General features: G+C 33.1%; 5 protein-coding genes and 1 long non-coding RNA gene across 6 annotated transcripts; 1 reads left to right on the forward strand and 5 right to left on the reverse strand.

The window, feature by feature from the left end:
* Nucleotides 1-18,031: 18,031 nt before the first annotated feature.
* Nucleotides 18,032-39,270, reverse strand: LOC132754771 (cilia- and flagella-associated protein 221-like). Its single transcript, XM_060745460.1, has 21 exons — nucleotides 38,997-39,270; nucleotides 37,890-38,077; nucleotides 37,461-37,556; nucleotides 36,698-36,798; nucleotides 35,982-36,085; nucleotides 34,167-34,323; nucleotides 33,609-33,750; nucleotides 32,926-33,037; nucleotides 31,918-31,967; nucleotides 31,422-31,574; nucleotides 30,577-30,765; nucleotides 28,548-28,644; nucleotides 24,819-25,030; nucleotides 24,282-24,389; nucleotides 23,608-23,820; nucleotides 22,974-23,126; nucleotides 22,230-22,330; nucleotides 21,934-22,026; nucleotides 21,391-21,507; nucleotides 20,759-20,830; nucleotides 18,032-19,029 (listed from the first exon to the last, which is right to left on the reverse strand). The coding sequence occupies exons 1-21, from the start codon at nucleotides 39,133-39,135 to the stop codon at nucleotides 18,903-18,905; spliced, it is 2,724 nt and encodes a 907-aa protein (XP_060601443.1). The 5' UTR covers nucleotides 39,136-39,270; the 3' UTR covers nucleotides 18,032-18,902.
* Nucleotides 39,271-39,496: 226 nt separating this feature from the next.
* On the forward strand, nucleotides 39,497-233,914 carry LOC132754773 (DNA mismatch repair protein Mlh1-like). Its single transcript, XM_060745461.1, has 19 exons — nucleotides 39,497-39,573; nucleotides 42,832-42,967; nucleotides 48,915-49,005; nucleotides 49,349-49,521; nucleotides 50,347-50,419; nucleotides 51,496-51,587; nucleotides 55,871-55,913; nucleotides 56,940-57,028; nucleotides 193,437-193,549; nucleotides 197,662-197,755; nucleotides 208,925-209,142; nucleotides 213,669-213,876; nucleotides 214,490-214,593; nucleotides 225,909-226,017; nucleotides 228,570-228,633; nucleotides 229,629-229,793; nucleotides 231,465-231,557; nucleotides 233,023-233,142; nucleotides 233,431-233,914. Exons 2-19 carry the CDS (start codon nucleotides 42,834-42,836, stop codon nucleotides 233,590-233,592), a joined length of 2,145 nt encoding a protein of 714 aa, XP_060601444.1. The 5' UTR covers nucleotides 39,497-39,573; nucleotides 42,832-42,833; the 3' UTR covers nucleotides 233,593-233,914.
* Nucleotides 71,947-74,022, reverse strand: LOC132754768 (melanocortin receptor 5-like). The gene has a single exon (XM_060745456.1). The coding sequence runs from the start codon at nucleotides 73,513-73,515 to the stop codon at nucleotides 71,947-71,949; it is 1,569 nt and encodes a 522-aa protein (XP_060601439.1). The 5' UTR covers nucleotides 73,516-74,022.
* LOC132754777 (melanocortin receptor 5-like) lies at nucleotides 91,273-92,669 on the reverse strand. The gene has a single exon (XM_060745466.1). It carries the CDS (start codon nucleotides 92,667-92,669, stop codon nucleotides 91,533-91,535), a length of 1,137 nt encoding a protein of 378 aa, XP_060601449.1. The 3' UTR covers nucleotides 91,273-91,532.
* On the reverse strand, nucleotides 126,735-169,496 carry LOC132754774 (histamine H2 receptor-like). Its single transcript, XM_060745463.1, has 2 exons — nucleotides 169,372-169,496; nucleotides 126,735-128,600 (listed from the first exon to the last, which is right to left on the reverse strand). The coding sequence occupies exon 2, from the start codon at nucleotides 128,581-128,583 to the stop codon at nucleotides 127,009-127,011; it is 1,575 nt and encodes a 524-aa protein (XP_060601446.1). The 5' UTR covers nucleotides 128,584-128,600; nucleotides 169,372-169,496; the 3' UTR covers nucleotides 126,735-127,008.
* On the reverse strand, nucleotides 133,568-136,335 carry LOC132754772 (uncharacterized). Its single transcript, XR_009629124.1, has 3 exons — nucleotides 135,679-136,335; nucleotides 135,232-135,405; nucleotides 133,568-134,300 (listed from the first exon to the last, which is right to left on the reverse strand). It is a non-coding gene; the product is annotated as an uncharacterized LOC132754772 (long non-coding RNA).
* Nucleotides 233,915-255,887: the final 21,973 nt, after the last annotated feature.

The raw sequence follows: 255,887 nt of genomic DNA on the forward strand, positions 1-255,887 counted from the left end.
AAAATGGTGGACCTTGGAAGGGTTGTCAGTATATTGCTGCAGAATTTTCATCTCGCCATTCATCATTAAGTTGAACAGCCTTTTTTCATTGCTGGCTCGGTCACTCATTGTGAATGCTAACTTTTCTAGAGAACTTGCAATATAACTTTCTGGTGATTCATTAGAGTCAATGTTTGAATGCAAGTCTGCTAGCTCTTTAATATGAGATATGGTCACATCATTTATGTTTTTACAAGCCGTTTCTCGATCAACTCTGTTAAAATCCTAAACTCATTATGTCTCCAGATGATAATGTAAACTGAAGTGTCTAAAATTTTTTGCTTTCGTTGTTGGTAGTTCCCATCTCTATTTAAGCCCCAGTTCTCAGTTTCTGATAATTGATGAGAAATAAATTGTTTTAGCCAAGTAGTGACCCTCGTCTACAATGGACTGAACAGGCTACTAGATGGCAAGTTTGTGTTTTCAATGTCAACATTTATATAGATGTTTTGGAAACTGTTTTTATCACCTCTGAAACTTTTTCACGGCCATTCCAGTCCAGATAGCTCAACAAATACAAAGCCGAATTTCATTACTGTAACTACCATTTTCATTCTTGGTGGTTAATCTTTTTGAATTTAAGTCATCGACCACATCTCTTAAATAAATCAGTTCGTTTTCTTTCTCAAGGACTTGTTTGTGGTAGGTATCACAATTTTCACATGTTTTTTTGAAACAGGTTTTCTCTTGATCTAGTTTCACTTGGTTCTTTAATTTAGCTCTTAAAGATTTCACTTCCTTTCGCAAATATGAATTATACTTTTGAGCAGATAACTTTCTTGTTTTTTCAATGTTTATATTATGTTTTAACATTTCAGTCTCTTTCTTAAGGGAGATTACTTCATCAGATATATTGTTTCTGTCTTTTTCAATATTTTCACATTGCAGTTCAGCATTTTTTAAGTTTTTTTTTTTTGTTATGCAAGCCTGCTAATCACGCTTCAGAACTAATCTTTGCATTACGCAATGCATGAAGATTTTTTTTTTGCCAGTTTTCTCTCTCTTGTTAATAATTTCGCACTGAAAAAATGGCCAAATTCTTCTCTCAATTCATTCAATTGGGATCTTTTTTGGCTCTTTATTTTCTTTAGGATATTATATGCTTTGCTTTTGTAGCTTAGAATTTTCAATACTGAAGTAAGTTTGTTCCTTACTCAAAATTGTTTTATCCGAAGGCACCCTGTCGGGTAGACACTGTTTTTGCATGGATAGATTGTCACTCACAGATATTTTTCTCCATCAAATTTTTTTTTCAATCGTTCTGTTTAAATTCAGGTCAGAAATTGTCATTTAACTGATGCAAGAGAATTGAATTTTCTCCAAAATTTCACAGTGGGCGGACCTAAAGGTCGCATTTTAATAAGTATACATTTTTCACACCAATCAACCTTTTTTTTTATGAGATAATTTCTTCTTTTGTTCACATATCCGTGTAACTTTAACCTTTCAGACCTTTTCACTGACACGATTGTAACAGAGGATCTATGACTAAGATGTTTATAAATCATTTTAATTTTGTGTCCCAATGTTACTAAGTTTAATGACTGATCTCCAATAACTATGCCCATTTAACAAGGGGTGGGGCAGGTTTTTAGTTTTTGTGTCCTTGTTGGGTAAACAGATTTAGTTAATTGTGAGCTCAAAATTTGGACCAGGGTATTTGTCAGCCCATGCTGAAATTCTGAAATCGAAAAAAAATTTTAAAATAATGATTTAAATATATATATGTTAATTTTTTTAAAATGGCTGTGCATTTTAATAACATTAAAATTCAATTATTTCTCTTAATAATTTCTAAGTGTATAAATGTCCAAACTGGCATACATAATTTTTGTAACTTATGAAATAAAAGTTTAATTAAATCTATTAAATCAATATCAAACTCCAAAAAGATTAACAACAGGTAAATTGGATCATTGATTTGCAACAATTTAAACTTAAGTAATTAAAATGTAAAGCCTTCTACACAAATTTATGCCGAAAAAAGTACGAATCGGAAAAAGGGACGAAACTACCCGAATAAAAAAATTTGGTCTGGCGAGGTTAAAATGACCAAAACAAAAAAAAAAAAAATTTTAAATTTGTAAATATTATATAAACAAATTATCAAATAAATCAAACTTTCTACAAATTTTTTTAATGGTTTTTTTCGCTAAAAAAAACAGAGGCAGAATTATCGGCGAATTAGATAACAAAAAATTCGATCTTTCGTACACTCCGGGGGGCCCGGGGTTTAAAAAGGGAAAAAAATTATCGCCCATAATCAATAAAACAATTAAAAAAAAATACTTTTAAAAACTCAACCCAAAATTTTTTCTTATCAATAAAAATATCTTTTTTTTTTGTTTGAATTACGAAAAAATGTTTTTTTTTCCCCAAATTTTTGGTTAAATTTTTTTTTTACGAAAGTCCGGAAAAACCAAAAGCCGGGGAAAATCCCAAAAAGGCCCCTCGTTTGGTAAAAGTCTGACCTCGGGAAGTTTTCAAAAAAAATGCCAAAATTTTTCCGTTTAGCACATGGGCCCGGGGGAAATTTTCCCTTTCCCCAAAGCTGAATTTTTGGTATTTTAAAAAATAAAATTAAAGGGAAATTTAATTTTAATTGGGAAAAATCTATGTTACCCTTGGGAAAAAAAGGTATTAAAAAGGGAAAAAAATGTTTAACCCCTTGGGGGGGGGACTTTAACTTTCGAGAAAAAAATTTCGAATATGCAACCCAAACCCTAAATTGGCCCAAAAAACCCCTTTTCTGGGATTCGAAAAATTTAAAATCCATTATTATACTTTTAAAGCCCCAATCGATATTACGTTACAAAGCTGAAGCCCTAACACGCCCCCCAGTTTGGGAAAGTTTTAAAATTTTATTTCCAATCCCGCCCCCAATTAACCGGCACTGCGGGGATAAACAAGATCATTTTAAATTAAAAACATGGGGATTAAAATAAACCAAAAAAATAAAGAAATTAAAGGGAAAATTTTAAAGCTTTCAAAAATGGTTTTTATTTCATTGACCCTTAATTATAAAAAATTATTTAGAGAAAAAATTATCCAACTGGGTAAAACCAAAAATTCCTTTTGTAAATTTTCCAGGCCCCAATTGTAGGCCTTTTTTTCAGTAAAAAAGCTTGGGTTCTTTTAAGGAAAACTTTAATTTTTATTCAAAAATAGTATGGGGTCCCCCTTTTAAATTTTATTTCTTTTGGGGGAATAAGAGAATACATACTGGGGGACAGTGGGGGTTGGGGTTAAATTTTCCTTCTAATTTCCCCGGGGCCCAAATTTCCCTTTACAACCCGTAATTCTCCCCCAAACCTTGTTAAACGCATTTTTCTTTTAAAAAATTTTAGTATTTGAAAAATTAAAATTTTTAAATTATTTAAAGGGATTAAAAAAGAGCGATTGATGGGTTTTCAGACTAAAGGGGGGGAATAAAAAGGGGAAAATTTGCTTTTCCTTTAATATAAGGTTTTTAATTTTTTTAAAAGCAGAGCAGAGGGTTTAGCTGTGCCCTTAATTCCCAAGAAGATAAAAGAAATTTCGGGGCCCAAGGAAACGTAAGAATTTTAAAGATTATTTGGAAAAAATTTTTCCCCTGCGGGTCCCCGCCTTTGACCTTTCCCCCAAATTAAAGATTAATTTACAGGGAAACGGAAAAAGGATTTAATTCTGTTATTTAAAGGGGGAAAATAAAAAAGCTACTTAAAAAAAAACAGACAGCATGTAAATTCCCTAATTTAAAACAAAAATAAAATGTTTTTCCCGGGTTTGGGGTATGTTTTAAAACCATTCATTTCATTTTAAGTCTTCTTATCCTTAAAACTAGTTTGATATCTTTAAAAGGACTTTTCCATCTTTTTTAAAATGGACCTTTTAAAATGAAATTTTTCCAAAAAAATCATCCTTTAAATTTTGCGCCGGAAAAACTTTAAATTTATTGAAAAACAATTTAAAAAAACCCGACCCTTTTGCATGGGTATATTCCAGTTGCTGCCCAAGCTGGCAGAGGAATTTTCAAATTGAATGTTTATAATTGATGTATTATAACAGGTAAGTTAACTTCTTATAAGTATAGGTATTAGTACCAGAATACAATAGATAATTGAAAAGTAACAAATATGTCTGGTTTAAATAAAAACATGTATTATGACATAATTTATAAATGCTCTAGATCCAACTAAACAAATTATTTTATATACAAGTTATACCCTGTGGTTGTTATAAATACATGTACTTTATATTTTAACTTTAATTTCAGTTACCTGTTTGGGTATGTTTAGCTGTTTGTTGTATGTCCCTTACTGCAGCTGGTTCTTCTGATGTTTCTTCCATGTTTCCTCCGAGGTGTAGATAGGACAAGTAAAAAAACCGGTACCTCAGTTCCAGTTGGTTGCTGTGTAATATTTAATGTTACTCAGCAATATGGTTTTTTACTATTACAGGTAAGAGTTCTATGAATAATAATGTTATTCCAAAACAAACTGCCAGGATGAAGTTGGGGGGGCAATAGATTTTGCTATAACAGTGGAGTTTTTATTTTAATTTATCTGACAATGTACAGTGTATATTTGCCACGTTATTGTGATATATCGTCACCTTAGTGCAATATATGGCTAACTCCTAATTAAATTTAGATGGACTAACCCATTACTGCACTAAGGTGACCAATATGTCTGATACAGTTATCTTAATCAATGATCAGGTACTTTCATTGTCGAATGTTTAAGGTAGATTTGCCCCCTGTGACTGTGGGTTGGAATTCTGACAAGTTCTTTGATTTCTTTATGTGACTGAGCAAAAACTATCGCATAAAAAAAAACTGGTATGCCAGCTCGTGCCTTGAAATATGTATAAACCAGTTCAGCTGGAAAAATATCATATGACTTTTGTATTTTCAGTATGACTTAAATCTAACAAAAAGATATGATAAATAATTGAAATATTTAGTTCTTCCCTTATTAGATGTTTCAAAATTGACAGGCTGCTGGTAGGTTTTAAAACAGTTTAGTATAGTGTAGTCATTTTTACTCAATTTACTCAAAAATGCCAGATACTCCACATAACAAACAAGAGAAAACCAATCAGACAACCATATAACATCCATGGAACACATCTTAGAAGAATTTTAGATACAGCAAAAATATTTAGGCCCTCAAATTCCAAAAGTCACTAAAACTGGAACCATCACATTGATCTAACTACAAAGAAAGCCAACAATGCCACATCTTTTCTACAGAGAAACATCCAATCAATGCCCAAGAAGGACCAAAGGAGCTCTGCACTATATGACCCTCGTTAGACTCTGGTGGAATACTCCTCTTCATCTGGGACCCTTTCACTGAGGCAAATATCTGGAAACTGGAGATGGGTGCAACGCCTAAGGCAGCAAGAATGGTCTTCTCAGACTACAGAAGAACCAGCAGTGTGACATCGATGCTGCAACACTTACAGTGGCCTACCCTGCCGAGAACGCAGACCCATGCCAATGCGTGGACCATGATGTACCGCATAGTAAATGGCCTAGTTGAAGTCCATACATCCAACCTCACCCAGTCATCTCTGTTCGAGGACATGGACTTCACTACCTGGTACCATTTGCAAGGACCCAGTGCTACCAACCGATCCTTCTTCCCATACACCATCCGCCTCTGGAACCAGTCTTCCCCCAGACAGTTTTAAGCTGTACAACATAGACAGCTTCAAGAGGGAAGTACTACCACTCACTCTCCGATAGACAGTCCGGTGTTTTTACCTTTTTACCAGCAACTATACATAGTACTTTTTTTAAATCACTCTTGTACATACATAGACACTTCTCACAACCGCGCTGCGCTAGTACGAGTATACGGCCGGAAGGGGTCTGTACAAATAGAAGAAGAAGAAGAAGAAGATTTGAAAGATTTTTCTTTGTAAAGGTTTTCAACATTCAGCTTGCTATATTATTTATTACAAGTATATTACCAACTTACTGGATGTAAACAATATTTATTTTGTGTAAGTACATACATATGATTAATGTGAAAGGTAAAAAACTCTGCAAAATACTGTATTCTTTTTTTTCAAAACCGATTTAACATCAGCAATCAGAATTTTCTGGCCTATAAAGATAACAAGTGTGGCAATGACAGTGTTGTAATGATACTCAGGTTGCTTGCAGAAAGTAAAAACATGTCCAAACTTGATGTGCCTATGAGATCCAGTGGGCCAGTATTATGTCACAGCTAATGTCACATTGGATCAAGAAAATCAAATGGGATACATGGCGTGAGTTTAGTAATTATTTGTGCTTATTTGTTTTTGTTAAGTTTTTTATAACCTGTAAATTCATGTCTCATTGTGTTCAAAAATAAGCATCCCAGTGACCAAATGAAAGATAAAATGAACATTTTGTTCCTCTTTTTATGCCACTGCAGCATCTGTATCTACTATTAAGTAATGTATTAATGTGTGGCATAGCTTTTTTTCACAAAATACAATCTTGTTTCAATTTTTTCAAGAAAATGGAATAAATTGTAAATTTTATATAACTGTGAATTTTGTTTTTGTTTCAGTCAGAGCTGTGACAGTCCAATAAGAATGGGCTCATAGTTAGTCATTGTTGTTTGAGTAAGTTCCTTTTTCATTCTTGTAGCTACATGTTTATTATACTAGCTACATGTTTATTATACTATGTTTTTGCTTTGTTTTAGTTATTAAAAATGTCAAGGGATATTAAAAAACTTTCGAGTTGTCAACTTGTAACTCCATGTAAATTATCTTTCTCATGTGTGAAAAGGGTCACATGTTATAAAGAGAAACCCCTTCCATCAAAGCTCTATAATATGAAATCAAAAAACCGGATGATTCTAGTTTCCTATTTGGCCTGTTTTTTCTTGAATGAACATACATGGGTTCCATTTTTGGGACTGTCTATTTTCAAAATATCCGGATATCAGGAATGTTAGTCTGGCCAATCAGCATAGAGCCTGGTTAGACTGGGTACATTCTGGCTCTATACTGGTGGCAAATACTTGATACTAAAGGTTCCTTCAGTGGGTCGTAAAAGCTTGAAAGGTTGAATAGCTGAATAGCAATTCAAATTACATTATGTAAGATATCATACAGGTTTTTTGAGAACTAGCAGTTGATAAAACACTGAAAAGGATATACCAATACGGGGTATTTACTTCACAGAGTCTCTACAGCAACAAACAGGAAAAAGAAGAAGAAAAAAACAAACAACAAATGCCTGTATAGTTGAATAATTGCAATCTCAAATTTACAGAAATTATTTATTCTTCAAATTATTAAATTATTTCTATGGTTATTGATATATTTCAGATTTAACTGTAATATTGAGGTACCTTTTGGACGAAACAGAGCAGACAACATTACAGACATTTCAGTTTGTTAGTTGTTACAGTCCGATCAGACCATCCCTATCGGCCCCACTGTGAAACCATCCACTACAACAACTACAAAAACAACAAATGCAACAACAACTTCATAGAAGAAATGTTTAAGGGAAAAGAGAGTCATTTGTGATCTGTTTTGAGCTTAAAAATAACAGATTTTTGTTTTCTATGTCAGGAAATGCTGTGTTGTATTTCCCCTTTTATAGGCTGGTTGGTTAAATGGACCTGTGCAAGTTGGTAAAAATGCTTTTTTTTTGTTTGAAAATTACCAAGTTGATTCATAATTCTGATGTTGTAACAAATCTTTTTTTTTTCAAATTCCTTAATTCACAGTTTTAAATTTTTTTGGTGGGCACTGATAATTAAGGAATAAGAGTTGTAAAATTCCTTGTTTTTAAAAAAAAAAAAATATAACGACAGTTTTTGAAAGATGCCTACAGCTTTTAACCCTGTTTGATTTTTAGCTCATCTTTTCTGAAGGAAAATTTGAACTATTGCTACAGTCATTACTTTCCTATTTCTCTACTTTTGAATTACCTTGGCTGTCAAGGTCAAATGTGAAATTTGAATTGTATTTGTTATAAGAAAATTATGTTTTGTTGTAGTAGGCTTTACAATAATATTCTTCCTCAGATGTGTTTGACTTTAGAAATAATAAAAAGTTGAGTGTGCTCCCCCCCCCCCCCCCCGCCACACACACACTAGGTGGTGGCTCTTGTTCTATATGCAAGTATGTTTTTACATCATATTAACATTAACTTTATTTTGTTTGTTATTTAATGATTATAAAAAACACTTTAATTTTCACATTGAATGATATACAGTAATGTAAAGGAATATGAATTTTATTCCATTGTCAAAATTCAAACAAGTCAAACAAGGAATGAATGCATTCATTTAAAGTTAAATAATGGTTTATTTGTTTTCATTAATATCAATACACATTGCTCAAAAGATTTGAATGTTTTTTTTTCTAGTAAGTTTTTCAGACTGCCATTGGCAATTGTCAGCCAAAAAAAGTCTGATCTCTCTAATATATACTGGAATCTGTTTGTCAGCATTAAAGACACATATGTTTAGAGTGCAGGTCGTGATGTCCATGTTTGAAAATCAGTTTTTCTTGGACAAAAATAGAAAAAAGTTGTGTAAAATACTCATATTATGATATAATTGATTGTGAATTAAATTGTGTGTCTATATATTTTTGTTTGTTTGTAAAATATTATCTCATGAAGTTATGTATTGATCATTTATTATATATTATGTATTGTTGTAAATTGTTTTGAGATATAACATTTTGATGTAGTGACCTCAACTTGAAACTTCAATTTATTACTTATACAGAAGTGATAAAGTTCATCTAAACAGTTTGAAGGATCTTTACTGAGGTATAAAGCCTACCAGGGTACAAACATATACATAACATTTAAAATTCTTATGTAGATCAACTGGGGCATTTAAAATGGAAAATTGAAAATCAGTTTTAGTGTGACTCTTGTCCTGAATTGAGTTTAAAAAAAAACAACATTATTTGTATTTAGGTAAGTTTGTACAATAAAAATGATTATTCTGAAGTAAATTACCTAAACTTTTGCCAAGGCTCTTGGTCTAGACCTATGTTAAATGGTACACAAATGTCCAAAAAATTATTTCCAGTCAAATCACCTTAGTGAAATTCCTTTCTGTGCATGCCTTTTTTAAAAAAACAACAAGAAATGAGAGTTGTTACTTACCCTAAACTAAGTTGAGAGGTGCCATAATCCATAGCTGAGGAGTGAAAGTATGTTAAATTTTGGTGCTGGTTTATTCATAGATATATCTTTGTTAGAACAGTTTATTTATGCTTGTAGGATAAATCTTTTTTAGCTCACCTGAGCTTGCTCAGGGTGAGCTTTTAGGATCGGTGAATGTCCGTCGTCCGTCGTCCGTCGTCCGTCCGGCCGTCCACAATTGCTTGTGAACACTCTAGCGGTCGCATTTTTGCCTCAATCATCATCAAACTTGGTCAGGATGCTTATCTAGTTGAAAGCTCGGATGAGTTCGAACATGGGTCATCTCGGATGAAAAACTAGGTCACAAGAGCTAAAAATAGAAAAACCTTGTGAACACTCTAGAGGTCACATTTTTGACCCAATCATCATCAAACTTGGTCAGGATGTTTGTCTAGGTGATAGCTCGGATGAGTTCGAACATGGGTCATCTCGGATGAAAAAGTAGGTCACAGGAGCTATAAATAGAAAAACCTTGTGAACACTCTAGTGGTCACATTTTTGAACCAATCATCATCAAACTTGGTCAGAATGCTTGTCTAGTCAATTGCTTGGATGAGTTCGAACATGGGTCATCTCTGATGAAAAACTAGGTCACAGGAGCTAAAAATAGAAAAACCTTGTGAACACTCTAGTGGTCACATTTTTGACCCAATCATCATCAAACTTTGTCAGGATGCTTGTTTAGATAATAGCTCAGATGAGTTCGAATATGGGTCATCTCGGATGAAAAACTAGGTCACCGGAGCTATAAATAGAAAAACCTTGTTAACACTTTAGCGGTCACATTTTTGCATCAATCATCATCAAACTTGATCAAAATGCTTGTCTAGGTGATAGCTCGGATGAGTTCGAACATGGTCATCTCGGATGAAAAACTAGGTCACAGGAGCTAAAAATAGAAAAAAACCTTGTTAACACTCTAGTGGTCACAATTTTGACTCAATTGTCATCAAACTTGGTCAGGAAACTTGAATAGGTCATTGCTTGGAATAAATCGAACATGGGACATCTCGGATGAAAAACTAGGTCACATGAGCTAAAAATAGAAAAATCTTGTTAACACTCTAGTGGCTACTGTTGTGATCCAAATATTCTGTTAATTGGTCTGAAAGTTTTTTTTGATGATTTCTAAGTCAAGATCAAACATGGGTCATCTTGGATGAAAAACTAGGTCACACCGCCCAAATATGGAAAAACCTTGTTAACATTCTAGTGGTCACATTTTCGACTCGATTATCATCAAACTTGGTCAGGATGCTTGTCTAGGTAATTGCTGGATTAGTTCGAAATCGCATGTGAAACTAGGTCACCGGAGCTAAAAATAGAAAAATCTTGTTAACACTCTAGTTGCTACTGTTTTGATCCAAGTATCCTGGAAATTGGTCTGAAAGTTTGTTTTGATGATTTCTAGGTCAAGTTTGAATATGTGTCACCTGGGTAAAAAACTAGGTCGCACTGCTCAAATATGGATAATCCTTGTTAACACTGTAGTGGTCACATTTTTGACTCACCTGTCATGAGACTTGGTCAGAATGCTTGTCTAGGTAATTGTTTGGATGAGTTTGATAATTCAGGTGAGCGATCTAGGGCCATCATGGCCCTCTTGTTTAAGTATTTTTAACTCTACATGTATGTTTGTTAATAAATAAGAGCTGTAATAAAACAAGGATAACAAATACAAATACTAGTCATTATACAGGGTTAATTTTAGTTTATGAAAAAAAATCAACATTATCCGCTCTCAGAAAATAATCCAAATATTCTTCATGCATTGCTTATTTGCAAATCATAAATTCTTAAATTTAATTCATCATTGAAATTAAGACAATGGTTTATTGAGATACAAGTCTGCAGGAAATTCAATGATTTCGGCTGATTACGTATGGGGTAAATGTTGTATATATTTTTGCGACTGGTGCAGTTATTGATTGAAACTTATATCACAACTGTTTGACATGCAGATTGTGATGTTTTTACTTACAGTTTATGCTTACAATATAGCAATTTGCTGCAAATTATATTTCATAAATATATTGTTCTTTACATCGTTCACTGAATACATGAGTGTATTGTAACTATCCTAACTTAAATGTTGTTTTTTTTTTTGTTCCAATTAAAAGTTTTTTTTTGATTTTTTATCCTTTAAGTTCTTGCAAATTGCTGGTTCCAAACTTTAGTAAGGGCATTGCACAATTTTTGCAGGGTAAATTTGAAATTGTTATGCTTTTTCCCCTTTTCTAAAACCTCAAATGTTTAAGTTTATTATTATCATTTTGAGTAAAGGGTTAAATGCTGTTAAGAAAGTTGTATGCCTCCAGATAGGAAAATTATGCCTTGTTTTGGTCTATTTTAAAAACTAGTCTTTTTATAAATCATAATTTCAATGTTATTTACTGGGAACGATTTATTGTTTATGAAGTCTATATTTTTCCTGCCTTTGAAAATATTTATGATTGCAAAAATTATACTGATACTAACAAAAAGATGTTTGTCTCTGTGTCATTATTGTTGTGCATAGTGCTAAACTTTAATGATTTTACTGATTTATTTTGTTATACAGGGTCACCTTAGTGCAGTAACAGGTTAACTCCTTGTATAATTCATTAGGAGCTAACCCATTACTACACTTAGGTGTTAACATGTTCTTTTTCACATGGTTTACATGAAGTACCCTCCAGAAAAAAATACTCCACAGTTCATTTATAGATATGCATTTATTCAGGATTAGAGTAGTGTTAAAGTGTTTATTGTGAATTTTATTTGTTACAATCGTCATGAATATTAAATATATGATATACTTCAATGATTTATTTACATATTTTGTATAGCACAGATTTGTAAATATGTTATAAAATGCTATATATACATGTATATTGATGTAGTCAAAGTGAAGTGCTAGCAAATAACTGTGATATATTGAATTGAACACTTTATGCTGTAACTTTCAAACAAGAGAAATTGATGCTTGATTTGATTGTGTTTGTTGATCATTTGTAAGTTAGCCAGTAGAACTTTCATCTCTCTTATTAATTGTAAATCACTAAAACTGAGGTTATGCTTTTTAGCTCACCTGTCACAAAGTGACAGGGTGAGCTTTTGTGATCGCTTTTCGTCCGGCGTCCGTCCGTCCATCGTCCGTCCGTCGTCCGTCTGTCATCCGTCCGTCCGTAAACTTTTGCTTTAAATGACATCTCCTCATAAACCACTGAACCAATTTCATCCAAACTTCACAGGAATGTTCCTTTGGTGGTCACCTTTAAAGATTGTTCAAAGAATTTAATTCCATGCAGAACTCTGGTTGCCATGGCAACCGAAAGAAAAATCTTTAAATATCTTCTTTTAAACAACCCTAAGAGCTAGCGCTTAGATATTTGGCATGAAACATCTTCTAGTGAGTGTCTACCAAGTTTGTTCAAATAAAAGCCCTGGGGTCAAAATTGGCCCCGCCCCAGGGGGTCATTGATTTTCCCTATATGCATATAGTAAAAACTTAAAAAATCTTCTTTTAAAGAACCCAAAGAGCTAGAGCTAAGATATTTGGCATGAAACATATTCTAGTGAGTGTCTACCAAGTTTGTTCAAATAAAAGCCCTGGGGTCAAAATTGTCCCGCCCCAGGGGGTCATTGATTTCCCTATATGCATATAGTAAAAACTTAAAAAATCTTCTTTTAAAGAACCTAAAGAGCTAGAGCTAAGATATTTGGCATTAAACATCTTCTAGTGAGTGTCTACCGAGTTTGTTTAAATAAAAGCCCTGGGGTCAAAATTGGCCCCGCCCCAGGGGGTCATTGATTTTCCCTATATGCATATAGTAAAAACTTAAAAAAATCTTCTCTTAAAGAACCCAAAGAGCTAGAGCTAAGATATTTGGTATTAAACATCTTCTAGTGAGTGTCTACCGAGTTTGTTCAAATAAAAGCCCTGGGGTCAAAATTGGCCCCGCCCCAGGGGGTCATTGATTTTCCCTATATGCATATAGTAAAAACTTTAAAAAATCTTCTTTTAAAGAACCCAAAGAGCTAGATCTAAGATATTTAGCATGAAGCATGTTCTAATGGGTGTCTACCAAATTTGTTCAAATAAAAGCCCTGGGGTCAAAATTGGCCCCGCCCCAGGGGGTCATTGATTTTCCCTATATGCATATAGTAAAAACTTAAAAAAATCTTCTCTTAAAGAACCCAAAGAGCTAGAGCTAAGATATTTGGTATTAAACATCTTCTAGTGAGTGTCTACCGAGTTTGTTCAAATAAAAGCCCTGGGTCAAAATTGGCCCCGCCCAGGGGGGTCATGATTTTCCTATATGCATTTTTTTTATATAGTAAAAACTTTAAAAAACTTCTTTTAAAGAACCCAAAGAGCTAGAGCTTAAGATATTTAGCATGAAGCATGTTCTAATGGGTGTCTACCAAATTTGTTCAAATAAAAGCCCTGGGGTCAAAATTGGCCCCGCTCCGGGGGTCATTGATTTTCCTTATATGTGTATGGCAAAAACTTAAAAATCTTTTTTAAAAAAAAACCCATATAGCTAGAGTTTAGATATTAAGCATGAAACATCTTCTAATCAGTGTCTACAAAGTTTGTTCAAATAAAAGCCCCGGGGTCAAAATTGGCCCTGCCCCGGGGGTCATTGATTTTACTTCTTTGTGTATAGCAAAAACTTAAAAATCTTCTTTGAAAAACCCCATATAGCTGAGTTTAGATATTAAGCATGAAACATCTTTTAGTAAATTTCTACAAAGTTTGTTCAAATAAAAGCCCGGGGGTCAAAACTGGCCCTGCCCCAGGGGTGTCATTGTTTTTAACTATATGTGTATAGTAAAAACTTAAAAAATCTTCTTTTAAAAAGCCCAATGAGCTAGAACTTAGATGTTTAGCATGAAACATCTTCTTATGGTGTCTACCAAGTCTGTTCAAATAAACAAATAAAAGCCCTTGGGTAAAAATTGGCCCGGGGGGTGGGGGGCCATATACAGGTGAGCGACCTCAGGGCCATCATGGCCCTCTTTTTCTCTAGTCAGATAGTCTCCCCAATGTCGAATATATAAATCCTGCATTTCAACAATATCATTCAAACTTAATTCAAATGTTCACTGTGCAAAAGCCACACTGCCTCCTTGCCGGTTCAAGATCACCTTTTAAAGTTAAAATTCAGACAATTATTTGAGAATTATTTGATCAGCATTATCAGCACTGTTATCCACCTCTGTGGTCGAGGGGTTAGAGTCGATGACTTCTAATCCAGTTACCTCTCTGGCGTGGGTTCCATCCCCGGGAGATGCTTTGGTAGTTTAGCGCGGAGGAAGGTAGTCTAGTACTGGTGTAACTCTCCAGGGACTATGGTTAGGAAACTACCCGCCTATATGACTGAAGTACTGTTGGAGAAGGCGTAAAATGAAACAAACAAACAATTAGCACTGTTCTCTTTTAAAGACTTTCTTAACTCTAAGCTCAAATAAAAAATGATTAATGAAAGTCTTACAAAAGAAAATAGTGGAATCCGATAAAAATGCTCAAAAGGGCAAAATTGTGAATGCTGCAGGCTCAGTTTGATTGAGCCTTTTCATAGATGGAAGTGTTAAGTGCAAGGTACCATCCATGGCCCATAGCACTGGCTTTAGCAGAATTCAACATGGTAAAATTCTTAAACATCCATAAATTTGTACAAATGGCAGTGATATTTGTCTTGCATTCCCTCCTTTTTCAAAATTAAATTTAATTTACTTAAGACATGATAAGTACAGTTAACTTTTGATAACACCTAATTAGCTTAAAGAAGGTGTTTTTTTTTGCGTCTGATGATTGCATCGTAGTACATTGTATGTGTCATGTATAAATGGAGTTTGACTGGAATGTTTGAATTACATGTTATGTACATACATTTAATTATTGTACAGGTATGCCAAATAAATAAAACTTTTATGATTCACAAGTTTAAAATTATATAAAATTTGCTATGAATTTATTATAATAATAAAATGCTAAACAGAAGTGAAGTATTTGTCTTTTCATGAATTATTTACAGGTAAATGTCAAATTGAGATGTTATGCATAGATCCCTAACTGTCCAATAGATGTTATCCAGAACTCAACAAAAGTGGGTCAGTACAAACAAACTTTTATCATTATAGCTTCAAAGCTTCTGCACTTATTACAGAAATTGTCCATCTTGTATAAACAATGGTCTTCTCCTGTAATATCTTTGGTCGGGTTTTAGGTGTAACTTTAATGTGCCTTTCTAATGACCATAGTTAAAAATAGATTATTTCCTTTGCTGTTTCTGACTTGCCAACTTGAATTTGTTCATATCATAACAGCCACTTTTATGAAGCAGTCAAATTTAATATACCTTTTCAATTTCTTAGTCAAGAATGAGGTCAAAACAAAATATCAGTGGATTGCCAGAAAGAAAATTTAATAAAGAAAAATAAAATTAGAAAGTATTTTTTTTTACATACAAACTAGTGTAATTAGTGTCCTTGAATTTCGAATAATATTTTCCATACATATTTTATCATACAGGATTCATAGCTACTCTACATACATTAGTGAGAAGAAAATGATATACATTCTACCCAGTCTCAAGTGTTATTATGCTTCAGGAAAAAATTCCGGTGAGCATAGTTGCCGGGTTGTCTGTCTGTCCATATGTTTGTCCCATACTCCGTGTCCGGCCCATAACATCATTATTTGAGTCAGATTTTACAACTATTACACAGAAATGATCACCATATTGAGAAGACGTGTCACACGCAACAATTAGGTTTCTAACTTGAATGTCAAGGTCACAGCATTACCTTGCAGCAAAATCCTGTCCGGCCTATACTTCGTTATTTGCAGTAAGATTTAAGAACTATTTCATAGAAATGATCACCATATTGAGACGTGTCATGCGCAACATTTGGGTCAAGGTCACAGCATGACCTTGCAGCAAAATCGTGTCCTGCCCATAACTTCGTTATTTGAAGTCGGATTTTACAACTATTTCACAGAAATGATCACTATATTGAGAAGACGTGTTACAAGCAACATTTCAGCTGCTCCCTTGCCCATTGTTTGGCTCTGTGCATACTATACTGCATTATACTAAGTAGTACTTAAATAGCCAGTTTGAGTGGTCTACAAGAAGAAAGAATGATTAAAGCATGGAATAATTTTATAGACAGGTGAGACACAAATAAACTTATCTTGCATGCATGTGTTCTGTTACATATATATGGGCACAAATTACTTTTGTCGGCAGTGCAACTAACCTTTTTTGTGACAAAGTATCCATTCCGTCTTCGACAGCCTCGTCATTAGAGTATTTGTGATTTCCTTTACCTCTTGTTTACCACAAAAATTGGTTATTTGAATGATGGTTATATCATAATAGTGTAAGGGACTGTGAATGTTTATCAACTAAATTACTTTTAGGACCTTGTAGTGTATATATAAGTTTAAAACAAATTATGTTTTATGACAATATGTACATCAAACTAAGATTATTTATTGACAAATGAGGTAATAATGCTCAGTCAATGCTTAAAACTTACCTGCCAGGATTCCTAAACTTTACCTGTTAGGATTCCTGAACTCGCCTCAGCCATTCATATTTGCTGCTTTTATTTGTTTAGATATTTTTTTTGGTAAATGAAGGTATTTGTACCATAATATAAAACATTCTGTGGCTCTAGGACTATATAAGGCACTATAAGGAGGTTTATACTTCAATAAATGATTTATTTACTTACTTTGTTTATCCTGGGATCAAAATGGCCGACAAGTTGTCTACCTTGATTCAAAACTTTAAATGCATTTATTTTCATAAACATATACTTACCATTTTATATGTAGGAACAAAGAATGTAATCTTTATTTCCCTAATACTAATATTTAGCTGGTATTGCTGTATTTCATTATAATCTAGATGACCAGTATGACCTCTAAGTTTGTCAGGAGGGAAAATTCAAATTCCTGGCACTATCAACAATTCGTTTTTTCTAAGCTTGAACTATTATTATTTTTGGTCCAGATTTTTAGTACATTGAGTTAAGCATGTAATTCAAGTGTTCATTGCATATTTTGTTATTTGTTTAACATGTAAATTTACATTTTTCTAAATTATTCCTGTCAATATGGCTGCCATTTTAAGAAATTCCTGTCTTTCCTGCCCGAGACTGCCAGGGCTAATGGAATGTTATGATTGGTCAATTATGACAGTCCTGGCCATTTCAGAGTCTATTTAAGTAGCCATGACAGGCTGTGTTCAGTTTGCAATTTGGCTTTAAATCCTGACAGTCCCGAAAACTAGTGACAAGAGCATTTCGTAATATTTTCATGGAAACTTCTATTGTTAAATCTAGCAAATTTCGTGCTCTTCAGAGTTAAAAAAAGAAATTATGGAATTAATTTTTTATCAATAAAAGTTGTTATTTAAACAGTTTTTGACTTAGCTTACAATATTCAAACACGGAGGGTAATCATATCTTCATTTTGTTTTGTTGAATATCTGTCATTATTATGGGATTCGAAGACATATGGACACCATGAAGGTCATGGGCACTCTCCAGCTAGTAAGGCTAGACGGATAGATTCATCCGAAGTATCTGGTGAGAGAACCTGCGGTTGTGGGGTGCGATGTCAGCAACCTTTATCACTTAGTCAGGGAGTAGATTTATCAATTATTGCAAAATGTACATGTAGCTTAACAGCATCTTAAGTTCAGCTTGCTAAGTAGAAAAAAGTAAGGTCATTATTCATGACATAATTAAAAAACCAGCATGCAGTTTTGTTATGTATATCATTTAATACAAATGTAACACTCACAAAAAATAGACAACAGCAGTTTGTTTTACATTCAAATAAATATTTATATATCACAGTTTATGAAATATTCTTTACACAAAAATATAAATCACTATAGATGTAAAGTATTTGCAAACTTCACTTCAGCAGTACATTACATATTACAGTAATAGTTTTCAGTTATCTAATCTTAATTTTTCAATCATGCAGAAACATTTATTTGATTAGTCATATTGTTCAAAATAACTTACCAAAGGAAATAAAAAATATGAGGTTTCACATAAAAAAAAACTTACATTCAGAATTGGTTCATAAAATATTGACAAGGTAAAGGGTTGGAAATTAACATTGGCTCAAGTAAGAATCATTTTGCCTAGTACCCTTAAAGTGCTAAAAATTTAACAAGTTGCTATGAATTTAGTGCATTTACACCATCTTAAAACTGTAGTTACATTTATGATTTAACAAAAACATTGACCTTTCAGTTATACATAAAACTCTAGTTCTCAAGACCAGACCTTATAAACACATAGTTGTTAGTTTTTGCCTTTTAACTAATTGATTCACAAAGTCAAATTTAAAACCAGTTTACTAACTAAAGTCTACAATTGGTCAATTTGAAATCACAATTTTGAATCAGCCATTCAAATGCTAGGAGCTTTAGACTGGATTTAATTGGCTTAATTTTTTAAAATCTTTTTTTGTACAATAAACTCAAAGCCTAACTTTTGAAAGGGAAGGATAAATGCACAAGAAGAACAGAATTGTCGTTAACAAGAAAAATATTTCAACAAATCTTTTCAGTAACATAATTCTATAGTAAATTCTTTATTATTTTTTCCATTAACATTTTAACAACAGCACAATTTCACTTCTTCTCTAAAGTCAATGATAACAAACTTAACAACTGTTTATTTATTTAAGCACAAGTTTAGAATCAGTGGACAGTGTGTTAAGGGTGTTGATTCTAGACTGTATCTTGGCTCCTAGACGATTGTATTTCTTTGTCATAAAATATTCTAGCTCTTCTTCCCTTTTCTCCCTGAAAAATTTAAAATATCAATATTATGATATCATCTATGATAATTTAACAAGAACTGTACTGCTAAAGCATGTGTTTTAACAAGAGGGCCATGATGGCCCTGAGGTCGCTCACCTGTATATAGGCCCCCCAACCCCCCCCCCAACGTTGCAGGGCCAATTTAACCCAAGGGCTTTTATTTGCACAAACTTGGTAGACACCCATAAGAAGATGTTTCATGCTAAACATCTAAGCTCTAGCTCATTGGGCTTTTTAAAAGAAGATTTTTTTTAAAGTTTTTACTATACACATATAGTTAAAAACAATGACACCCCTGGGGCCGGGCCAGTTTTGACCCCAGGGCTTTTATTTGAACAAACTTTGTAGACACTTACTAGAAGATGTTTCATGCTTAATATCTAAACTCTAGCTATTTGGGTTTTTTCAAAGAAGATTTTAAGTTTTTGCTATACACATATAAAGAAAATCAATGACCCCCGGGGCGGGGCCAATTTTGACCCCAGGTCTTTTATTTGAACAAACTTTGTAGACACTCACTAAAAGATGTTTCATGCTTAATATCTTAACTCTAGCTATTTGGGTTTTTTCAAAGAAGATTTTTTAAGTTTTTGCTATACACATATAAGGAAAATCAATGACCCCCGGGGCGGTGCCAATTTTGACCCCAGGGCTTTTATTTGAACAAACTTGGTAGACACCTATTAGAACATGTTTGATGCTAAATATCTTAGCCATAGCTCTTTGAGTTCTTTAAAAGAAGATTTTTTAAGTTTTTACTATATGCATATAGGGAAAATCAATGACCCCCCGGGGCAGGGTCAACTTTGACCCCAGGGCTTTTATTTGAACAAACTTGGTAGACACTTATTAGAACATGTTTCATGCTCAATATCTTAGCCATAGCTCTTTGAGTTCTTTAAAAGAAGATTTTTAAAGTTTTTACTATATGCATATAGGGAAAATCAATGACCCCCCGGGCGGGGCCAATTTTGACCCCAGGGCTTTTATTTGAACAAACTTGGTAGACACCCATTAGAACATGTTTCATGCTAAATATCTTAGCTCTAGCTCTTTGGGTTCTTTAAAAGAAGATTTTTTAAGTTTTTACTATATGCATATAGGGAAAATCAATGACCCCCCGGGGCGGGGCCAATTTTGACCCCAGGGCTTTTATTTGAACAAACTTGGTAGACACTTACTAGAAGATGTTTCATGCCAAATATCTAAGCTCTAGCTCTTATGGTTTTTTAAAAGAAGATATTTAAAGTTTTTTCTTTCGGTTGCCATGGCAACCAGAGTTCTGCATGGAATTAAATTCTTTGAACAATTTTTAAAGGTGACCACCAAAGGAACATTCCTGTGAAGTTTGGATGAAATTGGCTTAGTGGTTTATGAGGAGATGTCATTTAAAGTAAAAGTTTACGGACGGACGACGGACGGACGACGAACGAAAAGCGATCACAAAAGCTCACCCTGTCACTTTGTGACAGGTGAGCTAAAAATGAAATCTTAACAAAATGTGTAAGCAACAGTATCCACCTACTTGCATAGTGATTGGTATTTACTGATTAAATATAGGTATGTGTAAAATTTTAGTCTAAAATATTAATATTTTTGATGAAAATGCAATAAGTTTCTTGCATAATTCAATGAAGTTTGGAAACATACCAAAATAATGTCTTACAATTATCTAATGTTTATATGTTAGATGTATAATATATATAAATACCTAGGTACTGGACCATATGATGATACTGGAATGTTTGAAGCTGGCATTTTGTTTCCATGTGGGAAAGCATCTCTGAAATGACAAATAATACATAAATCTGCCTGCATAGCTTAACAAAGAGAGCATTAAATTTGTAATCCAGGATTGCTGGTTTGAACCATGGGCAAGGCAAAATTTGACCATGATATTTGATCTCGAGCATTGAGTCTAAATGGTTATTTGTTGTTATTTTTTGCTGATTCATGATCAGTAGTCTGTTACTTGAAGAGAATAGCTGGTAAATTAGTGGAAAGCATCTTAGTGGAGCACCAAGCCAAGGCATAAACAAAAATGTTTTAAATCAACATAACCATGCAAAAAAACTTATTCACAAATTTATTCCATATCATCAAGTTTTATAGATTTATTCCGTTATCTGTAGTTAAAAGAACTCTTTGCATGTTATTCAGACTTGACTAAACTTAAGCCTGTTTGTTGAGATCAATTTAATAGTGACAGCAAGTAACTGGAATCATTGTAATTACCCATATCATTCATATAGCTCATAATTATTTTGTACACAATCATTATGTAAACAACAGTAAATACACCAATACTGATATACAGTTAAAAGCATAAAAAGTTGTACTTACACCTGGACCTTCTCGTCTGCTGGTGTTGAGGGGTCAATCATCTGAAATTGAGCATTGACCATGTCAGGGGTCAAGGCCACAGACATACGTGATGTGCTTCTACCATCCTCCTCCTCACTGAAATAAATGAAAATAAATATATCACATTTTACAGCACTTCTTGTGACTAGTGGTAAGCGCATCATATAACAGAGTATGTATGGTAATGAAAATGAATAAAAATATATCACATCCAAAGTTTGTAATAGAGCTGTGTCCCTTGCAAAGAGCCAGTTTTGCCTTTAATTTTTATGCAGTCTGACTACACTTAAATTCCATTAGAGTACAGTTCAACAGATATGCATGTTTGTTAAGTTGACTTTCATAATTTCAGAACTTTAACATTAATATGATTGATGCCATTTCATCTCATCTTAACATGTTCATAGAAGATTTCAAAATCATCCATTCAAATTAATTTGTCAAAATAACATATTTCATTAAAGTATGGGCATTTTATATCTTTAATAAAAAAGTATTCAAGGCCCAGTATAAAACACTTACTCATCAACAATATTGTCACCATCATCTTCTGGGAGGCTATCAAGAAGTGCAGGAACATTTTGAGGTAACAACTCCTCACCAAAGGGATCATCCCTGTATATAAAACAGACAACTTAAGACTAGAAATTCCATATACATTTTATATAGCCTGGTCATCTTAGAAAGAGCAAATATTTCTTACTAGTACTTATATTTCCAATTCATGAAAAAATCTAAATAAAACACTGAAATTAAAAAAAATAACAAAATCAAATTCTCTGAAAAATGAGAAACAAATGCAAGTTATATGTACATACCATCTTGGGACCCAGACATTTGTTAGTGTAGGTGTGTTACTAAGGGAGGTAAGACCCTGTGATGGGAATTTCTTCCATGTCATTATTCCCCTTACAACATCCTGTAATAAAAATAAGACATACATGTAAAACAATAATGCACAACAGATGATCTTTAAGATAAAAGTCTAAAGTTGGGTGTCTGAAATGCATATCATGATACAATGAGACTAACATTTGACCAAATATCATGGACATCTTTCGTGAGGTTCACAAGTTAGAATATTGGAAAAATGGTTTAAACACTCACTGATAGAAAAACAATAAAACAACACTGCACAGAAGATTTGGCAAGTTGTTTCAAAGAGATAAACATCTAACCAAAGTTTTATGAATACATCTCAAGCCCTTCAAAGTAAGAGAGTAGATGAGAAATAGTTGGCTCGCACCATATAGACGTTGATTTTGACCTATAAAGGGGCATCTGAAGACATTACAATTTTTCCCCGTGTATCACTGATATCCTTCAATAGGATTAAAAAGATATAGTTATAAACCAATTATCTTTACTTCATATTCAAATCTATAAATGATTAAACCTTAACAATTTCAGGATAAAAATGTGACATGAAAACAAATAAAAGAGGTTACAACTAATGTGAACTGATGTGAAAACACAAAATGATAACCAAAGGTAAGACCCTAAAGATGTGTACAGAAGAACCGGTAAAGGAAAATCATGCAGGAAAAAGACAGTTTACAAACCTCCCTATCCATATACTTCCTCTGTGTGGCAGCGTGCATGTTTGAACTGTGGTCCTTCCTGAAGTACCGTGGTAGAGGACACAGGTGAAAATCGGCATCTGTCTCAGCAAAGGGTACTGGAGCTTGGAACACTTGTAAACCAGGTGCTGGATTCTATAATAAATAAATATTTAGCTGTTATTTTAAAGAAAAACAATTATTTAGCTGTACTAAAGATTTTTTCATTTTATGGTTTTGTTCCTTTAATTCCGCAACACAAAAAATCTGCCCACCTCCCCCCCAAAAAAACTTTTTTTTTTTAATTATGCTAGCATGAGCATATAATGTTCCTCATTTATACAATTATCTAGGATTGAGGATGACAAGGCCAGAAGCTTGTAAGTAAAGTACATGTACATGTGATATAGTGAACAAGGTTTCAAGTTAATTTACCTGATAAATACACAGATAACATATTTAACAGAGTTAAACAAAAATCCATAACATCACACAATTATAGTAACAGCCTTTACACTATTGACTTTTTGAGCAATTTAAAATAAAATTCTGAAACAAAAAGTTCAAACAATAACACATAATTTTATGCAAATCTTTATCACTTAAGACAATTATAAATAATTCTATCATTACTTACAAATACATGAAGTGGTGGATATTCCATTGGCTGAAAGAGTGCCTGTGGTGGTGTAAGGGAGACAACATGCACTGGGGCTGGCTTTTTAGTTTCTACAGTTTCTAGAGTTACATCCCCTACTGTACTCAGGTCTAATGCTAGACTTGTTCTAGTAACATTGACAGAAGATTTCTCCTTCATGGTAACTGGAGGTGGTAAAGTAATAACCTCATCCTGTTACATTAATTAAAATGTTTATAGTCAATACATATGTATTAGAAATTTGTCACATCTTTCAATAAATATTAAAAAACATTGTCACACAATAAAATATTCAATTCATTTGTCATACATATAATTCTTTCATCTAATTAGTTAAAATCACTTTGGAAAAAAAACACACAAAAAGTGTTCAATAATGTATATATCAGTTTTACTTGGATGGTCTTTATACATTTTAATTAAACACATGGAAAATTTGCAGCTTTCTAGTGACAAAATACCTTCAATACATTAAGTCATTCAATCAACAAACTTTCCTTTAGACATCTAGGCTAGTAAATACACAACAAGAAATACAAGAAAGTCTCAAGTAGAATTTTAAGCAATGTATTTAAATTTAAGCTTTTATTAAAAAAAAATGCAAAAAAGGGAGATAAATGTTGATATATGAGATCTAGACAGGGGAGACAAACCTCTGCTCCAGTTCTCAGTGGTTTTGACCTGATGACGGGCACATAACCGCTACAGGCTTCCTGGGTATTATAAGCTGTGTATCCATTTAATTTGTACTGCTGGGGAACCTGAAATAAATGGAATATATTTGAACTTCTGGACTGGTAAAGCCTACATGTATGCCACAAGTATAAAGCCATATAAGGCCTGTATCTGTGTTGCCCAGACAACAATCAAAAAGGGTAGTTTAATATGCTTATAGTTTTAATATTTTCTAACAAACAATCCTGACCAGTGATCATACAATTTGTTAGATCCTCAGACAAAGTTTTTACGGAAAGAGTTTTTAAAAAAAGCTTTCAAGCTTACTACTCAATCCGTACTATTTATTATTTGTCAATTATCATGTAAATGTAATACTTATAAATAAAATATTGTTTAAACTAAAGTTTTTGATATATAAATAATGTTAAAGATACAACAATACTTAATAATTTTCAATAAAAACAGAAGATACGGCAATAACAAGAAGACAAAGGACAAAAGTTGATTCTTACTTTTAAACCGAAATAAGGCACTTTCCTTTTCACAACAACCTCTGTAGGCTTGAATGGAACAGACCCGAGAGCATCTGGTGCCATGTCATCTTTGACATTTGGAGGGACATATGTGGGGAACTGATGTTGTTTGATTCTATCAGCATGTAGTTCCAAATTTTCTGGTATCAATTCTTTCTTCTCCTCTTCCTGCATTTTCTCTTTTTCTTCAGCTTTAGAAAAAATAATAATATAACACATTGATATAATTTCATATAAAAGATATTTTATGCCATAGTTTATTGGTAATTATGCCTTTGGTTCTAATGCTTTCATAAGCCTATATATAGTTATGATGTTGATTGCTGTGTTATAAAGTTGTTTAAGTTATAAAGTCACTGAAGTTTGCAATGCAATTGTTCCACTTGTTAAGTTCTTGGTTTGGCATTTTTATCACCTCTTAAAAAAGTATGAAAATTCTTCTTACTATAAAATTCTTGTCTTGGTTCACTTTAAATGATTTACTGATTTATACCTTACTTCACTGTTGACTGTGAGTTGGCAGGAAAATTGTGGTTTTATCAAAAAAGAACATTTAAGTGGGTTCTTGAACTTGTGGAGTGTCTTTGTGCAAAAAGGTAAAATGCAAATAATGTAATAAAAATAATCATACAGCAGAAAGAATAACATTTTGTTGGACTTCATGGAATGACCTATTCATGGCCACTGTGTTTTTCATGTAAAATTGTTAAAATAAACTATTTGGAAAAACATTTAAAATAAAAAATTCACATGTTTTATGTTCTAATCAATTAGAAAAGAATAGCATATTGTCAGTATTGATCAATATCTTAGCATTTTTTGCAGTATAATATTGTTATAGGTATTGTTATGAAACTGTTTTTAAATGCAAGAAAGCAAAACAGCTTTGTTCAAATTAAGCATTAAGTATCATGCTATGAAGATAGTTAGACTGTATGAGTGTTTGGCATAATGTATTCAATCATTTGTCATGAAGTTAAGTTCCATCGTCTTTTATGTTAAAAATAGCACAGTTGTAGCATTAGATGTAGAGATATGACAGTCGGGACCATATTGATGCAAAACACCAATAGCATTGCAGATTCCTAAACTAGTGGGTAATTCATAACCGATTTAGGTCTAAATCTAATCACATATGCCCTGTTTTTGGATCAATTAGGAAAACAAAAAATATCAATTATAAAAACAATTAGCAAATTAGTGAGCAATTAATGGTCTTTATACAAAATTTTCTTAACATTGTGGTAATTTTTAAATGAAGACAAGCAAAATTACAAAAAAGAATTATAAATGCCTTTACAATATCTAAAAAGCTTTATAAAGTTCTAAAACTTTTAGAAATACTTTTATTATACATGATTGTATATCCTTACATACTATAATTTTGCTATTTATACAAAAAGAATTATACATGTAAAGTGCTTGTATAACATGAACATTAAAGTACGATCAGAAAGAAAAAATCTGTTTCGTAATTTAGGCATGATCAAATATGTCATTACAGACATATTATCTTTCATTACTTTTAAAAAAAAATGTAGTCCAAAAATCAAATTTATAATAAGTGTGTAATCATTTGAAAGAAATGATCTATCACTAGTTTTTAGCATATGTGACCTTAACAAGAATATATTACACTCTGTACTTATGTGCCTCTGTACTCTATGCCATCATGGCCTAGAAAAAATCACTCAAGATTAATACAATCCCCAGATCAAAATACTACCAATACTTTTACAATAACCCGATTGTGTGTATTACAAAGGACAATATATTATATATGTATATAACTATAAAATGAAATCTACGAAAGCTACAGATATAAGTGCCTTCTAACTTCTAAGGCAAAAGTTCAGTGAAGATCTGCTCCTCTTTAATTCTACTTTTTTTTAGGTAATATACATTGATATAAAAAAGTATATTATAAATTTTGTTTTTTTGATAGATTATTATACAATATATATAGTAAACAGAACATGGTATATACTTATAGGTTTCATATTTATCTAAATACATGCAAGGACAAATACTGGATGGATTCCCCGACCATGCAGTAGGGCTCTGTGTTTGGATAATAAATGCAATAAGCCATAGTGCTTCAAACTTATAAAAATGGATAAATGGGTCATGGAAAGTTGAAAGAACCAAATGTATTATTTCATTACATAGTTATGTATTTGTGAGGGAAATGAAAGAAAAATATGTTGAGCTCTTGGAAAAATAACATCTAACCAATAAAGATACAAAAGCTCTTCATGAAATCCCTTCAACTTCAGCAAATAAAAGATGGCGCTACACAAGCTTTGAACAAAAAAAATCTCTCAATTAACAGCAATATTACAAATACATGTATTTGTGCAATACTTGACCACCAAAGCAATTTGTAATATGATATATGAAAATAATGTGTTATATATGGGGATATGATAACTCACCTTTGACCTCTGTAATCAGACAATGATATCATAAAAATCTAACTTACACTAACTTTAACAATATAGGATCATGAAATAAAACAGTTCCTATGATTAACATAAGGCTATTTATGTTGTATATTGTACAATATTCAGCTATGTATATAATGTCAATAAAGATTCCAAATTACTATAGAAACCAGAAATGAGAACAATTTCTTTTGAACAGCACAAAATCAGCGATTGAATTTTAATAAATATCTGAATCTCATTGTTCTTTTCTTTCTTTTTTTTACAGTTTTCTTATATGTAAAATCCTTTTTGCCACAATTATGAATGGGAAAAATAAAATTAAAATACTTTTAAAAATCAGAATTCTGCAAGCAATTATAATTTGCTTAAGACTATCATTAAAGATTGAGGCAAGCCAGTAGTCACATACAATCTGACCTGATGTCATAATACTGCGTGTTTGTTACAGCAATTTTCACTGGACAGTCATGATTTTATATTATTTTTAAGTGTATAGTCTTTAATCAATATTTATTTCAATCAAAGCAATCAATAATACAGTATTATAAATTGTTTTATGTAAAAACTTTTGCCATGTTATATTATTAGTTATAAAGTTCTTTGACAGGTTATATGGCCCTATATAAATGGCTATTTGTAAATATAACCCGAGCCGTTAGGCAAGGGTTATATTGCAAACAGCCGTTTATATACAGCCATATAACCTGTCATCAATCTTTATAACGAATTTATAATACAGCATGCATCATTTCAAGAGAATAAAAGTAAGATTTCATCATGAATCGACATCAGCCGTGTATTATAAAACTATATAAACGTCACAATTATCCAATGAAAAATGACGTTACAAATGTGCAGTATTATAAGACCACATATAAATTATTGCTTGCTATATAAACCTTGCCTAGCAGCATGGGTTATATCAAAAGACAACCATTTGAACTTGGCCATAAAACCTGTCAAAAAATCTTTATAACTAATATATTATAATACTAAACTGTAACATGCATACTGCAAACATTTTGATCAGACAAACTGTCAATGGACCATTCAACATCTATTTTATTTTGATTTGGGTTTTACGTCACACCGACACAGTATAGGTCATTTGGCGATGTTCCAGCTTTACTGGTGGAGGAAGACCTCAGGTGCCCCTCTGTGCATTTTTTCCAGACACTAACAGGCACCTGAGTAAATTCAACATCTAAAACCAGTTTTTAATAAATTCAGAGTCAGGTAAATGACAAGTTAATATATTCACCTGTAAGACTCTCCGTGACAAACTGTTTACGATGCCAGTCTTCTATCATCTTATTCAGAGATTTCAATTTGCTAGATGCTCTTTGTCGGATAATTACCTGTAAAAATGAAAAGTTTGTTAAAAAAAAAGCATCTCCAACAATTTTCATTTTATTCAATTTTTAGCTCGACTTTTCTATGAAAAGGGGAGCTATCCTACTCGCCCCGGTGTCGGCGTCGGCGTTAGCGTCGGCGTTGGCGTCACACCTTGGTTAAGTTTTTCGTACCACCCCACTTTATTTCAGAAGTATTACAAGTATGGCTTTGAAACTTACCATACTTGTTCACCATCATAACCTCCATCTACAGACAGGAGTACATAACTCTGTCAAGGTTTTTGACAGAATTATGGCCCTTTTTTGACTTAGAAAGTGTATTGAGCTTGGTTAAGTTTTTTGTACCACCTCACTTTATTTCAAAACCATTGGAGGTATTGCTTTGAAACTGACCATACTTGTTTACCATCACGACCTTCATCAACAGACAAGAGGACATAACTCTGTCAAGGTTTTTGACAGAATTATGCCCCTTTTTGACTTAGAAAATACATTGAATATGGGTAAAATCCACTTATTGCCTTAACCCTTTGAGATATTGCTTTGAAACTTTTAATGCTATTTCACATCATTACCCCCATCTGTACGCAAGAGAAGGTAACTCTGTCAGGGATTTGTTTTAAAAATTAAGGCCTTTTATCGACTTAGAATCTTGGTTAACTTTTTTGTACCAGTCAACTTTTTGACTGAACTGGTTGAGATATTAAATTGAAAGTTGGAATACTTGTTTACCATCATGGTCCCAAAACATGGGCAGGAGAAGGTAATTCTGTTAAGGATTTTATTTGAATTATGGCCCTTTTTGACTTAGAAACTCAGTTAAAATTTTCATTCTTGTCCACTTGTTGACTTAACCATTTGAGATATTACTTTGGAAGTTGGAGTTCTTATGTGCCATCATGAGACCTATCTGTAAGCAAGAGAAGATAACTCTGTGAAAATGTTTCTTGATTTGTACTTAGAAATTCCTAGTTAAAGTCTTGTGTGCCCTTAACTGTCAAAGTTTTGTTTTATAGGCAAGCACTAAAAAAGTCGAGCGCGCTGTCCTTCTGACAGCTCTTGTTTGTTATGTTTTATATTGTATTATCATTTATTACACTATATATTCTATAAAGGGCATAATGGTAAAATTTCAGTTTCATGTGAAAAGGGAGACAGTAGGTATGACTTTGACATATTACTTTAGTGTGCACCTAGACATACCATATCTGTATAAGCCAGCTTAATAGCTACCTCAAATAAATTTCTATTTTCAGACTAACACACTCGCATATCAATAGCTGAAAGGCCTTAATTACTCAGCCTTCGTAATTCTTAGAAATTTCATAATTCCACATTCTTTTCCCTAATTGGCCATAAAAGAAAGATAACTGTCAATTCAGCTTAATGATCAAGAAAACTCTTATACAATCCATTTTAGGGTCACAGTAAATCTATACAAAACTAGGGGTATCACGTTTATCCGTTTATACGGGTTTGGTCAGTTTTTAACTAAAAACCTTTTAGAAAATTCAATAAACAATAACAAAAGTTAGTACAAGACCAATAGCCAAAGAGGTTTAAGAATGATTTTATATATTACCGACAAAATATGACATTTTGTATTTAATTTAGTTGTATAGTCCTGTGTTTTTCTAATTGCATGCTTTCTTTTTGGCCCTAGTGGCAAAATAATAAGTCTTTAACTTAACATCTTTTGAAAAAATTTTTTAGTACAACAAAATACAAACTTAATGTCATATCTTCAAACTAAAAAGAAACTGTGGTAAAATCTATGAAATACTTAAACGTCTTACATGGTTTTAAGGTTGCTGTTTAAACAATTAGCTTTTTTGCTAACCCTGACTCTCATATACAAAACAACAACATCTATTAACATAAATGCTTTTCATTACAGACAGATCACATAATAAAGGGAGTATAGTTATAACTAACCTTCCGAGCAGCTTGTGCAAATCTACTGAGTGTACTGTGTCTAACATGCCACATATCGTTGGTATATTGATCAAACTGTGCTGTCTCTGACGGTAGATTATCTTTGTCTCTCATTGTACGTTTAAATGTACATTTACTACATTCTCTGTTATATTCCTCATCTTCAACCGGCTCCCCGCACCTTTTGTACTGGAATAAAAAATTACCAAGTTTATCAAAAGCTCCTATAGTTATAACATCACTGTTAGGGTCATATTGCAACTTTTCAGGTTACCTTGTGAAGCAATGTTTCAAGGTGCCCCTCCTATTCCAACATTTTGTACTCGAGTAAAGAGATTGTGTTATTTATATAAGGGTACCTGCCTTTATAGAGATTCTGGCCCAAAACAAAAGTAGATATATATCTTTGAAACTGCTCAAAAAATATTTTTGATTGAAAGCATGTTTCTATGAATTAATACTGCATAGCTTCCTCACAAAAACCATATGACTTTCATTTCATGAAGAATATTGACAGATTGGGTATTATTAGTGAAATATAAATTATATTGTCTACTGCATGTCATTTTCCATAAAAACTTGTTATTTGTTATCAAATGAGATAATTTGGAATCTTTTAACTCATTCATAATTTCTCTCAGGGTTGGGTTTTAAGTCTAATCAACCCTGCCATTGCAGGTTGTATATGGTCACTATCCAGCTAATCAATGGTAAAGGAAGGTTGCAGGTATCATTAAATGCATCACATCTTTATGCATGAGCAGGCAACACATTTGCACTAAAAGGCAAATAAAATGAGACAATTAAAATCATTGCATTTTCCAGTTACACAATATAAGACTTACCTTGTATATATTCCAGGCTTTATTTCTCTCAGAGAGTATTTTAGCCCTATCCTCAGTGTTTATTTGATCATCTCCAAGTTTAGACTGCCATCGTAACTGATTCTGACGTTCCTCATAAACATTCTGCCTAACCTGATGCTCAAACTTTGCTTCCTACAGACACACAATAAATGTATATTCCTATATGTTTCTATTTATAGATTATGACCTACGTTACTTTATAACCACTTGCTTTCCTCATTCATAAATTAAATTCAAAAATAATATCTTCTTCACATCATTTTTATTCTCAAGAAAATATGTATATGTCATGCAACCTGAGTTCAGAACATCTGTTGCTTTCTGCATCATGTAAAAATTAAGGCTCACTTTTAATTCTTTAAGGATTCAACAAAGAAACTACCAAACATTAGTGACAACTAAAATAACAATACACTATCCTTAATAGAACATTTGGAAATCTATTTAAGGAAAAGATACATTATTTTATATTAACCTTCATTTGTCGTGTTGCAGCTTTTGGCTTAGAATCTTTAGTGACAACAACTGAAATAAAGAATAAAATAACACATCAAATTAAGAATGAGCAGTAAACATATTTTTCAACTTGGTGTTATATAAATATGAAGCTATATAAAGTTACTGGAACAATGATTATTATTGGTTAGTTCTAGGAACAGATTCAAGAGTGTATCTTTAAGTTATTGCTTACTTAATCCCAACGAACAATTCAAGTTTTTAAGAAACATAGATACAGCTAGGTGATATATATGTACATGATCAATTTTTTTTTCATGCAATGTATGAAAAAAATCTTGCTTTAGTCTAAGATGCTTATAAAAAACTTGTCCTTTTATTACATCGACTTCTTACATTCTTTTCAAAATGTAACTCAATATTACAGCAACTTCTAATGTTAATCAGAATAGGTCAAGTCTTCAATATTTACATGTACATAAAATATTTGTTAACACCTACATAAGGCAGAGTTTATGTCAACAGTATAAAGTAAAGCTATCCTGACTACATTCATAAACTCAATTCATATTACTTTGATAAGGAATCCCATCTAACTTAAAATAGATCAATCTAAATTCAAAACAGAACAAGGCACTGTGGCTGAGTGGTTGACACATATAAGACAAGTAATCTAAGGATTGCTGGAAAACCCTGTTAGTGGCAAGCTGTTGTTTCCTTAAGCAAGAATATTTACACTCATTGCACAGTACTGATTAGGTTGTGGAAAAGATTCGAGACTGTTTCAATAAGCTTATAGCTTGTAACACAATCAAACTAAAATAAATTTGTATAAACTAATCCATTGCTACTCTGGGTTACATTTGGAGGTCCCTGTCAGCAAAAATGTCTGTCTGAAATGCATTTTAAGCCACCTCAACTAAACCAAAAATGACCACCCAAAATTAAAACAAACATGTCTTTGAAAAAATTTAACAACAACCCTGAATACTTCAAGGGTTAATTAACTTAATAGTATAATATGTACCATCTCTGAGATCCTTCGCCCTCAGTTTGCCTGGCTCCTGATTCAGTACTTGAGACACAGCATATGGATTATTTAGATCAACTGGAAATTTTACACCTTGATATTCAACTTCCTGTAATACAAATAAAAAAGGTCATAATTATCGAGACTGTCTAACTTAACAGATGGAGGAAGATGTCAGGTGCTCCTCAGACCTCATGTGCTCCTCATTGCATTATTTCAGGTATGAGCAGGTACCTAAGTAGAACCACTGACCTTTTGTTATCTAGTTGGAAATCCTCCTTGCCATATTAGAAAGCATTTCTAGACAAGATTTGTTCTATGACACTGTGTGATTTTAATTCACATTAGGTAAATAAAATTTAAATCATAAACATCTTAACAAATGATAATAATTTTTTTCATTCATTTATATTCAAGTAATTCAATGGACTACAATGAATATTATTAAGTTTGTCTGGAACTGAAAGGCTAACTGATTATCCAAAGGTACAATGAAACAATAAAGAAAAGGAAACTCACAAAAAATAATATTTCTTTTTCATAAAAATATTTAACGAAGACAATGGAACTTTGATTTAATTAGAAATTTTTTTGATATTCTTCTCAAATTATACTTTAATAGCATTAAATTATCAATTTACAATTATGTGTATTATTTACAAACTAAACAAGGTAAATACCTGTTTGACATTTGTGGGAGGGGGGAGGGAGAGCTTTTTCTTTTTTCTTCGAGCTCGTTCTACAGGTGTCAAGCTACGTGGATCTAATAGGGACTCCTCAGATCCTTCGCCATACTGGAAGGAATACTTTAATGTTTCATCCCTGGAAAGTTAAATTGAAATACCATCATTTATAAGGAACATAGAAATTAAACAGTGCAATATTTTGTCTTCTATCAAAAGTGACATTAACAATTCAAAATGAGTTTAAATTTTATAAGTTCAAAAGTCTTGACAACAAATAAAACAATTATAAATAATAAATAAAATAAACAATTATAATTATTCTATTAATAAATAGAAGGAAAATCTATTTGTGTAATCAAGTCTATTGTGGAAAGAAACTATAAAACCACCTTAATGAGAGATAAATTTAGGGCTGGGTACAAAACAAATTGCATGTGGTTTAAGCCATACATTGGTCACAACCATATTTTTTTCATAAATGATACCAGTGCTGGATAGTGCCACAAAGAGCAATTGTAAACTAGTTTACAAAAATGTATTTGAAAATCATACTTGAGCAATCCAGGTACAGAAGTTCCAGTAAAAGTACACACAATCGGGTTAGAGTTGAACTGTGAAATAACCAACTGTATTCTCATATATGCTGTGTGAAATTCAATTGGACAAAAAGTGACAGCAACCTCTGTCTCCCCATTAGCAGGAATAATACCTGTAAAATAATCATCATCATAGCAAAATACAACATGTTGTCAAACAATCTGTAATATGATCATCATGGTAGCAAAATACAACATGTTGTCCATGATCATCACGGTAGTAGAACTGGGGCGAGTATCCGAGTACTCGGATAATCACGAATCAAAATGAAAAGTCGAGTACGAATATTCGTCAGTCCAGAGATCGTAGATTGCGATCTTATTTGTTTATTATACATTCGCTGTTTCTTACACATTAAATGTCAAAAAAAAATGTGTATGAATTATGCGACATTTACCTAAATACAATTTGCTCATTAAAGACAGAATGTTTAAAACAAACATTTACCATGATGCTGAGCTAGGAAGTAATTAGATTCGAAAAAGGAATCACTATATCTTTATTGAGCACTTGTTTTTAAATGAAAATAAATAAATATTTTTAGCAGCTATGTATAGATCTATAATGACGTGACATGTATTGAAGACCGTTTTATTTTTCAGAATCCAAAATTTGCGAAACGCAAGTTAATACGTCAGTGTGACATCACATGTATTGGCTGAAAAGGAGTCGCGCCAATATAAAATCCCACCAGCAAAATTCACTTCTAATTTTTGGAAATACTTGTCTTTTCATGTGATTGAACAAGTTTGTTGTAAAACCTGTATAAGTCAATTCACCATGTTTTACAAACTGCTTTTTCCTCATTTTCATTGAAAGTAAATTTTGCTGGTGGAATTTTATATTGGCGCGACTGGTTTTCAACCTTAAAACCTAGTTTATATTTGCATTGCATAATATTATATGTTTAATGAAATTAATGTTTAGTATTGTTTTAAGAAAAATAACATGTTTTCAGAACTAATGTTTATGTTTTTATTGGTGTCTTGATAACAAAAGATTTGTGGTTCGATTTGTGAATCGCAAGTGCTGAATCATGGATCAGATCGGATAGTCACTTATCTGACGATCCACACCCCTACACGGTAGCAAAGTAGTCAAACAAATCTGCATTATTTTCCAAAGATTTAAAGGAATTTCAACGAAACTAGTTAAGCTTGTTACAAAAAAGTGGCTTTATGCTGAGAAACATTCACACAGAAATCACAAGATGAATGATTGGAATGAATAATTATAAAAGAAATCAAAGACTATGATTCTTTCAAGACTAAATATGATATAATATAAATATTTTATATAATATATAGAGGATATTGAATGAGTGTACTTTAATACTAAATTTATTGAACAATTTGAATTAAATATTATTATACAAGCTTCTGGTAAGCATAATATTGTTTTATTCAATGAGGTCAATGAATTTTAGTTTTGAATCTACACGAATATAATATTCTATTTATCACATATCTAAAATAATAACAGTAAACTGTTAAAATGAGTAATTTTTCAATGACACGCCCATAGTGTAACGCTAACATAAGCGCGCTTTAACGCTATGTTTCTATATAGCGCAAATGACGTCACGTCAAAGTGTTATTACACTTGTGTAAAATAGTTTTTATTAAATGGCTTTATTACACTCATGCGCTGCGGTTTATGTGATATAATGTAATGTAATATGATATAATATTACTTTTAACTAATTATTATGTTGAAACTTTCTCATTGCAATAAATAAAGTTGTAATCACTTCAGTTTATATATACAAACCTGACATTGGATTAACAGTGAAAGCTTGATGAGGCTGTAGGTATGTCAACTGAAACTCAAAATCTATTGGTGCTTCACATCGCAATGGGAATACCTTAGTCATTCTGAAATTATCATTATTAAATATTTTTTATTTTGTTTTTACACAAAAACAACAATATTCTTGTAAGTATTTCAATATGTATAAATCTTATAAACATATCCTAGATTAGTCATTTTTATAGAAGTATGATATACCTTGTATAAGGGCGGGGCATGCATGTCAGTGTAATAAGTCATGATTATGCCAGTATTTTTCTTACAATGTAAGGGTCTTACTATCATACATTGAAAGTTTCTATGATTCAGGTATTAACCATTTGAGTCAAAGTTAACAAAATATGTATTTTTATTGTAAAAACAAACAAAAGGTACATTGTACTAGGTGTAAGTGTAAGATTACAGAAATTTGTTAGACTAGAGAAGAACAATTCCAGGTTTATGTCAATGAAAATTAATGATAAAATTAATATAAACATGATAACATGTTATTAAATGAGCAGTTGTTTTTGCTTAACAAGTATTCATCTGAAATCTTGACAAATTATCAATGTTTACTAGATGGCAAATGTGTATTAGAAAATTGAAGAACACTCAGACTAATTCTCACTACCAATGTATGTATTTGACAGTATACAGAACCAGTATATGTACTTTCATGAATTAATGGTACTCACTTATGACCAACAGGGACTGGTGGAAAATTGAACAGCTGTGGGAAATCTTTGGTACTCATCACAGGGTAAGCATGTATAGGAATGACAAGATTTTCTTCCCCCTGAAATACAACAAAATTGCAATCAAGTTACATGAAATTATCACAACACCAGGATTCCATTTTTCCAGTCAGCCAGTAATGATTTAAGTATAGAACACCACCAACATGCCCAAATAAACTTGATTATGATAATTATATGAAAGTGTGGATAAATTCCTAAAATAAACATGAACATAGAAGTATGCGTACACTTATTTATCTATCTATCACAAATGGAGAAAAACACAAAGTTACTTAATTCTGTGAAAAACTGATATTCATTTACACGAAACATCAAAGATATGGTTAACAAGACTCAAAAGGTCATTGCCACATGCTTATGGGTGTATTACAATTATTCTTGCTTCTAACTTAAGATTTACACTGATGTTAAAAAATTAAGCTGCAACTTGCAATTGGTTGAATGTAATATGTACTAAACAAACAGCTACAAAAATATGATCACAAGTGCAACTTCATACGAAACTTAGCTTTTAACATCCATGCAGTCTGACAAGCCTCTATACTGTTTAAAACTAAATACATGTATTTGTATAGACTGTTCAAAGAAAGGCTAATCCATTACACAAATTCAGCAGTTTAATGCATAAAAGTCTGTTGAAATTTTAATTACTTTAAATGGACTGTTTAAAATTGGGTAAGGGCTAAAAAGCATTACTTACAGGGCAGTTAATTCTAATACAGTCATAATAATATCTCCATTCATCAGGTGTAAACTCAATGGTACAGTCTAATGTCAGTCCTGGAACCAATCTTTCCTGAAGCAAAAATATGGAAAATCAATTAAAACAGTGGCAGCACGATCAAGTGGTTATGGCATGAGAGTTTGAGTCTTAATGGGGACACATATAGCACAGACACTGGTTAATACACAAGTCGTTAAAAAACAATCTGAGGTTTCATGCTGATGATGCCTCAACTGAGCTTTTAGATCAAGCATGTCTTAATCTTTTAACTAAATTAAAAATTGAAAATTGTCAGTGTTATTTACAGTTTCTTTGAAATGGTCTTTACTCAAATGCAGTTTTATAGCACTTAAATGATAAAATGATAAAAGTAAATACTCAAAAAGTCTACATGCATGTACTTACATTTTTGGTATATTTGATATAGAAGTATTTTGTCTGCGGAGGTATGACATGCATTCTAATAACTTCTGTTGAAACATTTACAATGCTCAAGGACAAAGTATGTTTCTTGTCAACCTCAAAACCTCCAAAATGTATCACTGATGGCTTGGCAAGCACCATTGAGTTCTGGGCAATTTTTGTGTATATTTCTGAAAAGTAATTAAAGATAATCATAATTATAAATTGGCACTATTATAAGTAACTGTGTAAAAATTCTATTTTTGAAATACATAGCTATTGTTACTTGGTCTTTTACAAAATCAATGTTGAAACAAATTCTATTTTCAACTATTGTATTGTAAAACAGCCAAATAAATTAGATGATATTGTTATTCATAAATATCTTAAAGTCTAATAGTCCGAAAAATGACTCAATCTAATAGAATTTTGGTAAAAAGTAAAAAAATGATTTTATCATTTATGGAATTTAGTTATATGAACCAAGCTGACTGCTATACACTGGGCATGTAAAAGAACCAAGGGGCCTATTCAATTAGAGCTAGGGACTGGTTCCCGGATTCACTTGTATCTCATAGCTGTCTCTGAAGTGTAGAGTCATGTCTACGTCCCTGTGAGGGGTTTGACATTAATGGAAGGTAGATAGTGTAATAGAATAGAAGATATATAGATCTATCTACATCATACTGCTTCAAAATCGTTTACGATTTATCTAACCAGATATACATTGTATACATTAAAGAGACAGCTATGAGATACAAAGAAATCCAGGAACCAGTCCCTAGCTCTTACTGAATAGACCCGTTGGTTCTTTTACATGCCCAGCTAGTGTATAACATACATGAGAGGATTACCTGGATTTCTTACCAGTACACCTCTAGGTAGGTGGGAAACACTGACAGTGTCTCTGAAAAAATCCAAGGGTGTAACCATGGATCTGATAATCATTGGTCTAACCAACTGAGTTATCACGCCATCACACAGATCTAGATAGATATTCTAAACTTATGTCAACACTAGATTGACAAACATGATAAACATTTATGTCATAAATTATGGGTTTAATTTACAAATGTTAATAATTAAATATATGAAAAAATAAATAATTACTCGTTTCCAGAACATGGTTGGGTACATGCTGAGATTTCCTGGGTTCTTCTATTTGCATGGTTTCTATGAGCAATCCCGAGGTATCTGTAGGGCCATGTTGGCCCATCAGGCCTCTATTCATTGTCTCTACGGCTGGCATGTTGCAGCTAGGTAAAGATTATTATGTTTGATTATAATGCATCTGAAAAAATGGGTCAAATTGAGTAAATCTCGTCAAATTCTATTTTTTTACGAAACAATTATTTTCACTGACTACATGTCCGCCATATTGTTTACAAGTAATTAGGCTATGACTGTGTAGGAAAATAGTTCTAAATATTTCTAGGCAACTGTCATATTTATGGATGTGTAAGCTTAAATATTCATATAGAATTACGAAAATATATAAATGGTATAAAATTTTGCATCATATTATTACAGTTACCCTGCAATGAATTGTTTGTTTCATAAATATTCTTTCCTTGGGACTACTTTTTGTTTCTATGGGAATAATGGGTTATGCCCCCTTATGTATTCTTCTAAAAGAAGGAAGTGCGGGATTTTTTTCTCGTCATTCATGCTTTTTCAGCATTTTAGTGTAAGTTTGTTATTCAACCTGTTTCACTCGATTTTGTTATTGTTAATTATTTATGACAAGTGAAGTAACAATGCTCACTTGTTGTCAATATTATAGACAGTCAATGTCCTTGTCATTGATGACATTTTAGGCTACTGGTTGCACAACACCTGCAGTATCGATATATAGGCCTAGATCTTTTTATCCATTAATATCTAGCCCAATGACTGTCACTCCTGAGGTCCCGGGTTCGGTCCTGTGTAACACCCTTGGTATTTTTCAGAGACACTCGGTGTTTCCCACCTACCTAAAGGTGTACTGATAAGATATCCACGTAATCCTCGAATGTATCAGCGCTATACACTGGGCATGTAATAGAAACAAGGAGTCTATACAATAAGAGCTAGGGACTGGATCCTGCATTCCCTCATATCTCATAGCTGTCTCTCAATTCAATGTATACAATATATCCCTGCTTTGTGTAATTATAAACAATTTTGAAGCAGTTTTATAGATAAAAAAACCTATACCTTTTTTTATATATCTTTAGCATTATACAAGGACAACTGTTGTTTACATTACATGTCACAAGGATTTCATCAATATACATGTACATCAATATCAAGGTGAGAAATTGCTTCCAGTGACAGACAGACAAAAACTTAGGTGTCTGTTAATTAATCAATATGTTTATTAGGGCTGGGGCGAGCATCCAAGTACTGGATAATCACAAATCAAAATGAAAAATCTGTATGAATATTTGTCGGTCCAGAGATAGTGGATTGCGATCTTATTTGTTTATTATACATTCGCAATTTGTCACACTTCAAAAATTACAATTTGCCAATTAAAGACAGGAAGTAAACCAACATGTACCATGATGCTGAGCTAGGAAGTATTTAGTTTCGAAAAAAGGAATCACTTAATCACTATTGAGCACTATGTTTTTACATGAAAATAAATAAATATTTTAAGTCGCTATGTATAGATTTATAATAACATGACATGTATCAAAGGCGGTTTTATTTTCAATAATCCAAAATTTGCGGAACTCAAGTTAATACGTCAGTGTGACTTCACACATCTGCAGCAATGGCTGAAAAGGAGTCACTCCGATATAAAATTCCACCAGCAAAATTTACTTCCAATGTTTTGGAAATACTTGTCTTTTCATGTGATAAGACAAGTTTGTGGTACCACCGGTATAAATCAGTTCAACGGTATAAGTCAGTTCGCCGTGGCATGTTTACAAACTGCTTTTTTTCTCATTTTCAATTGAAATACTATTTAGAAAAAGTATTTCCAAACATTGGAAGTAAATTTTGCATGTGGAATTTTATATTGGCGCAATTTGTTTTCAACCTTTAAACCTTGTTTTTATTTGTTTAGTATTGTTTAAAGAAAATAAACATGTTTTCATAATGTTCGTGTTTTTAACAGTGTCTAAATAACAAAAGATTCATGGTTCGATTTGTGAATCGCAAGTGCTGAATCGTGGATCGGATGGGATCGTCACTTATCCGACAATCCACCACCCCTAATGTTTATGAAATTTCGAGATTCATCAAAGATTTCTTTTTTACTGTTACTTAGTGTGTAGAAGTGTCACTGTTGACATTTTGTATGTAGAAGTTTTTGTATAATAGTGTAACTTTCACATTTAACATAGCCACTATTGTATATTTTTTTTATTAGCTCACCTTGCACAAAGTGCAGGTGAGCTTTTAGGATGGCCAACCAAATGGCGTCCGTCGTCTGTCGTCCGTCCACATTTTAAATATTCTAAGGACATCTTCTATGATACCGCAAGGCCAATGTTTATGAAACTTGGCAGGAATACTCTTTGTATGAAGCTCTATCAAGATTGTTCAAAGAATTCCATTTCATGCAGAACTCTGGTTGCCATGGCAACCGAAAGAAAAATCTTTAAATATCTTCTTTTAAAGAACCGTAAGAGCTAGAGCTTAGATATTTGGCATGAAACATATTCTAATGAGTGTCTACCAAGTTTGTTCAAATAAAAGCCCTAGGGTCAAAATTGGCCCCGCCCCAGGGGGTCATTGATTTTCCCTATATGCATATAGTAAAAACTTAAAAAATCTTCTTTTAAAGAACTGTAAAAGCTAGAGCTTAGATATTTGGCATGAAACATCTTCTAGTGAATGTCTACCAAGTTTGTTCAAATAAAAGCCCTGGGGTCAAAATTGGCCCCGCCCCAGGAGGTCATTGATTTTCCCTATATGCATATATAGTAAAAACTTAAAAAATCTTCTTTTAAAGAACCCAAAGAGCTAGAGCTAAGATATTTGGCATGAAACATCTTCTAATGAGTGTCTACCAAGTTTGTTCAAATAAAAGCCCTGAGGTCAAAATTGGCCCTGCCCCAGGGGGTCATAGATTTTCCCTATATGCATATAATAAAAACTTAAAAAATCTTCTTTTAAAAGAACCCAAAGAGCTAGAGCTAAGATATTTGACATGAAATATCTTCTAGTGAGTGTCTACCAAGTTTGTTCAAATAAAAGCCCTGGGGTCAAAATTGGCCCTGCCCCGGGGGGTCATTGATTTTCCCTATATGCATATAGTAAAAACTTAAAAAATCTTCTTTTAAAGAACCCAAAGAGCTAGAGCTTAGATATTTGGCATGAAACATCTTCTAGTGAATGTCTACCAAGTTTGTTCAAATAAAAGCCCTGGGGTCAAAATTGGCCCCGTCCCAGGGGGTCATAGATTTTCCCTATATGCATATAGTAAAAACTTAAAAAATCTTCTTTTAAAGAACCCAAAGAGCTAGAGCTAAGATATTTAGCATGAAACATCTTCTAATGAGTGTCTACCAAGTTTGTTCAAATAAAAGCCCTGGGGTCAAAACTGGCCCCGCCCCGGGGGTCATTGATTTTCCTTATATGTGTATAGCAAAAACTTAAAAATCTTCTTTGAAAAAACCCAAATAGCTTGAGTTTAGATATTATACATGAAACATCTTTAAGTAAATATCTACAAAGTTTGTTAAAATAAAAGCCCAGGGGTCAAAACTGGCCCTGCCCCAGGGGTGTCATTGTTTTTAACTATATGTGTATAGTAAAAACTTAAAAAATCTGCTTTTAAGAAACCCAATGAGCTAGAACTTAGATGTTTAGCATGAAACATCTTTTTATTGGTGTCTACCAAATTTGTTGAAATAAAAGCCCTTGGGTTAAAATTGGCTCTGCCAGTGGGAGGGGGCTATATACAGGTGAGCGACCTCAGGGCCATCATGGCCCTCTTGTTTTTTTATAGTAATGAATGTCAGAAAATCCTTGCAATGTTCTGCTGGGGTGATCAGAAGGTTAGATGAAGTTGTGGTCAATCGTATAGCTGCAGGGGAAGTAATTCAAAGGCCAGCAAATGCTCTCAAAGAAATGATAGAAAACAGGTTAGTTCCCTTGTTAGCTCACCTGTCACAAAGTGACAGGGTGAGCTTTTGTGATTGCTTTTCGTCCGGCGTCCGTCCGTCCGTCCGTCCGTCGTCCGTCTGTAAACTTTTGCTATAAATGACATCTCCTCATAAACCACTGAGCCATTTTCATCCAAACTTCACAGGAATGTTCCTTTGGTGGTCACCTTTAAAAATTGTTCAAAGAATTTAATTCCATACAGAACTCTGGTTGCCATGGCAACCGAAAGAAAAATCTTTAAATATCTTCTTTTAAACAACCCTAAGAGCTAGAGCTTACATATTTAGCATGAAACATCTTCTAATGAGTGTCTACCAAGTTTGTTCAAATAAAAGCCCTGGGGTCAAAATTGGCCCCGCCCCAGGGGGTCATAGATTTTCCCTATATGCATATAGTAAAAACTTAAAAAATCTTCTTTTATAGAACCCAAAGAGCTAGAGCTAAGATATTTGACATGAAACATCTTCTAGTGAGTGTCTACCAAGTTTGTTCAAATAAAAACCCTGGGGTCAAAATTGGCCCCGCCCCAGGGGGTCATTGTTTTTCCCTATATGCATATAGTAAAAACTTAAAAAATCTTCTTTTAAAGAACCCAAAGAGCTAGAGCTAAGATATTTGGCATGAAACATCTTCTAGTGAGTGTCTACCAAGTTTATTCAAATAAAAACCCTGGGGTCAAAATTGGCCCCGCCCCGGGGGTCATTGATTTTCCCTATATGCATATAGTAAAAACTTAAAAAATCTTCTTTTAAAGAACTGTAAGAGCTAGAGCTTAGATATTTGGCATGAAACATCTTCTAGTGAATGTCTACCAAGTTTGTTCAAATAAAAGCCCTGGGGTCAAAATTGGCCCCGCCCCTGGGGGTCATTGATTTTCCCTATATGCATATAGTTAAAACTTAAAAAATCTTCTTTTAAAGAACCTTAAGAGCTAGAGCTTAGATATTTGGCATGAAACATCTTCTAGTGAATGTCTATCAAGTTTGTTGAAATAAAAGCCCTTGGGTCAAAATTGGCCCCGCCCCAGGGAGTCCTTGATTTTCCCTATATGCATATAGTAAAAACTTAAAAAATCTTCTTTAAAGAACCCAAAGAGCTAGAGCTAAGATATTTAGCATGAAACATGTTCTAATGGGTGTCTACCAAGTATGTTCAAATAAAAGCCCTGGGGTCAAAACTGGCCCTGCCCCGGGGGTCATTGGTTTTCCTTATATGTGTATAGCAAAAACTTAAAAATCTTCTTTGAAAAAACCCAAATAGCTACAGTTTAGATATTAAGCATAAAACATCTTTAAGTAAATATCTACAAAGTTTGTTCAAATAAATACCCAGGGGTCAAAACTGGCCCTGCCCCAGGGGTGTCATTGTTTTTAACTATATGTGTATAGTAAAAACTTAAAAAATCTTCTTTTAAAAAACCGATTGAGCCAGAACTTAGATGTTTAGCATGAAACATCTTCTTATGGGTATCTTCCAAGTTTGTTCAAATAAACAAATTAAAGGCCTTGGGTAAAAATTGGGGGGGGGGGGGGGGGGCTATATACAGGTGAGCGACCTCAGGGCCATCAGGCCCTCTTGTTATCATTTGGTACTTGGTTTTATGATATCTGTAGTGTATGAATATTATAAGTTAGTTTACACCAATAACCCTTACAGCTAGTAGTTTGAATCCAGCCGGGTACTTTGCATTCTTTCATGTGAGGAAGTTATCCAGGTACTTGTAGCTTATTGAATGATTGAATGAACTTAGGTGCCTGCTTGTGCCTGAAATAATACATGGAAGGATACCCAAAGTTCCTCCATCAGTAAAGCTGGAAATTTGCCTTATGACCCTTAAAGTATTGGTACAATTTAAACCCCCCTCCCCCCCCTCCCCCCCAAAAAAAGTAAGTTGACATCTTTATGATATAATAATCAAATGGAGGACAAATAAATACTAACAACACAGTAAGACAGCAGTCTTTGGACCTCACACACTATTTCAGATGTGATTTAAGCTTTAAGTATAATATGAAAATAAGGGAAAAAGAAATGTTGAGTACATGCAACTTCCAATGTGTCTTTTTCTTCATTAACTGTAACATGTTAATTTCTACCTGTATTGGGACAAAGTACCAACAAATATATAAAAACGGTGATGAAATGGTAAATTTCAATGCCCTGTAAAAAATTTATTTTGTGTAATATTTCCTAACAATGTTTGTACCCAAATATAGCCATTTTTTGCTCACCTGTCACTTTGTGACAGGGTAACCTTTTGTGATCGCTTTTCGTCCGGCGTCCATCCGTCCGTCGTCCGTAAACTTTAACTTTAAATGACATCTCTTCATAAACCGCTAAGCCAATTTCATCCAAACTTCACAGGAATGTTCCTTTGGTGGTCACCTTTGAAAATTATTCAAAGAATTTAATTCCATGCAGAAATCTGGTTGCCATGGCAACCAAAAGAAAAAACTTTAAATATCTTCTTCTAAAAAACCCAAAGAGCTAAGGCTTAGACATTTGGCATGAAACATCTTCTAGTGAGTGTCTACCAAGTTTGTTCAAATAAAAGCCCTGGGGTCAAAATTGGCCGGGCCCCAGGGGGTCATTGATTTTCCCTTAGTATATGTATATACAGTTGACATTCAATAAGTCAAAATCGCTTTACTCAAAATTCCGCCTTAGTCGAATAATTTCTAAAGTCCCGTCAAATTTCCTTCTTTATCTTTGTATTTTAACTCCGCATTGGTCAAATTTTGACTTACCGAGACTCCTGTTTAGTCGAAAAGAAAATTTGGTCCCGTCAATTAAAGTCCACATATTTTCATCTCAATTAGTCGAAGTGTGAAAACCGCCGACTGATCAAAGGTCGGCGACATCAAGATGAGATGTTGTCACTCGTGATTAACACGTTTCATAGTAATTTTTAATTGCCGGTCATCATGTATTATTAACACGTCGTAAAAGTGTCTTTTATCCGTTGCACGACTTAATTGGTTTTAACAGTTAGATAACTAAATTAAAATTTAATTACATTTCTTTAAAAAAGTTGACTCGTGCCAGTCTGACGGGTGTTAGTCAAATAACAGCCTAGTCAAATAACAGCCTAGGTATTGATGTGTATTATCAACGTAAATGATATTTGTATAATTAATGTTACGTCATTATAATTGCATACATTAATTTGTACTTCCGGTTCACGATAGTTGCTAATTTCGTTTTCGTCAGATGATCAATTAAATCAAATATAATTGTGTGTTTATGTTTCACTATTAATATACATGTATTAAATTTTGAATGATATATTTTTGTTCATTTATAATTTGTAGTTGAAAGTGATTTACCGTCATTTCAATGGTTAAATATTGCAGCATTGCCGCTAACAACAATAAGAAACCTACTTATTTGCACATTCAATCAGGTACATGTATATACATGTACGAAGTCAACGTAATGGCGGTAGTTCCACGTTACTCGAATTCCGTTTCTCTCGAAGTAAAATACCTAGTCCTTTGGATTTCGAGTTACCGAGAGTCAACTGTACAATGTAGTAAAAACTTAAAAAATCTTCTTTTAAAGAACGCAAAGACCTAGAGCTAAGATATTTAGCATGAAACATCTTCTAATAGGTGTCTACCAAGTTTGTTCAAATAAAAACCCTGGGGTTGAATTTGGCCCAGCCCCAGGGGGTCATTGATTTTTCCTATATGCATATAGTAAAAACTTAAAAATCTTCTTTTAAAGAACCCAAAGAGCTAGAGCTGAGATATTTAGCATGAAACATGTTCTAATGGATGTCTACCAAGTTTTTTCAAATAAGAGCCCTGGGGTCAAAATTGGCCCCGCCCCGGGGACATTGATTTTCCTTATATCAGTGTATATAGCAAAAACTTAAAAATCTTCTTCGAAAAAACCCGAATAGCTAGAGTTTAGATATTAAGCATGAAACATCTTCTAGTAAGTGTCTTCAAAGATTGTTCAAATAAAAGCCCTGGGGTCAAAACTGGCCTTGCCCCAGGGGTGTCATTGTTTTTAACTATATGTGTATAGTAAAAACTTAAAAAATCTTCTTTTAAAAAACCCAACAAGCTAGAGCTTAGATGTTTTATCATGAAACATGTTCTAATGGGTGTCTATCAAGTTTGTTCAAATAAAAGCCCTGGGGTTTAAACTGGCCCCGCTCGGGGGGGGGGGGGGGGGGGGGGGGGGGGGGGGGGGGGAGACCTATATACAGGTGAGCGTTTTCAGGGCCATCATGTCCCTCTTGTATAATTCAATTGTTATATCTTGATGACTAAGGAAGTAGATTCTAGATTAATTATAGTTATTCCCATTCTTTGTGTTTGTCCTAATGTGTAGTTCCTTATTTTTATGCCCCGGCCATGTAATGGCCGGGGCATATAGTGTTACCCTGTTCCGTCCTTCCGTCCTTCCGTCATTCTGTCATCATCAGTTTCCGTTCATTATCTTAAGAACGATTGCACACATTCAACTCAAATTGGACATATGTATAATTATGTCATGAGAAAAAACAGGTCAAGTTCGAATTTGGTCATGGTTTGATGATTTTTAGCAGAGTTATGCCCCTTTTACTTTGAAAATAATATGAAATTTCAGTTTCCGTTCATTATCTCCCCAACGGTACAACACATTCCACTCAAATTTGACACATGGATATGTCATGAGAAAATACAGGTCAAGTTCGAATTTGGTCATGGTTCGATGATTTTTGGCAGAGTTATGCCCCTTTTACTTTGAAAATAATATGAAATTTTCAGTTTCCGTTCATTATCTCCCCAACGGTACAACACATTCAACTCAAATTTGACATATGGATATGTCATGAGAAAATACAGGTCAAGTTCGAATTTGGTCATGGTTCGATGATTTTTGGCAGAGTTATGCCCCTTTTACTTTGAAAATAATATGAAATTTTCAGTTTTCGTTCATTATCTCCCCAAAGGTACAACACATTCAACTCAAACTTGACATATGGATGCGTCAAAGGAATGTGCAGGTCAAGTTCAAATTTGGTCATGGTTCAATGATTTTTGGCAGAGTTATGCCCCTTTCACTTTGAAAGTAATATGAAATTTTCAGTTTCCGTTTATTATCTCCCCAATGGTACAACACATTCAACTCAAATTTGACATATGGATATGTTTTTGGAATGCCCAGGCCAAGTTCGAATTTTGTCTTGGTTCAATGATTTTTGGCAGAGTAATGCCCCTTTCACTTTGAAAATAATATGAAATTTACAGTTTCTGTTCATTAACTACCCAACAGTGTTACATATTCAACTTAAATTTGACATATGGATATGTCCAAGGAATGGGCAGGTCAAGTTGGAATTTGGTCATGGTTTGATGATTTCTTGGCAGAGTTATGTCCCTTTCACTTTGAAAATAATATAGATACATCTTAGGAATAAGCAGTTCAAGTTTGAATTTGGTCGTGGTTCAATGATTTTAGACAAACTTATCTTTCCTGAATGTTGGAAAAATTTTGAACTTTCAGTTTCAGCACTCATACTTTTAGCCATTATTTTGGCTACAAATATGCAATATGCTATTTTTCAAAGGTTAAGACTGAATCATTTCAGTGCCTTGAACATTGTATGAAAATGGTTTGTGTTAACATTGAAAAGTTTTAAGGGCTTTGAACTTAAAATGAAAAAAATAATTAATGCACCATCTGAAATTTTGGCTGCAAATGGTTTGTGTTAACATTGAAAAGTTTTAAGGGCTTTGAACTTAAAATGAAAAAAATAATTAATGCACCATCTGAAATTTTGGCTGCATGCGGGGGCATCCGTGGCATGATGACACATTTCTAGTCTTATTTTAATTGAAGTTATTTTAAGTTTTAATATTATCATTTTATGATTTGAATTATAACAAAGATTATGAATTAAACTGTAACCAATTGTTTGTATTAATTCAGCCTTGATGCTAAATCTACGAATATAACAGTGACTGTTAAACAAGGTGGTCTCAAACTGTTACAGATACAGGACAATGGTTCAGGAATCAAGGTATATTATCTTTATTTTGTTTCTGATTTTTAACACAACCCTTGAATGTATAAGCCATTATATACAGATCTTAAATATAATTATGCTTCCCAACAGAGAGATATAAAGTCATAGTGGCTGTTTCATCTGTCTGTCTGTCCGTTTCCACTTCTTGTCTGCTTTTTTTCTCAGTAACCACTGACTTGAATTTAATCAAAACTTTATAGAAAGTTTCAAATACCATGAAGTTTATGTTGTTCTATTTCTCTTACCTTACAAAAAAAAAACAATAAGAAACAAAAAAACGCTTAAATGTTGTTATAAACACAGGTAAATTTAATACAAACATTGTTTGTCTTTACAGAAAGATGACATGAATATAGTGTGTGAGAGATTCACTACCAGCAAATTATCAAAATTTGAAGATTTGAATTCCATAGCAACATATGGTTTCCGTGGTGAGGCATTGGCAAGTATCAGCCATGTTGCTCATGTTACTATAGTAACAAGAACTGCAGATTCTAAATGTGCTTACAGGTATATATTTTTTTAGTTTGTGATTTAGAAAATGTATTATAAGAATGGAAATTTATGCCATATGCTGTATGTTTTTATGGCAAAACAGTTTTATTATCCACATTTTGTTGGAAAATCAGTCAGTCCTTTGGTCTTTAGGTGTCTAGGAATTCTAGATCATAAAAATGACCAACCCTTTCGTCAAGATCAAAAGATGGACAAGTCCTTAAGATATTTAGGGTGATTACTGTTAAATATGGCCTTTTATCAATCATAACAGAGAAAAACTTGCTTCTTTTATTAACGTAGTATTAAAACTTCTTCTAGCTGGATGTTATTGTTTTGACTAGCATTAATAGTTATTTGTGTCTATTGTCAATGTATCATATTAGTGATACTAACAAATGTTAGATAGTGATCTCTTATTTTGGGGGTATTTAGTCTTTTTGGAAATAGATATTTATTTCTGAGGTTAGCTCACTTTGAGTGTGATTTAGATTACATCTTCAATGTACTTTAACTGCATGAAAAATTAAAACATAAATTTTCTAGGAATGAAATTGATATTTATTACAGAGGTAGCTATATTGATATTTATTACAGAGGTAGCTATATTGATATTTATTACAGAGGTAGCTATATTGATATTTATTACAGAGGTAGCTAAATTGATATTTATTACAGAGGTAGCTATATTGATATTTATTACAGAGGTAGCTATATTGATATTTATTACAGAGGTAGCTATATTGATATTTATTACAGAGGTAGCTATATTGATATTTATTACAGAGGTAGCTATATTGATATTTATTACAGAGGTAGCTATATTGATATTTATTACAGAGGTAGCTATATTGATGGTAAGCTGAAGGAAGCAGTTAAACCATGTGCTGGTAATGTAGGAACTCAAATTACTGTAAGTACATTATTCATCCTCATTATTCATCAGAGATTTACAGATTTACAAAACAACCTGTGGCTTTTTGAAGGGGAAAATATAGCACAATAAATTATATAAGAGGGAAAGTCTGAAATCAAATTCCATCAATTCCATCAACTAAGAATGGAATTTACACAGCAGGTGTGTCTGTATTTCTTTCATTAAAAAATAAATTAACATGCATAGTACATAGTCAACACTATCTATAGGGACAAGTTTCTGTCTGTCAATCAATGAAATTCATCAATTCATAATTCTGTTGAAGAAGTGCACAGGGTAAAATGTTAGCATTTAAGGGTATTGGGCTACTTAAATATTGGGCAAAATGAAATTTGTTTTAAAGTTAAATGAAATATACCCATCTTTAAGTTTTGTTTACATATATTTTCACTTATGCTTTGCATTTTTGAAAGTATTTAGAAATTCTCACTTCAACCAGTTCCATTTTCTCTAAAATCCTGTATAAATCTACAACTATAGAAATTCTGATGGTAGCACTGGACATAATGTTTTAAAACTTAACACATGTATAGTGCATGATAGGAAGTCCATCATTTTCAAAGAAATTGGTAATTACTGGTAAGTTCTTCAGGGTTTCTTTCCAAGATTTTGGGAACATGACCCATACCCACAGAATTGGGGAATTTCAGCAATGTTTTGTTAAAAATTGGGAAAAAATGCATGACTGAAATTGATTTAATGAATGCAAAGAATCAATGTCTAGGATGGCATCTTAAAGCATTTAAACACTATAACAGTGAAGAAGCCCTTATTGTCCAAGGTTTAGAAGTTGTTATTCAATGTTTTTATTTGGTAACTTTCAACTGTGGAATGGGAAAATAATATACTATTTTCAGTTGAGAATATGACCGATTATCACATATAAAATAAGCCAAAAATTCCAAGGTTATTCAAGGAAAGATTGAGTACTAGCTTATTAGATATGACCAAATGTGTGAAAAGTGGCATAAAATTCAGATAAACAAACTTTCAGCCAAGAAACTACCATTTTTCTGAGTTATCTCATATGCAATAAACCAAGCTTTTTTTAGGTTGAAGATGTATTTTATAACATATCTACTAGAAGGAAAGCATTGAAGAGTCCAGCTGAAGAGCATGCCAAGATTGTGGAAGTTGTTAGCAGGTGTGTCTGTATTTCTTCCGTTAAACAATTTCTAAATTAGAAATAATAATAAAAATGATTCATAAATAATCCACACTATAAGTTCTTCAGTTGTTATGATTTACAAACAAAACCTTCAATAAAATTTGTAGCTTGACTTTTGGAATAATAGTTGGGCTCTGCTCAACTATCCATTAATGTCTGTATAACACTCGGTTTAAGTTTGGGTGCTATTTTATGTCTTAGTAACCAGTTAAGGTCTGGTATTTAGATTAAACTAACACGCATCTTTTCAGGAGCACTGCACAACACCTATAGATCGACTGAATATTTCAACTGTAAATTGAAAACATTCTTGTTAAAGTTTAAATCTGGACAAGCACTGAACATATTTCACTTAACACATGTATTGTGATTTATAATTGTTGGTTAATGGCAAAACCTACAATACCACTCTTTACTGTATTGTTCCTGAAATTCTTGAAAATTCTTGTATGATCCATGTTCTTGTTTAACTGTCAAGCATTAGCAACTTTTGTTATGCCCCTGCCTATAGTGTTACCCCTGTCCGTATATGTGTACATGCGTGGGTCTATATGTCTGTTTGAAAGCCTTGTCTGGTCTATAACTCTGTCATAATTCATCAAAGGATTTTGAAATTAGTTGGCACAAATGTGTAACATGATGAGATGGTGTGTCATGCATGCACAAGACTTGAACACTTAGCTCCATGGTCAGGATCACAAAGGTCAGCTGTTACAAAATTTTGTTGCCCATAACTCATACATTCTCAGATGGCTCAAATATTTTGCATGATGAAACTGCATCATGCATAAGAGCAATGCTCCAAGGTCAAGGTCACCCTTTGAAGTCAAAGGTCAGCATTTAGAAAACCTTAGCTGGTCCATTAATGTGTGATGTATCAAGGGATTTTGAAGTCAGTTGTTACCAACTGTCATCTGTCCTTACATTAAAAAGTACTTCTAGTGCCAAAAAAAAGAAGAAAGACTGTCTTAGTATCATGCTCTCCAGTTATAACTTTTATATTGGTAATTTGTCTTAACATATATACCAGGGGCATCCTTCACATATGTTTCTAGTTTTCTTTAGAAATGGATTGCTGTGTGTCACTGTTTTAGTACAGATAATGTGTATGTCACTGTTACACTGTTATTTTACAGGTATTGACTGCGTATATCAGTATTATAAGTCAAGGAGTATTATTCTGAAAGCAAATGAAAGCAATATTTTTAGGAGTTATGTCCCTTTTTAGCTCACCTGAGCTTGCTCAGGGTGAGCTTTTAGGATCGGTGAATGTCCGTCGTCCGTCGTCCGTCCGCCGTCCACAATTGCTTGTGAACACTCTAGCGGTCGCATTTTTTCCTCAATCATCATCAAACTTGGTCAGTATGCTTATCTAGTTGAAAGCTCGGATGAGTTCGAACATGGGTCATCTCGGATGAAAAACTAGGTCACAAGAGCTAAAAATAGAAAAACCTTGTGAACACTCTAGAGGTCACATTTTTGACCCAATCATCATCAAACTTGGTCAGGATGTTTGTCTAGGTGATAGCTCAGATGAGTTCGAACATGGGTCATCTCGGATGAAAAAGTAGGTCACAGGAGCTATAAATAGAAAAACCTTGTGAACACTCTAGTGGTCACATTTTTTAACCAATCATCATCAAACTTGGTCAGAATGCTTGTCTAGTCAATTGCTTGGATGAGTTCGAACATGGGTCATCTCTGATGAAAAACTAGGTCACAGGAGCTAAAAATAGAAAAACCTTTTGAACACTCTAGTGGTCACATTTTTGACCCAATCATCATTAAACTTTGTCAGGATGCTTGTTTAGATAATAGCTCAGATGAGTTCGAATATGGGTCATCTCGGATGAAAAACTAGGTCACCGGAGCTATAAATAGAAAAACCTTGTTAACACTCTAGCGGTCACATTTTTGCATCAATCATCATCAAACTTGGTCAGGATGCTTATCTAGTTGGTAGCTTGGATGAGTTCGAACATGGGTCATCTCGGATGAAAAAGTAGGTCACCAGAGCTAAAAATAGAAAAACCTTGTTAACACTTGAGCGGTCACATTTTTGCATCAATCATCATCAAACTTGATCAAGATACTTGTCTAGGTGATAGCTCGGATGAGTTCGAACATGGGTCATCTCGGATGAAAAACTAGGTCACAGGAGCTAAAAATAGAAAAACCTTGTTAACACTAGTGGTCACAATTTTGACTCAATTGTCATCAAACTTGGTCAGGAAACTTGTGTAGGTCATTGCTGGGAATAAATCGAACATGGGACATCTCGGATGAAAAACTAGGTCACAGGAGATAAAAATAGAAAAATCTTGTGAACACTCTAGTGGCTACTGTTGTGATCCAAATATTCTGTTAATTGGTCTGAAAGTTTGTTTTGATGATTTCTAAGTCAAGATCGAACATGGGTCATCTTGGATGAAAAACTAGGTCACACCGCCCAAATATGGAAAAACCTTGTTAACATTCTAGTGGTCACATTTTTCGACTCAATTATCATCAAACTTGATTAGGATGCTTGTCTAGGTAATTGCTTGGATGAGTTCGAAATCGCATGTGAAACTAGGTCACAGGAGCTTAAAATAGAAGAATCTTGTTAACACTCTAGTTGCTACTGTTTTGATCCAAGTATCCTGGAAATTGGTCTGAAAGTTTGTTTTGATGATTTCTAGGTCAAGTTTGAATATGTGTCACCTGGGTAAAAAACTAGGTCGCACTGCTCAAATATGGATAATCCTTGTTAACACTGTAGTGGTCACATTTTTGACTCACCTGTCATGAGACTTGGTCAGAATGCTTGTCTAGGTAATTGTTTGGATGAGTTTGATAATTCAGGTGAGCGATCTAGGGCCATCATGGCCCTCTTGTTTAATAAAACGGACATTAACACCTTGCAGTGCTCTTCTACTGGTAATGACTGTTTCACACTGTTTTTTTAGCTCACCTGTCACAAAGTGACAGGGTGAGCTTTTGTGATCGCTTTTCGTCCGGCGTCCGTCCGGCGTCCATCCGTCCGTCGTCCGTCCGTAAACTTTTACTTTAAATGACATCTCCTCATAAACCACTAAGCCAGTTTCATCCAAACTTCACAGGAATGTTCTTTTGGTGGTCACCTTTAAAAATTGTTCAAAGGATTTAATTCAATGCAGAACTCTGGTTGCCATGGCAACCGAAAGAAAAAACTTTAAATATCTTCTTTTAAAAAACCATAAGAGCTAGAGCTTAGATATTTGGTGTGAAACATCTTCTAGTGAGTGTCTACCAAGTTTGTTCAAATAAAAGCCCTGGGGTCAAAATTGGCGCCGCCCCGGGGGGTCATTGATTTTCCCTATATGCATATAGTAAAAACTGAAAAAATCTTCTTTTAAAGAACCCAAAGAGCTAGAGCTAAGATATTTAGCATGAAACATGTTCTAATGGGTGTCTACCAAGTTTGTTCAAATAAAAGCCCTGGGGTCAAAATTGGCCTCGCCCCTGGGGGTCATTGATTTTCCCTATATGCATATAGTAAAAACTTAAAAAATCTTCTTTTAAAGAACTCAAAGAGCTATGGCTAAGATATTGAGCATCAAACATGTTCTAATAGGTGTCTACCAAGTTTGTTCAAATAAAAGCCCTAGGGTCAAAATTGGCCCCGCCCCAGGGGGTCATTGATTTTCCCTATATGCATATAGTAAAAACTTAAAAAATCTTCTTTTAAAGAACTCAAAGAGCTATGGCTAAGATATTTAGCATCAAACATGTTCTAATAGGTGTCTACCAAGTTTGTTCAAATAAAAGCCCTGGGGTCAAAATTGGCACCGCCCCGGGGGTCATTGATTTTCTTTATATGTGTATAGCAAAAACTTAAAATCTTCTTTGAAAAAAACCAAATAGCTAGAGTTTAGATATAAAGCATGAAACATCTTCTAGTAAGTGTCTACAAAGTTTGTTTAAATAAAAGCCCTGGGGTCAAAACTGGCCCGGCCCCAGGGGTGTCATTGTTTTTAACTATATGTGTATAGTAAAAACTTAAAAAAAAATCTTCTTTTAAAAAGCCCAATGAGCTAGAGCTTAGATGTTTAGCATGAAACATCTTCTTATAGGTGTCTACCAAGTTTGTGCAAATAAAAGCCCTTGGGGTTAAATTGGCCCTGCAACGTTGGGGGGGGGGGGGGGGGTTGGGGAGGCCTATATACAGGTAAGCGACCTCAGGGCCATCATGGCCCTCTTGTTTACAGGTATTGACTGTTTCAAACTGTTTTTTACAGGTATGCAGTGCACAATTGTAAAGTTGGGTTTACTTTAAAGAAGGTAATTTTCATTACTGATATCTAATTGGCTAATTTCATAGCTGACCCCTAAATACATGTAAGATAAAGTAACTTGCCTTTATGTTTTGGTTGGTTAAAAATTTTATAATAAAAATCTAGCAAGCAGGTCAGTGGTTCTACCCTGATGTAAACAACTTAGAAGGTTATCAACAAACCTTCTATTGCCAAAATATTGAAAACAAAACCACCAAAAAAACAGGTGATTAATTTTTAAGTACATTTCTTTAACTTTCCATCAAAGGAATTATAAGAAAGAAAGTCTTGAAACATGGCATATATTTAAATTATTATTCCATCCTAGAAGAGTTGATCATAATATACTTTATAATTTTTTCTGTAGTACAATTATACAGTAATGGGTGGTTATCAGTCAAACCTTTTGTCAAATTTACTCAAGCACACTAGTTGTTTGTGTTTATAACATGAAGTTTATTCTACAAAACTCAAAGTTTTATCATCATTGAAATTTATTTGTTATATATAAGAGTTGCTGGGTCAATTTCAATCTTTTATTACTTTAAATACATCTTATTTTAGTATAATTTGTTGGAACACACACTCTGGAATCTATTCCTTGAACCAACCAGTACTGAGCAATGAGTGTAAAGGTTCTTGCTCAAGGAAACCATGGCTTGCCTCTGACTGGGTTTGAACTCAGCAGTTAGGGATCATTAGATTACAAGTCTGAAGAGTTAACCACTTGGTCATGCTGCCATCTCGCATTTATTTTTTATAGCACCTTTATTTATCAAACTGATTCAAAAGTGTAATACTGTTATCTTTCTATGGATATGGGTTTCAGATTGATTTTTTCAAGGTCATTAAGGCTACATATAAAGAATTCATACTTTTTGTCACAGTTAGGCCAAGTTTTAAGCCTTTTAAAAGTATCTACTTGGATAATATACTGGTGTTTAAGTTAGCCATGTATTTTATTGGTAGCATGGAGAAGTATCTACTAGGATAATATACTGGTGTTTAAGTTAACCTTGTATTTTATTGGTAGCATGGAGAAGGAATGGCTGATGTAAGGACGCCAAGTAATTCTACATACACAGACAATATAAGGACCATCTTCGGACCAGCTGTAGCAAGGTTTGTCACATTCCTCACACCTGAAATTCCTCCATACCTGAAAATTCCCTGACTTTTCTAGATTGCATAAAAATGGTCTCTTAAATCTGTAATTTATGAAAATATATTAACATAGGCTACATAATAGAAACCCCCCACCCACGAAGGAGAAAAAAAAGACATACATTTAATGTTATGTGTACTAGAACATGTATCTATTCAATGAAAATTTTAACTGAAGCAACATGCTTTACATATTTCCTATCTTTGTAATGTTGAAAATATCATTATATACAATATTATTATATCGGTTAATTTATAACAAAACCATGGGTAAATAATATGAGCTCGTGTAATATCACTTGATTCCAAGAAAGGAAACAATAATGTTAATTTATAGTGGAGTATTACATTGGTATTTGTATGTTGGCTTTTCCCCCTTCTTTTTATGTTTGTAACATGTTGTTTTATATTGTTTTGTCTATATGTACATAAAAAAACTCTTAAATCGCATTGTATTGTCTATATGTACATAAAAAAACTCTTAAATCGCATTTTGCTATATGTCGGGCACAACAATGCACTTAAGCATAAATATAATGTGCATTATATAGCCAGTAGAAAAACTAGTGATATGTAACAGTGCAATTAACATCAATGCAATCAGTGCAGCTGTTAGAAATTGCACTTTTTGAAATAATTGCATGTCTTGCACAAAAAATTTGAATATGAGAAATAAAAGCGATGTCAATAACATAATGATATCATGTGATAATAATGATATCGTAATTACTTAATGATATCATAACAATCACTGTGCATTGTTATATATTCAGGAGCAAGTTGTTTTGTCCTGTTTGATTGCTTTTAATGTTGACCTGTCCATTATAGTAAGTCAAAAAAGTCCTTTGTGAGTTTGACTAACGATACATGCTGTTTAATACTTACAATTTCAATTGAGGACATCTGAAAGTTTGTCTCTTTAATATGATAGAACGTCGATGGTTCTCGGGTGCCTGTTCGTGCCTGAAATATTGCACGGAAGGGCACCTGAGGTCTTCCTCCACCAGTAAAGCTCCGGGAACGTCACGATATGACCTATACTGTGCCGATGTGATGTAAAACCCAATAAAAAAAAAGTATGACAGGAGAGTGTTTTTATTTCCAATATTTGATGTTGGATGTTATGGAGCATATTGTCTGTATTATCCAACATTAATTTTTCAAATCACAATCTGCATCTTCTATTTCACATAGTGTTTTTATCGCTGTTTCATCTATTCAAGATTGGGCTTCTTTTGTAGACATTTGGTTCAGTATCAATGCCTTTGTTTACTCATTAAATTCATTTAAATCAAAGCTTGTTTTCAACAAATTTATAAATAGCTGTGAAGTCTGAATCAACAAACTGTTGTGTGTTCTTCCTGTTTAACAGACAAGATGATCTTGTGTGGTATAAATTTAATGTGTAGGAACAGGACTTATTTTCTGATGACACATTTATTATAATATTTCTGTGTTGATCTCACCAAAGAACATAATGCTGACTGAATCATTATGACTAAAGCTGTCTGTTTGCCATATTTTTGTTGTCCACAATTTTTTAGCTCGACTATACAAAGTATATGGAGAGATGTCCTACTTGTCCAGGTGTCGGCGTCGGCGTCTGCGTCCACATTTCATATTAAAGTTTTGGTGCAGTAAAATATTTTTCACTAAAACTTTTTCATTTCTTAAGGTACCAACTTCAAATATATGTTCCTTATCAACAACCACATCTTATGTGACAAGGTTCATACCTCTAGCATATGATGGACAAAATTTTCCTGGCTGGTATTACACATGTCATATAATATGACGGGTGCCCAGTTGACCTGGGTTCTGGGGTCATGGCTAGTAAACATTTTAAAATAAACTTAATTGACACCATCATATTTGACTGATGAGAAATTGCTGCTGTTGCATGAAAGACTATTTGTCAATTAATCTTGTCACTGAAATTTGTTCAAAGCAACAAAACAAGTCTTTCCAGAAACTGGTACAGTATGTGTGTGTTTGGGTTTGTTTACTCTCGTTACCGGAAAAAAACCATATGGGCGAACATATACTTCATTATGTATGTGAGGTTAAACAGTTATAGCCACATTTAGAATAAGTAATTTATACATATGGCAGATGGTGTATACATTTACAATAATTGTTTGTTAATTAGTGGCATATCACACATTCATTTTATGTTATATTTAACACTTGGACAGCAGTTGACAGGACAGTAATTAACCATCTGAAAAATCAATTACAAATGCATGTTGCTAATAACTGCCTTACTGTACATAGAGCTGAGATAATATATATGTCCACACTGTGTGACTTTGGCTGAAAGGCTGTTTCAATTAAGAAATTGTTAATTTTCATCAATATAGATAAAGTTTATGCTTTGCTTAAAACAGGCCATTGTGGGTCTTTACTTCATTTTATTTTGTTTAATTTACAGGTATTTCATAAGTACAAATACAAGAATAATGTTGTTGTACTGAAAACAGTCTTTCAAATTATCATTTCAGATCTGTACAGAAATTGTAAATTATGAATGGTCATTTATTGAAGCGCAAAAAAAATGACAATGACTTTTATTTACATGTATTCATAAGTATATAGATAAACTTGCTGACAGTAAATGATGAATAATTTTTGCTACACCTCTCTATTTATGGCCATTAATGCTGCAGGCATTTTGACCTGTGTAAATGATAGATGGTATAACTGAATTTGAACTGGTAATGGTCAGTACATTAGACCTTAAAGCAAAGGCAGATTTTTATTTTTAGTATTAGGTACACTCATAAAAAGTAATTAAAACTGTAACCAGCGCTTTGATTTTGTAAATTAAGTTAAAATGTTCTAATGTCCAGAAATCAGAGTTATAATTATTTGATTATGACAGCATTAAGCAACCTGCCAAATGTAAGCCAAACTCTTACATTAACCATTGGGATAAGTGGGACAAACTCTTACATTTACCATTGGGAAAAGTGGGGACAAACTCTTACATTAACCATTGGGATAAGTGGGGACAAACTCTTACATTAACCATTGGGATAAGTGGGGACAAACTCTTACATTAACCATTGGGATAAGTGGGACAAACTCTTACATTTACCATTGGGATAAGTGGGGACAAACTCTTACATTAACCATTGGGATAAGTGGGGACAAACTCTTACATTAACCATTGGGATAAGTGGGACAAACTCTTACATTAACCATTGGGATATGGGGGACAAACTCTTACATTAACCATTGGGATAAGTTGGACAAACTCTTACATTTACCATTGGGAAAAGTGGGACAAACTCTTACATTTACCATTGGGAAAAGTGGGGACAAACTCTTACATAAACCATTGGGATAAGTGGGACAAACTCTTACATTTACCATTGGGAAAAGTGGGGACAAACTCTTACATTTACCATTGGGAAAAGTGGGACAAACTCTTACATTTACCATTGGGATAAGTGGGACAAACTCTTACATTAACCATTGGGATAAGTGGGACAAACTCTTACATTAACCATTGGGAAAAGTGGGGACAAACTCTTACATTTACCATTGGGATAAGTGGGACAAACTCTTAAATTAACCATTGGGATAAGTGAGGACAAACTCTTACATTAACCATTGGGATAAGTGGGGACAAACTCTTACATTTACCATTGGGATAAGTAGGGACAAACTCTTACATTAACCATTGGGATAAGTGGGGACAAACTCTTACATTAACCATTGGGATAAGTGGGGACAAACTCTTACATTTACCATTGGGATAAGTAGGGACTTTGACTTTTGAATAAGCAATACCATAAAGGACAACATTGTTGGGCCAGTAATACAGTTAAGTATCCTTGCTAAATGCCAACACTGCAAGTTGGACATATCCCCAGCTATTTTGGTGATATTTAGGGCCTGAAATAAGACCAATAGGAGATGAAAGGTAAAAATTCAACTCTTTTTTCCTGTCTGAGCTATTTCCAATACTTTCCTCAGGAGTGGGAAGTTGGGGTTTTGGAAGATGGTGGGAGAGGGGGGAGGGCTGTGGTGCATGGTTCATAAGATATCTACAGATAAGCATTTGTGTAACATGTACACTCATGTAGACATAGGATGGGAAAGACTGGGTTTAGTTAAGTGTTGAAATACGACATTTTGTGACTGATTTATGGCATATTTGACATTATGTTGGCATGTCATAACTTTATGTTAGTTTGTTACAGATTATATACTGGACATTAAAAAAGGTTTAACTCATAAAAAGTATATTAAAACTGTAACCAGCGCTTTGATTTTGTAAATTAAGTTAAAATGTTCTAATGTCCAGAAATCAGAGTTTTAATTATTTGATTATGACAGCATTAAGCAACCTGCCAAATGTAAGCCAAACTCTTACATTAACCATTGGGATAAGTGGGACAAACTCTTACATTTACCATTGGGAAAAGTGGGGACAAACTCTTACATTTACCATTGGGATAAGTGGGGACAAACTCTTACATTAACCATTGGGATAAGTGGGGACAAACTCTTACATTAACCATTGGGATAAGTGGGACAAACTCTTACATTTACCATTGGGATAAGTGGGGACAAACTCTTACATTAACCATTGGGATAAGTGGGGACAAACTCTTACATTAACCATTGGGATAAGTGGGACAAACTCTTACATTAACCATTGGGATATGGGGGACAAACTCTTACATTAACCATTGGGATAAGTTGGACAAACTCTTACATTTACCATTGGGAAAAGTGGGACAAACTCTTACATTTACCATTGGGATAAGTAGGGACTTTGACTTTTGAATAAGCAATACCATAAAGGACAACATTGTTGGGCCAGTAATACAGTTAAGTATCCTTGCTAAATGCCAACACTGCAAGTTGGACATATCCCCAGCTATTTTGGTGATATTTAGGGCCTGAAATAAGACCAATAGGAGATGAAAGGTAAAAATTCAACTCTTTTTTCCTGTCTGAGCTATTTCCAATACTTTCCTCAGGAGTGGGAAGTTGGGGTTTTGGAAGATGGTGGGAGAGGGGGGAGGGCTGTGGTGCATGGTTCATAAGATATCTACAGATAAGCATTTGTGTAACATGTACACTCATGTAGACATAGGATGGGAAAGACTGGGTTTAGTTAAGTGTTGAAATACGACATTTTGTGACTGATTTATGGCATATTTGACATTATGTTGGCATGTCATAGCTTTATGTTAGTTTGTTACAGATTATATACTGGACATTAAAAAAGGTTTTTCTGTTTAGTTAAACCTTGAACAAAATGATTAAGTGTCTCTTTGATAATCAACGGGTCCAGATTGATCTTAGTCATGTGATTATTATTATATTGGTTATGTTATAGGGAAGGCAGCGCCATTGCATTACCATTGTATTTTCAGTTTTATTTCCAGTGGATTGTCAGTGTTTTATTTACCACCTGTCATCTCATTGTTTTACTAGATGTGGCAACATTATTACAATTATCTGGCAATAAACTGGCATTTATAATTACAGAAACACACTTGGATCTGATATATATGTCCATACAGTCGTCTAGGTAAATCACAAAGTCTATACAAAATGTGTACATGACCAAACAATGTTCAAGGTAAAACACAAGTCCATACAAAATAGTGTAGATGACCAAACAATGTTCAAGGTAAATCACAAGTCCATACAAAATAGTGTAGATGATCATACAATGGTCAAGGTAATTCACAAAGTCCATTATAAGTACAGCTAGGGTTAAGTTGGTCACTCATATTAAAAGTTAATTTGACCATTTTGCTGACCAGGATTGTCATTTTTTTTATGTGTCCAAATGTTACTAAAAAAGAGGATATAATGATGAACCATTAATACGTATAATTGATGACACAATGTATCATCTCCCATGGCATGCTCATAAACATGATATTGAAGGACAGTCTTTTCTTAAGGTTTAAATATATATACTTTAATAATAGAAAAATGTCCAAAGAATATTACTAACTAAATAATTATTGAAATGAAAGTATTGTTAACACATAGAGTTAATTTGCCAGTTTTTCTTTTACATTGATGTGAAATAAATCATATTAATGAAATTTTGTGTAACTTTTTTCAGAATTAATTACAAGAATGCACACATGTTCTTTCGATCATTTTTTTGTCCATTTGTGAGTGAAGACTTTATTGGGACATGTGAAAGGTTACTGACTTTGAATGTCTTGCCATAAATCATTGTGGGTTTGAATTATGTACTTTCACAGGCTACTGCAGGTTCTACTTAATTCAGCACCAGATAAGAAAATAAATTTTTAAAAAAATCAGTTTTTCAAATATATATATACATATAATATATATACATATAAATATATATATATATGAAAGCTCTATTGAGGTTCAAAAGCCTAAAATCATAAAATTTGAAAATCTTGCATAGATCAACTTTGGCATTTAAAACAGAAAAATATCAAAAAGATAATAAAGAAATGTTATAAAAAACGATTATTTTGAATGATCCTTAATCCGATTTAAGTAAAAAGTATAGAAATGCTTTCATTTTTAGGTTATTTTGCACAATTATAATGCAAGTTATTTTAAGTTTTGCACATATGTTATTGATAGAGACCTACTATAAATGGTATTAAAATTTAGAAAGAAAAAGAAGTCCCATAACATAACACAGGAATGAATATGAATGACTTGTTTTTTTCTGTGATTAACCAACACTCTCTGGAACATTCATCTGTTGTTAACCAACACTTAGGCACATCTTACTGTGACTAACCAACACTGACATGTTTTACTTTGGTTAACCAACACTGACATGTTTTACTCTGGATAACCAACACTCTTTGGTGCATTCAACTGTTTTTACCAACACTCTGGCACATCCTAATGTGGTTAACCAACACTGACATGTTTTACTCTGGTTAACCAACACTCTTTGGTGCATTTTACTGTGGTTTTTTAATACTCTGGCACATCTTACTGTGGTTAACCAACACTGACATGTTTTACTCTGGTTAACCAACACTCTTTGGTGCATTCAACTGTTTTTACCAACACTCTGGCAAATCTTAATGTGGTTAACCAACACTGACATGTTTTACTCTGGTTAACCAACACTCTTTGGTGCATTTTACTGTGGTTATCCAATACTCTGGCACTTCTTACTGTGGTTAACCAACACTGACATGTTTTACTCTGGTTAACCAACACTCTTTGGTGCATTTTATTGTAGTTATCCAATACTTTATGACATATTTTTCAATGGTTAACACTGGCACTTTAACATTTTACTGTGATTTTCCAAAAATCTATGGTACATCTAAATGAGGTTATACAAAACTCTATGCCAGCCAGTCTCTGCCACATTATACTTTGATTATTCAGCACTCTCTGGCAGCTAGTCTCTGCAACATTATACTTTGATTATCCAACAATCTCTGGCAGCCAGTCTCTGCCACATTATACTTTGATAATCCAACAATCTCTGGCAGCCAGTCTCTGCCACATTATACTTTGATTATCCAACAATCTCTGGCAGTCAATCTCTGCCACATTATACTTTGATTATCCAACAATCTCTGGCAGCCAGTCTCTGCCACATTATACTTTGATTATCCAACAATCTCTGGCAGCCAGTCTCTGCTAGATTATACTTTGATTATCCAACACTCTCTGGCAGCCAGTCTCTGCCACATTATACTTTGATTATCCAGCACTCTCTGGTAGCCAGTCTCTGCCACATTATACTTTGATTATCCAACAATCTCTGGCAACTAGTCTCTGCTAGATTATACTTTGATTATCCAGCACTCTCTGGCAGTCTGTCTCTGCCACATTATACTTTGATTATCCAACAATCTCTGGCAACTAGTCTCTGCTAGATTATACTTTGATTATCCAGCACTCTCTGGCAGTCAGTCTCTGCCACATTATACTTTGATTATCCAACAATCTCTGGCAACTAGTCTCTGCTAGATTATACTTTGATTATCCAGCACTCTCTGGCAGTCAGTCTCTGCCACATTATACTTTGATTATCCAACAATCTCTGGCAACTAGTCTCTGCTACATTATACTATGATTATTCAGCACTCTCTGGCAGTCAGTCTCTGCCACATTATACTTTGATTATCCAACAATCTCTGGCAGTCAGTCTCTGCCACATTATACTTTGATTATCCAACAATCTCTGGCAGCCAGTCTTTGCTAGATTATACTTTGATTATCCAACAAATTCTGGCAACTAGTCTCTGCTAGATTATACTTTGATTATCCAACAATCTCTGGCAGTCAGTCTCTGCCACATTATACTTTGATTATCCAACAATCTCTGGCACATTTATCATGATGTTGAACTTTTAAGAATTCATTATTCTGATAAGAGATAATTTAATCCTTAACCTGCGGAATTTGTGCTTTTGATTTGCCCTTTAAATTTAAAAAGTCCATTTAAATTAAGGGAATTTTTGTATCAAAACTTTGATTGGTCAGATTATTGGTGTATATTGGGCATTTTAAAAACTGTTACAAAACGTTTTTTCATCCATTTCATTAATTATTATTTTAGTTGAAAAACTTTTTGTTTTTTTTTGGCAATGAGGCATTTAAAAAATTTAAACGCTCAAAAAGGGTGAAAGTAATTTTGAAAATTTTTTACTACAAACATTAACCAATTCATAGACGGGAAAATTTAAAAACAAATTATGGAAAAAATTTGAATGGCTTTCATTTAAATACTCAGTAAATAGACAAAAATAAAAAATTTAAAACACTTAGAGGATTTTTATTTGCACAAAATGTATTCAGTCTGAAATTTTTAAATAACCCGGGCCTTTTGTAAATTTTGGATGTTACCATGTTTTCCATAAAAATCCCCTAAAAATCAAAATATTTCCAAAACAAACATTTTCAATTTCTGGCTGAAACGTTTCATTCGACCATTTTAAGTATTTTTATGTATTATTATCTTGGTAGGAGACAGATAATATAGATGCTAAAACAATGTCTGATCTATAAATAGCTATAATGGTATATTTTATGAGGGCACTGCGTCACTATTATCATTATTAGAGTGATATGGCGTATAGCTGCTGACAGTTAGAGGGATTTTACTGAGTACAAGCTGACAACAGCATAATGACAAAAACATTTAGCCATCTACTTTTTTTGCAGTAAAACACTGCAGAAACCATGAATAGTAATCGATTTATTACACACTTTTCTTGAATGTAGATACACACTTATTTGAAGGAGCGGCATTAATGTTTAAAACACATTATAATTACAAAAAAATGTGAAATTTTTTGTTGACCCTTTGGGGGGAGCTTGCTTAGTTCCCCATTGTCCTTAATTTTGTGTTTTCCTTCCAATTATCTTTTTGTCAAAGATTTGTCATGCCACTTTAGCTGCTCGAAAAATGATGTTTCAGAAAACATAAAAATTTTCTTTCAGGGGGATTTTGGGTCCGACATAACCAGGTAACGGTCAGAGTTTAAAGGGGTCACCTAAAAGCAATTTCAGATTTTGCCTTGGAAAAAAAAAGGGGATATTTGAGCACTTCTCCCCTATGTAATCACTTTCTCTGAAACTTATAGTTCATTTGGAAATTAAGATAAGGGGCACGAAAATTTTGCCTGTGGGCATTCTTTTTTATAAAAAATAATGTTCTTGTTTAAATCTATTTGGATAAGGAAACACACAAACTATCTTCGGGTTGGGTTTTAAAAAGTCATATTAACATTGTTACAGCAATAACTCCCTGTACTCATTTTGGGTAATTTTTTGACAAATGCAGGAAGTATGGATGCTAAACTGAGGATATAAAGTGACAGTTTAATTAAGATGTAACTTTTTTTTACTGGACAATCAAGATACAAGGTGACCTCCAATAAAAGGTAAATGTTAGGGCTGGTTTGACAGTTTATAACACAAAACATTACAGAAATTTCTTTTTATGACACTGTATAATTATGATGACCCAGTTTGGGATCATTTAGCATTGTCGCATTGCCAAAAATTAGCGTCCTTGACAAAGATTTTGTAAAGAACTTCCTATAGTAAACCTCTACAAAAGTTGCTGGAATCAATGGCCCTTGAGTCAGGAATAGCTTTTGTGGGCACTTTTGTTACTTAAAATCATGATTGTATGAAACTTAATTAAACTTAAAAAAAAATTCTCAGCAAATACAGTGCTCTGTCAGCCAAGATATGTAACAGTACATTCCCTTTTTTGCCCTTTGGATCATGTTGCCCCCTTTTTGGGAAATTAGATTCAAGTTTAAACCCTTTTTAAACAAAACGAACCCAAAATGGGGGCCTTTCCCAACATTAATAATAGAGCCGGGCCACCAGTACTTCATACATTTTGGCCATTTTTATACTTTTGGAAAAAATTTTAGTATTTTCACAACTTTAATTTTGAAATCGCTGAAATTTTTAAAATGAAAAATCTTAACAAAATTAAAAGCCGGTAGTGACCCCCATATAACCAAAATTTATGATACAGATTGAACCCCATGCTAAACGAAAAAACCTGGTGATAGTGAACCCAACAGTAAACCAGTTATACAGTTTTTGAAGCCATGCTAACAGAAACCTTTTGCGATACATATTGAACCAGCAACAGAAAACCATTGTGATAAGTTTTGAAGCCATGCTAAAAGTAAACCAATTGTGATACAGTATTGAAGCCATGCTAAAAGTAAACCAGTTGTGATACAGTATTGAAGCCATGCTAACAATAAACCAGTTGTGATACAGTATTGAAGCCATGCTAAAGATAAACCAGTTTTGATACAGTATTGAAGCCATGCTAACGATAAACCTGTGTGATGCAGTATTGAAGCCATGCTAATGATAAACCAGTTGTGATACAGTATTGAAGCCATGCTAACAGTAAACCAGTTTGATACAGTATTGAAGCCATGCTAACGATAAACCAGTTGTGATACAGTATTGAAGCCACACTAATAGTAAACCAGTTGTGATACAGTTTTGAAGCCATGCTAACGATAAACCAGTTGTGATACAGTATTGAAGAAAATAATTAAGACATTATTTATATGAAAATATTTATTTATTTAATCATCATAACAACATTTTCAGTAACATTTCAATCAATACAAGTATAATTGAAATAAATACATAATATTTCAAGACATAATAAAAAGAAATGTCTTCATCTTTCTACAGGGAAATAAAAAAATAGAACTTCGGGGATATTAAAAAGGAAAAAAATTTTTAAAATTTATTTAAAACTTTTCAATTATAAAATTAATTTAATTTAGATATTTAAGCAAAAAATAAAACATGACAAAATGAAAAAGGGGAAAAATGAAGTACTTGATAATTTTATAACTAAAAATACCCCCGGGTCATAGATATGGGATGGGGGTGATCATTCTGCATATCGACAGGGGTTCCATCAAATTTAATTCATGCGGAAATTTTTATTTCATGGGTAGCCGAATCTGCGCTAATCTTTTTGCCATTTTTTGCATGAAAGCTTTTAAAAAGATTCATTTTTCACCAATTTTTTTTGGTCCAAAGAATCATTTTTGGTTTTGAACAAAGTTTTAAAAATTTAAAGCATTGGTACTTTTTAGGGAAAAAAATTTTAAAACAATAGAAATGCAAAACTGAATTGATGCGGTTTAGACGGGAAAAATTTTGTCCCCCCTGACCCTAACAAGAACAAATTAAAAAATGGGAAAAAAGGAATATAATTACAAAAGTATAAAAACAAAAAACCTTGGGGCATGTAATTGTAAATTGGGACTTATTACAAAAAAAACAAAAATTTTTTTTATAAAAACTTTTTAATTTTTTAACTTATATTTAAGGTTTAAAAAATGTTTTATTTTTAAACAAAAGTTTGCTCCTTTTGCTTTTTGGGCCCTTTTTACATTAATATTCCATTTTTCATAGAAAAAAAAATACCATTTTTTAAAATTAAACAAAATATACGTAACTTTTTGATTTAAACCCAGGGAACATTTCAAAATTTAAAATTATCTCAAAAATTGATTATGTTGTTTTCAAAACCTTCTGGTCTTTTAATTACATCAAGATAGCAAGGCCTATTTCCATAAGCAATACTGTTGAAAAAGCCCCAATTTAATCTTGAAAATTTCTAAAAATTGAAACACCAACCCAACACCCCCACCATCCATACAGTCCCCTCAAGTTAACTCAACTATGAATGCATATTTTTAAGTGTTTCTTTTAAAGAAAAAAGTGCAATGTTTGTTACATGCAATAAAAGTAAAAAGTTATTTCTTGATTAATACTGTTATGAAATGTACTGTCATGAACAAGAAAACAGAATAAATTGTTCTGAATATAATTTTTAACTTTATATTTTAAAAGGTGTTGCGCTGTTATTTTCTGCTGGCAATTTTAGAAACTAACTTAAGTAAACATAATTATTTCAATAAAGTTATGATTTTTATCTAAATAAAAACTAATTACACATAGCTTTATATAGCTTTAAAACATTTAAATATACATTGTTTTGAGACTTTGCCAGGTAAACCTGACCACTTGACCTGATATAATTGACCATTGATATTTTATAAAAAAGATGATGAATTATTTCAAAAGCAAACCAGAACTGACCCAAAAAACAAAGTCAATGTGTTAAAGTGGATTGGTCTACAATTGGTACATTTTCCATAAGTATTTCAAATTTTGATAAAAACAAAAGTAATATTCTTATATGAAATAAAAAAGTTGATAAAGTTTGAAGTGATTTAGAGATAAACCTTTGCCACAAGCATAGGGAAAGGCCAACCTGCACTGCCATGACTGTTGACTGACAAACATGATCTTTTCTTCTTGATATCCCCAAAACTGGTAATGGATAGTTCCAAAATTGGAAAAGTCCATTTCAGAAATTCAAGGCAGGCCGGTTCCAATATCCAAATTCTAAAATTGAGTTCTCAGCAGTATCATAATTATAGAGAACCTTGTCAGACACTGTATGAATTTGCAGACTTATCTAATAGTATTTTAGTGGCACAAGTAAGTCATGGCAAAGCAGTAGCAAGTCATGGCAAGGCAGTATTATTTCTTAAAGGGTATAAAGCTACATGTATATCTTATAACATAACTGGCAATAAAGTTATACTATTTCCATAATCTATAATGGTTGATTCTCGATAGAGTTGTAAAACAAACATGAATACTGTACATAAACTGAATAATATGTTGCAGAACAAAATATTATTTTTCTATTTTAAATAGATTTTTATCTGTTTAGCAATGATTTAATTTATGCGCCATTTGCTTATAAAGCAATTTGAAAGTATCCTTTTTACGCCTCCAAAGGGAGGCATATTAAAATCGCATCGTCTGTCTGTCCGTATGAACCTAGAGGTACTTGTGTGACTTGGAGAACAATGGGTAACAGTAAATTCTCTTTGATCCTATTTATTCTGATTTTACTTGTGTGTCTTTTTTTAAGCCTTGTGTGACTAAAAATGGCCAAAAAGATCAAAGGAAATGTCACAAAAGTACCATTTTGTGCGTACGTCAGTCCCCTTTTTCGTTTGGGCAAACCCAAAAAGATAGGGGGCCCTTTTTACTGTAAAAAACAAAAAAACAATAAATCATTTCCCTAACAATAAACAGCGCTAAGGGGCCCCCCATAAACCCAAAAAAAAAAACAGTAGAAATGGCCCTATCCCTATTTGGTTGGATGTCGGTCTGTCTGTGCATCCCCACTTCATTTGTGTCTGGACTGTAACTTACAGACATACATTGAGGGTTTTTGAAATAACTTACCACAAATGTCTACCACATCAAGTTGATGTGTCGCGTCCAAGATCTGTCCCTACCTCATAGGTCAAGGTCACACTATCATTTTAAAGTTTCATATTTAAGAAATTAGTGTAAAAAGGTACACACATTTGTGTCCTGACTGTAATTTTGTCATGCATCAAATGATTTCAAAATATCCAGGCATTAATGTCTACCTCATCAAGACGATGTTGCGTCCAATAATTACATCCCTACCTCAAAGGTCAAGGTCACACTAACATTTTGAAGATTCCCATTATCACAATTTGAATTAATAGGTTACTTACACACAATAATGTCCTGGCTGAAACTTTGTCATGCATGGAAGGATTTTAAAATAATTTGGCATAAATGTCTACCACATAGAGATACTGTGTTGCGTTCAATAATCATGTCCATACCTCAAAGGTCAAGGTCCCACTAACATTTTGAAGTTCACTTTATCACAATTAGAGTTTGTAGGTACACACATTCGTGTCCGGGCTGTAACTTTGTCATGTATTGAAGGATTTTAAAATAACTAGGCAAAAATGTCTACCACATCAAAATGACATGTTGCAACATTAAGACCCATGTCCCTACCTTCAAGGTCAAGGTCACACTTATAGTTAGAAGGTACTAATTCTCTCGAGAAGAGTTTGAAGATACACTTTCATGTCTGGACTGTAACTTTATCATGCATGGAAGGATTTTAAAATAACTTTGCATATTATGTCTACAACATCAAATTGATGTGTTGCATCTAAGACCCATGTCCCAAGGTGGTAAGTTTGCTATAAATAGCACTTCATTTTACAAGAACAATATTAAGCAATTCTCTTTCCTTTTCATAATAACTTTCTGCAATGTGTAAGAAACCTTTGAAAATTCCAACAGTAATTTTGTGAACAGATATAATTATGTATATAGATCTAGCTTTATATCCTTTCATATTTCAGTTACAACATTCTGATAATAAAAACAATTACCTTGAACCTCAATAGTTATTTGCAATATGTATATATTTAGATAAATTATATTCAATCATTTACATACAGCAATAGTCTAAATCCACATCTGTAACACTTCTGCATGATGAACACAATTTATCAATCCGAATTGAGCACTTTAACTTGGTTTTCCACTATGAATGAGGTAGTACTGTTATTTTGTAGCATTGAGTGTCCAGTTTCATTTTCTGATTGAAAATTTGAATCGGAATGTATAGTAACTATGGGAACGATTTCTTGCATTGTTGATTCTTGCTCCTGTCCGGAAGCTGCTGCGGAATGTTCATGAAACGTTACCATAGGTATCAGTTCATTATCATTAACATCACTTTCATCGGACATTTTAAGAAACGGTTTATTATCAAAATCCGCTGTTTGAATTTCACTGTCAAAATGAGGCTGTGCATCAGTCACTACTTCAATCGGCACTCTAGTGAAAGTTCTCCGTCGTAATGTTTCCGTTTGTGTCCTAGATTTATTTACTTTTCGAACAAAAGATTTTGTTTTATTGAAACTATTTTGCAGACGTTTTAAAAAATTGAGGTAACCCTTTTTTACAATTTTAAGTCTTACAGCATAAATGATAGGGTCAAAGAGACAATTTGCAAGTTGTAGTATATATAAGTATTTACTTACTAACAAGAATGTATCAAATAGTTTGTACACATTTCTTTTGTTAATGTGTATTTCCACGATCATTGTCAGTTGGAAGATACAGTTTGGCATCCAACATAATATAAAAGTTCCGATGATTAGGAGTGTTGTGATTAATGCCTTTTTGTTATGCAATGTAAAACACCGCGTAAATTGCATTTTTGCTTGTATTCTACGCACTTCAAAGAAAATGCGCATGTATATAAATATGATCGCAAATAAGCAAATCAAGGTTACTCCAAATATCAGATACTCTGCATGGTAATTGTCATACATTATATATTCACAAATGTTAAAAAGAGTCTGTGAATGATACCCTATTGTCCCGAATATAAAGTTAGAAAATCCGCCAAGTGCTGCTAACAGCCACATGCAGGCAATAAGAATATATCCATTCCTTTTTGACATGATATAAGGGTACCTGTATGGTTTCATAATAGCTATATAATGGTCCATAGCCATAGCTAATAGGTTGAGCAGCACTATAAGAAATGACATAATGTTTAATGAGTTGATACTTGCGAAAAAGCACGAATTAAGCAAACGTGTATTTGGTTTTGTCATTCCAATAGTCAAAGGTGACATTGTGTAGTTGAAAATTTTATTCACAATGTGAATTAACACACTAATAACAATTATAATATCAGACACTGCCAAGTTAATAATTAGTTTCAGATGAGTCGTTAGCGAGTGCTTTATATGAGAGACCGCGATAATTGATAAAATATTCGTAAGCAGTGCAAATATACAAAGTATTAGAATTACGATGTATTCTGGTTGTTGAAGAATTTTTTCTGCTTGCTCCTTCCAATTGTATGGCTGCAGTGAAGGCCATAGAGATGATTTTAAGAGACTCTCGGTGATATTTTGTAAGCTTACTTCAGTTGTATTACTTAAACTAGCAAGTAAATCCTCTAGATCAATGTCGAGATCAAATGATTTTTCGCCGGTCTCTGCAGATTCAGTTTTGTATGTGGCATTTTTTGTATTGAAAAAATTGAAAGAACTTAACATATTCTATGAACAGAGAGAGATTTTATAGTTCTAAACTAGCATCTTTATCTCTCGGTTAAAATCCTCATCCACCATTTGAATAAAAGAACACAATAGATTGTTCTTGAACATACATTGCTTCAATGTTTTTGTATTTTATTGTCATTTTAACATAATTAAGTATGCCTTAATTTCGGGAAATAACGGGATGCAATGTAAACTGTACGAAATCCATTACATTGTTTATGCATCCTAATTTAGTAACTTGGTAGCTATAAAAAAGCCACATAATGTCAGACATTGACATGTGTGTGGGTTGAAGTGGTCACAACAAGATTATGCATTCACTTCTGTTTAATGACTTATTTCATAAACAGTTCTCTAGAAATGGAACATCCTGGTAATGTGACTTTAAACACTGGTCAGACAACTTACTGTTTTAAACCAGCATCGTGTACATATCATTGCTTTCCATATTATCCAGATTGACCTGCAAGTAAAATAATGACATTCATTAAGTAATGTGAATATGATAGATTTCCATTAAGCATGTTACATGTTAATGAACAGTAGTTTTCAGATTTTATATACATTGTGAAAGATTGTTTTGTTTGTAAGGAATTAAATCATATTTACTTTGTTATTATTACTTTGTTATGGTTTTGTATCCATATCCCAAATTACATCAACTACTGAAAAGTTCAATTTCATGCCCCAGAACGGGCGGCATATCATAATCCGTCTGTCTGTCTGTGCGTCCCAACTTCATTCGTGGGAGCATATCTTCTACATGCATGGAGGAATTTTTATAAAACTTCATAGAAATCAAATGTTAACCACTATGAGAAGCAGTGCCACATGCATGAACCAGGTCTCTTTGTCATAGGTCAAGGTCACAGTTACAGGTCATTGAAAAATGCTTGTCCAGAGCAAAACTTTTACATGCATAGAAGGATTTCAATATAACTTGGCACAAATGTTCACCATTGTGAGGCGAAGTGTGGCGTGCAAAATTTCGGTCCCTTTTGCCATGGTCAAGGTCACATGAAGAGGTCAAAGTTTGTGCATGGGGACCATTTAGCTATCATTTATTGATGGATTGTAACACAAATGATAATTATCAGGACTACAAGTGTGACGCATGTAATTTAGGTTAATATTTTCAAGGTCAAGGTCACTAGAGATGATAAAATATCCAGAGATTTTTTCGGAAATTGCCCAGATCATATCTCCTATATGCATATCTATAATGCCCACGTCTCTGTTAAAAGCTTTTGTGACGGGCATATTTTGCGACAATGTTGCCCTTGTTTATTTTGTAAAGTTAGATGACTTAAGCCTCTACCATAGGTCTTCCTCCAGCAGTAAAGCTGGGAAGTTACCACATGATCATTACAAATTGTCAGTATTGCTTGAAACCCAACAAAATAAATATTTAAGGTGAAATTACATTAAAAAAAAAGAAAAGAAAAAAAACAAGGTTCCAGAATGTGTTGTAAAAAATTAATTTGCATCTAGCAAAAAAATGCAAAGGAGCATCGATGCCCCTTGAAGGTCTTTATTTTTTTTAATAAGCCCAATAATTTGCTTTGAAAGAACAATTTGGTAAATATTGTAATTTCTTTTAAGCATTGATAAGATTATGAAATTATGTTTATAATTAGTATGAAACTAAATCTTTTTGTTTTAATTTTTCTTTCCAAGTTTATATAAAAGTGTTAATAATGTTTAAAATATTTACTCTTACTTACCCTTTTATTTAAAGCATTGTAATAAATCCAACTAAATCTTTCAAGTAAAATATTATACCTTTTGGGGTTTTTATTTTGTTTTTGTTTTTTTCAAAATTGAAATCTTTAACAAGATTAAAATCTTTTAAATTCCATGCTCAATTTTTGTTTACACACACACCAGTATATTTATTACAAATGAATGAATAATTGGTAGAGTCATTTGTACACTATTTTTCATATTTTTCTATAATATAAAATCTTAATAAACTGTCCGTCTTTTGTCCGTTTTCTGGTCATGAACTGTTATATTTAGCAACAAGATTGTTTTGATGTTCAGTAGAAATGGGGTTGTTTTTCTAACATTATAATTGTCTGATGGGCTGTACTTTGTACATTATTCTTATTTTCATAGTGTAAGGCAGTGAATGTCATTTTGTTAATAAAAACAACAGATTTATTTCGTGTTGGGTGTTTTTATAACATCATCCAGAAGATGACCATGTCTAAAAATAGGACAATAATTTATATAATAGCCTTGCAGTTCGGTATTTACCTGTGACCTTGCAGTTCGGTATTTATGTGTGACCTTTTTTCTGGACAGCTAACCAGTTAAATGTTTAAACCTTACCATGCTAAAATATCATAATAAATTTGTCTGTCTTGAAATATAGTCAAATCCAGCCATCATTTTAAAAGAAGCACAACTTATGATTTATGCCAATTTTCAAGGAAGTTTTGAAAATGTAGTAAAGAGTAAAATATTGTGATGTGAATAAAGAAAATCATTTTCACATTGCAAACAGCACAAACAACGCATGTAAACTATCAAAAAGAGGTCAAAATATGCAAAAATAGCCCTTAATAGTTACCGTAAAATTCCTATTAAACGCCCCTTGGGGCTAAACATTTTCCAAAAGGGGGCACAGTTTTTCCTAAATCCAAAAATCATTGTAAACATTGTGTTAAGATTTTAAAGTTCATATTAAAAATAAAATGGATTCTGAATGATTTCAATGAAATTATGGATTTACCCATGAGTAGATTGTTTTTCTTATCAAAAGGCCTGGGGGGCCTTTATTAGGGGAGGGGCGTTTATTAGGAATTTTACGGTATGCTATTAACATATTAGAAATTATGGTGAAAAATACTGCAAAATCACTCATAAATAATAGCACTTAAGATGGAAATTACTTTTATGTTGAATCTTTTTAACTTGTTTTAAGATCTCAGTACTTTTTTCTCAAGTTTGATTTTGTTGAAATATTTTGGCACTGCAGCTTTAATAGGGAAATTTCAAAATTTATGTAGAGTGAAAAGTGAACTGTGCAGACCAATTTATGACACTATATGAATGTGCCTTGTAAAGCACCAATTGCAAAAGAAATTATGTTAGTTGATTATGCCCCCCCCTGTAAACCTGGGTTAGTCAAAATGCATTCAAAGGCTCACTGAGAGAAATGTTTAAAAAAAAAGTAAAAAAAAGATAGTAAGAGTAAAAAATAAAAAAAGAAGAACAAAGTTAAAAAAATTATTATAGAAAAAAAAGTTAAAAAAATTATTAAAGAAAAAAAAGTTAAATAATTGTTTAAACCATTAGTACAACATAAAAAAATACAGAAGTTTAAATATATAATAATTACATCTACCTTCTTTCCAGATAACAGAGAGTGTTTTCAGACTTGACTTTCATTTTATCTGTCTGTAATTTTGATAGTTCTTAGCTGATCAAAATGATGCTGCTATGGTAAGTTCTCAATTCCATGTATCTCATGACCAGATTATCTTTGAACACTTGAATTTTAAATATATACACTTTTTTTGCTTATTACAGATGAAACAAACTTCCCAATACCAGCACCTATCTCCCTAGTGACTGGAATTTTATATGGTTACATCACTTATATAACTTGTAATATAACTCTTGAAATGCTAGGTGTCATTTTATTTTTACAGCCATTTTGAACAAATAGTTTGTATTTCCCTCTAGAAAATCCAGCAAATGTTCATCCTTTATCTACTTGTTACTGTGCTTCATGAAATGTGTAACACTTTGTTATAATAATTTATTCAGCTTTTTTTGTTCATAAAGCAGTCTGTATTGATTTATACATTATTCTATAAATATATATATTATATTATTTATATAACTTTGAACATATGTTATTCAAATATGAGGAAAGTTAATTTACAGTGTACTTTGCAGTTTAATTATTGTAATAGAGAAATTGGTAACTGGCCATATTTTTTTATGCTTCTAAATTTAATCCTTAACTTATTGAACTTCTCACCAATTTCTTGTAATTTTGACTCGCTAAATTCTAAATTGGCCTATTTAAGTCAGTAGGGAGAGCATCATCAAATTTGTAATTCAGGAGTCACTGCTTTGATCATAAGTTGTCAATGACAGTTGATCTTGCTGCTTGGATAACTGTTTTCAAGCAATTGCCAGCCCTAAAACCCGGATTGCCAGCCGAAAAACAGATTGCCAGCCTAAAAACCGAAGTCCAGTATAATGATCTACCAGGAATGTATTGTAAATGATCCATTTGTTCAGTAATTTCACTTTTCTCTAAAAAATTGAAGTTTGCTTTTTTATAGATTTGTTATAAATATATATTACTGGTTATATGGCTGTATATTAATGGTTATTTTCTATATAGCCATAATCATCACCTAATATCTCAGGTTATATTTTGTATTTAAAAAAACGGGTTTATTTTGGGTAAATAAAAACCTGCCCCCAAAAAGCCCTTTTACAACTTTATTATTTGGAAGTGTTTTTTGACCCCCCATAAACAAAAATTTAATTTTAACCTTTTTAAGCCCAGGGGACAGCAATTTTAATTGTTTGAAATTTTGGGGGGAAACCCTTTCTCCATTCAACCACTTAACAATTACTAGTAAAAATTTTTTTAATTTATATTTAACTTTGAGAAATCTGTTTTTGGGCCCTTAGGGAAACTTTAACATTTTTTACCGGGGGAATTTTATGAATTAGAATCTAGTTTTTTTTTTTATTTTGGGCGGGGCCCAAGTTTAAAAATTTGGGACGGTTTTGAAAAAGGGCACTTTTAAAGCTTTTTTTTTCCAACAGTTACATTTTTTATGAAAAAAGCCCATTTAAATTTAAAGGTGAAATTTGGTTTATTGTGTTTTGTTTAATTTAAAATTTTTTTTAAAGGAATTTACAAAAAAAAATTATCAAAAGGGGCTGGTGAATTTTACTGGTTTTTTAGACTTTTTAAAAGGGTTTTTTGTTTTGGCTTAGCATTTTTTTAAATTAAAATTTTTGTCCCATTACTTTAAAAATCCCCCCCTCACCCAAAGCATTTTGGGGGAAGGGATGAGGGGACATTTTTGGGAAATTTTTAAAAACCCGGGGGCCGGGAACATGTATAAATTTAAACCCGGGGAAAACACAAACCCCCTTTTAAAAGGCCTTTGTAAAAGGCGCGTTTTAAAAAAAAAAAAAATTTTCCCCCTTATTTCCCAACCTGTTTTTACTTTTTAAAACGCCCAACCGAAACCTTTGCCCCCGGGGAAAAAAAACCCCCCGGGCTGAACTTCAAAAATTTTAAATACTTTTTGGGGCCCAATTTCCCCCAAAAAAACCATGGGGGGGTTTAAAAAAAAAAAAAAAATACGTAAAACTTTTAAGAAAAAAAACTAAAATGTTTAAAATTTTTTTGAATAAAAAAACTTCAAGGGGGGGATCATCCCTTGGGGCCGGGGGGCCTTTTTCCCCTTTAATGTCCCTCTTTCCTTTCCCCAAAAATGTTTGGGGTTTGGGGGGGAAATTTTTTTTAAAAGGGCCCCCGGCTTTCGCATTTTATAAAATTAGCTTTTTCTTTAAAGATTTTTTCAAAAAAAAGAAAAAATTTCTTAAAGAAAAAATGAAAAAAAAATTTTTTTCCTTTCAAAAAAAAAAAAAAGAGAATTATTTTTTTCCCCCAAAAACAAAAAAATGAAAATTTAACATGTAAATAAAAAAACCCCATTTTTTTTAAAATTTTTTAGAATTCATTTTTAAAAAAATTCCCTTTAAAAAATTTCTTTTGGAAAAAGCTTCATTAAAAAAAGTCCCCCATTATTTTTAAAGGGTTAGCTGCCCCTTTACAGTGGGAATTTATAAAAAATTCTTTTTTTCCATTTTTCCCAATTAGCTGTTTTCCAAAAAAAGGGTTTAAAAAGGGGAACCCCTTTTGTTTAAATTTTTAAAAACGGGAAAGCTGACCTATAAGAATGAGTTTTTTGAAAAATTTTAAAAAATCAACCCCCCCTGGCATTTTCCCAAAAAATTTGTTTTTTAAAAACCCCCCTTTGATGGTACTATTTTGACACAGGGGATAAGTCACAAAAGGGAATCCAAAAATTTTGTTTTGTTTTTCCCTTAGGGGTTTTTGTAACACTGATTTTTAATATGGAAAAAGGAAATGCTTTCCCACAAAAATTGGGTTTCTTCGGGAAAAATTGTTTTAAGTTAAAAAAACATAGTTATTTGATCTACCTGCTTGCGTACTTTTTAGGAGGTTCGGAAAAAAGAAAACAACTTGAGATTGTTTAACACACAATTATTATCCAAATCCATTGAAACCATTGTTTGTGCTCTAGGTGCACAAGCTAATGCAATTAAAGCTGTTAACTTCAAAGTTAACATTTTCAAATTTAATTTACACAGAGGAAATAAACCTTTCAGGTAGTTAAGGACAATAGAAACATCCCATGTTGATTTATATCTAACTCGAGGTGGATTAACATTAAAGATCCCTTTCATAAATCTTGAAATCAGAAAAGTTTTCGTACACCAACTATTACCAAAAAATGGCAAAGTTTGCAAAAGCATACTTTTATGTAAATTTAAAACAGAATACGATTTTTTGTTACGAAACAAAAAACATAAATAATCCATTAAATCAAATTCAGACGCATGAAAGGGATTTTTAGACTTTTGTAAACGCCAAAAATACCATCTTGACCATGCCATTGCATATTGCTTACGAGTTCCATTTCTCCACGATTGTAAGATAACATCCGTAACTTCTGATGAAAAGCCTCTACTAGTAAGGGATCTCCGGATAAAACCACACCAACCATCTTTATCTTCTTTGCTAAAGGATGTCTTTGACCGTTGCTTGGTAAAACTAACAGGTCCCTGTGTCTTGGCAACCTGACAGGAAAATCAGCAATATTAGCTAATACTAAGGGAAACCATGATTGAGATTTCCAAAAAGGTAAAACTACTATTATTTTTTCCACTTTATCTTCAACAATTTTGTTTACAACTTTACTAAGCATATTAAAAGGTGGAAAAGCATATGGTAATAAACCATGCCATGAAATAGAAAAGGCATCATAGAATTTTGCTTCAGTATCCGGAAACCATGACACAAAATCTTTTAGTTGTCTATTTAATTTTGAAGCAAAAAGATCAAAATCTGGCTGAAAGAAATGATTACACAAACGCTTAAAAATATCTGATTTTAACATCCATTCTGTGGAGTCAGAGAAATTCCTAGAGAAATAATCAGCAACAACATTGTCTGAACCTGGTATATACACAGCAGATATGAAAATATTTCTTTTCAGACACCAAGTCCATATGTCAAAAGCTAAATCATTCATTCCCATGGATGCCATCCCACCCATGTCATTAACATAGGAAATAGCACAAACATTATCACACTGAATCTGAATATGTGTATCAGAAACATGCTTGTATAATGATTTAAGAGTTAGGAAAATAGCTAAAAGCTCTAAATAATTGATATGCATTTGTGCTTCTATAACTGACCATTGACCTTGAGCAATCTTGTTTGATGCAATATCACAACATCCCCAGTCTAAACACGAGGCATCCGAGGTACATTGAAATTGAACTTTAACAGGCCTTATTCTTTTACCATTCTTCATTACTACATTTATAATCCACCATTTCAGTTCTTCCCTACTTCCCTTTGACAGAGTAATACATTTCTCATAATTACCCGATTGATCTAAACCATTTATTTTATCTCTCTCTAAACATCTATAATGCATTTTAGCTTCAAGAACTGCATGAAAAGCATTAATGATTAACCCAATAAATGAGGCCAAATCTCTTATGACAACAATATTCTTGTTTAATAAAATATTAGCTTTATCAATGATTTTACAAATCTTATCCTCAGTAAGAAAGACTTTGAACTCCACAGAGTCTAATAAAAAACCAAAGAAGACTATTCTTTGTGTTGGTAAGAACTGTGATTTCTTTTTATTAATACTAAAACCTAAAGAAGTAAGTGTATTACAAATCAGGTCTGTATTTTGACCACAAACTTCGGCAGTTTGATTCATATTGAGAGAATCGTCAATATAATATGCACATCGCACACCCTGCTGCCTAAGCCAGGCATAAACTGGTTTCAAAATTTTTGTAAACACTTTTGGAGCTGAACTTAAGCCAAAAGGTAAACAAACAAATTTCCAAAGAACATTATTCCACTCAAATTTCAAAAATTTTTGGTAATCTATATGAATAGGTACTGAAAAATATGCATCACAAAGGTCTACTGATGTAAAGAAATCATTTTGTTGTATTAAATCTAAAACTACTTTGAAATGTTCCTGTTTAAAATGTTCATATTTAACAAATTTATTGAGTCTTTTCAAATTAATTATAGGTCTATATTTCCCATTTGGTTTAGGAACAACAAAAATATTTGATAAAAATTGATTTTCTTCCCAATAAGAATGAACTATAGCTCCTTTTTTACTTAATTCCAAGATTTCATTATCAACAACTTCTCTTTCTTTTGGAGAAAAACTTATTTCAGAAGGAATGAAATCTTGTGAAGGAATGCTTTCAAGCTCAATTTTATAACCGTTTATGGTTTCAAGGATCCAATCATCCTTTGTATAAAATTTCCACATATGAGAAAAATATTTCAACCTACCTACCTGAGGCAAAACTTCCTCTGTATCTATTCGTTTGGGACATCCCTTTGAGAAGATGTCACCGTAGCAGAGGGTCGTCTACGACCTCTAAAGCTCCCTCTTTCTTTGAAGTTACTCCACTGGGGGTCTGATAAAACTGACTGATATGTACCCATTTTTCCCCCTTTAAAATGGAAAGGGAAAACCCACGACCTCTTCCCCCTTTAAAAATAACTCTGCTTTTGGAAAGGGTTTAAAATTTTCAAAAATCAAAAACTAATAATGCCCTTTAGGTCCCGCATCAAAAATTTTTATTTCTTTTTGCAAAAATCGTCACCCAAAAATTTGAAGGGGCCGTACGGAGTGCTTTGATTTCACAAAAATTTTTAATTTTTCTTCTTATACCTGGGGGCCCAATCAAATATCTTCTTCTTAAAGACAATTGGTATTGAGCTTGTCCAAAAAGAGTCAGACACTCAGAAATGAGTTCTTTCGCCTTGTCATTTTTACTTATAACATCTTTCAAAATGGTCACAAGTTTGATAACTGGAACCATACCAGTTGCAAGTAAGTTTTGAATTTCCACAAACAAATGATCATAACTACGCGTTCTTTTGTCTAGTACTTTCCAAACCTCTTGATTAATAAGAGGGGGTGGCAACATTTCACAATTTTTTGGAACCGGATACTTTAAAACCAGTTTTTCTGTTTCACATGGTGTTGTACAAGCAACATTTATCAAAGATGCCAAAGAAGAATTTATAGATTCACCTTTTTGAGTAACTTTTAATTGAGGCATAATCCACTCATCACCAACGGAATTAACATTCTCATCAGAATCAGACCCAAACATGGCACTCAGAAGGTTCTTTGACATATCTTTATTACGTGTTACATTTTTATCAGCACGAAATTCACTTTCACTGTCTGAAAGATCAGCCCTATTAAAAGAGACTCTCATGTTACGCCCTCTTCTAAAATCTTCCCTGAAACTCGGGTCTACATTTTCATAATCTTCAGAGTCAATATAATCTGGTTCAAAAAGGTCCTCAGATTCTAAAATATTCACTGAACTTGAATTTTTTCCAGGCTTATCTATCATAAGCTTACTTCTCAATGTTTCCAAGTCTGCTTGAGACAAACTGTCTATATTAAAAACGGGCTTTGTGGGCTTTTTAGAATTTTTCTTTTTAGTCTGTTTTGGTTTAGATTTAACTTGTTTCGTAGAGCTTTTATCTTTTTTCTTATTTGTTTGCACCACATCTGATGTAACAATAACTTCCTCTCTTTCAATAGGTATATCCTCGGGACCTGAAAACCAGAAAACCCCTCATCAGAATCGGCAAAGTCCAATACCACGTGCTCGGACCGTTCACGGTGGGAGCTATCGTCCTCACTTCCACTCATAATTTAGGCAAAACAAAGCCCAAAATAACTGTCTGGACTACGTCCAAGACTTGAATATATAGTAAGGGGATAGGGAACCGATAAACATACCCAAAAATAACAACAAAAAGCTAAATAATATAAAACTAAATGTAATAGCACGTCTTCACATTGCTAGCGCAAAATATCAACTGAAGTCAGCTGGGGATTATTTCCGGTGCACGGTTTCGGTGACGTAAGAGTAACACAGGTGTAAATATAGGTATTTTTGTTTTATTTAAAGCGCGCTTCACAAGCCTAATAGTGCTAGTGTCATGCTAATTGATACATGCGAAAGCCGGAGGCTTTATGAAAATAATACTTAGGATCAGCCATTGGTCAAGCCATTAGTTTGACGGTGTGTAAGTTGGATATTGGCCTCGTACATCGATCTTTCTGTTTTAAAGGAAAGACCTGGTCACAAATTTCACGAAACACCTATGCGCTCTTGGTGTCACATGAAATTCGTGACCAGGTCCTTCCTAAACAGAAAGACCTCGTACTCGGTCGATATCCAATACATAAATTACCATAAATTAAAAAAGAGAACTTGGCTTAATTTAACCTTATCTACATATATTTTATGGTAAATCAGTTTGAAAGAAATTAATTAACGCATACAGCTGCTATAAGATATAACTATATTAAGATATACCATATTAAGATTGTTTTCCATGTTAATCTGCATGTACTTATAAATTTCCAGGTATATGTATACCAATTTTAGATCATTTGTGAATTTTGTGATAATGATAACTTGGGTACCATATGGATGAAGACATATGTTTTGTCAATATATTTGTTAATAAAATCATTTATTATATACTTTTAACTGAAATATTGATGAAAAAAAATGCAATATTTTCATTTTCCGTATTTTCACTGTAAAAATTTATTTTTCACTGCAGTGAAACATATTTTCCGTATTTTCACTGGTGTCTTGCCGGACTACTTTCTTTTTAAATTCTGCCAGTACTCAAAATTTAAGGGAAAGTCTTTCAAATTTTAATGTCCAGAAAGAGAAAAATGTATATAATAAACAGAAAATTCAAGTTTTTTCTATAAATACATGATTTATTTTCATCTTGTGGCATGAAAATTACAAAATTTCACTCGTGGCTACCGCCACTCATGAAATATTTATTTTCATACCACTCGATGAAAATAAATCATATATTTATAGAGAAAACTTGAATATCCTCTATTGATTTATTTCATTATTGTTATTGATGTTGGGTATAGTCCTGACACATTTGCTGAACTTCTCATGTAATGTAATTCTAAAAATAGCAAACATCATTAGATATGTCACTATTTATTGAGTGAGATCCAAAAAGGATTGTACCACCACAATAAATACAGTATTCCGGTATAAACCGGACAAGGTGCTTGAATGATAAAATACTAAAATCTCGACTTATTGTCAACGGAATGAACTTTAGAACGTCTAATCCATCTTTTCACACCAATTTTTATATGACAATAAATGAAAACTGTAAGAATCGGGGATAAATATTTTTTTTTTTTTTTGTGAGCATGATTTCTGCAAGCATCTAGAGGTACTGCTCATTAATCCTGTAATGAGTTAAATCCCTATTTTTATTGGGTTAAATGCAGATTTCGTGAGTGGTGTGCCAAGGCAGCACTTAATTGTAACTTCATAAAAAAAGTCTGAATCAAATTTAAGTGTTATTAATACCAGTAGATCAGCAAATATCTACCAAAATTAAAAATACAAATAAATTTTATATGCTCTATTATGCTCATGAATTACCATGAAGCACACAAGTCAAAAGTTGCTTCCATCATTTTGGCCAGGTTGTCTCTTTAAAAGCAAACACTTTCCTGGAAAGTATTTGTAATACAGATTCAAATATACTGTCTCAATGCCTGTATACACTAATTTAAATTTCTTTCAATTTGATTTACTATAGAATATGCTAGTCTGTGTATGTACCACATTGTTTCATTATGGTTATATATTGCACAGTTTTTGCATAACTATTGCATAATTATTTTGTGATATTCGTATTTCTGCATTACCAGTTATAGTCAGTAGAACTTCTATGAGTTGAACTATGATTCGTTGAATTTTCTCGATGTGTCATAGTAAATTGAAAGTCCCGATTTTTCCCCCTATGTTCTTTATAAAAACTTATTTATGAGTTGAAATTTTATGTGTAGAATTTTTCGATGTGTAGAATTTTTTGATGTGTTATGTTTTGTCTCCCATGATCTACTGTTGGTTTTTTGCAAACTCCTCGCAGCGGTTACTTCCCCTGATCTGTACAGTAGTGGTTACTGCCACCACAAGTAAATTCGGTCGAATATAGCCGATTATATTTTTTTTCAACATTTTTTAATTTTAAAATTTAGAATACTTTATATTCATTTTTAGTTTTCTTTCGTTAAATAGTTATGCTTATGTACAAGAAAAAAAATTAATACGTATAAAAATTATTTTTGTTAAAACATAACCCGAAAGATATTTTTCACTGTGACAACCGTATCATAGTAAACAATGGCAGAATATAAATAGTTTATTGAAGCGATTGCACAAAAAGATTTGAATCCTGCACTTGTTTTAAAGTGATAACAAATTGTGTGTCTTGAACTTATTTTGTCTGGTAAAAGGATGGGTATTATGAAATCTGCCAGTTTGATATGGGATCCTTGGTGTTCTGAAACTGGCCGCCATGTTTTTGTCACATGATACAACTATCATCACGTGATTTCAGTGGTGGCAGTGGTTAAAGTAGCAAAGCGTGACGTAACCGCTGTGAGGAGTTTGGGTTTTTTGGTCATTCTGTCTGTTTGTAAACTTTCACCTGGACCAAGAAAGATTAACTCAAGTTGTAGAGGATCCTAAAATATGATGGTGCAGTAATAACTGTTACTTTTCTTCTGTCAAGAAGTCTTTTACAATGGCAGACATAATTTTATATAGTTAAAGATATAAACCAACAGGATTTCAAAATAAGGAACATTAACTCTACATCATTATGTAAATGTTTGAGTTCATAGTTAACTCCCTTTGTTATAGTGTTTTTGTTAAATTTCTGTATTTTTACTGATATAGCAGCATTGTTTACTAGTAACAGTGAGTTTGATAAGGTCTTGAAAAATCTTCTTAAAATGCCAACTTCGGTCTTATCTTAAAACATTTTCTAAATGCCAAACTTTTGACCAGGTTTAAAAAACAACATATTAAATTTTCTGAAAACATATGAAAAAAAAAAATGGGGGCCCCCCCCAAAAACTTTGAAAAACCAGATTTAGAACACAATCTTACTGGCAATACATTGAACCAGTTTTAGAAACATTATCACATTGACCATGTTAAGTAACATCTTTCATAATGCCAAACTTTGCAGGAGTTTACATCTTAAATGAATACTTTAAAAAGATGATTGACAACAATTTTAATTGTTTTAGTCTTTATCTATCAAAATATTAAAAGTTCCAATCAAAACCACTTGTCATGGCATTTAAGCAATCCTTGCCAATTCTTTTTTGTGAAAGAATTTCGTTCGGATAAATGAGATGTGTTGCGCATGGCGCGGAAGCAGTGTTGCAATAATGGCGGAGAGTTTTCAACGTTGTTGAAACCTAATAACATTTGTTTTGATCGTAGATCAAAGTTTATCGGTTTATAGTACTCTTTAATTTGAGTGTTTTTTGTGAGATATATAATTATTATATTTATATTTGGTGTGTTTATAAATCGTTTTTGTGTTTTTATTCGTGGAAGCCTCACTCAAATTCTTTTACTTCAAAAGAATTCAAATCAAAACATCGACTTAACAAGGTAATTTCGTTTAATTTTTTTTTTAATTTTTGAGTCTCTTAATGTCAATGGGGTCAAAGGTCAAGGTCGCATTGACCTTGTATGTCCAAATTGGTTTCTGACCAAATAAGTCAACAACCATAAGGTCCCCTGGCCGTCAAACTTCATAAGTGCATTGGTCTTGGCCAGTAGATGACCCCTATTCATTTTAGGATCAAAGTCATATTGACCTGGTATGTCCAAACATTTTTCTGACCACTGAATTACTGAACAACCCATTGGTCCCTGGCCCCTCAAACTTCATTGGTGCTAAATTGGTGTTGGCAAGTAGATGAACCCTTTCTTTTTTGGGGTGCAGGGTCACATTGACCATGTATGTCAAATGGTTTCTTACCAATAACTTACACATCTATGAGACATCGTTGGAATGAGATGTTATAAAACTTGGTGAATGTAAACTTGATTTTGAAAAGATTTAAAGCACCTAGTAATAATGCTGACTCTCAAACGCTATTAATGGCTTTGATATATAACGTTCATCATGAGATTTGATTTATATTTGGCAAGTAGAAAATCATCATATTACCCCAACCATTTAAAAGAATTATATGGAATGAAAATGATGAAATTTGTGAAACTAAATTATCTATAGCTGTGCCTCTGATGCATTTTAATAGTGTTGTCGTCTGATGTATTTATTTCTTTTGCTTAACTTAATTTTTTAATGAAAATGATTGGTCTTGTATTAAGGGCAGTTCATAGTATATGAGTGTCCCAGCTTAGAATTTTAGATTGGCTTAACAGGTTGATACCTGACCAACCAACAAGTAAAAATAAAGACCAACAAAAATGCAGATTGAAAAGCTTTGTATGTGTCATCTTTTCTCAAGCTTTCTTATTACTTTGTTTATTGTACTTGCCTAAGACAATGAACAAGCATTGTTACTTACATTGACAAAGTTACATAAACTTGTGACCAGAGCAAAATAAGTTGTTTTTAGAAGGCAGTAGAGACCCTTTTAAGTCTTATGATGAGTTTGATGTGTGGTCCAAAAAAATACAAAAACCATACAACTTTAGAATTCAGGAATTAAGCAGAGTTTGGAATGATATGTTGTAATCAAAAAGAGGACAATCAAAATGCAATCTCTTTATTTACAACATCTGATTGAAAAAACAACAACAAAAACAAATAACATACATGTAGCTTCAAACAAAAAACCCATAGTAACATTTATGCATAAATTTACATATAATTATATAAAAAGATAACAAAGAAACATAAATATACTTTTTGAATGGCTTGTTGTAATGGAATGCAGTGCAGTACAATTCAATTACTTTATTTTCAACATAAGGCCTCCTTACCAAAATACAAAAATTTATTTGTAGCATTTAAGCAAAAATTATGCATAATAAAAATTTTTATTATATATAAAAGTACAATAATTAACAATCAAAATTACATTTTAAAATGATGCATTATAATTAAATGCAGTGCAGTTCAATAAAATACAATTACTTTCTTTGCAACATAAGGTGTCCATAAAGTAAAGAAAAAAAGTCAAACTTCTGGAAACATTGAAGCATTTAAGCATAATTTATACATATTTTACATCAAAAAATTATAACTAACAAAAACAGAGGAACATTTGGAATGACCTATTTTAATCAAATACAGTGCAGTTCAATAAAATACAATTACTTTCTTTACAACATATTAGGCATCCATACCAAAATACCAAAAATATAGCTTCAAACATCAGGGAACTTATTTGTAGCATTTAAGCATAAATTATACATGAATAATTTACTGTACTAGATTGCAGTACAATTCAATATAAAATCTTCATTTTAATGTATACTAAGGCCTCTATATAATACAAAAAATCATATAGCAAACATCTTTTGTAGTATTTAAGCATAAATCATACCTACACTTAATTAAAAAAACAAAAAAACAACAACAAATAAACAAAAACAAAAAACTTACAATCGGAATGACTTACTGTACTTGATTACAGTACAATTCAATACAAAATCTTTATGTGCAGTGTATAAGGCCTCCAATCAAAGCACAAATATAGCAGACATTGTAGTATTTAAGCATAAATTATACCTGCACTTATATTAATTAAAAAAAAACAACAACAATTTACAAATGGAGTGGCTTACTGTACTCTCGATTACAGTACAATTCAATACAAAAATTTTATTTGCAGTGTTACATAATGCCTCCATATAAAAGTGTAACACATAGTTTGTAGTATCAGATTAAAGCATAAATTATACCTGTACTTAAATTAATTAAAACTACAACAACAAAAACAAACAAACAGAATTATGAATAACATCCATACTGGCATGCGAGCAGTTCCCGTACAGAAGCAGTACCCGTATTTTTCATTTAAACTCTTGATTTTTACTTGCCTTCTTCAAAAATTCATTTCAAATCAAGCAGATACATAAACGAGACAAAATCTAATTGTCAGTTCGGCAGTACGTATATAAAGTCTCATTTTAACTCACTTTCACCTGTGCGTCGTCAAAACGTGACCTTGTTTTCTCTGGGGGATTCCGTCGCTTGCGCGCATGCGCAAAAATACTTACACTGAGGCTTGTTAAAGGGTTTTCCACTAATACCACCTGTTTACAAATAAGTAGGCAATGAGATGAAAAAATTGTTAATTATCAGAATGTTGACCAATATTACTATAAATAATAATTTTATGGCTTTGATGCGTAAAATATCATGCATACAAGCATGTTACTGCATATGAATGCGTTGGGGTAAGGTACCGGGGTAATAGATACGCCCGCGTTTAGTCTACGCTCTATTTCCTGAATTACATCTATTTATCTCTTAGATAATGGTCTGTTCAACAATTGTAAATGAAAAATAGGTCCGATATAATAAAATTGTATAATTATAATGGGTTAGATTTTATGTACGGGAACTACTTCTCTTCATACAAAATAATGGATAATTTCGGTACCCCATATGAGGCCTCATAAGTAAGGGTTATTCTATGTTTAGAACATGATGGAATTTCCATGATTTGTGTGACGAGCCGAATATTGATGTGTAACATTCAAATATTGGTGAGTGAGCGTAATAAAAAATAATGATTAAGTAACTGTGATTTTTGTACGGGAACTGCTCGCATGCCAGTAGGACACATGAATGTACATTAAAATAAATTTCAGCTAAAGCTTCCTCATTTTACTGTGCAGCATTATTAAGCGAGGACCAGGGATTATTATAAGCTATGGGCTGTCCATATACTGAAAATAGAAAGGTTGTCATCTAAACAGAACAAAAGAGAATCATAGCATTTATTCTGTAACAGTAGAATAATAAAGGGCATTTATCAAGATAACAAAAATAATAGGAGAGCAAGATTGTCTCCATCTTTAAAAATCTTTATAGAGAGAGAGAGAGAGAGAGAGAGAGAAATGACTTTCAGTTTTATTGTGGGTATTTATTAATTTACATACAATACAATTACTGTGGTCCATTGATCACTCTAACTTGATCATAAAGATGGCAACTAAAAAGTAAACTGCAGGTCGGTTTTGATAGTGTCAATATTTCATTTGAGGCAGTATTGACAAAATCTATAGTCTTTGTCTATCTCTTTATGATTTTCTTTTTCAATCATGAAGCTTAATTAACATGTTGAAATAACAAAATACTTATTTATAATGATTGTTGTTTCTTCATAATAATTTTATATCGCACATTAGGTCCGTCATTGATGGTTAATTTTGTTTCACTATATCAAATGCCAATTATTTATGATATATCAAATTAAATGGCTTATATGTGGAAACTATTTGAATATGTGTAATAAACGTTGATCTAGGTGATATGGAAGCATGTTTTATACCTACAAACACAGCATATCAGAAGAAATTAATTATAAATACTATGTTGTTTTTGTTTTATATTTTATAGCTCTGAAAATGACATTCCATGTTCAAACTTGTGATGAAAAGTCGCTTTTTCCTTTAACACAGAATAGAGATATTTTCACTACGCATGAAGAAATAGGTTTCAAATTGTATTGTTCAATGACAGCTCTTTTGCACATTACTTTATTGAACACTGCTTCTATTTGTATTCCATCTAGAAGATTTTATTTAGTATTTTAACAATTTCATGAGCTAAAAGACTTTTCTCAGACTTGTATTTCATCTCTAGAAATTCTTCTGTAAGAGTGGTCATGGTTTGAACTGTCTGATTTATCCGTTAGAAATGTATGAAATGTATCCTGTCTTCTCATGAACATCATGTTGTTCTGGTTGCGGAAGTCTTCCTCGTTAGCGGAGAAGCGACGATTTGGGAAAAATCTGTAAAACAATGCTTTGTAACCTTTTTGTACTTCTTGGAGTCTCGTGGCATAGATGAGTGGGTCAGCCAATGAATTCAGCAGTAGCATTAGGAACAGAAAGTTGTCAGCAAATACAAGGTGCTCGTAGTCATCAGAATGGAAATGTGTGTATATTTTGAATATGGCCATCGGTGTCCAGAAAATGACGAAAGTTCCGATGATAAGCACCATTGCTTTAATAGCTTTATAATTGTGCATGTTGTCATGGTAGAGCATTCTGTCACGCGCAATGATGTTCTTGGCAACGAAGTAAATATGCATGTAGAACATTACAATGCCAGTAAGAACCATGAAAACAAGGGTGATAACTATTATCTCAGTATCAAAATCATCTACAAAGATTTTCATGCAAAAAGATAGGTGGAGATCAAATTTAACTTCAGTCATCTGGCCAGCAATAATCTCTGAACATCCGATCATTAAACTTGTGATCCATATCAGTAAAATCAGACAGTGGCAGCGGAATCCTTTCATGAACCTGCTGTAGTTCATCGGGTTCATGATGGCTAGATAGTGATCACTTGCCATGGCGAGTAGGTTCAGAAGTGTCGCCAGAATGCCTATATCACGCAGGGCACGTTTTATAATAGACAGACAAGCAACCCACGATGTTAAGTACAAGAAATTGTGACCAAGTGCTGCCATCAGAATAAGGCTGTCGGATATATTTAGACTGATTATCAGTTTTGAATGTGGCGTCATACCATTGGGGATATTCACAATGGCAATTATTGACATGATATTTAGGAGCAGTCCAATGATGCAGATTATCAAATATATGCTTGTGAATGGACTGTCAAACATTCCTTGTTCCTCGTAAATATAATCATCTGTTGAAAAGTTGTAGTTGTAGGTGTAGGTGAAGTTTGCGAGTTGAACAGTCTCAGAAGAGGTTCTGGTAGTGGTTGGACGGTTTTCTGTCATCGTAGACAATAATGTGGAAACACTCATTATGTATACCATGAGCACATCTTTGATGAAATCTGAAATACAACATTAAAGTTAATGATATACAATGAACTCTACTTATAACAATATTGCCTGTAACAATATACTGCTTGTAAGGATGCTAATTTATACAATGTATGAATGTTATAATTATAATGTAGGATTCTAACTGACCTATATGACCAGTATCTCTACACATGATAAAGGCTGAAAACTGTAACCGCTACAGAGCCACAGCCTAGCCTTTAAGACAAGATTGTTGGCTGCTATTAATTTAACTGTTTTTATGAATGGTGGTGAATGCATCGGAGAAGGAATAAAAAAAAAAATATGGCTGCATCCAGGGTTCTTACCCTGTCAAGAGCAAGCTACATGTATTGTTTTCTTGAGCAAGAAACTTTACACTTATGACTTTGTACTGGTAAGGTCTAGAAACTGATACAAAATTGTATAAAGTCATAACTTCCTACAGAATAAATCTAAATATAAATCCTGTAAAAACTAAACTTTGAATCTTGAAACAAATAATAATATGGTGCTAAAATGAAGCAAGTCTGGGCAGACATGAGGATGTTTTCTTGTGGCATGTTGGGAAGTCTTTATCATTCATAAAATTGTCAGATTTGATATAATACTACTTAAATTCTTTGAGAATAATAAACTTGATAAAAATTTGAAAATTGAAAAATAAACACAAAAACAACACCTTTCTAAGCATGTTGTCAAAAGTCCACAAAATATCAGTTTGGTAGACAGAAACTTGGCTACTAGAAATTTTGCTTTCCAAATGATTTATTTTATTTTGATTTTTCTTTTTTGAAATAAAAGAGCCAATATGAATGATCGTCTTTAAATACACTTCAAGGTGTATTTTAGGGTTACTTATAGACATAATATATAGATTGACACATAGATTGCCATCTACGTAACAAATGTTACTTAGACTTTCCATTATCTTTAAAAAGAATATCTAAAAAGAAAACTTTTTTAAGCCAAAACAGATTTATGTCTATATGTGTTACACACTAGTTTTGCCATCTACATGCATGGAGAGATTTTAGAGAGATTGTAATGTTTTTAATGGCACAAATGTTCACCATTGTTTAGAGGGTTGTATCATGCACAATGTTACAGTGCTGGCAGTCAAGGTTACACCGACTTAGAGGTCAAAGGTTGGATATATTAAGAAAGTGTTGTATGGACACTGATACTAGTGATAGTCTTCAATTTAGGATTTTATCACAATCATGAAAAGGTGTCTTGCCAGCATAATCTCTGTCAATATAAAAAAAAAAGGTCAAGGTCACCAGAGGAAAATGCTTGGTATGGGGGAAAACTTGAACATTTTTGAAAGGCTTTTAATGTGACATGACACAAAATCTAATGTTCACCATTGTGAGGCAATGTTGAATGCATAATGCAAGTCCCTATGGCTAATGCCAAGCCAGGTCTACTTTGGTAGTCCAAGTTCAATTAAAAAACGGAAATTGGTTCTATAGTTCACTTAAAAATATGAATACGCTTGTATAGAAAAAATAGGTTTATATCACAAATGTTCACAATAATGTGACTGGGTATTGTGAACGTAATTCAGGTCAAAATTCAAGGTCAAGATCACAAGAAAAGATGTTGTGTTACACATATGAATCAGGTTTCAGTGTCAAAGGTCAAGATCAGAGGAAAACACCTGTGACACACATAAGGGATTGTTATGTAAGTCAAACTTCTATAAAGAAACCAATTAGAGGCATCACCAAAATGGTTGCTTTTCATTTTAGAATGAATTTTAAACAGACAAAAGGCAACTCTGCACATAGTGCTCTTGTATTATAGCATAAGGTGGTGTTCCATGAAACCACGAAAACTGGACAGGTAAAAATGGTAACTGGATGAAGAAACATATAGGACACACTAAGCTGACCAATTTATTAGTTGTTGTTGAAGAAGTCGCTTAACACAATAAAGATATAGAGACAAACTTGGATCAGGGGAAGTTAAAGTGGTTAGACTGTACAACATTGTTAAGCAGCGATAGTTGTGTGCTCAAAATTCAGATCCCTTTGGCCAAATCAAGGTCATAATTATGCAGGAGTCCGATGTCAAAATTAATAAGAAATTGAAAATGTTGAGTATTGATCATTTAGTCATAATAAATGGTGGGATTTTAAAGGCCCAAACTTCACTGATTTAATAGCTCCCAAAACACAGAAAGTTTGAAATTCTTGCCAAGATCCAGTTGAAAAAATAATTGCAAAAAGATGATAAAGAAATATTCTTAGAATTTAATTGAAGTATGATTTCTTAGCCTGATTTGAGTTTTAACTGTTTAAACGCTCTTCATTTTTATGTTATTTTGCACAAATCACTATTTGCATGTTTTTTTTCCATCAAAACTGATTTCAAAGTGCTGAAACTTCTCAATGAATTGAGATAGAGTAAAAGGCTTTTCAGCGTCGGTTACTAGTTAACCTAAGATCGACCTGAGGCCATTTTTAGCCTGTCACATGTCCAAAATTTTCTTGGAGATGAGGGGGACTCCGCCCCCCTTCAAACCCCACAAACAGAAGGGGGCACATCCCCCTTCTGGCAACCCCCTGATGTAATATTTGGATGGTGGACGGCGCCGAAAAAGTTGACACTTTTTTTAACAACATTTCTCAACGAAAAACAGTGTTGGGGGCCTAAATAGAGCATTTTTTCACTGTTTGAGGCCTAAAAAGAGGGGGGGGGGGTCAAAAAGCCGTTGAAACACGCTTATATAAGGGAAAAGGTTAAAAAGTACCGCCTCTGTGGTCGAGGGGTTAGAGTCGATGACTTCTAATCCAGTTACCTCTCTGGCGTGGGTTCGATCCCCAGGAGATGCTTTGGTAGTTTAGCACGGAGGAAGGTAGTCTAGTACTGGTGTAACTCTCCAGGAACGATGGTTAGGAAACTACCCGCCTATATGACTGAAATACTGTTGGGAAAAGGCGTAAAATGAAACAAACAAACAAAAAGTTCCTTTGTAATAAGTTATATACGCATGTTCCTATAAATGATCATGGACATGAACTTCTGTAGTTATACCCCCGCACAACAAAGTTGTAAGGGGGGTTTACTGGAATCAGCTTGTCCGTCCGTCCGGCTGTCCGTCGGTTTTTTCTTGTCCGCCCAATAACTTAAGATTCCTTTGTCCCTTAGTCTTTATATTTGGCATGGAGGTTAGTCATGATTAGTAGATGACCCCTATTGATTTTGAGGTCACTAGGTCAAAGGTCAAGGTCACAGGGGCCTTGACTTCAAAAAGCTTGTCCGCCCAATAACTTAAGATTCCTTTGACCTACAGTCGTCATATTTGGCATGGAGGTTAGTCATGATTAATAGATGACCCCTATTGATTTTGAGGTCACCAGGTCAAAGGTCAAGGTCACAGGGGCCTTGACTTCAAAAAGGTTGTCCGCCCAATAACTTAAGATTCCTTTGACCCACAGTCTTCATATTTGGCATGGAGGTTAGTCATGATAAGTAGATGACCCCTATTGACTTTGAGGTCACCAGGTCAAAGGTCAAGGTCACAGGGGCCTTGACTTAAAAAAGCTTGTCCGCCCTATAACTTAAGATTCCTTTGACCCACAGTCTTCATATTTGTCATGGAGGTTAGTCATGATTAGTAGATGACCCCTATTGATTTTGAGGTCACCAGGTCAAAGGTCAAGGTTACAGGGGCCTTGGCTTCAAAAAGCTTGTCTGCCCAATAACTTAAGATTCCTTTGACCCACAGTCTTCATATTTGGAATGTTGGTTAGTCATGATTAGTAGATGACCCCTATTGATTTTGAGGTCACCAGGTCAAAGGTCAAGGTCACAGGGACTTTGACTTCAAAAAGTTTGTCTGCCCAATAACTTTAGATTCCTTTGACCCACAGTCTTCATATTTGGCATGGATGTTGATTATGATAATAGTAGATGACCCCTGTTGATTTTGAATTCACTGGATCAAAGGTCAAGGTCATAGGGACTTTGACTTCAAAAAATTTGTCCACCCATTAACTTAAGATTCCTTTGACCCACAGTCTTCATATTTGGCATGGATGTTGATCATGACTATTAGGTGACACCTATTGATTTTGAGGTCACTGGGTTAAAGGTCAAGGTCACAGGGACCTTGACAAAAAAAAAGCTTTTCTTCTCAATTGCTAAAGAATGTCCTGTCCGCAATGTATTGATTTTCACATTTGAAGCATGTAGAATACATAACTTAGCAATGCACTGGCTTAGTAACCTCAGATTTGGCAGGGAGGTTGTCCTTGAGCTCTAAATGGCCTCTGTTGATTCTGACAAAGTGGTATGCGGGGGTATTCACGCCATGATAGTGGCAGTTCTAAGTAGTTAACTGTTGGAGCTGAATTTAACTTATCTCTTTTAGAATTTTCCTTTAAGAAACAGAAAATTGCGACTGTTCTTAAATGACATATGGGCAAAGCATTGCTGAGTGACTCCTCAAAAGATAATGTAAATCATTCCCCTAGGGTTAAAAAAATAACCAACTCCCCCATGTGGTCATTTTCTTTGTGATTGCAAAATATATTTTAACATTTTTTAAAATATAAACATTTACACCCAGATCATAAGCATTTTAAGTACAGTGAAACTGGGTTTAAATAATGTTGAACTCATGATGCCCTTGACATTTTGTGTGCTATATTCTAGGCTTTTTAAATAACCAATAAAAAGAATAAGTATCATATAATTTTTACAACCAATGTGATAAGTTATATAAATGATGGCCAGAGGCTTTACCAACTGCATTTTCTTTGAATTTAAATGCTTTATATTAAAAAAAAAAAAAAATAACATTCATTGCATGACTGATTCTATATATTTCTTGTATTTATAGAAACTTCAGACTAAATATTTATAAATTCCGCAAATGTTTAATATGCATATTTTTTTATAAAAAAAAATAGAAGCTAAGCAGTAAATTTTGATAAACTTGAATTTTATCTGAAATGTTTGAAGATGATAAGTGACTAAATATTTCAATTCTATTTTTTGAAAAGAGAAAAATGAAAAATAGGAAGAAATGGTTGGGAGGGGATTGGAGTTTCACATGGAAATGGAGACACTAATGATTGTGAAAACATTTTGCTGTTCAACACTAGTGATATTGTTACAATATGTTATCACCGGCCAGTTTGTTCATTAAATCTGTGCAATTTGATCATCTGAGGCTCTACAATATCTTTTACAAGTGCAAATCCTGGCTAGTCTGAGGCTAAACATTAATGCAGTCTGATTAGGCTAGATTGTATAGCTTCTTCCACTTGGACAAAACCAGGCTAGCCTGGAACATCATACAGTTTGATTAAGCTAGTGTATATTATAGCTTCGTCTACTGGGACAAAACCAGGTTAGCCTGGAAAATTTGAACAGTCCAATCAAGTTAGAGTATATTATAGCATCTTCCACTAGGACAAAACTAGGCTAGCCTGAAACATCTATACAGTCTGATTAGGGTAGAAGATATTATAGCATCTTCCACCAGGACAAAACCAGGCTAGCCTGGAAATTTGTACAGTCTGATTAGGGTAGAATATATTATAGCATCTTCCACCAGGACAAAACCAGGCTAGCCTGAAACATCTGTACAGTCTGATTAGGGTAGAATATATTATAGCATCTTCCACCAGGACAAAACCAGGCTAGCCTGAAACATCTGTATAGTCTGATCAGACGAGTGTAAAGCATCTTCCACTGGGATAAAACCAGGTTAGCCTGAAACATCTGTACAGTCTGATCAGACTAATGTATAGCATCTTCCACTGGGATAAAACCAGGCTAGCCTGGAACATTTTAGTCTGATCAGACTAGAGAATATATACCATCTTCCACCTGGATAAAACCAGGCTAGCCTGGAACATTGTGTAGTCTGATCAGGCTAGAGTGTATAGCCTCTTCCACTGGAACAAAACCAGGCCAGCCTGGAACATCTTTAAAGTCTGATCAGACTAGAGTATATAACATCTTCCACTTGGAGAAAACGAGGCCAGTCTGGAATATATGTACAGTCTGATCAGGCTAGAGTGTATAGCATCTTTCACCTGGATAAAACCAGGCTAGCCTGGAACATTGTGTATTCTGATCAGTCTAGGTTATATACCATCTTCCACAGGGACAAAACCAGGCTTGCCTGGAATATTGTGTAGTCTGATCAGACTAGAGTATATACCGTAACATCTTCCGCTGAGACAAAACCAGGCTAGCCTGGAACATCAGTACAGTCTGATCAGGCTAGAGTATATAGCATCTCTCACCTGGATAAAAAGCAGGCTAGCCTGGAATAATGTGTAGTCTGATCAGACTTTTTGGATGACTGAAAGTACCACTAAAATATTTCTAAATTGCATGTTGAACTTATCCTAGGTCATGTTAGTGTTTAAACAAAACTGCAGCATTGACTAAGCAGTATGGGGTCAGAAGGAACTTAAAAACTCTGCTTATTTCCCACTGTTGCTGTCCCTCATGTGACTGTGTGGCCATGTGCTACAATTGACTTGTGCATGAATTGTTGATATTTATACATGTATATTTCAAATTGATAAAAAAACACTTTTATTGGATGATAAAAGTGATGTTTAAAGACTCACTAATGTTTATATTCTATTCTGTGTAATTGATAACACTTAATCTATGCTTTTTATTAGATATGAGAATATAGCTCTTGCTAATTATTCATATTAAAATATTGGATTGTATAATTATGATGTAATCTATGTCTCATCTCATATCAATGGCTTTCCACTTTTCACCATTAGCAATTACAATAAAATCTAAATTTGTTTATTTTCTACATGAATATATTAAACATTATCTTTCTCAGATATCATGAAAGTTGTGTTTGAAATTTTTCAAGTGAAATATTTTCTATAATCATGACTTCATAATGTGGTATTTGCTTGCAGTTCAATTACATGTATTACTTTTTATAGTGTGAATGTAGGTAGTATTCAGGGGCTGATCCAGGATTTTCAGAGGGGATCACAAAACTTTGACTAGATGTAATGCAGCTTTCCAGAGAATTTTTTTATTTGAAGGCCAGAGTTATGTTTAAGGAGACAGTAAAGTTCAAAGCACTGAAGCCAACTTCTATTAAATGAGTTCCCTACATTATTTTGCCAAAGAGGCTTAAACGCTTCAAAAAGAATATTGCCAAAGAGGCTGCCAGTCCAAAACACTTGAAAAGCATATTGCCAAAGAAGCCATAAAACTACAAAAGCATATTGCAAAACAGGCCTTTAGCTCTTATATATATATTGCCAGTGGAGTCCTAAGCATTTCAAAAGTGTATTGCCAATGAGGTCCTAAACACTACATACAGTAAGCATATTGCCAGTGAGGTCCTAAACACTACAAAAGTATATTGCCAAAAAGGTCCTAACACTACAAAAGCATATTGTCAAAGAGGTCCTAAACACTACAAAAGCATATTAGCAAAGAGGTCCTTAACACTACAAAAGTATATTGCCAAAGAGGTCCTAAACACTACAAAAGTATATTGCCAAAGAGGTCCTAACACTACAAAAGTATATTGCGAAAGAGGTCCTAAAAGTACAAAAGCATATTGTCAAAGAGTTCCTAAATAATTCAGAAGTATATTGAAAATGATGTCCTAAACATTTTAAAAGCATATTGCCAAAGATGTCCTAATCATTTCAAAAGTATCTTGCCAATGAGGCCCTAAGCTCTTTAAAGGCAGATTGTTAATGGGAAGGCCTTTAATAAAATCACATTGCCAAAATGGGCCTATCACAAGCATATTTGTTGTCCAATTGAGTTTGTAAACCTTGCATCAGGTAACAATGTTTATCAACCTTGTATTTTTTTTTAATGACATATTTATAAACATACAGGTAATAGACTCCATCAATTGTTTTTTTAGTTATCCCTCAATACCTTAAAGGTCAGTGGCCAACATATTCACATGCCAATTCTAATATTTAATTTACTAGATGCATTTACCTACATAATAATTTCATGATATATGAACTTTGATAAAAATTGCTGATGGTGATCCATTTGCAGTTCAATGTTATATGTTTGAATCAGGCAGCCATGGACAAAATCACTATTTAGCTTCGGAAATAATGATGATCTCAAATTAAAAAGTAAACACTACTTACATTTTTTATATCCAACATAAAAATATCACTTTACTCCAACATAATTATATATATCTTTAAAGACAATAACTAACAGATTCCAGGGATTTATCCTAGTATCTTTGTGCTCTGTGATAGACCTAAGTAAGTAAGTTGTTATATACCCGGTTTTCATCACATTAAACAGTAGGCCTTAAATTGTATCAAACTAAACTAAATTCAATTATTCCTAAGAGCCAGATTTGAAACGTAACATTCTGAATCATGTGTCAACATAGTTTGCATTTTTCATTTACAAGAAGTAAGCGAATAGTTGCCTGTATTATTTGGAGACAAAACACCGACTTGTTTCTTGAAAATTCATAAATGTTGGTAACATTAACAAATAAACATTAGAAAAAAGATCAAATATTGTGATTTTAATTTGACGATTATCAAATATTATGATTTTGATTTGATGATTACATAAAATTTCATTCACCGTAACAGAATCATTATGCAATAAAGTTGGGCGGGTGTGATTAATGCAGTTCTAATTTTCTAATTACCAATGCATAAGGAATTATCTATTGGATAATAACTTGATTGGATTGCAAAATGGCCCCCCATCCAAGCTTTAGTGATGGATGGGGAGCATTATTTGATTAAAGCCGGAGGCTGAGCATGTATACAATAGCATGTTATTCTAACACTCACTTTATCAAGCGCATTTTAAAAAACCGAAATTACGTCACTATTACGTTCCGGATGAACGGCAAATATCCACACTATCCGATCATACTTTAAAAGTTGTTGCTTAAAAGATAATTATAAGGGAAGGGAACTATCATTCAAATTTTTCTGTTTATTAAATAACACATGGAACTTGTAAAAATATATAACCATGGGTGGGTGTATACATGCTCAGCCTCCGGCTTTAATCAAATAATGCTCCCCATCCATCACTAAAGCTTGGATGGGGGGCCATTATTTTTCATAAAGCCTCTGGCTTCACATGTATACAATAGCATCTTTAAAGAAAGCAACAACAAATGAAAACAAAATGAGCTTTAATAACAATTAAACAATAGCTCAAGACCCACATTTATACAAAACAAATGTAAACATAAAATTATAGTGTTTAACACAATATAATCCATTGAAAAGAAGCTCACTTGATAAAAAAGTAAAATTAAAGTCAAGATTTCATATTCAAATTTCATTTATGGAACACTGCTTCAGTAAAATTATCCCTGTCTCCAACAACAGATCTGTAGTAAAATTTGTAAAAGTTTTTATCTGAGGACCAATTAGCAGCTCTCAAAATACTTTTAACAGAACATCCCTTGTTAAAAGCTGAAGAAACCGCTGCAGATCTGTAACTATGAGGCTTAAAGATAGAAATATCAATCCCAGATAAATCTAAGACAGTCCTCAACCATCGGGCAATAGTACTTGTTGAAATGTTTAAAAAAGTAACATAAGAAATCAACAGAGATCTTGATTTTCTAACATTTTTTGTCTTACTTAAATAATACAGAATGCAGTGCATGGGACACACTCTTTCGTCTTTATAATGGCTAATTTTAAGAACAAAAGAATTGGCACGCCCGACTTTATAAGACTTTAAAACATTCGGAAAATAAAAAATAATTTCATTCTCATGAACAGTCATGTGATCTAAATTCAGCGAAACAAGTGTTTGAGCTCTGGAAGCGGAGGCCAATGTAATCAGAGCTGTAGTTTTCAAAGTCAACAACTTCAAACTTAAAGTTTCTAGAGGATATAAAGTCTTTAAAAAGTTCAATACAACTGAAACATCCCAAGTGAAAAGATATCTAGGTTTAGGGGGGTTAGAAATAAAAACCCCTTTCATGAAACGCGAAATAAGTAGACAATTATTACACCAGTCATTACTTCTATGCAATAAAGGCAATGTCTGCAAAAGCATAGCTTTATGTGTATTAAGTACAGAATATGATTTCCCATTTAAACGAAGAAAATTCAGATAATTCACTATAAATAAACTCAGACGTGCGAAAGGGATGGAAATCCCTCTGTAAACACAAAAAACTCCAGGCTTTCCATGCCAGTCCGTACTGTTTACGAGTTCCTTTACTCCACGACGACAAAATAGTTTCGATGCTTGATCCATCAATTCCCTGTTCTTGCAGGCCTTTCCGATAAAACAACAGCGCACATCTGAATCTGCTTTAGAGGATGTCTTTCCTCGTTGTGGACCAACGTAAGAAGGTCCTTGTGTCTTGGCAACCTGACAGGAAAAGAAGCAAGGTTAGCTAATACTAAAGGAAACCAAGACTGTGACTTCCAGTATGGAAACACTAATATACATTTTTCCACTTCATCAGTTAAAATTTTATTGATTACCTTTCCAACAAGGTTAAATGGTGGAAAAATATATGGAACAAAGTTTTGCCATGGTAATGTAAAAGCATCAACATGGAATGAACCGGGCTCTGGAAACCAAGACACAAAATTATCAATTTGCTTATTTAACCTTGAAGCAAAAAGATCAATGTTTGGAAAAAAGAAATGGTTGCATAATCTATTAAAAATGTCCTTTTTTAACATCCATTCGGTAGAGTCTGAAAAATTTCTTGAAAAATTTCTTGAATAATAATCTGCTTCTATATTATCAACACCATGTAAAAACACTGCAGATATATAAATATTTCTAATAATACACCACTGCCAAATATCAAACGCCAACTTATCCATAGGTAATGAATTCATTCCACCCATATTATTGATATAAGAAACTGCTGAAACATTATCAGACTGAACCAGAATATGCACACCCTGCAAATCTTTGTAAAATGATTGTAAACTATAAAAAATTGCTAATAGTTCTAAATAATTTATATGAAAAGAAGACTCTTTTTTACTCCATCTTCCACTAGCATGTTTTTCAGACTCTACCTCAAAACCTCCCCAGCCTTGAAGCGAAGAATCAGATCTACATGTGTAAGAAACTTTGAGTGGTCTAATTCTTTTACCATTATTTGCCACCACATTATTGATCCACCAGTTCAACTCTTGAATACTGCCTGGTGATAAAGTAACCCTGTTATTGAAATTTAAAGATTTACCTAAACCTTGAATTTTATTTCTCTCCATACTTCTGTAATGAAGGGGAGCTTCTAACACTGCATAAAAGGCATTTATAACCATACCAATAAAAGAAGCCAATTCTCTTACAAAAACAGTATTCTTTTCTATCAAGGTTTTTGCAGAAAACATGATCTTATGAATCTTCTCCTCAGTTAGATAAACCTTAAAACTAACTGAATCAATAATAAAACCAAAATATAAAATTTTTTGAGTTGGTAATAAAACTGACTTCTTTTTATTCACAACAAAACCTAACGATTCTAGTACTGTTGATATAGTTTCTGAATTTGAATAACATAAATCATACTCGGAATTCATGTTAAGCGAATCATCAATATAGTAACTACATCGGATTCCTTGTTGTCTAAACCAAGAATAAATAGGTTTTAGTATTTTAGTGAAAACCCTAGGAGCCGAACTTAAGCCAAATGCCAAACAAACAAAGGCAAAAAGTTTTCCATTCCAAACAAATTTAACATATTTTTGGTGTTGTCTATGTAAAGGTACGGAAAAGTAAGCATCTTGCAAATCAATAGATGTAAAAATAATCTGATTCCTGAATAAGATCTAAAACAATACTAAAATGTTCTTGTTTAAAATGTTCATATTTAACAAACTTATTAAGATGCTTTAAATTAATAATAGGCCTAAATTTTCCATTAGGCTTTGGTACCACAAAAATGTTAGAGATGAATTCATCAACTTCATGATTTGATTCAATAATTGCTCCTTTTTCTAGAAGACTATTTATTTCTGACTGAACAATGCAACTCTCTGAGTCATTAAAATTGATTTGACCAGGCAAAGAAAATTGAAAAGGTTGTGATTCAAATTCAATTCTATATCCCTTAACAGTCTCTAGAATCCAGGGATCATTTGTGAATTTTTCCCACATATATACACAATTTTTTAACTCACCTACCTTGGTTGGTAAAACATCTATTCGTTTGGGGTACTAACAGTGGCTGTGGCCTTTGACCCTCTGCCAAAACGTCTACCAACAAAGTTGCCCCTTTGACGAGCATTGTATCCAGAAGCATAATTGGTATAGCTCTGGTTCTGATTATATGGCTGGTATCTTCCTTGACCTCTCTTGAAATTGCCTCTATAAGAAGAACCTCTCATCTTATATGATTTGAAATCATTTCTTTCTTTCCCAAGGGACAACCCAAGGTCACAATTTTTTATTTCTTTAGAAATATCATCACCAAACAATTGATTGGTTACAGGTGTGGTAAAGTTACACAAGTTACGATACTTTTTACGGAGATTTGGCCTAATCAAATATCTACGTCTTAAAGACAGGTTGAATTGGACCTGTCCCAGTAAAGTAATAGCCTCACTAAAGAGACTTTTAGCCTCTGGTTTACTTGCTAAACTTGACTTAAGCAGATCAACCAATTTAATGATAGGTACCATACCTGTGGCCACCAAATTCTGTATGTCCACTAAATACTTATCTTGCGCTCTGGCTCTTTTATCAAGAATTTTATAAATTTCATGATTAATACTAGGAGGGAAAAGCCTGTCGCAATTCTCTGGGACTTTGTGTTTTGACAAAAAGTTCTCAGTATCACATTGAGATGTACAGGCCGTATTTATGAGCGCTGCCAAAGAATGTGATATTGGCTTGTCTTTTTCTAAAGCTTTTAATTTTGGCATGGACCATTCATCGTCCGAATTGCCATCATTATCTGACCCAAACAAGGCATCAATCAAATCGTTGTTGAAACTAGGCCCTGGGTTTCTTACATTCTGTTGGCCATCATTAAGATTAACTGAATAATCTTCTTCAGAATCTAAATTAATCTGATCAGCATCAACCTGTATATTTAGGTTGGGTACTTGTTCATTTCCCATTAAACCCAATTTCTTCTTTAATTCAATAAGATCAGAATTTGAAATATTATCTAAGAAATTTACCTTTTTCTTAGATTTACCTTTAGTTTTAGGGCGTTTACCACCAGATTCTGGTTTTTCTGTATTAATACCAGAACAGGAGGGAACAGGTTGAGTAGTTTTCTTGACTACATTCACCTTACTTTTAAGAGATTTCCCTTTACCCTTCACTAGAGGTGCATCTGGAACATCATGTGAACTTATTGTAACATTTGCACCAATGGGGGGAATAGTAAGAGATGGGAGAACATTTTCACCATCTTCATCGGAAAACCCCGAAAAGGAAGATTGATCATCATCATGAAAGAGGCTAATGGCATCCTCATCCATAATATAAAACACCGTAACACGGTAATGCCACAAAAATAAACGAGAAAAAACTCGCGAAAGGCGTCAAAATCAACTAAGAAACACGACAAAAAGTTTCTTACCGTAACACGGTTAACCGGGTTTGATACACCACGTAAACACTTGGACCCTCGTAACACGAGGTAAATTTTTTCCCGGAAAGGCTTCCCAGAAAAAAGTTGAAAACACGCAAAATATTACCGTAACACGGTTACAAAATAAAAAATATAAATATCAAAGCCGTAACACGGCGTAAAAAACAAATTCTAAGAAATAATCTGCTAGTTAAAACAGAATAACTAGCAAAACTTACAAAAAATTAATAACCATGCCTATCGGCCATGCTATCTGTGCAAGCGCTAGAATAACTATGATCGGATAGTGTGGATATTTGCCGTTCATCCGGAACGTAATAGTGACGTAATTTCGGTTTTTTAAAATGCGCTTGATAAAGTGAGTGTTAGAATAACATGCTATTGTATACATGTGAAGCCAGAGGCTTTATGAAAAATAATAAATGAATGACCGGTCTGATAGACCCCTTTAAGTATGTTGACACCAAAAACTTGCGAAAAACATAATCATCAGATCCTTTTGTCCACTGAGATCATTTTTAAGTTTTATTAAGCCCCCACTATTGGAGGGGGCACTTAGATTATGTGTGTGGATTAATTCAGTTTTGTCCTTTACTTAATAGAAATGGCCTGGAAAAGTGATCACTTTTTTAACACCATTTCTCAAACAAAAACAAGTGTTTAGGGTCTAAATAGGGCATTTTTTCACTATTTGAGGCCTCAAAGGGGGTGAAAAGATGTCTATATGAAGTAATGGGTTAAATTTCTTGAAAGTCCATCTTTCCAAACCATTTGTGATTCTTAGAGGAAAATTTCAAAATAAATACTGACAGAATAGTTTATTGTGCAGACCGTACAAAGATGACACTGTGCTATGTGATATTGGTATGCACTGATGGCATTGGTTTAACAAATATTGTCATCACAGGCACCCGTTAAAGCAGCATGAGTTCAGATTCATGCTATTTATTCATGAAAATATTTGAAAAAATGTTTTTAAAAGTAAAATATTGCAAAGTAAACAAAGAAAATGATTAACACATTGCAAACAGCACTGTCTTGCATTATGCACATAGATTACCAAAAAGAGGTAAAAATAAGCAAAAAAGTCCTTATTGCATTAGTAACATAGTAAAAATTAATGTAGTAATTAAATGCTTAATTTTACTGTGGAAGCAGTGCCTATATTATTAAAGAACATAATCAATTACTTAATGTAATAGTAATTAAAATACTTACCTTGATTAATGAAGAGTATCAGTAAATAGATGAGCACCTTACTAGAGCATCCTCTCATGTTCGTGTCACAATAAGCATATGGTGAAGTGTTGTTCTTAGGGCAACACCTGCTGCACTACTGTAAATCAGGTTCTTCTTGTGAGGAATTGTTTTTGTGTCTTTTCTTTTATATATACATGTATCTCATATTTATGAACTTCTTTATATCATATGTACTTGTATCTCATATTTATGAACTTATAGTTAAACATTTAAATTATAATTTCTTTGCAAGATGAACAATATTCACGTATGTCACCTTTTTTTACTGCAATTGTGTTCATTACCATTTTGACAATGGGCATGCAGTGTGATATTTAAAAAAAAAATTAAACATACAGACCCCTTATATTCAACTTCCTGATAGAAAAATGATCATCTGGAGTTCCACTGGAACTTAAACTATAATTCCATCTCAGTTCCACAGGTATTTTACTTGAATTTCGGTGAAATATTACCACTAGAATTCCAGATAAATACCACTAAAATTCCAGATATCTGCCACTAGAATTCAAGATAAATACCAATTGAATTACAGATATCTGCCACTAGAATTAAAGATACATACCACTAGAGTTCCAGATATATTTCAATAGAATTCCAGATAAATACAACTAGAATTTTAGAAATATTTCATTAAAATTCAAGATAAATACCACTAGAATTCTAGATTATAAGATACCACTGAAATGATAAATATCACTATAATACCAGATGTATGTCACTAGAATTCCAGATAAATACCACTAGAATTCTGGATACATATCACTGGAATTCATGATAAAGTCAACCAAATTTCCGCGCTGGACTATTCTTTGATTGTACAGTATGATGTTAAATTATTACAAAGTTAATGTATTAAATTATCATAATAAAACACTATTAAATAGAATTGTTATTGGCAGGGCTTGACTTTAATTATATCGCTGATTTATACTTTTTATGAAAAAAAAAATTGTTAAAAGTAAAATTGTTTTCAGAGTAAGGCAATGCAATCAGAAAATGTATGAATATTTTAAAAGTTCTTTTGTAAAATGAAATAACCATATGTGTTTATCATGAACATTATTTTCAATCTTGACTTATTTAATTGGAAATAGGGACTATTGTGTTAGAACTTTCAATAAATATTTAACACAATTTGAATGATTAATTAGTTTCTTCTCACAAATGATGACATATTTGTTATTGTTGTTGTTTCATTGATAATAAAGTTTGCCTTGTAAATATGTTTCCACTTGACTTATCATTAAATATAAATGAGACTATGTAATTATAATGTTATTAATGATATTTTCAGCAAAAACATTACGCATTGAGTGTTAGAAATGAAAATGTTTTTTTTTCTGCTTTAAAAGTGAATGTATATATTTCTGAATGTCACCTAAATGAGTGGCACTATTATGATCATCCAAAGAGGTGTCATTATTCAAAATTTTGAACGAGAAGCCCAAATATGTTCCCGATGATAACTGTATATACCTGAATCAGTGACTCTACAGTACAGCCCCTGCAGAGTGGCCCTCTGTCCAGCAGTTACCTCTTACCAACAGCCCAAAGTAAAGATTTCCATGTTGAGCAACACATCTGAAGCTCTGCAGAGGTTTAACTGGAGTTTGAGATATTAAAATTTTATTTGTATGGAAGCTTCAATCCACTCTTAAGCTTTTTGAAGGTCTCACAGTGTTTCAAACTTGGTAGTCCTAGCTTCTAGCCATTAAAAACTAGATGAAGTGCTTGAAAGGTGAATTAAAATGTGTTGGGCATCTGTGACAGAGTGGTTAATGTCAATTTATGTCTGATATAGTGCATGGAGGGGCACCTGAGGTCTTCTTCCAGCTGGCATGCCCTGTACTGAGTTTGTGCATTGTAAAACCAAACTAATAATAAAGGGTATCAAGTATTCATTGCCGTTTTGATGTATACATTAAGACAAGTCTTATCACAACGCAACCATACATCTATGGCCAAGTGGTTAAGTTCATTAACTTTGAACTATTTTCCCCACAGGCACACCACTGAAGGTTCAAATCTTGCCATGGAAGTCGGATTCTTTTATGTGAAGAAGATAATGAGTTAGATTAAGGTATGTCGGTGGTTCTACTCAGGTGTCTAATCTGTGCAGTACATGATACATCTATGAATCGTTTCACCTCTATAAAAATCACTGTACTGGAATAATTGCTGCTTATATGCTTATCTCCTCTTGGTTGTGGTTATGGAAGCTGCTTTTGAAATTTTAATTAAATCTAAGAAATAGTTCACACAAAATTTACATCATTAAAGGCTAAAAAGGGGAATTTTTTCTACCTTATGAAAAATCACTTAACCAGAAAATGTGGCTTATCTGCGGAAGTTTCTACATTCTAAATTTCACCATTTTCATGTTTAAATGTTGAATTCTGCTTAAGCCGGGGGGGGGGGGTGTGAACATTAAGTTGCTCTTACCATTACCTTCTCTGAACAGTTCATACAAACCGAGGCAGGTTTAACTATAGGCACTTCCAACTATACTATAGGTACCTCTGTGGAAAACATATGGTTCATTCAGTATGCAAAAGTCAAGTTAATATTTTCAATTTATGTATACATATATTCTGTTTGTCCTGAAATAGAAAATACACTTGGAGTTAGGCCTAATTAATATCAGTTGGTTTCATCACAAGTATTTCTAACCTGTTTTTAACAAGAATTTATCAAGTTTTTGTCATGTGAAACAGTTTCTTAATAGAGACATCTCAAAGTTTTGTGAAATATCACTGCCAGATAAGAAATCTTTTGACAGTTTGCATCTACAGTGAGATGAGTGATTGAAAATTTGATAGGGAAAACAGAAGTTATGTGAAACGCTAACAGCTACAAGACATTAACTTAACTCAAAAACAAATGATTAATTTTGTTTTATTTTCTCAGCATTTTATTTCAGAACTGCCAAAATAATTTGAAAAATATTATCAGTGTTCTGTAAGAATGATTAAGCATTTTTCATTGTTTTGAGGTTAATATCTAAAGAACAATTGAGCAAATTATTCAGATGTTTGTTGTTATCGGCTGTTTATGAAATTGTTTACACATTTGCCTTACATCATATCAGAATATAGAATATTTTTATCATCATTCTTAATATAGTTTTAATACAAAATATCCCAAAATGTTGATGCTAAAACTTTTAACAAACATCAACTTGTGGCTGTGTTATCAATCATGAGGAAACATCTTGAGTGATTTTTCTACCATGAATTTAATGTTAATTCACTTAATTGTGCTTGAAACATTGTTCCAATCTCCACTTTGGCTCAACACAGAAAAATGGTTCAAAGAGCTTTGTTAAAAATGAAATACTAACATTTATTCAAATGTGATTGAGCCATCGACAAGGTTCTGGCGCCTGAACAGCATTGTGAAAGAAATCTCGCATCTGTAATGAAGTAAACATGACCATTCAGTAAGGGCCAATATCAATTCTATCTCGATCCATTTGGAGATTCTCATTTAGTCTATCCATAAATCGCCATAATTCCATACTATCATCCTACAATTTAGTGTTGTATTTATGCCGTGGCATAGCATTGTTTTTCACAAATGCGATCTTGTTTATTACAAAAATAGTTTAGTTCTAGTAATATAACCTGATAACTTACAAGAGTTGACCTAAAAATATACTGAAGTGTCCAAAAGGGAACACTCCTGTTGATGGAGTTTTCACACAAAACAGTAATAAATGGTGATGAAAGGACATAAAAAAGAAAAACATTAATGTTATCAGTGTTGTAAAAACTTATAAATGATATACAGTATAAGCATAAGTAACGGTCAAAACTCCTACAGTAAATAATGAACTTTTAGTGAGAAACAGTTGTTGGATGTTACTTGATACTTTAATATATTATTTTTATATTATAATTAGACTGGTAGAGATTTATTAAAGACCCTTTTTACTCCAGAAGTGCCTTTATTTTTATTTTTCAAAAGTTTTTTTATTTTGGTGTTCAGTTATAATTTAGAAAAAAATAATAAGAGGTTATTTTTTCGTTTGCGTGAAATATGGTATATATTTTCACGAAACATGGTAAAATGCCACATATTTTCACGAACCGGGACGGCGAGTGAAAATATGTGGCATTTTATCATGTTGAGTGAAAATATATACCATATTTCACGAAAAACGAAAAAATAACCTTTTTATTTAATTTTATTATCAAAGAAAATGGTAACGAATCCCCTTGCTTGCTACCAACTGCAATTGTACAGTGCGCAGTAATTTATGCGCAAGCATGCGCTGTTTGGCGCTACATTGTGACGTCATGTAAACAACACTTTAAAACGTCTGTACAGCGTTAATTACTGAATTAAAGATATTGGTGTTCGGATTAATTTTCTTAGTTAGACCATTTTCTATCATGCTAGATAGTTTTCAAAACAATATTCAAGAAAAAGTTGTTTGTATGAGTTTTGACTCCGCCCACTTTCATATTTATATTTCATATTTATTTTTAAAAAATATGAAATATATTTGACTGATATAGCACCATATTTCATGGGTAAAATTAAATACATATCGACCATTTATCCGAGCCGTCTTTTGCTTCTGTTGCTTTTTGGCAACAAGTTATTTTATAGTGATTAAGTGTTTTTAATTACTGTAAATCCGGTATTATTCGCAATGTTTTATTTTTTGCTAATATTCGCAAACCAGTTGTACAGTGAATTCATGATGCTGCATAAATTTTATAACATATATTATACAGAAATTATATCCGAGAACAAAATTGTCCAAATTTTGATCAAGTTTGATAATGAATTTCATTATAATTAATTTGTGCAGGTTTTCTAACGGATTTTTCAAATTTCTATTTCTTTTTTTTCCCTCATTTATATCATATTTAACACAAAAGATAACATTATTTTCCAACAATGTCAACTAATTATGCACTAAACAGATAAATATGTACGCATATTGTTAAGATAATAATAGATTAACTGTAAAACAGTGATCAATGAACAATTTTTGCACTGTAGTCCAAGTATTATAAACAAATTTATAACACCTTTTTTTACAATCATGGAACGTTTTATAAAAATACCTTACATAATTTATCAGTTATGTTAGTATATGAAATCAAAATTGTCACTTTAAACAACATTTAAGGTATATTTACCATGAATAAGTTGTGCACAGTATGGAAATTAATTATAATATAATTTGAGACATCCAACCCTCTCAAATATAAATTTTTGACCCTGCCGTCACAAATTCATGAATCCATAAAATCATTCTGGAATGGGGTTTAAGCAAAATAAAGATCAACAAATATTAGTGATTTACAGTACATATTTCTACCTTAAGGAAAAGTAATTTTGAAAAATGAAATTAATATTATTTTGAGGGCTTACTTGACCTTATATGATCTTTAGCTCAAAAAATGACATGGTGAGCTTTTTGATCACATTTTGTCCATCGTCCATCCATTAACTTACTTTAAACCATATTATTCTCTGAATAAATTTCATCCAAACTGTGTAGGAATGTGGACCTTATGGGAAGTCACCTTTGACAATTGTTCAAAGAGCAGAACTCTGGTTGCCATTGCAAGGCAATGAAAAGAAAAACTGTGGGTTTAATATTGACCTGGCCCCTGGGGGCGTCATTGACTTCCCTTTTAATTATGTGAAGTAAATAATGGTGGGCTTATGTAATTTCAAAATGAAATAAATCCGTTCCAAATAAATAAAGAGGACAATGTTCTTGTCCTATAAAAAGACATGAACAACAAAATTAAAAGTACTTTACCATTAAAGACCTCAGCTAAAGGGTAATAAGAGTCCTCCTTTATAATCATTTATGCCATAAATCTTGATTGTCGGTCGGTCGGTCGGTCGGTCCGTTGGTCGGTCCGTCGGTCGGTCCACATCATGGTTTCCGGACGATAACTAGAGTTTGGAATGAGGTATTGTAATCAAACTTGGTATATAGCAACCTTATGTGGAAACTCCGGTTGGTATTGCATTTGGAACCCCTGGGGTCAAGGTCAAGGTCACCGTTACTAAAAATAGAAAAATGGTTTCCGGACAATAACTAGAGTTAGGAATGAGATATTGTTATCAAACTTGGTGTATAGCTAGCTTATCTGAAGACCTGGGTTGGTATTGCATTTGGGCCCCCTGGGGTCAAGGTCAAGGTCACCATTACTAAAAATATAAAAATGGTTTTCGGACAATAACTTGACTTAGGAATGAGGTACTGTAATCAAACTTGGTGTATAGCAAGCTTATATGAAGACCTGGGTTGGTAATGCATTTGGACCCCCTAGGGTCAAGGTCAAGGTCACTGTTACTAAAAATATAAAAATGGTTTCCGGACAATAACTAGAGTTAGAAATGAGATATTGTTATCAAACTTGGCGTATATCAAGCTTACATGAAAACCTGGGTTGGTATTGCATTTGGGCCCCTGGGGTCAAGGTCAAGGTCACTGTAAGGAAAAATAGAAAAATGGTTTTCGCACAATAACTAGAGTTAGGAATGAGATATTGTAATCTAATTTGGTGTAAAGGAAGCTTATATGAAGACCTGGGTTGGTATTGCATTTGGACCCCCTAGGGTCAAGGTCACCATTAACAGAGTTACTAAAAATAGAAAAATGGTTTCCGGACAATAACTAGAGTTAGGAATGAAATATTGTTATCAGACTTGGTGTATAGCAAGCTTATTTTGAGACCCCAGTTGCGATTACAATTAATTGAAATATTTCTTTGTACACAGTTGATAGTTTGTGTTCAAATTTTTCTTCAGACTACGTTTTTTTCAAAAAGTCAAAGTTGCTGGTGGGGGTATTAATCACCTTCAGTGATAGGTCTAGTTAGACTGGTAGAGATTTATTTAAGACCCTTTTTACTCCACAAGTGCCTTTATTTCTTATTTTTCAAAAAATTTTTTATTTTGGTGTTCAGTTATAATTTGAGCCGCGTCACGACAAAACCAACATAATGGGTTTGCGACCAGCATGGATCCAGACCAGCCTGCGCATCCATGCAGTCTGATCAGGATCCATGCTGTTCGCTATCAGTTTCTCTACTTGTTGTAGGGTTTGTAAGCGAACAACATGTATCCTGATCAGACTGCGCAGATGCGCAGGCTGGTCTGGATCCATGCTGGTTGCAAACCAATTATGTTGGTTTTGTTGTGACACGGCTCATTTAAAAAAAGATACATATCGGCCATTTACCCGAGCCGTCTTTTTGCTTCTGTTGTTTTTTGGCAACAAGTTATTTTATAGTGATTAAGTGTTTTAATTACTGTAAATCCTGTATTATTCGCAATGTTTTAATTTTTGCTAATATTCGAGAACCAGTTGTACAGTGAATTCATGATGCTGCATAAATTTTATAACATATATTATACAGAAATTATATCCGAGAACAAAATTGTCCAAATTTTGATCAAGTTTGATAATGAATTTTCATAAAAATTAATTTGTGCATTTTTTTTTTTTTATTATATAATAAAGGTATGAAGGTTTTGTAACAGATTTTTCAAATTTTATTTCTTTTTTTTCCCCTCATTAATATCATAAACACAAAAGATAACATTATTTTCCAACAATATCAACTAATTATGCACTAAACAGATAAATATGTACGCATATTGTTAAGATAATAATAGATTAACTGTAAAACAGTGATCAATGAACAATTTTCCCACTGTAGTCCAAGTATTATAAACAAATTTATAACACCTTTTTTTACAAACATGGAACGTTTTATAAAAATACCTTACATAATTTATCAGTTATGTTAGTATATGAAATCAAAATTGTCTCTTTAAACAACATTTAAGGTATATTTACCATGAATAAGTTGTGCACAGTATGGAAATTAATTATAATATAATTTGAGACATCCAACCCTCTCATATATAAATTTTTGACCCTCAGCCGTCACAAATTCATGAATCCATAAAATCATTCTTGAATGGGGTTTCAGCGAAATAAAGATCAACAAATTATTGTGATTTACAGTACATATTGCTACCTTAATGAAAAGTAATTTTGAAAAATGAAATTAATATTATTTTGAGGGCTTACTTGACCTTATATGATTTTTAGCTCAAAAAATGACATGGTGAGCTTTTTGATCACATTTTGTCCATCGTCCATCCATTAACTTACTTTAAACCATATTATTCTCTGAACCAATTTCATCCAAACTTTGTAGGAATGTGGACCTTATGGGAAGTCACCTTTGATAATTGTTCAAAGAGCAGAACTCTGGTTGCCATTGCAAGGCAATGAAAAGAAAAACTGTGGGTTTAATATTGACCTGGCCCCAGGGGGGGTCATTGACTTCCCTTATATGTGAAGTAAATAATGTTGGGCTTATATAATTTCAAAATAAAATGAATCCGTTCCAAATAAATAAAGAGGACAATGTTCTTGTCCTATAAAAAGACATGAACAACAAAATTAAAAGTACTTTACCATTAAAGACCTCAGCTAAAGGGTAATAAGAGTCCTCCTTTATAATCATTTATGTCATAAATCTTGATTGAAATCACTCCAAGACATTACAGAAATATTAAAGTCTCCATAAATTGGAATCAGTAGCCTAGAGAGTTAGTTACAGATGACAGTGACCATTAATTGACTTTGGTCCTAATGCAATACATTACCTGCTGCCAATGTAATAACAGTTTGGAGGCTAAATCTGGTTGTCTGTCAAACTCCTCTAGTGTAGTAATGGAATTAAATGACCATAGGCTTGTCATATTTTGATATCTAATACTTCTTTAGTAATAAGATCAAAAACCTCAAAACACACAATGATAAATGAAATAAGAGGTCAACATGGGAGAGCAAATTGTTTACAAGTTCATCATGATCTAGTCACAATAGAAAGACAAAAAAGGGGAAAATGCAGGAAAAGGTATTTAAAGGGCTGAGCAAAGAGGGAGTGTCTATTTATAAATCATTCAAATGTTTTTTATTAACCAGGTTTTCCGAAAGAAAAAACTGGTTATTAGACTGAGGTATGTCGGCGTGTGGGCGGACCAGCGGGCGTAAACAATTTATTCTGTGCGCAACTACTCCTACATTTCTCAACGGATTTTGACCAAACTTTCACAGAAGCTTTGTCATCAAGTGGCTGGCGCATATTGTCGGGGTTTTGTGATTGGATAATATTTGACCTAATTATGGCCCTTTGTTTTTTGTCCTTATATAGATTATATAGTGAACAATTTCTTCTGTGCCCAAATTCTCCTACATTTCTCAACGGATTTTGACCAAACTTTCACAGACTAGCTTTGTCTTCAATTGCCCTGATGCATGTTGTCTGGGTTTTGTGATTGGATAAGTTTTTACCTAATTATGGCCCTTTGTTTCTCCATAAAATTTTATTATTAGTGTATTATATCCTTTTAATCACAACAAACTTAAAAGTATTTAGTTATAAAACAGAAACTATCTAGGTTGTTGCACGCCTGCCAGCTCATCTGCCTGCTTTTGGGTCCTGTAGAGTCAAGGTCATTGTTGCTAAAAATAGAAAATCTGTTTTCAGTCAGGTCACTGTTACTAAAAATAGAAAATAGGTTTCTGGTCAATAACTAGTTTGGAATAAGATATTTTTATGAAATTTGGTGTAAAGCAAGTTTTTATAAAGACCTAACTTGGGATGGCTTTTGGGCCCCCTAGGGTCAAGGTTACAATTATTTAAAAATGGAAAATTCATTATTCATGATTTACATTGCACATAGTTACATTGTTTGTTGCTTGTATTTGTATTTTATCTACAACATATTTATCTACAATGGTGATAATTGAAAACCTGGTTTCATGGCATTGCCATGTTTCTAAAAATGTTTAATACTTCACACATGTATCTGAAAATTTTGATTTCTTTCTTTCGTAATATGAACTTTTTTTCTCAATAAATTAGTCAAAATATGGGTTGGAAAATAATGGTATTAGTAGAATGATGATAAAAGTGCTTGTTAAAACTTTGTACTTGATGAAAAGGAAGAATACAAAGAAACTACACGTGTCAACACCAGATAAATGTGAACAAAATTTTAATAGAGATCTGTCTGGTTCTTCATCAGGAACTTGTTTATACTTGTATACCTGTGATGATATTTTGATATTAGGTCTTATCAGATTCACCTACACATGTGAACACCAGTTTAAGTTGCTGAAACAGCTGTGTCATTGCTGATACTGTCACAAACACTTTTACTAGTCTTTTAAGACTATATATTATTATAAACAAAACCATTACAGCTTCAAATTGATGCTGTGAATTCTATATATTGTGATACATTACAGGCCTCTGATGATTTTATCTGGCAAGCTGTTCTGTCATATAATAATTGTGACTCCTTTGCAGTCTATAAATAGATGTCACATGACACCTCTAAAAGTTCATATAAATTTTCATTAGACCAGTCTGGAAAATAAAAACTGACGAGTCGCAAAGTTATTAGAATGAAATGTCATAATTGTATTTTTAGTGGTGGTTAATTTTGAAAGTTCCTAATAAAAGGTTCTTGCATTTTAACTTTCTTTTGTCATAAAACTTCTTATATTGCTAACAAATAATTGCTTTTGTATTAGTTCAGACAAACACAAATAGAAACAAATTATTTGGTGGTTGAACTTAAAGTTTTATTTATATATAAAGAGAGCATTTTGATAACCTGAATGTCAGATAAGCGATTTGATTGTGTTCTATTGTCTGATATAGCATAATAGTTGATACATTTGATAAATGTTTGAGATATTTATACTTTTAATTACACATATGAGCTAAAAACATGAAAAAATGACTTCACATGTAGTTACACTTTGATTATTCACAATTATAACAAACATCAATGGTTTGGTTTATATGGCTCATCAGTGTATATGCAGTGTAACTTCTGAAAACCGAACACTTGTGGGATTAGCCAAAAAATTCTGAATTTGGAAGTTTCCGGAATTCAGAAGTTCAGAAAGTAGCCTAAGAAACATTTAACATCAATTGGATGAAAAATATGAAGCTGATTAAATTCATAAAATGGCAAAAGTATTGGACATAAAAGTGTTAAAACTTTTTTATATCAATTTATCACCTAAAACTGAATTTGTTGATTCTGTACAGTTACTTATCACAATTTATCCTTCAAAATTAGCATATTCCATAAAGTACCTGTGTGTCCAGCTATTTAATTATGGGTGGGTGGGGGGGGGAACCGATTAGGCCGCATCCTCTTCGACAAAATTCATTGAAACTGCAATTTTCGTTTTCTAAGGTGTTCTTTTCTTTGTGAGGCATTTTGAAAACGAGCATGCAAGAGGTTGTGGACGGATGTTTAGGTCCGTATAGATCTGTGGCAATTCGTTCTTCTCCGTATCAAAATTCGTTCTTCTCCGTATCAGACCGTACTTATTCGTACTAACCTGTGCTTATACGTAGCAGACCGTGGTGTATCGTAAAGTGCGTCCGTCCTGATTCGTGTCGTTCCGTAATCAAACCGTTGATTGTCCGTAACAATCCGTGTCTCTCCGGGGCTTTTGGTGGAAAATCCATCGGGACTCCGTACTCATACCGTTTGTGTCAGTACTGGAACCCCGTAGCGGACTACGGAATTTCACATTTCCGTAGTAATCCGTGAACGATTAGACCGTAGCTCTTCCGTGGCATTATCCGTGAATATGTGACCGGGGCTTAAGCAAATGAAGTTAAGTATACGGGTGACGTGTATTATCCAATAATATCAATTAAACAATGCAACGCTCCGCCCCTACTGATGTGGTGTATACACTCCGCTTGTTGACATTTAGACTGCATTGAATTGACCTTGAACTTGATCAGCAATTAAATTAGATGTAGTTTGTTTATTTCGAATGAAAAATGCACAACAGAAAAAACGTCTTCACTAGTAGGGTTTTCGTGTTGGAGAGAAGGAAAAACAACGGAGAAGTTAAACAATTCGGGAAAAAATGTCACTTTGTATAAAAATGGTTTGTGTTAACATTGAATAGTTTTAAGGGCTTTGAACTTAAAATGAAAAAAAAAAATTTGTGCAAGCAAATTTGGAACTAAATAATTTATAACATCTGAAATTTTGGCTGCATGCGGGGGCATCCGTGGCGTGACGACGCATTTCTAGTTATTTTCACACTTTAATCATAGCTTACGGAACGTGAGTGGTTCTACTCAGGTGCCCGTTTGTACCTAAAATAATGCATAGAAGGGCACCTGAGGTCTTCCTCCACCAGTAATTTGCTTGAATGTCGCCAAATGACCTATACTGTGTTGGTGTGACAACCGCATGGCAGATTTTGCTTAAACTTTTAGGGATGAACAACCTTAATGTGTAGATGGTAGTAAAGGAAGGAATTTTCGCTGCGACCAAATTTAACAGAATTATGGCCCTTTTGTTGATATTTTCCACTATGTTATGTGGAGAAACTTTGTGTGAACGCAACTCCTCTTAAACCGGGGATGGAATTTTTTAAACTTCCAGGGGATGAACAACCCTTAATGTGTAGAGTGGTAGTAAAGGTAAGGAATTTTTCGCTGCTTGGTCCAATTTAAACAAATTATGGCCCTTGTTTTGATTTTAGCAGCCTCGACTATTCATAAGAATAAGTAGAGCTATTGCAGTATCACCCGAGCGTCGGCGTCGGCGTAACCACTTTATGTTAAAGTTTTTGTAATAGTTCAAATATTTTCAAAGTCCATTGACATATGGCTTTTGAAACTTTGCACACTTGTTCACACATCATGACCCCAACCTGTAGACAGGAGGAGGTAACTCTATCAAGCATTTTGACAGAATTATGCCCCTTTTTCGACTTAGAATTTACGTTAAAGTTTTTGTAATAGTTCAAATATTTTCAAAGTCCATTGACATATGGCTTTGAAACTTTGCACACTTGTTCACCATCATGACCCCAACCTGTAGACAGGAGGAGGTAACTCTATCAAGCATTTTGACAGAATTATGCCCCCTTTTTCGACTTAGAATTTACGTTAAAGTTTTTGTAATAGTTCAAATATTTTCAAAGTCCATTGACATATGGCTTTGAAACTTTGCACACTTGTTCACCATCATGACCCCAACCTGTAGACAGGAGGAGGTAACTCTATCAAGCATTTTGACAGAATTATGCCCCTTTTTCGACTTAGAATTTATGTTAAAGTTTTTGTAATAGTTCAAATATTTTCAAATCCATTGACATATGGCTTTGAAACTTTGCACACTTGTTCAACATCATGACCCCAATCTGTAAACAGGAGGAGGTAACTCTATCAAGCATTTTGACAGAATTATGCCCCTTTTTCGACTTAGAATTTACGTTTAAAGTTTTTGTAATAGTTTCAAATATTTTCAAAGTCCATTGACATATGGCTTTTGAAACTTTGCACACTTTGTTCACCATCATGACCCCAACCTGTAAACAGGAGGAGGGTAACTGTATCAAGCATTTTTTTTACTATCAAGCACTAAGAATAGTCGAGCGTTGCTGTCCTACCGACAGCTCTTGTTTCACTATATACTATGTAGAAATTTTGTGAATGCAACTCCTCTTAAACCGGATGGCAGATTTTGCTTAAACTTCCAGGGATGAACAACCTTAATGTGTAGATGGTAGTAAAGGAAGGAATTTTTGCTGCGACCAAATTTAACAGAATTATGGCCCTTTGTTGATTTTTAGTTTTCAACTTGGGGCACATGTAGTCCAAAAAATATTTGACCTAGAGTCATAAGATTGACAGAACCGTGGCATGTGGGGGCATCAGTGTCCTATGGACACATTTCTAGTTTTTTGTATTTTGACATGCATTGATTTAAATTGGGAAATTTCTAGTGCAATTTGTTCTGTTAATATTGTTCACATGGGCATGTCATATCATTACTAGATCTCAGAATTTCTGTGTGTTTTTTCAGGTATTTAAGCTGATTTGAACACCTCGTTTTTGTCAAATCTTCATGATATATCAATCAAACTGTCTTTCCTGGATAACTTACCTGTAACTACCAATTTTTCCACAAGTGATTGACTACATATCCCACATGATTTCTAAATCAGTGGTTAGAGACAAATGCCTATGACACTCAATATCAGAAATCAGTTTTCACAGAAAAATAACGCCTTAGGATCAAACCAGCTACCCCAGGATTACCAGTCTGATGCTCTCTCTATTAAGCTAACCAAACATATTCTCGAGATCTCAGAAAGTTGTTATCATAATAATCAGATATTATAAATGATAAGATTTTATATCATTGTTAAAATTTGGAAAAATAACGATGAGCACAGTGAAGTAATAATTTTATTATTTTACATAATAGTTTAAAAATTCAAAAAAAAAAATAGATAATATCATATTCAGATCATTCTCAGAGAAAAACACATTGATTTTCAGGTACATCACATGAACACCATAAAAAATACCAAAAATAATATCACAATAACTTTATGTTGTTGTTTTTCTTATTTCTTTTTATAAAGAAATATAAGTGGCCATCCAAAATTTACAAAAAAAAGAAAATTGGCATTGTATTTATGAATGCCTGTAGGCCTAAAATAGAATTATAATTTAGTTCAACAATTTTCAACCAACTCTACCAAAATAAACTCTGCTTGTTTGAAAACATTTCAATTAATTGAAAATTAATAATATAGTAAATGATTCTTTCTTTGTTTCCAGGCAAGATATTTGCTTTGTTTTCTTTTAAGATTGTTGGAAAGGAGCCCTTAAATAACCAATAAAATAAAACATCACTTATAAACATGAAAAAAGTGTTTATATATACATTAAGAAATATAATATAAAAGTTCCATCAGTCACTTACAATTTAACAAGAAATTAATATTGAGAAAAAGTAAAAAGAACAAGTTGTTACAAACAATTGTAATAAAAGAGAATAAACAAAAAATCATAAAAATTCAACAAAAAAATGGAGATATTTGAAAATATGCAGAATGAAATCTAAACAATAGAAATGGAGATCAACAAGTTAATTTGCTGGGGAAAATAGAGAAATTTGAGGTTTTGAAAAATTTAACAGAAGTAGAAACAAAGCATGGAATAATATATAAATGTGCGCCAAATATTTTGAAAGTACATGAAGCTATTCTGATGAAATATTTTTGTAAAAACTAAAAAGCTAACTTGAGTTTTGTACAAAAACATATTGTATGTTTTGGAACAAAATATTTTGCTGCTATTTTAGTAGGTTTGGCTATGATTTCAAGAATGTTCCACTTGCTTTATATCAAATATACTGACAAATTTCTTACATTCATGTTCTTTACAGTTCAACCAGAATAATATACAATAATTTAACAATCCACAGACTACATTGTATATAGCTTTATACACTTAAATCCCAACCCAAATTTTTATGCCCCCACTTCGAAGAAGAGGGGGTATATTGCTTTGCACTTGTCGGTCCGTCTGTCCATTGGTCCGTCTGTCCGTCGGTCCGTAGACCAAATGGTTTCCGAGTGATAACTAAAGAACCCTTAGGCCTAGGAACTTCAAACTTGGTATGGTGATTGGTCATGACCAGTTGATGACCCCTATTGATTTTGGGGTCAAAGGTCAAGGTCACATTGACCTTGCATGTTAAAACGGTTTCCGATCAATAACTAAAGAATGCATAAGCCTAGGAACTTCAAACTTGATATGGTGATTGGTCATGACCAGCAGATGACCCCTATTGATTTGGGGTCAAGGGGTCAAAGGTCAAGGTCACATTGACCTTGTAGGTAAAAACGGTTTCCGATCAATAACTAAAGAACCCTTATGCCTAGGAACTTCAAACTTAGTATGGTGATTGGTCATGACCAGCAGATGACCCCAATTGATTTTGGGGTCAAGGGGTCAAAGGTCAAGGTCACATTGACCTTTTAGGTAAAAACCGTTTCCGATCAATAACTAAAAAACCCTTAGGCCTAGGTACTTCAAACTTGGTAAGATGATTGGTCATGACCAGCAGATGACCCTTATTGATGTTAGGGTCAAGGGGTCAAAGGTCAAGGTCACATTGACCTTGTAGGTGAAAATGGTTTCCGATCAATAAATAAAGAACGCTTAGGCCTAGGTACTTCAAACTTGGGATCATGATTAGTCATGACCAGCAGATGACCCTTATTGATTTTTGGGTCAAGGGGTCAAAGGTCAAGGTCACATTGACCTTGTAGGTAAAAACGGTTTCCGATCAATAACTAAAGAACGCTTAGGCCTAGGAACTTCAAACTTGGTATGATGATTGGTCATGACCAGCAGATGACCCTATTGATTTTGGGGTCAAGGGTCAAAGGTCAAGGTCACATTGATCTTGTAGGTTAAAACCGTTTCCGATCAATAACTAAAGAACCCTTAGGCCTAGTGACTTCAAACTTGGTAAGATGATTGGTCATGACCAGCAGATGACCCCTATTGATATTGGGGTCAAGGGGGAAGGTCAAGGTCACATTGACCTTGTAGGTAAAAAACGGTTTCTGATCAATAACTAAAAAACTCTTAGGCCTAGGAATTTCAAACTTGGTATGATGATTGGTCATGACCAGCAGATGACCCCTATTGATTTTGGGGTCAAAGGTCAAGGTCACATTGACCTTGTAGGTTAAAACGGTTTCCGATCAATAACTAAAGAACCCTTAGTCTTAGGAACTTCAAACTTGGTATGATGATTGGTCATGACCAGCAGATGACCCCTATTGATTTTGGGGTCAAGGGGTCAAAAGTCAAGGTCACATTGACCTTGTAGGTAAAAACGGTTTCCGATCAATAACTTAAGAACCCTTAGGCCTAGGAACTTCAAACTTGGTATGATGATTGGTCATGACCAGTAGATGACCCCTATTGATTTTCGGGTCTAGGGGTCAATGTCATAGTGACCTTGTACTTAATGACCGTTTCTGACCAATAACTCAACAACTCAAGATGCCTTGGTTGATATTTTTATGTGCTTTTTGTATACACATTTGAAGGTCTTATGTAATATAACAACTTGGCTGTCATTAATGAGGCCTATGTGATTCATAAAATTTATGTATATATTATTTGATAAGATTTATGATAACTTTAATTGCTGCACACAACCTATGGGGTCACAATAATTATTACCTTGTGACTAATCATGACCAGTAGATACTAGATAACCCTTATTAATTGCTTGTTCACTGGGTCAGAAGTCATGCATAATAACCTGATCACATGACCAATTGGCTGCCGATAGGGGGCATACATGTTTTACAAACATATCTTGTTTATTTATAATGTGAATAATGAAAACTTCACTATAAGACTTTAAATTTATCAGACAGTTACGTCCCGTTGGGGACAGTTATGTCCCGTTGGGGACAGTTATGTCCTGTTGGGGACAGTTATGTCCCGTTGGGGACAGTTATGCCCCGTTGGGGACAGTTATGCCCCGTTGGGGACAGTTATGTTCCATTGGGGACAGTTATGTCCTGTTGGGGACAGTTATGTCCTGTTGGGGACAGTTATGTCCTGTTGGGGACAGTTATGTCCCGTTGGGGACAGTTATGCCCCGTTGGGGACAGTTATGTCCCGTTGGGGACAGTTATGCCCCGTTGGGGACAGTTATGCCCCGTTGGGGACAGTTATGCCCCCGTTGGGGACAGTTATGCCCCGTTGGGGACAGTTATGTCCTGTTGGGGACAGTTATGTCCTGTTGGGGACAGTTATGTCCCATTGGGGGACAGTTATGTCCTGTTGGGGACATTATGTCCCATTGGGGACAGTTATGTCCTGTTGGGGACAGTTATGTCCTGTTGGCGACAGTTATGTCCTGTTGGGGACAGTTATGTCCTGTTGGGGACAGTTATGTCCTGTTGGGACAGTTATGCCCCATTGGGGATAGTGATGTCCGTTGGGGACAGTTATGTCCCGTTGGGGACAGTTATGTCCTGTTGGGGGACAGTTATTGTCCCGTTGGGGACAGTTATTGCCCCGTTGGGGACAGTTATGCCCCGTTGGAGACAGTTATAAATTCCTGTTGGGGACAGTTAGATGGAAAATCTCTGTCAAACCCATACAGTCCATTCCAAGCAATTTGGGTCTAAGGTTATTTTTGGAGCAAAAACGAGACAACTTGACTAGGTTACAAACAACTAAAACATTGTTTAAAGGTATAACATTTGTTATAAGAAAACTTTAAATTGCTTTAAATACAACAAATTGTGGATTTTTTTATATCAACAACACTTTTTACCCAGGCCATCCTTAAAAAAATGTTTGTTTGCAGTAACCCGACCCAGTTTTCAAGGTGGGTAGGTAGGTGGATTTTTTTTTTTTTTTTTTTTTTTATTGAACTGTACTCCCAAATAAACATGGAATTTCAAAATGCTGGACAATATATGCTTTGATAATCTGGTAACAATTAATAAATTGATGACTGAATTCTAATTTAATAAGAACTAATGTGATTTTATTTCTTCTATTAACCTTTAAAAGAACGAAAACAAAGCACAAGGCATAATTTTCTGATTAAAAAAAAAAAAATTATTCAGACCATGAAAAAAAAATTTGAGTAGGGGCAAATTTTGTGAGTCGGTTGCGTTACTGCAAAAACATTTTTTTAAGGATGGCCCCATTTTTAATTGCTTTGATTGCAACTTTGGTTGTTTTACTTTTTTTTATTCATACCAACAAATTTGTTGTTTTATTTTTTTTTTCATACCAACAAATTGTTTTTTTTTCTTTTTCTTTGTTAATTATCAACAAATTTTAACCCAGTCATAAATAAACACTGTAATTATACAGTATAAAATATGAAATGCTTATAAAAAAACAATTAAGTTGATAAGTGTTTATATAATATAGACTTACAAAAAATTACATAATACACTGGCACCACGTTACAATACTTAAGTTGGGATCCAAGGTCTCAACATCATGATATAAACAAGTTATAATAATTATAATGCTCATCACTAGATTGGATTGATGATAGGTTGAAATTTATTGTATTAATTACATTACCCACTAACATATCCCACACAATGGTAATTTAGTTTTGTTAAATTTCAATAAATAGCCAATATTATTATCTTCTTAAATCATACTGCACAGAAGGGCATGTTGGCCTGGTTCTACATTCAATAAGAACAATAAGGGATTACACAGGTTTAAATGTAGCTATTAAAGATAATAACTCCCGAGATATTTGTAATGAAATTTTTCAATGTGTATAACTCACAGCCATATTTTTCATACAACATTAATAGAAAGCTGTTGGTGTAGACCCTTGTGTTACTTTGAAGTTTGGAACACTCAAGGTAAGCCAAAACCATCTTTCCTGCTTCAGCCTGCCCTACCCTATACTGTGTCTGTGTGCAGTTTAACCAGACAAACAAACATGATTGTAATCTGAACATTAGAAATGAGCACTACCAAAATGCAGAGGGAACAGGTAATTTCTCGATTAATATACTTGAATAAATTTCACTCATAAATGCCATACAATATCTTCACACTTTGGATGTAAAGGGTCAGTTTCTTTAGTTTCTATCAGTTCTTCATTTTCACTGACCATTGTGTCAGATCTGTTGTTAAAATCAAATTGTTCATCAGCAATATAGTCAGTGATAGTTTCATTTTTATTTTCTTCCCCATCCATCATAATATTTACTGCTTCAGAGTGTTTATCAGTTTCACCAACACAGTTTTCCTTGCTGTCAAAGGCGATGTATGATTCACCATTCCTATCAATGTCATCTTTATCATGGTCTACCTCCTGACTTACCATATTTTGTTGTGCAGTGTCATTATCAGTCTTATCTATTTTAATTTGAATGTAATTTCTGATGTTGTTTCCAATAATCTCTTTATCCAAAAGTTCTTTAGTAATGAAGGATGATTCATCAGTTATTTCTAATTCATTTCTAAACAACTTTTCATTATTATGGTTGTCAAATGCTTTTTCAAACACTTTGTCTTGCAGACTATCAGGGCTGCTCACTGTATCATTAACTATTGTTGGATTTGTATTTCTTCTGAATGATGTGAATGACAGATGATTGTGGCGAAACTCCTCCTCGTTTAAAGATGATCTGTACCTCGGGAATAACTTGTAAAACACAACTTTGTAGCCACGTTGAACTTCACGAAGACGAATTGCATAAATCAAAGGATCCGCCAATGAATTAAACTGTAGGAGCAGAAACAAGATGTCATTTATAGTAGTGAATCTTTTAACATTCATATAGACATAAAACCTGTCTGTTTTCAATTTTATATACATGTACACTTGAAAGATCCCGTCGGGAGCCCAAAATAACGTAAATGTTCCGATAATAAGCAATGTAGTCACAATTGCTTTATAGCTATGCATTTCATCTTGATGCATCATTCGGTCTCTATTCATTAATTGTTTGACTAAGGTGTAAATTCTGACGTAAATCACTACAATAGCAAGAAGCACGAAGAAAATTACGCCAATAATAATCAGTTCAATGTCGAACTCGTCGTTTGATACTACGATGCAAAATGGTTGTTTCATTTGTCCTTTAGTCACCAGTCCAACTATCACTTCTGTTAGACCCATAATCAAGCTGAATACCCATATAAAAATGATGAGACAATTCCCACGAAATTTGGACATAAAACGTCTGTAATGAAGAGGCTTCATAATGGCTAAGTTATGATCTATGGCCATCACAAACAAGTTTATAAGTGTTGCAAGAAGGGCTGTGTCTAAAATTAGACGTTTGGTCAGTTTTGTACAAGCATCCCATGATGTAAATATGTACATTAAATTGTGTAAGAGTATGGCGATGAGAATAAGGCTGTCCGATACACCGAGACTGATGATTAGTTTAGAATGTGTCGACTGACCATGTGGTATGTGAATGGTCGCTATTATCGATAGACAGTTTGCAATTAGACCAAGCACACATATTATAAAAGAAGTCACTTCAATAGGATTTGTGAAGATTTCAGAAGCTCTGTCAGCGGTAGTACTGATCTGGTCAATTGTTGCAGCATCCGCAATTGAATACTCTCCAGTGTCGTTGGTTTCCATTTTTCACATGTGGTTATCTGAAATTACAATTATATAAATGTAAAACTATGATGGTCACCTCATATTGTTCTCATAAACTAACTCACCATGCTCATATTTAGCTGGACTATTTGATAAGAATAAATAGAGCTATCTATAAGTCACCCGAGCGGCAGTGTAACCACTTATGTTTAAAGTTTTTGTACCACCTCAAAGAATTTCAAAGTCCATTGACATATGGTTTTGAAACTTTGCACAATTGTTCACCATCATGCCCCCAACCTGTAAAACAGGAGGAGTTAACTCTATCAAGCATTTTGACAGAAAAAATGCCCCTTTTTCCACATAGAATTTATGTTAAAGTTTGCATACACCTCAGATATTTTTATATTCCATTGACATCTGGCCTCGAAAGAAGTTTTATACAATAAATTATAAATTTTATACACTTCTTTGAGTCCATGATAGGACTCTCGAAGGCCTATAACTGTCACATGGATTTGAAAAAAAAGTTATTGTTAACATAGAAAATTTTACATTATCAAGGCTCTTTTTGCTATCAGTAAAAAATTTGTGAATAGTATAAGCCCTTAATATTGTAAAGGTGATAATTTCAAGACCTATTGCATAAGGGATGATAATTTCTGTGATGGCTTTTTATACCCCCGCACAACAAAGTTGTAAGGGGGGTATACTGGAATCAGATTGTCCGTCCGGCCGTCTGGCCGTCTGGCCGTCCGGCGTCCGTCGGTTTTTTCTTGTCCGCCCAATAACTAAAGATTCCTTTGACCCACAGTCTTCATATTTGGCATGGGGGTTAGTCTTGATTAGTAGATGACCCCTATTGATTTTGAGGTCACCAGGTCAAAGGTCAAGGTCACAGGGGCCTTGACTTCAAAAAGCTTGTCCGCCCAATAACTTAAGATTCCTTTGACCCACAGTCTTCATATTTGGCATGGGGGTTAGTCATGATAAGTAGATGACCCCTATTGATTTTGAGGTCACCAGGTCAAAGGTCAAGGTCACAGGGGCCTTGACTTCAAAAAGCTTGTCCGCCCAATAACTTAAGATTCCTTTGACCCACAGTCTTCATATTTGGCATGGAGGTTAGTCGTGATAAGTAGATGACCCCTATCGATTTTGAGGTCACCAGGTCAAAGGTCAAGGTCACAGGGGCCTTGACTTCAAAAAGCTTGTCCGCCCAATAACTTAAAGATTCCTATGACCCACAGTCTTCATATTTGGCATGGAGGTTAGTCGTGATTAGTAGATGACCCCTATTGATTTTGAGGTCACCAGGTCAAAGGTCAAGGTCACAGGGGCCTTGACTTCAAAAGCTTGTCCGCCCAATAACTTAAGATTCCTTTGACCCACAGTCTTCATATTTGGCATGGAGGTTAGTCATGATTAGTAGATGACCCCTATTGATTTTGAGGTCACCAGGTCAAAGGTCAAGGTCACATATTTGGCATGGAGGTTAGTCATGATAAGTAAATGATCTGTATTGATTTTGAGATCACTGGGTCAAAGGTCAAGGTCACAGGGACCTTGTCAAAATAAAGCTTTTCCTCTCAATTGCTTCAGAGTGCCTGTCCAGAGTGTATTGATTTTGACATTTTCACATTTGAAGCATGTAGAATACATAACTTAGCAATGCACTGGCTAATAGTAACCTCAGATTTGGCAGGGAGGTTGTCCTTGAGTTCTAAATGGCCACTGTTGATTCTGACAAAGTGGTATGCGGGGGTATTCACGCCATGATAGTGGCAGTTCTAGTTAACTTAGAAAATATCTAATTATACCCCCAAAAACGAAGTTTGGGGGGGTATATAGGAGTCACCCGGCGGTCGGTTGGTCTGGCGGTCAGTCTGTCGGTCCAGACCACCGTTGCATTTTCCTTGTCCGGAGCTTAACTTGAAGACTAATGGTTGGAATTCAATTTAACTACATACAATGGTCAAGCACATTGAGAGGAAGTGCAGTGCACAAGAACCATAACTCTATCGTGACTAATTACAGAGTTATTGCCCTTTGTTACTTTTCCTTGTTCAGGGCATAACTTGAAAACTACTGGTTGGAATTCAAAACAATTTCATACAATTGTCAAACACAGTAAGGGGAAGTGCAGTGCATAAGAGCCATAACTCCATTTTGACAAAATACAGAGTTACTGCCCTTTGATACTTTTCCTTGTCTGGAGCATAACTTTAAACATACTGGTTGGAATTCAAAACAACTTCATACAATGGTCAAGCACAAAAAGAGGAAGTGCAGTACACAAGAACTATAACTCCATCTTCAATATTTATAGAGTTATTGCCCTTTGTTCCTTTTCTTTGTCTTTCTGGGCTTATTACAGAGTAATTCAATAAAACTTTATCAATTGCCAACCACATTGAAAGGAAATGCAACATACAGGAACCACAACTATCTTTAATTGCCCACAACCATAACTCTATATTTCAATTATTTTACAAGGTATTCTGTTACTAGTAACATCCTCATTTCCGAAGCAGTCTTGTGGGGGTATTAATCACATTTAGTGATAGTTCTAGTTGTATCAAAAAATGATAAACACCTCTTGTTTAAAAGGGTTAAAATTTGTGATTGTGGTATTTAATTACAAAAAAATAACATAGCATGCTTTGGTACTGAAGTTTGCACGCTTTATTATCAATTAAATAATGTCTTAATACAGTATGAAGAACTCAATGCAAAACAAAATTTATTTTAACATTTTTTGTTGTTTGTAAGTTATTTATAGACCACTTTAAAAGCTTTATAAGAGACAAACACTCCACTTGACAAAAATTTATTAGCTAATTTGTTGTTTATAGACCTTTATTAAAGCAGATTAGAGTTATTTATAGACATCTTGATCAGTCTTTAAGTTATTAACAGTTCATTTGGACAATCTGTAAGTTATTAACAGATCATTTTTGGCCAAAGAGACACCTGCAACTCTGTATTTATATCATGATATTGTAGAAGATTATATTAAAGAGAAATTCGGTTTCTCTAGAGTAATTTGGTATTGATCAGGGGTGCCATGAGTATCTCTAGAAGACATCATGGAAATCTCTTTTAGCCGATTATTAAAATCTTGTAATTGTATTATTACAAAAATTACCTTAATGTAGACTTTACTACATCAGACAAAATCTGTTTTACATCAGATATTTCGTTTATTCTATGAACTGTTGTGTTTTATGGAGTAATTTATATGTTGGGCTTCATTATTATGAATTGTTGACTTACTGTATGTTAAGATTAAGCAATTTTGTCCCTATATTCTTTCTTATGCAATATCAATTAAAAGCTTAATTAGCACACCAAAGTTTGTTAATTATCAATCAATTTAAATCATGTTTATCATCATTTATGTGAGATTAATTGAGTGATGGTGATACTACAGACTTTCCAGCTCTTGCCATGCAGTTACTGAGACCTGTCCCTGAGATACCCTCATTGTTGTATTTTAGACATGAATAACTTGAAGAATAGGATGGGCAGCATGTAGCGTTGCACTTGTCCGTCCGTACGTACGTCTGTCCAAGCGCATGAGAGGGTATATGTTGGGTACTAAATACCCAACAACTACCAATCCTACTCACACCGTATGTATTGTTGGGTATTTTTATTGAATTTTGATGTATTGTTGGGTACTTTTTGAGCTCGACTATTCGATAAGAATAAGTAGAGCTATTGTAGTCACCCGAGCATTGGCATCGGCGTCGGCATCGGCGTCAGCGTCGGCGTAACCACTTATGTTAAAGTTTTTGTAATACCTCAAATATTTTCAAAGTTCATTGACATATGGCTTTGAAACTTTGCACACTTGTTCACCATCATGACCCCAACCTGTAGACAGGAGGAGGTAACTCTATCAAGCATTTTGACAGAATTATGCCTCTTTTTTGACTTAGAATTTACGTTACAAATTTTTGTAATACCTCAAATATTTTCATAGTCCATTGACATATGGCCTTAAACCTTTGCATGTACTTGTTGACCATCATGACCCCAACCTGTAAACAGGAGGAGGTAACTCTATCAAGCATTTTGACAGAATTATGCCCCTTTTCCGACTTTGAATTTACGTTAAAGTTTTTGTAATACCTCAAATATTTTCAAAGTTCATTGACATAAGGCTTTGAAACATGTTGAAATTTTATACTCTTCCTTGAGAGCATAATAGGACTCTCTCCAATTCCTAAAACTGTAATATGGATTTAAAGAAAAATTTTGCCTTTTATTTTACTAAGAAAATTTAACTTTTAATCAAGGCTTTTTTTACTATCAAGCACTAAGAATAGTCGAGCGTTGCTGTCCTACCGACAGCTCTTGTTACACAGTAAAATACCCAACAAGACTACAAATGTAAGGACGTATGTCCGTCCGTACGTCCCGAAATCTTGTGAATGCAACTCCTCTTAAACTGGATGGCAGATTTTGCTTAAACTTCCAGGGATGAACAACCTTAATGTGAAGATGGAAGTAAAGGAAGGAATTTTTGCTGCGACCAAATTTAACAGAATTATGGCCTTTTGTTGATTTTTTCACTATATACTATGTAGAAATTTTGTGAACACAACTCCTCTTAAACTGGATGGCAGATTTTGCTTAAATTTCAAGGGATGAACAACCTTAATGTGTAGATGGTAGTAAAGGAAGGAATTTTTGCTGAGACCAAATTTAACAGAATTTATAATGGCCCTTTGTTGATTTTTTCACTATATACCATATGTATGTTGTCAGTGGGGGCATCCATGTCCTTTGGACACAGTTCTAGTTTCTATTACATAAGTACTTGAGAAACAAAGTTTGTTATTTCAAATGATTTTGTAACAAAAGGATACAGCTCTATGTACAGTATGTGGGTGGGATGATAACCCGGGTGTAGATTTTCCAAGGTTTTTGGCTCAAAATCCTTGGAAAAAAACCTCGGAGTATTGGAACAAGAAAATGCAAAACTTTGCTATTAAAAAAACCTTGGAAAATAGGGAGAGGGTGAAAAACCTTGTAAAAAATTTCCGAGTTTTTATTAAAAAAACCTCGTAAAAAGTATGACCTCGGAGTATTGGAACGATTTCCAAGGATTTCAGAATAAAAACCTCGTTAAATAATTTCCGAGGATTTTTTTTAGAAAACCTTGGAAAATGAGTGACCTCGGAGTATTGGAACGATTTCCAAGGATTTTTCAAGTGTTTCCGTGGTTTGTTTTCCAAGGTTTTTAAATGAAAACCTCGGAAAGTTTCTCACAACTGGGAATACTGTTATATTTTCGAGGATTCTTACTTAAGGGCATCAGAGAATTTTCCAAGGTTTATTTGAGCAAAAACCTTGGAAATTTCTAGAATATCCATGGAAAATAAGAAAATATAACATCCAATGAAATATTCTGAAAAGAGCAATTATATTGTCCTTTTAAGGAATTAAGAAACTTCTTTATAATAATACAGAGCAAAAAATGATCACATGACTCACTGAAACATTTAATGTCAGTGTGAAGTAAATAGTAATGCACTACAAATGAAAAGTAAAGTTAGTTATAGTCTTTAATGGTAAATATTACAATCAATGTTCAGTTATAATTTTTTGATATCCGGCTATATTTTAATGTATTCAAATATCTATCTTTTGAATTCCTGTTCACTCTCCATGATTTTAAAGTGTCCCTTAGTTTTTCCCTCACCATCACAGGGGTCACATGTGGAAAATGCTCCAGGATACAATTCCTGAAATAAATAAAGTAAATATTTAATAAAGTACAGCCATTGAAAGAAGTTAGAAAAACAATTATATAAAATCACCACTGGGCGCTTCCCTCTCCATGTGGTCAGGATCAAAGACTTCAAACTACTTGCCTTACAACATTGTATTTTTGACTCCCGGTGAAGCCCAGATGGGCTTCTTCCCTCTGAGGGAGCTATCCAGCCCAGGATTAAGGAACACCTGTGGTTATACTCAGGACAGTTCAGTATGTGTAGGCAATCAGAATTACATCATTTAATTTCTTTTTTATTAATCCATAAAAAAAATGATACGTTCCTTAAACGTTTCCATAGACAAAATATCAGTTCACTGTTGATATATATTGTTTTAAAAAATCAGCACTTTTGTGAAAAGAAATACATCTTTTGAGTGATCCAAAACTACTTGAATGACAAGTTGTTTAAGACCTTTGCTTAAAATGAAGGCTTTAATATTTTCAAATGACCTTTTCTGTAGTTACTTTTAAATGTTTGTCTACTGTTTTGAAATAGTGAATTTAATTTTTTTCATGTTGATTTCTATTTTTTCTTCATCAGTACTTTAAGTGTTAGGATTTCAAGAAAACTTTGGTAAGCAGTGTGACAATTCTGCGATGTTAAGAAAAGAAACGATGTCTGTTACTATTATTTTAGATTATGTCATACTGGATGTTACAACCTAAAGCACTCCAAAAATATTGCAAAAAATAACGCTTTTCATAAGGTGATTCCGATTGCCTTACTAATTGTATCTGTCTGCTCAAAGTGACATCTGCATCAATAAAGCTGGAGAGTCATCATGTAACATTAACAGCATTTCCAACAAAGTATCAAGAAAAAATCAGTTCCAGAAACCTTCATTCATTCAAATTTCAAATTGAAACTTTCAAAACCTAGTTTTAAAACAAAAACATACTGTAGTATATTCCTTGAAGCCTTTCCTGGTCTACAGTTGGCTTCCTTTATCACTTGACTTTGAAGGTGCCAATGCCAATGACATTCCAGTATATTCCTCTGCTTTATACTATGATAAAACACAGCAAAGCTGGATAGTTTGGAACAGTCCTGCAAACTTGCTTACAAGCTGACTCTGTAATTAAAATTTGTAGATTCAAATAATAGATGAAAGATGAAAGTTTATAAATAATGTCATCATAGTTTAATGCACTCATCTTGTTCAATACAATCATAGACAAACATAGCATTTATACTCATAAAATATCCTCTAAACAATTGTTACAGTATTTAAACTAGCTTACATTTAGGTTAAAAATATAGATCTAAAAAAGTTTGTATTTAATACTTATTTGAAAAAAAAAAAAAACAACAGATTTCATGCATAAATGTATATAAAATTATTTACCTGAACATTTTAACTATCTTGTTTCTTTTGTTTATCTTCCTGTCCCAGGTCATTGATCTTTAGGTTCAATTACAACAACCAAACATTTCCTGAATCTTGTCACACTTAGATAAATGTTTTCTTTGAAAATTCCAAAATATGCTCCCTAACATTAATAAAACAAGATATCTCCAAAATCGCTTAAAATAAATCCAGGTTTGCACTATTTCCAACTATAACCACTTGACCCATTAATGTCTGAGATTCAAATTTTTCAACAGTATAACTGAAGGGGCAATCATAATGTGAAACAGGGGTGATCCCAAAATATCAAAGCCTGATCATCATTTTTTTTGGACATTTATTGAAGGTACAAATATATCAAATGATAAATAAAAGTAAAACTTGAAAATTATAATAAGTTCTTGAAAGAGAATCACAGTTGCAGTGTCATTTTAGACTGTTTTGGATTGTATAAAAACCCAGATTCCCCCTGAATAATCACATGGAACAATCTGGTCTATCCCAGAATGCTCAATGAGAAGATTGATCATGCATAGATAAAGGGAACCACCTGGGGTGCCATTAGTTTTATCTGATCAGTGTGTTATATTCTGTGTGTGAAATCTTAGTGGATGCAGTATTTATTTATCCTAATTATAAGAAATTAACAAGCATACTGGTTATTATATTTCATACATTCAATTGTACATAATTATATTTAAAGGACAATTAATAACTATTTATGTTTATTGTACACATAATTAATGGCAGAGTAAATTGTAATCTGAATGTATGTCACAGACTTGCTTAGTAGAATATACTATTTTATATGGCATAAAACATATATTAAAGATTAATAGCATTCTTATTTCAGTGTTGCTTACAGGCTGTCAAGAAACCCTAAGTTAAGTCTATATATAGAAAGAAACTGCAGGAAAAATACTGCTGCATTTGGAAACTAATAGACATAAACACTGATTGTTTCTTTTTCTATAATTATAAGTTTTGCTCTTTTATCTATTCTTAAAAATGGAGAAGATATCATTCTAGTAACAATAATTATAAATAATAAAAAAAAATATGAAAATAAAAAAAATAAAATTTTCAAGTCTTTCTGATCATCGGTTATTTGAATAATCTTTATCTTATCATGATTAGTTACAATACCTTTATAGCCATGAATAAAAGGCATTTTATGGCAACAAGGAATTTACATTGTATTTAACTTTTCCATGTTTTCACACTTAAATTTTTTAATTGATTCCTCCCCAAAAAATGGCTTCAGAAGATTAAAGTACAAATTTATTGAAAAGGAAGTGGCCATTGACAATGTCCATACTAAAAATTGATTCCCTGGACCAAATCTCTCCTTTCCATGCTGTTGGACAATTGTTTTCTCTGACCATGGATTAAACAATATCCATTGGCAATCTACAGTCAGGTTGTTATCTTAGTTTGCTTTAACTGTTGATTATTGCTTTTGATGCCCATTATAAGTTAAATCATGATTATGTCTTAATATTTTCCGAGATGAAATTTAGTTAAGTTCAATTATCCGAGGTCATTTCCGAGCTAAATATTGGCAAAGTGTTTCCAACAAATTTTACGTAAATTTTCTAAGTTCTTTTCCGAGCAAAAAAATGACAAAGTTCTTATTTCCAAGCTTTTTCCGAGCTGATTTTTGGCAAAGTGTTTAATTCCGAGGTAGTTTCCAAGGTTTTCTTTATTTCCAAGGATTTTTATACAAAAACCTTGGATAAAGTTTCCAAGGTTTTAATAAAAACCTCGGAATTAAAAAAAAACCTTGTAAAACTGGTTTATTTCCAAGGTTTTTGAAGCAGTTTCCATGGTTTTTTTCATAAACCTCGGAAAATCTACACCCGGGTAAAACAATTGTTACGTACATATGTATGTACTGAGTTATTGCGCCAATATTAGCGTCACATTTAGCGTGACGCGCCTTTTTATATGTTATTGTATTGACGTCATTATAGGAGTTGACTTCCGGTAATCGATAATAAAACAACGTTATTGAAGAACCAGTGCAATATTTTGATTATTTAGTGTTTACACAACATTTTGGTCCCGCGAACCGGATAACACTATGGCAACAAAATTACGTTCTATACAGAAGGGTCACAAAGGCGCAGTTACACGACTCCTGAACAAATTCGAGATAATTCAGCGGGAGGCAGCCGATTACGAGGAACTTGTGACGATTATTGACTCCCTCAAACAGAAACAGCAGACGATCACGGAGATTCACGAAAAGATCCTTGATTCTTTTCAAGACGAAGAACAAATAGAAACAGAAATTCTTGAGCATGATGAGCATGTTTACATGTTAAAGACCAAGATACAGAAGATACATGATTTTAGGAAGGTATCAAATTCAAATTTGAACTACAATTCCCCAGCTCTAAACCCTAATGCTCAGCCATTTCAAGCGTCCGTATCAAGCGAAACATCCGAGATTTGTGCGCCAGGTATCAGCGAGAATAGTTCCCAGATACATTTCTTACCGTCCTTATCTCAAAGCTCAGTATATCACAAATTACCAAAGTTGGATTTGCCGAAGTTCAACGGAAATGTCCTTGACTGGTGTTCATTTTGGGATTCTTACGAGTCTGCTATACACACGAATGTTTCACTGAGCGGAGTACAGAAATTCAATTACTTGAAGTCGTGTCTTAAAAATGAAGCTTTGCAAACAATTGCTGGATTTGCTTTAACTAATGTTAATTATGAACAGGCTATTTCATTGTTACATGAGAGATATGGTAAAAAGGACAGAATTATCCAAACTTACATGAAAGCATTACTTGAAGTTCCAGCACCCATGTACACTGTGCAAAGTATTAGAAAATTCTATGATACAACAGAGACATATATCAGAGCATTAGCTTCACTGAATCAGAATGAGACCACATACGGTTCACTACTTACACCGGTTATCCTTCAAAAACTACCGCCAGAGGTCAGAACAAACATTACACGTGCGCACGGGATACAGTCGTGGTCTTTGCGTGAATTGATGAAATGTATACTGAATGAAATCAATATTTTAGACGCTGGAAATTTGCTGAATACCCCTCAAGACTTCATTCCTACAGCAACTTTTTTAACAAAATCTGATTCCAGAAAGCCGGAAAGAAAAAATACATCTATACCAGGCAATTTACGACAACATAGACAGAGATGTGCGTTTTGTAAGGGAGAGCACTCTTGTATAGACTGTGTAAAATTTAAAGATCGTGAACAGAGAATGAAGATAGTGAAGGAAAGAAGGCTATGTTTTAATTGTCTGGGAAACCACAAGATTACAGACTGTAAGTCTAAATTCAAGTGTAAAATATGCTCACGCAGACATCATACTAGTATTTGTGGAGTAGAAATAGCAGCCAAATCTACAGATAAGTATCCTGTTATCAACAATGAGAAAAAGAACTCCACTTCGGTATTACATTCTGCTCACTCTACCACACCAGGTCCTGTATTATTAAAGACAGCAGTTTCCATGGTAACCTCAAAAAGTACCTCCATTTCCGCCAATATCCTATTTGATGAAGGTTCCCAGAGTTCATTTATAAGTCAACACCTAGCCCAAAAATTACAATTGGAGCCCACCGGAAGTGAAACATTATACATGTCGGGTTTCGGAGACACAGAGCGTCGCGTGCGACATTTAAGCAGAGCAACCGTGTATTTAGAAACAGCAGAAGAAAATATTCCTATAAATGTTTTGATAGTGCCTGAAATTTCCATGCCACTGAAATCTTATAACAAACATGCTGGTCACCTTACTTACCTGAAAGGGCTTAAACTCGCACACCCAGTCTCAGGAGATGAAGATTTTGATATCGAGATTCTTATTGGTGCTGATCATTACAGGGACGTTATACAAGATCAAGTTATTAGAGGAGACGGGCCTACAGCTATACTATCTAAAATCGGATACCATTGAAAACAGGTACTCTAATAAATTCTACGTCGATTCCCGTATCCATGATGAACGTTATTACTATGAAAACACAAGATGTTGTAAATTTAGAGAAATTTTGGGAGGTGGAGTCCATTGGAGTTGAACAGAAACCAAACCAACAGTTAAACTTTGAGAAAACAAGAGAGTATCAGGACAATAGTATTACGTACAGTAATGGACAATACATTGCCAAATTACCATGGAAAGATGACCATCCCTTTCTATCAAGTAACGAGAACATAAGCCGACGAAGAACTATGAATGTTATAAATAGATTGAAAAAAGACCCAGAACTTCTAAAGAAATATGGAGATATTATTTACGAGCAGGAACAGAGAGGATTTATAGAGAAGGTTATAGAGCCATTATCTCATAGTATAGACGACACATTAGTCCCGACCCCATTATTACCACGACCAAAAGTACACTACATTCCCCATCATCCTGTGAGAAAAGACTCGACAACCACACCCATTCGTATCGTTTATGATTGCAGTTGCAGATCATCTAAGAATTCTCCAAGTTTAAATGATTGTCTGATGAATATACCACCACAACTTAACGACTTGACTTCAATATTACTGCGTTTCCGGTACAACAAATTTGCTGTCTGCACTGATATTGAGAAAGCATTCTTAAACGTCAGCCTACATCAAGACGACCGTGACGTCACCCGTTTCTTTTGGCTATCAGATCCAAATGATCCAGATAGTTCTCTTCAGATATACCGTTTCAAGTCAGTGCTTTTTGGAGCAACGTGTTCACCATTCATTCTGAACGCAGTTATTATGAAACATTTAGATTTACATCAATGTAACATTACAGACCGAGTCAAGGAAGCGTTATATGTAGACAATATTCTTGCAAGCATACCAGATGAGAATTCACTGTTGGATTTTCTACAAAGACAGCAGACACCTGTTCCAGCAAGCTGGCTTTAATTTGAGATCCTGGAGCTCAAACAACCCAAAATTACGTAAAATTATCCAGTGCGATGAAGTCGGCGACAAGGATACAGTCACAAAGATCCTGGGAATGCGTTGGGATCCTTCAACCGATGAAATGTCGTTTTCGCCAAAGATTTCAAACCCAAGTAATGACTTATTATTAACTAAAAGGGAGATTTTGAAAGAGTCGTCATCAATCTTTGATCCGTTGGGATTGCTCTGTCCAATTACTGTTAGAGGGAAGATGTTGATACAGTTGCTATGGAAAAAAAACTTCGACTGGGATGAGGTTTTACCCGAAAAAATAATTACGGAATGGATAAAGATAAGAGAAGATTTAGTCAAGGCCACCGGAATAAAATTCAGCCGACAATATTTCCCAAAATCCACACACAAAGATGAAATCCTGCATATTTTCGCCGATTCAAGCATTAAAGCGTATGGAGCATGCGCATATCTCGTTTCCGGTAAAGAAAGCATACTCATCATGGCGAAGAGTAAAGTAGCCCCAATTAAGCAGCTTACAGTTCCAAAGCTAGAACTTTGTGCAGCACTTCTTGCAGCAAGACTTTGTCAACATATAAAGTCAGTTATTGACTGTAAAAGTATATATCTATGGAGCGATAGTCAAATCGTGTTGAGTTGGATTTCTTCAGCCAAGAAACAACCGATATTTGTTTCAAATCGTGTAAAGGAAATACAAGAAATGTCTAATGGTTTTCAATGGCAGTATTGCCCGACTCATGAGAATCCTGCAGACCTTTTATCGAGAGGACTTACCTACGAAAAAATTCAAAATAATCCATTGTGGATGCATGGCCCTACATGGCTGACGGATGAGAGAGCATTTCCAAGGAACGATTACCAGTTTGTTGAATATGACAATCCTAAATGTGAAACAACTGTCTTGACAGCCTCAAGAGACTCATTACAAACACCAAATATTATAGAGATTCTAGACTTCCAGAGATATAATTCATATATGAAACTATTACGTGTTACGGCCTACGTCAACCGATTTGTTAACAATTGCAGACGTTCAGAAAAAATACGTGGACCTTTAGAGACACACGAGATGGATGTAGCAGCCAGAGAACTAATAATACATGTGCAACGACAAAATTTCCCAGAAGTGATAAAGTACCTGTTAGAAAACAAATCTAGCAGATCAAGAAGACCAACTATAGTAACACAGCTAGATCTTTTTATGGATGACAATAAGCTAATTCGTTGCGGCGGTAGATTACATAATGCACCGTTACAAGAAAGCACGAGATTCCCGTACCTTCTTCCGTCTAAACGTCAATTTACAGACCTTATCATAAAGGACGCACATATTGTTCAGCTTCATTCCGGTACAGCAAGTACTGTCACATTTCTTCGTCAAAAAGTACTGGATTCCAAGTATTCGTCAACGTGTCCGGAAAATTGTTCGCTCGTGCGTCACGTGCCGCAAGGTAACAGGTAAAGCATATAGTATTCCCGACGCCCCACCTTTACCGAGCAACAGATTGAAACAAGCACCACCATTCACTGTGACAGGGATAGATTTCACTGGAGCATTGACAGTAAAAACACCTCATGGAGATCTACAAAAGGCATATATTTGTCTTTTCACGTGCGCAAATACACGAGCTATCCATTTAGAGATTGTGCCAGATATGACTGTGGAATCATTCATTTTGGCTCTACGGCGTTTCTTCAGTAGAAAATCAATTCCAAAAATTATAATGTCGGATAACGCCCTAACATATATAGCCACTGCCAAAATCCTGAAGGACGAGATTCTTGGAACACACAATATTTCATGGACTTTTATCCCGCAACATGCCCCTTGGTATGGTGGTTGGTGGGAGAGACTTATAGGTATTACATGTATCAGAAAAGTGCTTTGGAAATCATTAATAAGCATGGAAGTTCTTCGTACACTTGTAACAGAAATAGAATGCATTATCAATGACCGCCCTCTTACATATACATATACAGATACCAAAGATGAAGAACCATTAACACCATCACATCTACTATACGGACGAAGGATTACCTCCCCTATTTATCCAGACGACAGAGATCCCACAACAAAGGAATTAACCCAAGAATCGGCCGGTAAATTGTTCAGATTTAAGACTGCGACGCTTGATCATTTTTGGTCAAGATGGAAACACGAATATCTCACATCGTTGCGAGAGTTTCACAGAAAATCTGGTAACCATGGTGACAATATCAATGTTAGTGACGTGGTTCAAATACATGACGAGTATTTACCAAGGAATCGCTGGTCATTAGGAATTATAGAAGATGTAGTAACTGGCGGTGATGGACATATTCGAGCAGCCCGTGTTAGATCCAGACGAGGAATTACTACACGACCTATTGCCAAGCTGTACCCACTAGAACTTAAGTAACATTGTACACGTGATTCACGTGCATTGCCGGCACCAATTTTTCGCGCATGCCTTTAAAACACAAAGTGACATTTGCAATTCGTTATATATAATCAGTGAAACTTTACCGGTTAATTGCAATAAGAGTATAATAACAATGATTTGAAACTAATTGCAATGGTGGTTTACTATCAGAGACAGTTTATGAATTTAATTGATTGATCGAACTTGTAATTTAATTCACTAGATATATCTGATTTTAAAGTTTCTAAGTTACAATACTTCATTTCATTGAATTTCAGTTTGTACAATTATTATTTTATTTAATATGATCTAGAACAAGCATTGTGGCCCCCGGAGTGTTACGTACATATGTATGTACTGAGTTATTGCGCCAATATTAGCGTCACGTTTAGCGTGACGCGCCTTTTTATATGTTATTGTATTGACGTCATTATAGGAGTTGACTTCCGGTAATCGATAATAAAACAACGTTATTGAAGAACCAGTGCAATATTTTGATTATTTAGTGTTTACACAACAACAATAAAAATCTACCCCTCATCGATAGACCAAGATAAGTGTTATACATGTATATCAGAAACCCATTTATATTTAGAGTCCAGACCTTGGACCCCAACTTGAGCGTAGTGTTTAAAGCAGCATGCCTCCAGATTCATGCTAATTTTCATGAAAATTTTGAAAATGTATTTTAAAGTAAAATATTGTGAGGTGAACAAAGAAAGTAATTTACACATTGCAAACCGCACTTACAATCCACGTAAATTACCAAAAAGAGGTCAAAATATACATGATTACCTATACTGCGTTAGTAACGCAGTAGAAACGCAGTGATTGATACTGCAAAATCAGTCAGTAATCGCACATAACATGTTAATAATTAATTGAATATTGAATCTTTTTGGCTTGCAGCCACGGCTGCAAGCCATTTCATATGGAAAACTTGTTCCGGTTAGGTGGTTTTCTGCTTACATTTGTAAGTGCATGATTGAACGGGAAACCAGCTACAATCGTGCCAATCGCAACTTTACGGCCTTTTCCGTCACTCTTCGGATAAATGATAATAGCCGATGTAGTTCCGATTGCAATCGTGACAATTCGGGCGATTCCGTCATACTGCGGAATCAGACGAAGTAATATTACGGAAATCTAAGCTATTTTAGTTACTTCGGTAATCCCAGTTTGTTTATATAAATAGGATTCGTATTTTTACTTGTTTTATTGATTTAAACCGTAATAAATTATAAACGAAATTGTTCCGTTTCAATTCTTTTTCAAGACGCAAAAGTTAATTTCTTTTATAATTGTTTTTTGTCTGTATTAGTTTTATAATACAATAGAGGATGTTGACTGTAGTAGTATTCCGTCTTCAAAGGGTGGTCCAATTCACACAGAATATTAGTGCATGATCGAGTTATATTTAGATCTACTGAACTTGGTGAGGTAATCTAAAAGTAGCCCATGCATATCATTAACCTTACCACGTGATGATCTATAGATAGCGCATCGTATCTGTGAACATGCGTAACGAGGTGGAAATGAAATGTGCACACTTGTTTCCTTTTATTTTCTTTATTAGTTTTAATTATTTTCTTTATTAGTTTTATACAATAGAGAATATATTTCAAATCGTTTTGACAAAAATATTCGTTTTTACAAAAATAAAAACAACTACAGTAAATATGTTGGGATGAAGGCACAACTGTGCAAGCCTTTCCTTTTAAAAGGAAACTTTATTACTTTTCTTAAGATCTTGATACATTTTTCTAAAGATTGAATTTCTTGAAATATTTTGGCTGATCTGGAGGCGTGCAGCTTTAAGGAGTGAAAATGTACACATGGCAGGCTGGCCAGTCCTGGAGGTTTGTAAGTTCTGTCTCAAAGCTCAGGATTTTCCTGAGCTAGAGTATATTTATACCCCCGCGCAACAAAGTTGTAAGGGGGGTATACTGGAATCAGCTTGTCCGTCCGTCGGTTTTTTCTTGTCTGCCCAATAACTTAAGATTCCTTTGACCCTTAGTCTTCATATTTGGCATGGAGGTTAGTCATGATTAGTAGATGACCCCAATAGATTTTGAGGTCACTAGGTCAAAGGTCAAGGTCACAGGGGCCTTGACTTCAAAAAGCTTGTCCGCCCAATAACTTAAGATTCCTTTGACCTACAGTCTTCATATTTGGCATGGAGGTTAGTCATGATTAGTAGATGACCCCTATTGATTTTGAGGTCACCAGGTCAAAGGTCAAGGTCACAGGGGCCTTGACTTCAAAAAGCTTGTCCGCCCAATAACTTAAGATTCCTTTCACCCACAGTCTTCATATTTGGCATGGAGGTTAGTCATGATTAGTAGATGACCCCTATTGATTTTGAGGTCACTGGGTCAAAGGTCAAGGTCACAGGGACCTTGACAAAAAAAAAAAGCTTTTCTTCTCAATTGCTAAAGAATGTCCTGTCCGCAATGTATTGATTTTGACATTTTCACATTTGAAGCATGTAGAATACATAACTTAGCAATGCACTGGCTAATAGTAACCTCAGATTTGGCAGGGAGGTTGTCCTTGAGCTCTAAATGGCCGCTGTTGATTCTGACAAAGTGGTATGCGGGGGTATTCACGCCATGATAGTGGCAGTTCTAGTTGATACTAGTTTCTGACAAATCAAGTGAGATCTGAGTTTGAGGTGAGAAATATTATATTTTATAAACTTGGACTCTCATGTCCCTATACTGGCAATCTGTTAGTGCTTGTTATTTAAGTCTTCAAATTACTAAAATAAACATGCCAATTTCTAAATTCAAAACAGGATGGACAAATTTATTGACCATCTCTTGCAGGAGAAAGATTAAAACAGATGTAAAATCTTTAGATTTACGTCAAAAAAATTAGAATAAAAACCAAAATTTGCACATTGAATTATGGGATGCATCTTTTTAAGTCAGTTAGAAAATAAGAAAGCACGCTGTTTCAAATTAAAGCCAAATAAAAACACTAGAAATGACAGATACCGTAACTCTCTAAATAAAATCAATTTAATCAAACATAATTCAAGCAATTTATTTTGTATTTACAGTTATTTTTGTATTAAAATTGAAGATAATTGATTGAAAAGATATTAATGTATGAAAGCATTTAAAATATATTGACATTATGAAGATTTCGTTGTTTACGTTTTTTGTAGCATGTGCAGATAATGCATAAACTGTATTTAAATCTGGTGAGAGAGTAAACAGGAAGCTGGTGATTTTCATAAGAATCATGCTTCTGTAAATATCACTCATGTTATCATATCACAGGGATGCAGTTAATAATTCATATTAATTTCAAAATTTAAAAAAAAAAAAAAAAAAAATTATGAAAGGGTATGCAGATTTTACAGGCTTGGTTATAAAACAAGTGTAATATTTATACGTTCAAAGATCTTTCAAAGGTCTTTCTTCATGTTTCATGCATTCTGTTTTCCTGAATTTTATATAAGTCATGTATTTTAATGTTTTTCATTTAATTAATGTGTACTGTAAATAATGAAGATTTATGCGGAAACTAATGGAAAAACATTCCAAAGATGAAGCAGTCTTAGGCCAATATTGGCTTAACAATTGTGCTGAGAATTTGTAAAAATTTTAGCCATTAAAAATAGCCGCAAGGGGGCTCGACATGGTTGTCACAATGGCTGTTTGGTGTATGTACCTGATCATGGTCAAGATCAATCTTTAATGTCAAATGCAAAAATGGTTTCAAACAGCTTGTCCACACCATAACATCAATAGCTTAAGTTGAATTTCAAATAACCTGGAACAAATGTTCAACATCATGAGATGGCATGTCACGCCCACATACTGTTTAGGTATTTTTTGTTTGTTTAAGTGTAGGTATGTACAATCATGTTGAAGCTACTCATTTGCATATTCCATGTAATATAATTTTGACAAGAATTGTAAACAGCTGCGTGGGAATATAATGAACAACTAACATATATTCTAGAAAATTTCTATGTCGCTCCCCTAGTGTATTAAAATGTTTGTTTATTTATGTACTGATTTCCCAAATGATTTCTTACAGTGACACAATCTTGAATATTGCAGTATTTTCTAGACAATGAAGTTGTTGTAAAGTGCAAAATTTGAATTTTCAAAGATTTTTGTTAAGTGCATTATTATTGGTGATGACTATATGTCTCAAAATATAAGTTTGAGACTTCAATATCCAGCCCGCCCATGGAATCGGGAGGTAACAGATATTGTTTTAGCGTTGTAGGTCTGTCTGTCCAAATTTTGTTTCTGTGATATTTCTCTGCAACTTCTGGCTGGAATTCATTGAAACTTTATGGGAACCATCAATACCAAGACGAGATGCGCATATCATCGCCTTGTTCCGATCAGACACTTTAACTCGGAGTTATGACCCTTGATTAATTATGTAGTATACATATAGAGCAAAAATCATTTCCGTGCTTTTTTTCTGCAACTACTGACTGGAATTCAACGAAATTTTATTGGAACCATCAATGCTAAGAGGAGTCTATAATGCCCATATGCATATCCTCACCTTGTTCCGGTCAGACCCTTCAAGACATGGTTATGGACCTTGATTACTTATGTAGATCTAGTATGCATATAAAGCAAATATCATTTCTTCGCTATTTCTCTGCAACTACCAGCTAGAATTCAATGAAACGTTATTGGAACCATCAATTAGAATGGGAGATGCGCATATTGTTGCCTTGTTCTGGTCAGACCCTTGAAGACAGAGTTATGGCCCTTGATAAGTTGTGCACTATGCATGTAGAGCTTTATTGCTATTTCTTTGTAACAGCTGAATTGATTTCAACAAGACTTTATGGGAAAGGAAATTTGCATGCCATGATGAATATATAATAAAGCCTTTATGTCTCCAGTTGTTGTGTTATTAAAATAACCAGTACTCAGCAGGAGATGTAAATTCAACAAATTTGCCTTGTTGTTACTGAAATAGTCCCCTTGTGACTCCTTTGCATAACATTTATTTGAATCAATTTGTACCATATATATATATCCAATGTTTTTACATTGCTACAAAAATTTCATTGACTATTATTGTATTAAAATTTTTGTGTAGCTACATATTATTCTAGAAAATAAAAAAATCTGTACAGTATGAAACCCGAGGCAATTCTTTATGATATTTCTTATTTTAAATTGACTCTAAACTCTAAGCCATTTTGATTACAACTGCGAACCATGTGTTCCAATTCTAAAGGACCTGTCCATCATTGTGACTGATGTGAAAGAGAAAATAAAATTGTATAGGAATACATAAGCCTTAAGGGAATAAAAAACTGAAATTGTACTGTTAGGGAATACAGGGGGTAGTAACCAAGGAGGTAATATGATTATGATTGAATAGAGGGATAAAAAAATTCTGAACTCTTGTGAATCTTCATAACAAGAATGAACCCATCAGATAGCCCTAATGTTGAAGTGTATAATACAAACCTATTAATATTTTTGTACCATCTAGAAAGCAATAAATTTCCTGTGGAATAAGGGTATGCTTTTTTGTTGCATTCTTAGTTGAGTGTCCTTTTCTTTGAATTCAGCATATATCTTGTGAACCATTGCAGCCCTAATTAACTATTGCAGCCTTAATTTTGTGAACAACGGCAGCCCTAATTTTGTGAACCATTGCAGCCCTAATTATGTAAACTATTGCAGCCCTAATTTTGTAAACCATTTCAGTCCTTATTTTGTGAACCATTACAGCCCTAATCATGTAAATGATTGCAGCCCTAATTTTGTGAACCATTGCAGCCCTATTTATGTAAACTATTGCAGCCCTAATTTTGTGAACCATTGCAGCCCTTATTATGTTAACTATTGCAGCCTTAATTTTGTTTACCATTGCAGCCCTAATTTTGTTTACCATTGCAGCCCTAATTTTGTGAACTATTGCAGCCCTAATTTTGTTTAACATTGCTGTCCTAATTATGTAAAGTATTGCAGCCCTAATTTTGTGAACCATTGCAGCCCTAATTATGTAAACTATTGCAGCCCTAATTATGTAAAGCTCTAATTTTGAATATGATTTCAAAAAAGACCAACCACACGCGTACATTTAATTATTTTTTATTCAAATCAATTCCGAACAAGTATGTTCTTCGTCAGTGAATAAACAGGAAGTGAATAAACAGGAAGAGATGTCACACGACGTCAACGCCCAAGATGGCGGGAAATATACATTGTTACGTTACGTTATATTAAAATCCATTAAAAAAAAAATAATTAAGATTTTGATATATATATATAAACATTCACGGATTATGAAATACAAGTATTTTCTATATAAATATATATAAAACAATAATAGGAAACAACGTGAATGTTATGTAACGTGTATACATGCATAAACAGATGAAGTATTATTTTTGAAATACATGTAGTATATAACCATTTTATAATGAAATGTCTATGCAAAAGAACCTACGGAAATAATTAAATGTCGTATATAATTTTTGTATTTAATCCAGATGGTGAAAACGTCTTAAGCTTATGAATCCAGTAGGTTTCTCTACATAGACGCTCCATTGCGTCGCTGACAATCTCAAACGGTAAAAATGAAAAGTCATTAAATGAATGATCAATTTAATTAATTTTTTTTTTTTTTTTTTTTTTTAAGCTCTAATTTTGTAAACCATTGCAGCCCTAATAATGTTAACTATTGCAGCCCTAATTTTGTAAACTATTGCAGCCCTAATTATGTGAACTATTGCTACCCTAATTTTGTGAACCATTACAGCCTTTATTATGTAAACCATTGCAGCCCTAATTTTGTGAACCATTGCAGCCCTAATTTTGTGAACCATTGCAGCCCAAATTTTGTGAACCATTGCAGCCCTTAATCTGGTGAACATCTAATTATTAGGCCTAAAAAAAAATTATGTCTGTTTCGGGTAACCCGACCCTACCTATAAAAATGCGCCGACCCTAACTATTTTTTTCCGTTTCTGGACAAAAAAAAATTCGATAGCCAAAGGGAGGATAAATGAGAATTGAAAGCTTGAGACGCTCTGGTAAAACTCTCAGACGATTTAGATCGGTCATTTTTAGTTATACGTGTTTTGATTGGCTCGTGCTGTATTGTGGTCCAATGAATATCACGCTATCGGAAACAAAAATTCTACATGTAGACGATATTTTTAGAAGGGAATTCCTACCGGAAGTATTCTCCGGTTCCGTTTTACATACATTGACATAGAGCGGAACGGGGAACCACGCACGTGTTGCGAGAGAACACTTCCGATTTAGGAATTTCTACATGTGGAATTTATCTTAGAATACAGGCACATAGGACTTAGTGTCACTCGTGGAGGATAAAACCATTTAAAAGTATGTAAAATCCAGTTGTTTGCATGTGTGTTCGTCCCGTTTGATCTCTTTGTTGATGTAGTATTTCATGCGTAAATACCAGGCTACAATGTACATGTCATGACGGTCTCCTCTTTCGGACCTGGGTGATATTTGACTTTCTGGCTTTACTGTGGTAATTTACGTGAAAATAAGGATCTGTTCATAGATAGTTTTGAAAGAAAATTATATATTGCATTGATTTCATGCGAAAACCCGACGATACTACCTGCCGGTGGAAAATTTTGACACCGAGAACGAACATACCCATAATTTTCGTACTCGGATGTTGTCAGTGAAATTTTTTTTTTTAGTAGATCTATATTGATATTTTTATTGCATAAATAACAAGGTTAAACACATTTTAGGTAAAATCAATGCCACTATTTTTATTGCTTTTAATATTTAAAAATTTGAAAAGCTGTTTTGATATGTCCTGTGCCACACTTCAAAATGAATATTAAAACAGTAACATTAAAATGAAAAGGGTGGAAAAAAAACACTGAAGTTACACATTTCAGCTTGATTGGAAAATTGAAAGTGTTACAATTTATTAAACAAGTTCAAGTTCAGACAGTAGTTAGAGGCAAATGAGACCCTAGTCCCACTGAAAATCAAGTGCACTCGAGTATAAAGTATAGCCACAGGTCATATGTACATAGATATTCTGGAGACCTGCAAAGCTTTTCCAGTATATTTTTCTTCCTCTTTTGCATACTGAAACAAATTTTTAGCCAGACTTGGAGTCTGACTCTGTACTGTGCATCATTTTGTTTCATACCGTCCCATTTTCCATGTGTTATTGAGATCTAGTCTTTGATTTTTTTCAGATTTGCCATGGATACTATTAGACGACACTTTGAATGACCTCTACAAAATGCCAATTCAACAAAAAGCTTGGCTATTGTCTTTGATATGTTGACATACATGTATCTGATAGAAAATAAACAGTATTTGATTGACAAGGGTGTCATTTTACAAATAGAAGTGTTTGCACTTTTTATGTGAACCAGTGTATCAAAAGTGCAATTCAGAATTATAGATTTTGTTAAATTGTACCACAGTGTCAAAATATAAACTTTGTTATACTGTAAGAGCTTCAAGATGTCGGCTCTACAATTGTTAATTCAATGAAATGTGCAGTATTTACTGCACGAATATCAAATAGTGAAAAACAAGTCTAGATTTTTTAACTAAAACTTTGAAAGCCAGATCACAGCATGTCATTTTAGCTCTTTTATTGTGCTTAACTCCTACCATGCAACCAATGTAGACTCAGATCAGCAGAATTGAAACCATGCAAGCTGATGAGAATCTGCACTGTTAGCTGTTCAGATTAGAGTCAAACTTAAAGTAGTGCCTGTAGCAAACAAACATCAAAATTAACACATGTTTGGGTATATTGTCTTTATTCAATATTGAAATAACATTAAATCGCATTAAAGCTATGCAGATTTTAATCAGAATTATTGTTTATATGATAAAATATGATAATACAAAGTCAGGCAATGTCAGTAGTGTAGGAAAGACTGCCATGCGCAAGAAAACACTCTGAACTTACGACAGATTTTGAAAAAAAAATAAATAAAAAAAATTTAAAAAAATCCCTACCTACCCTACCTAGCAATTTTGGGAAGGTTACCCTAAACAAACAATTTTTTTTTTTGGCCTTACAGCAAGAGAAATAATTGTGGATATTTAAAGTAACAGAAAAACACTGCTTTTGTTACGAAAAAAATTTGCTCTGGTCTTGTAAAAAGATTCCTAAAGGCCCATGAAGCATTAAATATGCTGTTTATTTATTTTAATACAATGTTTTTTTTTATTTTTCAGAAGCTTTTTGTTTTAGGTTTCATGTTATAGTTTCTAAAAATTACTCATTGGCCATTTAACTGGGCCATCTTTTGCTTCCCCTGCTTTTATGGCAGTAGTTATTGTTTTGCTGGCAGTTAATAGTTATAGTGATTAAGTATTTTGTATGAAAGTCAAAATACTTTGTTTACTCTTTGCTACCTTAAACACAAATTATTTTACCTTCAGTGCTATTTTCTTCAAGTGACAAGCATCTGACATTATCTTAATCCATATAACAACATTAGATACAACCGTGTTTATTCTTTCTACAGAAAGAAAATTGTATTCATTGCTTAGGCATCATGTGTCTTTAAGGTTAACAAAAAAGTTGCTTATTTCACAAAATGATTGTAAACTATATATTCATTGACTGGATTGCGAAACAAAATAAGTTTTCTATTTCAAAAGGGAAAAAATGTGTTTGAAAATTGATACTTTTTAGCTCGACTTTTCTATGAAAAGGGGAGCTATCCTACTCGCCCCGGCGTCGGCGTCGGCGTCGGCGTTGGCGTCACACCTTGGTTAAGTTTTTCGTACCACCCCACTTTATTTCAGAAGTATTACAAGTATGGCTTTGAAACTTACCATACTTGTTCACCATCATAACCTCCATCTACAGACAAGAGTACATAACTCTGTCAAGGTTTTTGACAGAATTATGGCCCTTTTTTGACTTAGAAAGTGTATTGAGCTTGGTTAAGTTTTTTGTACCACCTCACTTTATTTCAAAACCATTGGAGGTATTGCTTTGAAACTGACCATACTTGTTTACCATCACGACCTTCATCAACAGACAAGAGGACATAACTCTGTCAAGGTTTTTTGACAGAATTATGCCCCTTTTTGACTTAGAAAATACATTGAATATGGGTAAAATCCACTTATTGCCTTAACCCTTTGAGATATTGCTTTGAAACTTTTAATGCTATTTCACATCATTACCCCCATCTGTACGCAAGAGAAGGTAACTCTGTCAAGGATTTGTTTTAAAAATTAAGGCCTTTTATCGACTTAGAATCTTGGTTAAGTTTTTAGTACCAGTCCACTTTTTGACTGAACTGTTTTGAGATATTAATTTGAAAGTTGGAATACTTGTTTACAATCATGATTCCCAAACATGTGTCCAGGAGAAGGTAATTCTGTCAAAAGATTTTATTTGAATTATGGCCCTTAACTGTCAATGTTTTGTATTATAGGCAAGCACTAATATGTTATTATGTCATTTACCAAGGTGTTCTGAGTGACGTAAAAATACCTTATTCTCTCAAAGTGGGTTTAATACTATTAAATTTATTTAAGGCTCAACTCAGTTTTTTTTTCTTTCTTACCAGCCCTCTTTTGACTTAAACATTTCAAACTTTGCTGCAGTGTTCAAGGGTATCACACAATTCAGTAAAATAATTCTTCACTAAATATCTTAATGCTCATGGCCATTGTTCACTTTAAAAATACAGAGATTCTTGTATTGCCTTTTACTGCAAAAACTTTTTTTATTGGCAAGCAATAAAAAAGTCGAGCGCGCTGTCTTACGGACAGCTCTTGTTTATAATGTCTTAAGCATAATTGATACTTTTTTATAATGTCTTAAGCATAATGTATAAATGTCAACTACACACAGTCATGCAATTCTTACATTACAGGAAAAAATTGTTGTTTAGTTATATAAACTATTCCATGTTTCTGTGACATTACTCATTGAAGACGTTCAAGTATTCAAGAGTTTTATTGAGGTTGTTATTACTGACTATTTTGTTAAAAGATGATTCTTATAGGAGAGAAAAGTCATTTGGGATCTATTACTGCTAAATAACTATAGTCAGTAAGCTGAGTTTGGGGTTATTATAAGCCAGCTATAATGTATCAATTTTATCTGATAAACCATTCCATGGACTTGGAGTTACATGAAATACAATGTCACTGTGTCAGAAATATAATAGAACAATTTTTAAAAATCATTTATTAAATTTTTTTTACATAAATATTTTACATAAATGACTTGACCTCAGATCAAATTGGCATACACATGATTATTGCTCAGCAATTGAGATCCTTTTGTTTATTATGCCCCCACAGAGTGGGAGCATATAGCGTTGCACTTGTCCGTCACGCCGTACGTCTGTCCGTCCGTCTGTCCGTACGTCCCGAAATCTTGTGAACGCAACTCCTCTTAAACCGGATGGCAGATTTTGCTTAAACTTCCAGGGATGAACAACCTTAATGTGTAAATGGTAGTAAAGGAAGGAATTTTTGCTGCGACCAAATTTAACAGAATTATGGCCCTTTGTTGATTTTTTCACTATATACCATATAGAAATTTTGTGAACGCAACTCCTCTTAAACCGGATGGTAGATTTTGCTTAAACTTCCAGGGATGAACAACCTTAATGTGTAGATGGTAGTAAAGGAAGGAATTTTTTGCTGCAACCAAATTTAACAGAATTATGGCCCTTTGTTGATTTTTTCACTATATACCATATATATGTTGTCAGTGGGGGCATCCATGTCCTTTGGACACAGTTCTAGTTTTTCATAAATTTGAATGGGATTTTCTAGTTAAAAATAATTGATTCATTACCAATAAGACTTCTCCAATGTAAATCAATTTTAAACCAAATAATTTGAATGTGAATATTATCTGTGTATTTCCGTGTGCGATTTTCATATGTGAAAACCTCGTCTAGGGAACAATACATGTCACATTATTATGTAAAATGTGCATAATATTATGTTGGCTCCATGTTTAACCCTCATGGATTTGAAGGGTAAGAATTTTGGCATCAAATGCTGCTATATTATACCATTATGTCTGTATTTCACATATGAAGGTATGATGATGGCTGTTTAGTCATAGTCAATTTCCCTCCTAACATTTGCTTGTCAATAAATTTATTTGTTTTTGCCTCTTTAATAGCAGGAAAATATTATGGTGAGAATATCTTATATTCTTGAACATATCATTGAAAAGCTTGAAATTACATTTACTTGTAATGATCAATCTTCTTTGACAACTGGCCTCTGTGATAAGTTTAACAGCACAAAGCAGAAACAAAATTACAATATTTTCTTAATTATATATGTTACAATGCTTTTAGAGAATGTTAAATACATATTAACATTGTCTAGTAGACCTCTATCAAGATTGTTCAAAAAATAGCCCTGGGGACAAAATTTGTCCAACCAGGCAGGGTGGGGGATCATGAGTTTTCCTGACATTTACAGAGTAAAAGAATCTTTGGTTTAGCAAATGCAAGAGCTAAGATATTTAGAATCAAATATTGTCTAGTCACAGGGAAGCTACCAAGTTTTTCAAATTATGGGCTAAGGATCAATGTTAACCCTGCCTCGGAGGTCATGGTTTTTAGCTCAACTTTAAAACTTTTTAAATAAAAAAAAAATAACTGTAACTTTGTAATTATTGGATGGATTGACTTCATATTATAACAGAACATTTTTTTAGGATTAGACCTTCATGTATACCAAACTCAAATTGACCTTGGCTCTTTAATTACCTTGACTTTGAAGGTTCAATTATTGAATTTTCATTGATTTTTGCCTTAATTGACTGTAACTTGGTAATTAATAAATGTACTATTTTTATAGTTTGGCAAAACAAATTTTGAACAAAAACTTCTAAAAAGGTTGAACTGACCTTGACCCTTGTTTCTTATATGTTTATTGTAAAGATTTGAAATGTGAATGATAATATATAAAGGACAGTTTCAGAAATAGAATTGAATTCTGATATCAGATGACCTACATGTTGACCGAGTTACAAACTTTTGATATGCCTGGAAAAAAAGGCGTCAGTTATGTACCTGGTGGTCCATTTATCAGCCGGTTTCATGTCCGGTCTGTATCTTTTGAACTGTTTGAAGAAATTGAAAATATTTGGCAGCAATGTTTATAATCATAAATGAGACAATGTGCAGAGTACAGGTTTGACCTTTCTCAGGTCATGGTCACACTGTCATTTTGTATAAATTTCAACATTTCCTCTCTGTTCAATATGACACTTATGACAAGACCTGTATGTTGAATAATTCAAATATGACCTTGACCATTATTTGATCTTGTGCCATCAAGGTCAAATTAATTGAAAACTGACTTAATTGGTATTAATTTATTATTAAAATTAATCTACAGATTTGATTCATTCTTGAAAACAATAACTTTTTTTGACAAACGGACTTGTTCAATTGTTCTGATTTTGACCTTGAAATTTTTTTACGTGACTGTGGCCCATTCAAGATCAATTATTGAAATTTACTTAAATTGTCTTAACTTGTTATTTACGTATTCAATTTTATTTATTTTTTGACAAAAGAAACATAAGACAAAATGACATGACGATTTATTCATGTGTGACCTTTGACCTTAAGTTTGACCTTGACTGTCAAGGTCAAATGTGAAATTTAAACTTTATTTGTTACCAAAAAGTTATGTTTTGTTCTTACTCTTTATTGTTGTATAATGCATGAGTCGAAGTTTTTTTTACAAATGCAGTCTTGTTTTTCTTATTCATTCTTGTTTAAAAAAAACTATTTATGACTTGAATTTTTATGAACATTTGGTTATTGGTATGCAAACGTTTTTTGCTAAAAGCAGCTATGTTCTCACCACAATGTGATAACAGATAGATAAGAGGCTGTGAAAGATTTGTTTTGTATTGGCTATTAAAGACAAGCTGGAAATCAGTCAAAATTTCAGAAGCAATTTATCATGACAAAGATAGCATGATAAATTTCTATGTAAAGATACTTGATTCACAAGTTCAGTCTAGACTATGCAATCAAAATATCTCAACTATGTCTTTATATTGGAATTTGTCTTGCGATTGTTAGAGTGGCTTTAAGAGAATTGAAAGTTGATTGAGATCAGCTAGAAGGGATATAAAACAGGATTATATAGGGATATCAGAAATTACTTAAAAGAAATGAAACAATTAGCCTCTGGCTTTATACAACAGATTGGAGAGTTATTGTCTATAAGGTTATAGCACTCTATACTTTCAAACTAAAATAAATACTGTGTTGTTTTCCCCTCTCAATCTTTTATTTTATTGTTTAAAATAAATACTGTATAATGTGCAAAGGAATATGACCTTTTTTTAGCTCTTGTTTATTTAATTGTTAAATTTCTCTTTTGTTATTTTTTTTGGTCAAACATTTGTAACCCTTACTCAATTTTATTGTTTCTAAATAAAAAAGTAAAAAAAAAATCCAAAGTGATATGAGAAGCTATTAAAAAGTTTTGCTATAAATTTATAGCAATCCCTTCAGTCATTTGACTTTGTATTGGTTTTTACATTTCTAATGGGTTATTAATAAAGTAACCATTGGTTCTGATTTAGTAAACATTATAATACATTATATATATTTATATATATTTTTATATTTTTTTTTTGTGATTTACATAAGAGGTGCAGACATAATTGTTGTTATAAACCTTGTCCTCAATGTATAATATAATGGAAAGAAATTCCAAATGACAATACACCACAATGCAATACAGATTTCATCTTACATGAATTAATTAATTGATAAACCAGTGTTTTTAAACATCTATTACTTACAAATTTGAAAGTTATTATCAAGATTATTGTTTTCCATCCTGATTTGTATCAAATAGATAAAAATGGCAATGAACTTCCCTAAAGAGAATTAAGTTTCATGCTGAATACAAATTATGTGTGTTTAATATTCTCACTGATGAAATAGGATATTTCTAGTTTGAATCTTGTCACATATATTCCTAAATCTCGTCATATCTCACATATTAAAATGACAGTCATTGAAGCCTTTTTGACAGCAAGATATATTTATAAAATACCAAAGTGTGAAATTGTAAATTCCATGTTAAGTCTTTAGGGAATCACAACTGGGTAAATGTTGAATTAAATCACTACTTTCAAATTAAATTTTTTTCTTATGTAATCTTAATATGTATCAAGGCATGAAATTATTGTATTTTTCCTAGATCCACTGACCTGTTTTGTTTGTGAATTTTTAAAAAGATTTATTAAAATAATATGCCTTAAATTGATTTGTATCCACTTTTGAACATTACAGTATTTTTTGCCTTAGGCCGTTAACAAAATATTGATCATAATATAAAAATAAAAGTTAATTTTTAGAATTATTACAGAATTTATTTTAGTTAGATTATGTTGGAAAGCTAAAAGAGTTTAGACCCGTTTTTGAATATGTTCCTGAAAACCAACCAGTACTGAGCAATGTCAGTGTATAGTTTCTTGCTCAAGGAAACAAAGGCTTGCCCCTGATGGTGTTTGAACCCTTGACCTGTTGAAGGAGATTAGCATTAACATTAAATAATGAATGACATTGGATGGTCTGTTGCCATGGTGACTTATATTCTGTATCACATATATTAAACTACCAGAATAGTGATATTTTAACTCTTCTGAAAATCATCCATAATATTATAGAAACAACTTTATTTACCATTTATAAATTTCATGAAAATATTTCATTAGATATAGCTTTATAGCCTTTATGACTTAAATATTGTGTAATAAAAGTATTGTTTATTATTGGACATCAAAAAATGAAAAGAAAAATGCTCTTACCATGGGGCTATCCCTCTTTTAAATATTGATAACAGCTGACTTAATATATTAGAATTAATGTTAAGTGTTTCAGTTGCAATAAAAACTAATTGTTTGTATACAACTGTTATCAGATAATCTTTGGCTGACGATAGTCAAAGGTAAATTCAAGTTTCAAGTTTTATTAAATATATCTCAGTATGTAATATACATAGACATGAGAACAAATTCTAATAATACACGTAATCACAGAGGACAACTTTTATTTAAGATCTTGAAGGAATTTATACGAAAGTGAAAAAAAAAAAATCTATTCCGTAATTAATGATATTGATACCAGTCCATTCTAGTCATACTCATGGATTTTAATAATGCGCGACCCGGTCTGTAGATATTTTAATCAGGTTATTTGATTGGTCGATTGATTTACACACCGTGTAAACTCATTAATTATGTCATGTAGGTCAGTCAGGTTATGCAGAAATTGTGTCATTGTGTCAGGATGAGGTTAATATCATGGAAAACGTGGATTTTGTCTGTCTCGGACTTAATCACACGTAATCTGATTAAGGATAGAAGTTGACATCTTCGTACTGGGTTATTAAATGTTGTCTGCGGTCTGTGGAAACTGGCAATAATTCATTTTTGGAATAAATGTGAATCAGTGAACTGTGTCATTTTGAAATTTATTTGATGGATTATTTATAAGAGGGTCCGATTATAAGATGCTCACAATCTCCTGTTGGCATGCATAACAACTGTAGAAATAGGTAAGTGAATTTTATTTTTATTTATTATTTTTGTTGAGTTGTTTACACGTATAGGGATTGTGCATGCCGTCTAATTTGGTGAACAGGCCACTATGTACAGTCCTTTAAACGAAAGCGAAATTTGAAGGGCTGCTGAACTGGCAGTTTTCTTGTCAACAATATGGATTTTAAATATAGTGAGCGCGAATTTTCAATTGAAATGCATTTTCCAAACTACAGTAAATATTTGTTAACATTGAAAATGAATATTTCCTTCAAGTTTTTAAACAAACTTTGTCCTGTACAATATAAATGCATGTTAATGACAGCAAAAAAAATATATAGATTCTATATCCGAAGTATTATGGAAAATTAAATGGTAAAGAATTGTATAAATATTTTCTAAGTTAGTCATAATATTTAGATCTATTTACTTAGATTGTGTGTCACTGACTCCTCTGATAAAGTTACTAATAACATAATCAATTAAAGGAAACAAGTGGTTTCTACTAGTGGCAATAATGAGTGACAATAAATCTTGTCAATTATTATAATCTAAACATAAAAGGAAGACTTAAATCAATTAAAGGGAACAAAAAATAATACACTGTCATTAAACTAGTATGAACAAAATGAGAAACTTTTTGTCCAGTTAATTGCAAGCAAAAATGACTTAAATCAGTGAAATTGAAGCAATTAGGAAGACATTTAGATCAGATGGTATGAAGAAAAATGAACACTTGGATTGAGTAAAAAATGAACACTTGAATTGAGGAGTATCAATAGGAACCAAAATAAAACGAACATTTTAGTTTATTCATTTTACAGCAATTCGGTTGCACATCCGGTTTAAGCTCTACAGGGTAACACCATGACTGCTAGTAAGGCGCATGTACTGTTAAGTTTGAGGAATCGATGCACAAGTATAGTTAAAAAAAGCTGCCAATTCTTGTTATATAATTAACTGAAACAGATAATTGCTTCATTTCAAATTTATTTATAGGTATTTTGACAGAATGAAGATTGTATCTTGAAGATTGAATGAAAGATGATCATGTATCTTAGAATTTGATACATGTAATAAACAAATGGTCTCAGTGAGCCGGTTTTCGATTTATCTACTATTGAGTATTAACTTTATTTTGTCATTTCAAGGGCAGATAATGCATAAGTTTTTGCTACATATAATGTCATTGCATGAGAAATCTACACATATAACTTCATAATACTCTTAGCCAGACCTATAGTGACAGTTCTACTTATTTTTCTTATTTGTCAAAGTCACATTGAGCAGCACGCCTTGTTCTTCCAGAATATTTTCTTGTATGACAAAAAGACATCACTTTTATAATATGTTTGTCCATTCAAGGTTATTGTATTGATAAAAAATCTATGTATATTTTCATGACTTAACTTTGTCTAGTTCTACTTTATGTCTTATGTCCATTAGACAACAAAAAGAACTCATTATGTCAAATTATGTCTTATTATGTCTCAGATAATCTTGCAATTGTGTCCATGCTGGCGTCCTTTAATAGAATTTAAATACTTTCATGTGAAGCTAAGTCAAAAAGTCAAAGTTATTTTGATATAGTTTTTTAATTGATCAGATATGAATTTCTCAAAAGAGGGTAGAAATAGGTCAAACTAAGAAGTTAGGTAAATCAATTGAAGCAATTGTCAATGAATGCAAATCAGATATGAATTTTTGCTCTCAAGGAAAGCTTGCATGAATGTGAAAGCCAAATATCTTTGTTAGAAGAGGTGAACTTGGTCAGGTAGGACTTGGAATCAATGCGAGACTTTTGAAGGCTGGCTCAAGTTATCAGTACTTTAGTCTGTGTCTATGGCAGTGAGAGGTCTTTTTTCAAATTATTAAAAGACAAAACTATATTTAAACAAACTTTTCTTGAAAATTAAGGTTTTAGGTTCCATTAATCTTCTCATTTAACAATAAAATCCCATCCAATTAAATATATTTCAGAATTTCAAGTTAAGACTAAATTTAAGAAAATAACTTAATGTTGACGAAATTAGATCTTTTTGTTTCAGAAACATTTGATGATTTGAAGTATTGCCCATTTGAGAAGCTGATTCATTAGAATAAGTCATAAAAATCTTTAAAGGGAAAAATTTCCTGAAAATAAAAAAGTACCAAAGTATTCTTATATGTGGCTTAAATTTCAAGGAATTGGAAAGAAAAAAAATATTTGAAAATAATCATTAATGAGATATTAAATTAAATTACCTATTATAGATAAATGAAGATAGGAAATTATTGACTTGAGAAAGTATCAAAAGATGATTTATAAATCAAATTAATCTTACCTTTACAGCAGAGAAGATTTTTTTCAGTAAAAAAATATAATTCCTTATATAGTCTTATTAAGTGCAATAGCATATTCTTTAAAATTCTTGTAAAAATTTAGCGTGTCATGATCCACTTATATTTAGCTATCGTTTTAATTTAAACGTCACATGACTAAAATAGGTGATATCAATAGGCTCTGAATGCTTCAAAGGATTTTGTTGTTTAAATAATTTCTATGCTCTATGATGCAAGAACAATGGTTAATTAGAATTTATTCTGGAGACAATGGGATCATACTGTTAATATTTGACGCGGGAAAAACAGTTAACAATGTTTTAGAAATGTCATATGCTATTGTCTGCAGAGTTAACAATACTTCTAAGGCTCATATATAGTCATAATGTAATTATTTTTAGCTTTGAAAATGAAATATTCATATTCATCACACAAAGGGATTTGTCGCTTACTTTGTTAACTTTAATTTATTCTTTTGTAAATAAGTAGACTGAACAATAAAAGTTGATTTAGTTGATTTTCAAACAAGGCTTTTAGCATATGATAAAAATTCAATCAGAAAATTGCTCACGTAGAAAAGTTAAAAAAAAAACAACTTCAGGATGATAAGCAGAAATTATTTTTTTACAAATGCAAAAATGATAGAATTTTTTTTTTTATTATTAGTTCCATTGTTTTTAACTTGCTTTCAGTTGTTGAGCATTGAATTTCTCTTGAGGGATCAGAATTTTACACTGACTATCCATATGCTAATAACATAGGAAATCTTGCTTTTGTTTTTATGCAGTTCCTTAGATGTTTTAAAAGAAATTTATATAATTTTCAAATTCTTAAAGGGAGGTTAGCTAGAAAAAAAAATCAATTAATGTCTTGATTATGATAAATGTAAAACACAAATGAAGTTAGTTTAAATATCACAGCTCAATTCCATGTATTGAAAATTAAAGAATTAAAAGAATGAAGTTATCTAATTAGCTGTGTAGTCTTTAAAGCCAAAAAACTTTTCAAGGATAATTTGCAATCAAAGTACAGAAATACAGATTGTCAGTCACTACATAAGCATAATTAATAAGTCAGTAAGTCTGATTATTATAGACAGTTAAAACAGTCTGCATTGCTTTAATGAAATGAAAACACAGTTGAAACAGCCTGCATTGCTTTAAGGAAATGAAATCACATTTGAAACAGTCTGCATTGCTTTAAGGAAATGAAAGCACAGTTGAAACAGTCTGCATAGCAATAAGGAAATAAGAGCACAGTTGAAACAGTCTGCATAGCAATAAGGAAATAAGAGCACAGTTGAAACAGTCTGCATAGCAAGAAGGAAATAAGAGCACAGTTGAAACAGTCTGCATAGCATTAAGGAAATAAGAGCACAGTTGAAACAGTCTGCATAGCATTAAGGAAATGAAAGCACAGTTGAAACAGTCTGCATAGCATTAAGGAAATGAAAGCACAGTTGAAACAGTCTGCATAGCAATAAGGAAATGAAATCACATTTGAAACAATCTGCGTTGCATTAAGGAAATGAAAGCACAGTTGAAACAGTCTGCATAGCAATAAGGAAATGAAAGCACATTTGAAACAGTCTGCATAGCAATGCATTAAGGAAATGAAAGCACAGTTGAAACAGTCTGCATAGCATTAAGGAAATGAAAGCACATTTGAAACAGTCTGCATAGCATTAAGAAAATAAGAGCACAGTTGAAACAGTCTGCATAGCAATAAGGAAATGAAGGCACAGTTGAAACAGTCTGCATAGCAATTAAGGAAATGAAAGCACATTTGAAACAGTCTGCATAGCATTAAGGAAATGAAAGCACATTTGAAACAGTCTGCATTGCTTTAAGGAAATGAAAGCACAGTCAAACAATCTGCATAGCATTAAAGAAATGAATGCACAGTTGAAACAGTCTGCATTGCATTAAGGAAATGAAAGCACAGTTGAAACAATCTGCATTGCTTTAAGGAAATAAAAGGACAGTTAAACAATCTGCATAGCAATTAAGGAAATGGAAGCACAGCTGAAACAGTCTGCATAACATTGAGGAAATTGAAGCACAGTTGAAACAATCTGCATTGCATTAAGGAAATGGAAGCACAGTTGAAACAGTCTGCATTGCTTTAAGAAGATGAAAGCACATTAAATACTGTCTACACTGCTTTAAGGAAATGAAAGCACAGTTAAACCAGTGTGCACTGTTTTTGCCTAAGGGAAATGAAAGCACAGTTAAAACTTTTGACTCCATTTAAGAAAATGAAAGGGAATGTGGGAAAATATTATGAATCATGGCACAAGAAAGATCATTTAGATGACAAGAAATTATAAGTTTAGACTACAAACTTTTTTTCTTTTTATAAATATTTAAAATTTACCTCGTAAGATATAAAAATTGTTCATATCCAGTCACTCAAGTATCAGTACTGTAACATTAAATATAAATAAGAAAACATTAAAGATCCAACATTGTCAACTGTCACATGTCAATTTTGGGGATATACAGTTCAATTCCATATGTGAAAAGCTTGAGAGTTCTGTCTACAATTCTTGAAAAGAGGAAGATACAAAACTATCACAAATTGTGTTGCTCCAATGATAAAACAACACAACAGTGTTTTTCATGCTTCATTATAAATACAGCAGACTCCCTGCAGTAGTAACCTCTCTTAATTAATCAGGAAGTACATAGTGGCCAGTGGTGAAGTTGACTGGTGTTCTTTAAAACAGGTATACAATGTGGTTTTGTCAAAGGAGACATTTTGGAAGAGCTTGCAAAGGTATGCTGAAATGTTCAGCAGGTTGCCTTCAAAGGTCCAAGCAAAGAGAATACAGACTGCACAATGGGGAAAATATTGTTATAACAATGGTCAAGTGATAAATCACCAGTCAAAAAGTATCAGAGAAAAGAAAATGTTTCTTATTTAGTCTTAAATGTTACACTAATGGATACAGAACATATGACTTGTGATAAGAAAGTAATCAAACATTTATCCTGAGTTTTACTAATCAGTCAATTCAAATAATTATTATCCCTTGCAATGAAATGTTACAGTTCATTTCCCATTAAGATAATGGTAATTGGTTCAAATTGTATAGTAATTTTTTTGCAGACTAATTTTTTATGTGATTTTCTTTTAATGATTCACTAAGACGTTTTTAAATGTGTTTTTTTTCTTTCTTTGTGTGATACATTATGCTTAAATGTAAACATAAATGCCAAAACATTTCTTTCTGGTTTTCTGACTGGACATGGGTTTGCTGAGCCTAACTGGAATGTGAAGGGAAAAAGTGTATAAGAAAATTTAAAGGCATGATAAACCTCAGAATTTTTTATGTCTGTAAAAAGGGCAAACTTATAGTCATGTGTTTTATGTTGTCATGATTGACTTTGAGCATTTGACAGAATAACCGTTGTATAAATGTGAAACAATTTTTGATCCAGGTATCATTATATTAACAAAGAGGTATTTTGACTTCCTTACAACATACTTTATCTCTTTAACTGTACCAATTGTTAAAATACAAAAGAACCAAAAGAAGGTCCAGATCTTTTGCCAATGAAACTAACAAGACAATAAAACTGATTATAAGAAGTCTTATTTAGGTTTATTATAAAGTTACATTTTAAGGAATAATTGTGTGTTATAGATATTAAATAAAAAAGATAAAAAGCATTGAAGCAGACATTTAATTTTTCTTTGAGCATTCAGACATTGTTTTGTTAGAAACAGGCAGCTACTTTCATAATGTTAAGAAAAAAGTGTCTGATATAACAAAGATATAATTATTATCATATCTTTCAAGATTGGCTCCCAACTAAATGCAGCAAACTGTTGCAATAGAGTTATTGTAATCACCCATTCATGAATGATAAATATTGGCATCAATAGAGACATTCACAAAAGTGTTTTGTGACAGTATTATTCTAAGAAAGTATCTATAGCCAAAAAGATCAACAACTAAAATTGATGTTTTTATGGTATTGTCAAGTATATTGCAAAGTTAGATGACTTCTGAGGTCAGAAGTTTATCATGTATTAGGTACATCTGGTACAGGAAGGCAATAATTTTCTCCTAATAAAAAAATTCTTTCTCCAAGCTAATTATTTCATTGAAAAAGTTTTATCTGCTAAAAGGGAAGGGATTGAGAGAGATAAGATTGATAGTTATAATTGATTAGATAGTGGCCAATTAGATTATTGGCATCATTTATGTTCCTTTCAGAATGTACTAATGACATTTGCAGTCCTTTTTCCCTATATTAGTAACAACCAGTAAACACTGGGCCATTCCTAATGTTATAAAACAAGTTTATTTTCCCAATGTTCGAAGCATTCCTCAATCTGCATTGTTTTATTTTTCTGTATTTTTTTTTCAGAATGGATTCCTTAAAATTACTTAAACAAGAAAATTTGACAATATAAAGCTATCACTTAAATCTGTTCTTTCATTTATTATAATTTATCTGTTTAGTAGTTTCTATTAGATAGATCAATATACTCTTAAATTCCCAAATCAGACTTTTTACAACAATTGCAACATGGTTGGTAGCATTCCGAAAATGTTGTGGAAAAACATGACAATAATAATCTAAGTCAGAGGTGACGATAGATTATAGCAGTAGAGATATCATTAATTTATGATTTAGGAAACAAACAACCTTTTGTTATTTAAAGTTACATTTAATAAATTTCATAAAAACAGAAATAGCGACATTTCATTAATAAATTGGGTTTCATATCGACTCCAGATCTTATTTTGGTGTCTACACAACCAAAATGAGTTTCATAAGCATAAAAAATGGACAACCTCATTGTGGCGAACTTGGAAGTACAATATCTGTTTGCATGAGAAACTCCGCCTTCAGATCATCCGTACATCAATGTTAAATCAACAAACATGACTATAGGTAGCAGTCCTAATTTAACGGTATATTTCTGCATTGTAACGGATGTTTTCATACAAATTTTATCTTTTTTTATGAGATGATTACTTTTTACTGAACCTCAGGCCTAGTGCACCGTGAAGTTAAACGGTTAAAATGTGTTTGCACAAGAAAATCTCATATTTGTTGTGTTTCGGATAACAGCTATAACACTGTGACGTAGCGCATACACAAGCTGATTATAATCTTCATTTGCATGTTAAAATTCGTATATGAACATTAGTGTTACCGTGGGGTTTTCCCTTTAAAATCCTTATTTATGAACTATATTCGATGAGATTTACAACAATACTGTTAAACAGGTTAATGAAAATGTAGAATGTTTGATTTTTAGGCCGACGGCAAAATATTTTTACATATTTATTTAATGTAACTTTAAGGTGCATGTGACAGAACCTGGTTTTTTGCCATTTTTATTAGCTCACCTGTCACAAAGTGACAAGGTGAGCTTTTGTGATCGCTTTTCGTCCGGCGTCCGTCCGTCGTCCATCCGTCCGTCGTCCGTCCGTCCGGCGTCCGGCCGTAAACTTTTACTTTAAATGACATCTCCTCATAAACCACTGAGCCAATTTCATCCAAACTTCACAGGAATGTTCCTTTGGTGGTCACCTTTAAAAATTGTTCAAAGAATTTAATTCCATTCAGAACTCTGGTTGCCATGGCAACCGAAAGAAAAAACTTTAAATATCTTCTTTTAAAAAATCATAAGAGCTAGAGCTTAGATATTTGGCATGAAACATCTTCTAGTGAGTGTCTACCAAGTTTGTTCAAATAAAAGCCCTGGGGTCAAAATTGGCCCCGCCCCGGGGGGTCATTGATTTTCCCTATATACATATAGTAAAAACTTTAAAAATCTTCTTTTAAAGAACCCAAAGAGCTAGAGCTAAGATATTTAGCATGAAACATGTTCTAATGGGTGTCTACCAAGTTTGTTCAAATAAAATCCCTGGGGTCAAAATTGGCCCCGCCCCAGGGGGTCATTGATTTTCCCTATATGCATATAGTAAAAAATTGGAAAATCTTCTTTTAAAGAATTCAAAGAGCTATGGCTAAGATATTTAGCATCAAGTTTGTTCAAATAAAAGCCCTGGGGTCAAAATTGGCACCGCCCCGGGGGTCATTGATTTTCCTTATATGTGTATAGCAAAAACTTAAAAAATCTTCTTTGAAAAAACCCAAATAGCTAGAGTTAAGATATTAAGCATGAAACATCTTTTAGTGAGTGTCTACAAAGTTTGTTCAAATAAAAGACCTAGGTTCAAAATTGGCCCCGCCCCGGGGGTCATTGATTTTCTTTATATGTGTATAGCAAAAACTTAAAAAATCTTCTTTGAAAAAACCCAAATAGCTAGAGTTTAGATATTAAGCATGAAACATCTTCTAATAAGTGTCTACAAAGTTTGTTCAAATAAAAGCCCTGGGGTCAAAACTGGCCCAGCCCCAGGGGTGTCATTGTTTTTAACTATATATGTATAGTAAAAACTCAAATGAAACATCTTCTTATGGGTGTCTACCAAGTTTGTGCAAATAAAAGCCCTTGGGTTAAATTGGCCATGCAACGTTTGGGGGGGGGGTAGGGGGGACTATATACAGGTGAGCGACCTTAGGGCCATCATGGCCGGCCCTCTTGTATAATTATGTGGAGAAAAAAGCCAGAGAACCATGATAATTCTGCCAAAAATGACCAAACCCTAATAATATGCACCATGGCACTTTGTGACAGTGGTTAGTTGTTCATGGAGAAGTTAAGTAAGTACTGAAGTAGATTTTTACACAGAGCCAATCCACAGGCCCAACAAATACACCAATATAATTTTTAACCTATTGTTTTCCTCTAGAAAACCTGGTTTAAAAAAAATAAAAAAATGTTATTTTATTGCCATATAGACAGAGCTTATTGATCAGTTTGTATATTTATTGCAATGTGTTCTCATTCTGTATTTTGATGCCCCCAAAGGCAGATTTATAATTATTTGTACTTTCGCAAAAAAAATAAAAATATCATTAATATATGTCTATTTACACACAATTTTACTTAAATGAAAGTTGTTCTGATTTATAATATTGTATGCATATATTTTTTTCTATTGTCTGCTTTTTGTGTGTGAGTGTGTGCATGCTTGGAGAGAGGGAGTATCAAAATTGTTCATAATATTTATATGTTTCCATATTTTTTAACAATTTTTTAGCAACATTTTAATTATTAATAACATTTAATGTTATATGTTAAATGATAATTTTAAATTATTATCTTTATTTAAAAATACAATGAGTATTTGTATTTTTTTATGGAATTGGTATTCTAGACCTTTATAACATATAACTTTACATTTTAAAATGAAATGCTCAAAAAAAAATGTAAAAAAATATTTACAATAAATGTTGCATGTTTCATCAATTCAGTTATATTGTATTTTAAACTACATTTGTTAACTAATTACAACATTTGTTTTAACCAATGAATTATTTTAAACTTCAGAAATCAATTTCACAAATTAATGTTAATTAAAATTGCCAAGAAATGAGTTGTTTTTTTTCTATGTATTTAAAATTACACTTACCCTTGTCTTAATAACTCCCTAGAATAGATTAGAAACAAAATATTTGCCCAATGCTCATTTCTAACAGTTTTGTTACCGTGGCAGCCACTCTATATATCCCTCACTCTCTAAAATCTTATTGGAAATCTACAAATTTTGGAGAAATCTCTGTGCTTTATCAGTTAGTTGAGTTAATTTAAGTCATAATGTAGTCCACAATGCTTACTTTTTATTCAAGATTAAAAAATAAACCTATTAATTACACGCCATTCAGTAGACACAGTCTTAGAGATTATGTTTTGTGATTTTTTTATTTTTTTTGCTTAATATTTTTTTCTTATATCATAATTATTATAGGATTCAAAAGTTAGAATAAAATTCTTTGCACTATAAATGTATATGAATTTAATGTAGAAAAGAAAACATTTTAAGTGACATGCCCATTCAAGGGTAAATAGTGATTGAACAGGTGAAGGTCAAAATAGTTTTACATTTTGCCATAATTCCTTTCAATTTTATAATTTACTTCACATCAATAATAAAAAGCTCACAATTGACCCAAGGAATTTTATGTAAATACCCATCAGAAGTGTTCTTTAATGTTCAATTTATAAAAAAAGTGGGGCAGTCTCTTTTTATATTAAAGGCAGATTTATATTTTGTCCAATATCAACCGTTGGTGAATTACCATCATAACAGTCAATCTTTTGAAATATAAAGTCAATTCAGCTCAACTTGACAATGAAAATATGAGCATGTCACTTTAATCCAAAGAAATTTCTACATGCCTCTCTTTTGTAAGGGTGACCTCCCTTTCTACCCCCATTACTTTGTGGGTAAAGAAACCATCAGTCTGATTGTGTAATTGAGCCGCGTCACGACAATACCAACATAATGGGTTTGCGACCAGCATGGATCCAGACCAGCCTGCGCATCCGCGCAGTCTGATCAGGATCCATGCTGTTCGCTATCAGTTTCTCTACTTGTTATAGGGTTTGTAAGCGAACAGCATGGATCCTGATCAGACTGCGCGGATGCTCAGGCTGGTCTGGATCCATGCTGGTTGCAAACCCATTATGTTGGTTTTGTCGTGACGCGGCTCATTTATGTAACATGATTGTTAGATCATTAAAAAGATAATGAATAAAATAAGATTCTGCACTATCCTAATTTTAAAGGGAAAAAAATAGAAAAATTGATTGTATTAAAAATTCTTCAGGTATAAATTGAAAAGAGAAAAGAAGAAGCAAATATGGAAGTGAATTGCTCACTGCATAGAGTTTAAGTAGCTGTAGAAAAATATTTTTAACAGACAGATTGATCTTTTTGTAACTGATATGAATTGAAGAAATAATGCAAACAAATTCTAAAAGGAAATTGTCCACTTTATTAGCCAGCTGCCAGCTATAATCCCCATGTTCTGTTACAACAAAGATAAGAGATACTTAATTGATTCTTCTATTGGTCACTCACATATGGGAAATAACAACTTTGATTTTAAGCTTGACTTTTTATATGCCCGAAAGTATTTCGGGTATAATGTTATACCCCCTGGCGTCTTTCCGGCTGTCCGGGCGAATGAGAGGACACTTGTTGGGTAATTCTATTCATTCTGTCAGTATTGTTGGGTACTTTTGTTCTCTTAATTGGTACTTTTAAACAAAAGAAAGTACCAATAAATGACCATTCTTAGCAATGTCCGTCCGTCCGTTAGCAATTAGGTTTCTGGAGCATAACTTAAGTTCCATTTGGCCCACAATATTCAAACTTCATAGGATGATTGTCTATATTGGGTAGAAGACCCCTATTGATTTGGGTCACAAGGTCAAAGGTCAAGGTCATTATTACATTAAAACTGAAAACAGTTTCCGGAACATAACTTAATTTCCATGTGGCCCACGGTGTTCAAACTTCATAGTATGATTGTCCATTTTGGGTAGAAGACCCCTATTGATTTTGGGGTTACAAGGTCAAAGATCAAAGTAACTATTACCTTAAAACTGAAAACAGTTTCCGGAACATAACCTAAGTTCCATTTGGCTCACAGTGTTCAAACTTCATAGTATGATTGTCCATATTCGGTAGAAGCCTATTGATTATGAGGTCAAAGGTCAAGGTTTTTATTACCTTAAAACTGAAAACAGTTTCAGGAGCATAATCTAAGTTCCATTTGGCCCACAGTGATAAAACTTCATAGTACAATTGTCCATATTGGGTAGAAGACCCCTATTGATTTTGGGGTCACAAGGTCAAAGGTCAAGGTCACTATTACCTTAAAACTGAAAACAGTTTCCGGAACATAACTTAATTTCCATTTGGCCCACAGTGTTCAAACTTCATAGTATGATTGTCCATATTGGGTAGAAGACCCCTATTGATTTTGGGGTCACAAGGTCAAAGATCAAAGTCACTCTTACCTTAAAACTGAAAACAGTTTCCGGAACATAACCTAAATTCCATTTGGCCCACAGTGTTCAAACTACATTGTATGATTGTCCATATTGGGTAGAAGACCCCTATTGATTTTGAGGTCAAAGGTCAAGGTTTTTATTACCTTAAAACTAAAAAGAGTTTCCGGAGCATAACTTAAGTTCCATTTGGCCAACAATATTTAAACTTCATAGGATGATTGTCCATATTGGGTAGAAGACCCCTATTGATTTTGGGGTCACAAGGTCAAGGTCACTTTTACTTTAAAACTGAAAACAGTTTCCGGAGCATAACTTAATTTCTATTTGGCCCACAGTGTTCAAACTTCATAGGAGGATTGCTATTTGAAGGAGTTAATACTTTATTTTATTCCCATGTCTTACAAATGCTTCATTCTAATTAAAAAAAAAAACAACAACACTTTTGGGCATATAATGCTCCGCTTAGTGGTGCTCTTGTTTGAAATATTAACAGGACACCAAAATTTAAATTATTTTGAAAGATAGAAGCATATCTGTGGCATAATGAGCCTTTAAGGATAAGTTCCATTAGAGTGTATAATTATGTATAATGTCTCACCTTTGCAATGCTTTTGTTATGAAAGAGCTACCAGTTTAATATTCAAATTATTTATGACTAGAATTATCTACATATTTTATATTATGTAAAAAAATGATTGCTATGTACTTCAGTATATTGACATTTAGTTTGAAATATTATATGAAATTTAACAGGAGGATGTGCATGCCAAAGATTAATATAGATTTTACCAATATGTGGTTTGACTATATTTGAATTTTCTTATATAAGCTGTATCAGCAGACTTGCTTTCCAATATATTATAACCATGTTTATCAGAGTTTTATGCATGTTAATTATTACACTCAGTCATATATCACTATGCTTTTATGACAATCATTGTATATACAAATATAAATTTAAAGCTGACTGGGCCCTGAAAAACATAAACTGTAACATCACAACTATTATATTTTATCATTTTACATTATCTGTTTTGCCTTTTCTGACCTATATATTACAATATTTAATATAAAAAGTTCATGAAGGAAAGATGCAAATGAATCAGAAATATTGCCATCGTGGCTTGGATTTTGTTATTGCTACATCTGTCCTTTAACTAAAGTAACAACCACTTAAGTTACTTAACCTTTGACGAGATTATGTATTTGTTCAGTCAACCATGACATGATAGACTTTTAATGTTATGTTGGTTTTAACAATTCTGTTAATTAATAATCCCTAATTTTAAAATTAAGCTTACAAAAAAAACCAATAATTCTACACTTTTTTTTGGCAAGGTTTATTATCAAACATTTTAAGAACCACCAGTCTTTAAACAAAGCTAATGTTGATTGATTGTGTTGTTTTTCTGTAAATTCTACTTTGGTGTCCAGGTGTTTGAACTGTTTACAGGAAGTTATTCATTGACCATAGACAGTGATTTAGTATGGAAGTCAATAACCACTTACATTTTGCTACTTAGATTACTAATAATGTCACTTTTATTGTCATTTTCATCATGTGATATTAGCACCTCAAATGATCTAAATCCATTGTTACAACATTATAAAACACATGTTTACCCTTTCATTTGTTCATATTTGAGTCTTAATTAGCCTTTAAGAGAAAACTGTAACATGATAAGTCAAAGTTTTATTATATCATGGGGAACAGTTGTTTAAGTAACTGCTTAATAGTGTCATTAAAATAAATTTGTGTGTTCAATTTTCTGTAAATTATTTGTTTTTTTCTTGGAGGCTATAAGTTGAAGTAACAGTACCAAATCTCATATCAATTCTCTAATATTGAAACTTGATTCAGCAAACACTTAACAGGAAAGATGAGAGCTTATTTTGTGCACTATACAAGTAATTCTCCAAGGAATAATATTTGTTCAAATGTCATAAATAGTAATTAAATTATTAGAAATTTAAATTGTTAAAAATTCATATACAAAGGTAAATACCTACCTTATTTCATTTCATTATTTTATGTATTTTTAAGATAACATTTTCTATATAATAATAGGTTGATGCAATTGATCGCTGTATATTTTATCAATCTGCATGTACTAAAATCTTCTTGCTTTAATTTTGCTCTAGCCACAATGTGAAGGAGGCTGTACTGGTACCACTCTTGTCACATACATCAATCAATCTGTGTGTCCGTCTCCATTGTGCCAGCTGTATAACTTCTAGGAGGATTTTCTTCATACTTGGCCCAAATGAATCACCTGAAAAAGGCAATGTGCAGAACCTATTTCACTGCTGTATGGAATGAAGGTCAAGGTCACATTTGAAGGTCACATATCTTAGCCAATTGGCTCTACAAATTTTATACCACTTGAAGGATTTAAATCAAACTTTGCTGAAATGTTCACCATGGCAATTTATAAAAACCTATGCTTCTGATGTGCCACCTCAAGGTCAAGGTCACACTTGAAGGTCAAATGTCCCACAATCCTGTGTCAGCTCTAAAAATCTTATACTCCTTGAAGGATTTTCTTCAAGCTTGACTCAATGTTTACTTCAGCAGCGTTATGTGCAGGGTCCATGTTGCTGTGCCTGCTCAAAGGCATGGTCTCCCTTGAAAGTAAAAAATTTAGACAATTTTTTTATCGGCATCTAAAGTCTAAATTGTTGAAGACTTTCTTGAAACTTAGCTGTTTAACTTCAAAATTAATTAGACCTGCATAAAATCATGTGTCGTGAAGATGGCAGCGGGTTATATGTCACTCTAATAGCAGAAAATCTAGTTTTACTAAAATTGTAAATGCTAATTAGGAGGTTAATCACAAGCATCTTCTTCATTAGTGCAACAAAATCTCTTTACAATTCAATTTTTAAGACCAGAGAAGCAAATAAATCTCAGTGAAAATTGGTGAAAGCTAAAATTGGTGAAAGCTATCTTCAGGAAACTACTTGTCTAGAAGACAATAGAAGTTCTTCCCAATTACTGAAAAATCATTGAGCATTTAAATGCTGTAATAAAATAGAGCTTTTATCAGACAGGATATTAGAAATGCAGATAAAAAAAGTTATTGTCTCTAATTTAGGTAAAAAAAAAAGTGGGGAAAATGAAATTTTTAGCTAGAAGAAAGGTGATATTTTACACTTGCAAAACTTTAATGAGCTCTGTCTGTAGTTCTTTATTATAAGAATCAAATAGTTCCCTTTAAAGGTACATTAAGTTTGAAAGAAATTGTATAAAGAGCATAATGCTAGATGGTTATCAATTAAAGAATGTTGGGCTGAGTCTGAGTGTGAAATAATTTGCCATTAAGTTAGCTAGATGAATTACTATTTGGACTCTCATATAAAAATCTAAATCACTATATAACTGAATTTATGATCAAAGAGTAAAGAAAAGCATGGATTAGCTCAACAATATGGCCAATGAAAAACTTTATACATGTAAATAATAAAAAAAGTAAAAGGCTTTTGAGAAAGAAAATTAATAGCATTACAGGTTACATGACAAGTAAATTGAAAACTAATGTGACATTAAAATTCAACAAACAAGAGATTTTTTTTTTCAAAACTGCCTTTTAAGCAGAATGACTTAAAAACTATGAAAGATATCAATATGGAATACATGATAACCATGGCAAAGTACATTTGTTAAACAAGGGGCTTTATTCTGAAAGCTACATTTTTGCAGTTATGCCCCTTTTTAACTTAAAATTTTTGTCAAAGTTATTTATTAAGTAGAATAATTTCAAAATCATGAAAAAATATCAACATGAAACTTAGAATACTTATATATCGTGACATTAGACAGTTAAAAGACAAAGGGGAATTATCCTGAAATTAATAATTTTAGGAGTTATGTCCCTTTTTAACATAGAAGAATATTTACAAAAATTGGTTTTGACAGGTAATGATTGGAATTGAGAGATTTCTGGCACTGTTAATAAGTCGGTACATCACTTCTTGTTTACTTTATGTCTGATTGCATGATAAACTAACAGATAAGAAAAACATCATTGATTTCCATCTTGTCATTGCTTTAAATAAGCTTTTTTTGTATGGATACAGGATAGTAAATCTTTTTTGATATTAAAAATATTTTGTTTTTCTTACACTAAAGAGTTTATGGTGATAGGTTAAAATGTTACAAGGAAGTATTATAATAGTAAGTTCAATAATTTAAAGATATTGTCATAGTGATCAATAGTTATTTATATGGACCTTAAACAAATTTACTCCCAATGGTAGCCCAGTCTGAGAGTACATGTATCTAGTTTTAAATGTATTGACTGTGGATGCTTGTGCTGGGGAAAAAGTGATATCAATGTTCCTCTTGTTAGGAACTCAAAAGTTAGGAAAACTTACTAAGATCTTTAAGTTACAGATATAGTTGTTACAGTTAGGTTTTACAAGTGATCCCCCAATATGTAGATTAAGTCTTTCCTACTGTATATAGTTCCAAGCAATGCATGAACATGTCCAGGTGTCTCAAAGGCAAGTTTTGATATTTTATTGGGATATTAAAATTGATAATATCTGTTTCAAAATATAACTTAAACAAGTCCATTTTGAATAAATTTAGAGGATAAAGGGTTAGTTTTTAAATAAATTGATCTAAAAAATTATAATTGGGACATGCTTTTGTTAGGTCATATGCTGTATGGATGAAACTTTATACAGGTGAATAGAGATCAACAATTTGAAGATAAGTCTTTAAAGTTGACCCATCCATTATTTGGGGATATCTAGATGACAATTTAAAGTTAGTCAGCCAACAGTATAGGGCCAGGTCAGTCTATGTAAGTGCTGTCTTGCCTGGCTCTAATTATATACTGATCACTCTTGTCTCTATCATGCAGGTAACCGTTAAGTCTATCCACATGCTTTCATCTATTAATGTTATTCAAAGACTTCTTTTGTTGTCAGATCATTACAGTATACTGAGATAATGATAGTGATTCTTTTCCATCACTAGCCTCAAATTTCCCTCTGAGTGTATTATTTCAGGGTCACATAATAATAGACTTGTGAGTTGGACCAAAAATCAGAGACAAAAACCAATACAACCTCTAATTGGACCAACAGTTATCATTGAAGTCATGCCAATATTTATATAACTGTCTGTATTTTTAATCAGAAATCTGAGCAAAAACTGAAAAAGTTAATAAATAAGATGTCAGAATAATTATTGAATGTCAAGTGTGATGATTACATGTTTGGAGAGGAAATTAGATAATAGAGAGGTCTTTTTTTTTATGAAAAATTTGATAATTTACTTGTACAGTGAAAAAATATCTAGTTGCTGTAGGAGTAAATATTTAAGATTAAACTGTATTGATTGACAATCTTAATAATGCCATGTTGATGATATTTTAAAGTTTTATAAAACAACTTAAGTTTATAGGGAGTTGCATAAAAATAATAGGGACTTCAACTCGGTCTCAATTTAATGACAATATTTGAGCCGCGCCATGACAAAACAGACATAGTGCGTTTGCGACCAGCATGGATCCAGACCAGCCTGTTTATGTAGCTGTTGATGTTTTCAAGTGACTTACAAAAAGAATGGGTCTTATAGTCATAATTATCAGGGGACACAAGGTTTCCTAACATCTTAAATAAAACTGATTGGTTATGTTTTATTCAAATACAAGGGTTGTTCAGAAAGAAATAAGACTGCTGTTAATGATGTCAGTTGAAAAATGGTGATAAATACTTAATCACACATAACATCTAACTTAATTATTTGAATATTTTTACTATTCAAGTTTGATTTTCTTGAAATATTTTGGCTTATCTTAAGTTATGCAGCTTTAAGCACGGTGTTTTATAGTGTGAATGCTATACTAAATTTAGAAAATATTGTAGAAAATATATCATCAACTTATTATGTTTCTGTCTACTGGAAATAAAACCATTTCAAGTCACATGATTCCCAGCACCATTGTTAAATAATTAAAGCTGATATTTTGTGTATACATTTTAAAATTTCTGTATTTTCACAATTGTGAAGGAACATTAAATACTATTTGTGAATATTTCATTTGTAAATTTATGATTTACATATAAAAACTTTGTGTGTCTCTGTAAGATATTGTCTTATTTACATTTTCTGTGACTGAAATTTCAGTTAACCCATTACTTCATGAGCATTTTGTGAAAAATGGCTGTTTTCATTGAAAAGTCTCCCGTTACAAGTTCAAATTGCTATAATACTATAAAAACTGCTTCAACACTAATCAAACTTGGCACAAATGTTGACTGGACCATAGTTTGTTGGCCAATTACCTTTAAGCAATTTTTTTTCCGACAATAAGTACAGTTGTAGTAATTTAGTAATGTGAATGAAAGTTAAAAAACATTTGTGCCATCTGATCATGGCCTACACTATTGCCATTCAGTCATTGATTTTAATAATTGTCCCTATAAATGGTAAATGGTTATATCCTGAGTGAAAATTAGATATAATTTTTTTTTTATTCCATTGGAGATATTATATGTGATAAGGGCTCACTACAAACAAACAAAAATTAATCCAGAAAAAACATTTGTCACAAGTAAAAAGAACAAACAATAACTTTCCACAAGTGATGATATTTTAATGTGAAACTACAGAAATACTTTCCATGACTAAGTTACCTATAATTGGTGACATTACATTTATCTAGAGAGAATAAATTCTGTAATTTAAGTTATGATCGTGTGCCCAGTAAATATTTTGAGATGCAATTTAATTTATTTGAAATAAGTGTCCCTTGGGTGCTTTATACTGAAAGACCTGGTGTCTGTATTTCACAAAATTGATCTCATTATGTGAAACTAATATGTGGTTAATGGATCCGTTATCAACATAAATTCATATTTGTACCCCATATTTTGTTCATATATTTTTATCACCAGTAAAGTTGGGATGCTGTCAGCCTAAATGCTCTAGAGTATTCACTTGTGAGATATCAATTCAGCGGGGTGTCCATTGCCAACTGGTTATAGACTATGGCTTCAAACCACTTGCCCCTCACTGCTGTGGGTTCAAATTCTGCAAAGATTCTACATAGAAATGCTCAGAGGAGCACCCCAGGTCTTTCTCCAGCAGTAAAGCTGCATGTTTCATGTAATTCACCAGTCATTACAGTTTACTGATATTGCTGGTTTTAGATTTGCACAGTGACCTTGAATGTGAAAACTGTTTCTGCTCAGTAACTAGGCAACCATTTGACCCACAGAGAATGATCACCCATATTTAAAAAAAAAGACCCCTTTGGCTTTTGGTGCTAAAGCATGAAGGTAAAGGTCACAGTGACGTTGAATATGAAAATAATTTCTGCTCAATAATTCAAGAACCATTTTACACATAGCCTTCAAACTTCATAAGGTCATCACTGTCATTGATTCAAAAGCCCTTTTTAGCTAGACTATACAAAGTATACAGAGAGCTGTCCTACTCACCCCAGCATCCATGTCCAGATTTCAGATTTAAGTTTTGGTGCAGTAAAATATTTTTCACTTTAACTTTTTCATTTCTTAAGGTATCAACTTCAAACTTCAAATATATGTTCTGTTCTTTATTATCAACCACATCTTATGTGACAAGGTTCATAACTCTAGCACTAATATTGCAAGAATTATATTCCCAATTACTTAGATTTTTTTACTTGAAAAATGTTATTTTTTACCATAACTTCTTTAGTTTTAAAGGTATCTACATTAAACTTAAAATACATATTCCTTATCATCAACCAGATCTTATGTGACAAGGTTCATAACTTTTGAAGCAATATTTTCAGATTTATCTCCCTTTGAACTTAGAATTTTCTTTAAGAAATATTATAACTTCTTTACTTTTAAGGTATCTTCGTCAAACTTCAAATATATATTTCTTATCACATGTTGTGTGACAAGGTCCATAACTCTAGTGTGGCTATTTCCAAAATTATTCCCCCTTGCACTTGGAATTTATGTTAACAACTATAACTGCTTGTCATAAGAAGAGATATATTAATATTATAACTGAGTTTTCTTTCATAGTTTTGTCTTCCTAACTGCGTCCAGTATTTAATTAGTTGAGCGTCACTGTCTCCTGTGACAGTGGGTGAAGGTCATGGTCCCACACAAAAAAAAAGACTGACAATGATCTGGCTCATCACACTTTTGTATTAGGCACAGGTATATAAATGTCAAGGTCACAGTGACCCTGACTAGTAGAACTGTTTATGCTGAATAACTTAAGTGGACAAATTAATCATTGTTTGTTATTCAATATTAACACAATTGATATATAAAATGTTATAGCTTTATAGCTTTTCTATCATTTTGTATGTAAGATAAAATAAGATTAAAAGTGAAATAAAATAAATATGAAGTTAAAATTGTTGTAAACCTAAAATTTTATTATGCCCCCGCCATATAATGGCCGGGGCATATAGACTGTTACCCTGTTCCGTCCTTCAGTCATTCCGTCATCATCAGTTTCCGTTCATTATCTTAGTAACGGTTGCACACATTCAACTCCAATTTGGCATATGGATATGTCATGAGAAAATACAGGTCAAGTTTGAATTTGGTCATGGTTGGATGATTTTTTGGCAGAGATATGCCCCTTTTACTAAATTGAAAATAATATGAAATTTTCAGTTTCCACTCATTATATCCCCAACGGTATTACACATTCAACTCAAACTTGACATATGGATATGTTAGAGATAATACAGGTCAAGTGTGAATTTGGTCATGGTTCGATGATTTTTTGCAGATTTATGCCCCTTTTACTTTGAAAATAATATGAAATTTTCAGTTTCCGCTCATTATCTCCCCAACGGTATTACACATTCAGCTCAAACTTTACATATTGATATGTCATGAGAAAATACAGGTTAAGTTTGAATTTGGTAATGGTTCGATGATTTTTGGCAGAGTAATGCCCCTTTTACTTTGAAAATAATCTGAAATTTTCAGTTTTCATTCATTATCTCCTTAACAGTGTTATATATTCAACTCAAATTTGAGATATGAATGTCAAAGGAATGTGCAGGTTAAGTTTGAATTTGGTCATGGTTCAATGATTTTTGGCAGAGTTATGCCCCTTTCACTTTGAAAATAATATGAAATTTTCAGTTTCCGTTCATTATCTCCCCAACAATATTACACATTCAACTCTAATTTGACATATCGATACGTTATAGGAATGCGCAGGTCAGTTTCGAATTTGGTCATGGTTCAATGATTTTTGGCAGAGTTATGCCCCTTTCATTTTGAAAATAATCTGAAATTTTCAGTTTCCGTTCATTATCTCCTTAACAGTGTTACATATTCAACTCAAATTTGACATATGGATATGTCAAAGAAATGTGCAGGTCAGGTTTGAATTTGGTCATGGTTCAATGATTTTTGGTCGAGTTATGTCCCTTTCACTTTGAAAATAATATGAAATTTTAGTTTCTGTTCATTATCTCCTCCAGGGTATTACACAAATTTGACATATGGATATGTAAAAGAAATGCACAGGTCAAGTTCAAATTTTGTCATGGTTTGATGATTTTTGGCAGAGTTATGCCCCTTTAACTTTGAAAAAAAAGGGAATTTTCAGTTCCCGTTCATTATCTCCCCAACAGTTGTACATATTCAACTCAAATTAAAGATATGGATATGTCATAAGAATCCATTGATCAGTTTCCAATTTGGTCATGGTTTGATGATAGCTGACAGAGTTATCCCTCTTGAACTTTGAGAAAAAAAGAGAAATTTTTAAGTTTCTGTTCATTATCTCCCCAATGGTTGTCAAAATTCAACACAAATTTGACATATAGATACATCTTAGGAATAAGCAGTTCAAGTTTGAATTTTGTCTTGGTTCAATGATTCTGGACAATGTTATCTTTCTTGAATGTTGGAAAAATTTTGAAATTTCAGTTTCAGCACTCATACTTTTGTGGAAATGTATGAAGCCATTATTTTGGCTACAAATATGCAATATGCAATTTACAAAAGGTTAACATTTTGGCTGCATGCGGGGACATCCGTGGCGTGACTACACATTTCTAGTAATGATAATTGTGTACCTAGAATAAGAATATTGAAAGAGAACGTAATAATATTGCCACTAAGATGTAGTAGAGGCAAGTTGTTCAGAATTTATGGCAATTTAAACACATTATCATTTATGTGTTACCATGAGTCTGGGAAAAAGCTGTTTTTCTTTAAAATAGTTAATGTATTACGTGTTGCAGTTAGAATCAAATTTCAAAATAATTACATTTCAAATTTGTTAATTAAAAGTTTAATTTATTGAGCACGCATGTTTGAAAATGAACATCAAAATTAATTTAAAAGGACATTTTCTTTTAAAATCAGGAAACGTTTTTATGTGAACAATCAATTCAGGTTTGCTTTTGAAAGAAAAGGCATTTTTTTAATTAAAAAGTTGAAATTTGAAAACAATTTGCAGTTCTTGATGCAGAGTGTGTCCTTGTTTGTTGTTGAGCACAAAGTGCAGAGTGTGACCTTGTTTGTTGTTCAGCATAAAGTGCAGAGTGTCCTTGTTTATTATTGAGCACAAAGTGCAGAGTGTGTCCTTGTCTGTTGTTGAGCATAAAGTGCAGTCTCCTTGTTTGTTGTTGAGCATAAAGTGCAGAGTGTGACCTTGTTTGTTGTTCAGCATAAAGTGCAGAGTGTCCTTGTTTATTATTGAGCACAAAGTGCAGAGTGTGTCTGTCTGTTGTTGAGCATAAAGTGCAGTCTCCTTGTTTGTTGTTGAGCACAAAGTGCAGATTGTGTCCTTGTTTGTTGTTTAGTACAAAGTGCAGAGTGTGTCCTTGTTTGTTGTTGAGCACAAAGTGCAGAGTGTCCTTGTTTATTATTGAGCACAAAGTGCAGAGTGTGTCCTTGTTTGTTGTTGAGCACAAAGTGCAGAGTGTGTCCTTGTTTGTTGTTGAGCCCAAAGTGCAGAGTTGTCATTGTTTGTTGTTGAGCACAAAGTGCAGAGTGTCCTTGTTTGTTGTTGAGCACAAAGTGCAGAGTGTCCTTGTTTGTTGTTCATTACAAAGTGCAGAGTGTCCTTGTTTGTTGTTGAGCACAAAGTGCAGAGTGTGTCCTTGTTTGTTGTTGAGCACAAAGTGCAGAGTGTCCTTGTTTGTTGTTCATTACAAAGTGCAGAGTGTGTCCTTGTTTATTATTGAGCACAAAGTGCAGAGTGTGTCCTTGTTTGTTGTTGAGCACAAAGTGCAGAGTGTGTCCTTGTTTGTTGTTGAGCACAAAGTGCAGAGTGTCCTTGTTTGTTGTTGAGCACAAAGTGCAGAGTGTCCTTGTTTGTTGTTCATTACAAAGTGCAGAGTGTCCTTGTTTGTTGTTGAGCACAAAGTGCAGAGTGTCCTTGTTTGTTGTTGAGCACAAAGTGCAGAGTGTCATTGTTTGTTGTTGAGCACAAAGTGCAGAGTGTCCTTGTTTGTTGTTCATTACAAAGTGCAGAGTGTCCTTGTTTGTTGTTGAGCACAAAGTGCAGAGTGTCCTTGTTTGTTGTTGAGCACAAAGTGCAGAGTGTCCTTGTTTGTTGTTCATTACAAAGTGCAGAGTGTCCTTGTTTGTTGTTGAGCACAAAGTGCAGAGTGTGTCCTTGTTTGTTGTTGAGCACAAAGTGCAGAGTGTCCTTGTTTGTTGTTCATTACAAAGTGCAGAGTGTGTCCTTGTTTATTATTGAGCACAAAAGTGCAGAGTGTGTCCTTGTTTGTTGTTGAGCACAAAGTGCAGAGTGTGTCCTTGTTTGTTGTTTGAGCACAAAGTGCAGAGTGTCCTTGTTTGTTGTTGAGCACAAAGTGCAGAGTGTCCTTGTTTGTTGTTCATTACAAAGTGCAGAGTGTCCTTGTTTGTTGTTGAGCACAAAGTGCAGAGTGTCCTTGTTTGTTGTTGAGCACAAAGTGCAGAGTGTCATTGTTTGTTGTTGAGCACAAAGTGCAGAGTGTCCTTGTTTGTTGTTCATTACAAAGTGCAGAGTGTCCTTGTTTGTTGTTGAGCACAAAGTGCAGAGTGTCCTTGTTTGTTGTTGAGCACAAAGTGCAGAGTGGTCCTTGTTTGTTGTTCATTACAAAGTGCAGAGTGTCCTTGTTTGTTGTTGAGCACAAAGTGCAGAGTGTCCTTGTTTGTTGTTCATTACAAAGTGCAGAGTGTCCTTGTTTGTTGTTGAGCACAAAGTGCAGAGTGTCCTTGTTTGTTGTTGAGCACAAAGTGGCAGAGTGTCCTTGTTTGTTGTTCATTACAAAGTGGCAGAGTGTCCTTGTTTGTTGTTGAGCACAAAGTGCAGAGTGTCCTTGTTTGTTGTTGAGCACAAAGTGCAGAGTGTCATTGTTTGTTGTTGAGCACAAAGTGCAGAGTGTCCTTGTTTGTTGTTGAGCATAAAGTGCAGAGTGTCCTTGTTTGTTGTTGAGCATAAAGTGCAGAGTGTCCTTGTTTGTTGTTGAGCACAAAGTGCAGAGTGTCCTTGTTTGTTGTTGAGCACAAAGTGCAAGAGTGTCCTTGTTTGTTGTTGAGCACAAAGTGCAGAGTGTCATTGTTTGTTGTTGAGCACAAAGTGCAGAGTGTCCTTGTTTGTTGTTGAGCACAAAGTGCAGAGTGTCCTTGTTTGTTGTTGAGCACACAAAGTGCAGAGTGTCATTGTTTGTTGTTGAGCATAAAGTGCAGAGTGTCCTTGTTTGTTGTTGAGCATAAAGTGCAGAGTGGTCTTGTTTGATGTTTAGTACAAAATGCAGAGTGTCCTTGTTTGTTGTTGAGTACAAAGTACAGAGTGTGTCCTTGTTTGTTGTTGAGCGCAAAGTGCAGAGTGTCCTTGTTTGTTGTTTAGCATAAAGTGCAGAGTGTCCTTGTTTGATGTTTAGTACAAAGTGCAGAGTGTCCTTGTTTGTTGTTGAGCACAAAGTGCAGAGTGTGTCTTTGTTTGTTGTTGAGCAAAATAATTAAGTTCAATTATAATCCAGTAGTCGGTACTCTTTAAACAAACTTTACACACCTCTGTCTCAATTGCACAGTATACATGTATATAGGTAACAAGTGAAGTAGTGTCTACTCCTTACATGCATGATGCAATTGATGTGTGTTAACAAATTGAGGTGTATTGAACATAATTACCTGAGTAAACTGGATTATTAGACTTTTGTCAGATTTTTTTTTTAAAGTATGGAGTGCCAACAGAAGATTTTTTTTAGGCATTTTTTTTTTTAATTTACCTTTCTATGGCTGCATGAATTATACGGAAAATTGTTGATACCAGACCAGAAAAACCTTTGGATATGGATATTTTTTTTAAAGTATGATATTTATTTTAAGGATTTGAATGCATCAAATTCAAGTTTATTTTGAACCATAATGATTCAATATAAATCTAATACAAAAAATGAAATTAAATTTTATATGATATACATGTGATTATATTTACAGTGATTCTTATTTTATTTACATCAAATATTTAAAATACCAAATATGTTTATTTGCAATTGGTTAGATATTATTGCTTCGCACAGTTATATATATGTTAAGTCACAATTGTATATATACAGATAGATGGTATATAAATTTTAATTTTCTTTGAGACTGTATTAAGAGACTCCCTGTCAAATGTGACCTTTTTCTGAGGGTCCTTTGGAAAGTCACATATGACAGTCTCGACTGTAAGTGATTTCGGTTTGACACATTATCAGGTCCCAAGAGCTGAAATAGACTTAAAAAATGAAATCTTATAAAAATCTACTAAGAATCTGCAATGCCCAGAGCTTAAATGTTTGACATGTAGCATCACCTTGTTGTCCTCTTTTATAAAATATAAAATCATGCCCCTGGGGTCAAAATTGGCCCTGCCCATGAGGTAATTAGTTCTGATTTAGACTTATTTGGGAAAATATATTTAAGCCTTCTTTTATGAAACTGCAATGCCATGAGGTTAGTGATTTGGCATGTAGCATTGTGTAGTGGACTTTATAAATGTTATATAAGTCATAGTTATTACCCCTTGGGTCAACAATGGCCCTATCTTTGGGTTCACTTAGTTTACATAGACTTGTATAGTAAAAATGTCTTTGCAAAACGTTTTCTTGGAAACAACAATGTCTTGAGCTTAGATATTTGACAGGTAGAATCATCTTGTAGTCTTCTACAAAAGTTATTTAAAACATGCCCCTAAAAATGTCAAAATTGGCTCCACCTTCAGTGGTTACTTAATTAACCAGGTTTTCCGAAGGAAAAAACTGGTTATTAGATTGAGGTATGTCGGCGGGCGGGCGGGCGGGCGTAAACAATTTCTTCTGTGCGCAACTCCTCCTACATTTCTCAACGGATTTTGACCAAACTTTCACAGAAGCTTTTGTCATCAAGTGCCCTGGCGCATATTGTCGGGGTTTTGCGATTAGATAATATTTGACCTAATTATGGCCCTTTGTTTTTTTTCCTTATTATAAAATATATAGTGAACAATTTCTTCTGTGCGCAACTCCTCCTACATTTCTCAACGGATTTTGACCAAACTTTCTCAGAAGCTTTGTCATCAAGTGCCCTGTCACATATTGCCAGGGTTTTGCAATTGGTCATATATTTGACCTAATTATGGCCCTTTGTTTTTTTTCCTTATATAGAATATATAGTGAACAATTTCTTCTGTGCGCAACTCCTCCTACATTTCTCAACGGATTTTGACCAAACTTTCACAGAAGCTTTGTCATCAAGTGCCCTGGCGCATATTGTCGGGGTTTTGTGATTAGATAATATTTGACCTAATTATGGCCCTTTGTTTTTTTCCTTATATAAAAATATATAGTGAACAATTTCTTCTGTGCGCAACTCCTCCTACATTTCTCAACGGATTTTGACCAAACTTTCTCAGAAGCTTTGTCATCAAGTGCCCTGTCACATATTGCCAGGGTTTTGCAATTGGTATATATTTGACCTAATTATGGCCCTTTGTTTTTTTTCCTTATATAGAATATAATTATAGTGAACAATTTCTTCTGTGCGCAACTCCTCCTACATTTCTCAACGGATTTTGACCAAACTTTCTTAGAAGCTTTGTTATCAAGTGCCTGGCACATATTGTCGGGGTTTTGTGATTGGATAATATTTTGACCGAATTATGGCCCTTTGTATATTTTTTTTCCTTATACAGAATATATAGAGAACAATTTCTTCTGTGCTCAACTCCTCCTACATTTCTCAATGGATTTTGACCAAACTTTCTTAGAAGCTTTGTTATCAAAGTGCCTGGCACATATTGTCGGGGTTTTGTGATTGGATAATATTTGACCGAATTATGGCCCTTTGTATATTTTTTTCCTTATACAGAATATATAGTGAACAATTTCTACAGTGCGCAACTTCTCCTACATTTCTCAATGGATTTTGACCAAACTTTCACAGAAGCTTTGTCATCAAGTGCCCTGGCGCTCACTAAATTCCCATGTTTCTTCCAAGACATCATTCAAGTATTTTTTTACATACTTTTTTGATATCGCACAAAACACCACACGCCAATATTGTTGACAAAAGAAAATGACAAGAGACGCAAAAATGCCAAAATTAAGCAAAAATAAAGTACTGTTTACCTTTCTAAAATATTTGGGAAAAAAAGGCGAATAGACAACATAAAATTTCTCAATCATTTTTGTTTGAGGAATATTAAAAAAGCCATAATTCCTCCTAAAAGTTCAATTAAAAACAAATGCCCCTTCATGACAAAGCTTCTGTGAAATATTTTGCTGAAAACCTGGTTGCATCGCATTGCGATGTTCCTTGTTTATAAAGACTTTCCGAGGAAAACACTGTTAAGTGTTCTTGTGTGAAACTGCAATTCCCAGAGCTTGGGGGTTGCTTTTGGCATGTAGCATTGCTTTTGGACCTTTAACAAATATGACATAGATTATGCTCTTGGGGACAAAAAGGTCCAGTCTTGTAGTCACTTAGTTTTACTACACTTACAATCATAGTAAAATTCAATAAGATTTCTTGTGTAAAATAAAGATGCCTAGAGCTTTGGTATTTAGCAAGTAGTATTTCCTTGCAGATATTTTACAAATTATATAGCTTGAGGCTTGAGTAAAAATTTACAGGGTAATATGACTTACAATAAGTACTGATGTTGCATTACTGATTTGTTACTTTTTCTAGCGAGTGATCTAAGGCCATCATGTCATCTGATCTTGTAGTACCTTAACATTGAACAATACGCTAATGCAGGGGATCACATTGTTTATTTACAATAAATATATCCACCTTAAAACTGATAAAACTCGTGAAACATATAGGTTAAGTGCCCTCCAGGTTATAATGGGGAAACAATAAAGTGGTAAAGGTTTTGTCATTATAGGAGAGCAGACAAAACTCTTACAATGAATGTCATTGTTTTCACTTGAGAATATATATCATTCCAAAAATATCTAATTACACTTTATTGCTGATAGAGTTACCTATAATTGATGACAATTCCAATAAAATATAATATATAGCAGAAAAAAAATTGTATGAAATGAATTATTGTGTACTCAATCTATGTTTTGAGTGGCAATTTGATATATTAGTGTCCCATGTGTGCTTTACATTGAGAGGCTTTCAGTCATTATTTCTCAAAATTGGTCTTATTATGTTAAATTGATTATATGGCAAATGGGTTTGTTATGACCCTATTACATTCATATTTGTATTCCATAGTTTCTATCTTAATTTAATTTATAGTGTTCAAAGATATTGTTGTTCTTTGTCACTAGAGGCTTAACATCAATCTGTTTACTTCTGTGTCACCAGATATTTTTATGGTAACATCAGTAAATAAACTGAGTCTGTAGAAATTGTTTTTTATTCTAATTTTATGATTGCTTTCACTTTTTATGGATTGGCTTTTTCGAAATTCTTTTGTTGTTTCTAAAAGGGAATTGACATCCCAATAAAAAAGTTATTTGTGCCATTTATAATCAATATTTTTCAATTTTATGTTGCTGGAAGTCTGTTGAAAAAGAGTCTATCTGACATGTTAAACTTTTATTTGTGAAAATACTGCCCCAGATGATTCACTTTTAAAAGGATATTAAAAGTAGGTTGATATGATTTATTGCATCATCAGTATATGCTATTAAACAAGAATTTTTATTTCTATAATAAACTATATGTGGCTGTTAATTCAGATAATAATTGACTATGGTTCATGCTGGTATATATTTGTCATTGAAGGTCCCTGGATTGGTATTCAGGCCTAAATGAATAAAAAGTTCAAATGAGTATCTAATTAATGTATAAAACCTTTAAAATATTTTGTGTCACTGTTTTACTTCATCCTGTTTTAGTGGAACATTGTCATTGAACTTATAATAGTAATAATACAATGAGATGATTCTGAGTTGTGGAATTGATCGCCAACTTACTGACAAAACACAGCCATAATTTTTAATACACCATTTTAATATCGTTTTTTATTTATAAAAAAGGAATAAACTTATAAAGCAACCTTTCCGTTTATGAGGTATGATCATAAAGTTCTAGTCCCGATATACTTCTAGCCACTACACTGACATTTACACACGATATGTTAATACTGATATCATATTGAAGATTACTGACCGAGTTACACGCAGTTTTACTCAGATTAAGTAACATAAAACACACTTTGATCAGTAGAGGGGGGTGTCATTTAGACCTAATGTAGAAAGTTGAAATCAGAGCCATCATTAAGTACCTCTGTAAGAAAGGGATGTCCCCCAAGGAAATCCATGAAGTCTTCATGGATACACTTGGGTAGGAGTCCCCTACCTCTAGCACTGTGAAAAAATGGGCTCATGAATTTAAGAGGGGAAGGGAGAGCATTGGAGATGATAAGCGGCCCAAAGAGGCCACCAACAATGAAACTGCCGAAGCTGTGCACGATCTGTTCATGTGCGACAGAAGGCAAGGCCTGTGAAGCATTGTATGGAAGTGGGTATAAGGTTTGGTTCAGTTCAGGCAATTCTGACTGATGTCTATGGCATGTCAAAGTTTTCTGCTAGATGGGTCCCCAGACAGTTGACTGACAACCAGAAACGGACCAGGCTTGACATTTCAAGATTATCTTTTGTCTTGCTATGAGGATGAACCTGATTTTATCTACCAGTTGGTAACTCCGGATGAAACATGGGTCCATCACTTTGATCTAGAATAAAAAAAACAGCATGCAGTGGAAGCACACTGGCTCACCCCTTCTGAAGAAATTCAAGAGGGTGCCATAATCAGGGAAGATGATGGCTTCAATTTTTATGCTCCCCGAAAAATTTCGGGGGAGCGTATAGTCGCCGCCTTGTCCGTCCGTCCTGCTTTCCGTTCGTCCGTCCCCTTTTCTTGTCCGGGACATAACTTTGAAACAATAAGAGGTATCAACATGAAACTTTGTAGGTAGATAGATCTCATTGAGTAGGTGTGCAGTGCACAAGAACCGTAACTCTGCCTTGCCTAATTTTTGAATTATCCCCCTTTGTTTATTTTTACACTTTGAACTTTGTCCGGGACATAACTCTTAAAGTATAAGAGGTATCAACATGAAACTTTGTAGGTAGATAGATCTCATTGAGTAGGTGTGCAGTGCATAAGAACCGTAACTCTGCCTTGCCTAATTTTTGAATTATCCCCCTTTGTTTATTTTACACTTTGAACTTTTGTCCAGGACATAACTCTAAAACTATAATAGGTATCAACATAAAACTTTGTAGGTAGATAGATCTCATTGAGTATGTGTGCAGTGAACAAGAACTTTAACTCTGCCTTGCTTAATTTTTGAATTATCCCCCTTTGTTTATTTTTACACTTTGAACTTTGTCGGGGACATAACTCTAAATGTATAAGAGATATCAACATGAAACTTTGCAGGTAGATAGATCTCATTGAGTAAGTTTGCAGTGCACAAGAACTGTAACACTGTCTTGCCTACTTTTGGAGTTATTGCCCTTTGTTCATTTTGACACTTTGAACTTTGTCCGGGACATTACTCTAAAATTATAAGAGATATCAACATGAAACTTTGTAGATAGATAGGTCTCATTGGGTGGAGGTGCAGTGCTTAAGAATCATTACTCTGCCTTGCCTTATTTTGAAGTAATTGCCCTTTGTTTATTTTTACTTTTTGACTTTGGTCCAGGACATAACTCTGATATCATCAGGAAACTTTATAGATAGATAGATCTCATTGAATAGAAGTGCAGTGCAAAAAAACATAACTCTGCTTTGCCTAATTTTGGAGTTTTTGCCCTTTGTTCATTTTTTTTATACTTTCCTGTGTCCAGAACCGTCTCGGGGAGCATCACCCGGTTCAACCGGTTCTTGTTTGGGAGAGTCAGGGGATAATCATGATTGACTATCTTGAGCATGGTTGTACCATAAACGGTACAAATTATGCATACAAATTGTCTGCGTCAAGAAATCATGCGTAAAAGGAGGGGCAGTCTGACTCAAGGCAATCTGCTCCTGCACAACAATGCACCAGCTAACACATCCCAAGTTGCTATGGCTGCTGCAATTCTGCAATTGACTGCGGCTTTGAAAGTCTTCCCTATTCCCCATATTCTTCGGACTTGGCCACCGACTTTTACTTATTTCCGAAACTGAAAACCAAGCTTCGTGGTAGACGTTTTGGAAGCAATGAAGGTGTGATGGAGGCAGTCAATGAGTTCTTTGAGGACCAAAATAGAGAGTTCTATTTTGAAGGGTTAAACAAGTTAATGCAGTGAGGTGGGCAAAGTGCATATATTGAAGAGGGTGCTTATATTGAAATGTAAGACCATTAGTTGGGTTCTCTGACTTCCGGAAGTACATCGGGCCAAGAACTTTTTGATTAATCCTCGTACCTTCTAGACTAGGTCTGTTATCTTAACATAGAAACGTTTGATATGTTTGTTTTGTAACAGACTGACACTATTATTGTCATTTTTTGCCATCAAACATTGTCTCATATACTAATTGTTTTCATTGCTTGTTATCTTGTCTGCTTCTGTTATTTTGTCAAACCACTTTGTCTTGAAAATGACAAGATTTATATCATAGATCAGTATTAATGTGAATAGCACATCAAATATGACAATAGTAACTGTTCAGTGTCCTATTTTAGTCAGTAGCTTGTCATTTATTCACAAACAAGACTTGGCCAAGCTTCCTGGTTTCATCCATTTCATTTTAAAAGATAAAGTAGAGAGACATAACATTCTTATAGAGAAACTTGGTAGTAAAATTTGAAATATTGTCACATGTTAAACTTAAATAGGTGCAAGAGTTATAATACAGTTGACTCATAATAAATCAAAATTACCTGACTCAAAATTCAGTGTTAGTCGAATAATATCTGAAGTCCTGACAAAATTCCCTCTTTTAATATCTTTGTAATTAAACTCCGATTATGTCAAATTATGACTTACTAAGACTTCTGTATAGTCAAAAGGTGTTTCTGGTCCCGTTAATTGAAGTCAAACATATTTTCATCTCAATAAGTCAAGTGTGAAAACAGCCGACTGGTTATAGGTTGGCGACTGGTTATAGGTTGGCGACATAAAGGTGAGATGTTGTCACATTGTTTCACACTTTTCATAGTAATTATAATTGCCGGTCATCATGTATTTTTAACACATCGTAAAAGTGACTGTAATTGGAATGAAGACTTAATTGGTTTTAACAGTTAGGTAACTAAATTCATATGTACTTCCATTTCACGATATCTCCTTAGACATATTGTTGTTTAAATAAATGTGCCATTGTGCTTCTATATTAATGAATTCATGAGTGCTTATTATAAACATGTGCTTAATATTATTACCCATGAATATTGACCAACTGGATTTGCATTTATTTCATTGCTACGAATGTTTTTGTTAATATACATGTATTATATTTTGAATAATTAATATCTTTCTGCTCATTTATAATTTGTGGTTGTAAGTGATAAACTGTCATTTCAACAGAGAAATATGGCAGAATTGCCGTTATCAACAATAACAAACTTACTAATCTGGACATTCAATCAGGCACATGTAATTATACATGTATGAATGTAACTGTAATGGCAGCAGATCCACGTTAATCGAATTCCATTTCTCTCAGAATAAAAAGCCCAGTCCCTTGAAATTCGAGTTACCAAGAGTCAGCTGTATATTCTTCCAAGTTTAACTTTAATCTGTTGGAGAATTATAATATTTGCTTGCACATTTAGCTTTAATCCTTTGGATAAACAAAATATACACTTGCACATTCAACTTTAATCTTTGGTAAAATTACAATAATATGCTTGCACATTAGCTTATTCTATGCCTGACTCCTGATATACATTTGCACATTTGACTTTAATCAATGGGAGAATCATAATATACGCTTGCACATTTGCTAGAATAAAAATATAGATTTGCACATTTAACTTTAATCTATCGGAGATCATAATATTTGCTTGCATGATAAATTTAATTTAGGCTTACGAGACTGTTGAAGATCCACACAAGGATAAATTCAGATTATGTCTAGCCATGCCAGAAAGATTTTATGATGTACAATGACCAGTTTTGGAAAATACATAAGTTTTCTGAAAGAGACCTGCCTGTCATGAAAAATTAACTATCTTGCATTAGTAACTTTGCAAGTTTATATTGCATACAAAAGATAACTTAATTTATCAAAGAAAAATTAAACTGTATATGATTTTTATTTCAGGGAACTATTAGAAGTGGAGCATACAGATGAGAAGTTGTCCTATAAATTACATGGATTTGTTACCAATGCTAACTACAATGTTAAGAAAGGAACATTTCTACTGTTTATAAATCGTAAGTGAACTTCATGCTAACATTATGGAGAGTGAGGAACATTCCTTCTGTTTATAAATTGTAAGTGAATCATAGATTTGACACCAATGCTTACTAAAATTTGAAGAAAGCATCATGTCTACTATTTATAAATTGTAAGTTTATTTCAAATTTCTCACCAATGTTAACTCAACTGTATTGAGCAAGGAACACTTGTACTGTTTATGAATTGTAAGTAAAATATGGATTTGATACCAATTCTAACTACAATGGGAAGAAACATTTTTACATTTAATAAGTTATATGAGTAACTTATAGATTTGCCACAAATACAAACTGTATGGAGAAAGGAACACTTTTATTGTTTATAAATCATAATACTTACAAATTTGTCACCAATGCGTACAGTTACTAAAATGTGAAAAAAGGAATATGTTGCTGTTGATGTATAGTAAGTTAATTCTGGACTAATGTCTAACTATATGGAGAAAGGAACATTTTTACCAGTTTCTAAAAAAAAGGAAAATGGTAAGTTTTAACTTTATACAACAGAACAAAGCATTGTTTGACAACTTAGCTCAATATTGAAAACATTGAATTTGTAATCCAGAAGTCTAGGTTGAGGTAAAATTGTTCTGTGATAATTAGTGAACTTTAGTCTCTCACCACTGATTCAGAAATCATGTTGAATCATGTATAGAGTCACTTGCAGAGAAGTTGGTAAATATTGGTTAGTTATCCAGATGAACTGACAACCAAGATATGCCAAAAAATGCATTAAAAACAGCATAAAAAAACTGCTAAACTAACAAAGGACTGTTTTTGCATCATTGGAAATTGTAATGGAAATACAGTCAAAATTGTATAAAGCGACTGCACAAGGGACACACTAAAAATGGTCGCTTAAATCAATGGTCACTTAAGACAAAGAATGAGAAAAAGTTGAAATTTAAAATACAATAATTACTCTCCGATAATCTAAATAGCTCCTATAAATTTAAGACAAAAGTCGCTTAATAGACATGGTCACATGGGCAAGTTAGACTGTAGAAACATTGTTTCAGGGTAAAACTTTGTGCCAACACTTGTGCAATTTTACATTGGCTCGGATTGGTTCTTCCATATTATTGCTGTTTTGATATAGATATAGTTTTTGTCAATTAATGATAATTTCTTAACCATGATTGATAAGGAAAAAAGGAACATTTTCTGAGAGTTGGAAGGATAGAAGGCGGTTTTGGTTACCTATTCCAGACACCCTTGTGGTAATTTTCCAGCGTTTACTAGTAGAGTTAAACCTCTAATGCATTTATGTGCATAAATTATCTGAGGCACATGTAGGCACTGGAGTAGAACCATTTACCTTTTACAAGCTAGCTGGATAACTTCCTGACATGAAACAATTGGACTCTCTAAACTTAATTGTGAGGGGCAAGTGAGTCAGAATCAATAACCATAACCACTGGACTTTGAAGGTTACTTGTTAGTATTGTTTTCCCAAACAGAATGCCTGATCATTAAATTAACAGCTTTGTAGACTGCTTAGTCACCTTCAACAAAAATATATAAATGATTTTGATATTGTTCTGTTAAAGGACTTGTTATTCAATTACAGAAGAATAAAAGCGAGTAACGGAGTCATAAAGCATTGTTGTAGTTTTAAATATTTATATTGACTGGTGGCACATTGATCATAGTGTCAATAAAATAAATTTAACATCCACCTGGGACTTCACCATAGTATTTTTACAGTTACTTCATAACAATTTCTCATATATAACAAAAGAAATGAAGTATTAAGTCAATTCTCTTGAAGTAAAATGTCTGTGACTCTTCACTCTGTGGAGTTAAATCAAGTCATTTCACCCTCAAATGTTCATCATAAATGTATAAAGTTGACAAGGGATACAATGTTTTTATATATCACCTTTTCAGACGAGAATTTTTGATATATGTTTATAGAGTATGTATTATCTTACATATTATAGAAGAGAGATTGCTGTCCCAGGACAAATTTGATCAATATTCTACTTGCTTTTTTGTCATAATTCAAATCTTTTTGTCCACAGAATATATCATTTATCAATTTTATCACATTTATATACAGTTTAACATATCTGTTAAGTCCAGAACTAGGGAAATAAAAATGTGTTTTTAAGCCCCCTGTTCAACTTATTTTGCACTGGAATAAGTCTGTCTAGGTCAACATCCAATGGTTTATATTCTATCCATAATCTTAGAACTAGAATGTAATCATATAAAATAATAATATGTTGGTTAAAGTGGAAATTTGCAATAGTTTATGCAGAAAGTGCCATATAAAGATAAAAGAAAAAGGTCATAAAACCCCAAATGTTGGCATGTCGGTCCTGCCATCCGTCCAGCTGTCTGTGTTTTTATTTTCTGGAGCATATCAAAAAAGCAAACTAGACAGATCTCACAAAGAAAACAAACAGTGCTCCATAACCATAACTTTGTGAAGTTTGTTTGGAGCCTCAAAGCTTTTACAAGGTCTGGTATAGGCATGAAACTACTGTGCTAGACAGACCTCATTGAATTGCAATAGTGTCTTAGAACCATAACCTTTCTGATATTAAACTTTTTAGATATTACATTTAATCAGAGATTTGTTGCCACAACAGTGATAGTTCTTGTTATGCCCCCGCCATGTAATGGCCGGGGCATATAGTGTTACCCTGTTCCGTCCTTCCGTCATTCTGTCATTCCGTCATCATCAGTTTCCGTTCATTATCTTAGTAACGGTTGCACACATTCAACTCAAATTTGACATATGGATATGTCATGAGAAAATACAGGTCAAGTTCGATGATTTTTGGCAGAGTTATGCCCCTTTTACTTTAAAATAATATGAAATTTTCAGTTTCCGTTCATTATCTCCCCAATGGTTGTACACATTCAACTCAAACTTGACATATGGATATGTCATGAGAAAATACAGGTCAAGTTCGAATTTGGTCATGGTTCGATGATTTTTGGCAGAGTTATGCCCCTTTTACTTTGAAAATAATATGAAATTTTCAGTTTCCGTTCATTATCTCCCCAACGGTACAACACATTCAACTCAAATTTGACATATGGATATGTCTTGAGAAAATACAGGTCAAGTTCCAATTTGGTCATGGTTCAATGATTTTTGGCAGAGTTATGCCCCTTTCAATTTGAAAATAATATGAAATTTTCAGTTTCCGATCATTATCTCCCCAATGGTAGAACACATTCAACTCAAACTTGACATATGGATATGTCACAGGAATGCGCAGGTCAAGTTCAAAGTTGGTCATGGTTCAATGATTTTTGGCAGAGTTATGCCCCTTTCACTTTGAAAATAATATGAAATTTTCAGTTTTGTTTATTATCTCCCCAACGGTACAACACATTCAACTCAAATTTGACATATGGATATGTTTTTGGAATGCCCAGGCCAAGTTCAAATTTGGTCATGGTTCAATGATTTTGGCAGAGTAATGCCCCTTTCACTTTGAAAATAATATGAAATTTACAGTTTCTGTTCATTATCTACCCAACAACTCAAATTTGACATATGGATATGTCAAAGGAATGGGCAGGTCAAGTTGGAATTTGGTCATGGTTCGATGATTTTTTGGCAGAGTTATGTCCCTTTCACTTTGAAAATAATATAGATACATCTTAGGAATAAGCAGTTTAAGTTTGAATTTGGTCGTGGTTCAATGATTTTGGACAAACTTATCTTTCTTGAATGTTGGAAAAATTTTGAACTTTCAGTTTCAGCACTGAAATGTATGTAGCCATTATTTTGGCTACAAATATGAAATATGCTATTTTCAAAAGGTTAAGACTGAATAATTTCAGTGCCTTGAACATTGTATGAAAATGGTTTGTGTTAACATTGAAAAGTTTTAAGGGCTTTGAACTTAAAATGAAAAAAATAATTTGTGCAAACAAATTTGGAACTAAATATTATAACATCTGAAATTTTGGCTGCATGCGGGGGCATCCGTGGCATGATGACACATTTCTAGTTGTATGTTGTTTCTTAAACAGTCAAACAGTTGTTGTTTATGAAATAATTGATGAAAATTGATTTTTTTTTTACAATAAAAATATAAATCCTGATTTATTTGACATTTCAGATAGACTGGTGGAGTCTAGCTCACTAAAGAAGGCAATAGATTTAGTGTACCAGGCCTATCTTCCTAAACATACACATCCATTCCTTTATCTCAGGTAACTTAACTTCTTATCATTTTTGCGACAGACGTGCCCTCAGGCGCGTTCAGAGCTATGTCATCTAAACATGGGATTTCGTCTGCTACAATCGCGCAATGTGTCCTCAACCGAATAACAGCCCACGAAATAGTACATGAATTTGATCCTATGAAACTCCCATACTTCGTCGGGATATCTTAAAAACTTCCATATTTAGCCTTTTCAATTTCAAATTAAGTTATCCAAGTTAAAATATAAACGTATTTGATTGATAAAAACGCTGTAGCCCCGTAGTGTTATTGCGCAATTATGCAAATAACTGCTGAAACTATTTACCGCTGTCGAAAAACATTTTTATTAATAGATCAAAAGTTTTTCGTGACTTTAGAATAACTCGCGCATTAATAAAAGAACTCTTTTCGTGACTCATACCGCGGGTTTAGCTGAATATCCAGCAGTTATTAATAAATTAGACTACTGTACAATGGTTAGTATTATAAATAATGCATGTAACAAGGGAGTTTTTCAACACTTTACCACCATGTAGTCTTTCATGGTAATCTTTATTGAAGGAAGTTATAATATCAGTTCTACTTCCGATTCTTGTGTTTTGTTTACATAGTTTTCTAGGTCACGATATGAGTTAATCTGCTATGAGATTATAATAGCCTTCGACCAGAAGATAACACTATTCTAAAAATAGATTCTGCATCATCTGCACTGACTTTCGGACGAGTACACATTATACATGTAATAAACCAGCGGATACTTATTTTGTTTACATGCAATACTTTAAGAAATTCTATACAATTGTAAGAAGCAAACAAGTTGAAAATGGAATTTAGTGTGAAATTGAAAGGGACAACTAAACACTGTAGTGCTTAAGTGACGTAAATGAAAAAAAATCTAAAAAATACACCATTAATTGCTGATGATTTTAACCAAAAATATTTTTAATGAGACATATCCAAGAGAAATAAAAATACAAATGACTTATATTTTATTGTCTATATGCCCACTATGATATAACACGAAGCAATTCTAATAAACATTCTCACATGTATTATGTATTATGCTTGAAGTTTATTTGCATGGTTTTATTTTAGAAATATTTCGTTGACATTTTTTTTTCTATTTACATATCATTTCTTGGAATAAATCGATAAGAACACTGATTTACAAGTTTGACCAGAGTTTTTAGGCATAAATTTCATTCTGTATTTAAAAATTTGGACTTGTTCTGCTTGAAAGTAGAAAATCTGAATTATATCAGATTGGGACACATAAAAAATATTGCTCTACAAATCTCGAACTTGTATGGAACAAATTTTCTCTGTTATATCTTTTGTGTTATTGTTTTTTTTTTCTAAAAAAGCCTTAATGTCTCTCCGGTTGCATGTCTGTCGCATTCAGTGCTGCAGCACTTTGATTTGTTATAGCAGGGTAAGTGTTATTTTGTTATGGGCGGCATTTAGTAAATGCACTATCCATCCGTGCAATAATCTGGTTTGCCCTTCATCTCCAAAACTGCTTGTGGGGTTTTCATTGAAACTTCACAGGATTGTTTGTCACCAAGGCTAGTTGTGCATACTCTCTTGATTTTCCGCTTGAATTTCTTTGGCACAGTTATGTCCCCTTAATTAAATCATTCCCACATATACACGCCTTTTAATGCCTTTTTCACCACCCCTCTCCCTTTTTGAAGCCTCACGTGGAGTAAAAATGCCTTATTTTGACTGCCACGCTTGTTTTTGTTTTAGAAATGTTGTTTAAAAAGGTGATCAGTTTTTCGGTGCTGACCCTTTTCAAAAAGATACATCAAAGAGGTGCCAGAGGGGGATGTGCCCACTTTAGTTCAGGGATTTGAAGGCAGCCCCCCTCATCGGAAATTTAGGACTTGTGAGAGGCTAAAAATTATCTCAAGTTGATCATAAGGTAACGTGTAACCAACGCTGAAAGGTCTTTGATTCTGTCTCAATCCATTTAGATGTTGCAGCACTTTGAAAAAAAAAATCAACAGAAAATAGTGATTTTTGGCAATTTTTCACAAAATGCTCATGTGGTAATGGGTTAATGGTCAATTTTTGAGTAAAATAAGCTTGTCTGCGCTTCATCACTGAAACCAATGGGGGATTTCAGTGAAATTTCACAGGATTGTTTGTTACCATGTTGAGTTGTGTGTAGTGTCTTCATTTTTTTGTCACAGTTATGGCCCCTGAATTAATGGTTAATTTTCAAGTAAATGAATAAGCTGGTCTGTGCTTCATCACCAAAAGAGCTCGGGGGGGGGGTTTCATTGAAACTTCGCATTGAAACTAATTGTGCATACTCTCTTGATTTTCTGCTTGATTTTTTTGTTGGCTAAGTTATGGCCCCTTAAAGGTCAATTTTCAAGAAAATAAATAAGCTTGTCTTCGCTTCATCACCAAATCTGCTGGGGGGGGGACTTGACTTCAAAAGATTGTTTGTCACCATGTCTAGTTGTGCATAGTAATTTTATTTTTCCCCCTGAATTTTTTTTACACAATGTCAAAGCTACCTTTCAGGGGCATATGTCACACCAAAACACTATAAGTTATTTGGTGAATCTGTAGATTTACTGGTGGAGGGAGACATCCGGGTACTGTCTGCATTTTTTCAGGCACAAACTGAGTAGAACCTCTGTTAAGCTAGCTTGATAGCTTCCTCACATTAAAGAAGCCAAAGTCCCAGTAGGTATTGACACCCACAGCAGTGAGGGCAATCAGGGTTCAGGGTTTAATGAGATAACATTTTCAATAACTTTCCTATGTTAGACCTAGAGTTGCAAAAGTCTAAAATAATTATAAACATGCAATATGTTTTGGTTGTCCAAACAAAATTCCATACCAATAAGGGAAACATAAAACATTTTTACATCACCTAACCTGGATTGGAATAAGTTTTACATCTGTACTTATGACAGGTTTTAAAGCAAGTTAAGACTGATGTCACTGGAAACAGTTCAGTTTCAATATAACACTTAGCATTGGTCCTTTTTTTCTTGTGAAATATGTTACACATCTGAAGTGCCATTTGAAATAGACATGGGTCAGGGCCATTTGTTTTGTTGCATGGTGTACTTTCTGTATATAGGGCTATGGCCCCAGGTCTATTGTTCTCTTTTGTTCTCTTAACATGAATTAAGATTATGTTTACCTTTCATGAGTTTCTTTATAGACCCAGATAATCCATAGGTACAAACAGTCTTTTACTGTTATAGATTCACAGTGCACAACCTGTCACAATAGATTGGTCAACCTATTGTGCTTATTTTCTAAGCTGTAACTGTAAAAGTTTGATTACCTGGGAAGAACCCAAGTAGTCTTAATTCTGGGTAAATGTAATATGCACATGGACTTTTATCAAAATGTGATGAAATAGTGGTGATCTAGAATTCCTACATTTGGCCACAAATTCTCACTTACATTCAACTATTCAAATAAACTTTACTTCTCTGAATGAACATTTATTTCCTGCTCATTTCACAGCAAGATTTCAAGAAATATTACTATCAAGAAATAAGATTTATATCACTTTTATAAGATATGTTTTGTGAATTCTCAGACACTTTAAATGACTGTCATCATGATCAATTTCATCAGGTAATTGATAGGTCAATTAATTAGAATAAGAGGAGAGTACTAAGTGGTCAAAATTCTCTAGGTAATAATTATGTGGTTACTTTAAACAAATTAATTTATTTATCAAGACATGTCTAGGTTATATCTGGGGGTCAATTATTTCTAAAAATGCTTGCTTTAAAAGAAAATTGGTCTGGTTCAGAATTGTGTCCAAGTATTGTGAATTTCAATCTAGTTAAAATGTCACGTCAATAAATAATGGACTATAAGTGAACAAAAAAACAACATTATTTTCATTAAAGATCCTGTAACACATTTTTTTTTATGGTTTTATTATCATAAATATGATGCTCAAATTAAGATTTATCAATATTGTAAGTTCCAAAAAGCATTATTTATAAAGATATTACAGAATTTAACATTTCATGTAAATACATGTAAAGGAAGGGAATAAAAATTTATTATTTTCTATAAAGTCTAAGTCAAATTTTTCAATAAGAATTGAATGCATAAATTTTACTGATTACATATAATATGTACAAATATTTGCGCTACATATTTACATATTCTTCGAAGTTTGAAAATTGTATTATTAGCATAATTTCATACATATACATAATTTCACTTAAGTGTGGTATACAACCTCAATTACAACATACAGGATCTTTAAAAGGTTCTAAGAAATTATTCTTCTGTGGAATTGTAATTATGAAAATACATGTGATTAAATAAGAAGTGTGTGTGATTTTTTATACATATGTTTTCTGATAATATTTGAACCCATTTCCTGAAAACCAAAGTGTAATAATAGCTCTGTCTAGGGCAATCATTGCATGCAAATGTTTACTGACATTAGCATCGTCAATCTAATTCACCCTGTTCAGTGCCTCTTTAACTTTTCGAAGAATATAACATTTTGGCAAGAAAAATCATCTGACATGCACAAATCAAATTTTCATAGAAACACGTTGAAATAGGCATAGCGTTGTCCGAATTTCTTCTTTGACATGTAATAATGCCATTTATAAGTTTCAATATTGGGACCCCGTCCAAATTTGGGACATAAATATGGAGTCTACGGAATCCAAAAGATGCCACCTTTCACATTATATTTAATGGCCATTGAAAGGATGTACATTATCATAAGGCATATATGTATCTCAATGCAGATCTAATATGTACTTTGTCCTTTAAAATCTTGGTGCTTACACTTCATGCTTATATATACTAAAATGAGGAACAATGCCAAAGTGGCTATGGTTTCTGGGTTTCTGTCAAGCCAGAGTTCAAGTCCTACACAAGGAAGTAACCATTTCCACACCATTACATATGCACACTTAAATGTTATTGAAATAATCAGTTGCAAGAACTTGTTTTGAAATTGAGCATAAATAAAAACATGTACATTGGTTGGGCTTATTTTATTGTGTTGTTTTTTTTCAGTAACACTGAAAGTTCATCTGGTGACTTTACTGGCTGAAGTTCTCAAGTTCTCAGGTGCCCTTCAGTGTGCATTATTTCAGGCACACATGTGCAAATCAGTAGAACCAATAATAATCTGTAAGCTAGCTGGAAAGCTTCCTTATATGAAAGAATCCAAAGTCCCTAGAAGGTTTCAAACCCACAGCAGTGGTTTGAAATCATAGATCACTTAACCACTTGGTCAAATTCTGTATTTTAAATTAAATTAAATTATACATCATACTTATGCTATCAGTCTGTTTGTTGATTTATAAGAGGAATTTGATAGCCTCAGACTGGATTTTAAAAGCATTTTGTAATAGGATGATGGAAATAACAGGATGGGTGTCTATATATTTTATGACAAGATAAATGAGTTATGGGCTATATGAGGTGTTATATAGAAGGGAATCAAATTATCTCATATTATTTGATTTAGCATTTATATTCTGTTGAAAGATCTCTGGAAATTCACAGATATGTTTTATGATACAGAGAAGAAAGTGAAAGTTTATTATGTTTTATTTGACAAATTTTTGTTACAGACTTGTATGGAGATCAGAATATATATAAATCTCACTGAGAAGTGATGAAATTATAATATTTACATAGTGCAGGTGAATATGTGGATATTTTTAGCTCACCTGTCACAAAGTGACAGGGTGAGCTTTTGTGATCGCTTTTCGTCCGTCGTCCGTCCGGCCGTAAACTTTTACTTTAAATGACATCTCCTCATAAACTGCTAAGCCAATTTCATCCAAACTTCACAGGAATGTTCCTTTGGTGGTCACCTTTAAAAATTGTTCAAAGAATTTAATTCCATGCAGAACTCTGGTTGCCATGGCAACCAAAAGAAAAAACTTTAAATATCTTCTTTTAAAAAACCCAAAGAGCTAGAGCTTAGATATTTGGCATGAAACATCTTCTAGTGAGTGGCTACCAAGTTTGTTCAAATAAAAGCCCTGGGGTCAAAATTGGCCGAGCCCCAGGGGGTCATTGATTTTCCCTATATGCATATAGTAAAAACTTAAAAAATCTTCTTTTAAAGAAAAGAAGATTTTTAAAGAACCCATAGAGCTAGAGCTAAGATATTTAGCATGAAACATCTTCTAATGGGTGTCTACCAAGTTTGTTCAAATAAAAGCCCTGGGCTCAAAATAGGCCCCGCCCCAGGGGGTCATTGATTTTCCCTATATGCATACAGTCAAACGTGTATTAAGCGACCGGGCAAGGGAAACACCAAAAACGGTCGCTTAATGAAACGGTCTCTTAAGACAGTCAGCATGATATAAAAGTCAAAATTTATAAATGACATCTTTTTTATTCGATGGGATTGTTTTTCAACTTCATTTTTATATAAATGTTGAATAATAAGTACGTTAATTCCGATAATCTAAACGGATGCAAATGTAAAAATAACGTCCCGATATTTATTGACAAAACAGTTTTGATCCATTACGTACATGTTTGACATTTTTTCCAGAATTTTTTAACTTCTCCGTTGTTTTTCCTTGTCTCCAAAACGAAAACCCTATTAGTGAAGATGTTTTCTGTTGTGCATTTTTTCATTTGAAATAAACAAACTATATCTATTTGTTACGATTAATTTAATGGCTGATCAAGTTCAAGGTCAATTCAATGCAGTCTAAATGTCAACAAGTGAAGCGTATACACCATCTCAGTATGGGCGGAGCGTTGCATTGTTTATCCGATATTATTGGATAATACACGTCACGCGTATACTTAACTTCATTTGCATACGCTAAAACTGTATGGGAAATAGAGTTTTTCACACGTTTATTGTTGTGTTTTGATTGCTGACACTTGTGACATAACGAGGTGGCGTTCTTTAAAAATACAATTACTTGACAGGTAAAAGTGGTCGTTTAATGAAAAGATTGATGTCAATTAGGTGAATAATTAGCGGTCGCTGGTCGCGTTGATCAAAAGTCGCTTAATACATTAAAGAAATAGAGAAAAAATGATCGGGGGGAATTTAAAGTGGTCGTTTAAGACAAAAGTCGCTTAATACACGTGGTCGCATGGGCAAGTTAGACTGTATAGTAAAAACTTAAAAAATCTTCTTTTAAAGAACCCAAAGAGCTAGAGCTAAGATATTTAGCATGAAACATGTTCTAATGGGTGTCTACAAAGTTTGTTCAAATAAAAGCCCGGGGGTCAAAATTGGCCCAGCCCTGGGGGTCATTGATTTTCCTTATATGTATTTAGCAAAAACTTAAAAAATCTCCTTTGAAAAAACCCAAATAGCTTGAGTTTAGATATTAAGCATGAAACATCTTCTAGTGAGTGTCTACAAAGTATGTTCAAATAAAAGCCCTGGAGTTAAAATTGGCCCCGCCCCGGGTGGTATTGTTTCTCTTATATTTGTATAGCAAAAACATAAAAATATTTTTTGAAAAAACCCAAATAGCTAGAGTTGAGATATTAAGCATGAAACATCTTCTAGTAATTGTCTACAAAGTTTGTTCAAATAAAAGCCCTGGGGGTCAAAATTGGCCCCGCCCCAGGGGTGTCATTGGTTTTAACTACATGTGTATAGTAAAAACTTAAAAAATCTTCTTTGAAATAAACCCAATGAGCTAGAGCTTAGATGTTTAGCATGAAACATCTTCTTATGGGTGTCTACCAAGTTTGTTAAAATAAAAGCCCTTGGGTTAAAATTGGCCCTGCCCGGTGTGGGGGGGGGGGGCGGAGGGGGCGGGGTAGATCATTGTTTTTCATTATATGTGTGTAGTAAAAAACTTAACATTGTGAAACATCTTTTAATGGGTGTCTTCCAAGTTTGTTCAAATAAAAGGCCTGGGGTTTAAACTGGCCCGCTCCGGGTGCCTTTATACAGGTGAGCGACCTCAGGGCCATCATGGCCCTCTTGTTTCATTTTGATGTAAGACGATGATATTGTAAGATGTTGATATGATAGACAAAAATCAATAAAATTTTCTCTTTTAGCTCAACCTTTTTTTTGGGGCGTGGGCAGGAGGGTGTTGATAAAACAATTCTTGTGATAAACGAATATGTTGGATAATTGAGATATAACCTTGACCTTTAAATGGCCTTGACCATCAAGGTCAGATGATTAAAGTTTGCTTTTACTTTCTTAACTTTGTCATTTATTTATAGAAATGATTCATACTTAAAACAATGAGTGTGATGACGCAGACATAGTGAAAATAATAAAATTTTATTTTATTTTCATCGTTTTGTTTAAGTTGTTGATTTGTTTGCTTAAAAAAGTTGAACATTGCCCTGGTGGTGGCTCTTGTTTATTTAAAGCGTAATAAAAAAAAAACTAAACAAAATTTTTTTTGTTAAGTGCCAAGATACAGTGCTGCATTGTACGAGATGAAAATGAAGCTGTTGAATGTCTTAATTATTCTCCTCCATTACAACAAGGAGATCATACTTGGTATAATTGTTGGATAAAATTAGTGCTGGTAAGGTCAAGTGACAACATCTTCAATAATAGCTTGGTTAAGTCCAACACTTCACCCCATTCATGCCAAATATATAAGTAATCAAACTTGATAAACCCAGCTGTATGTTGTTTTTGTGTTGCCTCTATGGAGTAGTGCAAGCTCAAGAACTTGCATATATTACATGGATTTTTCCGGTTGAAGGATTTTCTGCCGAGTTATGGGCCTGGAATAAAAGATGTGTTTGGGTCTCCTGCTACACAGTAGCTGCATCATGCAATTGGCTATCATGAGGCAACACATGTCTTCACTGATGGTCCTTGTGTTGTTGACATAATCTTATATTTCAGTTCAGTTTGTTAAAATAGTTACAATGTAATTCAGCATACAACTTTTTTTTATTAACTCATCTGAGCACAAAGAGATGAGCTTTTGTTATTCCATATCTATTGTGCATTGTCAGTCATCCTTTTTTACCTGCAATTTCTTTAAACACAACATCTCTAAAACCACAGGTAGATTTTGACCAAACTTCACAGGAATCATACAAAAGTTATATAGAAGTACTTAAATTTAATAAAAAGTTCAAGTCTGAGGAGCTAAAAATAGTTTTTAAAAATGAAATCTTTAAAAATCTTATCTGGGAGGTTAATTAATTTATATAAAATTATAAACAGGAAAACACAATTAAGTCTCCATGTGTACTGCCCAAAGTGAAGGTATTTGACTTGTACCATTGCCCAATGGACTGCCAGAAAAGTTACATGAACCATGGCCTAGGATCAAAGATTGCCTTGCTCTGGTGGTCACTCAGTTTACACAACTTTTAACAGTATATATACTGCCCAGGGCATAGATATTTGTCATGTAGCATCACCTTGTAGTCCTTTACAAAAAGTTGTATAGTTTTTTACCATGGGGGAAAAATTAGCCCTACCCGTGATCTTTTAGATTATGATATAGACTTGTTGTGTCGCCTCTACGGAGTAGTGGCGACATAAAGGGATCACTTCTCCGTCGTCTGTCTGTCAGTCTGTCCGTCCGTCACAAAACTTGTCCGGACTACCCCTCATAAACTACTGGTGCAATTTCATCCAAACTTTACAGGAATGATCAGTACCAAGTCTAGTTGTGCATATTGTCAGCATTTTGCGATTCAATGATTTTTGTCAGAGTTATGGCCCGTTAATAATTTTTATTTTTAAAGTTTGTCCGGACTACTTCTCTTATACCACTAATGCAATTTCAATGAAACTTAAAAGGATTGATCTGTAGCTCAAGTCCTTCGGCATGGGTTTTCCGGTTGAGTGATTTTTGGCCGAGTTATGGCCCTTTGATAAAAAGGTGTTTTTTTCTGTGTGTTGCCAGATACACAAAAGCTTGTCCAGACTACTCCTCATAAACTACTGGTGCAATTTTATATAAACTTTACAGGAATGATCAGAACCAAGTCTTGTTGTGCACTGTCTGTCCGTCTGTCACAAAACTTGTCCCAACATGAAATTGGCCATCATGAGGCGACACGTGATCACTGATTGCTCTTGTGTTTTATATAGACTTGTGTAAGAAAATACATTAGCAACCCCCACTTGTATGAAAGTACTATGCCTAAAGCTTTGATGTATAGCAATTAGTATTGTCACCTGGACTTATAAAAAGACACATAAATCATGGGGTCATTAATTGGCTTGCCCCTTGGTTGTTACTAACTTGTATAGGAAAATACCTGCTTAGATACTACAATGCTTAGAGCTTAGATATGTGCAAGTTGCAATACCTGGCGGACCTCTATGAAATTTTTATAAGTCATGTTGCTGGGGATTCAGAAATATGACCCCATTGGTAGAATTTGGACCATTTCTGGCAATGAATCTCTGGTACCATCATGGTCTTCTTGTTAAGACATCAGAAATGATCCAGATTTTGTAATTTATTTCATTTACCATCTTTTAGCAGGGAATAGAAAAAATTGCATTTATCAAAACGCTTTTAATTTCAATTTTAAACCATCTTTTTATAGCCCTACCGTCACCACCTCAAGACATGATAAATAAACTTAATAATATGTTTTATGATTTTATATGGCAAGGAAATGTTAAAATTGCAAGGCCTTTTCAGAGGGAGGGGTAAAAATGTTAAATTTAAATGCTTTTATGGCATTTAAGATAAGCTGGTTCAAAAGAATGATTAGCGATGCCTGTTGGTTTATATGCAAATATTGTTTCACTGTGGAAAACATTACATAGATAAAATTGCAAAAATAATCCGTTCCAAGCTGAAACGGTCCATTTCAACGCTGAATTCACTAACTGTGAAACGCCGCCACACAACTACATTTCGAACTCAATTATAACAACTTTACGTTTTCTGGAAACTTTAATCAAATCTACATCGCATAACATTCTCCAAATTTTGATATTTGGTGTAGAGTTTACAAAATATATAAAAAATGAAAACAATCGACACTTGATTTTAGCGACATGTACTAGCTCGGAAGTAGCAATAATATAGAGCGATTTACTGTATACCTCCGAAAGAAGTAGCTCTATCATTAACCAGGCATGCACATGGGTTATTAATTATTGTTTCATAATGAAAAACAGAATTGAACACAATTTGGATGGACATAACTTTTTTAAATCAAATTTTGATAGATTATAAAATTTAAAAAGTCACAATCTGTTTTACAGTTTAGAGATTGCTCCTCAAAATATTGATGTTAACGTTCATCCAACAAAGCATGAAGTTCGCTTCCTACATGAGGATGCTATCATCGAGAGTGTTCAGAAGACAATCGAGACAAAGTTGCTTGGTTGTAATGTCAGCCGGACCTACTACACTCAGGCGTTGTTACCAGGGGCAACAGTGATACCAGAACTCTCAAAGGAAGATGCTAACAAAGACACAGGTATGCTTTTAGATAGATAAAACATGATCTTACAATTATTATGTCTCCCAAAATTGGGGGACATAATTGTTTTTGCCTTGGCTGTCTGTCTGTCCATACAAACCCAGAGGTACTTGTGTGACTTGGAGAACAATGGTTAACAGCAAATTCTCTTTGATCCTATTCATTCCGTGTTTACTTGTGTGTCTTTTTTTAAGCCTTGTGTGAGTAATGGTCGGTCCGTCTGTCCGGTTGTCAATTCGCATTTAAAAGCTGGGGTCCGACCTTCCATCAAGGGGTCCATACTATTTTTTTAGGTTTTAAACCCAAATTTTTTTAACAGGATTTTGATCATTTACCACCCTTAGTTTTGCAAAATTCACCGGAAATTTTCAGCCCTGCACAAAAGGGGCTGCCAGGGCAAAAAAATAAAAAATCTTTTGGGAAATTCCAGGTAAAAATTTCCCCGGGTTGGGTTTTCCCAACCAGATTTTAACCAGAAGTGATCAGTACCTCCCTTCTGTGCAAAATCTCGGGCACATTCTCCCTTCGCTTAAAAAAGGGGCCACCTGACCCTAAAAAAAAGGAAAAATCTTGCCCGGCTTTAAAAATTTAAAACCTACTGGGGGTTTTTAAATCAAATTTTCCCAAGAGTAATCTTCCCAAATCCTTTTTTTGTGCCCCCAATAAAATTCATGTTAGCTTGGCTGCACAAAGTGGCCACCAGCAATAAAATTAGAAAAATCTTGTCTGGCTTTCACAAGTCAAACTACTGGTGGGATTTCAACCAGACTTTACAGAAGTGATCAGTACCATCCCTAGTTATGCACATTATGGGCATGTTTCGCTTTGCTGAATAAACTGGCTGCCAGAGCTAAAATTAAAATAATCTTGTCCGGCCTCCACAGGTCAAACTTCTGATGGAATTTGAACCAAACTTTACAGGAATGATGAATACCATCCCTATATAGTTGTGTACATCGCAGGCATGTTCCACTTCGCTGCACAAAATTCATTCAATGTTGTTTTTGCATAAATAACTTAGAACACAAATGCTATAATGGCTGGACTGAACTTTTATCAAAATATCAATCAAATGGAATAAGTAAAGAAACAACATGTTCCTCACCAGAGCATAAGAAAGTTCAGCAAAGACCATCTTTAAACAAAATAAGCAAAATTAAACTAGAACATTATGTAAATATTCAAATGTTTTGCCCAGGTTGCCATTGAAACTACTTATTCAATTGAGTTTGCATATTGCAAATCAGCATGTTTTAGTTAAGTTACTCCACTGAGGTCCAAATACCTAAAAACATAAAATTGAATTTCTTACGTAGATCAACTAGGGTATTTATAACAGAAAGATATGCAAAAGTTTAGAAAAACAGACTATTCTTAAAAATTTAAAACTGGAAAGGTTTTTTTCTTTACCCTTTTATTTGATTTTAAAATTTTTAAAAAAATGTTTATTAGCCCCACTTTCCAGAAAGAAAAAGTTTTTGCAATTTTTGATTGCTGAAATATTATTGTGGGTGAAAAAAAATTTTTCAATTTTACACCCTTTTTAAATACAAAATAAAAAGCAATTCCAAAAGGGCCTTCATTATGAAACTGGGGAAAAACTTTTTTTATGCCCAATATGAAATTTTTTTAAAAAATAAGGGGGCCATACTTCTGAAAAGGCAATCATTTAGGGTTATGTGTGTTTTTTTTTTAGAATTTTTAAATAGACAATTTGTTAATTTTTGCATGCGGTGTTTTTGGGAAATTTTTTTTGTGTCTTTTTTTCACAGCTTTTTCCGTATTTATTTGTTAAAAACTGTCCAGGGAAAACAATCTTAGGGACTTAAACCTGAAATTTTGCAAATAAGTTATTGCTCCAAACCTATAACAAATGGTACAAAACTCTCAAAAATATATTTCCAGTCCTGTCATATACCAAAAAAACAATCTTTATTGAGTCTTCTTGAAACCTAAAAAGAGAAAAAAAACATATGCAAGAGATAAATAATTAATGAATGTTCATGTTTATGTGGCTTGTTTGTTGAATTTTTAAAAGCTAAGTATTCAAACTGGTCGGAATGGAAAATTATAACTATTTTTGTAATAATCGGTCCTGACAAAACATTAATATTTAAAATTTATGAATTCTGGGTGATGTTCACAAAATATTTGAAAAATAATTATTCTCCTGTGGGTGAGTAGAACTTATATTACTTCAAATATTGAATTCAATTAAGTAGTCCATTAAATAAGTTTAAAAGTTCTGAATTTACAATGGGGCAAAAAATAATAAAAGCATGCATATAAATGAAAGTGACTTAAGAAAGGTGTACAATAAAAAAGCAATGTCTCTTTCGAAGGGATATAAAATCTTGTCTGCATTTGTCAATATTAAATAATGTTTCAACTTAATGAATATTTTAATAGAATTTACTTTAAAAAACTGTAAATAATCTGATAAAATGAAAGGAAATAGAAAATATAACTTTAAACATTAAAATACCAGTTGGCAATAATCACATTGTTCTAACCAATTTGTTGGAATATCAAAGTTTTAGGCCTTAACTGGCTGAATTTGTGAAGTGGATTTGCACTACATTAAATGAGGAAAGATCCATTCAAAATTTAAGAGAATTTCGATATCAAAGTACAAAAATTTAGAAGATGCTTCATTGTCCAGTTTGTCATAAACTTTAATATGCATTCAATTCATTTCATGGGGATTCCAAAAATAACCCTTAAAATTGTCTACTCCCATAAAGTTCCTGCAGTTCTTGAATGGAAATTTGTAAAATATTTGTTACAAAATAAAAATCCATTTTAAAAAATTTTTTTATCAAAATTTGAAATTATTAGAAGCAGCTACAAATTTGGTTATGTAGGCAGATAGTTAGTCCCAAAACAATTCACATCCAAAAGGAGGAATGAAAAAAAACAGATGTCATTTTATTTTAGTTTTTCTATGATTTTATATACTGCTACATAAATGACTGACTGGTTCTTTTTAGCTCACCTGAGATATGTCAGGAATAGCATAATTAATTATATTATACATCTATCTTCAGGGTTGAGGCTTATTTAAAGGAATCACTCTTCGGTCGCCTTGTCTGTTCATTCCCGTCGTACGTTGTTCCGTTCAACACTTTTCAAACGACATTCCCTGAAACCATAAGGCAGGATCAATAATCGTGAAACTTCACAAAGGGATTAATTGTTCTTTGTTCCTGTGAAAGCCTTAACAAAAGGTTGTCATAAAGGGATTTCCATTCCAATCGCAGAACTCTGGTTGCCATGCGCAACCAAAAGAAAAAACATTTCACATCTTCTTCTAAAAAAACCAAAGAGCTTAGAGCTTAATATTTTTGGATGAAACATCTTCTAGTGAGTGTATTAAGATTGTTCAAATAAAAAATCCCTAGGGTAAAAATTGGGGCCCCCGCCAGGGGCTTCATTTGATTTTCCCTATATCTTGTATGAATCAATTTTAGTTAAAAGAACTTAAAAAATCTTCTTCTAAAAAAAAACCCAAAGAGCTAGAGCTTAGATATAAATTTGGCTATTAAAACATGTTCTACATGGAATGTATAAATACCATTTGTTCAAATAAAAGGCCCGTTTGGGGTTCAAAAATTGCCCTGCCCCCCTGGGGGGTTCATTTGATTTTCCCTAAACAGCATATATAGTAAAAACTTAAAAAAATCTTTTTTTAAAGAACCCAAAGAGCTAGGAGGCTAAGATATTAAGTTGAAACATCTTCTAATGAGTGTTACGCAAGACTTGTTCAAATAAAAGCCCTGGGTCAATATTGGCCCCGCCCCAGGGGTCATTGATTTTGCCCTATATGCATTATTAGTAAAAAACTTAAAAAATCTTTCTTTCTAAAAACCCCAAAGAGGCTAGAGCTTAGATATTTGGCATGAAAACATGTTCTAAATGGATCTGCTACCAAGTTTGTTCAATAAAAGCCCTGGGGTCAAAATGGCCCCAGGGGTCATTGATTTTCCCCTATACTGCATATAGTAAAAAGCTTAAAAAAATCTTCTTCTTTCTAAAAAACCAAAGACTAGAGCTTAGATATTTGGTATGAAACATGTTTCTAATGGATGTCTACCAAGTTTGTTCAAATAAAAGCCCTGGGGTCAAAAATTGCCCCGCCCGGGCTGACATTTGATTTTCCTTATATGTGTTATAGCAAAAACTTAAAAAGTCTTCTTTGAAAAAACCCGAAATAGCTAGAGTTTAGATATTAAGCATGAAACATTTTTCTAGTAAGTGTCTACAAAGATTGTTCAAATAAAAGCCCTTGGGTCAAAACTGGCCCTGCCCCAGGTGTGTCATTGTTTTTAACTATATGTGTTAAAAAAAAATTTGACCAGCTAGACCTTAGTTGTTAAGCATGAAATATCTTCTAATGGGTGTCTACCAAGTTTGTTCAAATAAAAGCCCTGGGGTTTAAACTGGCCCCGCTCCGGGGTCCTATATACAGGTGAGCGACTTCAGGGCCATCATGGCCCTCTTGTTTAAATAATTTGATGTTTTAGATTCTGGAAACAAAACGTATGCCCACCAGATGGTTCGTACAGACAGCAGAGAACAGAAGCTTGATGCATTTTTCAAGCCACCCAATCAGAATGCTGAAAATGAAAAAGAGGCTAATCAATCAACCAATCAGATTCAGTCTTCTTCAACTGATTCAACGGAAGCACCAATGGAAACAGAGATGACATCTACTTCTAGCTCAGATAAAAGGTTTGATAATAAATGAATAATAGTATGAGAACTCTGAAGGCCAAAATGGTCAAGTTTATTGACCAGCACTACCAGCTTACAAAGTAAAAGCCCTTTTTAATTACAGCATATTTGCAAAATGTTGAACATGTTAAATTGTGTCATTTTAGAAATCTATTCTCCTGCCATGCAGAAAGTTTGTAGTTTTACTTTGGTAAATGTTTATACAATGATGTACCTGAAATAATGTATACAGATGCAACCCAGTTCTCCTTTGCTGGTAAAAGGTTGCATTATGATCTTGAAAGGGCAGCAATGTCATTGACTTCATACCACTAGCACCTTAATGCTGGGGGTTCAAATCCTGCCAGGGGTTCATGAGGAAGCTGTCACGCTAACAGAACATCTGTGGGTCCTCTCAGGTGACCGTGATGCACACATAAAAAAATGAAAGTTAAAACTGATTGTGTGGAACAAGATATTGTTTTTACGAAAGAAGAGTCAGAATTTAATGATGAAATTGAAAGCTTCTGTAATTGCCATTTTTTGCCATATACTAGTAGTATAGTGTTTTAGATTGAGTGTTTTATTAGGTTCTCGTATTCTGGTTATATTTGTATTATTTATATTTTAGTAAGATAAATCTACCACAGTGTGGAAGTCAGCCAAAAAGACGTGATATAAAGTTGGCTAGTGTCCTTGACCTACAGAAACAAATAAAAGAAAATTTACATTCAGGTAAGTCAAAGAATCGGGAACTTGTTATATTGCAATCTAATTTACGTAAGAAGATAATTGGTTAATTTTTTGACAGCATTTATGCTGTCATTCCATTACTAGGAAGTTTGTTCCTGCAATTAAATCCTCACATTTTCTGAAATCAGGGTATCAACACCACAAGGAGTATGACAAGAGGAATTATCCTGAAAGAATTATTTTTTTTAGTTACAGCTCTTTTTTAAAACATTTTTTTTTTATTTGTTTTTTATAAAAATATTTGAAAACCATCAAAGATATTGAACTCATTTCTGGCATACTTGCTAATGAGTGCAAGGCACATATGTTGGACAGGGGACATCACTAAATGGCCAGTATTTCTAGAGTTAGGCCCCCTTTTTTTTTTTTGCATGGAAAATAATTAATGTCTTGAACATTCTCAATCATGATATTATTCTTCTTAAAAGAAAGAAATAAAAGTAATATCATGACACATCTTATAGATAGATGTCTGCTAGTTTTTGTCATAGCAATGATCTGTTTAGTTTAATACACTACAGCCTCATTACAACGTCATGTTTGGGTCCAATGTCTCAACACCGCGTTCTAACAAGGCTCTCATTAGAACACTCATTGCGAAATTACCGCATTACCCCACCCACCACATATCTATATAAGGCTGACGATTTTTACTTACTGTTAAAATGAATATTGACATTATCTTTTTCTAAAACAATTCAATCATGTTAACATATATTATATTCACAAATAATACTAATTATATTTAAAAGAAACAAAAAACTTTCGAATGAAAAACATAAATCATGAATGTAGTGTAAACAGTAACTGTTAGCCATTACTGTAATGGCGTTTGATAAACTAGGGGACACAACTAAAGCTGAACTGTACATTACACTGTAATTTACATTCCAGCTTTAGTTGTGTCCCCTAGTTAATCAAAAAGCCAATTACTTCCTGTCTCGGCCGTTCTATTTACAGTGCAGGATTTTAAATTGATTTTGGGCTTGTGTGGGTTATTTAATTCAGCGAGGTTTACATGTCACAGATATGCGTGTGAATTGTAGTTTATTTATACTCGCCACCGGTTGCCCATGTCACAGTTTTGATATGAATTTGAGATTTTGGAAACAATTTGATGCCTGACTGATGGACAGGTAAAACAACAACATGGGCATGTTTTTCACACCTTTGGCGCTCATAAATGTCCTAATTACAATTGTCTATTGTACTTGACTGTCAAATTGAACAAGCGTTATAGCGCGCTATAAATCTAGATCTACTTAATTCTTTATATTTTTTTTTGAAGTTGTTTTTTTTGAAGTTTTTGGGGAGCCAAGGTCTATGAGCGCTATACTGAGATTAGCGTTATAACGAAGAGCGATATATAGATATATAGAGGCTACAGTGTAAATGTTTTCTTGAAGTTCTAATTGAGAAGTGTAGTGCATGACAGTAAAAACATAATAAAACTCGTGAATTTAATTATTAGCTCAACTGTCACAAAATGACAAGGTGAACTTTTGTGATCACAATTCGTCTGGCGTCCGTCCGTCATCCGTCTGTAAACTTTTACTTTTAACAGCATTTCCTCAAACTGCTGAACCAATTCCATCCAAACTTCTCAAGAATGTTCCTTTCGTGGTCACCTTTAAAACTTGTTCAAAGACTTTCATTCCATGAAGAACTATAGTTACCATGGCAACTGAAAGAAAAAACTTAAAAAATCTTTTTTTTGAAAACCCAAAAGAGCTAGAGCTTAGATTTTTGACATGAAACATCTTCTAGTGAGTGTCTACTAAGTTTGTTCAAATAAAAGCTCTTGGGTCAGAACTTGGTGATATCAGTGTAAGATTTAGATATTATCTTGCTTTCATGCTTTTGTTTATAGTTAACAATATTACTTGTTCCTTGTCATGGAAAGTTTCTATAATCAGGTGAGCGATTTCAGGGCCATTATGGCCCTCTTGTTTTGAGTTGTTACCCCAAACAGACAAATGTTGGTGCAACATGCGTGATCTTGTTTATTTTGTTTATTTTGCAAATTTATAATATTACTTTACAGCAGAATTTATATGAGAAGTAATTGGCTGTTATAAGATATTTATTGAGCATAATTACATAAATGCAGTGTTTAGATGTAAATGACTATAATATATTCTGTCTATAGAGTTGTACTAGCCACAGGCATGTACTAAATTCTTAATGTTACATGTTTATTATGACAAATTATTACAGAAAATTTAAGACACTTTCCTAATGTTGTGAGAACTGACTATGTAAATACAGGTTATTATAAAATGTGAAGATGAGAAATAGTACAATGTTACTTGGATTAAAATATGTTTTATTACATGAGTTTTCAAACCATAACATTTTGTAGACTAAGTAGAGTTTTCAAGAACTTTAGTCTTGATTCACAAATACAGAACTTCTACAAGGCTGAGATAAGAGGTCCAAATTTGAGATAAGAGATTCAAAACTGAGACAAAAGGTTTAAGTTAAGGCTAAGATCGGATGATCAGGTTTGAGGTAAGAGTTTCAAGGCTTAGAAAAAGAATTAAAGCTCAAATGAGGTAATAGATTAAAGGCTGGGGTAAGTAGTTCTATGCTTAGAAAAGAAGATTAAGGCTAGAATTGATATAAGAGGGTTCAATGCTAAGATTAGATATTAGATGCTGAGATAAGGGGTTCAGTGCCGCGCTTTAGAGGTTTTAGGCTGAGTTAAAGACATTTTAAACTGAGAAAATACCTTCAGAGCTGAGATGAGAGGTTCAAGGCTGAGATAAGGGGTTCAATGGTGAGATAAGGTGTTCAGTGCCAAGTTTTAGGGGTTTGAGACTGAGTTAAGACATTCAAAACTGAAAAAATTCATACAACAGATGAGATAAGAGGTTCAAGGTTGAGTTGGCTGAGTTAAGACATTCAAAGCTAATATATCACATTCAAAGCTGTGATAATACATTCAAAACTGAAATAATACATTCAAGGCTGAGATAATACATTCAAAGCTAAGATAATACATTCAAAGCTAAGATAATACATTCAAAGCTAAGATAAGATGTTCCAAGGTGTAGATCAGAGGCTGTGAGAAGGCTGAGACTTATATTGAGACAAGTTCATTGTGGTTCAAGATTTCTTAGAAAATGGAAAATGGCAATACTAAATATGATATAAGTATATGACATGAACTTGATACATTCTTGGACTGGTACCAAGCTCATAAAGAAATATTTTTATGAGTTATTCTTTCAGGTCATTGCACATGATATTATGTTTTTGATATTCTTCCAAAACTGTCTCAGCACTTAGTATACAAAACAGTATAAAAATGATATAACCCCTCTAATTTTGATTGAAGCCATTGTCAAATGGAAGATTGATAGAGCTGGGCAATGAATACTTAGTCCAAAATGTTGAAGAGCAAATTATGAGATAAATTTATAGTCTCTTTGTCCAGTAATGCAGGAATGTGAAAATAGCACATGAACACTGCAATGGTAATGCTGAATTGTGTGATTCTATGACCTAAATGAGCACTGCTGTTAGTAAATTGACTAGTATCTTTTATTGAATGAAATGAATTGGTGCATATGGTTGCTGAGTCATCATATTTTTAACCTCATTAAAATATATCCAGAAAAGTTTGGGTTCTTTTGTGTGTGTGTTTTTTTTGTTTTTTTTTCAAGATAATGCAGGAGAAGGATAACCTGATAGGGTATTATAGGTGTTTTTCCTGTTTCATTGATATATATCAACATTGTTTTATATACATGTTGTAAACTACTGGTATCATGTTACACTGAAATTAGCAGATAAAATGTGACTGAGACCATTTTGAGGTAACACAGAAATTGTGTATGATACACAGAAGAAACATTTGTTAGCTTATAAAAAACCTGACCTGAATCATCTGCTTCCTTTAAGTATAACTCTAGTATTTTGAAAAAAATGCCTCAGGTATACCCAATATTAAGACAATAAAGTTTTGTTTCTACAAATATGGAGAAAACACAAAAGTTTGTCAGGTCATCATTCTCACGATTGATCTAAAAAGGTAATATTTGTTGTGCTGATTAAAGCAGCCATACACTCTTATTCATTTCTTTTAAACTGGTTTACTATGAAATATTTTGGCCTTTTAACTTACTGTGTTGTGTGTTGCTCGTGTTGGCCAGAGCTTTGCACAGATTCTGCATTACTTTTACACAAATTGTACGTTATTTCACTTTCTTGGGTGACAGGATATACACATTGATGTCTCTATAACAAGTTTATCAGCAAAGTTATCAAAATCTGTAACAGGTGAGTGCAGGTACAAAATCTGTAACAGGTAGGCACTGGTACAAAATCTGTAACAGGTGAGTACTGGTACAAAATCTGTAACAGGTGAGTATTGGTACAAAATCTGTAACAGGTGAGTACTGGTACAAAATCTGTAACAGGTAAGCACTGGTACAAAATCTGTAACAGGTGAGTACTGGTACAAAATCTGTAACAGGTGAGTGCAGGTACAAAATCTGTAACAGGTAAGCACTGGTACAAAATCTGTAACAGGTGTGTACTGGTACAAAATCTGTAACAGGTGAGTGCAGGTAAAAATCTGTAACAGGTAAGTACTGGTACAAAATCTGTAACAGGTGAGTACTGGTACAAAATCTGTAACAGGTGAGTGCTGGTACATAATCTGTAACAGGTGAGTACTGGTACAAGATCTGTAACAGGTGAGTACTGGTACAAAATCTGTAACAGGTGAGTACTGGTACAAAATCTGTAAACAGGTGAGTGCTGGTACAAAATCTGTAACAGGTGAGCACCGGTACAAAATTTGTAACAGGTGAGTGCTGGTACAAAATCTGTAACAGGTGAGTGCTGGTACATAATCTGTAACAGGTGAGCACTGGTACAAAATCTGTAACAGGTGACCACCGGTACAAAATTTGTAACAGGTGAGTGCTGGTACAAAATCTGTAACAGGTGAGTGCTGGTACAAAATCTGTAACAGGTGAGTACTGGTACAAAATCTGTGACAGGTGAGTGCTGGTACAAAATCTGTAACAGGTGAGCACCGGTACAAAATTTGTAACAGGTGAGTGCTGGTACAAATCTGTAACAGGTGAGTACTGGTACAAAATCTGTAACAGGTGAGTACTGGTACAAAATCTGTAACAGGTGAGTACTGGTACAAAATCTGTAACAGGTGTGCACTGGTTCAAAATCTGTAACAGGTGAGTACTGGTACAAAATCTGTAACAGGTGTGCACTGGTTCAAAATCTGTAACAGGTGAGTACTGGTACAAAATCTGTAACAGGTGAATACTGGTACATAATCTGTAACAGGTGAGTACTGGTACAAAATCTGTAACAGGTGAGTATTGGTACAAAATCTGTAACAGGTGAGTACTGGTACAAAATCTGTAACAGGTGAGTACTAGTATAAAATCTGTAACAGGTTAGTACTGGTACAAATCTGTAACAGGTGAGTACTGGTACAAAATCTGTAACAGGTGAGTACTGGTACAAAATCTGTAACAGGTGAGTACTGGTACAAAATCTGTAACAGGTGAGTACTGGTACAAAATCTGTAACAGGTGAGTACTGGTACAAAATATGTAACAGGTGTGCACTGGTTCAAAATCTGTAACAGGTGAGTACTGGTACAAAATATGTAACAGGTGAGCACTGGTACAAAATCTGTAACAGGTGTGCACTGGTTCAAAATCTGTAACAGGTGAGTACTGGTATAAAATCTGTAACAGGTGAGCACTGGTACAAAATCTGTAATAGGTGAGTGCTGATACAAAATCAGTAACAGGTGAGTGCTGGTACAAAATCTGTAACAGGTGAGTACTGGTACAAAATCTGTAACAGGTGAGTGCTGGTTCAAAATCTGTAACAGGTGAGTACTGGTATAAAATCTGTAACAGGTGAGTACTGGTACAAAATCTGTAATAGGTGAGTGCTGGTACAAAATCAGTAACAGGTGAGTACTGGTACAAAATCTGTAACAGGTGAGCACTGGTACAAAATCTGTAACAGGTGTGCACTGGTTCAAAATCTGTAACAGGTGAATACTGGTACAAAATCTGTAACAGGTGAGTGCTGGTACAAAATCTGTAACAGATGAGTGCTGGTACAAAATCTGTAACAGGTGAGTGCTGGTACAAAATCTGTAACAGGTGAGTGCTGGTACAAAATCTGTAACAGGTAAGCACTGGTACAAAATCTGTAACAGGTGAGTACTGGTACAAAATCTGTAACAGGCAAGTATTGGTACAAAATGTGTAACAGGTGAGTGCTGGTACAAAATCTGTGACAGGTGAGTACTGGTACAAAATCTGCAACAGGTGAGTGCTGGTACAAAATCTGTAATAGGTTAGTGTAGTACTAAATCTGTAACAGGTGAGTGCAGGTACAAAATCTGTAACAGGTGAGTACTGGTACAAAATCTGTAACAGGTGAGTACTGGTACAAAATCTGTAACAGGTTAGTACTGGTACAAAATCTGTAACAGGTGAGTACTGGTACAAAATCAGTAACAGGTAAGCACTGGTACAAAATCTGTAACAGGTAAGTACTGGTACATAATCTGTAACAGGTGAGCACTGGTACAAAATCTGTAACAGGTGAGTACTGGTACAAAATCTGTAATAGGTGAGTACTGGTACAAAATCAGTAACAGGTGAGTGCTGGTACAAAATCTGTAACAGGTGAGTGCTGGTACTAAATCTGTAAAAGGTGAGTGCTGGTACTAAATCTGTAACAGGTGAGTACTTGTACAAAATTTAAAATGGGTAAATAGTGATACAAAATCATAAATAGGTAAAGTACTGGTGCAACATCTTGAACCACATGTTAGGTATCTGCCTACTATTAAATAACAGAAATTTATCTATACACTGCAGCTGAACTACAGAAATTGGATAAATATTCAAATATGTATATCACATTTACAGATATTGGTCTGTTTGTCTAGTGAAATAATATGTCTGCAGAAATTGACTAATTAGTGACAACTGATCCATGCTGATTAAAGTCTCACTGTGGTATTTATTGCACACAAATCTTCTAAGGTTTGTAAATAAGCAATTCTGTGTTAGGAATATTATATAACAAACTTTATAAACAAAAAACTGTATTTTCTGCCCTACTAAATACATTTTTTTCCCTCCTCTTTGGGTAGGCAGCTGTCTTGCAACTACATTGTAGCTTATTGTATGTTGGTGGTTCTTAACTCAGGTGCCCACTCATGCTTGAAATGAGGTTTTCTCCACCAGTCAGCTTAGCTGCAAATTATGACCATGTGACTTTAAATACAAATTTAAAAAAATACATACTTTGTGACATAAAATCTTGATTGTTTATTCAATAAAATGATGGTGAAAGAGAAATTATTTGTTGACATGGTTGGAAGATCATTGATTTTGAATGGTTTAAATTACTGTTAAATATGAATATTTTATTTAGTTTCTTAGAGGTAATTGCAATTTCATTCAGTTAGTTTATGTGCTCAGTGTTTTGAAATTTAAATAGCATTGTTAAAGCACATGTTCATTAATTTTCACCAAAGCATAACGCATGTTTAATGTTAATTTCTCTTGATAATTGATGATTTTACATTAGAAAGAAGTTGGAGGTCATTAGTTTCACGATAGTAATGTTTAATTTTATTTATTTCTGTAACAAAATTTCCCTTGTGACATGATATTGCTGTGTACAGGTATCTCTGTGTTTATCAATTCATCTAGTTTTCACTAAATCATTATGATATAGAGTTATTTGAACAAATTAGTTGTTTTTTAACATTAAAAATATTATCATGATTATTTGAAGAATATTAATATGTGAAAAATCTTGTGAGCCCGCTCCTTATGATGGATTTCTCCGGAACCTATGTACAATGTACTAACATATACATGTAGATGCTCATGTAACAAAAAATCATTTTTTCATATCGCAGACTGGTGTTTCCATTAGTTTTACACGTGCTGAAAATTTCATGTGGCATGGCGTGTCCCTGATGAGGATAACGCTTGTACCCTCAGGACGGATATTCTGATCTGCCACACATGACAGATATTGTCACTGAAGATGGATACTCTGACAAATTAATGACAAAATTTTAAAATGATCTCGTGTTCTCAAATCAAGCTAAAATTATATTTTTTTTTAAGTCCAAGAATAAATTTCTGTATAACTTCTATATATTTTGGGTTTGAAGCGTAAATATATCTATATATGTTGAACGAAATTTAAACGTCAAAAGAATCACCGAGTAGTTTTAAAACAAGTCATGTGACTTGAACAAATCCTGGAAGTTACAATAACAGGTATTGTGGATATTGTATGATTGAAACAAGTCGAAGCCATTCATTTGACATGTTCTTTAACGTTTCCAGAGTTCACTATGACAACTATTGTGAAATCTTAATGCTCTAACCTGACCCACGCGGGTCAAGTTAGGAAACCACTATTTTAATCTTTATAAGGAGAAATGTTTTGTTCCTGTGATTGCCTAGTGTATTCATTTTGAGGTCATTTACAGAATAATGAATGACAAAGTCAGAATGAAGAAATGAAAATTTTGCCTGTGTCTCCCTTTAAGCCCATAAAGTATCTTATTTTCATTTCACAAAAGCTATATTATATAGTTTCAGATATATTTTACTCCCTGTCCATAATTGCTGAATTATCGTTTGTAACTAAGTAAAGTAACAAGTTATTTCACCTTCAACACTTTGTTTATTTTGAAAATCATTTTAAATGCTTTTAATTCATTATAAAACACAAATTTGCTGATTCTTTAGAGAGAAAATTATATTTAGTTCAGAGGATAAATGTGCCACAGATTCTAGTAATTTGTTGAACTGTATTTGAGCTGAGAAAAGTATTAATTCTCAAGTTAATGAAACACAAAGTTCATGCCTTTCCATGTCTTTCTGTTTACTTAGAAGATTTTGTGTCAGAAGAAATTAACTTAGAGAATTATGGATGTGATTAACTTCCTGTGTAAAAATTAACGAATCTTCTTTGTACATGACAATAAAGATAAAACAGATTGCATGCATGCCTTGATTTAATGTATCTAAAGGTTGGGAATTTTTTTAATGACAGGAATAATCAACCTATCACTGACATTTCAGCTCAATAAGGAGAGCAGGAGATTTTGTAATGGGGGGGGGTCTGTGGTTTGATTCTTTAGATACGTGTTCATTTGTCTCCCATTAATAATACAGAAATTATGTGAGAGAAGTAGTCTGTCACTTACAGAGTAATGTATAGATCCCTGACCTGTCTAATTCTAATTATCAGATTAGTGGATACAATAAGAATTTCACCACAACATATTTGTTAACAAAAGAGCACATGTCAATGGTTGTGGTTAAATCTATTGCTATTCAAATAAAAGGTCATAGGAGGGATCTATAAATTGGCAATTACAGGAAAGTCACTAAAGTGCATCAGCTGCTAAATTATGACCTAAAAATGTTAAAACATTGGGTTTAAACAAGAACAAACAATGATTGTTAGAGTATACATATTTGATGCCACCTTTAAATCTGTCTTTATATTGCAATTGGTCAGAATCCCCTCCACAGGGATGATGAACAGGTTAGCTTAAAATGGTAGTGCTTCTACCCACTAGGGAGATTTAACCTTAGATAGAGCTGACAACCATATGACCTCAAAGCAACTGTATGAACTGCAGTAGATTAAAACAAATGTTTAAACAAAAACAAAACAACAGTTTTATTGTCATGAAGAGAGTACTTTAGAAAATATGACTGAGTACTGGCAATATCTGCATATTTTGACAAGGTAATTAATATCATTCTGCGGATGCTTAGTGCAAATTTGTAATCACTTGACAACATGTTCTGTAACTCAATGGTAGAAGGTTGAAATAAGGTGCTCTCCTGTGCCTAATATAATATATGTACTCTTAATGTCACCTGAGCTGATGTATTTCTTCACACATTTAGCTGGACTGCCTAAGAGTGCATGGCACATTATAGAAAAGATAAGGTATTCACATTTCAAAATTTGAGTTTCTAGATTTATGCAAATTTTGGGATTTTATAAGGCATTGGATTCAGTTTTCTACAACAATTAAAAGTTGTCAGTTACTTGTAGAGAAAAATAGGCAAGAACTAGTACAGTACTTCACTTATAGGGAACACAGTTATAGCAAACTTCCTGTTATAAGGAACAATTTTTTTGCATGAATTTTGCCTTTCTTTATTTAATATAAGAATATACGGTTATAGCGAACACGGTTATAATGAATTATAGCTTATAAGGAACTCATTTCTTAGTCCCAATTTAGTTAAAAATACAGAAAATTACACTTTTATAATGAATTCCAAAATATCAGCTATCCATAGATAGATCCTGCGTTTTCATTGGCATGGATTAAAACTCAGCCAAATGTACTGTTTATTTTTGTATGACTGTACGTATAAGTTTTCTATTTAGGATATTTCTAGCATGAGTTCTTGTCACCAAGATAAAACGGTTATTCCTTTTATTCTATTATTTCTTTACTTTAATAGTTTTGCTCGAGTAAAATAATTTTGATTATTTATAATCGGTTTTCAACATAATCACGCATGCTATTCCTTGCTAATCCATTGAAAATTACAAAGTACGCTTGATTGAAATGAAAAGAAATGTATATCTTTCATAAGTAAAAGTCACCCTTAACATATAATAGAACATAATTATTCAATATAAAAGGAAGGATAATTCAAAATCTTGTTTATTCTTAATCTTGGATAAAAACAAAATGCACTGAGTTTATAAAAACAAAATATGAGAGATCAAGAAAAGGAGTAAAACCTAAACTGAAATAGCAAAGGATTTTCAAATTCCAAAAAGTACGCTATTGGGTATTGTGTCTAAAAAAGAAATAGATGACTAATTTTTCTTAAACAAATGCTCTTCAAAATGGAGGACAATGGTAAACAATTAGTTCATTATGTGTTAATTTGTTAGCTATAAAAACTCCTCAGTCCTGATACAAGGAACTAATTCGCTATATGCTTACAAGGAACTCCAGATACAAGGGACAGATTTTGAATTTCCCAATGAGTTTGTTATAAGCGGAGTTTACTGTATAGAACATTATAAATTTTGTCAGGCAATAAATTCTAGCAAGTGTATACAGAAATATTGTTAAATACATGTTCCCTGTTGCTTAATCCAACTAAACAAAATGAATAAATTCTGTTGAGTTCAACAATGCCCAGTTATTTTGCTTATGCATGAATAACATCATTTAAGTCTTTTTGTAAAATACTTATAATATCTGTTTTCAGGTTTACGAGAGATGTTTTCCAATCATGTTTTTGTTGGCTGTGTTGACAAAGAATTCTCCCTCATGCAACATCAAACAAAACTTCTTCTTACAAATACAAGCAAACTTAGGTAAGGTTATTTATTGCTTCTTAGTATACATTATACTTAAAGTCATCTCCCCAATGCATAGCCTGTATTTTTAGCTCGACTATTCGCAAATGCAGTCACCCATTTGTCGGCGTCGGCGTCCCTGTGGTTAAGTTTTTGCTTGCAAGCTGGTATCTCCATAACTACTGAAGGGAATGGATTGAAACTTCACACACTTGTTCTCTGTGATTATCTAACATGATTGGCATAAGTCCCATAACTCTGATACGCTTTTTTGCATAATTATGCCCCTTTTTCGACTTAGAAATGATTGGTTAAGTTTTTGCTTGCAAGCTGGTATCTCAATAACTACTGAAGGGAATGGCTTGAAACTTCACACACTTGTTCTTTGTGATTATCTTTAATGATTTGAATAAGTCCCATAACTGTGGTTTGCTTTTTTGCATAATTATGCCCCTTTTTCGACTAAGAAATTCTTGGTTAAGTTTTTGCGTGCAAGCTGGTATCTCCATAACTACGGAAGGGAATGGCTTGAAACTTCACACACTTGTTCTCTTTGATTATCTAACATGATTGGCACAAGTCAGTAACTGTTATTTGCTTTTTTGCATAATTATGCCCCTTTTTCTACTTAGAAATTCTTGGTTAAGCAAATATCTCCATAACTACTGAAGGGTTTTAATAATAAAGCAGTGATTAACTCGATAAAACATCTTAATAACAAGCCTTTGTACCTTTTCGGACAATTTTATGTATTCATATTGGTAAGCATTTTTATACTCAATGAAACACACTTGTCACAACTTTTCGAATAGTCGAGCTTTACTGTCCGCCAACAGTTCTTGTTATCATGAAAAATTTTATTGAGGGTTTTTCAAAAATTGCAGGAATAGAAATATTTTTCCAAGATTTGTGTTCCATTTGATGAACCAAATCATGTGTGCCAAATTTCAAATCATGACAAATTCAAATCATTTCAAATTACTATGATTTTTCCAAGAATAATCATGTTTATCAAATCAGGCTAAGAATTGCACAATTTATTGTAATTCTGAGTGTCTTTTGCATAATTTTTCTATAATAAGTGTCTCTGTTAATCTTTGTAAGAATCTTAATGTTTTATTATAGAATTTAATGTTTAAAATTTTGGAATTCAATGGAGTTCTTCATACTGTACTTCAGCCTCAATGAATAAATGCAAGGCATTATTACATGTCAGGCGTCCGTAAGTAAGCAAAGTGATTAAAAGACAAATGGGTACATGATACATACATGTAGGTCTTTATTATGCTCCCCGAAAAATTTCAGGGGAGCAAATAGTCGACGGGTTGCTCCGTAGATCCGTCATTCAGTCAGTACGTACATCCCAAATTCGTGTCCGGCCCATTACTTTGTTATTTGAAGTTGGATTTTGCAATTATTTTCACAGAAATGATCACCATATTGAGACGATGTGTCACATGCAACATTTGGGTCCTTACCTTGAAGGTCAAGGTCACAGCATGACCTTGCAGTAAAATGGTGTCCTGCCCATAACTTAGTTATTTGAAGTCGGATTTTACAACTATTTCACAGAAATGATCACCATATTGAGACATGTCACGCGCAACATTTTGGTCGGTACCTTGAAGGTCAAGGTCACAGCATGACCTTGCAGCAAAATCCTGTCCAGCCCATAACTTCGTTATTTGAAGTCGGATTTTACAACTATTTCACAGAAATGATCACCATATTGAGACGTGTCACGCGCAACATTTGGGTTGTTTTTACACTTTGAACTTTGTCTGTGACATAACTCTGACACTACAAAAAGTATACTTTTCTGTGTCCAAAACCTATTCAGGTTGCATCACCTGGTTCAACCGGCACTTGTTTATTTATTTAAGAATGTTCTTTCACCTGTCATTCCATTGATCTATGATGTGTCTTGCACTTAATAAATTCATTGCATAACACATGAATATTAACACTAGAATAAAACTTTTGCCTGCAACTTTATTTCTGATAAGCCCCCTATTTGACTCTTGTATTTCTATAACTTATGCTTGCCTATATGAAAATTATTCTAGTGGAGAGGGAAAACAACTGTATTAACAATAGTGTTGTTTTTGTGACAGCTCTTGTTGCAGTGAATAATTTGTCTGGAATAATGAAAATTTGGTTTAAATCAAGATAATGATAATAATGTGAAATGTCTGGGTATGGTTAACACGAAACTGATATACTGATCTTGATATGTTTGGATCAGACGTAGATCCAGGGAATATTACTAGAGCTGACAAGGAATATTATTCTTATTCTATAGGGAGTTTGGCATTTTACTAGTTTTCAAGAGTGGGACATCGGTTTATATTTTTGCTGATTTTCTGTAGCAATCATGATTTTCACTTTAATAAAAAATACATAAACTGATACCCAAAACTCAGTGGGTTTTATATACTTAAGCCAAACCACCCACATCCATCCCCCAACACTGGATCTGCACATGTGGATGTTATTTCATATACAACAGAGCCTATTATATATAAAATATTTTAACTGAATAATAAATTAGAATTTATTTATATTTTCAGTGAGGAACTGTTTTATCAACTGTTTATCTTTGATTTTGGAAACTTTGGTCTTCTCAGGTTATCAGTAAGTACAAAATCTATATTCAAAAAATTTTACTCACAAAAATTGCATGCAGTTATGTTAAGTCAAGTCATGTTTACTATTGTGCAGAGGTGTTAAACCTCCCAAGCCAAACACGGAAATGTGAATGTTAATTATCTATTGACCATATCAGATAAAAACCAGGGCAAAATTGTGCATGATAAATGTAATACAATGTATAATTGCATTGACTTTATATTCAGATCTAACTTTTCTATCCAAATTTCTTTACAGAAATTTTGCCCCCCTATTTCTGAAACACAGCAAACTAGATCTCATGTACGTTAATTATAGTGCTTGAACTGTGTTCACAAAATTTCTTAGAAACATTGCGACCTATTTCAGAACATTTAATGTGTGCCATAAATTTCAGTTTAGTCTGCGCTGCATACAAATGAATAACTTAATGACAGTCATCCTGAGGATGGATTAAATTTATGTAAATTCAATTCTAGAAATGTGACACAATCTAACAATGAAAACTTTCAAATTTTATTTTATTTTATTTATTTAATTTAAACAACTATTAAATGATTTTTTATCTCATATTTGTTGGTTATTAGGCACCTAACGAGAATGTTTGATATGGTTATCATAACCAGTTTAAAGCAGCACGCCTCCAGATTCATGCTAATTTTCATGAAAAATTTGAAAATGTTTTTGAATGTGTAATATTGTGCAGTTACCAAAAGGAAGCAATCTACACATTATCAGCAGCACTTACAAACCACATAAATTACTAAAAATTAATGTGGTCAAAATATGCATAAATAGCCTTAACTGCATTAGTAACGCAGTAGAAATATAGTTGTAAATACTGAAAAATCAATCATTAATCGCACATAATATGTGAAATATTACTCTTCTTATACATCTTAGTACATTTTTCTCAAGTTTGATTTCATTGAAATATTTTGACTTATCTGGAGGCATGTAGTCTTAAATGTACATAATTATATTGTCTTGTATATCAACAGGAACCAGCCCCCATATATGACCTTGCCATGATGGCCCTTGACCTTGAAGAATCAGGGTGGACTGATGCAGATGGACCAAAAGAGGACCTTGCGGAATATATTGTTAATTTTTTGAAGTCAAAATCAGAGATGCTTCAAGATTATTTCTCTATAGAAATTGATCAGGTTAGATTGCCATTGAGATTTGAATATATAGTTCATTATTGAATTGCAAGTTTTTCACTAGACAGTTGTGATGATAACCTTATTATACCCCTTCCACATAATGTGGATGGGGACTATACTGGAATTACTTTGTCACATCAGTCAGTTAATGGGTCATCTGTTGTCTCTAGAGATTCTAAACCCCTTTAAGGATTTTCTTCAAACTTAGCTGAAACGTTCATCTCAACAAGGTGATGTGCCAGGTAAATGTCACCCTTGAAGGTCAAATATGAGACTATTTTATGTTCACTCAATAAATCCTGTACCCCTTGAAGGATTGTCTTCAAGCTCAAATTTTGAACATTTGTGTCTATAAAATATATTCTATATCTACAGGTATCTATATCTCAGATGTGGGTATTCCTCATTACAGTGACAGCTTTAGTTTGTTTTGTACACTGCTGCTAAATTATGTTGATTTATTGACCAGATATACATTGCATGGGAAAGTCACCATTTGGTATAAGGATTTTAAATATGCAAAATGACTATTAAAAAAAGACTGTAATAAAGCGGCCTTCAGGTTTTATTTTCTGTTGCAAAAATAGTTCTGTGTTGTTTCAAAATAAGTATTTCAGTAATTTTATCTTGAAAAAGTCCTTCATATCACTGTTTACCTTCAAAACAGATATTTTGTGTCTAAAAAATAGAAGATCGGGAAGGAATGGTCTGCTTTACTTATTTAAATATAGAGAGTGCCTCGGTAGATAAGAGGTATGGAGGGTTTTCAAGATTGTTTATGTATTTTATCATCTGCAGATTTCTTAAAACCATCTTAATTCTTTTGATTTGACAATTATATGAAACATTTTATCTAAAAATAGCATATTTAATGGTCAGAAAAGCTGAAGGCCGCTTTAAATGTAAATTATTGATTTAATATATTAGAAAAGTCACAGCACTGGATATCCCAAAAATTTATTGTTGAATAAACATAATACTCATATATACCTACAGTGGCAAGTGGTGTACTTAAGAAAGTGACACTTTAATGCTTCCTTGCAAAAAAAAAATTCAAACATTGGCCACTCTGGATGAACTAAATATTAAATTTCCTAATCATTCTGTACAGTAGATGTTATGATAAAAGTAAGGCATGCAATCTGTAAAATGAAAGGAGAGACATTTTTTATTGCCTTTAACAAATAACATTTCATGAGATGATCAAAATTTTCTTTAAGAAATTAATAGTTCTTTTTTCAAACACTTAAACTGACATTATCAGATATTTTGTTTTTAAGAAATACTTGTTTTAAACTATTGCACTGCCTGAGAACTGTAATCGTAGAATTCTAGAATATTTGTTTAGAACATACTAGTAGTTCAGGAATTTTAGTTATAACAGATGTATTTTATAACTGACAGAATATATAGAACTGATTTCATGGATAAAAAAACAAAGTAAAAAAAAAAAAAAAAATTTCCAAAAGACAAAATCCAGCATGTGTTACAAGACTTAGTCCAATGATAAATTATCATGTTAAATAGATGGATATGATAAAATTGAGAAATAGAACCCCTGTATCATTATTTCATATGTTATGATAGAGCAATGTTGAACATTTCCATGTACTTATATTTCATATGTTATAATAGAGCATTGTTGAACATTTCCATGTACTTTTATTTCAGAAAGGATATCTTCACACTTTACCCCTGGTGCTTGATGATTATATACCTGACCTAGAGGGACTGCCTATGTTGGTTTTGAGACTTGCAACTGAGGTACGTGTAATTAGCTCTCTGACTACTTGGCAGAAATAATCACATTGAAGCATAGGCCACCGCTAGAAACAATCAAAAGCCTATGCCATGGCTAGAAATTATCACAGGCCTTGGCCGTGGCTATGAATAATATTAGATCTAGGCCATAGCTAGAAACAAGAAACATGGCAATGCCATGAAACCAGGTTTTCAATTATCACCATTGTAGATAAATATGTTGTATTTGAAATACAAATACAAGCAACAAACAATGTAACTATGTGCAATGTAAAACATGAATAATGTAGGAGGAATTGCCACTGAAGAAGTGTTCACTATAATATTATGTATAAGGAAAAAAACAAAGGGCCATAATTAGGTCAAAAACTATCCAATCACAAAACCCCGACAATATGTGCCAGGGTGCTTGATGACAAAGCTTCTGTGAAAGTTTGAACAAAATCCGTTGAGAAATGTAGGACGAGTTCAGCACAGAAGAATTTGTTCACTATAATTATATTGATAATTCTGTATAATGAAAAAACAAGTTACAAAGTAGACATGAAATAATATATCATATCTTTTTTAATTACCTCCAAAGATGATATGACCTTTGACTGCCAAATCAAGTTAAAATCATGTAAACAGGATTTTCAATGTTAATGTCACTGTGACCTTGACCTTGGAGCCAGCCATGCGGAACATGCGTTCTGCACGTCATCTTGATGTGGTAAACATTTGTCTGAAGTTTCATCAAAATTCTTCAAAGGGTTGAAGAGTTACAGAGCGGACAGGATTTTCAATGTTAATGTCACTGTGACCTTGACCTTGGAGCCAGCCATGCGGAACATGCGTTCTGCACGTCATCTTGATGTGGTAAACATTTGTCTGAAGTTTCATCAAAATTCTTCAAAGGGTTGAAGAGTTACAGAGCGGACACAATTTCGTTTGACGCCCGCCCGCCCATCCGCCCGCCATACCCCAATCTAATAACCAGGATTTTCAAAATTGAAAACCTGGTTAATAAACACCTAGGCCATAGATAGAAAGAACCACAGGCTTCAGACATAGCTTTAAATAATCAAAAGGCCTAGGCCATCAAAAGCCTAGAATAAGCTTAGATATTTTCCATGGTACAACACCTTGTCACCCTACAAAGTTATATAAATTTGTCTCTGTGATCAAAATGTTCCATCCTTGGGGGTCATTTACTTTATATATATAGACTTGCATAGTAAAACAACTCTTGTGTGAAAATACAATGCAAAAAGCTTAGATAATTGTCATTAAGCATTTCATAGCAGACATGTACAAATATTTTGCAAGTTATTTAGCTTGGAGCAAAAAAATCAAAACAAACCGGTGTGGCCTTATTTCTTGCTTTAACCTTTTCTAGCAGTGAATCTCAGGTGAGCGGTCCAGGGTCATTATGACCCTCTTGTTTAAAGAAAACTGTATAATAACAAGATATTCATTGATGTTACAGGTGGACTGGGACGCAGAGAAAGAATGTTTTGAAAGTTTTTCTCGGGAAATGAGCAGTTTTTATGCCATAAAGAAAAGTTTATTTGCCAGTACAGATGAAAACTCTGAACAAAAGCCAGAGGTATGATAATTAATAATGGAAAATTAAAAAACAATTATATCTAGTGGTAAATTACCTTTGTCTTATATTTAAGGGGATAATGAGTTTTAGCCTCATTTACTTTTTAATTACACTGCCTTTTTATCATGCTATCATTTTTTATAATTTAGCATTAAGTATTTAGTATTTTCATCAAAGATTTTAGTGATATTTTGTTAAGTTTAAGTTTTAAAAAATGTAAATGTAACATTTTTGGTTCAGAAGATTTTTTTAAAAGACACATGAATAAATATTTCTTTAACATTTTAGAATGATCCAAAGAACAGATCATCTTGGAAATGGACGGTGGAGCATGTTATATTTCCTGGTTTGAGGAATCTCTTTTACCCTCCCAAACATTTTGCAGAGGACTCTAGTGTGTTACAGATTGCTAACCTGCCTGATTTATATAAAGTTTTTGAAAGATGCTGATTTTTGGAATTTCATGTTGAAAACTAATTAACTGTGCAAGACATGTGATTATTTAAGATTACAATATAGTGGGATATATTCCGAGTTAATTATGCCCCCATAACTTAGGTTAGGGGTCGGCTGGGGAGAATATAGATATGTTGTTGTTCATCTGTCTGTCAGGATGTTCTTCAGTAGACTTTGATGATAGTAGGATGTGGGGGCATCTGGGTTTTGTGAACATATATCTGGATTGTTCTTTAATTTTGTTGAATAATGGTGGTTTTTTGTTAAACCCTTTGGAATAACAGAAAGGATGAATAGAAAAGTTAGAAAATACAATTAATTGAGAAGGTTAGAAAACTACAGAAAAGTTAGAAAAAAAGCAAAAACTTTAACAAATAAACATTTAAAGAATATTTGGAGAAAAAACTATTGATTACTCTCAAAAAAAGTGTTTGTAATGTTTGATATATATTTTTACTGTTACAAATTGATCTTAAGACATTACAAAGGAATAAATTTTGAAAATTATATTTGTTGATAAAACTTTGTCTTTATTTCTTTGGAACATAATTTTAGCAAAAAGGAAGTGACAACGGAGTGACTACTATTAGTAATCAGTAATTACTGATTAGTTATCAAGAAGTAGAGCCAGTCAATCTAATTAAAATCACCACCTTAATTTTGCTACGCATTAGGATCTAACATTTACCCATAGGCAGTCACCTCATGGTCTTTCAATTGGCGAGCTTTCATTATTTTGAAAGGGATGCCGTTTCAAATTTTAACATTTGGAAAACCAATACTAACAAGGTAATTTTCACAATTAGGTGAAGCCTATAGATTTTGAAGTCAAAGGTCAAGTTCACAGGGGCCTTTAGTTCAAAAAGTTTGTCTGCTCAATTGCTTTAGAATGCTTTGGTCAACAGTCTTCATATTTTGTATTGAGGTTGCTTATGACCAGTGGATGACCCCAATTGATTTTGAAGTCAAGGTCAGAAAGGCCTTGACTGAAAAAAGCTTGTCTGCCCAATGACTTAAGAATCCTCTGACCCACAGTCTTCATATTTGGGATAGAGGTTAGTCATGACCTTTAGATGACCCTTATTGCTTTTGAGGTCAAGGTCACAGGGGCCTTGACTTCATAAAGCTTGTCCACCAATCACTTAAGAATCCTTTGACCCACAGTCTTCATATTAGGCATTGAGATTGGTCATGATCATTTGGTGATGCCTATTGATTTTAAGGTCAAAGGGGCCTTAAGTTCTAAAAGCTTGTTTGCTTAAGAATGCTTTGGTCAACAGTCTTCATATTTGGTATTTAGGTTGATTATGACTAGTAGATGACCCCAAATGATTTTGAGGTCACTAGGTCATAGTCACAGGGGCTTTGACTTCAAAAAGCTTGTCCACCCAATAACTTAAGAATCCTTTGATCCACAGTCTTCATATTTGGCATGGAGGTTGATCATGAGCATTAGGTGACTGTGTCAAATGTCACAGGGGCTTTAACTACAATAAGCTTGTCCACTCAAATGCTCCAAGAATGCCTCTCCGCTGTATTGATTTTGATGCCAGAGGTCAAGGTAGCAATGCACTACCCTCAGATTTGGCAGGGAGGTTGTCCTTGAGCTCTAAATGACCACTGTTGATTCTGACAAAGTTGTATGCAGGGGTATTCACGTCATGACAGTGGCTGTTCTTGTTAAAACCAAATAATGGTGCTGATAAAGCCTTAGAAAATAAAGTTTTGTCTTCAGTTTTAATTTGAGTAGTTTGTAAAAGTCTATCGTTAATATACTAAATATTAGCAAAAAAATAATTGTTTTAAAGGAAACAAATCTGGTTGAACATAAATTTTACACCTTATAGAAGCATCACCATAACACCATGCTCTTAAATGTAAGAGTAAGTTTCTGACCTAGAGAGTATAGATGCACTGTTTCGATCTGAAAAAGCAAGAGGATTATTTTCAGTCTACCATTACACCTCATTAACCAGGAAATTCTATTTGATTATCAATTTAGTTCTGTCTACCTTGGAGGGTTGTCATTATTTGTTAGTATGATAATCAAGTATCCTTATACTTATTATTTGAATAATTTGGAAACTACTTCAATTTTTAAATGCATCATTTATAATGATAGCCTATTATTTTATAGTTGCTTTTTCATGGAAGGTGAAGACTGAATACGTTTTATGTAATTAAAGAAAATACGTTCTTCTCAGAAAAGTACTTTCATTTTTATGAAAATACCTTTTTAGCTGGACTTTTTGAAGAATATATTCAATATGGAGAGTTATTGTACTCGCCTAAATGTCACCCTCGACATTACACTCTGGTTAACCTTTTTAGTGCCAGTTGATGTCTCCAAAACAACACTTCATTCATTTATTTGAGAGCATAATAGGAGATCACTATCCAAGGCCTATAACTCTAACATTGATTTTGACAGAATTATGGCCTTTTTTTAAACTATGAAATTTTTTAATTTTCCTGGCTCTTATGTTACTTTCAAGCACTGAAAATAGTCTGAAGCACGCAATCCAAATGACACTTCTAATTTAAATGTACAAGTATACATAATACTGTCATGTCTTTCCTCTAATCATAAAAAATAGAGATTACCATAGAAAATTATCTCTTTTTTTAGCTTACTGATTGTGAGATTTCTGTAACGGGTTATGTGTTTAAACAACATCTCCTCATAAAATACATGGTAGATTTTAATCAGATTTTATAGGAATGAAGCTGAGGTGGCTTTCTACAAAAGGTATATAAATGGTTCCAGTTTGATGCACAAAAAAGATCACAGGAATAAAATAAATTTAGAATGAAATCTCTTAGAAACTACAATGCTCAGAGCTTGGAAATTTGGAATGTAACATTGCCTAGTAGATCTCTAGTTTCAAAGTTTATTTTGTACTAAAATTTGTACAGCATAATAACAATAACATATGAGTGTTGACAAGAAATGTCCCCACGGTGCACAAAATAGCTGTGCCCTTGGAGGTTTCTTATAGATGTTCCCATGGTGCACAAATAGCAGTACCCTGGGTGTCTCTTAGTTATCATAGACTTGTAAAGTAAACATGTTTCTAAACATATGATGCCTAGAGCTTTATAACAAAAAATAAATATCTCCCTGAAGTCAAAATTGACCCCTGCCTTGGAGATCACTTAGTTTACATTGACTTATATAGGAAAGCAAATATACAATGTATTTAGTTGTTTTTTTTTTAAACTACAATACCCAAAGCTTTAGATATCTAGCATGTAGCACTTGTGATAACTTACAAACATGCTCCTAGTGCCATATTTGGTCTTGCTCTGGTCACATGGTGTATATAGACTTGTATTGAAAAAATTGAAAAAAAAAACAACTTTTAAGGAGTTCATTGAGGTCAAAAAGCCTAAAACATAAAATATAAAATTCTTTCATAGATGAAGTGAGTACTTTAAAACTGAAAAAATTATGTAAAATAATTTTACTTAAAATTGTTTATGAGATAATTTTACACATATTGGTAGCTGAGTTATGAGCTTGATAACATTATAAAGTGTGGTATGGTTCAATTTGGGTTAATTGATCCCTAAAGAAATTAAAGTAGTTAAGTAAAAATAGTATTTTTCTTGGAAATTCTAAGTAAGGGATATAAAATCTGAAATATTTGCTAAATTATGTTGAGGCCTGTCAATAAATGCTGTTGATAATTAGGTACATTTAAAAATTTGCAATTATCCGTTTAGTGTTTAAAATAAAAATCAGTTTAGTGAAATTCTAAGTTCCTTTGCAATAAACTGACAACAGTGCCTATATGGCCTTTTACATTGTGGTGTGTTAAAATATTTTGATTTAACTAATGAAACATATGACAAATTTTTCTAATTATGTTGCAGGCGGTAAATGCTCTCCTATTTTTCAGTATAACTATTAAAAATCTACTCAGATTCTCTGATGTCTTTAAAAAGTTATATAAATCATGTTGCTTTTGCTGACATATTTGTCCCTTATTTGTATGATTATTACATTTCTAATAATTGATCTGACAATTAGTGCCATCATGCTCTTGTTTAGAGGTGTGGTAGGTACTCCTTTTTAATATCAGATACTACGGACAATTTCATATTTGAGCTGTTATTCTTAGCATTATTCCTTTATAATATAACAATAGCGATGCCATCCTTCTGTAAATTACTCCTTTAGAAATCATTATCATCTTAAAAACATACCATTTCTTAATGTGACAGCATTTCAACACTTTTTTCCCTTAATTTGATCATTTATTCATCAGTTATACTATCAGTTTTCAGAACTGTGAAATATAAGTAAAATTGGGAAGAGAAAATTTGTTATTTTCAGACAGTGTAAACTTTTTACGCACTTTACAGGATTTATATCATAGTTTTGCCAATTTCAGGAAAATAATGTAACACAAGACTGGAAAATGTTCATCATTTTGTCACGAACAAGTTACTATCTCCTCAATACTGTCTATAAAATTACATTTGTATGTTCAATTTCCTCTATTTATTTTGGATAAGTTTGAATTTTTCAAAACATTACAGTTTATATAATGTTTTTTTGAAACTGTAATATTATATATGTATTTAGAATACTGCATGTTTGTTACGTTAATTTTTATTGGATAATCACGATGTTTATATTATCTATATCACACAGCTGCTGTATATTAAAGTATTATTTTCATGTTTCATCAAAGTAAACAGTTGTGCATGATATTATAAAATCATGCTCAACTGTTTTCTTTGATGAAACAGGAAATTTTTGTAATATTATGTATAGTTTTGACTGGTTTTAAAGCGTTACTGGAAAGAAAATTTTACAGAATGTGAAAAAATAATACACAGTCTAGCAAGTTAGGAAGTCATTTTTGTTTGCTTGTCATGAAAGTAATAGTGTGAATAACACATTGTCTGAATAAATCAGTTCAATAAATGTGTGAATTAAGAAAAGTAAGCTGTGTTCATAGTAATATCTTTGGTTGTAAATATTTTGTCCTACTGACAGCTTTTGTTTTTTCTTTAAAAGCCATGACTGAAAATCAAACTCCAATGGCCACAGCTAAAAATAAGGCAACAGAGTTATCCAGTGCACAACAGAATATTATGTTGTGTATTTGAGATTTAACACAAAAATCATATACAACACAGTTTTGGTGAAATTTTTGTGACTGAAAATTTCCCATTCTACCTTAGGTTGTATTTCTGTGTTCAAACTCACTCTGTTTTTTATATGAACATCACCTTACCACTCAGGTTATATGAACATCACCTTACTGCTCGGTTTATATGAACATTGCGTTACTGCTGGGGTTAAATGAACATCGCCTTACTGCTGGGGTTATATGAACATTGCCTTACTGCTCGGTTTATATGAACATCACATTACTGCTCGGGTTATATGACCATCACCTTACTGTTTGGGTTATATGACCATCACCTTACTGCTTGGGTTATATGACCATCACCTAACTGTTTGTTTCCATCACCTAACTGCTTGTTTATATGACCCTCGACACCTAACTGCTTGGGTTATATTATATATCCTTATATTAGGATTCCTACTGGGCCATATAATCTTTTAAAGAAATCTTTATTGCAATTAATTTATGGGATTTTATCAAGATTTTTGAGGGATATATAAAAAAACTTTAAATAATAACTACTAGTATGTGTATTTGACAGGATATAAAGATAATGTAAATTGTTTCTAGCACTCAGTGTGTCAGTAGATCAATAATTTCTTCTTAGCCTAAATGTCTGTTTCAGATAATTAAAAATCATATAGGAAAACATGAATGTATTCTGAAGGATGGTCTCTTGAAAACAGTTATATTTCTTATATGATTCTTTCTTTTACTCATATTAACTATGATAATAATTTTGTATGGAGTAAGGACTGGTATTATTAAAGCTATATGCCTCCAGATGAGCAAAATCAAACTGCAGAAAAATGTAAGGTTTTAAGAAAAGAAGCTTATAAAAATAACAAATTTACATGCTATGTGCGATAAATGACTGATTTTGCAGTATTTATCACCACTTATTTCTATTGTGTCACTAACAAAGTAAGGGAGGGCTACTATTATACATATTCTGTTTGGTAATTTATGTGGATTGTAATTACCATTTGCAATTTATAAAAAACATTATTTAATTTGTTCGTAAGATTTTACTACATAAATACAATTTTAAAATTTTCAGGAAAATAAGCATGAATCTTGAGGTATGCTGCTTTAACGATATTGAAACAACTGGAGTTTCAGTTCAATTGTACAGATATTGTTCATTGAACCTACTGATTGGATGGTGAAAGAAAAATGCAATGGTTTATGACAGTTGGAGGTACAAAGATCTTGTGATACAAGAGTATACATTTGTAAGTGATTAGCTGCAATAACTAACCTGTTTCAGCACCACAATAAGGCTAAGTCTTTTACTAGAAAAAGAACAATGTGAAACACACTCCTAACACAGAACTCTAATCAAGGTAGCTGCCATAACTGAGATCTTACCTTGATTGCTAGCAAAATCATCTATTATATGCCTTCTTAAGGCACCCTTTTTTAATTCATGCATTATTCTTTCCATTCACTGACCTTTTCCTTTTACATTTTTTTTTTCCAAAATAAGAACACAAACTTTGTTCCTGTGCGGAAGTTTAGAAAAACAGGGCACAGATGTAGTTTGTAACAGAACGATTTCTTCCTTAATGAGAATTTATTCTTCATTAAAAAGTTCAATTTGAGGTCAAAAAAGCAAAAAAATATTTGGCTATAATAGCATGTGATTTAGTTTTTCTGACAATTTCTTTCAATTGTGGCTTTCTTTGTTATAAAACATTTCCAAACATTACAAATTGTGAGAATACATTCAAGTTATTTATTAGAAAATGTTTGTTGCTTACAAATAAGAAAATTGGTTTATGCACACATTTTGTTCACATGTTAGTTTTGGTTTATGCACACATTTAGTTCACATGTTAATGTTGGTTTATGCACACATTTTGTTCACATGTTAGTTTTGGTTTATGCACACATTTTGTTCAAATGTTAATGTTGGTTTATGCACACATTTTGTTCACATGTTAGTTTTGGTTTATGCACATGTTTTGTAAACATGCAAGTATTAGTTCATAAGCACCTAAATTTATCCATATGCAAATTATGGTTCACATAACAAATTTTATGCCTATGCAAGTTGTGGTTCATGCATATGTTTTTTTCACATGTTTGGTTAATGTACAGGTTTCGATTCATGCCTAAGTATTGGTTTGTGCACAAATTTAGGTACAAGGGCAAATGGAATAAATAAATTTTGTATTTGGAACAAGTCAGTATATGGCAAGTGGCATCATGGCCAAGTGGTTAATGTGTTGGACTTATAATATGTGGATTGCTGATCCCGTGGATTCAAACCCTGTTAGGGGCAAGCTGTTATTTCCTTGAGCATGAAACTTTACATTCATTACTTAGAACTGGTTGGTTCCAGGAAATGGATTTCAGAGTGTTTCAATAAGCGTATAGCTTCCATCATAAACTAAATTAAATTTGTATAAACTAATATATGACAAGAAAAGCTTATTATTTTTTGCCAAAATAAATCCACAAAAAACATTTTTTTTAGTTCATTTTAAATATTTGATTAAGCACACCTTCTTCAGCCCATCTTATTGCTTTAATATCTTTATTTTGACTATTTTACTTGCTTAAGAAACAACCCTTTTGAAATCTAAATCAAATTTAAACATACATTGTACATTAATTTTGTGTATTAATCTGTACAAAATCACTTTGACTGTACTAATTGCCAAAAAGCAACAGTAGTAAAATATATGGTTCATGTAATTGGTCAGTCAGAGCAAAATCTGGACCCCAAAAATAAAACCTTTAAAGAAATAAAAATTAAAGAATTTCTGGGGCATAATGGGCCATTTCAATCTGCTGAAATTTTGGAACATGATTAAAACTATGTATTATTATTTTTTGGGATATCAAAATGGAACTATTTAGAGCCTGCATTGATGAACGATTCCTTGCCTGACTCTATAATACTGGTTGCAAAAATTTCAGTTATAGTTCAAAATGAATTAAGATTTAAAGCAGATCTAAATCCATCATACCGTCCCCTTACATCTATTGTATTTAAGTGAACAATTCTTTATTTCAATAATATAAGAATTCCTTGTTTATTTTAATGACAAGATAGATTTCAGGTTATTGCCTTATACAAATAGACATTAATACTCGAGATAGAGAAGTTTTGTGTTAATTTTCAGACAACAAATGAGGAGACTATAATCAATTATTGGGAAATTTTATTTTTCCATCATTTATTCACCGGCCATTTAATTAAACGTAATGGGGTGGCTTTAAGTGGTCAAAACTATCTAATTACCGAGACACAGCTGACCAAATAAAGGAATTGTGAAGACAAGTAGTGTCTGGTGTTTGGAAATTCTTAATGGAAAAAAACCTCTCCTTGTGATATATCAGTGTAATTGTTTTCAAGTATTTTGTAACAGATCTTAATCCTTAAAGCTGCATTCCTCCAGATGAGCCAAAACAAGCTTGAGAAAAATGTACTGAGACTTTAAATTCTAATTTTAAGTTATGATATTTCAGTATATAACCATATTTCTATTATGTCACTTACACAGCGCAATTTTTTTTTTTTTTTGGGGGGGGTAATTTACTAGGAATTTAAGTGCCATTTGCAATATGTGAGGAAGATTTTCATGAAAATTAGCATAAATGCTTTAACAAGCAGACTATCTCACAAGTAAATTTGATATTGAAGGGCTGATTTATGTGATTATATTGAATCTTCAATGGTATGTAATGAAACATGTATTCAATAGCAAAACTTTTCATTAGTTAAAACTTATTTCATTCCCTCAGTCCAGTGTCCTTATATAATTCCCCTGTCAAAAGCTTTTGTAATTGTTGTGTCGCCTCTACGGAGTAGTGGCGACATATAGGGATCACTTCTCCGTCGTCTGTCTGTCCGTCTGTCCATCACAAAACTTGTCCGGACAACTCCTCATAAAGTACTGGTGCAATTTCATTCAAACATTACAGGAATGATCAGTACCATGTCTAGTTGTGCATATTGTCAGCATTTTCTGGTTCAATGATTTTTGTCAAGAGTTATGGCCCTTTACTAATTTTTATTTTTAAAGTTTGTCCGGACTACTTCTCTGATACCACTAATGCAATTTCAATGAAACTTTACAGGATTGATTTGTAGCTCAAGTCCTTGCGCATATTGTAAGGGTTTTCCAGTTGAATGATTTTTGGCAGAGTTATGGCCCATTGATAAAAAGGTGTTTTTTTCTGTGTGTCGCCAGATACACAAAAGCTTGTCCGGACTACTCCTCATGAACTACTGGTGCAATTTTATCCAAACTTTACAGGAATGATCAGTACCAAGTCTAGTTGTGCACTGTCCATCTGTCTGTCCGTCTGTCACAAAACTTGTCCCAACATAAAATTGGCCATCATGAGGCAACACATGTGATCACTGATCGCTCTTGTATTTAACACTAAACATATCATCAAAATTATGTCAATTAAGGAATTAAATCAAAATTTAACAAAGAAAGCTAATCATCAGAAATTGTGTTGATATATTTATTAAGTGAATTAATAAAACACTAATTGTATGCTTTACTTGTCAAGTAAGGAAATTGTCATAATCAAGTACCTGGAAAGGTCAGTTATAAAGTATGCCATATGCTTCTGCAAAAGCCGTTGCCAATGAAAAGAAACAAGGGGGCCATTGGCCCCAATTTGCTCACCTGAGTACTAAATGCAATTGAAAAGTTCCACTACACAATGCTTCAATTGCCAAATATCTAGCCTCTAGCCTTGGTCAATTCAGAGTAGAAGATTTTTTAAGTTTTTACTATATGCATATAAGGAAAGCCTATGACCCCCTGGGACGGGGCCATTTTTGACCCCAGGGCTATAATTTGAACAACTTTGGTAGAGGACCTATAGGTGATATCATATACCAAATATCAAAACTCAAGGCCTTGTACTGTCAGACAGGTAGATTTTTTAAGTTTGCATTTTTTAGCTCGACTTTTTTTTTTTTGAAAAAAAAAGTAGAGGTATTGTTATAGTCAGGTCGGCGTTGCCGTTGCCGTCTCCGTTGCCGTTGCCGTTGCCGTCCGAAAACTTGTACCTGGATCATAACTTTTTTATTTCTTGGTGTATTGTCTTCATACTTGGCCACAACAACCCTTGGGACAAGACCTTTCAGTAGACCACACTAACCTTGACCTTCATCCATAAATGACCTTGACCTTCAAGGTTAAAAGTCCAATTTTTGTTTGTTCATGCTGTTATTGGCTGTTACTTTGTTATTTTTGAATGGATTGTCTTCAAACTTGAACATAATAATCTTCAAGGATATCCCTTAAAAATAACCAGTCAGACCTTGACATTCACTCATCAATGACCTTGACTTTGAAGGTCAAATTATTGAAATTTTCATTTTTTTGGCTATTATTGGCTGTAACTTTGTTATTTTTGAATGGATTGTCTTCAAACTTGAACATAATAATCTTCAAAGATAACTGTTAAAAATATACCGAAAGACCTTGACCTTCACTCATTAATGACATTGCCTTTGAAGGTCAAATAATTGAAATTTTCATTGTTTGGCAGTAACTGACTGTAACTTTGCTATTTTTGAAGGGATAAACTTCATATTATAACAGAACATTCTTAAGGACCAGACCTTGTTGTTTATCAAACCCAAATTTGCTTGGGCTCTTTAATGACCTTGACCTTGAAGGTTATATTACTGAATTTTCTCAGATTGTGCATTTATCGGTGTGTGTGTATGTATAGTATATGTATTATATATAAATATATATATAAATGTGTGTGTGTATATATATACATATATGCAGGTATATATATATATATATATATATATATATATATATATAAATATATATATATGCATGTATATATATATATATATACATATATAGATATATATATATATATATATCAAATATATATATATATATATCAAATATATATATACATATATATACATGTATATAATTGCGTCATGTTTTTCTATTTTTAGAAATTGCGTCATTTTTTCTATTTTTAGAAATTGCGTCATTTTTTTCTATTTTTAGAAATTGCGTCATTTTTTCCTATTTTTAGAAATTGCGTCATTTTTTCTACTTTTAGAAATTGTGTCATTGTTGCTATTTTTAGAAATTGCGTCATTTTGTTCTATTTTTAGAAAATTGCGTCATTTTTTCTATTTTTAGAAATTGCGTCATTGTTGCTATCTTTAGTAATTGCGTCATGTTTTTCTATTTTTAGAAATTAAGTCATTTTTTCTATTTTTAGAAATTGCGTCATTGTTGCTATTTTTAGAATTTGCGTCATTTTTTTTTCTATTTTTAGAAATTGCGTCATTGTTGCTATTTTTAGAAATTGCGTCATTTTTTTCTATTTTTAGAAATTGCGTCATTTTTGTTCTATTTTTAGAAATTGCGTCATTGTTTCTATTTTTAGAAATTGCGTCATTTTTTTTCTATTTTTAGAAATTGCGTCATGTTTTTCTATTTTTAGAAATTGCGTCATTTTTTCTATTTTTAGAAATTGCGTCATTTTTTCTACTTTTAGAAATTGTGTCATTGTTGCTATTTTTAGAAATTGCGTCATTTTTGTTCTATTTTTAGAAATTGCGTCATTTTTTCTATTTTTAGAAATTGCGTCATTTTTTCTATTTTTAGAAATTGCGTCATTGTTGCTACTTTTAGTAATTGCGTCATTTTTTTCTATTTTTAGAAATTGCGTCATTTTTTCCTATTTTTAGAAATTGCGTCATTGTTGCTATTTTTAGTAATTGCGTCATTTTTTTCTATTTTTAGAAATTGCGTCATTGTTTCTATTTTTAGAAATTGCGTCATTTTTTTTTCTATTTTTAGAAATTGCGTCATTGTTTCTATTTTTAGAAATTGCGTCATTTTTTTCTATTTTTAGAAATTGCGTCATTTTTTCTATTTTTAGAAATTGCGTCATTGTTGCTATTTTTAGAAATTGCGTCATTGTTGCTATTTTTAGAAATTGCGTACTGTTGCTATTTTTAGAAATATGCTTAATGTTTCTATTCATATATATACAAAATATATAAACAAAACTAATGTGACAAGACAGACCAACTAAATTTATAAAAAGGAAACATCAATATATGTTCAAACCTTTCTATGTTTGCGTTTAGAAAAAGTAAAAAGTCGAGCGTTGCCCCCGCCCGGCGGTGGCTCTTGTTAAACTCCTTTTCTGGCCCCATGACCTACTTTACATCAGACCGGAACCATTTAAACAACTCTGGCAGGGGACCACCCAAGGATCATTTCTGCAAAGTTTGGTTACTGTGCAGTCATTTGTTTCTGAGGAGATGTTGTTTAAAGAAATTGTTGACGATGGGGGATCACAATAGCTCACCATGAGACGTTGTGCTCAGGTGAGCTAAAAAACAACATTCAAGGAGTGCTTATAGATGCCAAGCTAGAAAGCTCGGGAAGTATGAGACGCATGATTATGAACAAGTCAAGGACAAAATTATAATACCCAATCCTAACTTATGGCATATAAATGTCAAGAGAATTTAAAACTTCTGAGAGTAAATTTGAGAATTCCTTCACCAACATTTAAAAAAGATGATGAAATGCTCATTTATCATAGAAAACTGGTGCTCATGAGGTTTGAAAAGTAGCAATTTAGATGTACATAGAATAATAAAATCTTTTCTGTTCAGCATAAAAACAAAATAGGCAGCAGTTACACGAAACATACTGTTAATAAAACAAATTTTCAACTGTAAAAAGTCGCAATATTTTCATACAATGAATGTAAATAATGAAGCCAGATTACTGGTGAGTAAGGGTTTTTGTGTGTTTTTGCTTGTTAATGCAAGAATAGAGTAATATCTAGTTTGCTTAATCTCATTACATCAGCATATCTAGAGGAAATTGATATATTCATTTAAAAATAGACTTGTTACATAATTCTATTCAATGTTGGTACAAGATAAAGATATTTTGTGACAGTTAATCCAACAGACCAATATATAGGCTTCTGTATACATTTTACCTGGTGCTAATACAACATGATCATAACTGGTGCTTATAGTGTATGCTTATATTGTATGCTTTTACTTGGTGCTTACATTATGTGCCTTTACATGGTGCTGATATTCTTTTATCTGTTGCTTATTTTGTAAACTTTAACCTTGTGCTTTTGTTATATGCTTCACATCGTGCTTATATTGTATAATTGTATAATTTTACCTGGTGCTTATATTGTATAATTATACCCCCACCATAAAATGAAGGGGGGGTGGCTATAATGGAATGCTTTGTAGCGTCCGTCCATCTGTCCTCCATTATCGTGTCCGCTCTATAAATCCTATACCAATTGAAGGATTTTCTTCAAACTTGGCTCAAATGTTCACCTCAACAAGGGGATGTGCAGAACCCATGTTGGCCATGTGTCAGCTCAAGGTCAAGGTCGCAATTAGTTTAAACAATGTTTTATTCATAAACATTACATTTACATGATAATTGACAAATAATAAAAAGTACGGATTGAGTAGGAAACTTGAAAAGCTTTTTTAGAAACTGTTTCCGTAATCTCAAAGAGTATGTATAATGGTAGCAATTATATATGCATTTTTGTGTTAAATATACATAACATTTTCACTATATACTTGCTTCTTTACATGTACAAGAAAGTTAGCAAGTTGCACTCTGGTTTTCCTATTATCAAAACGCCCTTAATAATAAAGTATAGAAATAAAAAAAGTGAAGGAAAACCCTACAGCTCTATAGCATAAATACACATAAGTGATAAATGCACAAATTAGCACGTTTAAACTTATCAAGAAAAAATAATAGAACTTTTCAACATGTTTGAAAAAATTAAAGAAAAAAAAAGATATGGAAACATAAGTTAATTGTTGAATTTGTTGGGTAATAGAAGGTAAGAAGTAAGAGACAGATTTGAGAGAAAGAAGAAGAAAAACAACAGGAAATGGTCACTATAATACTATGGAGTTGATGGAACAAGTTTATAATATACTTTTGAGAAAATATTATGCATCTAAATCTCTATTTCATATTAGTCTAAATAATAACTTTCTATTACAATTCAAATTGTTTTGTTCTGTGTAAATATGAGTGTATATGAAGGACTATTGCTTCATTTAAATCGTCAGCAATTGAATTATCACCATAGAGTAAAACGTTAAGCGTGACAGTTGTTATTTCGCTTAAATTGTTAAGGAGGACATTTCGTTCATCTTGGTACCTTGGGCACGAGAAGAAATAATGAGATGTGTTTTCTATGTCACCACATTCACATAGGGGACTTTCTATTATGTTTTTTGAAAACATTAATGTTCTTTGAGAGAACTACAGTGTGTTCTAAGTCTTGTGTGTATAATCTGGTATTTTCTCCCACCTACATAATAATGAGAAGGCACACTTTGGACATCTTCATTAAGTCTTCTTTTGAAAATTGAAAAGGATGGTGAATTTCTGTAATTAACAGGAAAATTGTTCCAGTCTTTAATTGATGATGGCAAAAATGAATGAGAATAAAGTTGTGTGTGACAAAATATATTTGTAGTGTTGTCTGCATTGTAACAGTTGTTCTTTATAAAATGTTCAATAATCTTTCTCCTCATTACCTCTCTTCAATAGTTCCCAATACAGTAGGAGAATCTTCAGATTATAATTTACGAAATGAAGGTCACAAGTGAAGGTCAAATTTCAAACAATCAAATATTAGACAGTATGTCGTGCCCGCTCTGTAAGTCCTACACTAATTGAAAGATTTTTTTCAAACTTGGCTCAAATGTTCACCTCAACAAAGGGATGTGCAGAACCGATGTTGCCCTTTTGCCGGATTAAGGTCAAGGTCACACTTGAAGGTCAAAAATTGACTTGGAAAATATTCTTAAATTATAACATGTATTTGAATATTTCTGAAACTAGAAAAGGTATTTGCTTAAAACTTAAAATATATGTGAAGTGTCACAATTGAGGTATGCAGGTCAAGTTTCATAACTCTGTTTTGCATTTTGACAAAGTTATGCCCCTTTTTAAGTCTTCAAATTTACATACAATGAAACATTAGACAATATGTCGTGTCCGCTCTATAAATTCTATATTAATGGAAGGATTTTCTTCAAACTTGACTCAAATGTTTACCCCAAATGGGCATTGTGAAGAACCCATCTTACCCTTGTGCCAGCTTAAGGTCAAGGTCAAACTTAAAGGTCAAAAATTGACATAGAAAATGTTCTGAAATTTTTACTTGAATATTTTAAAACTAAAACAGATAATCATTTGAAACTTCAATTATATACGAAGTGTCGCAAGTAAGATATGCAGGTCAAGTTTCATAACTAAAAAAAGTGGGGGGGGGGGGAGAGATAACTTTGTATTGTATTTTGACAAAGTTAAGTCCATTTTTATGTCTTTAAATTTATTTACTATAATATTTCTTAAACCAGAACAGATATTTACTTAAAACTAAAAATTTATATGAATGGTTACAAGCAAGCTCAGATGATGAAAATTCTACAATTCCATTGAATTATGACACAAGTTATGCCCCTTTTAGGCTTCTGATATAACCATTAATACTTTAATGTTTCTGAAACTAGAACAGATATTCACTTGAAACTATATAATATATATGAAGGGTCACTAGCTCCTACACGCAAGTACGATTAGACACTTTTACCTGGTGCTTATATTATATGCTTTTACCTGGTGCTTGAATTATATACATTTACCTGGTGCTTATATTATATACATTTACCTGGTGCTTATATTATATACTTTTACCTGGTGCTTGAATTATATACATTTACCTGGTGCTTATATTATAAACGTTTACCTGGTGCTTATATTATGTACTTTTACCTGGTGCTTATATTATATACGTTTCCCTTGTGCTTGAATTATATACGTTTACCTGGTGCTTATATTATATACTTTTACCTGGTGCTTATATTATATATTTTTACCTGGTGCTTATATTATATACGTTTACCTGGTGCTTATATTATATACTTATACCTGGTGCTTATATATTTTTACCTGGTGCTTATATTATATACTTTTACCTGGTTTTTATATTATATACTTTTACCTGGTGCTTATATTATATACTTTTACCTGGTGCTTATATTATATACTTTTACCTAGTGCTTATATTATATACATTAACCTGGTGCTTATATTATATACGTTTACTTGGTGCTTATATTATATACTTTTACCTGGTGCTTATATTATATACTTTTACCTGGTGCTTATATTCTTTTACCTGATGCTTATATTATATACATTTACCTGGTGCTTATATTATATACATTTACCTGGTGCTTATATTATATACATTAGCCTGGTGCTTATATTTCATACCTTTACCTGGTGCTTATATTATATACTTTTACCTGGTGCTTATATTATATACATTTACCTGGTGCTTATATTATATACATTAACCTGGTGCTTATATTTCATACCTTTACCTGGTGCTTATATTATATACGTTTACCTGGTGCTTATATTATAAACTTATACCTGGTGCTTATATATTTTTACCTGGTGCTTATATTATATACTTTTACCTGGTGCTTATATTATATTCATTAACCTGGTGCTTATATTTCATACCTTTACCTGGTGCTTATATTATATTCTTTTACCTGGTGCTTATATTATATACATTAACCTGGTGCTTATATTATATACGTTTACTTGGTGCTTATATTATATACTTTTACCTGGTGCTTATATTATATACTTTTACCTGGTGCTTATATTCTTTTACCTGATGCTTATATTATATACATTTACCTGGTGCTTATATTATATACATTTACCTGGTGCTTATATTATATACATTAGCCTGGTGCTTATATTTCATACCTTTACCTGGTGCTTATATTATATACTTTTACCTGGTGCTTATATTATATACATTTACCTGGTGCTTATATTATATACATTAACCTGGTGCTTATATTTCATACCTTTACCTGGTGCTTATATTATATACTTTTACCTGGTGCTTATATTATATACATTTACCTGGTGCTTATATTATATACTTTTACCTGGTGCTTATATTATATACATTAACCTGGTGCTTATATTTCATACCTTTACCTGGTGCTTATATTATATACTTTTACCTGGTGCTTATATTATATACATTTACCTGGTGCTTATATTATATACTTTTACCTGGTGCTTATATTATATACTTTTACCTGGTGCTTATATTATATACATTAACCTGGTGCTTATATTTCATACCTTTACCTGGTGCTTATATTATATTCTTTTACCTGGTGCTTATATTATATACATTAACCTGGTGCTTATATTATATACGTTTACTTGGTGCTTATATTATATACTTTTACCTGGTGCTTATATTATATACTTTTTACCTGGTGCTTATATTCTTTTACCTGGTGCTTATATTATATACATTTACCTGGTGCTTATATTATATACATTTACCTGGTGCTTATATTATATACATTAGCCTGGTGCTTATATTTCATACCTTTACCTGGTGCTTATATTATATACTTTTACCTGGTGCTTATATTATATACATTTACCTGGTGCTTATATTATATACATTAACCTGGTGCTTATATTTCATACCTTTACCTGGTGCTTATATTATATACTTTTACCTGGTGCTTATATTATATACATTTACCTGGTGCTTATATTATATACTTTACCTGGTGCTTATATTATATACATTAACCTGGTGCTTATATTTCATACCTTTACCTGGTGCTTATATTATATACTTTTACCTGGTGCTTATATTATATACCTTTACCTGGTGCTTATATTATATACTTTTACCTGGTGCTTATATTATATACATTTACCTGATGCTTATATTATATACATTTACCTGGTGCTTATATTATATACTTTTACCTGGTGCTTATATTATATACATTAACCTGGTGCTTATATTTCATACCTTTACCTGGTGCTTATATTATATACTTTTACCTGGTGCTTATATTCTTTTACCTGGTGCTTATATTATATACATTAACCTGGTGCTTATATTTCATACCTTTACCTGGTGCTTATATTATATACTTTTACCTGGTGCTTATATTTCATACCTTTACCTGGTGCTTATATTATATTCTTTTACCTGGTGCTTATATTATATACATTAACCTGGTGCTTATATTATATACTTTTACCTGGTGCTTATATTATATACTTTTACCTGGTGCTTATATTATATACATTAACCTGGTGCTTATATTATATACATTAACCTGGTGCTTATATTATATACATTAACCTGGTGCTTATATTTCATACCTTTACCTAGTGCTTATATTATATACTTTTACCTGGTGCTTATATTTCATACCTTTACCTGGTGCTTATATTATATACTTTTACCTGGTGCTTATATTATATACATTAACCTGGTGCTTATATTATATACTTTTACCTGGTGCTTATATTATATACATTAACCTGGTGCTTATATTATATACATTAACCTGGTGCTTATATTTCATACCTTTACCTAGTGCTTATATTATATACATTAACCTGGTGCTTATATTATATACATTAACCTGGTGCTTATATTATATACATTTACCTGGTGCTTATATTATATACATTAACCTGGTGCTTATATTATATACATTAACCTGGTGCTTATATTTCATACCTTTACCTAGTGCTTATATTATATACTTTTACCTGGTGCTTATATTTCATACCTTTACCTGGTGCTTATATTATATACTTTTACCTGGTGCTTATATTAAATACTTTTACCTGGTGCTTATATTATATACTTTTACCTGGTGCTTATATTATATACTTTTACCTGGTGCTTATATTATATACTTTTACCTGGTGCTTGAATTATATACATTTACCTGGTGCTTATATTAGATACATTTACCTGGTGCTTATATTATATATTTTACATGGTGCTTATATTATATACTTTTACCTGGTGCTTAAATCATAATATTTTACCTGGTGCTTATATTTTGTACTTATTGTATACTTTTACATATTCTTTCTTTTTGAAATAATACAGTACTTATTTTATCCCTATGTTTCTCCTGTAATTCCCCCATGTTACTAAAACCATCATGATATTTTTATAGTACTTTGATTAAAGCATTTAAACCATTATCAGGAATAACGAGAAACATTGTGGCCTCTATAAGAAAACTAAATTTGCCATAAATTTCAATATTCCCAGTTTTAAACACAAATGAACAATATAAACATTGTTGTTTTTTTTAATGACATCTTGTGATTAAAATCTATGACTTTAACTTCTTCAGCTTCAGAAAACACAATTAATTGTCCTAGATTGAAACATGAATTCTCATTGGTTGTTTCAAAACTGATGTTTTGCAATACAACTAATCAGAATGCATTTTATTAGTGATGTTCCGATTGTCGCAAGTCGCTGATAATCAGTTACTGTTATGTAAAACGACAATAATTGATTCACAAAAAATTGTTCCGCGACGTCGTCCAAAATGTTTAAAGTATCAAAACGAATTAATTCTGGCGGTAATTTTCTTTTAGGAACACCTTGCCGATCGCAAAAAAATTATCTCAGAGACAATTTTGAGTTGAATAGGATCAATACGTGATGTAAACAATAGTAATATATTATGTGATGTGAATGTTATTATTTGACATCCATTGGAAAATTAAATCTATTTCGTAAAATAATAGCTAAGTAGGGTTTAAACTGTGTTGAAAAGTGCTAAATAAAGTTCATGTTACAAAATAAAATCAAGTTCCTTGGGAAAAAATGTTTCTTCCCTATTTCTTTTTAATGCGACTTTAATCGGAAAGTTATCGATTATGTCCCATCCGATTGAACCGATGATCGATTGTGACAAATTTCATCCGATTTCCATCACTACATTTTATAATAGACTGGTTACAAATTTCAGAGTACAAGTGCTTCTGTATAAAGTTGTTAAAAATCACCTGTATATATCTTCACTATAATGCTCATGATCTAAATTAATTAAACTATGACAGGTAGGTGCTGACAGAGTAAAAGATTGCATACAAACAGACATAAAGAAAACCTTAAACTATAAATTTTCAATTTTCCAAAGTTGAAGGCAGAAATGCCTTGTGGTGATTTCTCTTTAGAACTTGATCAGGTTAGGGATAAGCATGGATTTGCATACAGATTTAATCATTTCTTCTCAAAATGTTGACAATCATTGATTAAATTTGTGCATTTTATGAGTTTGTGACAATGTAAAGACAAACTGAATCAAGGTTTTATGGTTAGAATTTTTAGCTCATTTTAAACTAATTCAGCACAAGTTTTATGTCATTCAACGACAATATGCCATCTATTCACATGATAGGTAGAATCTAACCCTAACCAGTAACATTAAGGCCCTGGATTCCTCTCTTGAAATATGAATGTACATGGCTGTTTTTAGAAAAGATAAAAATTCTTTAGGTGTAGAAATTAGTAATTAGGCTTTCATTGGTTGAGTTATTTTCCACTTCAAGCTTCAACCATCAGGGCCGGGCCAGTTTTTACCCCAGTTCCATATATTATTTGTGGAGGTCACCGCAATGTGACGCTTACATGCCAAACACCTATGCTCTAGGCATATCCAGGGAAGAATACTTTTTAAAGCAGCATGCCTCCCAATTTATGCTATTTTTCATAAAAATTTTGAAAATGCATTTAAAAGTCAAATATTGTGACTTTAAAGTGACTGAAGAAAAAAATATTCTTAGACTTTTCAAATGTCCACATACATTACCAAAAATACTTTAGGTCAAAATATGCAAAAATAAGTCTTACTGCATTAGCCACACAGTAGAAATATGGTGATAAATACTGTAAAATCAGACATTAATTGCACATAACATCTAAACTATTACTTGAATCTTTCTTCTTTTTTAAAAATCTTAGTACATATTTTTTCAGGTTTGATTTTCTTGAAATATTTTTGGATTGAGGCATGCAGCTATAAGACATGTTTTCTATATAAGTCATCATGCAATTAGTTAAAACTATATCAGTGTATATCAGTCATTATTCATGTTAACAACACTATTAAGGTCTATGATGATATTTTAAATCAAAGCACAGAAGGCGCTGAATTTGTTTGGGTCTCAGAATGTCAGTAAGGTGAAGGTTGTGAGATTATAAACCAATTTGTTTTTGTAAAGTGCCAGCAATGCTTTCCAGCGTTTTAATTGTAGTAAATTGGCTGAAGACTAATTTAAACACTGATATTCAATCCAATGTTTATTTGACTTAAACAATTAGAAAAAAAATGAGTTGCCTTAACTGGGATTTGAACTCCAGACCTCTCGCATCCTAAGCGAGCGTGCAAACCCCTCGGCCACGGTGAAGTTATTTGTTAATAGCCTGAAGAAAACTATATTATTCTATATTAGGGTTTGTAACAACGCTAACTGTTGTTTAACACAAATGTAAATAATCATGGAGCTACTATAAGCATGTGTATCTGTAAAGAATAAAACAATATTAGAAATCTTCGACCATTCGGCAATTATTTTGATTGAAAATTAATGCACCTGTCATTTGACCATCTTTCCGCTGTGATCTCCCCTGAATTTTTCGGCGTTAGTTTACATATAAAGGGAAGTAACCGCTTCAAAAAAGCGGACTGCTTTCGGCACTTGCAATTAACAGCATTAGAGTGTGAAATTTTGGTCTGATGACCCAAACAAATAAAAATCAAAGTAATTTTGTCACCTTAGTGCAGTTACAGGTTAACTCCTTGCATAATATATATAGAGGGTATTGAACGAGTGAAAATTTAATTGTAAATTTATTGAATGAGTTGGATAAAATCACATTATGTCAGCCTCTTGCAATCATAATATTGTTTTATGCAACAAGTGAAATAAATTTAGTATTGAATCTACGATATTCTATTTATCATATATCAAAATAAGGAAAGGTTTACAGTTAAAAAGAGTAATTTTTCATTAACACACCGAAATTATAACACTCTATGTTTGTATATATTGCAAATGATGTCATGTTAAAGTGTTATGACACTAGTGTAATATCATTTTTATTAAAATGGGTTCATTACAATCCTACGCCTTCAAAGTTTATGTGATAATAGGAGTTAATTTGTAACTGCACTTCGGTGACGATTTGTGAATATATTTA

This window comes from Ruditapes philippinarum, unplaced genomic scaffold (assembly GCF_026571515.1).
Source record: "Ruditapes philippinarum isolate M1 unplaced genomic scaffold, ASM2657151v2 ctg1337_1_1_1_1, whole genome shotgun sequence".
Lineage (NCBI taxonomy): Eukaryota > Metazoa > Mollusca > Bivalvia > Venerida > Veneridae > Ruditapes > Ruditapes philippinarum.

Excerpts from the sequence above, each read along its gene's own strand:
- LOC132754773 (XM_060745461.1), top strand. The coding sequence starts at position 42,834 with ATGAATGTCAGAAAATCCTTGCAATGTTCTGCTGGGGTGATCAGAAGG. Across the intron at positions 49,522-50,346 it reads GATTCTAAATGTGCTTACAG|AGGTAGCTATATTGATGGTA; the intron begins GTATATATTTTT and ends TATTTATTACAG. Across the intron at positions 55,914-56,939 it reads TTGGGTTTACTTTAAAGAAG|CATGGAGAAGGAATGGCTGA; the intron begins GTAATTTTCATT and ends TTTTATTGGTAG.
- LOC132754774 (XM_060745463.1), bottom strand. The coding sequence starts at position 128,583 with ATGGAAACCAACGACACTGGAGAGTATTCAATTGCGGATGCTGCAACA.
- LOC132754771 (XM_060745460.1), bottom strand. The coding sequence starts at position 39,135 with ATGCCAGCCGTAGAGACAATGAATAGAGGCCTGATGGGCCAACATGGC. Across the intron at positions 24,390-24,818 it reads TGCCTTATTTCGGTTTAAAA|GTTCCCCAGCAGTACAAATT; the intron begins GTAAGAATCAAC and ends CATTTATTTCAG. Across the intron at positions 20,831-21,390 it reads GCAGACGAGAAGGTCCAGGT|AGATGCTTTCCCACATGGAA; the intron begins GTAAGTACAACT and ends TTGTCATTTCAG.
- LOC132754777 (XM_060745466.1), bottom strand. The coding sequence starts at position 92,669 with ATGACAGAAAACCGTCCAACCACTACCAGAACCTCTTCTGAGACTGTT.
- LOC132754768 (XM_060745456.1), bottom strand. The coding sequence starts at position 73,515 with ATGTTAAGTTCTTTCAATTTTTTCAATACAAAAAATGCCACATACAAA.